Source organism: Rhinoraja longicauda, chromosome 26, assembly GCF_053455715.1.
Source record: "Rhinoraja longicauda isolate Sanriku21f chromosome 26, sRhiLon1.1, whole genome shotgun sequence".
Lineage (NCBI taxonomy): Eukaryota > Metazoa > Chordata > Chondrichthyes > Rajiformes > Arhynchobatidae > Rhinoraja > Rhinoraja longicauda.
In genome coordinates, this window is record NC_135978.1 from 14,047,600 (window position 1) to 14,335,957 (window position 288,358).

General features: G+C 41.2%; 1 protein-coding gene across 2 annotated transcripts; it reads left to right on the plus strand.

Annotated features, from left to right (window-relative positions):
• The first annotated feature begins 3,897 nt into the window (after positions 1–3,897).
• On the plus strand, positions 3,898–210,673 carry tmem132e (transmembrane protein 132E). Of its 2 annotated transcripts, none has more exons than XM_078422769.1 (9): positions 3,898–5,527; positions 63,676–64,582; positions 88,111–88,254; positions 116,789–116,981; positions 126,656–126,799; positions 158,878–159,083; positions 165,290–165,572; positions 171,315–171,506; positions 205,461–210,673. In XM_078422769.1, the coding sequence occupies exons 1-9, from the start codon at positions 5,470–5,472 to the stop codon at positions 206,664–206,666; spliced, it is 3,333 nt and encodes a 1,110-aa protein (XP_078278895.1). In that variant the 5' UTR covers positions 3,898–5,469; the 3' UTR covers positions 206,667–210,673. The 2 variants fall into 2 exon arrangements, with proteins under 2 accessions (XP_078278895.1, XP_078278896.1); XM_078422770.1 differs by lacking the exon at positions 3,898–5,527 and adding an exon at positions 6,996–7,064.
• Positions 210,674–288,358: the final 77,685 nt, after the last annotated feature.

The window sequence follows — 288,358 nt, forward strand, 5'->3', positions numbered from 1 at the left end:
TTGTTTTGAATATTTTAATACTTATTCAATTTCCCCAAAATATTACAGCATGCTAGAAATATTTTAAAATATAGACCCTGACATTTGCAGGGATGTAAGAAGGTGCAGTGGGGGAGAGACTAGAAACAGCCAATGAACCTAATAAGGTTAGAGAAACAGAGATCCTGATAAATTTGACTAAAGAATCTGGTTTATTATTTTTTTGGATCCATTTTTCATCTGGCAGCTGGACAAACCATCTATCTTGCTGGCAAACAGGAATGATGTCAAAAAACAATTTACTGAAACATTGTTCCCTTTGGATTGGCAATCACGTGGAGACAGTCACAAATTACATGAGGGGGATGTTTAAGATAAGTATTACCGCAGAAGAAAGAAGACATAGAGTTGGACGAGTTGAAGGATTGTTGTCTTACCCCAAGCAACTATGTTGAAAATTGATTAATTTACTTCTTGCCAGTTGTGCAAAAGTCCTGGCCAGGGATTTAATAAATTATGACAATTATTCCTTATGCTGTTGATATATACCGTTTGAAATTTGGAGATTACAGTAGATTTAGTTTAACATGATATTGTCCCTCATTCTCTGGATGCTACACGATGAGTCCTGTGTATTCAGGACTATTTCTGGGACAGACCCAATGAAGTAGGTTCCTCGTGACAGATTAGCTTATTCATCTCTCAATTACAATTTCAATAGTTACAAGTGAGTTAAACTTACAAACAATACTCTATTACTACAGCGGGAAAGGTGGCTTGTGACCCCGGTCTCAAGTGTTACAGCCCCCCGGCAGGAGCTTGACGTTTTCCCGAGGGGCCGAGGGAAATTACATCCACCATTCTACCGTTGGTGTGCTCGACTCTATTAGAATTAGGGAATGTTAGTAATTAAAAAAGAAATTCAGGTTGCAAAAAAGAGGGAGGTGTTGAGGGAGAAAAAAAATGTCCATGATAGGATAGAGAGCAGGAAAGACTGAATGACACATGTGGGTGGTAGAGAATAGTAATGATGTGCCTGGAGGAGACCTAAAAGGAGATGAATTCAATCTGAAATTATCAGTTCAAGTGTGAAAGGTAATCCCAAAGATATTCTGGTAGGTTAATTGGCCACTGTAAATTACTTCCAAATGTAGATAATTGATAAAAGGGTTTTTTTCGTGCATGTGAGAGAGAACAAGTTGCAGGAACAGGGAAATTAGAGGAGAATTGGGCTGATGAGGCTGATTTGCTGGGAGCAGATGTGGGTTCCATGGACAATGTAATAAGTAAATCCTTGAACAATGTGAAGGGAAGAGGTAAAAATGCAGATGTTACATATGTTACATGGGAATGCGCCATGAGAAGGGGAGGGATATTGGTGAAGATGTAAGGCTGAACCAGAACATCCCAGAGGAAATGATTGAGATATAGCTCTCGGGGCTAGTGGGATCAAGGGAAATGGGGAGAAGGCAGGCACAGGTTACTGATTGTAGATGATCAGCCATGATCACAATGAATGGCAGTGCTGGCTCGAAGGGCCAAATGGCCTCCTCTTGCATCTATTTTCTATGTTTCTATGTTTTGAAATGGTGAAAGTGAATAAGATTGAAGCGAAAGATGTACTTATTAGTGGTATCACATTGATTGTGAGAGAAATTAAATAATTTGTTCAATATTGGGTGGGTGGTAGAGTGGAAGGGGAACTCTTTCCTTGTTTCCGGAGATGGGAGGAGAGGCAGTGAGAGCTTGGGTGAGGGGACAGTTATGCAGCTGGTTGAGCCACTGTACGTTCTCCCTGTAACAGCATGGGTTTCCTCCGGGTGCTCCAGTTTCCTCCCACATCCCAAGACATGCGGGTTTGTTGGATAATTGGCCTCTGTACAATGTCCTTAGTATGTAGGATGTGAATTTGAAAGTGGAACCATTCCAGTAACTGCTACTTGGCAGATAAGCCATTCCACCCCATTGACTCAATACTCAATTTACAAAACAAAGCAGGGTTCACAATACTCTATTGCTCGCACTACCATCGTTTGATTAAATATTGAATGTGAAGTTATAAATCTTGCTCTCTCTTTAATAGGTAGTTCCTTAAGATGGAGGGTGACCTTTGACATCAGCTATAAGAATGAACATGTGTCTTCCTCCGATTATTTCCTTTTGACAGCCAGTTCAATATTTGAACTGGCTTGAGTTTTGCTACTCGTCTTGACATCACATGCTCTAACCTCAGACATGAATTTACTAGGCAGTACTTATTAAAACCTTTATAAAATTTTAGGTCCACATGGTGCCACACAGCTGAGTAACCTTCTTGTCACTTATTATTACCTTTCCTATTTTGATATTGTTCTCATTTTGTGTGTTACCTCCTTGTCATGTGTTGGTTAATGGACACTCATCGGCCCCTAGTTGTCATCCTTTCGCTTTTCATGGAAGCTTAACTATGATGGCACAGTGGATTGCTGAAGAATAAAAGCACCAGGACACAGATAGTTACTGACCAACAATATGCTTGATACATTCAGTATAGTCACATATCAGCAGGACATTGAAGGAAGAATCACTTTTTGGCAGAGTGAATCTTCAAAAGCACAAGGTGTCCAAAAGGTGAACTGAGTGAAGTCAGGGATACTGTACATCTTGAGGATGCCATGATCTTTGTTGAAGCATTATTCTTGCTTAACCTATTGCTCTAGCAAAACCAGTTCTTTGGAACAGGGAATGTCTGTGACCTTTGTTATGTAACAGTGTGTGGCAAACCGTAACACATTTCCACCTCCTGGAATGAGCCAATATGAAGGTATTGGTGGTCACTGTGATTTAATGCCTAGTGCCACGGCTGTTCTCAGCCTCCTTGCTGCTGTTGTGTAACTAGACCATTTTCTGTATGTCAGTCAAGGTAGTCTTACAGAATTACATTGTTCCTGTCTACGGTGCACCCGAGGGTGTGCTCCCTGGATATCCTTGGTGGATATGAACTCTTGCTGTCAGCCTTATGAGGTTATCTTGCCTTGTATACTCTGCTCATTTTCCAGTTACACTGCACTGCAAGACAAAGACCCACTAAAATGCTAAATTCAGGATTTAAACACTAAATAAGTATTTTCTATTGAAGAAGCTTCGAAGACAAACACCATCAACCAACGCACTCTTCCCTATCAACTTACAATATTTTCATTAATACATTTCAACTCGATTTACATACCAGAGGTTGTGGATTACTTTCAAGATAGTGCACTTAATATTCTGATTACTTAGGCTCTTGCTACAGAATGAGTGCTCTATTCTGTTTCAATGGTTAAAAACAAGACACATCACTTGACTCTTCTATCCAACAGGTTCCTAGTATGTATGTTCACATAAGTACACTAATCACAGAATGTCCATGCATATAGATGCATTGCAGACTTCCAAATAAATATCAAAGCATTGGGCGTTCGCTGTCTTAATCAAACTCAGTCATCAATAAACAACCGACATGATGGCCACATTAAAAATACCATCTGAGCTGCTGTTGAATGCTTGATTCGCCCACCATTCTATACGTCTTCAACACAGGCTACATCGAAGTTATATGCAGTGGTGTTAAATCAATGTTACTTGCTGATGTACGTTATGATCTGCTCTGCCTATTTCTAGTGGTGATGCCACAGAAAGTAATGTTCTTCCCAATTTAACAGCCGCCACAACTTGTAATATAACGTGCGAATCTTGTATATCACGTTGTTCTCAGTGAGTACGTTGTATAAGTACTATCCGAAAGATTCAAACTTTGTTCAATAATCATCAAACGCATCAGAAGTGAATATGGAGGATGAAACCATCCCCATCATGTGGATGCAGAACTCCCAATCAGATTCTGGTATACATTAATGAACACTGCCCCCAGAGGAAGTCTGCAAGCAGCATACAGGTGTCAAAACCCGGCAATCCCGAGTTGCACACCAGATTTGATTTGTTTTGCTGCTACCAAAAGGAAGTAAGGAAAAGCTGCCCCTGACAATGAAGTTGAAACTTGCTGGGGACTCTACACTGCAAAGTCTGAAACAGTAGCAACGTTACGAATTATATTTAACAATGCCGAATCTTCGATTGTTTGTGACAATGAAAGATCGGATATTTCAGGAATCAACCGACAGGATATTGGCCACAACGATGGACATTTTTTTCCTTTACAGATGAGGGTGTTATCATTGCCCAATAATTGTGATTAAATCAATATTTTTTTGGAGAAATCTTGGAGCGCGGGTATACTCCCATACCTCGCTCCATGTGATACACCCGCGGCTTCGGGGAGCTGCAGCCCACGTGACGCAGTTGGAGTTTCATTCCGTTGGATCTGCAAGCGGCTGCTGCCGAGTTGCAATAGCGGGACATGCACTGGAGTGAAGTTCGAACGAGTCGGTGGCGCTGATTTAACATGGAACTCCATGCACAGGCACAGTTACACCGGCTGCGGTGGAATCCCGGCACTGCCTCTCACTGCTAAGCAGCAGGAGATCAGAGACGGCTGCAGCAACTCTCGGGGAAGGGGGTCCGGGTGAGCGACCTTGTCCCCATCACGAAGATAAACACAAAAAAGCTGGGGTAACTCAGCGGGTCAGGTAGCATCTCTGGAGCAAAGGAATAGGTGACATCTCGGATCGAGACCCTTCTTCAGACCGTTGATCGTGGCTGAGAAACTCAGCAGCTTCCCATTGTGGAAAGAAAACTTCCTCGGGTCTCCCGCGCCCTTCCGAGCCGCTGGGACTGCGGGCAAGCTCTCGGTGTATGGACTTGAGCGGGGGTTGGGGTGGTCGCTTCGCTGCCGCTGGGCGGCGGCAGTTTGGATCAGAGGTCCCGTGGAACTCGCCTCGCTTGCCGCTGCTGGTGTTGAACCCGGGCGACGCGCGACCGATGCTGTGGTTCCCCCACCCCACCCCCCTCTACAACGAAGAAACGCGGCGCTCTCTTGTTTAGGAGGGAGGGGGGGGGGGGAGAGGAGGGACGCGAGTCCGGCTGTCGTCGGGTCCGGCAGCCGCTGTGGAATCTGCCTGCGGGAGGTTGCTCGCGCCGCTGCTGCGGGACCTCTGTGTGGGAATCTCGCGCTGGTCGAGGAGCCGTTGGTGGGCGCGAGGCGGCCGCGGTAGCATCGAGCTCCGCTCACGCGCTGCCCCGCTCACGCGCTGCAAACCAACCTCCTCCTCTCTTCCCCCCCCCCCCCTCCCTCCCCCGGGGGGACCTGGGACCCCTGCGTTTGAAAAGCGCTCGCGCCCGCAACGGACCCTTCGCCCCCTCTACAAGAGAAAAAAAATCTGGATTAGGAATTAACAAAACATTCGCCACGATCTACCCACCCACCCCACGGTGGTTTAAAGCGGAAGAAATGACAGCGGTGAAATAAAACTTCCAGCACGTGTGCCTTTGCAAAGAAGAAAGGCGAAGGGACGTTATTGTTGTGCATGGTAGCCGGTTACCAGAGAAGAGGTGGTTTAAAATAAAGTCAACATGTGCATTACAGTTTTCAGTGGGACCGTGGTTTTCGTCCTCCTCGCGGTCGCAAACGGTGAGTGAAAAGAGTAAATATCAGTACTGCACTTGTTTTTTTGTCGGACAAACGGTTGCGTTTTTTAAAAATCAATTTCATATAAAAGACGTTTCTTTCACTGTTGGCGTGTGTCGGCAGGCGATGGCAGGTGGTTGCGCTCTCCCCGGGCGGCACTGGCTGCGCTCCGCTCCGCTTTCACCCTGGCCCCAAACTCGGCTGCTTGTTGGATGTGCAACCCCGCGATGGGGCAGAGCTTTATTTTAGTTTATTATTTCTCTTTGGTGCTCCACGTGAACACGGATTCTCGGTTTGTGTAGTGTTTTTTCCCCCTGTGCCTCCAAGGGTCTGTCCATCATGTTAGAATCCTGCGGGATTTATTAGAGTTTGGACTACTTGATGTTGATTATCGTAAAGGCTCATTAAATAATGCCTACTGACTCCGATTTGCTTGCGTAGTTTTATTTTTGTTTTGCGATGGTAGAACATCCCGTTTCCAATTTTTAATTTGCCTGAATTCTTCCCCGTTTTTCAGTCTTTTCCGCGTTTCGTGCAGTTTTAATAACAATTCAATTGCTCCCACTCAGATAATTTTAATCATTTCACTTTTTTCAAAGATTGTTTTCTCTTGACCAGCTGTTCTTTTAAAATCAAAATGTAGTGATTTATTTTCTCTGCTGCTGATTGTAGAATGATTAATGACAATATTTTTGTTGAATGACAGAAATTCCTCGGCTTTGGCTGATTAGATTTTCGTTTGTTTTGTTTTAACTCAATCTGACATATCCGGGCTCACATTCATATGGATGGCACATCCTCGCTGTACTGACGGCAACATTTTTCATTTTCCCTAAAGGGGTCTATCTCCTGTCTCTCCTGGATCCTTCCCGTCCCATTTTCTCGCCCAAGAATGGGTCTATCTCTTTTCCTTTTGCAACACATCAAACACATCTGATGTTGTTCTGTTTTTTTGTTCTGTTTCATCTGGATGGATGTATTTGATTGAATTAAAAATAGGATACTTGGGTTGTTTTATTGTGTTGCTTCTGCATTTGACGGCTTTAAAAGTTTAGTTTTTTCAATATTTCCAATCAATAAGCCATCATTCATCTGTTGCAAAAGTGTCGGCAAAATCTGTGCGCTCTTAGACATCCGACCTGGTTTCTTGTTTATGCTATTCCCCAGAGTGTATCAAATGTTGGGCTTTTGTTTTTGAGGCTTGGGTTAAATATATACTTGTGGGCATTAGGAATTCGGTCGCTCCAAAATCAGAAATATCTCTTTAGATTATTCTTTCATTTGAAGTTGACCAAATACCACACAAGTTGAGTTTCGCTGTCAGGCAGCTGGTGGTAGAAGTGTTGAAGATCGATGTTTCAGGATTATGTAAATGATACATCGAGGCATAAAGACAGTTCATTCCGTACCCAGGCGGGGCGTTGCATCCAATCTCATATAAACTGCGCCACAGAGCAAGTACAAAAGTAAGCACTTGTGTATTCTGGGCAGACATGGAAATGTTACCTTAGCGCAAGGATATACAATCATTAATTAACAGGTTTGTTTGGTTGCGATATTATTCATAAATGGCATTTTTTTTCAAAGCAAGTATATTTTTGTGTATGTTTAGAATTACATCAAACCATTCTTTCTGTAAGATGTAAATGCAATGGACACTAACTAATTAGTTTATAAGATGTTTTATGTCTCTTTAAAATGGAGACTGGAGCCTGCTGCCTCTGGCACTTCCTCTCTCCAACCCCACTATTTCAAATTTCCAGAGTGACTACCCCCAACCCAGTCCTGGTGCCAGACTCGTATCTCTCACTAGTTCTTGTCCTACTTTCCCCATTTTGGAAGCTAATTTTGTCATTGAGACCCACTACTGATTCATCATTTTTTTTGCTGCAAGCACCTTTTGCAGCTGTATATGTATTGATATGGTTGTGTAGGAAAATAACTGCAGATGCTGGTTCAAATCGAAGGTATCACAAAATGCTGGAGTAACTCAGCGGGTCAGGCAGCATTTCAGGAGAGAAGGAATTGGTGACGTTTCGGGTCTGAAGAAGGGTCTTGATCCGAAACATCACCCATTCCTTCTCTCCTGAGATGCTGCCTGACCCGCTGAGTTACTCCAGCATTTTGTGATACCTTTATTGATATGGTTAATAGTTGTCCTCAAATTATCACTTCCACCTTTTTGTGAAATTGCTTGATTCCAGTCTTGTCTCAGTTTATCTGCTACTGAAACCATAATCCAAGTCATTGATACCACCAAACCTAGATATTGGAGTGCATTGCTGCTTGGCCTTCTCTCAATATGATGCTATCTAAACCTATGGTGCCCACGCCCTAACTAACATATATATTAGTTATAATATAACTAATATATTTATTAGTTATAAATATATAACTAATATTAGTTCTGCCTTGAGCTTGCTGAACTAGTTTAGTTTAGTTTATTGCCACGGTCCAGTGAAAAGCTTTTGTTGCATGCTAACCAGTCAACGGAAAAAAATACATGATTACAATTGAGTAATTCACAGTGTACAGATGCATGATAAAGGGAATAACGTTTAGTGAAAGATAAAATTTGGTCAAAGATAGTCTGAGGGTCTCCAATAAGGTAGATAGTAGTTCGGGATTGCTATCTAGTTGTGGTAGGATGGTTCAATTGCTTGATAACTGCTGGGACGAAACTGTTCCTGAATCTGGAGTTGTGCATTTTCACACTTCTATACCTTTTGCCTGATGGGAGAGGGGAGAAGAGGGAGTGACCAGGGTGCAACTTGTCCTTGATTATGCTGGTGGCCTTGCCGAGACAGCATGAGGTATAAATGGAGTCAGTGGAAGGGAGGTAAGATAGTTTGGGCTGTGTCCACAATTCTCTGCAATTTCTTCCGGTCCTGCATGGAGCTGTTCTCAAACCATGCTGTAATTTATCCTGATAAAGTGCTTTCTATGGCGCATCTGTAGAAGTTGGTGAGAGTTGTTGGAGATATGCCGAACTTCCTAAGCCTTCTAAGGAAGTAGAGCCATTGGTGTGTTATGGGTGGTCCAGGAGATGTTCGTGATATTTATTCCTCGGAATTTGAAACTATAATTACGTAGTTGAAACACCCAATTGTTTCATATTTCCGAGTACTGTTCATAACAAAAATAGTTTTGAAGTCTGAGCAAGCTTATGGGATAATTGCTGCTTTAGCCACTTTTTAAAATGGAAAGTACATTGAGCAAATTGTATTGTCGGGAAACTGAGCCACAGGCATTGTAAATTCAGTGTTCTTGTTCTTTTTTAAGGCAGCCTATTAAAAACTCCGGTACTTGGGAGGATATGAACACCACCTTCATTATAAGGTGGCTTTTGCAGAGTTGCTAATTATTGATCTATTAGAAATCTGTTTCTGAGCCAGGGTTTGATGCAATTCCAATATGCAATTCATAGTTGATCATGTCAAAGTTTTGTGATGGTACTACACCATAATGTGGAGTGTTTCAGGAGCAGATTGTCAATTTTGCCGCAGAAAAGAAAATCAACGATCCTTTATGAAACCCATTGTCACCAGGTGGTCAGAATTCCAAACCAGGCTCTGAAATCAAATCTTTCCTCCAATTCGACGACACAGAAAAAATCATTCACGCTTTCATTTCCTCCCGCCTAGACTACTTCAACTCCCTATACACTGGGATCAGCCAATCTTCCCTGTCCCGCCTGCAACTGGTCCAAAACGCCGCAGCGAGACTCCTGACGGGTACCCGTAAAAGGGACCACATCACCCCGATTCTGGCCTCTCTCCACTGGCTCCCTGTACGGTACAGAATCAACTTCAAGCTCCTCCTTCCTATTCACGTATAAAGCCCTAAATGGACATTCCCCCCCCTACATCAAAAATCTTCTAACCCACCTCTCTAACTCCAGGTCCCTCAGGTCGGCCGACTTGGGGCTACTCACTATCCCGCGGTCTAGGCTTAAGCTCAGGGGTGACCGCGCTTTTGCGGTTGCAGCTCCTAGACTGTGGAACAGCATCCCTCTCCCCATCAGAACTGCCCCCTCCATCGACTTCTTTAAGTCCCGGCTCAAAACCTATTTCTACTCCCTAGCGTTTGAGGCTCATTGAGGAGGCGCTGTGAACTGTTTGCGTGCTACTGTATGTTTCTTTTTTTAAAAATTAGCACCTAATCAGATGTACAGCACTTTGGTCAACGTGGGTTGTTTTTAAATGTGCTATACAAATAAAATTGACTTGACTTGACTGTTGTCGAATGTGAGTAAAAATAACAGCATTGTTTAAGCTTGTAATTTAAAAAAATATATGTTTTTTAAAAACCATTTTGTTTCATGTAATTTCCTATACAAAAATGATATTGTAACTTCCCAATTTGTTAATTTCTGTAGTTATCTACAGAAAAAGGCCAAAATCTTTTGGAAAGATGATTTTCTTTCTATATTTTGAACCATCACATTGCATGGTTCACTGCATTTATTCAATATTTCAATCTGAAAAGATATTTTAATTTGATTTATGAATCATTGGACAGGTGTCACTGTAGTAGTGATGGCCTTCACCAATACATCCACAATTTCTAGGACCACCTCCTTGAATACTCTGGGATGCAGACCATCAGACCCTGGGAATTTATCTGCCTTCAGTCCCAACCGTTTACCTAACACCATTTCCTGACTAACGTGGATTCCTTTCAGTTCCTTCCTCCCACTAGATCCTCTGTCCACTAGTATTTCTGGGAGATTGTTTGTGTCTTCCTTAGTGAAGACAGAACCAAAGTACTTGTTTAACTGGTCTGCCATTTCCTTGTTTCCCATTATAAATTCACCTGTTTCTGATTGTAGGGACTTACATTTGTTTTCACTATCTTTTCCTCTTCACAAATATATCAGTAAATCTGCAAAAAATACTGGAAGTTTTACTTCCTTGTTATTTCCTGCAACAAAATAAGTTGTGCTATGTTTTGTGGTCTTCTACTTGATCTAGCTTTGATTAAGATGTGGAAACTGGTCAGGCTTTGTTTAACTTTATTGTTTTAAAATATTAAAAGACAAAAATTACTTTATAGATCTCATTTATTTCTCTGGGTGAAGGCTGGTAATCTTTTTTTTTGCGTGTTATAAAATCTTTTTTTTAAAGCTTTAATACTTTTTCTTTCTGAAGTAATTGAACTTTGTTGCTGTGAATGAAGAGCAGAACTTGCTGGTAAGGGAGAAAAAATACTGATTAGATGTACAAGATCAGTTTAAAGGTGGCTGTGTATTAGGGTAGGCTGTTATTAGGCAACTGAACAGTCCTCAAGAGCTAGAGTGTGGCCCTGACCTCTCATCTACCTCATTGGAGATGTTTAAACTATCTTTAACCAGACATTTTCTTGCACTAAATGTTATATCTTTTATCCGTAAACTAAAGGTGGCTTTATTGTAATCATGTGCAAGTCTTTAACTGGATAACATACACCAAAAAGCTTTTCACTGCACCTCGGGATACGTGATAATAATAAACTAAAAATCTAAACATTATTGGAGTTTTACTATAAATACTATTCCCTGCAGCTTTGTGGGTAGCATAGGACATAGAACATGATAGGAACAGGTGCTTTGGCCCACAATGCCAAGTTAATTAATCTCCTCTGCCTGCACGCGATCCATATACCTCCATTCCTTGCAGAACCCAGAGTTGAGGACAATTTCAAGTTGGATGAAACATGGAAGGAAATTATGAGGCTATCATAGTCCATGTAGGGATCAAGATCATATAATAAAAATCTTTCTTCTGAAACAATATAAATGGCTAGAATCCATATTTTAAAAAAATAATAGAATCGCAAAAGTGATCATCTCTGGATTACTATCCGAGCCATGAACAAACTGATGTAGGATAAATAGAGATCAGAAAATTGAATGTTGGGATCATGGTGTGGGAGGAATGGGTTTTAAGGAGCACTTGCATCTAAACTGGGAAAAGATGGAGATGTTTTCACCTCAATTGAACTGTGACCAATCTCATAGCAAATCAAATAGCTAGGGTTATAACTGGGCTTGCGTTGAAAGGAGGGACGTCGAGGGCGGGTAGTGGAAGGGCAGGGAAAATAAAAATTAATTGCACAAGGTAATAAATGGATAATGAAACCTGTCTATTAGGGATAATGAACACAAACATGAATATAGTTAGTTGTAGAAGGGAAAAAGAGCGCAAAATCATAATTGAAGGCTCTTTATCTATATACACACAATATTTTATGCAAATATAGTAATAAATATGATTGAATAATTCATTAATGGAGATGTGGTTCCATACTGATCAAGTTTGGCAATAAAATATTCCAGTATACCTTTAGGCGAGAGGCAAAATGAGAAAAGAAATTGGATGGGCCAGACATAAAAGAATGGAAGAAAGGAAGCAGAGAAACAGAAACATAGGTGCAGGAGTAGGCCATTCGGCCCTTCGAGCCATCAATGCCATTCAATTTGATCATGGCTGATCATCTAAAATCAGTACCCCATTCTTGCTTTTTCCCCCCATATCCCTTGATTCCTTTAGCCCAAAAAGCTAGATCTATCTCTTGAAAACATCCAGTGAATTGGCTTCCACTGCCTTCTGTGGCAGAGAATTCCACAGATTCACAACTCTCTGGGTAAAAAAGTTTTTCCTCAACTCAGTCCTAAATGGCCTACCCCTTATTCTTAAACTGGTTCTGGACTCACCCAACATCGCAACATTTTTCCTGCATCTAGCCTGTTCAATCCTTTCTAAATTCCAGTGAATACAAGCCCAGTCGACCCATTCTTTCATCATATGTCAGTCCCGCCGTCCTGGGAATTAACCTGGTGAACCTGTGCTGTACTTCCTTAATAGTATAATGTCCTTCCTCAAATTAGGAGACCAAAATTGCACTCAATACTCTAGGTGCGATCTCACCAGGGCCCTGTACAACTGCAGTAGGACCTCCTTGCTCCTAAACTCAAATCCTCTCAATGAAGGCCAACATGCCATTAGCTTTCTTCACTGCCTGCTTTACCTGCATGCTTACTTTCAGTGACTGAAGAAGAAGGATTTTTGCCTGGAAAATAAAGTAGAATCAGTTTGTGTGGAGCGAAGAAAGATCTCGGAGCAGAAAACATAGATGGAAGTTGTGCAAAGTCTTCAAGCAGATTGGTAATGTGTGACAGAGCAACAAACTCAGATACTGGAAATCTGAAACAAAATCGGAAAATACTGGAAGAATTTAGAGCATGTACTGAAAAAGAGTTGACGTTCAATCTAAAACAAAGATCCTAGGTTTAAGTGAAGCAAACTGGCGGCATGCTGTTGGGGTTGAATATGGTAGATTGGCAAACTGCCTAAAGATGTACGATGGGATTTAAGAGGTGGCTAACCTGCTGAGGATTCATAGATCATTTACTGCTAACATAAGACTTCCCGCCAGGCCGCGCAGCAGAAGGCTTCCCGCAAGGCTGCGGACTGGGAACGCGATCAGAGACCTTTATCGAGGTGCAGCGGTCTTGATGCCCCCCAGATGGCTGCGGAGAAGCCCAGGTCGGAGCCCGGGTCGATGGAGCTCAGGCCGACGGAGCCCGCGGCCAGGACCTGGGTCAGCGCCACGGAAGCCTCAGCAGAGGACCCGGCAGCGTTAGTGGAGAGGTTGTTGATGGCGCCGACCGGAGGACGAGGATGGACACGTGAAGTAAGGATGTCGCTGCCGAGGGAAGGAGCGAAAGAGGTCTTGGCGTGGGGGGGTCTCCGTGATGGAGGGGGAAGAACAACGGGGACCGCTGTGAGAGCGGGAGAAGAACAATGGACAACGGAGGACCCGGCATAGGGGGACCACTGTGAGGGAGGGGGGAAGAGCAAAGGGGGATCTGGCACGGGGGGCACAACTTTGTAACTTTGTATGTGTCCTTCATGGGCGACTATGCTATCTGCTATTAAGATTGTAGATGCATCTCTTATTATTTGAATGAATGAATACTTTATTGTCACATGTGACAAGTCACAGTATAAGAATCAGGAAGTCATGATGCAGCTCTATTATACTTTGATTAGGCTGCATTAGAAGTAATGCTTACAGTTCTAGTCGCCCCATTACAGGAAGGATGTTGAGGCTCTGGAGAGCGTACTGAGGAGTTTTACCAGAATGCAGCCTGGATTAGAGCGTTTCAGCTACAAGGAGAGGTTGGATAAATGGATTGCTTTCTTTGGAATGTTGGAGGTTGAGGTGAGTCTTGATAGAAGTATATAGAATTATGAGAGGCATCGATGGGGTAGAGAGTCAGAACCTTTTTTTCGGGGGGGGGGAATGTCAAATACTGGAAGGCATAGCTATGAGGTGAGAGGGTGAAGGTTTAATAGAGAAATGTGAGGCAAGATTTTTACACAGAGGGGTGGGGGTCTGGAACACATTGCCAAGGGTGGTGGTGGAGAGAGATGTGATTATAGTGTATAAGAGGCTTTTAAATAGGTACATGGAAGTGCAAGTAATAGAAGGATATGGATCATGTGCAGGCAGATGAGGTCAGTTTAACTTGGCATCGTGTTCGGCACAAACATTGTGGACTGAAGGGCCTGTTTCTGTGCTATACTGTTCTATGTGATAAGTTAAAAGAAGATTCAAAATTGTGAGTAATTTTGGGCACCATATCTGAAGAAGGATCTGCTGGCTCTGGAGAGGGTCCAAAGGAGGTTTACAAGAATGATCCAAGGAATAAGTAGGTTAACCTATGATGAGCGTTTGTCGGCACTGGTCCTGTACTCGCTGGAGTTTAAAAGAATGAGGGGGAACCTCATTGAAATATACAGAATAGTGAAAGGCTTGGATAGAATGGAAGTGGAGAGAATGTTTTCACTAGTGGGAGAGTCTAGGGTTAGAGGTCATAGCCTCAGAATTAAAGAACGTTCTTTTAGGAAGATGAGAAGAAATTCCTTGGGTCAGAGGGAGATAAATTTGTGGAATTTACCACAGAAGGCTGTGGAGGCCAAGCCAGTGGATGTTTTTAAGGCTGAGATAGATAGATTTTTTGATTAGTACAGGTGTCAGAGGTTATGGGGAGAAGGCAGGAGAATGGGTTTAGGAGGGAGAGATAGATCAGCCATGATTGAATGGCGGAGTAGACTTGATGGGCCGAATGGCCTAATTCTATTCCTATCATCTATGATCATATGACCTTCAAATGAATTATTGAGGTCCATTATGGCAGGTATGACATTGTTAATAGTGATTTACTCACTCATCACAGGTGGTATTGGTGCATGCAATTGAGCCTTCACTGTCTGTTCATTGCAATTCATGATGCATATATATGTGCATGCATATTGTGGCACTTGATGCACACAAATAGCATATTGCATGAAATGCCATTATATGCAGTTAGCGTTTAAATTGTGTGTAGTCTTCGGTAACTTTAATTAGGTAATGGAGGATGAACAGGGAATGTCGTTTTTATGTGGCTTTCATGAAACAATAAATATAGAAGAGGTCAGAAAAGGGCAAAAAGACACTTTAAAAATAGTATTCTAACAAATTAGGTTCTTTGATTTCTTAGATTCCAGTAATTTTGCAACCTGTCTTTTCTTCAAATTTCTAAACGTGTTCTCTAGTTTGCAGTCTTCTGATGATGGATATTATGGATTGTAAAGATACTTTTGCTATCACATTTTAAAACTGTGTACTAAATTAATACATCCATGTGTATGCAGATGCCCAGAATTTAGGCTTACTTAACAAATAATGTCCATTCATGAATGTACAAACTCCATACAGACAACATCCATTGTTGGGATCGAGCGAGCCTGGATGTTTGGCACTATAATGCAGCAGGTCTACCGCTGGGCCCTGCTCTACTCTACTCCCATGACTGTAGCCACACACAGTTCCCACTCAGGTCTTTAAATTTGCCAACAATACCACTGTTTTTGGACGAATTGCAGGAAATGAGTCCGAGCCCAGTAGGGAGATCTATCGTCTGATTGAAATGTGCCAGAAGAATAATCTGCTTTCAACGTCAGTATGACCAAAGAGCCGATTGTTGACTTTAGAAGAGGAAGGCTGAGGATCCACAAACCTGTCTTCGTCGATGAGTTGGTGGTGGAGAGTGTCCACAACATCAAGTTCCTGGACCCAGCACGTTGTTGCAATCATAAAGAAAACCCATCAATACCTTTACTTAGAAGATTGAATACCCTGGCCTACTCGAATTTCATTCCTGCCATCAGGAAGGTACAGGAGTCTGAAAAGTCTGGCCTCCAAGTTCAGGAACAGCTTCTTCCCACCAAACCATCAGGCTATTGAACTGCAAACACCAATAAACCTCAAACTATGAACTGTCTTGATGTGTACAAGAGTGTATGCCACACATCTTGCATTACAACAGCAATTTATAGTTTAAAAGTAACTTGTTGGCTATAGTCCACTTTGGGACAATTGAAGGGCATGAAAGGTGGCATATTAATACAAAAAATTATCTCTGTTGGTTGACTTACATCTATATTAACTCTCACTAGCACTTTTTTTCAAAGTACACATGCTCAAAACAAAAATCCCTTAACCATCTGCTAAACTGGAACATTGTAGCTTCCTATTTATAAACATCTCTTCACAAATGTCAACTGTTTTTTGAATACCTGTCTGCCTAACTATTTGGAAATTGAAATTAACAGGGACAGGGAAATAGTAGTTGAATGACTGGAAGAACAGTCCAGGGACATCAGGCAAAATTCCACCAAGCTTACTAAAGAATTTAAATGTGTTTAATTAAATCATCTAGAGTTTTAGTATTGGCCATTTGGTTAATTGATATCTTTCAGGGATGGAAATCTACAATACTGTCCTAGTCTGACTGGTATGACTCCGACACAGTATTTGGACTGATAACATTGCCTGGGTCCAATTGACTTTGCAGTGCCTCGCTGTCTGGAGCTTTTGGAAACTAGTCAAGGAAATTCCTAATATGTCATACAGAACCAGATCCTATTGTTCCATACTTATGAGTGCAAATCCTGGATATGTCTTCTCCGAGCAACAAAGGTGGTGCTATAATCAAGAAGGTATGGTCTTGGATGCTGTCAACATTAGCCCCTTCTCTCATATCATGTTAAAAATTGGCTTTGATATTACCTGCTGATTATCCCTCACTCCATTCTGCGATGATGAATCTGTACTGTCTGTAACTGAAAGACACACTGAAACCACAGAGCAAACAATAAACTTTTGGATGGTGGAGTTTTCTGCGCTCTGTCAAACGTAGCTTAATTAACAATGCTGCTAACTGAGCTGGCCATGCCTTGAACGGTATCATGTGTAGCTATCAGACTGGATCTCAGTAACCAAGAGAGGAGATAAACCTCATTGATCTTGCTGATAGTCTGCTTGTTGCAAATACATGATGGCATTGACCACTGCAATTTTGTACGGACAGGAATCCTGTAATGACATCCTTTTTGCTGTTGCATTAGATCAAAATTGGGTACCATGAACCACCGTGGGATACTGGTATTGGTGTACTATATATAGTCAAGTGTACTGAGATGGAGTGAAAAACATTTGGGTGCCAATGAGGCAAATCATATCATGCATGAATAGATCAGGCAGTGCAAAAGAGAAAATGAAGAGTACGAAATAGTGTTACAGCTACAGAGAGAGTGCAGATTTTTTTTAACGTGCTGAAGGTACAATGAGGTAGTTTGGAAGATTGTATATCAAACCTTGTATATGAGAGATCGTTTCTAGAATCTGGTAACGGTGGGGAAGGAGATGTTGAAGTTGGTGATGTGTGCTTTCAAGTGTTTGTATCATTATATATTAGCAGTAGCTCAATTGTATAACCTTATGGCTTGGCATATCCATCACTCTACTGTTATCAACAAGGCAGATGCAAGTCCTTCTCCATTTCTTAATATGAAAGGTAGTAACTGTCACGTAGATTCTATGATGTTAGGGCCAAAGCTACATGGTAATTTGGAACTGGGAAATCTTGACAAACGACAAGTTGAATATAAGGAGATAAATGACGACTAATTCAAGTCAAAGACTTTTCATCAGAATGAGAGAAATAGAAAGGAATCTAGTCTTAAATTATGATGAAGTTGGGAGATTGGGATGTGAACTAACAGAAGTTGACCTTGAAGTTATAAAGTTTAAATGATAAAATGAGTAATGGTGTAAAGGGATTTGTGAATAATGAAAATGCATATCTATCTGACATGAAAATAACATGAAATATGAAATGCAAGAGCTGGATTGCTGTTTATCTTAGTATTTTGTCCATGTGATTGTAGTGTGCCATGTTTGTAGGTGAGACCTTGTTGTTTGAACTTTTATTTGAGTTTCATTGAAATCCCCATGCCATAGGTTAAAGACTGAGATAACAGTAGGAGTGGTACGGAGGATTAGAGCAACAAGCATCTGAAAACCTGAGGTTTAAAAGGAGATGTGGCACAATACCGTTAGCCAATCTATGGTTTGATTACTTGAGAAGGCTACTTCATGAGCAGTAAATGCACTACATTCAATTGGAAGAAATATAAATAAGGTACATGCTTGAAAATTCTGGAAAGGAGGCATTTATGCCATATCATTTTTTTGTTCCTAGAAAAGATGGTCGTTTGACAGAATCCACCACCTTTTCAACAGAGATGCAAGGACATTTTGTGCAGTTGACTTCCAGATGTGGTGGTTCTTCTTAAAATTCTCTATAATGAATATGCGATTTGATATGTTTCAAGTGAATGGAATGTTACAAGATAACAGGCCGCATCCTTTGCAACTACAGGGAAAGAGAACTTAAACACAAAAAAGTTGCATGGTGCTTGTGTGCACAGGGTCTGTGCACAACTTGATGGAGCCACACACAAGGTAGTGAGCATGGACACAATGGACAGATTGGACACAATTTTCCACCTTTTCTCTGCAAATGTATGCATCTATCTAGTATTAAATTCTTACTCCCAATATCCGATAGAAACAGCACATTTTGCAACCAATGTCAAGGTCAGGTACAGAAGGAAATTATCTCCGGTTGTAAAAAAAATGACGTGTTAAAAGCATATGATTTTGATTGTATGATTCAGTATGATTGTACAGTTTTGCTCACCACTTGAAATATTGATAACATTCTCTCTTTGGCTCTCTTAGAGTATGCTATTTAAACTTCATTAGACTGAAATATATCCAGATTTATGAACTAATAACAATATACTGTGCATCCAGTTGCATGCAATTTAATTGCAGGCTAAATAAACCATACAGTTCTTAGTACAATTCAGATAAGTTAATATGTTATCAGGGAAAAACACTCTTTTGAATTATTTTTTGGTCAGCTCAATTTGTTTTGGAAACTAACCCCTTATCCATCTCTTATCTGAAAAATAGACGTCCTAAATAAAATGGTGAGCACAATTCATAATTACAGATATGAAATACTTATTTGAGGAAGCTCTATAAAATTAGATTTATGTAATTAATGCAAGTCGGATGCTAATTTTAATTCTTTGGCACAGGCTAGACCCACAAGGGACTGCAGATGCTGGGTTCTTGAGCAAAAAGCAAATTGCCGGAGTAACTCACCAGGTCAGGCAGCATCTATGGAGTGAAATAGACACAATTTCTTTATTTCCATATTTCTGCATCAACTGTGTTTATTTGCTGCAAAAATAGAAGTGAAACCAAGCCTAATTTTCTTTGTTCAATAATAGGTGTCAATGCAGAAATTTTGATTTTTGCATAAGCTCAGTACAGACAGGATATATTGAAATAACTGCATATATCAGAAATATGAAATAAACCACAATTATAGACAATAGACGCAGGAGTAGGCCATTCGGCCCTTCGAGCCAGCACCACCATTCAATGTGATCATGGCTGATCATTCTCAATTGCATTTTTATTGCTTATTTTTATTGGCTTTATTGTTGAACTGCGGGTAATTTTTCATTTCACTGCACATTTATGTGAATGTGACAAATAAATTGACTATTGACTATTGACATCAGTACCCGTTCCTGCCTTCTCCCCATACCCCCTGACTCCGCTATCCTTAGGAGCTCTATCTAGCTCTCTCTTGAATGCATTCAGAGAATTGGCCTCCACTGCCTCCAATTGGCCTCCATCTGAGGCAGAGAATTCCACAGATTTACAACTCTGACTGAAAAAGTTTTTCCTCATCTCCGTTCTAAATGGCCTATCCCTTATTCTTAAACTGTGGCCCCTGGTTCTGGACTCCCCCAACATTGGGAACATGTTTCCTGCCTCTAACGTTTCCAATCCCTTAATAATCTTGTATGTTTCAATAAGATCCCCTCTCATCCTATCATATCATCATATATACAGCCGGAAACAGGCCTTTTCGGCCCTCCAAGTCCGTGCCGCCCAGTGATCCCCGTACATTAACACTATCCTACACCCACTAGGAACAATTTTTACATTTACCCAGCCAATTAACCTACATACCTGTACGTCTTTGGAGTGTGGGAGGAAACCGAAGATCTCGGAGAAAACCCACGCAGGTCACGGGGAGAACGTACAAACTCCTTACAGTGCAGCACCCGTAGTCAGGATCGAACCTGAGTCTCCGGCGCTGCATTCGCTGTAAAGCAGCAACTCTACCGCTGCGCTACCGTGCCATTCTTCTAAATTCCAGTGTATACAAGCCTAGTCGCTCCAGTCTTTCAACATATGACAGTCCCGCCATTCCGGGAATTAACCTAGTAAACCTACGCTGCACGCCCTCAACAGCAAGAATATCTTTCCTCAAATTTGGAGACCAAAACTGTACACAGTACTACAGGTGCGGTCTCACTAGGGCCCTGTACAACTGCAGAAGGATCTCTTTGCTCCTATACTCAACTCTTCTTGTTATGAAGGCCAACATTCCATTGGCTTTCTTCACTGCCTGCTTCCTTTCAGTGACTGATGCACTAGGAGACCCAGATCTCGTTGTACGTCCCCTTTTCCTAACTTGACACCATTCAGATAAGTCTGCCTTCCTATTCTTACCACCAAAGTGGATAACCTCACACTTATCCACATTAAACTGCATCTGCCATGCATCCGCCCACTCACACAACCTGTCCGAGTCACCCTGCAACCTCATAGCATCTTCCTCACAGTTCACACAACCACCCAGCTGTGTATCATCTGCAAATTTGCTAATGGTACTTTTAATCCCTTCATCTCAGTCATTAATGTATATTGTAAATAGCTGCGGTCCCAGCACCGAGCCTTGCGGTACCCCACTAGTCATTGCCTGCCATTCTGAAAGGGACCCATTTATCCCCACTCTTTGCTTTCTGTCTGTCAACCAATTTTCTATCCATGTCAGTACCCTACCTCCAATACCATGTGCTCTAATTTTGCCCACTAATCTCCTATGTGGGACCTTGTCGAAGGCTTTCTGAAAGTCGAGGTACACCACATCCACCGGCTCTCCCCTGTCAATTTTCCTAGTTACATCCTCAAAAAATTCCAGAAGATTAGTCAAGCATGATTTCCCCTTCGTAAATCCATGCTGACTCGGAACGATCCTGTTACTGCTATCCAAATGCTCTGCAATTTCGTCTTTTATAATTGACCCCAGCATCTTCCCCACCACTGATGTCAGACTAACTGGTCTATAATTTCCCGTTTTCTCTCTCCCTCCTTTCTTAAAAAGTGGGATAACATTAGCTACCCTCCAATCCACAGGAACTGATCCTGAATCTATAGAATATTGGAAAATGATCACCAATGTGTCCACAATTTCTAGAGCCACCTCCTTAAGTACTCTGGGATGCAGACCATCAGGCCCTGGGGATTTATCAGCCTTCAGTTCCATCACTCTACCCAACACCATTTCCTGCCTAATGTGGATTTCCTTCAGTTCCTCCATCACCCTAGGATCTCTGGCCACTAGAACATCTGGGAGATTGCTTGTATCTTCCTTAGTGAGGACAGATCCAAAGTACCGGTTCAACTCGTCTGGCATTTCCTTGTTCCCCATAATAAATCCCCCTGCTTCTGTCTTCAAGGGACCCACATTTGCCTTGACTATTTTTTTCCTCTTCACATACCTAAAAAAGCTTTTACTATCCTCCTTTATATTATTGGCTAGCTTACCCTCGTACGTCATCTTTTCTCCCCGTATTGCCTTTTTAGTTATCTTCTGTTGCTCTTTAAAAGAGTCCCAATCCTCTGGCTTCCCACTCTTCTTTGCTATGTTGTACTTCTCTTTTATTTTTATGCTGTCTTTAACTTCCCTTGTCAGGCACGGGTGCCTCTTACTCCCCGTAGAATCTTTCCTCCTCTTTGGGATAAATTGATCCTGCAACTTCTGCATTATTCCCAGGAATACCTGCCATTGCTGTTGCACCGTCTTCCCTGCTAGGGCCTCCTTCCAGTCAATTCTGGCCAGCTCCTGCCTCATGCCTCTGTAATTCCCTTTGCTACACTGTAATAATGACACTTCCGATTTTCCCTTCCCCCTCTCAATTTGTAGAGTAAAACATCATATTGTGATCACTGCCTCCTAATGGCTCTTTTACCTCGAGTCCCCTTATCAGATCAGGTTCATTACACAACACTAAGTTCAGAATTGCCTTCTCCCTGGTAGGCTCCAGTACAAGCTGTTCTAAGAATCCATCTTGGAGGCACTCCACAAATCTCTTTCCTGGGGTCCATTACCAACCTGATTTTCCCAGTCTACTTGCATGTTGAAATCTTCCATAACCACCGTAGCAATTCAGGGAGCACTAAGCAAATCAGGCAGCATCTGTGGAAAGAAAGTTAATGTTTAGGATGGAGGATTAAACAATATAGATCTTTAAAGGTTGAAATTTAAAAATACTGGATGATAACAAAAGTACAGTGTTTAACAACATTGTTTTATTCTGGCAAATGCTATGCATCACTGTTATAATCCAAGTTCAGTTTTTCAGGAAAAATAAGTCAACTTTTTGTGAGAGGCTACATTTTTTGGTAAACAACAAAATATGATGGAACTTTTAAACTCTCAAAAAAATGATGCATACATTTAATCATGATGTTGCAAAAAACTTATTTTGTTCAAACAATTCAGTTGTCCAAAAATGTAGGAATTTCAGAACATAGTTCTCAGAAAATGTTTTCAGAAATTATTTATAGGAGGTTTAATGGAGGACCACATTGGTATAATGTATATACTAAAATTCTCATTTGTTTGTTCCTGAGCTACAGCCAAAACGGTACACGATAGTACGACAATTTTAGGCCCACCTTATTCACCGTCGTCCCTTTGGTGCTAATGGAAGAAGTTTCATAGAAATTGGTGTTATATTTTCAAAGTTATTCACATTTTAAAGTTTAAATCTATCTCCTAAGGAGAGAGGGAGGAGGAGGGAGGATAAGGGGGGTTGAGAGGGATGGGAGGAGGAGGAGGGGCAGGAGGGGAGGGCGGAGGTAGGGGGAAGGGGGAGGGAGAAGTGGGGGAGAGGGTGCTGCACCAATGCAGGTTTGGGCCCAACGGGTCCACGGTCCAGAAAGCTCTAATTTTGTCATTAGCCCAGATTTTCCCATCAAATTATATTATAGCTAACAGCTCTCTGCATTATTTATGAGCAAAGTGAATACTGTCATCTCATGATGATGTGACGTTAAATTTGTAGTTACTGTCCTCTGTCAGCACAGCCAGTTTAAAAAATTTATAGAAACAATACCTTGCTGTTCAAATGAACGATATTGATGTATGTCTACACTAGCATTGTAAGTAAGAATCCTGACAGAATGAGGCACTACTTTTGAATTTTGCTGCAGGTATCCTTCATCATGATGTGATAACTTAATTCTTGATACTGCCTTTCTCTGGCTGCAGAAATTAACAGAGAATCATGAAATCTCATTAATTCAGCTTTTACTTGTTGATTTAAAAAATATATTATTTGTTATAAGATTTATTGTCTATTTTCGCCCACAATTGAACATTTTTTTTATTACCCTTTTTCTCTGATTTGACCACGAATTAAGTATTAACTTAAGCTACTTAGTTAAGGCTTTGTGGTTAAAGGGATATACTAATCTCTGGTGCCATGCCGAAAAGACTATGCTACTACATTTCTCTTGCATTAATACTATTGTAGAAATCCACGCGGTGTGTAAACACTGTTTAATCATTAACCGAATACAGCCCCATCGTTCACCCACGCATGCCCGAGTTCAAATCCCAATTGCCAAACCCTTTGTTCTCCTGGCACACGACGGCCCACCCCCCTGACCACGTGATTGGTCGGCCCAGATCACGCCCAGTCCACGCGAGAGTTCGAGCCCGACAAACGACGGTTTGATACCAAAGTAGCTCGGCCCGCCACATGACCCTCACCAGAACCGGAGTAATGGGGGTGGTTAGGCTGATGAGTGAGACGGCCTGATCGCGTGTACGTATCTCCTGTGTCGGGGTCGCAGCTGGCGGAGTTGAGGGCGGGTGCGGTTGTGACGGTGGATGCCCTCTACGGTGGGGCTGTGCCACCTACACTGGTTGGTCAATGTTCAAGTGTGCCGACTTAAGACAGTCCACGGAGACAGTCTCGTGCCTGTCACCTGTGTTGATGACAAAAGTCATGATGCTGTGTTGCAGTACCTGGAAGGGTCCCTCATAAGGCCTTTGCAGTGGCGTACGGTGAGAATTGCGGCGAAGGAAGTAGTACTGGCAATCCTGGAGGCCGGGTGGGACGTACGTGGTGGTATGTCCTTGCGGGACTTTGGGACTGGAGAGAGCGTGCCCACCTTCTCACGGAGGCACATCAGCATGGTCGTGGCCGGTTCATGATGTCCATTTGCCGCCGGGATGAAGTCGCCTGGGACCGTAAGCAGGACGCCGTACACCAGCTCGGCCAAGGAATTTGCCAGGTCCTCCCTCAGGGCGTATCCCCAGTTGGACCCACAGCAACTCGTCCATCCAGTCCAAGCCCATGAGCCGTGCCTTTATGGATGGCTTCAGGTACCGGTGAAAAAGCTCCACTAGGCCATTTGCTTGCGGGTGGTAGACCGTAGTGTGGTTCAGCTGAGCGCCAAGCAGCTGGGCCATTGCTGACTACAACTCGGAGGTGAACTGCGCACCTCTACCGGAGATATCCACCAGCACTCCAAAGCGGGCGATCCAATGGGCAGCGAGGGCACGTGCACAAGTCGCAGTGGAGGTATCCGAGAGCTAGACGGCTTCTGGCCATCTCGTGAAACGGTCCACGATGGTGAAAAGGTGGGTGACACCTCTGGATGGGGGCAGCGGTCCAACGATGTTGACGTGGATGTGGTTGAAACGCCGGTGTGGCAGGGCAAAATTCTGCAGCGGCGCCTTGATGTGTCGCTGAATCTTTGAGGTTTGACAGGATGCATGCCCCGGCTCAGTTGCCGACCTGTTTGCGCAACCTATACCACATGAACTTGGCTGCCACCAGTGCCGTTGTTGCTCAGATGGAAGGGTGAGCCAAACCATGAACCATGTCGAAAATCCGGCGGCGCCAGGCTGCGGGGATGATGGGTCTTGGCTGTCCGGTAGACACGTTGCAAAGGAGCATGGTGTCAGCGGGCCCCAATCGCTCATCCTCCAACAACAGGCCTGAGATGGCGGTGCGGTAGGCGAGCATCTCCTCATCCTCTCGCTGGTTGGCCGCCACAGCCGTGCAGTCGATACCTGGGGCCAAAGCATGGATGGCATTGATGGCGGTGCGGGACAACGCATCTGTGACCCGATTACACTTGCCTGCAATGTGCTGGACGCAAGTCGTGTACTCGGGGATGTAGGCCAAGTGACGCTGCTGCTGGGATGACCAGGGATCAGACACCTTGGCAAAACGTGAGTGGCTTGTGGTCTGTGAAAGCTGTGAAATCCCCGCCCTCGAGGAAGTAGTGGAAATACCGGATGGCCAGGTAGAGCATGAGGAGCTCCCGGTCGAAAGCTCTGTATTTCTGCTCGGGCGGGGTCTCGGGTGACGACTGAAAAAGGCGAGGGGCTGCCAGCTTCCATTTATCAGTTGTTCCAGCACTCCGCCCACGGCTGTGCCAGATGCGTCAACCGTGAGAGGTGTTGGCGTGTTGGCCCGAGGATGTACCAACATCATCGCCTTTGCCAGCACCTCTTTGGCGTTGTTGAACGTGGACGTGGCTACGTCATCCCAAACGAGCGCTTTTGGCTTGTTGGCCAGGGCCTTGAACAGCGGTTGCAAGATCCTAGCGGCTACTGGCATGAAACGGTGATAGAAATTGAACATGCTGACAAACTCTTGGAGTCCTTTCACCGTAGAGGGTTAGATAACTTGCGAATGGCCTCAACTTTGGTGTTGAGTGGGACCGCATTGTGCTGGATGATGTGATGGCCAAGGAGGGTGATGGGAGGCCAAATTGACGCTTGACAAGGTTGATGGCCAGGCCATGCTCATTGAGCCGCTGACAAAGAGTACCCGGTGTTCTTGAGGCCGAAAGGCATCCGTAGGAACTCAAAGAGCCCGAAAGGGGCGATGAGAGCCGTCGTGGAGACGTCTTCTGGGTGGATCGGAATCTGATGGTAGCCACGTACCAGGTCGATTTTGGAAAAAACTTGGTGCTTTCCGGATTTGCCGTGAAGTCCTGGATGTGAGGGACAGGATACCGGTTGGCCGTTGTGACATCATTGAGGCAGCGGTAGTCCCCACAGGGTCTCCAGCCCCCAGACGGTTTGTGGACCATGTGAAGCGGGGATGCCCATGGGCTGCCTGAGCCCATTTCCTGGTCTTTGGCCAGATGGAGCTTGTTGGGGGGGCAGCCTGCGTGCGCCTGGAGTGGCGGTCCGGTGGTGGGGATTTGGTGCTTCACCCCGTGCATGGGGCTGCCGTTGTGAACTGGGGGGGGTTATGATGTCGGGGAAAGCGGCCAAGATCCTGGCGTACTCGTCTGAGAAGTTCACCGAGCCGAGATGTGACGCAGTCAATTCGGCGTGGCGCAAGACGATCGACTCGAACGTCTCAGAATTAACTAGACGTTGTCCCTTCCAATTGACCAGCAGAGACTGCACCTGGAGGAAATCGGCGCCCATCAGCATTTGGGAGACGTCGGCGATAGTAAAGGGCCACTTGAAGTGATAAGAGTTGAAGTTCAGTGGGATCATGCGGACCCCGTACGTCTTGAAGTTGTTGGCGGCGGCCAGAGAAGGCCCCCTCTTTCCAGAACGAGTGTCGGCCCCCGATGGGGTCAAAACACTGAACTCTGCTCCCGTGTCCACGAGAAAACGCCGCCCCGAATGACGATCTCGGGTGTAGAGGAGGCGATGCTTCTGGCCGGCCGCAGTAGCCACTATTGGCAGCCGGCTGAGGCTTTTCCTGGAATACGTGCTGGGTGGTCGGCATTGGCGGGCCGCGGAACCCCATCTTTGGTGGTAGTAGCACCACTCAACCTTGACAGCGTCGGTCGTGGTCGGCTTCACTGCCTCACCTTTGGTGGAGGCTGGGACCGGCCACTTGACCTGCCGAGGCACCGTCACCACCCGACTGATGGTGGCGTCACCCTGCTATGCCACAGCACGTCACATTCGCTTGCCACAGCACGTCTGCACGGGCTGCCAGCCTTCGGGGGTCGGTGAAATCGTCGTCCGCGAGGAGCAGGCGAATGTCCTCGGGCAACTGCTCGCAGAAAACCTGTCCGAACAGGAGGGCAGGTCTTGTGTCCGTCCATCAAGGCGAGCATTTCATCCATAATCACGGACGGCTTGCGGTCGCCTAGGCCATCCATGTACAGGAGTTTGGCTGCCCTGCCGCGGTGGCTGAGACCGAAAGTGCACATGAGGAACGTTTTGCAGCTCTCGTACTTGCCGTCGGCTGGTGGCTGGCGAAGGTAATCGATTATGCGCCTGGCAGTGTCCTGGTCCAGCGCACTGACCACGTAGTAGCATTTGGTGGCATCTGTGGTGATCTGGCAGATGTGGAACTGGGCTTCAGCCTGTTGAAACCACACATGGGGCTGTGATGTCCAGAAAGTGGGCCGTTTGATAGAAACTGCGTTCTGCTGGTCTGGGTTGTCGGCTGCAGATATGATACAATCCAAAATAAGCCGTTTTGGATCGTCGGGGTCACCACTGTGGAGGTCCACGCGTTATGTAAACACTGTTTAATCATTAACCGAATACAGCCCCGTCGCTCACCCGCGCATGCCCGAGTTCAAATTCCAACTGCCAAATCCTTTGTTCTCCTGGCACACGACGGCCCGCCCCCTTGAACGCGTGATTGGGCGGCCCAGATGACGTCCAGTCCACGTGAGAGTTCGAGCCTGACAAATGACAGTTCGATACCAAAGAGGCTCGGCCCGCCACACTATAATATTTACTGAGAAGCTCTGAAAATAACCCTCACAGTGCCATCTGGAGGTGTAACAATTCTGTTGTTGCTTGGTTTCAATGCAATATGCACAGTCTAATACATATGTACTGGGATATTAATGTTATAAAGAAAACATAAACATTGATCTTTGCAAAGCATAACTGGAATTTGGTAGGTTGTCAAAGGCACAACTAAAAGATAGAATTAAGGAGGTTTAAGGAAATGGAGGGACATTTAGAGAAAAATTCAGAGTGTGAGAATACATCAAAAATTGTATGATTTTCTTGCCATCAAAATGTATTATTTTTGATCTGTATTCATAATCTTAACAGTATTTTGATTTTCAGATTTGGTCAGCATTTTTGTACGTGTGCAATTTTGAATCAATAATAGTATTTACTCTTTAAATATTATATTAAATTGTGACCTGGCTGCCAGATAATTATTAATCCCATGTTAAATTTAAGTAAAAGTAGCCAATTATGAACATTTTCTAATTCACATATGCAGCGTATACAAATATATTGCATTTTTAATTGAATCATGGTTGAGTATCAAGAAGTTAAAAATCAGATATCATTTAACTAATGGAATAATGCTATTTTGTGAACACGGCAAATTTTAAGAAGTCTAAAAAAGCAAATGATGCAGCTTTGAGGTCCTGATAAAGGAATTTAAAAATAGAAGGTACATTTAAGTCAAACAGGATTGATGCTTTTGTATATCTAGTACATCAGATAAGAGGTTATTTTGAATCAAAATGTTTTGTTCCTTTTTTCTATTTTACCATATTTGTGATTTGCTGAGAAAGTCTAGAGAAATATAATTATTCAACTACTTAACAATAGAATAAAGTAATTTACTAATTTCCCACAGCACAGGCTTATTTTCTGTCTAATGCAATATTACCATTAAAATGCAATATCTATACAATCTTGTGCATGTTTCTATACACTGTTAAATAGTCACCATATTCTCATACTATTTTCCCCTGTTCTGGATTTTCTCAGTATTTGAACTGGCTATGTGGACTAGTGTGTTTTTGGGATATAATTTGTGCAGTGTCCGATGAACCTTCTTGACAATCATTAGGCGACTTTTCATGGTTTTTATCTCATCAGCTCCATTAAATTCCTCCTTGGGAAAATGTATCCTTAACCTGTAAAGAATCCAACAGATCCAATCTTGGTTCAAAATTTATTTCTTCCTTGGTCCCAAGTTCCAAGTTTTGGATTTTGTGAGGACTATTTTGGAAATTCTTATTTTCTGTTATTAACTAATAATTTCTTTTATCTGTTGATTTATCAAATAAAATAGCTATGCAAATATTTGTAAAACCAGGTATCTGGAAATACAGAAATAAATAGGTGTGAAGCAAAGTTAATTACACATACCACAAATTGTGAAAATGTAAGGGGTTTAAGATATTTTCATGATACGGTGACATTATAAACTGCATAAAGCATCCTTTCATTATTTTGGTGTTGCTAGATTTAAATGCTCCAACAAATGTAACGATCAGCCCTTCGCTTGTTTTGCTGTCTGAATTTGAGGGTCATTCAAATTTTCTGCTTTTCCTGTACTAAATCACACCAATTTCCTATTCACCAATCATCTCTATGGGTTAAAACTCAAAGCATGTTGCTGACTTGTATTGTTTCGACATTGATGACTTTGCTATAAAATGGCAAGTTACCAAGCTTGAAATTTCCTATCCAAAGCTCTTTGACTCTCATTTGACAAAGGTTTTCTTTACACTTACCTGATGTCTTTTCACATTACTTTTATTTAATAATAATCCAAATCCTGTGAGGTGCCCAGCAATGTATCAATCGCTAAAGGCACTATATAAATGTTGGTTGCTGTTGACAATAATGTATTAGTTTTTGGCTCAGTTATTATTATTTAATCAATTTCATCTTAATTGCAAAGTTTTACGATAAGCCAGTATGTAAAAATCTACAGTTTCTTATATAATTTTGCAACACTCACTGGTACATTATTGCTAATGTACCAATAAGTGTTTACGGTTATATGTTTGTTTGGCCTAAATGATGTGTGACAGCAAATATTTAAGCTGCAATGTTGGTTGAAACGCAAGTATGTTGCAATAATATTCACAACGATTTAAAGATTTGCTCTTTTTATTTCTAACCACATCAGGATCCTGCCACCAAATATAACTGAGTATGAACTATTGCATAGAGCAATAGTAAGGGGTTTATCAGCTGTGAACGCATTCTATAGGGCTGTTTTGAGGGGATAGACTGGGATGTACTCTGTAGTCCCCATGGTGAGGACATTGATGGACTTACGGACTGTGTTACCAGCTACATAAAGTACTGTGTGGATAACGTTGTCCCTGAGGAGACTACACTGTTTCCCCAACAACAAGCCCTGGGCCACCTGTGACATAAAGGCCCTTCTCAACCAGAAGAAGAGGGCCTGCAGGAATGGTGACAGGGAGGAGGTGAAAGGGGTGCAGAAGACCTGAAGGCGAGACTGAGACAGGGCAAGGACGACTACAGGAGGAACCTGAAGCTAGAACTTCAGCAGAACAACATGAGGGATGTGTGGAGCGGTATGAAGAGCATTGCAGGCTACAAGAAGACCAGTGGTCTGGGGAGGGAAAGCAATCAGGACTGGGCCAACGAGCTAAACCTGTTTTTTAATAGATTTGATGGTGGGGCCGCTGCCCACCCTCCCCCCTGCTCCCCGACAGACTCTCCCCCTCAATCCCCCTGGTCTACTTCCTCTGCCCTTACTATGAAGCGCCTGACCATCAATGTGAGGAAGGAGCTGAGCAGACTCCACCCAGGCAAAGCCACGGGTCCCGATGGTGCCAGCCCTAGGGTACTCGAGGCGTGTGCCAGCCAGGGTACTCAAGGCATGTGTCTACTCCAGCATATCTTCAACCTGAGCTTGAGCCTGGAGAGGGTTCCTTTGATGTGGAAGATATCCTGCCTGGTTCCTGTACCAAGGAGGAGGATGTGCCTCAGCTCCTCCAATGACTACAGACCAGTGGCGATGACTTCACACATCATGAAGTCCCTGGAGAGGCTGGTGTTCACTCATCTGAGATTCCTGATTAAACCCTGCAGTTCGCTTACCAAACAAAGATGGGGATTGAGAACGCCATCATCCACCTGCTCCATCATTCCTATGCTCACCTGGATAAGCCGGGAAGCAGTGCGAGAGTCATGTTTTTTGACCTCCAGTACTTTTAACACCATCTGGCCTGCACTACTAGGGAGCAAACTGACGAAGACATGGGTAGATGCTCCATTGGTGTCCTGGATCACTAACTACCTGACTGGGCGACCACAATATGTCAGGCAACTGTGTCTTGGACATGGTAGTGAGCAACACAGGGGCTTGACTAATTGTGGGCTGCATCAGTGAGGGGAGGGAAGCTGAATACAGAGGTGTAGTCAATTACTTTGTTGAGTGGTGTGGGCTGAATCACCTGCAGCTTAACACCAATAAGACTAAGGAGTTAATGGTGGACTTTGGGAGGAGAGGAACACCCCTGTCTCCATCAATGGTGTGGATGTGCAGTTTACCAGAGAATACAAATACCTTGGAGTGTACCTGTATAGTAAACTGGACTAATCCAGGAACGCTGAGGCCCTGTACAAGAAGGGACAGAGCCGGCTGTATTTTTTGAGAAGGCTCTGCTCCTTTAACATCCGCAGTAAGATGCTGCAGATGTTTTACCAATCGGTGGGAGCCAGTGCCACCTTCTTCGCTGCCGTATGCTGGGCAGCAAAGGCTGCAGATGCCAATAGAATTAACAAACTCATCAGGAAGGCTGGCTCCATCCTGGGGACGGAACTGGATTCATGGGAGGTGGTCTTGGAGGGGAGGATGCTCCTCAAACTGCGGAGCATCCTGGGCAATAAAGCTCACCCCTCCATGATGCACTGGTTAACCTGAGGAGTACCTTCAGCAACAGACTGGATCCACCAAGATAAAGGACAGAACACAACAGGAGATCCTTCTTCCCTGTGGCTATCAAACTACAACTCCTCCCCCTTCTGTCATGGGATAGACTGAGACTGACTCACCACCCCCCCCCCCCCAAAAAAATCTTTGCACATCCCCAATCCTTTCCACTCGTCACTTTAATTTTGTTTCATGTATTTTGTGTTTTTATGACTGTTGGCAGGTCAATTTCCCTGCTTGGATAAATAAAGTTGTATCGTAATATTATTTGTATTTTAGGGTTGGCTTCACAAAAAAATGTTTAGTTTAGAGATATAGTGTGGAAACAGGCCCTTCAGCCCACAGAGTCCCCGCCGACGAGCGACCCCATATATTAGCACTATCCTACACACTAGGGACAATTTATAAACCAAATCCAAATTAACATACGTCTTTCGAGTGTGGGAAGAAACCAGAGCAATATTGGAAAAGTTAAAATCACCTCCTACAACAACCTTATTAGTCCTGCAGCTGCCTGCAATCTCCTGACATTTTTGCTCTTCTAATTCCCTTTGAATATTTGAGGGCCTCAACCAGGTGATGATCATCCCCTTCAAATTTTTCAGCTCCATCCATATAACCCTGCTGGACGAACCATCAGTAATGTCATATCTGACCACTTACATGACATCCTCCCTAATCAATAAAGCAATACCCTCTCATTTTTTACCCCCACCTCTATCTGTCCTGAATCATCTATACCCTGGAACATTAACATGCCAGTCCTCTTCCTTTCTTAACCAGGTTTCTGTAATGGCTACAACATCCCATTCACACGTACCTGTGCACACCCTGAGTTCATCTGTCTTACCCGTCAGGCCACTTGCATTAAAATAATTGCAATTCAAACCAACAGTTCCTCATGGCTCCCTGCCTTTCTCCTGCCTATTCTATCAACAAAACCTTCTGTCATCACCGTCCATAGCACTTTCCAGCTTTTCACCTGACTTGGTGCTGCATGGATTCCACCCCTCTGCCAATCTAGTTTAAACTAGCGGCACTAGCGTACCTGCTTGCCAGGTTCCCCTCCAGTTAAGGTGCAACCCATCACTCTTGTACAGGACACCTCTGCCCAAGAAGAGATCCCAATTGTCCAGAAAGTTGAATTCCTGCCCCACTCCTCAGCCACACATTCATCTCCCTTACCTTCCTGTCCCTACCCTCACTAGCACGTGACACTGGAAGCAAGCCAGAGATCACTACCTTGGAGATCCTGCTTTTTGGTCTATTACCAAACTCACTATACCCATTGCAGTACCTTATTCTTTTTCCTACCTACATCATTTGTGCCAACATGCACAACGACTTCCGAATCCTTCCCTTCCCCTTGAGAATGTCATGCAGACGTTCCAAGACATCTAGGACCTTGACGCCAGGGAGGTAGCACACCATCCTGGAGTTTCAACTGCTGCCATAGAATCCCCAATCTGCACCCCTAACTAATGAGTTCCCCTACCACTATGGCTCTGCCTGACATTGCCCTTCCCTACTGAGCCTCAGAGGCAGGCTCGATACCACAGCCCTGACTGGTACTGTTGCGCGATCTTGATGTATCAACATGTATCTAGACTTGCTTTCTAAAGTTTCTACACCAACCTGAAATTCGCTTGCTGCAGCAAATCAACTGCCTTGCTCAAAACTGCCTCTCCTGTTCTGACGTGTCTTACACTTTTGAGGTCTTCATGACACTCGTTTGCTAACATGTAAATGAGTTATTTTAATTCTCCTGTTCATGTCAGTCTTAGGAGCTTTATCTTCAGTGGGTGCAGTACATGCACACCCTGGTATACAACAGTACCGAAGTCTAAGGTTCAGAGATGGTCAAAAGTTCACATTTCTTAGGAATAAATATCACTAGCAATTTTTCCTAGACCAGCCACATCAAAGGTTCAAATGTATTTTATTGTCACGTGTAGCAATTAAGGTACAGTGAAACTCAATTTACCATAGTCATTCTAAAAAAAGCAACAAGACACACAACTACATAAAAGTTAACATAAACATCCACCACAGCACATTCCCCACGTTCCTCTGTGTGACGGAAGGCAATAAAGTCTAATCTTTACTCTTTATTCTTCCGCGGTCGGAGCGATCGAAGCTCCCACAGCCGGCGATCGAAGCATCCCCCACGTCAGGGTGGTCGTAGCTCCTGCGGCTTGGAGCTCGTATTGGTTCCTAACCAAGGGACCGCAAGCTCCACAATGATAAAGCCCGCAGGCTCCCGAGATTGGAGCTCCAAGGTCGAGCCCCAACAAGTGGCTGCCAGCTCCACGATGTTAGGCCACAGTGCGGACAGAGATGTGATACGGGAAAAAAATCGCATCTCCGGCGAGGTAACAGATTAAAAAATTTCCCAATCCCCACACCCCCCACATAAAATAAAGCTAAAGAACACTGCAACATACATTTAACACATATTAAAAAACAACAAAGAGAGAAAAGGATGAGACAGACTGTTGGCGAGGCAGCCATTGCGTCGCCACCTGGTGGTTAATCCTAGGTATGGCCAAGAAAGCACAGCAATGCCTCTTACTTCATTAGAAGGGTTAGGAAGTTTGGCATGTCTCTAACAACTCTCACCAACTTCTACAGATGCGCCATAGAAAGCATCTTGTTGGGATGCATCACAGCCTGCTTTAGAGACCACCCCAACTACGATCGCAAGACGTTGCAGAGAGTTGTGGATGTAACCCAGTCCATCGTGCAAACTATCTCTTTCATTGACTCCAACTACACTTCATGCTGTCTACACAAGGCCATCTGCATAATTAAGGACCACTCTCGTCCCTCTACTCCTCTCTCCCATCAGGCGAGAGGCACAGAAGTTGAAAACGCATACCTCCAGATACAGGGACAGTTTCTTCCCAGCTGTTTTCAGGTAAACGAATGGTCCTCTCAATAGCGAGAGTGTGGTCCTGACCTCCCATTGGAGACCATTGAACTATCTCTAATCGGACGTTATCTTGCACTAAATGTTGTACCCTTTATCTGTGCATTGCGATGGCTTGATTGTAATCATGTGGTCTTTTTGACTGGATAGCACGCAAACTAACGCTTCTCACTGTACCTCGGTACAGGTGGCAATAATAAACTAAACATATTAAATGGGAAGTGGAGAGGCCTTTTCCTATTTTAGTATATTAATACTGTTGGTTTCAGTGAAAAATCTGTCAAGACCTACTAATTCCTCACTCTGTACGATGGGTACAGGCAATGACGGATTGCTAATTGGGGTCGGTTGATATGATAATGGATCACTTACTATATATTACAATGCAGATTTCCAACATTGGCTTGAATTCATTTTTGTTCCACACCAATGTTGGAAATCTGCATTGTAATATATAGTAAGTGATCCATTATCATATCAACCGACCCCAATTAGCAATCCGTCATTGCCTGTACCCATTGGTTCAGCTAGTATAGTATCACTACTTTAAGTACTCGGGATGCATTCTGGGAATGAGAATCTTGTCCAAATGTGATTATCAGCTGCAGTTCTCTCATTCACTAAATTCCAAAGATGTGAAAATTATGTCATGTGCTCTCATTAGCCAAGCTAGGGTGACACGGTGGCATAGCGATAGAGCTGCTGCCCTGCAGCGCCAGTCCCAGGTTCGATCCTGACTATGGGTGTTGTCTGTACGGAATTTGTACGTTCTTCCCTGTGACTGCATGGGTTTTCGCCGGGTGCTCCAGTTTCCTATCACACTCCAAAGACGTACAGGTTTGTAGTTTAATTGGCTTCAGTAGAAATTGTAAATTGTCTCTAGTGCGTAGGATAGTGCTAGTGTATGGGGTGATCATTGGTCAGCACGGACTCGGTGACCGAAGGCTGTTTCTGCACTGTATCTCCAAAGTAAAGTCTAAAGTCTAACAGGCAGAATATGATCATGTTTTGGTGAGCAGTTTGGCTCATGCCTTTTTTAAGCTCTTGGGAATGGCAACCCTTCAATATTACCCCATAATATCTAGGCATGGGACTGGAGTATAGGTAAGTTGGATTACAAGGGTTGTAGGTTGGGCTTCAAATAAAAAGAAAGCTGTTGGGTGAGAGGCATGTTCTACATTTGAAGGGAAAACTAAAGGTCACAGCAACATAACAATTAGGTAATAATGTGAACGTAAGTTGTGGTGTTTAATAGTGCACCACGAACAAACTTAAATCAAAGCAAAATTGTTAAAATAACAATAATTTAAAGCTGCTTTTTGTGAATCCACAAAACATTGATAACAAGACAATTAATAGCATCAATAGAAATGCATGGGCTTGATCTAAAACCTATTACAAAGATATTGTTGGATGGTGACCAAAGTCACCGTAGCAATAAGTCTGAAGAAGGGTCTCACCCGAAACGTCACCCATTCCTTCTCTCCAGAGATGCTGCCTGTCCCGTTGAGTTACTCCAGCATTTTTGTGTCTACCATAGCAATAAGTATTCTTGGTAACCTGACATTTAAAGAGAGCAGCCAAAATGAAAAAAAGGCAGAGGAGGCTAGCCTTGACAATAAATGATATAGTGGCAGTAGTAAAGAATGATCTTGACTGAGAAGAACATGAGGGAGAGTCGGTGCGGATGACAATAAGGGATAATAAAATTGGGATAATTTATAGTCTGTTTATCAGCAGGTGCACGGTTGGAAAGAATATTAATCTTAAATTTAATACATCGGGAGCTTGTAGCAAAGGTAATACAGAAATTATGCTGGCTTAATCTTCATACATAATTGCAAGCTGCTGTTATTATAGTACACACAACAAAACACAAAATGGTGGAATAACTCAGCTCGTAGGTCTGTAGTGGGAATGGATCGACGATGTTTCGGGTTGGAACCCTTCTTCAGACTAATGGTAGTCGGGGAAGAAAGCTAGGAAAGAAGTAGGAGCGGGACAAATCCTGGCAAATAAAAGGTGGATACAAGTTGGGGGGTGTGATTGGCAGATGGGTGGGCAAAGTCTAGAGATGAGAGACAAAAAGGAGTGAAATGTAGACCCAGAGGGAGGGATATATGTGGAAGGGGATGGTAGGGGGTGGGGAGAATAAGGGACGAATAGGAGGAGAAATCGGTACACATCGTGTTGGGGGCATAGGGAAGGGGGCAGGAGGGAGGGAGGTGGGGAGAGAGGAGTTCCTTTTAAAATTGGGGAATTCAATGTTCATACCTTTTTGGTTTACAAGCTACCCAAGCAAAATATGAGAGGCTGTTTCTCTGGTTTGTGTGTGGACTATCGCTGGCAGTGGAGGAGGCTCAGGACAAAACAAATGGTTATGGGAAGGGGAGTTTAAATTATTAGCAACCGGGAGATCTGGTAGGCCTTGGCGGACTGCGTGTAAGTGTTTGGCGAGACGATCGTCTAATCTACGCTTAGTTTTGCCGATGTGAACAGGTCGCATCAGGAGCTCTAAATGTAATAGATGAGGTTAGAGGAGGTGCATGTGAACCTCTGTCCCATCTTGAAAAGCTGCTGGGATACCTGGATGGTATCCCATGATCATTTTAATGGGAGGGAAAGGTTACAATTATCTTCCTCGTGAGTTGCATAACAAAATTTAATATCTTCCGTGGCTTGTTATTTTTGATATTTTAAGTACTTTAGAGATACAATGTGGAAACAGGCCCTTCGGCCAACAGAGTTCCACACTGATCAGAGAATCCCGTACACTAGTTCTATTTTATACAATGGACAATTTATAGAAGCCAATGAACCCACAAACCTACACGTCTTTGGAAAGTGGAAGGAAACCAAAGCACTCGGAGAAAACCCATGCGGGCACGGGGAGAACGTCCAAACTCCATGCAGCACTGCTAGTCGGGATGAAATAAAAACTACTTAAGAAATGCATCAACTGCTCATGTCTATTAAAAAAAAAACTGAATCGACATCTCCAAATAAACACCTTGCATCAAGCATCATTTAAATCCAACTGAATTTTTATTTCTGTTCACATAATTACTAACACTTTTTGTTTGCCATTTCATTCTGCTGTAATGTGATAGTTGTGTCCCTTGCTTCATGTAAAAGCATGTTAGTAAAGCAAATGTGTCAATGGAAAAAAAGGAGTTAGGTGCTAGAGTTTCAGACTTGCAATACCCAAGTTATTTCTTTCTGCCAGATTTTAAATAATAAAGGTTTTTTAAATAAGCGTATAAGCTATACGTGTATTTTCCATCTTAAGTCAAGACAAATAAAAACATGGAATAAATGAGTGAAATGAATAGATTTAAAGTTACATCCGAGTTATGGTGAATATTTTCAAATATTTTGCTTCACCTTATCTTCTGTTAGCAGGTGACTACTTTGAACACAAGGTTGTTGAATGTATAACTGAATTTATAGTTTTTTAAAAATAATCTGAATGCAGAATATCAAGGACAAGAGGCTATTCAAAGAATATAGCTACCTTGCGATTTCAGTTAGAAATACAGAGAAAAAGCAAACCTGGACACCCTGTCACTGATTACTTTGCTGCCCTTAGTTTGATCTCAATCTGGGCCAGATTGCATGAATGACAGTTTGTGTTAATGTCACATTGGCTATTTCGCACCTGTTGCTTATCTCCAGACAGGATTAATGCATTTACTAAATAAGCCTTTGACTACAATCTTGTAGATTTTGATTAAATAAGATACTGAAAGATCATTGAAGACATTTGGCTCAATAGATCTGATGCTAGGGTTTGTTTCAAAAATGAAATGGCAAAGAATAAAGTATGATGTAATGCACTTCTGATTTTTATTACACTAAAGGCTATGCTGAGACAGTGGTCAAATGGCAATCCTTTAAATTGGATATGACCTAAACCGCACTGTAACCTATTAAACAATGTATGACTAACTTCCTGAGTTCATTTAAATCGTAATCTAGCTTGTGTTAACTATCTCCATATTGGGTATTAGAACATGGAACAACATATCACAGAGCCAAGCCTTTTGGCCCACAATGTTTGTGCTGAACATGTTGCTTAGCTGAACTGATTTCTTCTGCCTGTACATGATCCATATTCCACTATTCCCTACACTTCCATTTGCCTTTATAAAAGACTCATAAAAGCCACTATCATATCTGCCCAAACATCACCACTGGCAATGCTTTCCAGGCCCCCACCATCATCTAGGAAAAATACCCCCACACATCTCAGTTAAACTCTCCCTCTCCCATCTTATAGCTATGCCCTCTAGCGTTGGATATTTCCACCTTGTGGGGAAAAAGGTTCAAACTGTCTGCCATGTGAATGGCTCTCATAATTTTATATACTTCTATCAAGTCTCCCCTCACCCTTCGACATTCCAGAGAAAACAATCCAGGTTCATACTGAAGATAGACATAAAATGCTGGAGTAACTCAGCAGGAAAGGTAGCATCTCTGGATCCAGTGATGCCTGTCCCGCTGAGTTACTCAAGCATTTTGTATCAACAATGTAATCCAGCATCTGCAGTTCCTTCCTACACAATCCAGGTTTATAGTCTGAAGAAGGGTCTCCACCCGAAACGTCACACATTCTTTCTCTCCAGAGATGGTGCCTGTCCCGCTGAGTTACTCCAGCATTTTGTGTCTATCTTTGGTGTAAACCAGCATCTCCATTTCCTTCCTACACATTCTATCCAACCTCTCCTTGTCGCTGAAACCCTCTAATCCAGACAGCATTTGGGTAAACCTCTACTGCACTTTTTCCAAAACTTCCACATCTTTTCTGTAATGGGGCAACCAGAACATCATGCAATACTCCAAATACGGCTTAACTAAAGTCCTATAGAGCCACTTCATGACTCTTATATTCAATGCTCCTAGCAATGAAGGCAAGCATACCATATGCTGCCTTTATCACTGCTGCTACCTTTAGTGAGCTATAAACTTGGACTCCAATATCCCAACGGATATCAATGCTGTTGATGATCTTGCCATTAGCTATATACTCTCCCCTTACATTCAACCTCCCAAAGCGCAACATCTCGCACATGCTCATGTTAAACTCCATCTGCCATTTCTCTGCCCATTTCTGCAGCTGATCTATATCCCCCTGTATCTTTTATACATATCACAAACAGCAGCGAGGTCCCAGCACAGATCCCTTTGCAATACATGGGTATCGCTACCTGAGAAAAGACTGCTATTAGCCAATAAACAAAAGTGGAGATTATAATAAGTAAGTCTCAAAGGAAGGACAGGCAGGGAGACGTTCATGAATATGGGGATAATGATAGACCGAACTGTGTTTACAGGAGTATTGTGGGTAAAGGTGATGAACTTAGAGCCTGGATCAGTGCTTAGAATTCTGATGATGTGGCCATTACGGAAACTTGCTTGTGAGAGGGACACGACTGGCAGCTCACCGTGCATGGGTTTCGCTGTTTCTGATGAGATAGAAAATGGGCAAAAGAGGTGGCGGAGTTGCTTTGCCAATCAGGGAGTATCCACGACAGTACTCAAGAGAGGGCAGACTGAAGGGCTACTGAAGCATTATGGGTTGAGCTCAAAAATATGAATAGAGCAACTACTTTAATGGGATTATATTATAGACCACCCAATAGCCAGCAAGAGATAGAAGATCAAATGGGCCGACAGATTCCAGAAGGACATAAGAACCACAAGGTTGCTGTAGTGGGTGACTAACTTCCCCAATATAGACTGGGACTTACTCAGGGCAAGAGGATTAAAAGGAGCTGAATTTTTTTGTGCATCCAGGGAAGTTTCCTTAAACAGTATGTGGATAGTTGAGTAGTGTTACGGTGGAAGAAGAGTTTGGGGATAGTGATCATAACTCCATAAATATTTAAGATTGTTTTGAATAAGGAAAGGTCTAGATGTTGGGGGAAGGTATCTAATCGGGCAAAGACAGTTGACAATGTCATTAGGCAGAAGCTAAGGATGGTAGATTGGGATCAGTTGTTATTGGATAATTCTATAGAGGACATGTGCGAGTTGTTTAAAGGCCAGTTGATCAAAGTGCTGGGTCAGAATGTTCCAGAAAGGAGGAGGGATGGGAACAACGAGGTAAGGGAACCGTGGATGGCCAAGGAGGTTGTAAACTTGGTCAGGAAGAAAAGTAAACGTATGTCAGGTTTAAGAAGTTGGCATTAGACGGAACTTATGAAGAACTTAAAACAAATAGGAAAGAACTCTAGCGGACGATTAGAAGGAACCATGAAATGTCATTGGCGAGTTGGATTAAGGAAAATCTCAAGGCTTTTTTATAAGTATGTTAAAAATAACAGGGGGACAAAGGAGAAGGTAGGCCCTTCAAAGATTAAGGAGGGAATCTATGCTTGAAGTTAGAGGATGTAGGTGAGGTACTAAACTGAGGTACTAAACGAGTACTTTACATCTGTATTCACTATGGAGAAGGACATGGAGGATAATTGGAGAATTTGGAGGACTTGGAGACTTCAACTATGCTAAGGCAGTTTGAGATCGAGAAGGAGGTGGTGCTGACGCTCTTGAAGAACATTAAGGTAAATTCTTCCCCAGGGCCCAATGGGATCTATCACAGCTTATTGAGAGAGGCAAGAGAGAAGATTGCAGGGGCCTTGTCGAGGATCTTTGTTGCTTCTCTAGCCACAGGCAAGGTCCTGGAGGACTGGAGAGTGGCCAATGTTGTTCCTATGTTTAAGAAAGGAAGTAGAGAATCCAGGGAACAATAGGCCGGTGAGTCTCATGTCAGTGGTAGGGGAACTATTGGAGAGAATCTTTGAGATAACATTTACTCCCATTTGGAAAAGAATGAGCTAAGTAAGGATAGGCAATAGACAATAGGTGCAGGAGTAGGCCATTCGGCCCTTCAAGCCAGCACCGCCATTCAATGTGATCATGGTTGAGCATTCACAATCACTACCATGTTCCTGCCTTCTCCCCACACACCCCTGACTCCGGTATCTTTAAGAGCTCTATCTAGCTCTCTCTTGAAAGCATCCAGAGAATTGGCCTCCACTGCCTTCTGAGGCAGAGAATTCCACAGATTTCCAGGCTTTGTATGCGGCAGGTTGTATCTCACTAACTTGAGTTTTTTCAGGAGGTGACAAAGGAGATTGATGACGGTAGGGTGGTGGATGTTGTATATATGTATTTTAGTAAGGCTTTTGATAAAGTCCCTCGTGGTAGACTGATCCAGAAGATTCAGTTGTACGAGATTCATGATGAGTTGGTCGTATAGATTTGGAACTGGCTTGGTCATAGACGACAGAGGTTGAGGTGGAAGGCAGATATTCTGAGTGGAGGCCTGTGACCAGTGTTCCAAAGGGAAGATAGATACAAAAAGCTGGAGTAACTCAGCGGGTTGAGATGGCTAAGAACAGATCATACTCAAGATTCAATTCAAATTCCTGCACTCTTTTTTTTGCACAGGTAGAATAATGTACTTTGTGTGGTTGGGTCTCAATTGAATTATGAATTATCTATTGTCATTAGATAATTTATTTGTCATTTAAAAAAATCCCTACATAAATGTAATAACATTTTATATTTGTATTAATTGATCTTTAGATCTAAGACATTAGTAATGGATAGGTTGGATATTAAGAGATAATGGATTTTATAGATTGGTGTTAACTGGAAAATGGTGCTTGCTTATGGCAGCTAACCTGTCTAGAACAGATGTAAGTGCCAGAAGGAGAGTCACATCTTCCCATCTCTACTCCTTTCTGCCTTCCGCAGAGACCGTTTCCTCTGCAACTCCCTGGTTAACTCATCCCTTCCCACCCCCCCCTCCCCCTCCCCTGCAACCGCAGGAGATGCAACACCTGTCCCTATACCTCCTCCCTCAACTCTGCCTAACCTGAAAGGACTGTTGGAGTCCCTGGGCAGAGGTTCATCTGCACCTCCTCCAACCTCATCTACTGTATCTGTTGTTCAAGGTATGGACTCGTATACATCAGAGAGACCAAACGTAGACTGGGTGGTGGTTTCGCCCTCAGTCCGCCTGGACCTTCCCAATCTCCTGTTGCCAAACACTTTAATTCCCCTTCCCATTCCCACATTGACCTTTCTGTCCTGGGCCTCCTCCGTTGTCAGAGTGATGCCAAACGCGAATTGGAGGAACAGCATCTCATATTTTGCTTGGGTAGCGCTGGTGTAACCCAGTGGTATGAATATTGAGTTCTCTAACTTCAAGTAACCCTTGCATTCCCTTTCTCTCTATCCCTCCCCCAGTCAAGTTGTACCAGCTTCAAAGTCGTCTTGTTGAGTCTCATTGCCTGTGTTCTGTCTCACATAGGCCACAGTTAACAATGGCCTGTTTCCTTTATCATTGATACTTTTTTGCATATCTTTCATTAATTTCACGTTATAGTACAATTAGGCCATTCGGCCCATCGAGTCTGCTCTGCCATTCAATCATGGCTGGTCTCTGTCTCCCAATCCCATTTTCCTGCCTTCTCCCCATGACCCTTGACACCCGTCCTGTCTGCCTTAAGAATATCCACTGACTTGGCCTTCACAGCCCTATGTGGCAATGAGTTCCACAGATTAACTACCCTCTAAAGAAATTTCTCATCTCCTTCCTAAAAGAACATCCTTTAATTCTGAGGCTATGACCTCCAATCCTGGACTCTCCCAGTAGTAGGAGATCATCTGGAATTTAGAAGGATGAGGGGGGATCTTATTGAAACATATAAGATAATTAGGGGATTGGACACATTAGAGGCAGGAAACATGTTCCCAATGTTGGGGGAGTCCAGAACAAGGGGCCACAGTTTAAGAATAAGGGGTAGGCCATTTAGAACGGAGATGAGGAAGAACTTTTTCAGTCAGAGAGTGGTGAAGGTGTGGAATTCTCTGCCTCAGAAGGCAGTGGAGGCCAGTTTGTTGGATGCTTTCAAGAGAGAGCTGGATAGAGCTCTTAAGGATAGCGGAGTGAGGGGGTATGGGGAGAAGGCAGGAACGGGGTACTGATTGAGAGTGATCAGCCATGATCGCATTGAATGGCGGTGCTGGCTCGAAGGGCTGAATGGCCTACTCCTGCACCTATTGTCTATCTCCACATCCACTCTATCGAAGCCTTCACTATTCTGTATGTTTCAATGAGTTCTCCCCTCTTTCTTCTAAATTCCAGCGAGTACAGGCCCAGTGCCGACAAACGTTCATCATAGTTCAACTTACTCGTTCCTGGGATCATTCTAGTAAACCTCCTCTGGACCTTCTCCAGACCCAGCACATCCATCCTCAGATATGGTGCCCAATCTGTTCTCCTGTTCATTGTCTGCAATCATTCATGACTAGATGTAGTCAGACTATAAAACTTTAATCTGATTCATTACTTGCAAAATCATTTTGGTATGTCTATTGCATACATGTTATTCCATTTTGCAGATTGGTTAAGATGGCACCTCAATTTGTTGAGCAAGCCTCTGTCATAATGCAGGGGTTTATCTCGCATTTATGATGTGACTGGTTCCTGTAGATTAATGGTTATTTGTTCATATATTTTTTGGCATACAGACAGGAGTTGTCCAGTAAGTATGCCATTTATGACACATGCACAAAAGCAATAATAAAAAGTGTTTAACTTTTCAACAGCAACTGTAGCTTAATATTTAGTTATCATTCAGGAAACGGAGATAAATGGAATTAAAAATCTGTCCGAGTAATACATTTCTCATTATCGACAGTGCCATAAAGCCCATATGACCAGCACATCCTTCCTCAGATATGGGGCCCAAATTTGCCCACAGTACTCCAATTGCAGCCTGACCAGCACCCGATAGAGCCTCAGCATTACATCTTTGTTTTTATATTGCAGTCCTCTTGATATAAATGCTAGCAGTGAATTTGCCGAACTACCGATTCGACTTGCAAATTAACTTTTTGGAAGACCTGCATTAGCACTCCCAAGTCCCTTTGCATTTCCGATATCTGGATTCTCTCTCCATTTAGAAAATAATCTACGCCTTTATTCTTATTACCAAAATGCATGACTCCGCACTTCACTACACTGAATTTCATCTGCCACTTCTCTGCCCACTCTCCTAACCTGTCCATGTCCTTCTGCAATCCTTGCTTCCTCTACACTGCCTACCCCTCCATCCATCTTAGCATCATCACAAACTTGGCCACAAAGCCTTCAATCCCCTTATCCAAATCATTAATATACAATGTGAAGAAAAGCGGCCCCAGCACCGACCCTTGCGGAACTCCACTAGTCACTGGCAGCCAACCTGAAAAAGCGCCTTTTATTACAACTCTTTGTCTTCTGCCATCCAGCCAACCCGCTGGTATCAATGCTGGTATCTTCCCTTTAATATCATGGGCTCTCCTCTTCCCTAGCAGCCTGACGTGCGGCACCTTATCGAAGGCCTTTTGAAAATCGAAGTAAACAACATCTACAGCCTCCCCTTTGTCTGTCATGCTATTAACTTCCTCAAAGAACTCCAGCAGATTTGTCAGGCAAGTTCTTCCCTTCACAAAACCATGCTGACTTGGGCCTATTTTATCGTGAACTTCTTAGTATTGCGCAACCTAATTATTTATAATTTACTCCAAAATCGTACCAACTACCGAAGTCAGGCTAACCTGCCAAAAGTTTATGCTTTTTGTTCTATTTTATATCACTCTACATCACCATCTATATCTCTTGTTTCCCTTTCCCTTGACTCTCCGTCTGAAGAAGGGTCTCGACCCGAAACGTCACCTGTTACTTTTGATGTTGGGATCATTCTTGTAAACTTCCTCTGGACCCTCTCCAGACCCAGCACATCCATCCTCAGATATGGTGCCCAATCTGTTCTCCTGTTCATTGTCTGCAATCATTCATGACCTGATGTAGTCAGACTAGAGATGCTGCCTGACCCTCTGAGTTACTCCAGCTTTTAGTGTTTATCTCTAGAATATCAGCCTTTAAGACATTCCCTCTTCTGTATCTATGTTGTTAGTTTCTGCAAACCATTCAAACCGCTGAATATCACAGGAATTTGATTTGTACCTGCCGGGTGGGACTAAACAAGTCAGCATATTTCATTTGAATGCTTGAAGGCCACTGAGAGGAAATTGAGAAATATCTTGCCATTATGCTAAATACTATAACTTAAATCCTTTCTGTGGTAAGTGAGAATCCTAATAAGAATCGTTGATTTTTAAAAATAGTTCGTTGAAGAAGAGAAAATGTATTTTTTGATCTGGTGAAGAATTTTCAAGATTTTTCAAAAATTACTTTGCTGTAAATGCAACAGTATGAACTGTACAATTTATCACAATTTATCCCAAAGATTTATTTACACATTTTCTGATCACAAAGATTTTTTTAGCATCACAAGTAATCAGGTTCTTTCATTTCTTTCATGATAACTGAGAGCATTGGCCCATTTAACGTTATGTTACAAATTTCATTGGATGATATTGAAAGCGTGGGTTTGTAATGACAAGAATGGAACAATTCACTATTTGGGCATTAGAAGCTGTCTAGCAATTTTGCTGGTTGTTTGATTTAATTATTAGTATTTAAAAGATCTATGTATTTCACAAGTAGAATTTCCTTTTTATGCACAGAACACTCAAATGTATTTTTAAAAGTTCTTCCTGCAGAATAAATTTATTTTCAAATATTTACTTTGAAAAACATATTTATTGAAAACTTTACATTAATCGCTATTGCATGGCAAACAAATTAGTTTACTTAGAAAACAAGACTATTTAAACAGTGGAAGGAACAGAAATGTCACAATTTATTTTAGTAAAACCAAGATCATTTCTCTCGTAAAATGCAGGTGAGTGAAGAATAGTTAGGAAGGCGACTCCGGACTGTCAAAGCAGCCACAGCCAGACATAAAAACAGTTTTTTTTCCACGAGTGATAATTCTACTCAATAACCAAAGTCTGTAGTCTCTTTTTTGCTCTGGTTTATTTTCACCCACATGTTTAGACTGCAATGGTGTATCCTTATTGTTTGGATGTGTTTATGCTTTATTCTTAATTGTTAACTGTATGTTTGTGTTGTCATTTGTGAGTGGAGCACCAAGGCACATTTCTTGTATATGCATACTTGGCCAATAAACTTATTCATTCAAATTATGTGTACAAAACGCTCCTCTGCATTTGGTGCCATGTAGTCACCAAGCTGATAGGAAGATTGAATTACACCATTAACTGCTGAGAGAGAGCATCTTTTTTTTTGCTGGAGTAACTCAGTGGGTCAGGCCTTTTTTTTTAGTTACTCCAGCATTTTGTGTATTAACTCTGCTGATGTTCATTATAGTTTTGGTATTATGTGCTGCCTAAATTAAAGAAAGGATGGGTTGAAAAACCTGCCATTGTAAGGCTGAAGTATATCAAGAAACAGTTGAAATCCCTGGATATAATGAAGCAAGACTAGACAACATCCCGTCCTTTATATTGAAGATATGAGTTCCAAAACCAGTTGTCTAGCCAAGCTATTCCAATAAATTTTGAACATTCATATCTATGTGACAATGGGGAAAATTGTCCAGATATGTGCTATTTGTAAAAGCAGTGCAGATTTTAACTAATAATCTACCTGCAAAGGCCTATGTTGGTTTTGCCAGCAACCATTCCTCATCACGTTTTGATCCAATTATGGAATAAAGAATTGAATTTCAGAGGTGATGTGAGAGTGAAGATGACATTAATTAAGTCTGAAAAAAAAGAGCTTTTGGTAAAACTGAAGACAAGTGAATGGTAGGGTGCTGTGGGCTATTGTGGAGCAGAGGGATCTTGGAGTACAGGCACACGTTTCCTTGAAAATGGAGTCACAGGTAGATGCAATGGTAAAAAAGGCTTTTGGCACATTGGCTTTAGTCAATCCGAGTTTTGAGGCCGTTTTGGGAGTAGTCACCCTGCCATAGGAGGGTTGGAGTCAGAAAGAGCCAGGACATGATTTTCAACTATGTTGCCTGGCAACATAGCTGGGACTTTATTCCTGACTATTCCATCAGGCTGAGGAGTGATCTTACAGAGGTGTATAAAATCATGAGGGGAATAGATAGGGTGAATGCACAGGAGAATCAATAACCAGAAGACATAGGTATAGGGTGAGAGAGGAAAGATCTAATAGGCAACTTTTTCGCACAGAGGGTGGTACATATATGGAACGAGCTACCAGAAGAGTTAGTTGAAGCAGGTGCTATAATAGCATTTAAAAGACATTTGTTCAACGATATGGGCCAAACACGGACAAATTAATGTGGCTTAGATGGGCACCATGGACAGGTTGGGCTGAAGGGTCTGTTTCCATGCTATATGACTCGATAGCATTGAGAGGAAAATACTTCAGTGGTTGAGGTTGTACCTTTGGTGTGGGAAGATGGTTATTGGTTGTGGAAATTCCTTGATTCATTTCTCAGGCCCAAGTATCTTCAGCTGCTTCATCAATGACTCTCCTTCCATATAAGATCAGAAATAGGGATATTCACTGATGATTCGCAATTCAACAAATAAAAACTGTCCATGCCCACAGGCCATTAGGCCTACGCAACATTGAGGCAAGGGTTGATAACTGGAAAATCTTGTTACCTTGTTGGTTGGAGAAATTCCAGAAAATAGGCTAGCATTGATTTTAACAAACTCACTAGTTTTATATAACCTATTACTATTGAGTAGCAATTTGGCAACTTATTTGAAAAGTGAGAAAGATTCCTCTTTCAGAAAATGTATTCATTTGAAATAAAGCATTGGTGAGTTCACACCTCGTGTACTGTACTGTGCAGAATCTGCCTCCTTATTTAAGGAAATGTTGGTGCATTGGAGGTAGTTCAGACGAATACTTGAATTACTTATCATGAGAAGTGACATGATTGAGCTAATTTTCATCTTTCTTTCCCTGTTCAGCTGCATGTAGCTTTTTCTCTTCTGCACCTTGCTCTCTTTGTTTGGTGGAGCTGGCTTTTGGCGCTTATGTGAAACTTTGAAGATTCAATTCTCCTGGTCTCTGCAACTTCCTCTCTGCCTTTCTGGTCCTCCTTCTGTGGTCTCTCTGCAGATCCCCCACATTGTCTACCTCCCTTCTAACAGGTCGTTCTCCCACCCTCTCCCAAGCTGCAACCCACCCTCTTGCTGTCTGCACCACCCAACCTCTCGCTTGCAGCACTACCTTCCCTCACTCCCTGCAGCGACCTAACAGCCACGTAAAGATCAAGATGTTCAATTAAGTTGATTACTAAAAATCAAAAATGCATACTGTATCATTTTCAGCATTCTATTGATCTTTTACTGATGTGGCCATATATCTGCAACACAGCAGCGCTTTTTCAACTACAAAGAAATGTTGCTACATAATGGATACAGAATTAAGATATGAAAGGCAGGAAGAGCAATGTCTGCAAGGTATATTGTTTCTGCTAGGGTGCCACCAAGACATTATAAGCTACGTTCAGGTTCTCCAAGTAATGAGTTGCCAAGAAGGTCCTTGTTAAAAATAGCGTCTATGAATACTTGCAATTGATGAATCCCTGTGCTTCCTCTGCCTCATCATCTGGGGTGAAGGCAAAGTAGTTGAATTCTACTATTCTTGTGTGTGTAGATTGAATAACTACTCTAATGTGACAGAGAGCAACAAACTGCGAGATGTGACAAGGATCAATGATCCTGAGTTCAGGAGCCTGAGGTTAACCATGAACTCAACCTTCATGGGTGAGAGCAGTCAAGACCCAAATATAAGGCTTTATGTTAGTTCAGAGGTAGTCACAGATTTCAGTGAGGGCAGCAGAAACCTTTTGAAGTTTGTATCTTCAAAGAGCATTGTTTCAAAGGAAACACATTGGTTAAATCAATTCTGTTCTGTTCAGTCACTGTCTTTGAGTAAAACAGACTATTGAGATTCAAAATTATGCTGAAGGGTTCTGTTACATAATTATTAATGTCAATTTGGAATCTGTAACATTGCAAAATATTTGTCTGGATAAATTATATTGTGTTGAATGCCAGGGGTTAGATTTCTTGAAGGTGATGTAATGCCCACCAACATGCAGTGTTGCTCAGCTCTAGATTGTTAGTTTTCAGTTGATTAATTTTTCCTGAAAAATATGAGCCACTGTTTTTATCTCTTTATAGGTCATTTCCTTACCATGTTTGCAAAAAATTCTATCTTTCTCTCATGCAATGTCCCATTTCATCTATTTACATTTTGGTCTCACATTTTCCCATTGTTTCCTTCCCTGCTTGTCTGACTCTTTATTTATGTCTCCCTATATATCTTTGCATTTCAGCTTTCTATCACCCTTTGCTATTTTATTGCCTAAATGAGGCACATTTTTGTCTCCTATTGTCCCTTCCTGTTTTGTGCCTCTCACATAATCATGCACCTATGAGAGTTTGATATCTATTTGTTTGATATTTGTTAAAGTATAATTTCCATTCATTCTTGTGTATGTAATTTTGATCCAACATTTGCTACACTAGGTGGCAGTTTATTCCATAAATTCATAATTCCGTATCAGTGATATACCATCTTAAAATATTGGATTTTCTTAAACAATGCCGCAATTCCATATGGAATTCCAAGAACTTAACCTCTAACTGTCAGGTAGCTTAAGATTCCACATGTGCAAATAAGAAACCCCCACAGTTCTTTATAACTGATTGTTGCTGATTTTCTTGATGTCCTCTGAGGCAGAGTGCCATGCCAGTTTGCATTTTCATTGCAACTAAATTAGCATATCTGCCTGTTGAACCTAGGTTGGACCTGATATAAGTTCAGTGACTCTTCGCATCTCAGGGGAGAACAGATGAGAGGGGTGCTGAGATACGTTTCAGATACTTTTCACATTTTTGTTCTTTAGCATGTTTAATTGTTTTAGAGTGTGTTCTAATGTTTTTAACTATTATTTTTTCATCTTTATTTAATTTAAAATAAATGAGTAGTGTGATTGAATAGGTTTTGAACGTGAACATTAACTGCATTCACAAATATTTTAAAATTTTGAACTTTGGTAAAGCTTAAGGAAAGGGCTAAAACAGCTATCAAAGCATTACTGTGGGGAGGGTTTTCTTTAGGCACAGCCATGCGATAAATAGCAGCCACGTGCCCATTTGGAACCAACATCATGGATGCTATTTGAATATCTGAAGATCTGGCAGCTGCAGATGGCCAGGATACTGTGGGCCAATGCCTATTTGGCATAAATTATTTGTTAATCCATTACTAGATATATGTTTACAAACTCAAGATGTAATCTTTCACAAATTACCTACTTACTCACTTACAATTAATCATAGCCAAAATAGTTTGTTGAATATTGCTTTCAGGAACATATGCCTTTTTCAGCTGTCAGATTTTTTTTCATAAGATCATAAGAACATAAGTGATAGGAGCAGAATTAAGCCATTCGGCCCATCAAGTCTACTCTGCCATTCAATCGTGGCTGATCTCTCTCTCTCTCCTAACCCATATTGTTCCCCATATCCCTCCTTTCCACATTGTGGTCTCTTATTCTGTTCTCAATTTACCTCCCCGAGGTTCAAATCCATTTGACTACTTTTGCTCGGCATTTTGTTCCATCTTCTCATAAATCTGCACAAAATACATTTCTCGTAGAAAAATTTGAATCTCAAGCCAATTAAAAATGTCTTATTTTGATATTAAAAATAATGTAAATTTGGCAGAGGTTTTATTGTTTATCTTATTCAATTAGATCTTTAAATTAAACATTCCCATGTCAAAATATTTGAATAGTTGGGCACATGCTTGTTAGTAAAATTAATGATGCTAATGTATCAAAAAATAATATTTTAAAATGAACTTTTAAAGATTTGATCAATCATTTTAAAGAAGCTATAAATACCCATGTGAAAATAATGTCTTGGATGTATTGCTAATATTTATCCTTGGTTTTAATTTATCTCTTCCACAGACCAGATTCTCCTGGAGAAATCCAGAAGATGAGTAGGCCTCAGGATGTGTAGAGCAGAACAACTGTCCACTTTCACAGGCCTTTGATAGTTTTAGCCTCTTTCAATGCCACAGGTTTTTTTAACAGTTTTTTTCAGTAATATTCATAGGCATTTAAAATGATTAAAATTGAAATAATCAAAAATAATCATTTAATTAAAGCACATTAGCACACTTACAAATCATAAATTATATCAAAGTAATTGAAAATCCCAATGAAGCAAATAATACCTTCAATCCTATCCTTCGGCTGTGAATTGCAGCAAGATCAAGTGCCATGGTTGACTTCTATGTTAGCCCAGTGATGGATTGGAGTGAAATACAAGGAAATACAGGACCTATGACGTCCACTTGAAATTGGACATGTTTCCACCTAAATGGTTGAATGATGAAAAATCCTTTTGGTACTGCTGGGCTCAGTCAATGAAATTGGGTTCTATGCTTCAAATTTTTAACACTTATATTTCTGTCCTTTTGCATTTACACATTACAATTTAATTGTCAGGTCAGCCATACAAGGATACATTTACGTTTGTTTAGCATTTTCCTTGCAGAGAATTTCTAATATTGGTTTTATTTTTGTCATAAGGTATCATGTAGATGTCAGATAGTCAATTATAGGAGTAGTTTTACAAATAAATCAGTGCAGTGTGTGCATCATTGGAGATGGTTATAGAAAAGTGTTGCTTAAAAGTTGGCACGTGATTTCTGCCTGCTGTTGTGGATGAGGAATGTTGTTCATTATAGGAAATGCTAAGTTACGAAGGGCTATTTCATGTGATTCTAAATTTATGAACAGCTTTTAGAGAATGAATAAAAAAGGCTATTGCAACTAGTTAGGAAGACTGCAACAAGGGTTCAATACTTTTTAACTTGTTGTTAGAAATGTTAGAGAATTTAGGGGAACAGATGATCAAATGGTTGGTGCCACTTGCTGAACTACAACACTAATTGTTGAAGAGGCCACTAATGTTTAAGTGAAAAGGTAGTTAATTATCTAAAGATGGGGAGGTTTAAAAAAAAAAAATGGCATCTTTCCATGTTATGAGGAAATATGGAAATACAATAAGAATTTTTTTTCATCTTCCAGGTAATTTATTCACATGGTGGAGCTCAAAGAAGAGTGCTTGTTGCAAGAGGAGAGTTTGTTGTAGGAGTCTGATGACAGGCATTCAGAAGATGTGCTCTCCAACTTGAGTTGATTGAACGATCAAAATCTTAATGCTTGCTGTGTTGGCTTGGCAAAGGCAGTTGATGTTAGTTCAACTATTTTGGTGATGAATTCACTTATCAGTAATGAATGGCAAAAGAAAATTTAATTCGTTCAAGGATAAATCAAGTGATGGTGGAGTAGGGCTTAAGATCCAAAGATCAAAGTGATGTCAAGGACTCAGTGTTGTGTGCCAAAGTAGCTGGTGGGAATTGTGATGAGGCATTCTTCTTGATTTGAATTGTACCTACCAATTATTTACAGCTTTATACATTTTTCGTAATTTGTAGAAACAAGGAATTGCAGATGCTGGTTTACAAAAGAAATGACAGGGTGCTGGAGTAGCATATGCAGGTCAGGCAGCGTATCAGGAGAACATGGGTAGGTGAGGTTTCGAGTCACAACCCAAAATGTTACCTTTCCATGTTCTCCTGAGATGCTGTCTGACCCGATGCGCTACTCCAGCACTCTCTTCTTTCACAATTTGTTGTGGCTTCAATTTGGTTCAACCATCAAATCATTGTAGTTGTTCAAGGATCAATGTTATTTATCTATATTATAAATAAAAATGTCTCCAGCACAAAATCCCATTGAGCACATATCAAGCACATTATAAAATTAGCACATTTTGTCAGCCGCAAATCGTGAGTTGCAACATTAGGAAATTTCAATTTTAAGAATGCAAAAATTATATTCTTGCAGTAATGAAAGAGATAAATTCTTTTCTCCAGAGATGCTGCCTGACCCACTGAGTTACTCCAGCATTTTGTGTCTATCCATATAAGTAAATCATGCTATTTGGTTTTATAAATAGAGACGAGACATATAAAAGAAAAGTGATCATTTTAGAACTTAAAATACCGCAGGTGAATGGTAATGAAGTACAAGTCTTCAGCACTAGATGATGTATACACCCTTGTGAAGTATCCTGTACACAAAGGTTCCATGATAACATATGGAGTCAATTGAATTGACTAAACATTGGTTTCTGCAGTGGTCGTGATCATAGAGTGAGATGGATCCTGGCACTTTGCACTGAAAATGGTCAATAGACAATAGACAATAGGTGCAGGAGTAGGCCATTTAGCCCTTCGAGCCAGCACCGCCATTCAATGCGATCATGGCTGATCACTCTCAATCAGTACCCCGTTCCTGCCTTCTCTCCATACCCCCTCACTCCGCTATCCTTAAGAGCTCTATCCAGCTCTCTCTTGAAAGCATCCAACGAACTGGCCTCCACTGCCTTCTGAGGCAGAGAATTCCACACCTTCACCACTCTCTGACTGAAAAAGTTCTTCCTCATATAACATATAACATATAACAACTACAGCATGGAAACAGGCCTGTCCGGCCCTACCAGTCCACGCCGACCATTCTCCCTGACCTAGTCTCATCTACCTGCACTCAGACCATAACCCTCCAATCCCCTCCTATCCATATACCTATCCAATTTACTCTTAAATAATAAAATCGAGCCAGCCTCCACCACTTCCACCGGAAGCCCATTCCATACAGCCACAACCCTCTGAGTAAAGAAGTTCCCCCTCATGTTACCCCTAAACCTTTGTCCCTCAATTCTGAAGCTATGTCCCCTTGTTGGAATCTTCCCCACTCTCAAAGGGAAAAGCCTACCCACGTCAACTCTGTCCGTCCCTCTCAAAATTTTAAAAACCTCTATCAAGTCCCCCCTCAACCTTCTACGCTCCAAAGAATAAAGACCCAACCTGTTCAACCTCTCTCTGTAGCCTAAGTGCTGAAACCCAGGCAACATTCTAGTAAATCTCCTCTGTACCCTCTCCATTTTGTCGACATCCTTCCTATAATTTGGCGACCAGAACTGCACACCATACTCCAGATTTGGCCTCACCAACGCCCTGTACAATTTCAACATTACATCCCAACTTCTATACTCGATGCTCTGATTTATAAAGGCAAGCATACCAAACGCCTTCTTCACCACCCTATCCACATGAGATTCCACCTTCAGGGAACAATGCACAGTTATTCCCAGATCCCTCTGTTCCACTGCATTCCTCAATTCCCTACCATTTACCCTGTACGTCCTATTTTGATTTGTCCTACCAAAATGCAGCACCTCACACTTATCAGCATTAAACTCCATCTGCCATCTTTCAGCCCACCCTTCCAAAAGGCCCAAGTCTCTCTGTAGACTTTGAAAATCTACCTCACTATCAACTACTCCACCTATCTTAGTATCATCTGCATATTTACTAATCCAATTTGCCACACCATCATCCAGATCATTAATGTAAATGACAAACAACAGTGGACCCAACACAGATCCTTGGGGCACTCCACTAGACACTGGCCTCCAACCTGACATACAATTGTCAACCGTTACCCTCTGGTATCTCCCATTCAGCCATTGTTGAATCCATCTTGCAACCTCACTATTAATACCCAACGATTTAACCTTCTTAATCAACCTTCCATGTGGAACCTTGTCAAATGCCTTACTGAAGTCCATATAGACAACATCCACAGCCTTGCCCTTATTAATTTCCCTGGTAACCTCTTCAAAAAATTCAAGAAGATTAGTCAAACATGACCTTCCAGGCACAAATCCATGTTGACTGTTTCTAATCAGGCCTTGATTATCCAAATAATTATATATATTGTCCCTAAGTATCTTTTCCATTAATTTTCCCACCACAGACGTCAAAATAATAGGTCTATAATTGCTAGGTTTACTTTTAGAACCTTTTTTAAACAAAGGCACAACATGCGCAATGCGCCAATCTTCCGGCACCATCCCTGTTTCTAATGACGTTTGAAATATTTCCGTCATAGCCCCTGCTATTTCTGCACTAACTTCCCTCAATGTCCTAGGGAATATCCTATCAGGACCTGGAGACTTATCCACTTTTATATTCTTCAAAAGTGTCCGTACCTCCTCTTCTTTAATCCTCCTAATTTCCATCACTACTCTACTTGTTTCGCTTACCTCACATAATTCAATATCCTTCTCCTCGGTAAATACCGAAGAAAAGAAATTGTTTAATATCTCCCCCATTTCTTCCGGCTCAGCACTCAGCACATTAGATTGGTCTCTAATGGACCAATTTTATCCCTCACTATCCTTTTGCTATTGACATATCTGTAGAACCCCTTGGGGTTTACTTTTACATTACTTGCCAAAGCAGCCTCATATCTTTTTTTCGCTTTTCTAATTTCCTTTTTAAGATTCCTTTTACATTCTTTATATTCCTCAAGAACCTCATTTACTCCCTGCCGCTTATATTTATTGTATATCTCCCTCTTTTTCCGAACCAAGTGTCCAATTTCCCTGGAAAACCATGGCTCTTTCAAATTATTATTCTTTCCTTTCCACCGAACAGGGACATAAAGACTCTGTACTCTCAAAATTTCACCTTTAAATATCCTCCATTTCTCTATTATATCCTTTTCATAAAACAACAATTTCCATTTCACTCCTTTTAAATCCTTTCTCATCTCCTCAAAATTAGCCTTTCTCCAATCCAAAATCTCAACCCTTGGTCCAGATTTGACCTTCTCCATAATGATATTGAAACTAATGGCATTATGATCACTAGACCCAAAGTGCTCCTCAACACATACCTCCGTCACCTGACCCATCTCATTTCCTAACAGGAGGTCCAACACTGCCCCTTCTCTGGTAGGCACCTCTACGTATTGCTGCAAAAAACTATCCTGCACACATTTTACAAACTCCAAACCATCCAGCCCTTTAACAGAATGTGATTCCCAGTCATATACGGAAAATTGAAATCACCCACAATCACCACTCTGTGCTTACTACTAATATCTGCTATCTCCTTACATATTTGCTCTTCCAATTCTCGTTCCCTATTTGGCGGTCTATAATACACCCCTATAAGTGTTGCTAAACCTTTCTCATTTCTGAGTTCCACCCAAACAGCCTCCTTAATCGAGCCTTCTAGTCTGTCCTGCCAAAGCACTGCTGTGATATCCTCCCTGACAAGCAATGCAACACCCCCACCTCTTGCCCCTCCGATTCTATCACATCTGAAACAATGAAATCCTGGAATATTTAATTGCCAATCGCAACCCTCCTGCAACCATGTTTCACTGATCGCCACAACATCATACTTCCAGATGTCAATCCAGGCTCTAAGCTCATCCACCTTTCTTACAATGCTCCTAGCATTAAAATATACACATTTAAGGGACCCATCATTTCTTATTCTCAGTTTATTTCTTTTCCCTTCTTTCTCTCCTACATATTGGGTCTGAGTGTTTCCCTTTTCTGCCTCCTGCCTCACACACTGCCTATTAGCTATCTGTGTTTGAGTCCCTCCCCCCAACCGTACTAGTTTAAAGTCTCCGCAGTTATTTTAGCAAATCTCCCCGCCAGGATATTGGTTCCCCTCGGGTTCAGATGCAACCCGTCCTTTTTGTACAGGTCATACTTCCCCCAGAAGAGGTCCCAATGATCCAGAAACTTGAAACCCTGCTCCCTGCACCAGTTCCTCAGCCACGTATTTATCCTCCACCTCACTCCATTCCAATTCTCACTATCGCGTGGCACAGGCAGTAAGCCTGAGATTATTACTTTGGAAGTCCTTTTTTTTAACTCTCTTCCTAGCCCCCTGAATTCTCCTTTCAGGACCTCTTCCCTTATCCTACCTATATTGTTGGTACCTATATGTACCACGACCTCTGGCTCCTCTCCCTCCCCTTTCAGGATATCCTGGACACGCTCAGACACATCCCGGACACCGGCACCAGGGAGGCAAACCACCATCCGGGTCTCCCGACTGCGTCCACAGAAACGCCTATCTGACCCCCTCACTATAGAGTCCCCTATTACTACTGCTCTCCTCTTCCTTTCCCTACCCTTCTGAGCAACAGGGCCGGACTCCTTGCCAGAGGCCCGGGCACCGTCGTTGCCCCCAGGTAGGCTGTCCCACCCAACAGTACTTAAACAGGAGTACTTATTTCCAAGGGGTACAGCCACCGGGGTACTCCCTAGTCCCTGCCTCTGTTCCTTGCCCCCCCTAACAGTGACCCACTTGTCTACCTCCCGTGGTCTAGGAGTGACCACCTCCCTGTAACTCCTATCTATAACCTCCTCACTCTCCCTGATCAGACGGAGGTCATCAATCTGCCGCTCCAGGTTCCTAATACGGTCCCTTAGGAGCCCCATCTCGTCACACCTGGCGCAGATGTGGATGTCTGGAAGACTATCAGACTCCCAGATTCCCCACATCTGACACCCAGAACAAAAAACTGCCCTGGCAGTCATACTCTCCAAACAAAGCCCCGCGCTCGGTTACTAAACCTACCGCCCGGCCGCTACTCCAACCGCTCCAACCGCCCACCCAAAAGAACTGAGTGATCTCCTGGGAGAGGCGAAAAACCGGATAAAAAACCCAGGCCAATTTGGGAAAAAATCCGGGAAATTCCTCTCCGACCCCAAGCTAGGCGATCGAAACTAGTCCGGGAGATCACACAGGTCTTACTCCTTACTATTCCCACACAATCCCCACACAATCCCCACACACTACTTCCCAAGCAACACAGCTAGGTGCTGCTTGCTACTGCTGCTTGCTGCTGCTGCTACTGCTGATTGCTGCTGCTGCTACTGCTGATCATCTCCGTTCTAAATGGCCTACCCCTTATTCTTAAACTGTGGCCCCTTGTTCTGGACTCCCCCAACATTGGGAACATGTTTCCTGCCTCTAATGTGTCCAATCCCCTAATTATCTTATATGTTTCAATAAGATCCCCCCTCATCCTTCTAAATTCCAGTGTATACAAGCCCAATCGCTCCAGTCTTTCAACATACGACAGTCCCGCCATTCCGGGAATTAACCTAGTGAACCTACGCTTCACACCCTCCATAGCAAGAATATCCTTCCTCAAATTTGGAGACCAAAACTGCACACAGTACTCCAGGTGCGGTCTCACCAGGGCCCGGTACAACTGTAGAAGGACCTCTTTGCTCCTATACTCAACTCCTCTTGTTATGAAGGCCAACATTCCATTGGCTTTCTTCACTGCCTGCTGTACCTGCATGCTTCCTTTCATTGACTGATGCACTAGGACACCCAGATCTCGTTGAACTCCCCCTCCTCCTAACTTGACACCATTCAGATAATAATCTGCCTTTCTATTCTTACTTCCAAAGTGAATAACCTCACTTATCTACATTAAACTGCATCTGCCATGTATCCGCCCCGCCCACTCACACAACCTGTCCAAGTCACCCTGCAGCCTTATTGCATCTTCCTCACAATTCACACTACCCCCCAGCTTAGTATCATCTGCAAATTTGCTAATGGTACTTTTAATCCCTTCGTCTAAGTAATTAATGTATATCGTAAATAGCTGGGTCCCAGCACCGAACCTTGCGGTACCCCACTGGTCACTGCCTGCCATTCCGAAACGGACCCATTTATCCCCACTCTTTGCTTTCTGTCTGTCAACCAATTTTCTATCCATGTCAGTACCCTACCCCCAATATCATGTGCCCTAATTTTGCCCACTAATCTCCTATGTGGGACCTTGTCGAAGGCTTTCTGAAAGTCGAGGTACACCACATCCACTGACTCTCCCCTGTCAATTTTCCTAGTTACAGCCTCAAAAAATTCCAGTAGATTTGTCAAGCATGATTTCCCCTTCGTAAATCCATGCTGACTCGGAATGATCCTGTTACTGCTATCCAAATGCTCAGCAATTTCGTCTTTTATAATTGACTCCAGCATCTTCCCCACCACTGATGTCAGACTAACTGGTCTATAATTACCCGTTTTCTCTCTCCCTCCTTTTTTAATTGCACCATTAAATAGGATGAAGCTGTTTGCAGACCATTCACTTCCTCTCGCTGTGTGTTTAACTCCTCCTTCATTCACAGTTGGATGTTATATGATTGGAGCTATTTTACATTCTTCTTACTGCAGGATGGCTTAATGTTGTCTGTGCATGCAGTATGAGCTACCCCACTGTTGTAATTTTCGGTACATATGTGTCCCAACCCCACAAATGGATATATCTTATGATGGTTTTGCTATAATGGGAGTGATGCACTACCTCTATTCCTTCATAGGATGTACACTATTCCTACATTCTCTTTCTTGCCAAAGGAGTCATAGTCATAAAGCATCGAAGCAGGCCCATTGGCCCAATTCATCCATGCTGACCAATATGTCCCATCCAGGCTAGTCCCAAATGACAATGCCTAGCCCATATCCATCTAAACCTTTCCTATCCATGTACCTATCCAAATGTCTTATAAATGCTGTTAATGTACCTGCCACAACTAATTAATCTGGCAGCTCATCCCATATACCCACCAACCTCGATGTAAAACTCTAGAGAGTGAATATTAATGACGATTGCAGGCCTTTGTTGTGCACTTTGCTTTGATAACAATAGAATTGATTTTAAATGAAATTGCTCATTTTAAGTTTAAGATGAATACCTTTTATCATATCATATCATATATATACAGCCGGAAACAGGCCTTTTCAGCCCACCAAGTCCGTGCCGCCCAGCGATCCCCGTACATTAACACTATCCTACACCCACTAGGGACAATTTTTACATTTACCCAGCCAATTAACCTACATACCTGTACGTCTTTGGAGTGTTATGCTATCTGATTATCATAAAGTGCATTGAAATGTTCACATTAATCCAACTGACTACTTTTCATGTTCGCTCAGCTAAGCTTCAGTCAAAATAAACCAACACCAATATCTTTAAAAACAAATTCAGATTTTTCATGATTCTGGCTAAATAAACTTAATTTGCAATGAATCTACATCACCAAATGTATTGGAGAGGATGTTGATGATAGAATGTCTCCTGTGATGGAGACAGCGAGATCAAGAAACATTAGGGTGATGTTGGAGATGGTCCAAGTGAATATGAGTGCAGGATGGAAATTAGTAATAAAGTTAATGAAGTCAGTGAGTTCTGCATGGGTGCAGGAGGTAGCACCGATGCAGTTGTCAATGTAGCAGAGTTAGAGTTTGGGGATAGGGCCAGTGTACACCTGGAACAGTGATTGTTCGACATACCCTCCAAAATGTTTGATGGATTGTCTCCTGCGATGTATCAAATGTATTCACATTTTCAGACAACTTAATCCTTAAGGACATTCTAAGGAACATTGATCCTGAAAAGATTGACTAGGCCTGAGTTTAACATTCCATTCAAACAATGACAACTCCAATGGAGCTTTATTCCCTAAGTAGAGCTAACAAAGATTATTAGCTCAAATCTCTGAATTAGAGTTTGATTTTTGATTTTATGCCATTGGCCCAACTGAACCAAATCATGCCATCAAACTGCAGGAACTTTTTAATGAACATATCAATTTATTTGTTTTTTAAATTGCATTTTCTGTGTTATTATATTTTAAGCATTTTAGAACAATTCTGCTGTCTTTTTTCATTGCTTATGTTAAATTTGTTTCTGAAGCTCAATAGCCCTCTGTTCTCTACCTGCCTGTCATTTTCGTCTATCCACTTCACCCCCTCTCATAACCACTGCCCTCTCATGCTCTTATTCCTTGCCCCCTCCATCTATCCCCAATTCATATAACATATAACAACTACAGCATGGAAACAGGCCTGTCCGGCCCTACCAGTCCACGCCGACCATTCTCCCTGACCTAGTCTCATCTACCTGCACTCAGACCATAACCCTCCAATCCCCTCCTATCCATATACCTATCCAATTTACTCTTAAATAATAAAATCGAGCCAGCCTCCACCACTTCCACCGGAAGCCCATTCCATACAGCCACAACCCTCTGAGTAAAGAAGTTCCCCCTCATGTTACCCCTAAACCTTTGTCCCTCAATTCTGAAGCTATGTCCCCTTGTTGGAATCTTCCCCACTCTCAAAGGGAAAAGCCTACCCACGTCAACTCTGTCCGTCCCTCTCAACATTTTAAAAACCTCTATCAAGTCCCCCCTCAACCTTCTACGCTCCAAAGAATAAAGACCCAACCTGTTCAACCTCTCTCTGTAGCCTAAGTGCTGAAACCCAGGCAACATTCTAGTAAATCTCCTCTGTACCCTCTCCATTTTGTCGACATCCTTCCTATAATTTGGCGACCAGAACTGCACACCATACTCCAGATTCGGCCTCACCAATGCCCTGTACAATTTCAACATTCCATCCCAACTTCTATACTCGATGCTCTGATTTATAAAGGCAAGCATACCAAACGCCTTCTTCACCACCCTATCCACATGAGATTCCACCTTCAGGGAACAATGCACAGTTATTCCCAGATCCCTCTGTTCCACTGCATTCCTCAATTCCCTACCATTTACCCTGTACGTCCTATTTTGATTTGTCCTACCAAAATGCAGCACCTCACACTTATCAGCATTAAACTCCATCTGCCATCTTTCAGCCCACCCTTCCAAAAGGCCCAAGTCTCTCTGTAGGCTTTGAAAATCTACCTCACTATCAACTACTCCACCTATCTTAGTATCATCTGCATATTTACTAATCCAATTTGCCACACCATCATCCAGATCATTAATGTAAATGACAAACAACAGTGGACCCAACACAGATCCTTGGGGCACTCCACTAGACACTGGCCTCCAACCTGACATACAATTGTCAACCGTTACCCTCTGGTATCTCCCATTCAGCCATTGTTGAATCCATCTTGCAACCTCACTATTAATACCCAACGATTTAACCTTCTTAATCAACCTTCCATGTGGAACCTTGTCAAATGCCTTACTGAAGTCCATATAGACAACATCCACAGCCTTGTCCTTATCAATTTCCCTGGTAACCTCTTCAAAAAATTCAAGAAGATTAGTCAAACATGACCTTCCAGGCACAAATCCATGTTGACTGTTTCTAATCAGGCCTTGATTATCCAAATAATTATATATATTGTCCCTAAGTATCTTTTCCATTAATTTTCCCACCACAGACGTCAAACTAATAGGTCTATAATTGCTAGGTTTACTTTTAGAACCTTTTTTAAACAAAGGCACAACATGCGCAATGCGCCAATCTTCCGGCACCATCCCTGTTTCTAATGACGTTTGAAATATTTCCGTCATAGCCCCTGCTATTTCTGCACTAACTTCCCTCAATGTCCCAGGGAATATCCTATCAGGACCTGGAGACTTATCCACTTTTATATTCTTCAAAAGTGTCCGTACCTCCTCTTCTTTAATCCTCCTAATTTCCATCACTACTCTACTTGTTTCGCTTACCTCACATAATTCAATATCCTTCTCCTCGGTAAATACCGAAGAAAAGAAATTGTTTAATATCTCCCCCATTTCTTCCGGCTCAGCACATAGCTGTCCACTCTGACTCTCTAATGGACCAATTTTATCCCTCACTATCCTTTTGCTATTGACATATCTGTAGAACATTACTTGCCAAAGCAGCCTCATATCTTTTTTTCGCTTTTCGAGTCCTAAAAAGCAATTCTCCATCGTCTAGACAATGATCTCATTGGGGCCATTGTGTCTTTGTTTCACTATGATTGTGCCACTGTTTCTTGGACACAGTTTAAATAATTTTGGAGCTGCTCTGATAATTCTGCTGTAAATTTTCAAAAAAATTGTTTAAGTTCATTACTGTTAAGTGTGTGAATTGCACCTTTGTCCAAATTTTCTTTAATTGATAAAACTATTTGTCTTACTTATGTTTATGTATTCAGAACATATTTTACATAACGATTTTATAAATTTCAAAGTTCCATACTGCATTTCTGTTTTCTTTTTTTGCTGTTTAAGAAAAAGATATGCCAGCTCCATGCAATTTTTACAAATGAGATTATGCAAATAAGAGGAATTAACACTGTTTTAATAACAGTTTTCTTTCATTATTTTTCCAGTCAGCAGCAAAGTGTCGCCGACAAGTTCCGAAAGATTGAAGAGCTTCCATACATCCTCAGCTTACCTTCCTGTGAACTACAAACTCTCAAATGTACAGCTAGCATTTTTCCTAAATAAAGTTAAACCAAATCCTCAATGGAATAACACCAGCTCGGTGCAACGCCTGGAACATTTTGTTGTATTTCAAACAAAGGAACTTCCAGTGGTGAATGCTACATTAGGACCTTTTTCCATGGATCGGACACTACCAAAAGATGTGCTTCAGCCCACCAGTACTTTGGAAGTATTGAACAGATTCACCATGAATTGGAAAGTGAGAGCCTTTATTATCCAACAGAGAATTCCCTTTAACCAGCCACTTGTCCAGGTTTTGTTTTACGTGGCAGGCCGAGATTGGGATGATTTTGATGTCATGGATAAATTGCCTTGTGTTAGACTTCATGTTTTCCAAGATCTGAGGGATATTAAGAGATCCTGCAGGCTGAGAGGAATCCTAGCCATGTGCCTAGTCCAGGTTGACTTGCCTCTTACCTGGTTTAGTTCGCCTATCTCAGATCTGGGAAGAAAGAAATCCATGGATAATTTGGATATAGTCAGTGAAAATCTTCAAGTTGAACTCTACTATACCATGCATCTTCCAGACGGAAATGGGGAATGCAATGTTGGCAATGAGGCCAGTTCTCGTAAAGGAAACAATGTTCGGCAGGGTGGTTCTTACCAGCAGCCTCTGCTGCGTATAGGAAGCATCAATTTGTACAATCCTCCACAAGCTCAGTTAATTCAGGAGCATAGGCTTGACGGCAACATCTTCATTCGCTTACCAGAAGGTTCACTCAAACCTGGGGAGATCCTTAGTATTTCTGTTTTTCTCACACCAAATTCGACAGTGGAGCAATTCACACTGAGGTATGGGATTTCATGTTATTTTTACTACAAAAGAAAACTAAATTAAATTGTAAGATTTTGAATCTATATGTCATTGCAAATATGTAAATAATTTGGGTTTCCTGAAAATTCTTAATGTCAAAATGTAAAGATTGCTTTCCTACAATTTTCCAGTAAAATTCTGCAGTGTCATCTCCTGTAATTATATGCCTATTTGTTTTCTGTTACTGTTTGTACTTCCATCCAGCAATGCCAAATGCTTCCTAATCAACAATCAATGAAGGATGTTAACCTTTCTATGAATAAAAAGGGGATAATATATTTTCATGGCATTTTAAAAACCAAATGCATGTCTGAAACTGTATAGTTCATTTTTTGAGGATATAATGGATCTGCAACTCACAGGGAGATAAGTTTCTAAAACATGACATATCAATCACCCAATAAAATGAGTGTATCTCTTGTGTTTCTCGTGTGTAAAATACCTTCGACATAAGAAAGATTTTTGATTGACATGAATATAATTACCAATTGTCATAGCAGCCAACATCCCATTCTAAGTAGTATTACACGACTATAGTTAATAAGTGATACACTTTAATGTAAAACTGTTGGATTATGGTAGTAGCCATTACAACAAGATGAAGAGATTCATACATATCAATAGTAATAGAGATTAGGAAAATAACTGCAGATGCTGGTACAAATCGAAGGTATTTATTCACAAAATGCTGGAGTAACTCAGCAGGTCAGGCAGCATCTCAGGAGAGAGGGGATGGGTGACGTTTCGGGTCGAGACCCTTCTTCAGAATACATTTTGAATTTTCAGAATAAATATTGTGAATAAATAGTAATAGAGTTTAGCTATTTTCTGAAGAAGAAAAAATACTATATACTTAAAGATATCCTGTTTACGACTTTTAATAAATTGAAACCTTAAATTGCAGAAAGCGCAAAACATTGTTTTTGATTAAAGATTTTAAAAATGGAGGCAGACACCCAAGAATATTATGAAGAGAGCTAGGATTTAGGGATTTTTTCCACTGGTTTTTAATTTGGAAAAATGTTATTAAAATATTAGTAAACCACTTTATTAATAAAGTTCCTCAAGGATCACGTGTGGGCCGTTTATAGTTTTAAGAACACTCAGCAAATTTTAATGAATAACTAGACGGGCATGGACCCTTTGGGTCCAAATCTCTCTTGCGGGGGCGGCAACCCTCCCCCAACTGACGCTCCTGCGGGTCCGGCAACCCTCCCCAACTGATGATCCAGTGGGCCCGGCAAGCCTCCCCCAACTGACGATCCGTGGATCCGTTGCTGGGCGGGGAGTGTCCCCCGGGGCCGTGGGAGGGCGAGGGGGGGACAGAGATGGGGAGAGGGAGCCACTCACCTTGGCCCCGTGCGGCCAGCGCTACAGGCAGAGTGAGGCGTGAACCCGAAGCCTCTCCTGCAGCTCGGCGGCGATGGCCATCTTGTTGGATCCTCTGCCGCCGCACTGCACCATGGGAGGAAGGTCAGGCGCGGGGCACGCCAAGACGGGCGCCGGTCCTCCCGGAAGGGGGGGAAGAACGCATTTATTTAAGTTAGCGGCAGCTCATCGGCTCAGCAGCCCCCCCCCCCCCCCCCCCATTGGCCGCCACTCCCGTCACCATGGTGGGTCCCGCCCTCGGTGGCCATCGTGGCCCCTCCCCATTGGCCGCCACCCCATCACTCGGGCGGGTCCCATTGTGACGTCGAACGCAGCGGACAGCCATGGGAAATGGAAAAGGTAATTTTTAAACTTTAAAATGTCAATAACTTTAAAAATATAATACCAATTTGAATGAGTCTGAAGAAGGGTCTCAACCCGAACCATTACCCGTTCCTTCTCTCCTGAGATGCTGCCTGACCTGCTGAGTTACTCCAGCATTTTGTGAATAAATACCTTCGATTTGTACCAGCATTTGCAGTTATTTTCTTACACTACCAATTTGAATGGAACTTTGGTATTACAGACCCCAGGACAATGGTGAGTAAGGTGGGCCTAAAATTGTCACGCTATCGTGTACCGTTTTGGCTGTGGGATCAATGGGGAGCAAACAAACAGAACAAACAAGATGAGAGTTTTAGTAATATAATATATAGATAGATGTACATATACTATTAATATTAACTGATTCTCTTCGCAGATGCTCCCTGACCTGCTGAGATTTTCTAGTTTTATCTTTTTTATAATAAAATGTGATGCTGAAATTTTGAAATAATAATGGAATATATCGGCATTAATAATGTGATCTTAACAATGAGAGAGCAGTGGAGAAATAAAACACATTAGGCCTCCATGTATGTGTCACTAAAAATGGTGAATTGGTACATAAGGCAATCAAAAAAAGAAATAGATTGTTGTCCTTTAGTTTGACAGTGTTGGAATTCAGATGTGAGGAAGTGACCCTTTAGATAAATGTTGTTTTCAATTTTAGTTACTAAACATACAGTACATCAATACATTGGGTTTGGAAAGAATGCAGTGTTTATTAACCAGAATGATACTGTTGCTGTAAGTAACTAAAAGGATGTGAAATATTTGTTATGACTTCAGTGGTTAAGTGATGATTTAACAGAAAAATATATCTATAATTATATTGTGGAAATTTTCTACATTATCAATGTTAGTTTAGTTGAATTGCTCTTAAGATAATAGCAAGTTAAATCCACACTTTTCATACATGACAGTGGATAAGTAACAGTTCTCCTAACTTGTGATATAGAAAATGGGAATGTTAGTTCTGAGATGAGTGCACTCATTAATAGGTCATCAATAAAATTGGTCTCCTTTAATCTGCTGAAAAAAAAATGTTCATTTGAGATTAATTAAATTATGAAACTGTTATGAGCATTAACAGAAATAATGCTTCAAAAATCTTTTTGTTTAAACATATGCAAGAGTATATATTTGAACTTGTGTACAAACTCAGATGTGATTATGGTTGATAATTCTCAACTCTGCACCATTTCAACATTGCACTAGTTCATTTGGTACCATTGCATCCTGTCATGAAGCTTACGAGGTACACTGCTTTGATCTTCATAAAGTAGATTGACAGTAAAAGTAATTGCAAATTTTATTGCGATTAAACAAATTTATTACACGTATTAAATGTAGTAACTTCTAACAGTTCCATGCTAATTATTTTTCTCATCAGCCACTAGTACAAATGATTTCCTGGCAACAAATGTCATACTCGTTATATTGTCTCCTCCAGCTGTTTATTTATTTTCGAGGTCAATTTTTTTTTTACAGTACATACATGTTTTGTGATCAGAATTGACTTGTTTAAGTTTTTTTATTTCTGTAAACAGAGCATTTTGTGTGCTGTAGTTACCAAAATCAGGATATTTCCAAAGTCAATTATTTGAGGGTAGGTGCCTAGAAATTTGTATAATGTATTGTTTTTTATCAGTACAATGTAGTTTAACTTCAAAACATATTTTGTGTAAATTACATAGTTCTAGAAATTTGATCTGGGATTTCAGGTTGCAATATAGACATGAAGTTGGGTTGTATGCTTTGGAAAGGCCACTCTCAGAGAATTGTGTTTTCATTGAATCCCATTCAAAGCAATGGCACTGCAGGTGCATTGCTATTTGGAGGAATTAAGTGGCTAATACGAGGTAACAAAGTGACTTTAGATGAGGTTTTCTGCCATGTCCGTTTATTATCGCTTAATCATGAGCACTTTTGAGGTGATTCTGCTGGATTTGCTGTATGAACTAAAGTTGTGGTCCAGGCAAAAAGCAGTAAATCTGGAGATTAATATTTATCAGTCAGTGATGATCTCCTTTGGACAGAGTCCATGTCACCCTGGACAGCTGTATCCATAGAGATCAAGCTCCTCTATTGTCACAGCATTGTAAACATACAGAACATTCTAATCTTCCATATAATTATTGGTTACGGCAGTGGATGATCTTCATTTTTAAGATATGGGTCCTCAAAATGAAATTCTCATGTTTGCACTATGTTGGGGTATTGTCCAAGCAAGAGTGAATACTTTAACATTGTCTGCGGGTTCCAAATCCTGACCATCATGGACGCTTAACCTTTGTCTGAAGCTCTCCAGCAGACAAGGAAGAGAACAAAATTGAAGGGGAGAAGCAAGCGATGTAAGTGATAGAGGATATTTGCAGATGGCAAATTTCACTCAAGTGCTACATGGCACAGTGTTAAGGAAGTCATTGGTGCCCTCTGTTCAACAACCCTCAGTCTGAGTGGGCTTGCATGGGCTGTGGACTTCCCTTAGTTTAGATGGAGTGTTTCATGTGAAGTCCAGGGCTATCATTTCCTGACTGCCCAAGTTTCCAATGAACAATGCCATGTAATATTTGTGTTTGCAAGACTCTTTTATTCGTAAGCTGACCAATTTGCCTACTTTATGTGTGGAATAAGGATGCATGGCATTCCTTCCAGCTAGTGTCATAGAGTTGTACACCACTAAAGCAGGATCTTCAGCCCACCATGTCTATACCTATTTATATTAATCTAATTTGCCCGCATTAGGATTGCATCCTTCTATGCCTTGCCTGTTTAAATGTATGTTTTAATGGTTCCTAAATGTAGTAATTGTATCTGTTCCACTATTCCTCTGGCAGCACCTTTCAGATATCAAGCATTTACCTACCCTTAAAATCCTCTAAATCTCCTGCCTCTCACATTAAAGCTATGCTCCCTTGTCTTTGGTATTCACTTAGTATAGAAGAGTACCTTTATATCAATTGTCACAGACAATTAGAAGCCTTCTAGAGAATGCATTTAGGATCATCAAGATAGTTCCTGTCTTTGTAACCCTCTCAGTGCCTTGCAATATTCTGCAGACAAAGTTAGATACTTTATCATTATCTTCTGTTACCTACACAACCCTGCCATCAGAGGGCTTGGCCTAAGTTTGATTCTCAGCATAAGTTCAAAGTTCAAAAACACTTGATTTGTCCCTGTGGGGCAATTTACAAAGGTACGTATAGTAGTACAAAAACTATTGGGGTGGGGGGAGGGGGATTAGCAGGGTGTGCAGCGGGACAGGGGTCGTTGGGAGTTGAGGAGCTGAACAGCCTTGGGGACAAAAGTTGCCCTTCTCCTCTGTGTCCTACAGCCTGGGCAGCAAAGCCGGCATCCTGAGGGGAGCCACTCAAACACAGAGAACAGGACGTGTGAGGGGTCCTGTAAAATCCTGCCAGCTGACCTTAGCATCTGCTGGTCGCATAGGATGGAGAGGGCTCTGACAGGGAGTCCAATAATTTTGGAACAGGCTTTGGCTGTGCTCTGCAGGCGGTTTCTGTTCTGAAGGCTGATGGAGTGGAACCAGCAGGTGAAGGAGAACGTGATGACGCTCTCAATGGAGGAGTAGTAAAACGTAATGAGGATGTCCTTGCTGACCCCAAAGGAGTTGAGCTTCCTCAGGAGATACTGCCGCTGCTGGCATTTCCTGAGGATACCCTCTGTGTTGGAGACAAATTTCAGCAGGTTGTCGGACTGTGTCCAGGTACTTGTATTCCTCAACAATCTCCACGTGGATAGTGGTGATGACTGCTGTAGCCAGTTCCCTCTGCTTGTTGGAGAAGGTCACTACCATCTCCTTGGTCTTGTTTGCATTTAGTTCAAGACAGGAGTTGTCGCACCACTCCACAAACTCATGAAGAGCTGAGCTGTGGTGCTATGAGGGGCCTGAGAGCAGAGATAGGAGAACTGTGTCATCAGCGTACTTGACCAAATGACAGTTTGGCTGGGTGGACCTGCAGTCATCAGTGTACAGAATGAAGAGCAGAGGTGAGAGGACACAGCCAGTTGATGTGTGTAAGAGGTTGGAGAAGGTGTTATTGACCAGGACTCTCTGACCTGTTGGTGAGAAAGTCCATTATCCACAGGATTAGTCGGTCATCTAGGTGGAATCGGGTGGTGAGTTTCTCTGCAAGAATGTGTGGCTGCAGGGTGTTGAATGCTGAGGAGGTCTGCAAACAGGAGTCTGGCTGTCGTGTTGGGGAGTTCCAGATGTTTATGTATGGTGTCTATAATGAATGTTTTTGCGTCGTCAACCCCTCTACCCGCACAGTATGCAAACTGGAGTGGGTCCATTGCCTTAATGATTTGGTTTTTGATAAGGTAAAGGAGGAGGAAGTGAAGGAGATTGTCAAAGAGAGAAGGCATTGCAGTTGATCAATAATGTTGATAGATGGTACGTTCTTTCTGCAAGGGAGATTTTACTGTACAGAGATTCTGTTGAGGATTCCACTCGATGGCCTCAACACTCTGACATGGAGGTGTTAACTGGGATATTAATGGGTTGATTTGGAGTAAGTACACTTGTTAAATTCCCATGCTGGGGAATTACTATACAATTAGCTTTTTCCAAGGAGCTCACCACCAGTTGCCATTGGGACAAGTTTCTCTCCCTGTACTTTGGCTATGCCTATCATGACTTTAAACACCTTGTTGACACAAGACTGCTGATACTGGGAATCCTAAGCTAAAAACAAACTGCTGGAAAAACTCAGAGGGTCCCAACTTAAAATTCTGATTTTCTTATTTTAGTTACAACTAATGCTGCCCTTGATTATTTTTCCCAGTGGAGCTTTTCCGGATATTAAGTACGGTGATCTCTAGTTGCTGGGTTTATTCCAACTCTTAGATAATCATTGATGATCTATTTTGATATTAATAATTGACGTGCAAAATGGGTAACTTTATCTGCAGTGGAGATTATGATTTAAGAGGTCCTATGTAAGACATCATAGAAACTGTTTATACCTCAAGCAGTGAACACCTCCCTCCTCCTCTGGCAGATAACTCCATCTGGACTTTACACCGGTAATGCTCCTCTTCATCCTTCATCTTGTTTGTGCTGCTCTTCAACAAGCAAATCTTGTCTGTCAGGCTCTGCGTCTTTTTGTTGCTCTTAGCACTGAGGCACCCACTGACTGAATATGTCTGCAGTCAATGGCTTGGAGGAGGCAATCACTTGTAGGACACTCTGTAGACTTTGAAATATGTTTACTGCAATAAGTTTGAAATTGGCCAGTCAATGACTTCAGCAGTGAGGACTTCAAATATCTAGAAATGAAATAGTGTGATTTATGCTTAGTTTTGAGTGCAGGTTCAATAAATGTCACGTATTGCACCCTAAATCTCCAATTTGAGATGATAACGGTAACGTCATTTGGTGTGTGTTTGACACTGTAAAATAACAACATGTCCAGTTTTCACCTAGATGTAATCCATTCTAGATTAAATTGACAGATTTAAAAAAAAGTGAATATTAATCAATCTAGTGTCTCGGCATATGTTGTTAGAATTTGTGTATGTGAAGTCCCAAATTTGACTCATTTAAGATACAAGATGGATGACTGGATCTGGGTAGTGAGGTAAAGCAAGTGGGAAGAATTATTCTCTCCTTATTGATCTGAGATTTATTGTCTAAAAGGAAACAGTTTTAAATTTAATTTTCAAAAAGGGATTGGATCCACACTTAAGAATAGAAATCGCTGTGGGAACTAAGACCGTCAGGTAGCTATTTCTCAAAGCTAACTTAGCTGTGATGGACCAAATATCTTTATTGCCATTACTCAAGACTAATCTTTTTTTTCTAAATGCCGTGGCGTAAATGTGTCAGTAGCCTTACATTCTTTAGTCCTAATGTGTTGTTTTTAAACTGCTGCATTGCTAATTTGAATTTAATTATACCTCTACATAATCATAGATTGCAATCTGAAACAAGACAACGTGAATACTGTGTGCAGTATTCACATTGGAATTTTTTATTTTTATAGCTGTTAACTGTTTAGTTAAAAAAAAGGTTTTTTTTCGTTTGTACCTGGTTTGTAGATTTTAAAACAGATCATTTTTATTATGTTTACTTTGAAACAGTTGTTGTAAAGGAAACTGTAATTAGTAAGTTCAAATAAAATTATTAATATTATGTTCTGCATTTGCAAAGCTGTCATACAGATATGAGAAAGAACAACTTGTTTTCCCGGAAGGTCATTAGCAAACATTTACTTAGTCATTTTTCAAATTGCTTGGCTGTATTGCATTTGTTCAATTTAGATTGAGAAGAAGAATCTGCACCGGATTCAAATTAGAGTGAAATTATTTTTTTGACCACTGCACAGTATTCATTTACAGTTATGTGTAATGTGATTAAACAAATCCTATTAATTTAGCAATTTATAGTTAAATGTAATTTGATTACACAGTCCTATTAATTTAGTAATTTGTGATGTAAACATTTTTAAATGAAATAAAAATATTTTACCCTCTCTAATTGTTGCAGTACATCTCAGGTTTCATATGCCAAAGACAAAAGGGTGAAATTAAATTAATTTAGAGCTCATGTTGCTGACAACCCATTCCATTTTGAGCAATTAAGATTACAACTACTTCCTCATTGCAGAGCTACCTACTAGACTGGTTCAAAATGGAGTCCCTAACACTTGGCAAACCTTCATGCTATTGTGGCGCGTCGGTAGAGGCCCGAAATAAAGGCAAGGAGCCAGGTATTTTGGGGCGTTAAGGTTTTAATAGTCGGTTATCAGACGGGTCGAGTCTGCCGGAATGGCTTCGCGCCTAAAACCTTGTCCTTATATCTCTAGTACCGGACCGCCCCCCTGGACTGGTCCATTCCCGTGCCGAGGGGTCGGTAGTGGTATGACCCGACCCTTGGGAGCCGCCACAGGACTCCCCCCCAAGAACCGGAGGTACAAAGCGCACTGGTGGTCGCACAACCCGACCGGACCGCGTACGGTAATCGGTCGACAGAGGGGCCGGCGGAGGCACAGTTGGAGGGACAGGTGGTGGGTCCCGGAAGGGTGGGCGACCTCGTGGCCGAGGCTGGGCCCGGTTGGTCAATGTCTAAGTGGGCCGGCTTCAGGCGGTCAATTGACACGGCCTCCGGCCGGCCCCCCATGTCCAAGGTAAAGGTTGTCCGAGCGGCTGGCTACCAACATGTCGTCAAGGTAGACAAACAGGAAATCCAGCCCGCGACACACGCCGTTCATTAATCGTTGGAATGACTGCGCGGCGTTCTTGAGGCCGAACGGCATCCGTACGAACTCGTAGAGTGAACGGCGTGATGATTGCCGTCTTGGGCACATCCTCCGGGTGGACCGGGATCTGGTTGTAACCTCGCACCAGATCCACCTTCGAGAATATCGTGGCCCCAGCCAAATGGGCGTTGAAGTCCTGGATGTGGGGCACGGGGTATCGGTCCTCGGCGGTAGCGACGTTCAGCCGCCGATAATCCCCGCAAGGTCTCCAGCCCCCGTTTGCCTTGGGGACCATGTGGAGTGGGGATGCCCATGGGCTGTTGGAAGGGCGGACGATCCCCAAGGACTCTATCGTGCGGAACTCCTGTCGTGCCAGGTGTAGCTTCTCAGGCGGCAGTCGGCGTGCTCGTGCGTGGAGGGGTGGGACGGTAGTTGTTATATAATGGAACACCCCAAGCTTTGGGGTCGACGACCCGAATTGCAGGGCCATAATATCAGGAAACTCCGCCAGAACCCGAGCGAAATGGGAGTCCACGGACGACAGCAGGCGTACAATGGGCTCATTCAGCCGCAGCGCAATGGGCTCCATCGTGGCGGAGTGGACCAAGCGCTGCTGCCTGACGTCCACGAGGAGAGAATGAGCCCGCAGAAAGTCAGCCCCGAGCAACGGCTGGGAGACGTCGGCGATCGTGAACTGCCACGTGAAATGACTGGCGCCGAAAACGATGTGGACCGTGCGGACGCCATAAGTCTGAATGTGGCTCCCGTTTGCCGCGGTGAGGATGGGCCCCCGCTTCCCAGAACGAATGTCCAGCGGCGAAGGGGGCAGGACGCTCAGCTCCGCCCCGATATCCACGAGGAAGCGGCCCCCGGTGCGCCGATCCCAGGCGAAGAGGCGGCGAATCTGGCCGGCCGCCGCGGGGACTATTGGCAGCCGGCCCCGGCGTTTCCCGGGAACGTGCATGGCTGGCGGCATTGTCGGGCTGCCGCACCCCAGCGCTGGTGGTAATAACACCAGTACCTCCTGCTGGTGCTGGCTGGAGCCTGCTGGTGTGGGACTGCAGGTGCATGTGCGGGTGCAGGACCCGCAATGGCCACCGGGGGCAATCTCGCAGGCCTCCGGGGCATAGCTGTCACTCCTTCCACAGCTCCCCCGCCCGACCGGAGAAAATCGGGCGCTGCTTGAGTGACATTTAGCACGCTGACGTCATCACGGCGCGCCGCCCACAGCGCGTCCGCGCGCCTGTCGAGGGCCCTGGTGTCTGCAAAGGAGGCGTCGGTGAGCTGCAGGCGAATGTCAGCCAGCAGCAGGTGCAGGTACGTGTACTCAAACATCAGGCACGGTCTGTGCCCGTCGAGTAACGCGACCATCTCCTTCAGGAGGCTAGATGGGCGCCGGTCACCGAGGCCTGGCATGTGGAGGAGCCTTTCAGCCCGCTCCATTTGGGTTAGCCCGTAGGTTTGGAGCAGCAGCTCCTTAAGGGCTTCATATTTATCGTGGGCCGGGGGGTCCTGGAGGAACTCCGTTACCTCTTCGGCCGCGTCCTGGTCAAGGGCTCCCACCAGGTGGAAGAAACGGGTGTCATCGGATGTTGGCCTTCATAACAAGAGGAGTTGAGTATAGGAGCAAAGAGGTCCTTCTACAGTTGTACCGGGCCCTGGTGAGACCGCACCTGGAGTACTGTGTGCAGGTTTGGTCTCCAAATTTGAGGAAGGATATTCTTGCTATGGAGGGCGTGCAGCGTAGGTTCACTAGGTTAATTCCCGGAATGGCGGGACTGTCGTATGTTGAAAGGCTGGAGCGATTGGGCTTGTATACACTGGAATTTAGAAGGATGAGGGGGGATCTTATTGAAACATATAAGATAATTAGGGGATTGGACACATTAGAGGCAGGAAACATGTTCCCAATGTTGGGGGAGTCCAGAACAAGGGGCCACAGTTTAAGAATAAGGGGTAGGCCATTTAGAACGGAGATGAGGAAGAACTTTTTCAGTCAGAGAGTGGTGAAGGTGTGGAATTCTCTGCCTCAGAAGGTAGTGGAGGCCAGTTCGTTGGATGCTTTCAAGAGAGAGCTGGATAGAGCTCTTAAGGATAGCGGCGTGAGGGGGTATGGGGAGAAGGCAGGAACGGGGTACTGATTGAGAGTGATCAGCCATGATCGCATTGAATGGCGGTGCTGGCTCGAAGGGCTGAATGGCCTACTCCTGCACCTATTGTCTATTGTCTATTGTCTATTGTCTATTGATGCCCCGCAACTGGAACTGGGCCTCCGCTTGGTAAAACCAAACGCGAGCCCGGGTGGTTCAGAAGGTCGGGAGCTTGATGCCTACCGCATCGACAGCTGGGGCCTGGTCGGCCTGCGAGCTGGACGGGCGGTCGGCTTTTGCTCTTGTGGCCATCATACTATGAATGGGCCGTCGAGGTCACCAATGTGGCGAGTCGGTAGAGGCCCGAAATAAAGGCAAGGAGCCAGGTATTTTGGGGGCGTTAAGGTTTTAATAGTCGGTTATCAGACGGGTCGAGTCTGCCGGAATGGCTTCGTGCCCAAAACCTTGTCCTTATATCTCTAGTACCGGACCGCCCCCCTGGACTGGTCCATTCCCATGCCGAGGGGTCGGTAGTGGTATGGCCCGACCCTTGGGAGCCGCCACACTATGATAATTTTGATTTTGTTGAATTCTGTTGCTGTGTAGATGCAATAAATAACTTCAGTGATAGTTGTACTTCTGTTTGAATGCCCACCAAATCCGATCTCAACCTGAGGTTGACATTAGGATAGAATAAAGGGAAGGTAAGTGCAGTGCCTATCCTCTTGACCCCAATAACAAAGTTTAAGAACCTGTGTTAATTGTTCGCTTAGGCATTGGATCCACTTTGTACTACCTTTATTTGGTGAGATTGCCCGAATGATTGCCTTGTTGAAGCAATAATAAAATTGCAGAGGACAACAGACAATGTTGAGTTTATTTTAAAATGGACCTCTCCAGCTTCTGGCAATAATGACAGGTTAAACGCCTACACAGTTTTATCACAATGCTGGCTTCTGCTAAGCGGATAGAATTTGTGTCTCAAAATTTAAAATGTGATTTCAGGATGGTGCCATTTTCTGATGTACATTACCTCCCCTTGCAGAATAGTTTTAAACCCAACACATTAAGTTACTCCCTTGAGTACTTTTACAAATGTTAAGATTTTTTTTTGCCCAAATCTTGCTTATTTATTCACCATTTGTAAGGAGCTTTTATGATGATAGAGATACAAGTATATGTAAATGCTGGAACCTTGTGTAAAAACAAAATATTATGGGAACTCAGAAAGTTAGGCAGCATCTGTGGAGGGAAATGGATAGACGGCGATGGGAACTGTTCTTCAGACTAAGGGAGTTGAGAGAATATAGCAGAAAGAGGTAATGGTAAGGTTGGGGCTAGAACCAGCAATTTATAGGTGGTTCCAGGTGGAGAGGTTGACTGGCAGGCAAATCACACAGGGGGAGAGAAAGGTGGAGATAGTAAAAAAGGCTGAAAGGGATTAGAGGAGACTTGACAACCCGTGGACCCATTGGGTTGCCGTTTTTTTTAGATTTTAGATTTAGAGATACAGCGCGGAAACAGGCTCTTCGGCGCACCGAGTCCGCGCCGCCCAGCGATCCCCGCACATTAACACTATCCTACACACACTAGGGACAATTTTTACATTTACCCAGTCAATTAACCTACGTACCTGTACGTCTTTGGAGTGTGAGAGGAAACCGAAGATCTCGGAGAAAACCCACGCAGGTCACGGGGAGAACGTACAAACTCCGTACAGACGGCGCCCGTAGCCAGGATCGAACCTGAGTCTCCAGCGCTGCATTCGCTGTAAGGCAGCAACTCTACCGCTGCGCCACCGTGCCGCACGTTGTCAGTTTCTTTGTTGAACTAAATTAAGGTGTATGTTGCAATCAAAAGAGCTTGAACAATTGGTTGGGCAGAAAGCAGCTAAAACGGTACATGATAGCGCAACAATTTGAACGAAACATGACCCATGGACCCGTTGGGTTCCCGTTGTAACAGCGATTGATGGAAAGAAAAGACACAATTTTAATATTATTGAGTGGTCAAACTTTAATTTGAAGAAAATTAGAGCGTTTACCTCGGGAGTAATCGTTCAACAAAGCATGCATGTAATGACAACATTGAACATGGATGTATTAGAATAAAATGGCGATGTTTATTTTATGGAGTATGTGTCCGAATTACAGCCAAAATGGTACACGATAGAGCAACAATTTGAACAAAACTTGATACTGCACACCGCAGGCGAATGGTAAGGTGCCCCTAAATTTGTTGCGCTATCATGTGCCATTTTGGCTAAATTTCAGGAACATACATATATATATACAAGTTGAAATTTTTAGTAATATACGAGACCACGTGGACCCATTGGGCCCAAATCTCTCCTGCATGGTGCAGCACCCACTCCTCCCCCACTCCCTTCTCCCCACCCCCTTCCCCCCTCTTTCCCTCCCTCCTCCCCTCCCCCTCCCTTCTTCCATCCCCCCTTCACTTCCTCCCTCCTCCCCATCCCTCCTTCCCATCCCTCCTTCCCTCCCCTCAACAAGATGAGTTTTAGTAATATATAGATAGATGAAAGGATGCAGATGATAGAATTTGTTAAGGAAGGAAGGTGGGGAGTGAAGTGTAGAACCAGAGTGAGGGATAGTGCCAGAAGGGAATGGGAGGTGGTGGCTAGATGGGTCGAATAAAATTGGGGGACCTGGCATAGGGAGAAGTGGGGAAGACGAGTGGATGGAGGAGGGAAAAGGAACTATGTAGTAGGAGCAGGGGGGAGTGGAAGGCAAGATATGTGTAGGAAAGAACTGCAGATGCTGGTTTAAATCGAAGGTAGACACAAAATGCTGGAGTAACTTAGCGGGACTAGCAGCATCTCTGGAGTGATGGAATGGGTGACTTTTCGGGTCGAGATCCTTCTTCAGACTGATATTAGGGGAGTACAGAGATAAAACCGCCCACTCCCCTGCATCGGTCTGAAGAAGGGTTTCGACCCGAAACGTCACCCATTCCTCCTCTCCAGAGATGCTGCTTGTCCTGCTGAGTTATTCCAGCGTTTTGTGTCTACCTTCGGAAAAAATGATATGTTGGTGGGGGTGGGGTAGCTGGATTGATGGGAAGGGTGTGGTTACCGAAATTAGGGAATTCAGTGTTCTTGCCACCGGGTTAAAGACTACCCAAGTGGAATATTAAATGCTGTTCATCCAGTGTGCGTGCGGCTTTTCTCTGGCAGTAGCGGAGGCTGAGGAAGACAGATCCATGTGGGAATAGGTAGGGGAATTAAAATAGTTAGCAATCATGAGCTCCAGCTGATGCTGGCGGACAGAGTGCGTGTACGGCAAAGCAGGTGGCAAGTCATCTCATTGATGTAGAGGAGGCCCTGTGGAGAGCACCGAATGCAATAGGCGAAGATGCATGTTAACCTCTCTCTCACTTGGATGGGCTGTTGGGATATCTGAATGTAGATGAGGGAGCAAATACAGGGGCAAGTGTTGCTTCTCCTGCATTTGCAGAGGAAAGTTCCTGGGAAGGGATGAGTAATTCCAAGGGGGTTATAAAGAAAACTGAAAGAAAACCTTTGTCATTTTCTGTGACTAGTGAGGGTAGTACAGCAATCTACACTTGCACCCTAGCTATTCATGAATCATATTCATGATTTGGTTGAGGGGACCAAAGGCTATATTTTCAAATATGCTGGTGATATAAAATTAGGTTGGATTGCGAGTAGGTAGAAGCATGTAAAGATACTTCAAAGCGATATAAATAATGTGACTGGGTGAGATCATGGCTGATGCATTATACTGTGGACAAATGTGAAGATAAACACTTTGGTGCACAAAAGAAGAATATTTTAAATGTCGAGAGAATGTATAATTTTAATGTTCAAAGATGTCTTTGTATGCAAGTTTCTTCTCGTTGCTGATGAATCTAGAGCCAGGAATCACAATCTCAGAATAAGGGGTAGGCTATTTTGGACTGAGGAGAGAAGAAATCTTTTAATCCAGAGAATGGTGAATCATTGGAATTCTCTATCCCACGTAGCTGTGGAGGATTAGTTCTGTGGAGGATTTAAGATAATTTTTTTAAAGACCAACAGATTTTTGGATATTAGGAGAGCAAGAGAAAGGAGAGCAAGATATTGGGATGGTGTTAGATAATCACGTTGAGGTAGATCAGCCATGAGCTTAATGAATGGTGTAGCAGGCTCAAATAGCCAAATGACCTACTCCTTCTAAAATCTTAAGAAATCTCTCTGAATGCCCTTTGCCTTTCCCCATTTCCCCAGATTCGCTTATCGTTCAATGGTTGAGTTCTTCATGATCTTTGTGTCTGCATTCACCTGAAGAGTACTGATTGATTACCTTTCTGGATTTTGCTGGTTAGATTTACTGGATTGCCATTGGGATATCTGCGAACTGTCATCTTTTTGTTATCTGTAACCAGTTTGCTTTATAAGCAGAGGGGCTGTGTATACCATTTTCCTGCATTTAAAATAACAAGTTATCCTGAATGGAGACCCTTGGGCTGAATGGTTTCCATGACAACAGTGGCAACCAAAATTGCTTTAGAGCTCATGTGACTCAAATGTGGTTAAGAATATGTTATCTTTACTGTTTGCTTATATCCTAGAGGGAAGCTTATATCCTAAGCTAGTCTTTCATGCTTTTTAATATTAATTTGATGGCAGTAATGAATTTTCACATGCCCCGCCCAAGGTGAAATCTTGTTTGTCGTCAAGTTATATATATATATATATATATATATATATTTAAAACATATATATATATATATATATATGTTTTGCCTGTGTGTTTCTATCTACAAGTCAACACACATGTCACCCCCATCTGCTCTTGGCCCAAGAACTTCCTGCAATTTGCAAAGTTGCACCAAATTCATTACTTGCAAATCTGTTGATTGTTTCTTCAAGCTTTTTTGTTGCAAATGCCACATATTTTTTAATCATTGAAGGATTTCTGATGATGTTGGGTTAAAATGCATATGTATACATGTATGCACAAACTCGCAAGCAGAGTAACTCAACCCTCATCAATTACTATTGCCATTTTACTAAAAGCTGCAGCACAATTACCTGGCATATATGATTATAATCTTTGACATGTTTGTTAAATGAAGTGCAATTTGCAAAATAAACTTCCATAAAAAATTGTATAGTAAATTCAGACTAATTTTAGATGTTCTCATGACAACGAGAGACAATACAGCAGCAAGATAAACATATTATGTTCCCTCTATACTCTCAGTCCTGATGCAAGTGATCGACCAGAACTGATGACCATCTCTCTACCTCATCAGATGCTGCTTGACACTCTGAGTTCGTCTAGCACATTGTGTAAGAAGGAACTGTAGATGATGGTTTAAACCAAAGATAGACACAAAAAGCTGGAGTAACTCAGCAGGACAGGCAGCATCTCTGGAGAGAAGGAATGGGTGACGTTTCGGGTCGAGACCTTCAGACAGCTTGGAGGCAGCATTGGCAAATAGTGAAGAATGATAAGGATTAGGGTTGGAATGGGGAGGAGATCTTCTAGAAGAAGAGGAGATAACGAGGAGATCCTGGAATAATCAAGACCAGGCTGGGGCAATTGGGTACGTGGTTGGAGGTTGGATATTGTGGTTGAGATGGTGAAGGTGGCCTGAGGCAGTAAGGCTAGTTGACGTTTCAGAAGGTCCAGATGGTTAGAGTGTAAGCATTGGTGAGTGGATTGTGATTAGGTCAGGTGCGGTGTGCTGTAGTGATTATGGGAGGAATATGTGTTTAAAAGACCAAACGTATGTACTGAAAACGTCCAAAGCTGCATAATAATCTTGGTTGTCTTCTGAATGACCAGTGGAGATCAAGCCAGTGCATGAGGCTGACCCACACTCAACTCAATTGAATTTCCGGAGTGGTGTGAAACAACCCAAAAATTGTCATTGTATATTATTCTGGAGAGAAGTTTTTAATTGCATGAAAGTAAACTAATATGTGATTGAATTTCTGGACAACTATGTCTCTCTAAATTGTTGAGATTGCTGGTGTCAGTGGAGAAACATAATCAACTTTGTAACCCACAGAAGAAAATGAAAGCCTCACTGGTGTGGAAACTTTAAAAAAGGCAAACAACATAGATTTTTAACCAGAGCAAGGAAATAACATTCTTTGCAGAATTAGTGAGGATGCAGTTATAATAATCAAGTGCAGATTTAGGAAACCCATTATAGAGTAGCATATAAAGCATTAGGATCATTGCTCTGCATGCACTCATTAAGTTATCATTTGGGAATCACAATAATTGTTATGTCGATGCTTGAGCAGTTTAACTTTGTCAGACCTGAGAAAGTTAAAGAACCTAATAGTTTTAAGTATAATTGTTATGAAAATGAGATCAAAGGCTCATAGTATTTCTGTACTGGTGAAATGACAGTACAAGGACATGAATTTAAGATGATGCAAAAAAATCAAAGTTTGAAAAATCCTACGGTAGGTTTGAAACCTGCAATTCTGTATAGTTTATTTAAAGTGTAGATACTTATAAAATAAACTTGATTCTTATTTGAGCATGAGCAATAGTAAACATTTATGGGAAGTAAAATCTGATGACTTGCATGGAAAGAAATACCTGGACATGTTTGATATGACAAGTGACTTGTTTCTGTTTATTGGGATATTGTAGATGTATAATTAACACTAATTGTGTTATGGGAATTTGTATACGATATAATAAGAGTACTCTTTAACCAAATTATATTTCTGGATTGTAAAGCAGGCAGCATGGCAGTTTACAAGTTGGGATAAAAGCAGCATTTGTTATTTGTATTCCATTGCAACTTTTGTTCACCATTTCTGTAACTATGCTGATTGTTTGACTGACATTTTATTTTATATTTACTGTGGCCTACTGTCTTATGAAAATCAACAATCCATATACAAGGTGCCATATTGCAGAAGCAGAAGGCACACCAAAACAGAGAAACCACTGGCACTTTTTAAGCAGTGGTTCCATTGTTTGGGCTATTGTTGGTTTGTTCTAAGATATCAGCTCATGTTCACAAATATCCACTTGGAAAGAGGCAGAACCCAAGGTGCAACTGCACAGCACCAATGGGTCATTGCTTAAAAGGCAGGCTAATAAAGTTGATCATAAATCAATAGATGTGATCAAGCTGTGATTGAAGTAAATAACATACGGATATATTATCAGAGAATAATAATTATCCAAAAGACTACAACGTTATTTCAGAATTATAATTATCTTCTAGAAAAATGGTTAGTTTGATCTGCAGAAGCATATTTCTATTGTTAGAAGGAATGGGTGACGCTTTGGGTCTAGACTGAAGAAGGGTCTCGACCCGAAACGGCACCCATTCCTTCTATCCACAGATGCTACCTGTCCCACTGAGTTACTCTAGCATTTTGTGTCCATCTTTGGTGTAAACCAGCATCTGCAGTTCCTTCCTACACATATTACTATTGTGTAAATTAAAAAACAGAGTTGTCTTATTTTTTCCTTATGTTATTGAGTGCTTCCTGTGCTTTGCTGTTGCTGTACACAGCAGTTGTGCCGTATGCTGCTGCTATTTCACTTGTCTGCTGTCCGAGAATAAATCCTTGTCTTACATACTGCATTCACCCCTCACTTACATATCGGTGCTTACTGAGGTGTATTTTATTAAATTGTCATAGTTTTCTTTGTCAGTATCTTCAACCTCAGCAGAATCAGTGACATGTCAGTTTAGTAGAATTTATTATACCTTCCTTCTCTAAAGTGTTTGACTTTAAATTTCCCCCTAATAATCACATGCCAGTAAGCTAATTTACATTTTAATATTGTCATGTTTTTTCCAAGAATGTATTCTTAATATTCTTTGAAAAGGATTTGAAATCCATATTGCCCTCCAGGAACAATTAACTTACTATTAGACGTAAAAGGATATAATTATAACCCTCTTTTTACGTCTTGTCTATTTTGAAATTAAAGTTATTTTTAGATTATTTTTAATTTTTGAAAGACGGTGTAGAAAAAGGGGCCTCGTTTTTTTGAAATTGAAAATAGCTAAAGTAATTCAATTAATTATTAATGTATCACTAAATTGTAACTAAAATTTATTCTAAATAGATTGTATATTAATGATGAATTACGATTTCACAGTAGTAATGCTTGAGCAGTATTGACCTATGCTTTGACCTATGTTAGAGTAGTTATAATCTAGGTTCAGTTAATTGCCATCACCTTCAACAAATAATTTTTGTACATAGACATGCCCAATAGCTTACAGTTTAGTTATTAATCATGTTCAACACCATATGATAACACTTTCCTTTCCAAAAGTTTCAAAAGTGAAATGAATTTGTGTTTTAAAACTGTATTGCACAGACAGCAATGATGAATAATTAATTTTATTAATAATCTAATCTTGAATGGAAAATGCATTGTCAGGCGCTGGTCTCTTAAACATTGGAGGAACAAATGAGGAATAGTTAACTGCAGACCACCTTCATTCAGAAAGTAGTGGTCTAGTAGCCTATCACTTTAATTCTTCATTTTGCTTCCACTTTGATCTTCCTGCCTTTGATCTTCCTTTCTTGTTCCAATGAAGCCCAATATAAGTTTAAAGACCAGCAATTCATCTCACAACCAAGCACATTATACACCTCAGAAATCAACACTGAATTCAACATTATCAGATAACCATAGAGTCATAAGGTGGTACAGTGTGGAAACAGGCCCTTCTGCCCAACTTGTCCACACAGGCCAACGTCCCAGATTCACTAGTCGCACCTGCCTGCGTTTGGTCCATATCCCTCCTAACCTGTTCTACATATGTACTTGTCTAACTGTTTCTTAAACGTTGAGATTGTCCCAGCCTCAACTACCTCCTCTGGCAGCTTGTTCCATACACCCATCACCCTTTGTGTGAAAAAGTTACACTTCAAATCCCCTTTTTTTTCACCTTAAACCTATGTCCTCTGATCTTTGATTCACCTTCTCTGGGAAAGAGACTGCATCTACCCAATCTATTCCTCTCATAATTTTATACTCCTCTGTAAGATCACCCCTCATCCTCCTGCGCTCCAAGGAAAAGAGTTCCAGCCTATTCAACCTCTCCCTATAGCTTAGACCCTCTAGTCCTGGCAACATCCTCGTAAATCTTCTAAGTACCCTTTCCAGCTTGACAACATCTTTCCTATAACATGGTGCCCAGAACTGAACATAATACTCACTAACGTCTTATAGAACTACAATATGACCTCCCAAATTCTATACTCAATACTCTGACTGATGAAGGCCAATGTGCCAAAAGCCTTTTTGACTACTCTATCTACCTACGACTCCACCTTCAAAGAACCATGCACCTGCACTTATAGAGTCTTAGAGTGATACAATGACTGCGACCTGCGCTTGGTCCATATCCCTCCAAACCTGTCCTATCCATGAACCTGTCTAACTGCTTCTTAAACGATGGGATGGTCCCAGCCTCAACTACCTCCTCTGGCTGCTTGTTCCATACACCCACCACCCTTAGTGTGAAAAAGTTACCCCACGGATTCCTATTAAATCTTTTCCCCTTCACCTTGAACCTATGTCCTCTGGTCCTCGATTCCCCTACTCTGGGCAAGAGACTCTGTGCATCTACCCGATCTATTCCTCTCATGATTTTGTACTCCTAGATCCCTCTGTTCTACAAACCAGAACCTTACCATTCACTGTGTAGGTCCTCCTATGTTAGACTACCCAAAATGCAACACCTCACATTTCTCTATTAAATTCCATCAACCATTCCACACCCCACCTGGCCAATCGATCAAAATCCTGCAGCAACTTTTCACAACCGTCTGCACTATCTGCAAAACCACCCACTGTTATATCATCTACAAAATTGCTAATATTGTCTTGTATGTTCTCATCCAAATCATTGATATAGATGATAAACAGTAACGGGCCTAGCACCGAACCCTGATGCATTCCACCAGTCACAGGCCTCCAGTCCAAGAAGCAACCTTCCACCAACACCCTCTGCTTCCTTCCATGAAGCCAATTTTCTATCCATTTAGCTATCTCTCCTTGGATCCCATGCAATCTAACCTTCCAGAGCAGCCTACAATGCGGAACCTTGTCGAGTGCTATAGTGAAGTCCATATGTACCACATCTACAGCTCTGCCCTCATCGACTGTGGTGGTGGGCCGGATCTCCAACAACGATGAGAAGGCCTACCGGGAGGAGGTGGCTGATCTGGCACTCTGGTGTCAGGACAATAGCCTCCTCTTGAATGTCACTAAAACAAAGGAGCTGATTGTGGACTTCAGAAGGGCTAAACATCCAAGGACGTACACGCCACTGGAGATAAATGGGTCTATTGTGGATAGGGTGAGCAATTTCAAATACTTGGGAGTCCGCATCTCAGAGGATCTGACGTGGGCAACGCACATTGCCGCACTGGTGGGTAAGGCTAAGCAGCGCCTTTACCACCTTAGACAACTGAGGAAATTCAGAGTGTCGCTGAGGATCCTCCATTGCTTCTACTCTGGGGCTGTAGAGAGCATCCTGTCCGGCAACATTACAGTCTGGTTTGGGAACAGCTCTGCCCAGGACAGGATGGCCCTGCAGAGAATAGTGCGTTCGGCAGAACGCACCATGGGAACTACACTCGTCCCCCTGCAGGACCTATACATCAGGAGGTGCAGATCCAGAGCAAGCAAGATCATGAGGGACCCCTGCCACCCCAGTAACGGACTGTTCCAGATGCTACGGTCAGGCAAACGCCTCCGCTGTCACGCTGTGAAAACGGAGAGGATGAGACGGAGCTTCTTCCCACAGGCCATCAGGACTGTCAACTTTGATAACCCCAGAGACTAAATTTTTGTCGACACTTTTTGTGCTATGTTTAGTAACTTATTAACTTTATTTATATGCTGTAACTGTAATTATTTTTGTGCACAACCCGCAGGCATTGCCACTTTCATTTCACTGCACATCGAGTATGTGTATGTGACAAATAAATTTGACTTGACTTGACTTGACTTGACCTTTTTGCTCACGTCTTCAAAAAACTCAAACCTCTGTTTGCATTTTTCATTTGAACTCTCCAGTTCTGAAGAATGATCAGCAAACCAATGCACACTCTATTTCTCTTTTCACATATGCTGCTTGACTTGCTGGGTATTTCCAACAAAGTTTTTAGAATTTCCAACACCTGGAATGGTTTGCTTCTCCAATTTGAAACACAAAGTTCAAATATTTTTGCCCTTTTTTTCCTCTTCTGTCTTCTTCCGTTTACATGTGTAAATGTCACCTGGGTGCAGTGCAGAAGCTCCCTTGGACTTCTGCAACGCACCTTCTGAACCTGTGATATTTACGAGCATTTACAAGTAAGCTTGAGCAAGGAAACACTGTATCAAACAATATCTGTGGGAATATTTTCACTGCAGATCAGCATCAATTCAAGAGCACATTATGTTTTCAAGTGTACATAGATAGTAAAATGAATTATAAAAAGATGTTCAAAGAACGTTAACCATTTCCCTGAATAATGTTTTCCCGTGATAGGTCAGTTTCTGGGAGTTTAAGGTGATTTTGATCGTCTTTGAAAATTCTGCTGAGATTGAAAGATGGAATAGTTTGGATTTGGACTCAATAAATTTTGATTAAAAATGGTGTTATGTCTGAATTCCTGCTTCATTTGCTCTTTGTCACTGTGGATGTCCCCAATAGTGGCTGGAAATATAGATGCGCAATGTCACTTCTCTCCAGTGCAATGCAAATGTAATTTTTTTCTCCTTAAGTGAAATATGATATCAACCATTTGCAAGTAATTTGGCCTGACTTCAACAAGGTATTTCTAGCATTCCTTGTATGATCATTTGTCTTCCATTCTGCTCTTCGGGGAAAACTTGGTTTAATACCCAAGTTCTGGTTTAGGACACCTCAAGATAAATCATGTGCTGGAGTTCCTAATCTGCATTTCTAGATTTTGGAATTGATTTACTCAGACACTTGTCAAGTGGTTTGAAAATTTTAAAGAAACAAGGAACTGCAGATGCCGGTTTACGGGAGGAAAAAACAAAGTGCTGGAGTAACATCTCTGGAGAAAGTTGTTAGGTGATGTTTTGGGTTGGGACCCTTCTTCAGATTGAAACAGTTTGAAATGTTTTCAAGGCTCATCATGTTTGTTCAGTTTGTACCACTTTCTCTACTACTTGCTCAATAGTAACAATTAAAATATTCTTGATTTTTGTGTTTATTACAGCAAAATTTGAATTGATGTATTGATTGAAACCATTTAATGAATATTCTGGCTTAGGTTGATCAGAGATTTGTAAAATGTATTTATTCAAGATTGTTAGACGAATAGGTGCCATTTTGATATATTCAGAATCAGTGATGTCATTGAGCATTTCACGAACCTTACAGTGTTGTGCACATGTTAAGAGTTCGATTGTCTTTGTTTAACTGAAGTGTTTATTTAATATATTGCAGGGTAAAAGCCAAAAAAGGAGTAAACTTGAAAACAATGTGGCCCAAAAAACCCGAAACCTGGCAGTTGACATCCGAAATCGTGAATGGAGGAAAACATTCCACAGCCACAGTGGAGATGAATAGAAAACAAGGAGTCTTCGATGGGTGAGAAAAATTTCTGCAAATATGTGGATTTGTCATGTATCGTGTTTTAGCGTGAATTTTTATTGCATTTTTCTGACTATTGGCCATGACATTGACAGAGGAGTTGCAGAAGCTTATACATTGCTGACCAGATTTGTTGCAAACTTGTTTCTATTGAAGTCAACTTTTTTTTAACGAATGAGACAAGGTAAGAATAAGGAAAGGTTGATTCTGTTGTTTCAGCACAACGATCTTTTAGAAAGTTTTAAACCCTTTAAAATGTAATCACTGGAGAAAATGTTAGGTGACTTTTTGGGTCAGAACCCGTCTTCAGACTGAGTGTATTAGGGGGAGTGAAGACTGAAGCTCGTTACCGACCTATGGTGAAGGGGTGGGGGAAGGGATTGTTTGCAGAAGTTACCTAAAATTAGAGAATTCAATGTTCATACCATTAGGTTGTAAGCTGCCCAAGTGGAATGTGAGTTGCTGTTCCACCAGTTTGTGTGCGACCTCACTATGACAATGGAGGAAACCTAGGACAGAAAGGTCAGTATGGGAATGGGAAGGGGAGTTGAAGTGGTTCGCAACTGGGAGATCCAGTAGACATTTGTGGACCGGGCAGAAGTGATCAGCAAAATGGTTGCTGAGTCTACACTTGGTCTTGTTGATGTACGGGAGTTCACATATGGAACACTGGATGTAGTAGATGAGGTTAGAGGAGGTGCAAGTAAATCTATCTCACCTGGTCGGACTGCTGGGATTCCGAGATGGAGTCAAAGGAGAAGGTATAAGGACAGGTATTACCTCTCCAGCAACACAGAGGAAGGTACCTGGGGATGGAAGAGATGAGTAAACCAAGGAGTTTCGGAAGGAGCCGTCTCTGCAGAAGGCGAAAGGGGCGGAGATGGGAAGATGCGATTTGTGGTGGGATCTCGGTGGTGATGACGGAAATGTCAGAATATGATGGATCCAGAGAAGGGTGGGGTGAAAGGTGAGAACCTGACGAACTCTGTCCTTGTTGCATCTGGGGGAACGGGGCAAGACCAGAACTCTGGGGCATGAAGAGACGCGTGTGAAGGATCCATCTATAACATCCAGGAGGAACTCACATTCACTAAAGAATTAGGTCGTCTCGGACGGATGTCCTCGTATGGAAAGTTTCATCTTGGAGGCCAATACGACGGAGATGGAGGAATTGAGAAGAGGGTAACTTCTATACACACCACCTTCCTCCCCCCACCCCCACCCCAAAGTCCATTAACTAGCTTCACAGTTCGTAACTATGAATCATCTTGGGCTCACACCTGTTTATATATCTAGCCTTTGTCCAACAATCTGCCCAACAGGAAATCGCCTCACCTGACATCACCTAAACCAGCATCTGCAGTTCATTTCTATTACCCTCATAAACCCTCATACAGTCTTCTCTGTGTGAAGCTACAGGAGACGGGAATGGGCATCAATGAGTTTTTACCATGGAGAAATATATGAAGACTGAAGAACCTGGGCAGTTAATGGAAATGTCTGTTGCGGAGGTGCTGAATGCCCCAAGGCATATTAAGATAGATACATCTCCCAGGCCTGATCAGATATATCCGAGGACACTGAGAAGCTAGAGAAGAAATTGAAGGTGTTCTGCCCAAAATATATGAGTCATCGATAGACATGGGTGAGGTGCCAGAAGACTGGAGGGTGACTAATGTTGCATCTCTATTTAAGAAAGGCTGCAAGGAAAAACCTGGAAACTATAAGCTAATGAGCCTAACATCTGTGGTAGGCAAATTGCTGGAAAGGGTACCGACGATTAAGATAGATATGCATTTAGTTAGATGGGCTGATTAGAGATATTCAACATGGTTTTGTGCATGGGAGATTATGTCATGAATCTGTTTTTTGAAGTATCCAAAGTAAGGTTGATGAGGGTAATGCTATAGACTTATTTACGTGGACTTCAACAAGGCATTTGATAAGTTTCTGCATAATAGGCTGCTCCAGAAGGTTATATCGCATGGGATCCTGGGAGAGCTAGCCGACTGGATAGAGAATTGGTGTCGCTGGAGGAAGCAAAGAGCGATGTTTTTCAGATTGGAAGCCTGTGACTGGTGATCTGCCTCAGGGATCAGAATCTGGAATACACTGCCTGTCGTTGTGTTGGGAGGAGGTTCCATTTAGGTGCTCAAGAAGGAATTACTTAAATGATGGAGAAAATTTTCACAGAGAAAGTGTTGATCCGTGGAAGTAAAAAGTTCTTCTGGTAGAATCAAGAGGATGTGTGACTTGTAAGGGAACCTGCAGGTGGTGGTGTTCCCATGTATCTGTTGCTTATATCCTTTGTGGTGTGCTTTTATCCTTTACTGATATGGGAGGGACTCTTGGTGTAATCTCAGTGAATGACTGCAAACCACTTTCTAGATAGTAATATGCTTAGTGGGATAATAAATTCTTGAGTGACTTTCCATTGAGTTTCTTTGAAAGCCAAAGTAAGTAAGCCAGAGGACAAAATGAAAGTGGAACGGCAAATTAATATAAAATGCAACTGGGTTCTTGGGGTCACTCAAAACTGACATCCTTTGCTTGTTTTCAAATTTCTCCTAATCCGCAGACTTAGTACCCTTTTTGGCAGTATAATAAATCCAGTTAACACTACCCTCAAACTATTTAGTTTGTCACAGGGGAACCAATTTACTTATGGAGTTTTATTGTTTCTCATTGGGATGTTTATTGTAAATTATGTAGGTGCCAATTAAATTTCTAATGATGTGCCCAGTTGAGGTGATCTCAAATTAATTAGTTAATTTTTTAACACTTAATCTAGGTACACTAACAACATTAAAATTGCATGAGAGATTAAAAAAAATAATGTCACACACAATACATTCTGCACCCCAGATATGAGTATGTTACCAAGGAATTTAGATGCCCCATCCTTCTGCTCCGGTAGTCCTGCGTCCTTCTACCTGGACCTCTGACTGTAGCTCACATTGCTAACTCCTACGACTGAACCCCATGGCTGGACTCCTGCTGGATCACGTACCCCATTCCCCTGTACTTGCATTGCTTTAGCAGTTACCTTTATAATTAAGCATGAATGTGAAGGTAATATCTACCTAACCCTCACCTGCCAAGTTCCAAGCCATTACAGGTCAGTTCCTTCCTCGCGCAAAGGCAAAGTTTTTTTCAGACTAAATGCAAATATTAATATTCCATTCCTTTTTAACTGTGCAACTGATTGCTGAGAGGTTAGGGTAGATAAAGCAGACTGGCTTATGCTGTCTAGAGTTTAGAAGGTTGAGAGTTGATCAGGGCCAATGCACGGATGATGTATCCCTTGCCAGAAATGTTTTGAACCAAGGGTCAAGCGGTCAAACTAAGGGATAGAACTGAGACGAGAAGAAATGTCTTCTCTGTGAGGATGATGAATCTATAGAATTTTCAACCCACATGCATTGTGGTGCCTCAGTCAGGGAATATTATTGAAAATGGAGGTAGGTTGTATGATTTCAGGATATCAATGTTTATTGGGATTAGTACAGGAAAATGACCCTGAAGTAAAGATTAGTTATGATTATTGAACAATGGAGCAGGTGAAAAGCTTTCTTCTATTTCTCTTTGTTATGTTCTTACGATCAAAAATGCGGTTAACCCATAACATTTTTAGTTGTTCAATAATTCAGTAGTAATGAGTTTACTTGGAATACTGGCCACTATTTTCTGACCATGCTCCTTTTAAACTAAGTTCCTTAACAAACCTGTCTTTTTTTTTGTGCAATTAACTTTACATAAATTTAAGAGTTTGTTTTCAGTCTGTGGAGCATTGATGGAACTGATGGAAATACATAAAATTATTCCCTCAGTGGAAATATCAAATAGTAGAGGGTATAGGGGAGAAGACAAACTTTAATAGGGATTTACAAGGCAAGATTATTTGGACACGGAATGGTATGTGCCTAGAACACAGTGCCAAGGAAAGTGATGTATGCATATACAATAACAACGTTTAAGAAGCATTTAGAATGACACAGGAACCCACAGGGAAGTGAGGCAGAAGTGCAATTTAAATAAATTTCATGATCAGCACAGGAATCATGGGTTGAAGGGCATTTTCCTGTGGAATATTGTACTGTTTCAGATTTTATATCACTAGCTTTAAAGTAAGATTTATTTTTTTATACCTCTTTTGATATTTTGCTTTGAAATTATTAATCAATTTAGTCTTTTTAACAAGACCTTATTGGGTGGGGGTTTTCTTTTGGTGATTTATATGTCTTTTATCAGTTACTTATAATTTTATTAGTAACCATGTTCAATGTGTTCTCTGATCTCTTATCCAATGTAATTGCCCAATCCATATGAAGATTGTAATCCTCCATGATTATTACATTACTTTTGTAGAGGCTCCTCATTTCTTGATTAGCATCCTGTATACCACTTCTGCTATTACTCTCGACCTTCTAAGTCAAGTTTTTGTAGAATTTTGATCAAGGTGATTTTTCATTTCTGTCCTTGTGTCATTCTTCATTATTAAATCTAATCTCTCCTCCTCCATGCTACCAACAGCATCACCACTCACATTTTGTCTGTTATTTGAAAATTCAAGTACCTGGGAACATTTAGTTCCTAATCTTGGAAACCATCCAACCATGCATCATAATGCCTATTAGGTCAGACCCATTAATCTTTATTTGTACCATTAATCTGTCAAACTTTTTCTACAAATGTTCCATGCAATTATATTAAGCACTTTTAATTTTAACATGTTATCATTTTGCTGTAATTTGTAGATGGGAGATGGTAAATTACTTTTCTCTTGTCTATCCAATTGTAACTGGAAAACTTGGAATACATCTTATCCCATTCTGAGGCAATTATCTTTGTATCTTGCAAGTATTGGCACATGTCCGTTAAAATTTTTAAAAACTGCAGGGTCTGCAAATCTAAAACAAAAATAAAAAATGCTGGAAATACTCAGCAGGTCTGTTCTCATCTGTGTAAAGACAAACAGAGCTAACGTTTCATGGTGAAGAACTCAAAAAGAGGCTCATTAAGATGGAGGAAGGATGTGGGGGGAGGGGGGGTGGTTGTCTCTGATAAGGTAAAACGGGCATGACCAGCAGAATAAGATGTAAGCAAGGTTTTGTTCAGAAATACAGCATGGAAAGAGGTCCTTAGGCTCATCGAGTCCACGCTGACCATCGATCACCCATTGACACTAGTTCTAGGTTATCGTACTTTATTCCCTACACACTCAGCCAATTATATATGGACCTGCATGTCTTTGGGATGTGGAAGGAAACTCATGCGGTCACAGGGAGAGCGTGCAAACTTTGCACTAAGGTCAGGATTGAACCTGGTCTCTGGCGCTGAGACAGCAGCTCAACTAGTTGTACCATTGTGCCGCCTATTTGGTTATCTGGCCAGTGAGTGAACTGGAGCAATTAAAGAGTGAGAAGATAGACCAAAAAAGCTAAAAGGGCACCAGAAAATCAGGCTTGACAAACAGTAGATCAGGTACAACCTAAATAACAGCAGTCATATTCTCTAATTATTAATTCAAAGTCCTGGAAAACAATCGAGATCTGTGTTCAGATCCCACTGTGACAACAGTAGACTTCAGTTAGAATTTAGTTAATAATATGGAATGAAAAATCAACAACTGATCTTGGTAATGATAATTGCCAAAACTGTTGAATTGGCGTAAAAATTAATCTAATTTACTGATACCCTTCAGCAATAGAATTTTTTTGTTTGTACCCAACCCAGTGGCAGAGATGCTAATGGAGAGCATTCTTAGGAATAGATTTACTTACATTTGGAAAGAATAAGCTAATTAGGGACAGTCAGCATGGTTTTGTCGGCAGGTTCTATTTTACGAACTCAATTGAGATTTTTAAGGACTTGACGAAGGTGATTGATGAAGTTAGGGCAGTGGATATTACCCACATGGATTTTAGGAAGGCATTTGATAAGTTCCTCATGGTACGTTGATCCAGAAGATTAAGATGCATGGTGACTGTTGTTTGGATTCGGAACTGGCTTACCCATGATCATATTGAATGGCGGTGCAGGCTCGAAGGGCCGAATGGCTTACTCCTGCACCTATTTTCTATGTTTCTAGAAGACAGAGGGTAGTGATGGAAGGATGTTATTCTGGCTGGAGGTCTGTGACCAGTGGTGTTTCACAGGTATCAGTGCTGAGACCTCTATTTTTAATGATATATATATATATATACCTTGGACATGTATATAAATGAGTTGGTTCATACGTTTGCAGATGACACTGATATTTATGGAGTTATGAACAGTGTGGAAGATTGCCAAAGTAAATAGTGGGATATTGATCAGCTACAGAAATAGATGGAGGAACGGCAGATGGAGTTTAATCTGAGCAAGCGTGAGGTGTTGCACGTAGGAAGATCAAATATAATTAAACACAATCACAATAAAACTTTATTAGCCATACGAGGAACTTCATTTGCCATACAGTCATATCATATCATATATCATATATATACAGCCGGAAACAGGCCTTTTCGGCCCACCAAGTCCGTACCGCCCAGCGATCCCCGTACATTAACACTATCCTACACCCACTAGGGACAATTTTTACATTTACCCAGCCAATTAACCTACATACCTGTACGTCTTTGGAGTGTGGGAGGAAACCGAAGATCTCGGAGAAAACCCACGCAGGTCACGGGGAGAACGTACAAACTCCTTACAGTGCAGCACCCATAGTCAGGATCGAACCTGAGTCTCCGGCGCTGCATTCGCTGTAAGGCAGCAACTCTACCGCTGCGCTACCGTGCCGCCTAACAATAGAATATTGCTCATAACAATAAAAAGCAACAGGACACACAAAATACATTTTAACATGAACATCCACCACAGTGACTCCTCCACATTCCTCACTGAAGATAGAAGGTGAAAAAAAAGTTCAATCTCTCCCTTCTTTGTCCTCCAGCAGTTGGGGGTTCTAACCTTCCATTGACGGGATGATCTTAATTCCGTAGCCGGCGGCGAGCCTTCCTCATTGGGGCGATCAAGCTCCTTCATTGGGGGGGATCTCAGCTCCCCCGCGCCGACGATCTACCCCGGGTCGGGACCAGTCGAACCTCGTGCAGCTTTTGGAGCTCCCAACCAGTCTCAACCCGAGACTGTGAGCTCCTGATGTTAAAGTCCGCAGGCTGCATTGGAGCGTCGATCCTAGGCAAGGGATCGCAGGCTCAGATGATAAGTCCCCGCGGGGACTCAAGGTCAGTCCCAGGCAAGACCTCCAGCTCCGTGATGTTAGGCCGCAGAGCGACCAGAGATACGATCCGGAAAACAATCGCATCTCCGGCAAAGTAAGAGATTGAAAAAAAGTTTCCCCCGACCCCCTCTCCCACCCCCCACATAAAACAAACCAGAGAACATTTACACAAACTTTTAAAACTTACCAAAAATAACAAAAAGAGTTTGAAAAGGACAGACAGACTGTAAGCAAGGCAGCCATCATGCGGCGCCCCCTGGTGGACAGAAAAGGGAAAGTGTACAGTGAATGGCAACCCCCCCCAACAGCATTGATGTACAGAGGTATCTTCCTTCTGGGAGAAGCTACAGGAGTTTGAAAGCTCAGATGTCCTGACAAAAACAACCTCATCCCCCTTTGCTACTGAGTCTTGACCAATCACGTCTTTCATATCACCTTCCTGGAGATACTGCCATGTACTCTTACTCTAAACTCTTCCTTATTTTGTTGTTCCATTATTGCACTTTGATATTCTTTTGCACTAATTAGTTTTGCACTACAGTCATACACTATTCTACTGCACTGCGTTTCTTTTATTTATGATTGTATGTAACATTATTGTGTGTATGTTGTTTACTCTGAGCTTCATGTGAACAAGGAATTGAATTGCACCTTAGTATATCTCACAATAAACAAATCTAATGTAATTAATATTATTTATTCTGTTTAATCTGAATAGAGATTAGCATAGGCCTTAACCTTAAAATTTGTTTGATTAGAACGCATTGTAATTTAAAGGAACTATATAAAAAGTCATCTCAATTTTTAGACTTTGTTCAGCAAAACCAGATCTACTTCATTCAAACATTGTACCATAAACCTACTTCTCACAAAAATCTTCAATCCTTTTAATAAACTCTCAGCTACAATACTTCAATGCACGCTACAGTACTCCCATAACCATTCGAATGCAATGAAGCTAAATATAACTTGAATTGTTTACAAATGCTTACTTAGTTTCTGACATTTTGGGACCCAACCTTAAAGTCTTGAAAAATCATCTTGCATTGATGTGTTCAAATTAACTGATTCTAGCACTAGTAATGTCATTTGACCTTGATCTACGTATTTTTTGTTTGCTTATTCATTTTTCAAGGACTGCTTTTATTAGCTATTGATAATTGTCATTGGCAAGATGTCAATGACCCACCCTCTTGAATTTCAGCAGTCATTCTGATATTGGTGTTCTCATAATGCTATTGCGGAAGAGGTTATAGGATGTAGTCTCAACAACAATTATGTAATTCAGGATTGCATTGACTTGAAGAGAAAACTTCAGGCAGTGGTGCTCGTGTGCATCTGCAGCTCCTATCTTTATAGTTGAGATCACAAGTTTGGAAGATGTCACATTAAGCCTAGGTAGACGAGTATTCTGTTAAAGATGCACGGTGCAGCCATGGTGTGATGGAGGAAGTAATTATTTAGAGTGGCGAATGGATGCAAACCAAATGGGATGCTTTGTTTAGCACAATGTGAGTTTCTTGAATGTTGTTTCACTCAGGAAAGAATCTCATTATGCTCTGAATTGTGCCTTTGGATGGTGGAAAGGTATTGTAAAGTCAGGATTGATTCACAGATAGCAAAGAGTAGGAATAAAAGACTATTTTTGAGTTGGAAGTCAGTGACAGGCTGGATGCTTCAGGGATCAGTGTCGGGGTCCCGACTATATCCATGATTTGGATGAGGGAATCGACTGTAATGTAACTAAGTTGGTACAAAGCTGGATGGTAATATGAACTGTGAGGTGGGTGCAGAAAGCAGATTTGAGATTATACTTGGGTGAGCCATGATTTTTCTGAACCTGGGTGAAAAGGGCCAATTGATCGATTGCTGTTCTTAATTCATATACATGCTTCAGGGGATGCAGAAAGATGGAATGAATGGATGAGGGAATATAATGTGAAATAGTGTGATGAGCTTCACTTTGTTGGAATAATCAGGAAGATAGATTTTTTATATAAATGTTTAAAAAATATATATAATTGGGTGGCAGGGGCTCTGGATATATTTTTGAAATAAGTTTATTTGCGATGGAGTTCTGGATCTCAGGCACGGCCGGAGCTGCCAGATCCATTCCCATAGCCGTCTTCCGCAGGCGATCAGCGGGTTGAATTTGCCCCCTACATCCGAGTCTCTGGAACTCCGGCCCGGTCGGAGCCAGCAGATCCGTTTCCACGTCCGAATTTGCTGGTTGATATCTCGGTTCCTCAGCTGCCTCGGCTGAAAAAGTTGAAAAAGTTTCCCCCAACACCCCTCCCACCACCATACATAAAACAAGCTAATGAACACAAAAAACATACATTTAACACAAACAAACAACAAAAGAAGCAAGGCGGCCGTTGCTAGCGCGACCCAGTGGTTTTCACATGACAGATGCTCCCCGACTTACGATGCTTCGACTTACAATATTTCGACTTTGCGATGGTGCAAACGGCAGCGACCCATAGCGATCTGCAGCTCGCTTCCAGCCACGTGATCAGGTCCATTAAGTGCATTTCGACTTAAGATATTTTCGGTTTCCGATGGGTTTCTCGGAACGTGACCCCATTGTAAGTTGAGGAGCACCTGTACTTGTAAATGATGGAAAGGGTTTGGAGGGTCAGGACATGAGTGACTCACTGTTAGAAACCAGCTTCTTATCTGCTCTTGTATTTATTGTATGGATGTGGCTAGTACTGTTAGTTCCTAATCAGAGGTGGCCTCCAGCCAGTTGATAGTGGGAAAATTGTCAATGATATTGTCATCAAATCTCAAGGATCAGTGGGAAGACTTTTTCTCATTGTAAATGGTCATTACTTAGAACTTTTATGGTGCTAGTGACACATATTACCTGCCAGCCCGTGTCTGAATGTTGTCTCCGTCATGCTGACCTACCTCTATCTCCTGGCCAGCACAAGTGAGATGCCAGAGAAACTTGTAGTGAAGAGGTAATGATTGCCTGTGCATCTCATCCAAAGTTACTGCGTTAATGAACAGCAACCTCCTGAATACTCAGCAAACCTCCAGACTGCAGAATTCTAAGTGTCAGGTGCAGGGATCAATAGTCAATAGTCGTCAATAGACCTCTGAATCTCGTTGTTCGAATGCATTGAGCACTCAGAAGCTATACTTGACTGTATATGAACAGCTATCTTTTAAAAGCACAAGAAACATGATCGAATTTGAGCTGGCAAGACTGAAAATGTACATTGCATGATGGATGACTTCATTTGATGCCATCTTATGCACCAAACATCTGACATTGCTTGAGATTTCACAAACTCTGATACTGACTATATTTTTGAGGTTGGAACATGAAAACCTTAATTTTTAATCACTATCCAATTTCCAGGCAATCTTGTTTATGTCAAGCATGATCAACTCCTATTGAAGAAATTTAGTTTTTTTTGTAGTATATGAAAACAATTTTACAGATTAAAGTGAATTCAATTGTACATTGCCTTGTAAACTCGCTAGTCATGAAACACAGCAGTTTAATGATTCTTATTTGCTTCATTTACTATGTTATCTTAATCTAGCTTTTTTTTTAACTGGAAGAATGTATATTGATGCTAATGAAATACACAAGTCCAGTTGAGAACAAATACCAGGACTATTGTTGCATGCTTTATTATGGTAGCAGACAATTAGATATTTTCAATGCAGCCAGCAGCAAGTCAATTTCCATGTGTTCAGAGTCAAATGTTAAAGCACTGAATTTACTTAATGATATTGGATACAATATCTGCAATTACACTGCTCTGCTAGACTGTGAACCTTGCTTAAATTATCTGTCATTCATGCTAAGAAATGTATTCTTGCATTCTGCATCAGATTAACAGGTTTCAGGATCTACTACAAAATTGATTTTAAAAGAAAGAAAGGGATGGGGAAGATGTTTGTGTGCAGGGAATGAAAGGAAGGTAGTTTATTTTGAGGTTTAAATATATGTAAGTAATTTTAGTAAATATTTTAGTTTTAATGGTTTCTAATGTTTTAAAAACTTGCTTGATTGTAGATGGCAAATGTTTCTGAATGTTAAAGACATTTAACATGTTCGAATGTTTATTTAAAATGTTAACATATTAGAAAGATGAACAAACTAAAACTGCTTTATTAGAGCAAGCTGTCAAAGCTTTCATTGGAATGTCAGGGACACGAGTTGTTCAGTTCGGTCAGTATTCAAGATTCCGTTGCCACTCAAGGCCAAGACACTTTAGGCTACCAAGATTGGCCTTCTGACCAGTTAAATCCTGTTGTGATGTGACAGCAGGCATATCATACAATGGGCCTGTGCCAGCAGGATCTGGCCTTGATAAGACAATAACGTTGTCTGTACATAATAAGTTAGATAGAGCTCTAGGGGCTAGTGGAATCAAGGGATATGGGGAGAAGGCAAGCACGGGTTATTGATTGGGGACGATCAGCCATGATCATAATGAATGGCAGTGCTGGCTCGAAGGGCTGGAATGGCCTCCTCCTGCACCTATTTTCTATGTTTCTAAGACAATAAAGTAGAGCTGAAATTCTAGACAATGCTGATGTAATATAACTTAAGGGAACTCAATCATTTCAGTATTTAAAAATTCAACTTCAAATTATTTTCACAACATTCTGGTTCATATAGTCTTTAATTTTTTTAATTAAATCAAATCTAGAACCATTATAGAAATTTGCAACGTTGTGCATGTTGGAACTAGTATTTTGAGAGTAAAAGGATAAATGAGATAAATATTCCAGCTACGCATCATTTACACAAGATCTTACTCCATTCTTTGCAGCTGTCTTGCTTCTCAGCCCAACTCAATGCAGCAGTCTTGGCATCCTGCCTGATGAGTCCCGTGCAGCTGCCACTGAGAATACAACTTGCTAGTCATACATTTGGGATTTCAAAAAAGTAATGTAGTTTGAGTGAAAACTTAACTTTGGGCTTTATTGTTGACGACAATGGAAAACATCAACAAATTAATTGTAAAAAACTGAAGAAAAATTATATGGAATTGGACAAATATCATTTCACCTTTACCACGCAGCATTGTAAGGTTGTGATGAAGGATTATTTTTTTTTACTGAGTTACAACCAAAGCAGTTTTTTTATGTATGTCCTGAAAAGTTCTCCAAAGGTATTGTAACTGCAACAATTATTTAAATCATGTTTTTAAATAAGGGTAATGTTCAGCACTCACAACACTTAGCTGGACTCCATATTTGCAAGAAATTATATAGTGAGGATATATCTGCTCAGGCCTGAGAGATTTATCTGCCTTCATATGACCCAGGACATCCAGCACTTCCTCAACCATAATATGGGGTATCCTCGCATCTTGATTAACTGTCTTAAGTTCCCTACCCTTCATGTTTTTCTCCATGGTAAAATCAGAGTAGAAATATTCATAAAGGACCTTGCCTATCTCCTGTGGCTCTACACATCTCTGACCACTCTGGTTTCTAAGGGGTGCTATTCTCTCTCTCATTACCGTCTTTCCCTTAATGTACATAAAATATCTTTGGTTTCTTAATTTTATCTGCCAGTCCTTTCTTCTGTCCCCTTTTTGCCCTCCTGATTTCCTACTTATGTATGATCCTCAGTCCCCTAAATTCCTGGAGTACACTGAATCCCAGCCGCCTATATCCAGCCCATGCCTCCTTTTTCCTGTCCAACGCCTCAAATTCTCTCGCCATTCATGATTCTTGCTCTTCACTCTAACAGGAACATGCATGCCTTAAACGCACCATTACTTTTTTTAAATCATCCCTCTTTCCAGATGTCCCTTTCTCTGCAAACATCCTATTTTGAGTCATCTCAAGACTAGAGGTTGTAAATATAAGGCAGTTACTAGTAATTGAAAGAAAACTGCTGGTTTGAATGTGAAATGTACTATTACATAGTGTTGTTGATGTAATTATAAAGAAATTTAACAGAAAGCAGACAAGTAAGTAGCAAAAAAATATAAGATGTTCTGAAAGGGTTGATAAAGTCACGTAGATAAGACTTGTCGTTCACTGTATGAACCAGTTGAGGTGACTGGAATCTATTCCAAGTTGCGATTTCTATGTGATTGTTATGATCTATACTATCTTATAACAATGACAATAACAATAACAATGACAGCCTGTTTGGTCTGCTGGGTTCATGCCAGCTTCCAGTATGCCAATCCCACCTGTCCCATTCTCTGACTTGTTTCCATATATGCTTACAACCCATTGTCTCTCGCACATGCTTATCAATAGATCGGGCAGCACAGTGGCACAGCTGGTAGAGCAGTGCCAGAGATCAGGGTTCAATCCTGTCTATATAGAGTTTGCATGTTCTTCCTGTAACCTCGTGTGGGTTTCCTCCAGATACTCTAGTTTCCTCCCACATCCCAAATATGCACAGATTTGTAGGTTAATTGGCCTTTGTAGATTGTCCTTGATGTATAGGGAGTGGTCGAGAAAGTGGGAGAATATAGAACTAGTGTGAACGGGTGATCAATGATTGGTGTGGACATGATCAGTCTGAAGAACGGTCTTGATTCGAAAAGTCACCCATTCCTTCTCTCCAGAGATGCTGCCTGTCCCGCTGAGTTACTCCAGCATTTTGTGTCTACCATTGGTGTGGACATGATGGGCCAAAGAGGCTGTTGTCATGCTGTATCTCTAAACTCCACTTTTGATTATTTTTGCTATTAGCCTATACTGACGGGTAATTTATAGTCACCAATTAACCAACCAGCATTTCCTTGGGAGGTGGGAGGTAATCGGAGGAAACCCGATAGAGAATATGTTAACTCTTCACAGACAGCACCTGGGTTCCTGAAGCTGACAACAGCACAAACTGCTGCACACTGCCACCCATACAGGTAATTGTCTAAGGTAGGTCAGGTGACCTCACAAGAAGAACAATTCTCCACAAAATTGAAAAGCAAATGAAAGTAGAAGACAAATAAGACTGCAAAGACTAACAAAATGCATTAGAAAACTTAAAGTCAAACATTAATGAGGGAAAGTCTACTTTTTGCTAATATTTTAGAAAATTGCCAGCTGTGCAGTCCCAGCAAATATTCTTTCCCCAGATGAATACTTTACACATTCACCCTCACAGATTATAAGTCATCTTAATAGTACAATCACCATATATATATTACTCTTATTGTTTTATGTGGATTTCCACAAATTATTTTATCATTTTCATGAAGGAGCAATTTTCATCTTATTAATCTTGTTTTTTACTTGATGAAGGTATTAGCAAATAATTTTTTAATCACCATATAACTCTTTTCAAGATTCGTGGCACTTTTTGAATTAGTATAAAAACTGGCAACAAGCTCATTAAAATCACAAAGTAACTCCCTATGCTATATCTAGGAATCCTATGCTGCAAGTAGTTAAATTGGAAAGCTTTGAACTGCAGCAGCTTTTCCAAAAATATTTCAACTTCTTGCTACTCCCCAGTTACCTATTATCACATCGGGATGCCTGACTTGCAGTTCATTTTATGGATGAGCTTTGGGGCCATATCGTTTTGGCTTACTACAGTGTAGAGTGGCAGTTTATATATAAAGCGATCTGATTTTATTAAGAGTTTAAACAGTAGATCCATTCTTCAGGTACGTAACATTTGGACATATTGACCTAAGCATTGATTAAATGTACCAGATCCTTCCTCTTTTCTGAATTTAAGCAATTAGATTAATTCCTTAAACCTGTTCCCATTGCTAGACTAGTAACTTGGCAATTTGTCTCATGCCTAACTATTACCTTATTGATAATAATTTACATTAATTATTTACAATTAACCTTCATAATTTACAATCCTGCATGTAGTTCTTTAATCGTTCTCAATTTTTAATAGTTTTCATTACAAAGTCTTTAATTTGCAGTAAGATGAATGTATAATTTACGAGGAATACATAAAGGAATAATAATGATGGTTAAGTAAATAAACATTAAAAACTGTTTTACTTGAAGTACTGAAGTTATTAATTAATTGATTTACATAATTGTCTATATGGACTTCAGCAAGGCCTTTGACAAGGTTTTGCATGGTAGGCTGCTCTGGTAGAGTAAATAACATGGGATCCAAAGAGAGCTAGCCGACTAGATAGAGAATTGGATTCAGGAAAGGATGCAGAATGTGATGGTGCACAGTCTTTTTTCCCCAGTATAGAGGTATCAAGAACTAGAGGGCATAGATTTAAGGTGAGCGGGGTAAAATAGTAGGAACCTGCAGGACAATTTTTTCCCACAGAGGATAGTAGGCATATGGAATGAGCTGCCAGAAGAACTAGTTGAGGCAGATATGAAGACAATTTTTAAAAGACAAATGCACAGATCTATGGAAAGGATAGTTTTAGAGGGATGTGGGCCAAACATGGAAAAGTGGGACTAGCTTAGACAGGGCTTCTTGATCTGCCTAGATAGGTTGGGCCAAAGGGCCTGTTTCCGTGCTGTCTGACTATGACATCATCATATAGCATGGAAGCAGGCCTTCAGCCCAACTTGCCCATGTCGACTAAGATACTCCATCAATGCCTTTCTAAAGTTGTTGTTGTACCTTCCTCGGCTACTTCCTCAGGCAGTTCGTTCCATATACCCACTGTATGAAGAAAATGCCCCTTAGTTTCGTATCAAATCTTTCCTCTCTCACCTTAAACCTATACCATCTTCATCTATGATCTGTAGTTTAACATCAGCAGATAATGAAAAATGTGAGGAACTGCAATATAAAATTCAAGCAAAACACAAAATGTTCTGGGTTGGGACTCTTCTTCATTCATAAAATTCAACTCATTACCGTTGTCAGGCAAAATATTAAACATCTTCAAAGTAACAAAAATTCATTTGATATATTACTACATATTAACACAATATAAATTTAAATCAATGAATACTAATCCCTAAGATACACCACTTTTCACAGGTTTGATAAACAACTGAGAAACAACTTTCTGTCTGAAGAAGGGTCTCGACCCGAAATGTCACCCTGTCTGTCCCTCTGAGCTACTCCAGCTTTTGTGTCTATCTTCAGTTTAAACCAGCATCTGCAGTTCCTTCTTACACATTTCTGTCATCACCTTTTGGTGAAAAATCATGATCTTACTGCATCCCACTCATCTAATTCTCTTTTTACTTGCCTTTGCTTAATCTTGGAGCTGCTGAAACACTGCTTACATGTATTTAAAGAAAAATAAATATATTTTCCTCTATGACCGTGATGGTATTTGAAAGATTAACTTGAACCACAAATTAGAGAACAGAAAGGAAAATATTATTGTTATAATGAGCTGATAAATTGATGCCCCTCTGCACTTTCGGATGAATGTTGGAAGATCCCATGGCACTACGGAAGAAAATCTAGTGTACTCGCGGTAAATGAGAGAACTTACATTATCCCCTGATTTTCGGTCTAATTTTCAGGTCTGGCATACTAATGAATGTTTTTCACAGAGAAACATCTTTCTGTGAAAGGTCATACTGATTTCTTGTACAAAGAACCCCATCTTTGCTTATTAAAGAACTGTGAACAAATTGTACAAATTGTATCTCTAAAGCATAATTTGAGCCTTTTTTGTGCTTGGCTAGCAGTCTGTATGCTTGACTGCATGCGTCATTTTATCCAAATAGTTCATCTGCAATCTATTGGAGTGAAAAGAGATGAGAATAAAAAGGACAGAAGCTTGTATATGGCCTTCAACTTTATTATAGATTCAATTTTTCTAAGTGTAGCTAATCACAAACAGCAATTTTTAATAGTCACGTCTAGCCATGCGTATATCTATGTTTTTTTCTTTTGTGATATGACAAAAATGTGTAATGAATTTATTATAAGAGGGCAGCATCTATAAGATCGAAATGAAAATGAGTGGATCTGACACATTTGTCTTTATGCAACATTTTCTTCATGTTTCCATTGAAATATTATTGATGAACCTAGGATAAATGTTGCTCTCTCAAACGGGGAACAAAAGACTAGGACCAGGACAGAAGACTGAAATTTAAAAAATGCATTGAACCCTCACTAAATTTTACACTAACAAACTTATGGTGGTTATATTCGAATTGTACCCTAAAATAGATTTTGAACATCATTAAACCATATGCATTTTACACTTACGTTTTTTGAAGAAGTAACCAAGAAGGTTAAGATTCTGGGGAATGTTGTACAGCAGAGGGATCTAGGAGGAATCAGAGGGATCGTAGTTCCCCTAAAGTGGTGTTGAAGCTAGATAGAGTAATGAAGAAGGCTTTTGGCATGCTTGCCTTCATTCCGGGAGTTGAATATAGCAGTTGGGACATAATGTTATAGCTGTACCAGACACACTTGCAGTATTGTGTTGGTTTTTTTCATCCTACTACAGGGAAGATGTCATTAGGTTGCAAAGCGTGCTGAGAACATTTATGAAAATGTGACCAGGACTCTGGGGCTTGCACTATAGGGAGATTAGGCAAGCTGAGACATTATTCCTTGCAGTTCAGGAAGCTGCAGGATAATGTTACAGAGGTGCATAAAATCATGAGAGGAACAGATAGGATGAATGGAAAGTCTTTTTCCCAGGGTGGGGTAATCAAGAACTAAAGGGTAGAGTTTTAAGATGAGAGGGAAAATATTTAATAGGAACCTGAGGTTCAAATTTTACACAGAGGGTGGTGCGTATATACAGAACAAGCTGCCAGAGGAAGTAGTTGAAGCAGGTACAATAATAACATTTAAAGACATTTGGACGGGCATATGGAAAGGAAAGGTTTAGAGAGATATGGGCCAGGTGCTGGCAGATAAGATTAACTTAGATGGAACAGATCGGTTAGTATGGACGAATTGGATCGAAGGGCTGTATAACTCCATGATTTTATAGCTGGAATTTTGTTTGCTGTTTGATTGTCATACATTTATAAAGATGTGATTGAACTGGAGAGGCTGCAAAGGAGACGGGTTATTTCAATTATGAGGATAGGCTGGGTTTGTTGTTCTTGAAGCAGAGTAAGCTGATGGAGGACCTGTGTGGGGTGAGGGAGGGAGGGTGGGAAGGAGAGAGAAAGAGAGAGAAAGACAACAAAATTATGAGAGGCATATATAGGATAGATGAAAAGGAACATTTCTTCATGGCAAAGGTGCCTAGAACCAGAGAATATATCTACACTGTTGGTATTAGATGTTGTTCATGTAATGGCAAACACCATTATGAATACAAAAAAATGTTATGCATCTAAATAATTTTCTGGGATTGCTACCTTGTGCCTGCCAGGTTTTAGTGGAATTTCACAAAATTGTAAAATAATTGCAGACAATAGGTTTGATAGTTGCATTCACTGAGTAGATATCTGCAAATCCTGTCACCTAGGTTCATCTATCTATCTATATCTATATCGATATAGATGTCTTTATCTTTCTGTCTGAAAGATCATCAGTCTGAAGAAGGGTCTCGACCCAAAACGTCACCCATTCCTTCTCTCCTGAGATGCTGCCTGACCTGCTGAGTTACTCCACAATTTTGTGAATAAATACCATTCAAATTGATCTTATATTTTTTAAGTTATTGACATTTTAAAGTTTAAAAATTAACTTTTCAACTTACCCTGGCCGTCTTCAGCGTTCAACGTCACAATGGGACCTGCCCGAGTGACGGTGACGGGAGTGGCAGCCAATGAGGGAGGGGGGCTGCTGAGTCGATGAGCTGCCACTAACTTTAATAAATGCGTTTCCCCCGCCGGGAAGACCGGCGCCTGTCCCGGCGTGCTCCTTGCCTGACCTTCCTCCCGGGGTGCAGTGTGGCGGCAGAAGGTCCAACAAGATGGCCTTCGTCGCCACCGAGCTGCAGGAGAGGCTTCGGGTGCACAGCTCGCTCTGGCTGCAGCGCTGGCTGCACGGGGCCGAGGTGAGTGGCTCCCTCTCCCCGTCCCTGTCCCCCCTCGCCCGCCCATGGCCCCGGGGGACACTCCTGCCCGGCAACGGGTCCACGGATCATCAGCTGGGGGGGGGCTTGCCGGGCCCGCAGGGTCGTCAGTTGGGGGAAGGTTGCGGGCCCGCAGGAGAGATTTGGACCCAATGGGTCCACGCCCATCTAGTATTAATTAATTTCCTTATATTTTCTGCCATAAACTGAAGTTAATAAGGGTAATAAGTAAGTCCTGGCAAAGGAAAATTATATTAAAGAAATATCTTAAGAATAGCTTATATCCAATCAACCATATATGGCCAGATTCCAGATTCGGTTCTCAATTTTCTCAAAATAATCAGCATGGTACGGCATCGGACTTCTGTGTCCTTTCTAAACTGAGCTGGTGATTCAATTTTTACTCAATTATATGTTTCATGAATATTAATAATTAATACTCTTGCTCTAGAAACTTAATGGGCCCATTTGTCAATGATCAATTAAAAAAATCTGTAAAAAAAATGTTAATAATACAGACCATTTACATTTTTACTAATGGAAGGAACACTGCTCTGTCGAATGTAATTGGCTTCTGTTAAGTCATGACCAATTTATGATTGATTGGCTTGTCTTGTCTTGCCAAGTCAATTTAATGATTTTTGGCAGAGCGGTAGAATTGAGAGGAAGAAAAATATCTCTTTGGGTATTCGAGATTTAACAAAATTGGAGTGAACACAATTCTTCCAGCACTGTTGTTCCTATAGAGAAGGGTTTTGGATCCATATTCATTTAATTTATATTAAATCCTCAGTTTACAAAACCAGAACTAGAATTGGTGCTCCAAGCATTGAAATTTGAATTTGTGATGGCATGAAAATTCTCTTTACTTCAATTCATTCTTACAGGATTAGGTTAGTTTAACTTCCAGGTGTTATAATTCCAGAAAAAAAGTATGACAGGAAAATTAAATTTAAAATATATTTGGTAAAGACAGTGAAGAAATAGAAGACGGATTAGTGGTATTATGGATATCACAATGAGGAAAAAAATAGACAAGCAACTACAACTCAAAAATATAATCCACGTGAATCAAGAAGATAAAAAGTATTAATCACACTGATAAGAACAGTCTACAGATTGAGGATGAAATACAGATTGATTAGTGGTGTAATTCAGAAGTGTGAAGTATTAATCATTTTAACTTTCCAGTATTAATTGGGTGAAAGAAGGTAGGTAGTGGGATAAGGGAATGAAGATCTAACCCCATCTGTACAGGATTCCTGTCTAACCCCACATATAAAAATTGCAACTATTGGATCTGGTAATGAGGAAAGAACCAGAACAGATGGAAGAAATAAAAGTCAGGGGAAATCTAGGGAATAATCACTAATATGCTTAAGAATTATAATATAGAAGTATGTCAAATACCTGATGTATATATTAGAGAAAATTTGATTTTGAGGCACTGAGAATAGAATTGAGAGAGGGAGGATGGGAAAAATTGGCAAATAACATAAAACAACAATGGGAAATATTTGAACAGTTTTTCACTCAGTGCAGAAGAAAGATAATATGCTTAAATGAAAGAAAACAGCAGAACACTCAAAAGACTTAATGGTTGAATAAAAACATAATGCATGCCTTTTTCTTTGAGAAAGCTGAGGAAAAAGGCATCACTAAATAGATGGATGGCAGTGGGATCAATGGAATTAAGTAAAAAACAAACAATTTTGATGGGAAAGACAAACTGAAAAATAAATAAAGCAAAATAACAATATGTTTTGTCGGCACCTCAATGTAAAAAGGTTAAAATGAGAATAGACGAGGTAATCAACATAAAATATCACAGATTAGAGCGGAAAGAGATGGCAGAAACATTCAATTCTTATCAACATAAAGTACTGTACAACATAGATACTTACAGCACAGAAACACGCCTTTACACCCACCATGTCTATGATAATGATCAAATTCTATCTATGTGTTGAAGCTGCAATTATCTAAGCAAATGGAGATTATTCTATCACTCTCCTGACTGAATCTTATAGATGTTTAAAGATTGAGGGTGGGGGGAGCATGTTATCAGGAAGAAAGGGAAGTAAATTACTTGCCACTCGTCTTTCCCCACTTCATAGTCAGTTCTTCATAGAAGATGTTTGTTTCCACTCTGGTTTTGTGGGTTCTGGAATAATCCACAAGATCAATGTGGAAACTGTAAACTCTTGCACATACATGACAGGATATATGCAATAGGATGTGTGGATGGATAGTTTGGGAGTTGGTATGCTTCTTCCATCATTTAGTAGTCAATGCAAGGATTCAGATTATTAATATAACCTCAAATGTTCTATACTTTGAACAGTAATGAGCTGGGGATTTCCTGGAGTTGATGGGAATGGTGTACTTTTTTAAGGAGTCTTTGAACACACCCTTGAATCTTTTCCTTGGATACTCATTCTCTAAATTGCTTTTGTAGCCACAATATTTATGTAGTTAGTTCAACTGAGTGTCTTGTGCATGGTGAGCAAACATTGTGATGCCATTTGCTGTCAAAATAAGATATTTCGAGTCTATGTGGTGAAGTCCAGAACAAGGGGTCACAGTTTAAGGATAAGGGGGAAGTCTTTTAGGACCGAGATGAGAACGGTTTTTTTCATACAGAGTGGTGAATCTGTGGAATTCTCTGCCACAGAAGGTAGTTGAGGCAGGTTCATTGGCTATATTTAAGAGGGAGTTAGATGTGGCCCTTGTGGCTAAAGGGATCAGGGGGTATGGAGAGAAGGCAGGTACAGGATAACGAGTTGGATGATCAGCCATGATCATATTGAATGGCGGTGCAGGCTTGAAGGGCCGAATGGCCTACTCCTGCACCTATTTTCTATGTTTCTATATGATCCATTGCCTGGACCTTTTGTGGCACAAATTATCAACCCATGTCTCAATGTTGTGTTGGGCTTACTGTATGCTGACATGGATTGTTTCATTTGTTGACTTGTGAAAGGAATTGAACATTGCTCAATCATCAGTGATTATCCCCGCTTCTGATCTTGTGATGGAAGAAGGGACACTGACGATGTAGCTGTAGATAGTTGGGTCTGAGAGCACCCGGAGGAATTCCTGCAGTGACCTCATGTGATTTCAAAGATTGACTCCAACAACCAGAACCATCTTTGTTCATCAGATTTATAACTTCAACCAGTGAAGTGTTTTCCCCATGATGGCCAATGTCTTCAGTTTTACAAAAGTTCTTTGACTTCACATTCTGCTTACATGTTAAGGACAATTACTCTCACATCATCTCTGAAATTCAGCTCTTTGTTCCATAATTGCACCAAAGCTGAGATTTGAAGCTGCTAGGGCAACCTTGAAAACACCAAAGTGGGCATCATTGAGCAAGTTATTGGTTAAATACCACTGGTTTAGTGTCAATGATACTTGTATTATTGGGCTGTTGATCAAGACTAGATTGAGTGGCTGGTGAGTGGCCGGATTGAATCAGTCTTGCTTTTTCTGCACAAGGACATATCTGGGCAATTTTCCCCATTGTCACAGATGTCCTAAGTGCTTTGGAACAGCTTGGCTGGAGGGGTCGCTACTTTTGGAACTCAGATCTTCAGTACAATGGCTAGGATGCTGTTTAGCCCCATAGCCTTTGCCATATCATGTTCTCAGCTGTTTTTTGATATGCTTCGGCTTTACATCTGCACTTCTTTGCCTCAACTTTTTAGGCAGCATTATTTTTTAAATATTACTTTGGAAAGCATATTTATTAGCAATGTTGCATCAACCAATCATGACAACACTAATCTCAACAGAGTTATATGTATAATTAATTTGTTTCTTTAGACTGATGACTACATGGGAATAAGTGGACAGATTTTGTTCACATGATTCATCATTATTCTCCACTCCCCTGCATTTGGATAAAGAAATTATCTTAGTTTTACTAAGATGAATCGTGATAATTTCTGTTCCCCCACCCCTCACTGTTTTGATAGTCTTCTTTCCCGAGTAAAGAGCTAGAAATACATACAATAGAGAGTGCTATATGGGAGATTATAACTGTTCTTGTGCAACAGCGTGTGCAGATTTAAAACCTGTGGTGCATTGATTTTCACATTGTGTTTTGAGGCTTAATTATTTATCAAACACTATATCCATGTAGAACTGATACTGCATTAACTGACAGCAATCAAAAGGGATCTACCCACTGAAGCTGAAAGCAATTACAAAGCTTTCTGAAAAATACAAAGTGTTGGAGGAACTTAACGAGTCAGGCATCATCTGTGGAGGCAATGAACCAACGACGTTTCGGGTCGAGACTTAAGAAGGGTCCCAACCTGAAACATCGCTATCCATTCCCTCCACAGATGTGCTTGACCTATTGAGTTCCTCCAGCACTTAGTGTTTTGCTCAAGATTCTAGCATCCTGAATTGTTCTACACCAGGGTGCCAGAACGCCACCATATACTGAAGTTGTCCCTGAGTTACATTTGGGTTCGGTTCACGAGAACTGTCTGAATCGAATTTTCCACAAATCAGAAACGAACAATTTCAGTGAGGGTCGATTAACATTTATTTATTGTCTTCCCTGCTGTATTTACAATGATATAGAATCGGAGTGGCCCATATCTGCTACTCCTATCTGTAACCCCTGAAAATGTTTCCATTTCTGTTACTAACTTTCCTATCATGAAGAATTCTTTAAAAATTGATGGAAGAAATTATGCAAGGACAGATTTCTGACAGTTAGGTCTTTTGTAATCTGGAGTACCCCTGTATCATGAAAGTAGAGATGGCCAAAAACATTGGTGTCAGGAGCCTGTCTGTGTACCTAGGATAAAACAGGAGCATAATTCTTCTCTTATGTGCTCAGGGTTACTGATGTAACACTTAAATGCTAATTGATAAATGCACAGACATCGGGACAAACATGCCACATAGAGCATAGTCTAGTTCAGAAGAAAATCAGTCTAAATATGGAGAAAGTCAGTTTCAGCATTTTATTTTTAAGCAATTGCATCACATTGTGAAGACTACTAAGCATTATTATGAATGTACACAATTCAAAACTCTGCAACATGATTCAACCTTGCCTGCAAGGTTATTTCTTGTACCCAAGGACTTATTTTATTCTTCAAGGCATAGTGCACATGATTGACAGTAGTTCAAAACAACAGCATGTTTTTTAAAAATGTTGGTTGACTTTCTTTGGTCAGATATATATTGATTAATTGCTATTGCAACTGACAGTTCTTCCTACAATTATTAAAGTAAGGCACAGTTGATTGGTTTGGAAAGGCTAGGATATACACAACGTTTTTAGGGAAACCAAGCTTGGTGAGGGGAATACGTTTTAATCCACTGACAATGCTGATTTATCTCAGAGTATGTCTAATAAGAACTTTTTACCCTATTTGCAATGGAGATGGAGTCCTTTCAGGTTTGGCATAGGTTCACTTGCACCTCTTCCAACCTCATCTGTTCAAGATGTGGACTCTTATACATCGACGAGACCAAACGCAGACTGGGCGATCATTTCGCGGAACACCTTCGCTCAGCTCGCCTGAACCAACCTGATCTCCTGGTTGCTGGACTCTTTAATTCTCCTTCCCATTCCTACACAGACCTTTCTGTCCTCGGTCTCCTCCATTGTCAGAGTGAGGCTAAATGCAAATTGGATGACCAGCATCTCATATTTCCCTTGGGCAGCTTGCAGACCAGTGGTATGAATATTGATTTCTCTCACTTCAGGTAGCCCCGGCATTCCCTCTCTATCCCCCCCCACCCAAGTCACACTAGCTTCTTAATTTTACCCTACAAACAAATTACATTGGCCTGTTTCCTTTATCATCATTACTTTTTTGCATCTCTTTCATTCATTGCTCTTTATCTCTCCACATCACCGTCTATATCTCTCGTTTCCCTTATCCCTAACCAGTCTGAAGGGTCTCGACCCAAAACATCACCCATTCCTTCTCTCCAGCCTGCCCTGCTGTTACTCCAGCTTTTTGTGTCTATCTTCAGTTTAAATCAGCATCTGCAGTTCCTCTTACACACTGGGTCCAGAGAACCTGGCTTTGGACCACAGCATAACCAGCTTAATCAAAACATATCTGGTCTACTTGGTTGATGGAGTGTCAAAGGAACACCACTCAAGCAAGAGTAATGAGAACACAAATCCATTAATTCCAAGAGAAGACTGCTTGTTTTCCATCCATCCCATAAATTAACCTAGCAGCTCTCCTGAAATATAGATTACTGGAATGCCAAATCATTCTCAAAGACCTTGGTAACAGTGGAAACAAGAGGCATGATGGCAGCATTCTAAGGTTGGATGTCATGCTAGAATTCGACTGAGGCACGCATACATTTGGTAGCCTCTGTCTTTGCAGCATATCTGCTGCAAAGACAGTCAGACACTGCATCCTGTTTGGTCTATGTATGGTAATATGGAACTGTCTATATTATTGATATTGGAATGAATGGACTCATGGCTCCATACATACTCACATGCAAGATTGGAATTAAACTCATCAAGTTCCTACCTCTAGATATCTTGCATAGGTTTTCAGGTAGACAAACAAATTCCCAAACATTTATATTTGGATGCTCATGAGCTTTCACCTTTAAATTGGCCCATCAAATCATCATTTACATTCATCTAATCAGATCTGATTTGTGAACTTGTTCCACAGGAGCTATTTTCCTTGTCTAGACTGGCGTAGTCTACTCATGAACCATGATTCACCAGTTACAGATTCCACTGCTGAACTGAATCCATCATGCACAAAGTGCAAGGACTTTCAGATGGATATTGTGTTGGATTTATTGACATGGTGTTATCTTCTTCCTCTTCCAAATGGAACAATGTTATTGTCAGACCTGGTATTTCTTCTGTATCTGAAATGAGAAAACAAAAGGTATGGTCATGATGAGGGCACATTTAAACAATCTGTCTCTGGCAAGACGATTGTGGCTTGTTATCAAATTGGAAGATTGAGTACGAGCATAACTTCATCCATAATGATTTTCTATCGATTCTTCACAGACCCTATGGCGGCTGAGTTTATGACTCCCACTAGCTAATGTCAGTGCAACTTAAACCTGTGGGAACAAAAGGAGAATCAACAGTCTACTGGTGCAAACTGTTATTGAGTGTCTGATACATTAGAGAAGGAAAATAATTGCTGTGTTGTAAAGTGTGGGTATGGGTAATGCGTGAGATTTGTCGGCAAGCACCTGAGAAAATTAAAATATGTGTAACAGTACAGTTGGTTGATGGGAAGTTAGTGGCAGTATTCACTAACCTTCACTAAACCTTTGAGGATGGGAATATTTTCAACACTGAGACTGGTACTGGTAAGAGCTTTCAAGTACTTATCTCTCAGCTAGTCTCCTTACATAGCTATTTGCTTTAAGCTTTTAAGAGCCTCCAGGGTCCACAGAAGTCTTGGTCCCTCATCTGAATTTCCACCTATTATATCATCATCTCAAGGACTACATCTGTGAAATAAGGTGCCCTCTCCCAGGTCTCTGCTTCCATTAGTTCGTATCAGGGCTTGCAAATTTCTCCTTGTAACCTTATGGGTTTCCTCCCTTATCCCAAAGATATGGGTTGGCAGAATAAATGGCCACTATAAATTGGCCCCAATATGTGCAAGAATCGGTGGGGTGGGGGATGGGGAGAAAGGATGGTGGTAGCTGATAGGAATGTGTGCAAAATAATAAGTAAAATTAACTTGGATTGGTGTAAAGTGATATTTTTTGGTCACTGAGCTTGCAGGGGGGGGACAGACCTTTTTTTCCTGCTGTATATCTTCAAGACTATGATTTCTGAAATTACTTGTATTTTGCCCATACAAATGGTAAAACCACTCACTTGGTGCTTCTAATTTATTGGGTAATGTACACATGTATTGTATTATACACATAAAATGCCATATGAATGGCACCTAATTTATCCCATGCAGTGCCACTTTTATGTATGTATTACACATAATTAAATTGATAGACCCTGAAACAAAATAGGGCATATAGTGAATCATGTGGAAGACTGCACCAGAATACTGGAAGATATGCACAGGCTCATCGAGTACTGAGAAATCGGTATGGAAAAGGAGAGGTGATTTATTTTTTTGTAGAATGAGGGAGGTGACTTACCTTCTATATAAATAAGGTAAGAAACCAAAATTGATAGAGAAACATCGGGGATCAGGGAATAGAGATGAAGCAACTGGGTGGTTCGGATTTGTTTTGAAACCAACCTAGCAGTTATTTAGATCTGTGTTATGTGTGACAAATAATATTTAATTGTTCAAGCATGATTCCTATTTTTTTTATTGCAGTGTAGCTTTTAGTAATAACCAGTCAGGCTATCATTATTTTTATTTTGCAACTTTGGAACTTGCTCGGCGCCAATACGTGGCGATACTTGTGTACTGCCCAGGTGAGGTTTGCTGTATGGTATGCAAAACAAAGCATTTCATTGTACATGTGACAATAAAGTATCATTGAATTTAATTATTGAATCAATATTATAAAATATTAATTTACAACAAAAATAAGTTGTTAAATTTTATTTTGTAACAACTTAATTTTTATTGTACTGCCATTTAATTTGGATAATGGATTCTTGGATTTTTACCCTTTTAATTTTAACACAGAACATGTTAAGCATGACTTTTTTAAGTAATTAAATTACACTCATTTCCTTGATCCTGTTATAGCCTATTGTATACTTTGAAGCACTATAATAACCATTCCTTTTTGCTGAATTAGCAAACCATCCAATTGGCCGATCTCATTTAGAAGATATCACAAATTAAGGTTTCATCGTGGGATTTGCCCATGAATTACGCTGCATTGGAACTCCGGTACTTTAACATTGATATGACATCAGAGTTTGCGGTTGGGCAGGAATTATGCCATCAAGTTATGCTGATTCAACATAAATACCGAATGTGTTTGTAACTGTATATTCATTAAACAAAAAAATGTTATTTCCTTGTTCATGCTGGAATATGGACTAAAATGTATTCTCATTGCATTGTTGCCTTTAGTGATAATTAGCCTTATCACTTAGTGATTATTAGCCTTAACAATTATTATTAATGAACTTTATTCTGATGTGCATAAATGTTTGTCTCACCTTATGACATTTGAAATTGGGTAGTAGTGATCAATTGATGTTACGATTGGGTTTGAAAAAATATAGAAGGAAAGCCTGAGGGAACTTTTGAGGTTTTGGTTTTGAGGTGCTAGGACACATCAATTAAAGCAATTATCTGTGCAGTGAGTTCTGAGAATTCAACAGGATTTCTGGGCACATTTTTGTAAGGGTCTAACAACCTCAGGAACATAAATAATCAATTTATTTAATTGTTTTAATATTTTCAAAGCAAAATCTAAAATTTAGTTAATTTCTTAACAGAGGAACTGCTCAACCCAATGAAATTATTCAATTGAACTTTGAAATGGAAAATTTTACCAGCCAGTCAGTGACGAGACGAATTATGTGGCATGTTGACTACCGTGGAAAAAATCCTCCTCCAGATTCTGACAAAGTGGTGACAGAATTGACCGTGATTCAAAAGGATATCCGGGCTATTGTACCACTCTCCATGGTGAGTGCATTTACCATCTTCCTTTTCTCTTTCCCTCCTCACTGTCCTGACTGTTATCACTCATGAAACACGTTTTTTGTTCCGTGATTATGTAATGGCATACATTTATTTCAATTGATTTATGCTTATAAGGTGACACAATAGACAATAGGTGCAGGAGCTAGCACCACCATTCAATGTGATCATGGTTGATCATTCTCAATCAGTACCCTGTTCCTGCCTTCTCCCCATACCCCCTGACTCCGCTATCCTTAAGAGCTCTATCTAGTTCTCTCTTGAATGCATTCAGAGACTTGGCCTCCACTGCCTTCTGAGGCAGTGAATTCCACAGATTTACAACTCTGACTGAAAAAGTTTTTCCTCATCTTCGTTCTAAATGGCATACCCCTTATTCTTAAACTGTGGCCCCTGCTTCTGGACTCCCCCAACATTGGGAACATGTTTCCTGCCTCTAACGTGTCCAACCCCTTAATAATCTTATATGTTTCGATAAGATCCCCTCTCATCCTTCTAAATTCCATTGTATACAAGCTTAGCCGCTCCAGTCTTTCAACATACGACAGTCCCGCCATTCTGGGAATTAACCTAGTAAACCTACGCTGCCCGCCCTCAATAGCAAGAATATCCTTCCTCAAATTTGGAGACCAAAACTGCATACAGTACTCCAGGTGCAGTCTCACTAGGGCCCTATATAACTGCAGAAGGACCTCTTTGCTCCTATACTCAACTCCTTTCGTTATGAAGGCCAACATTCCATTGGCTTTCTTCACTGCCTGCTGTACCTGCATGCTTCCTTTCAGTGACTGATGCACTAGGACACCAAGATCTCGTTGCATGTCCCCTTTTCCTAACTTGACACCATTCAGATAATCTGCCTTCTTATTGTTACCACCAAAGTGGATACCACATTATACTTCCAATGCTTTGAGGTTTGAAACTGTGAACTAAACTTCAAAACATGCATCAATTTAGGGGACATCTTATACATGAGACTGCACTCTTGTCCACTCACAACCTTAGGATCACACTTCCCTATTGAACATGCTAACTTCTCTTACTCTGTCGTATACACACCGATACAAGACAAAAGAACACAATGGCCATATGCCAGTCATTGTGCCATTATTATAAATTAAAACCCATCCATTAAAATTATGTGTATCCAGAAATTAAATGATCACCCCTGAAAAGCAGACAGTAACCCTGGACACATGCCATTTTTGTCCCAGTTGACTTACAAGATAATGGCAGATTTTTTTTTCAAACTGCATAGTGTCATGGTGCCATTAGTGAGACATTTCTGAGGCTTATATAAGGTACTGTTATTAAAGTGAAATGCCAGTCACAATTGTGCCTCTCTTAGCAACTGTTGCTTGTTTTCTTAACCTTTTTTAATTTGACTGTACGTCACAACTCAGAGACTCAAGGTTACCCTTTTTTTTCCCCCAGTGCTATAATTCTGATCATTCAAATGTAAATTAACAACCATTCACTGGTGATGATCAGAATATGTTATCAACAGATTTGATGAAAGTTGTGTTGTAGAAACCATGGAATTGCTACCTGGTGAATAAAAGTGCCCAGACCAAATACTGACCACTTTAAGGATTGATTGATGCAATTGTAGTATTGTTATATTAAGAATCAGGAAACATTTTCATATTGCTAGAAATTTTATCTGTGGCTCCATCTTGTCAAAGGAATTAAGTAGTTTAGAAAAATCTATGGCTGTACGTGTTCTGTGAAAGGTATGAGTTGAGAATTTCAAATGGATGAATAGAGGTACAGAGGGTGGCACAGTGGTGGTAGAGTTGCTGCCTTACAACACCAGAGACTCAGGTTCGATCCTGACTGGTCCTGCGGGTGCTAACTGGGAGTTTTTACATTCTCGATGTGACCGCGTGGGTTTTTAATCCAAGGTGCTCTGGTTTCTTCCCACATTACAAAGACGTGCGTTTGTAGGTTAATTGGCTTCTGTAAATTGTTCCTAGTGTGTAGGATAAACTAGTGGATGGGTGATCGTTGGTCGGTGCGGACTCGGTGGGTCGAAGGACCTGTTTCCGTGCTGTATCTAGTATCTAAACTAAACCAAACTAATAAATCCTGCATCTTCATAGTGAGCACCTGGGTGCAACTGATACTAAGCCTCACATCACATTGGCATCAAGGTGGTGAGCTGGGAGGAATTGAATTACGGTCATAGTGATTACTGGTTAAATGAAGGCAGGAAAGAGGGTGTGGTATATGTGGTGGGTAATGGGACTGGGAAATATCCTGGGAGATTCTTATTTTTATATATACATGTGTGTGTGTGTGTGTGTGTATATATATATATATATTATATATATAAAATTAATATAAAATATCCTGCGAAATGTATTACTTTGATCATTCATCATTTGCTTGAGTGCACAATGAAGAGCTCTAGGCTGTATACAGGGCAAGAGAACTCATCACTCAAGCCAGGCAGGCAAAACATGATAAGACACACAAAGCAGTTTAACATTCACGTAGCATAGCCCAGGTAAAGGCTGACAAGTTGGTTTTTATCATTTTTATTTTCATGCAAACAAGGAAAAAAGTGACATCAGGCTGTTTGATCTGAATCCACTTTAACAAATGATTTTTTTGGCGACTGGTTACTAAATGTAACATTTTTTATTGAAACTCAGAAAATAAATGGGATGGGTTGTGAAATTAAGATGTTTGTTGAAACTATGATTTTAAAAATAAGCTGCAGCTAGGTTATATGTAATAGTACCGTGCAGGTATAATACATCTCAAGGGAATAAGACGACCAAATCAAGTGGTTGATCAATGTCAGTAACCTGCATGAATAGCATTTCTCTAACATCATAAACTATAATGTATATGTGTTTTTGGATTGCAATTTAACACTAATTAATATTATTATTGGCACTTTGGTCCTGTGTGATCCACTGCACAAATTCATTTTACAAACATACGGGAAAAAAATGACTTTTATCCCATTGTTTTGAGTAATCTCACATAATTTTGTATTCTAGCTCGCTAAAGCATGTACTTCAGATGTTTCCACATCTGTTAAGGAAGTATTTGTAACAAAATCTAAATCTCACAGTAAATAGGATATGTAAAATGGGACCAGAGTTCTGTGCTTCTCATCTTCCTATTAACAATGTCATAAGCTTTTATAAGTGTGAGGTTATAGTTCAAAGTGATGAGTTTAAAAGTCAGGCAGGCTGACAAAGAATAAAAAACTTTTGAAAAACAACAATTTCAAATTGACTGGACTCCTGTAAAAATAATTATGGCCTTGGTATGATTTGACAATGTTTCTGAGGAATTAATTTCAGCTTTCTAAACCTCATGGCTATATAATCTCCTTGCTGTTAACAAATCCTGCCATCAAGTCAGAGGCGTACTAAGAAATAAATAAATAAAATTGATTCATACCATGGTAACTCAGGAGACTTGGTCCAATCAGTTCTCTGTGCCCTAAGGCTCACAAAACAGACCAAGGAAGTGTAGTTGGAATTATACAGCAAGGGAAATCAATATTACCATCCCTTACAACAATTTTATCCAACAACTTGGCGCACATGGTGGGGAAGCTATCACTCCCTTTTCATCCAGGGACCATAATTTAGTATCATTTGACCCTGAGACAATATCAGCCAGTCTATGCTTTACAAATGAATCCCAATTCTCCTCTGTAACCCAGATCATTTCTGCTGTAAATCACCCATGGCCTAATTTAAAATTATTCCTTATGGTGAATAGACGATTGGATGAGATCCTAAGAGAATAGTTCTAATCCTTCAGATTTCAAAGAAAAAATAAATCAGTGGCTGCTGTGCTATTCAGGCTGCCAATTTTAGGTCTTTGCTGCAAGGCAAGTTACCATCCCACAATCCCTCAGCAAATGTTTAACATAAAACCATGTGGGCAATAATACAAGTGATCTTTCTTATGTCATGTGTAAAAAACTAAATTGTGTAACAGCACTTGTTTACGTTTCTGTTGATTTCTTCATGAAATTATCAATCAAACCAAACCAAATGTATCATCGTCTGTAATACAGAAAACCCTTGTTTTAACGGACCCCTGTATAACGGATTTTGGTTATAGCGGACGGATCCCCGACTCGCATCTCCTTCCCAACTGCTTAGGGTGCAGGCTTCCAAGGGCTCCCACTGATGGTGAGAAGCTCATTGGTGCAGGCCAGTGACATCAGTGCCCAGTTTTAAGGTGAACCGACACAAAGTGCTGGAGTAAATCTGCAGACTGAATCAGTCTGAAGAAGGGTCCCGATGTCACCTATCCATGTCCTATCCATGTTGTGACCTGTCCATGTTCTCCTGTGATGCTCTAAGACCCGCTGTGGTTACTCCAGTACTTTGTGCCCTTTTGTGCATTAACCATCATCTGCAGTTCTTTGTTTCAACTGCATACAATGATAATACCTTACTCGGTTATAATGCACAATCGGCAATAACAGACATTATTCCCCCCACCACCCTCCATATGGTCTGTTATAACAAGAGTTTACTGTAATTGGATTGTAACGCTTGAGAAGCATGGGGCATTCAAGACAACTCTACAAGGTAGATGATATGTTTTTAGTTTACTTTGTCATGTTTTACACCAAAGCAAACAATGACATGAAGTTACCTGCACCCAAATTCCATCAATACTACGCAATATTAGAATGATAAATCAGAGATAAATTCTACAGATCTCCTAAACCATTTATAGCAGACAGGCACATGTGTCCCCATACAGCTAGATGATAATCCTGCTTAGGTGATATTTAGGAATTACGTGGGAATTCTTAAATATCACCTAAGCAGGATTATCATCTAGCCGTATTTTCTAATGGAGTTTTTCTTTGGATAAATTATACTTGCTATTCACATGTTCCATTCCTAAAGATTTATTATTGGAGAATTGCTTTTCTTCCAGTATCTGTTTAAGTTAAATAGATCAATATTGGTATTATGCTATTCTATTTAATCACATCTCCTAATTCTAACATTCCTTTCCTCTCTTATACTTCCATTAATTACTTTTACAACATCTTACCGGTGGATGTTTGTTTAAGATTTGGACATGTATCATACATGTAGAACTGTCTTTCGTGAAATAGGTAGCTACCTATAGCACCTGTAGTACTTCAACAACTAGTGAACCACCCCTGCAGTTTGGGTAATGGAAATTCACCCTTGTGCAATTCATAAATCACAACCAAAAAATCCAGGAAACAGAATAAAATTTACTCTTATATAATTTACTTGAAGAAATGTAAATAACGTATTCCTATTTTTTAGCTTGCATGTAATATGAACCATTTTCTAGGAATGCTTCCCCCCCCCCCCCCCCCCCCCCCCCCCACCACCATAGCCCATAACATGGGGATGCCTGTATTGGATCTATTATTGGATGGTGTGGTCAGGCAAATAATACGACACAAGCACACGGTGAGCTGTGCTCCCTCACACGTTATTCATGAGCAGTTCCTCCTATTTATCCACTTAACAATTAGAACATAGTTAAATGAGAAATGACTGGCTGCCTTTAAGGAAATTCATCTGGTGTCAAGATCATTTCAAAGCGGTGGAAGATTAGAGCCTACTATTGCAAGTTTGATTCTGAAAGATCTTCATTATGTTGCAGGTGATTGATGATTGACAAGGCAACTTGACTCGTCAAATTCCCTCTTAAATTAGAGGCATTAAATGGGTCCCTCTATTATCCACTTCCAGAAAATGTACGAGAAATTATATTGCACAGTTGTGTCCTATGTCTTTGAATATCCTAGAGTAAATACCAACAGTTCAATCTGTTTAAAAGTCCTTTTTCCAACAAGAACCATCTCCGCATTCATTTTGTGTAGGAAAGAACTGCAGATGCTGGTTTAAATCGAAGGTTGACACAAAATGCTGGAGTAACTCAGCGGGACAGGCAGGATCTCTGGAGAGAAGGAATGGGTGACATTTCCAGTTGAGACCCTTCTTCAGACTGAAGGGTTTGATCCTGTGCTATGTTGTGTGATAGGGGTCAACAAGAAATACTCTGCTTGGTAAAAGCAAACCTCAAAGGTTTGTGGACAATCTGGAAACTGGATCTTGAAAAGTGATCTTGTCATGTTTTGGGTGGTAGATGGTACATTCATGGTGCTAGATTGATAAGATTTGAGTTAGATCAGATAATGAGTTTGGTTCCTATTGTAAGAGAGTCAATGACATGGAGAGAAACTCACCAATGATGAAAAGAAAAAAACTATGGTGTTGTTGCCAGAGCCCTCATGTAAGTGGAGTCTGCTCAGAGGAAAAGAAAAGTTAGAAATATGACAATGCACCTTAATAGTAATAAATGCAAGGTAATGCATTTAGAAGCCAATAACAATAAAACCATGAAATTAAGTTCTAATTTAGTTGGGCTGTGCGTATTTTAAGATGATCTAAATGTAACTAATCAAGATTCATTGAATATTTCCATTTATAAAAAACAGAAACCGATGAGATTGGGTTTCAACTGACAGAACTGTGAATTTATAGTGTTAAAAACACCAAAAATAGCTGTTTTGCAAAACGTTAACTAAATAAGCTTTGGAAGCACTGAAGCGATTGACGAAAGAGTAAATTAATAGGATACTTTTCATTCCTTTTTTCAAATCCGTGAAACAATAACCATTGATTGTTCTAATTTCATATTAGAATTGCATGATAATTTTGTCAGACCTTTATTTTGCAAATCCGCTTTCTTGACAAGATCTATGTCAGAGTTTATCAGCATCTTAACCAGCACAGGGTTCAGTTTATGAAAAGCACTATTAATTTCAAAGGCAAAATATAACTGACTTCCACAACTATGTATAAAGTTGTTTTCATCCCATGCTGGATTAAACATTACCAATAATTCATCCTCAATCAATGGGATCGATGACACAACGATAAAATACCAAGTCCTCATAAGGTGTGATTTGATAAATAGCTTATTGATAATAGAAATAGAGAAGTACAGCACAGGAACAGGCCCTTTGGCACACAGTGTTTCTGAAAAACTTACCCTGCTCCTTTAAACTTAAACTTTGCAACACCTCACACTTGCTCAGATTAAACTCCATCTGCCATTTCTCTGCCCATTTCGATATCCAATTGTATACTTTCACAGCCTTCCTCATAGTCCACAACACCAGCAATCTTGGTGTCATCTGCAAATCTTATTAACCGACCTGTTTACATTTATGTCAAAGTCATTTACATATATCACAAAAAATACAGGTCCCAGCACAGATCACTGGGGAACTCCACTGGTCACGAATATCCAGCCTGAATAATGCCCTTCCACAACAAAAATACCTTCCTTACCACTGACATGATGCTCTCTACTCCTCTTCTTAAACAAAGGAACAACACTGGTTCTCTCCAGTCCTCCTTGCCTATTGTCTACAGAAGATGCAACGACCTCCTGCAATCTTCCTTCTTGCCCTTCTTAATAACCTGGGATAGATCCCATCAGTTGCTGAGGATTTATTCATTGTCATGCTCTTCAAGAACCCCAATACCAGCTGCTACTTGCTTTCAAACTGCCCTTGCACGTTAAGAGTTCTCCACACTGATCTCCGTGTCCTCCTCCTTGGTGAATACAAATGCACAGTTCTTGTTAGTACTTTGCCTACATTTCCTGACTTCAAGCATAAATTCCCTCCTTTATCATTGAATGATCATACCTTCTCCCACTTTTTAAAAAATGTTGATATAAAAAGCCTTGCGATTTTCTTTAATCTGACTTGCCAAAGCAATTTTTAGCCCCTTTTGGTCCTTCTGATCGCCTGGCCGCCCATTTCCTCAAACAGGGCCCTGTTTGATTTCATCTTCTTAAACCTTACCTACACTGCCCTTTTCTTTTTGACCTAATTTATAACTTGTTTGGTCATCCAAGGTTCTCCTCCTTGCTATTTTTACTATACTATTGTTGAGCCGGAATTTCTTAGAACAAAGTCCTAAGCCCACCCTTCTTCAGCTATTCCACCAATGATCTCTTCATCCTTTGTTGGAAATGGGGAGGACAACTGATTGCAAAAGTTCATACTGTAAGACCTGAATAAATTCAGACTTGTTACGATAAGTGACTAATTATCTTTGTGGCACACAAAAGCCAGATATTGATCATCTCCAACGAGAGAGAGTTCAGTACCTAATGTTACTGTGTTATTTTATGATATATGACTGATCATGGAATTATCATTGATTAATTCCCCAGCACCAGCTACCTGAGGAGATTCTTAAACAGGTCAACCACAAATATTGTAGTTTCAAGCACAAGTTTAGTGTACTGCAACAAATAACTCATCTCCAAGATTCCCCAAAACCTTCCACCACCTGAGCCACAGGAACGTTCGTATACTTTTCACTTGCTTGAATGAGTTCAATTCCTTAATACTAAAGAAGCACAAAATTAGCCTTCTTGATTGATAACTTCCACGACCTTAAACATCCGCTGACTCGAACAGTAGCTCAGTGCATATTAGTAACAAAATGCGATGCAGCAACTAGTCAACTCTACCTTTTTTAGAACAATGGAAACATTCCACCATTCCTTCATTGTGTTGAAATCCTAAACCAGAATGATCATTCAAATAGAAACCAACAGTTCAAAGAAAACTATTCATTATCATCATCATGAACTTCTGAAAAACCATTTAGGCATGGGCAATAAGTATTGGTTTTACCAGTGGAACAGCTAGGGCGGCACAGTGGCAAAGCTGCTGAATCACAGCACTAGAGACCCGGGTTTGATCCTGACCTCAAGTGTTGTCTGTAGGAAGTTTGCACGTTCCCCCTGTAACCACATGGTTTTTTCTCTGGATGCTCCAGTTTCCTCCCACATCTCAAAGCATGCAGGTTTTTAGGTTAATTGGCCTCTGCAAAAAATCGCCCCTAAAGTATAGGAAGTGGATGAGAAAGTGGCCAACCTAGAACTTGTGTGTGAAAGGTTGATCATTGGTTGGTGTGGACTCAGCGGGCTGACGGGCCTGTTTACATGCTGTATCACTAAAACCCATACCTTATGAATGGTATTTAAATTATCATGGTTCATACCCACCATTTATTTACTAAGTATGGAATGAATCACACAAGTAATCAAAACACTTAAACACTAAGTTTTTAGCAAAGTATTTCCAATGCACCACGACTACTTGCAGTTGAAAATTTATGTTGAGAATAACTCGGTTTTCAGATAGTTATAAGAATGAGGTTGTATCGACCTTTAATTTAGTATTCAACATCATTTGTTATTGAAAGGTTACCTTACTTTGGAAGTACATTTGCATATTTTAATAATTTGAAATGAAAAATATATTATATTACAGATGCAAAATGTACTTTATTCAAAGACATTTCCACATATTTCTCATGCTGCAGGAAGAGACAGTAGAATAGTGGGTTTACCAAGTTAGTAGGCTTCCAAGGTTGTTATCAGCTATCCCACTTGAAGCCGAGGCTTCTTAAATTCCTCTTTTTCACTCAGGATATTAGGGGTAAATGAGGGGGGGAAGATTTTTAGAGCAAGCCAGTTACCTGGCAGTAAGTGGAATACCCTGAAAATAGATTAACTATTTGCCAAAGGACTACAAAAACAATGAAATGTCCAAACGCTAACAATATGTATTTTTTCTTCTTTACCAGAATACTGAGATCATCAATACCGCAATACTTACAGGAAGGACTGTGGCTATTCCTCTAAAGGTCATTGCAGTGGAAATGAATGGAATCATCACAGATGTGTCATCCTTTGTTGAGTGCAGGTCCACTAATGAAGATATTATTAAGGTAACTTCACTCAAAATGGTGGAAAAACAATGAAGTTCGCATAAATTGTTCACAAATATTGACAGCTGAATTAATTTCTTCTGTCCACTCAATAGCAGATTGATTATAGTCAGGGAAATGGATGTAGTATTAGTATTTCCATTATACATTAAGCAGCTGTCATCTTAAACATGATGTCTAGTATGATCAAATGGAGCAATGTGACTGATGTGGTGTAAAGATATCTTGAACAGAACACACTGGATGTAATTTACATCAGTGAGGAACATCTCAAGGTTATAATTATGTTGCAGTTATAATGTAAATATTGCCTATTTTTCATATTGTGCATATGATTAAGGTATACTATCTCAGGCTTTATTATAAACAAAATGGTATTTGTGTAAACAGGTATACCCTTCTTACCAGCCAAATCCTAAAAAATATTCTGAGAAGCTGACAGGATATTTAGCTATCTTTCTTTTGTGAAAGCATTTAAATTATGTTGGAGGGAACTGTGTGATGACCTGGTAGCACACAAAGGCAATCTCATCGAGCAGTGGTGAGGTTCTCAATCAAGTTGGTTTATTCAAGGACATAACAATTTATACCGAGAAACATCCTGAGAGAACCCAAAATGTTGCAACGAGTTGATAAATCATGTTCACTAGAGTAGAGGCTATAATTTTGAAGGCATACACGGCATGATCATGAGAATCAATGACCCAGTACAGATTAGCAGCAGTTTTAAGTTTGCCTTTACCAAATGCACAGGTGTAATATGCTGCAATTAATGCAAGTTTAGATATGAGGTGTTGGCAGTTGGTGTTTGTGCTGAGCATTAAGAACAATTAAACAGGAGAAAATATTCTATGTCAGTGTGTTGTATTAAGAAGAGTGGAACATTTCATGGCATTGCATTTTCTAAATAATGGTTAATATCCAGATTCAAATCCAGTTCAGACTACAGCAAAAGTCAGGGTGAACAAAACTAAAGACAGTATGTGAAGTGCGGCCTCACAAATGTCTTGTACAGCTGTAACGTAACGTACCAACCTCTAAAGACACAAAAAACTGCAGATGCTGGAAACTTGAGTAAAACACAGTGCTGGAGGAACTCAATGGGTCTCAGTAACTGTGGAGGAAATGGGCAGATGACGTTTCAGGTCTGAAGGAGGGTCCCGATCCAAAATGTCATTTGTCCGTTTCCCTCAGTAGATGCTGCCTAACCCACTGAGTTCCTCCAGCATTTCGTATTTTGTCCCAACTTTTATATTCAATTTGGTCCATATCCCTCTAAACCTTTCCTATCCATGTACCTGTCTAAATTTATTTTAAATATTGCCGTTGTACCCGCCTCTGCAGTTACTCTGGCAGCTCATTCCATACACACAACACCCTCTAAATGAAGAAATTGACCCTGGTCTCTTTTAAATCTTTCCCTCTCTCCTAAAGCCTCTAGTTCAGGAGCAGCTTCGTCCCTACAACCATCAGGTTATTAAACACTACAACCCGCAGATAAGCTCTGAACTATGTAGACCTGGGAAAATTATTTTTGCATTATTATTGTCTATTTATTTGTCTGTGTTTTCATATATATTGAACTATTTTTTTCTTTATTATGGTTTTATTTGCTGCAAGTAAGAATTTCATTGTTCCGTTTCGGGACATAGGACAATAATATGCTCTTGACTATCTTGACTCTTGACTAGTTCTGAACTCCTCCGCCCTGGAAAAAGACTGTGACCATTAACCTTATCTGTGCCTCATGATTTATATACGTATAAAAAAGTAATTTCCCAACCTATCCAGTCTCAAGCCTCGAGTCTTAGTAACATCCTGGTGAATCTTATTTGCATCCTTTCCCAACTTAATGATATCTGTTTGATATTGAAAGTAATTTTCCAAATTCCAGATGCTATACATAAATTGGGTTCCATAATGACTGATTAAATTAAAATCACGCATGTTCACAGGCCATTGAGGTAATCCCTCAATTTAAGGATTATCTCTACAAGAGTCGACAGTAGTTATTTTGTGAATATGATCTCGGGCCCTCACATTAGTCCACAGAAATTACACATGTTTCTAGATGGGAGTGTTGGGTCGGTATTCTTTCTTTTCATTCTACACACACTTTTTTTCCAACTTTAAAGAGGCTCCCATTTCAGAGATTTTGGTATAATTCATATTGGTTGGTGTGTGCTGTTGCTGGCTCATGATGTGTATGGCAACTTATTTTCAGTCTTCCTTTTTACTGTTCCCTTCAATTGCTGTATAGTGCTTGAGTTACAAGCATACAACTTATATTTCAGAGCCAAGAGACACCAAGTGCAGAGTTGATGCTTGATTGCCTCAATATTTATATAAGTGGGCCAGTTGAGAACAATGGATTTCAGATTAAATGTAGAGGATTTTGTAGAGGAACAATCAATTCTATCTTTCCGTGCTCTTCAGTTCATTCACTAAGTTTTGCAGGGAGAATGATAATTGAGATGTACGTCAAATCTTAGTATTCTCCTGTCCATGTCCCCCCAAACATGTCCTATCCATGTGCCTGTCTAACGGTTTCTTAAATGTTGGGATAGTCCCAGCCTCAACTACCTCATCTGGCAGCTTGTTCCATACACCCATCAGCCTTCGTGTGAAAAAGTTACCCATCAGATTCCGATTAAATCTTTTCCCCTTCACCTTGAACCTATGTCCTCTGGTCCTCAATTCCCCTATGCTGGGCAAGAGACTCTGTGCATCTACGTGATATATTCCTCTCATGGTTTTGTACACCTCTGTAAGATCACCCCTCATCCTCCTGCGCTCCCAAGGAATCCTCCTGCGTTCCTACTCAATCTCTCCCTATAGCTCACACCCTCTAGTCCTGGTAACATCCTCGTAAATCTTCTCTGAACCCCTTCAAGCTTGACAATATTTTTCCTATAACATGGTGTCCAGAACTGAACTAAATGCAGTCTCACCAACGTCTTATACAACTGCAACATGACCTCCCAACTTCTATGCTCTCTACTCTGACTGATGAAGGCCAATGTGCTAAAAGCCTTTTCGACCACCTCATCTACCTGCGACTTGACCTTCAAGGAACCATGCACTACAAAGAACTAGATCCCTCTGCTCTACAACACTCCCCAGAGGCCCACCATTCACTGTGTATGTCCTGCCCTTGTTAGATGTACAAAAATGCAACACCTCACACTTCTCTCTATTAAATTCCATCAACCATTCCTCAGCCCACCTGGCCAATCGATCTAGATCCTGCTGCAATCTTTCACAACCATCTTCACAATCTGCAAAATCACCCACTTTTGTATCATCAGCAAACTTGCTATTCTTGCCCTGTATGTTCTCATCCAAATCATTGATATAGATGATAAACAGTAACGGGCGCAGCACTGAACCCTGAGGCACATCACTAGTCACAGGCCTCCAGTCCGAGAAACAACCGTTCACCATCACCCTCTGCTTCGTTCCATGGAGCCAATTTTCTATCCATTCAGCTATGTCTCTTTGGATCCCATGCGATCTAACCTTCCAGAGCAGCCTACCATGCGGAACCTTATCAAATGCCTTACTGAAATCCATGTATACATCTACAGCTCTGCCCTCATCGACCTTTTTGGTCACGTCTTCAAAAAGCAAATCAGATTTGTGAGACACGACCTCCTACGTACAAAACCATGCTGACTATCCCTAATCAGCCCTTGCCCGTCTAAATGCCTTTATAAAACATCCCACTTGGCCGATTTTCCTTTCCCCACAAATAATCTGCTCCAGTCAACTTGAGCGAGCCCTTCTCTCATACCCTCAATGTTGGTCTTACCCCAGTTGAGCATTTTAACACGTGGGCACTCTCTGACCCTATCCATAACTGTCGTAAACCTAATCGAACTGGTCATTAGTCCCAAAAGGCTCCTCCACAAACACTTCATTAACTTGCCCATCCCAATTTCCCAATACTAGATCCAGTGTTGCCCTCTCACGTGTGAGGGCCTCTACATACTGCTTGAGAAAACCCTCCTGAACACCTTTGAGGAATTGCACCCCATTTATACCCTTCACACTATGATTTTCCCAGTTAATATTGGGCAAGTTAAAATCCCCTACTACAACAACCTTATTTGACCTGCAGCTATCTGCAATCTCCTGGCATATTTGTGCTTCTAATTTTCGTTGACTATTCGGGTGTCTGTAGTACACCCCCAACAAGGTGATCATCCCTTTCTTGTTCCTCAGCTCGACCCATATAGCCTCACTAGACAAACCGTCCATAATGTCACCTCCGACCACTGCCGTGACATCTTCCTTAACCAACAATGCAACCCCTTTCCTCTTTTTCCCTCACCCCTGACACTCCTGAAGCTCCTGTACCCCGGAACATTGAGCTGCCAGTCCTGCCTCTCCCTTAGTCAGGTTTCAGTAATGGCTACAAAGTCCCGGTCGCTCGTACCTATCCATGCCCAAAGCTCATCTGCCTTACCCGTCAGGCCCCTTGCATTAACATACGTGCAGTTTAAATTAACCCTCCTTCCTCGCTCTCTGCCTTTCACCTACCTATTCTGTCACCTACTAACCTTTCCCTCATCATCCTCCATACCAACTTCTAACCTCTCACCTGCCTCTGTCCTTTATGAGATCCCACCCCCCTGCCAATCTACTTTAAACCCTCCCGTGTAGCATTAGCAAACCTGCCCACGAGGATGTTGGTACCCCTCCAGTTAAGGTGTAACCTGTCCCTTTTGTACAGGTCACCCTTGTTGTACTTCGTGGTCCGGTATCTGTTATACCTTTGTTATGACTCTGGAAGGACCACAAGTACACGTGTTTAAAAAGGTTTGAAAGCTGGAGCTTAAATCCAGGCTGTTTATTCCACGGCCACCTGGAACCAGAGTGACCACCAAATCATCTCATTATCTTATATACATGTTACTACGCGGGCAAACAAAAGTAGTCCTTATAATAAAACAAAGTAGTCCTTGCAATATCACAACATCCCACTTGTCTTACATAAAATAAAATATATTTAACAAACAAACTCTAAACACAAATGTTTTTTATAAACACCATACTTCTTCACTAGTAACGATTATTAACGGTAACATGCAGGTTTCTTACTAACACGTCCTGAACGTGTCACATAATCTCCATCAGCATTATGTGCCGGTCGTTCCTCATCTTCATATTTGGTCTCATTCCTGTTGCTGTCTGGAGTGACGCAGTGGGGACCAAAGCCTGGTTTCTCCAGTGGAGGAATATCTCAACTGTACTCGATTCCGCCTTAATCTATTTCCATTTGGCGTTTCAATGATGTAAGATCTTGATTGGGGTTCATCACAGATCGTTCTAACTTCTGCTGGTATCCAGACATGAGTCACTTGATCCAGAACCCGGACCTTCTGTCCAACGTGTAACGATTTCAAGTCTTGTCTCTTGATCGAATTGTCAAAATGCGCCTTCATACTCTGCTTGCACTCTTCAAGTCGCTCAAAGTTCCTCTGCCCTTCGTATGCCTTGTTCGTGTCACGGTTAGTGGGTAGAGGTGTCCGAATCTGTCTTCCAAACATCATCTCTGCTGGTGACGGTAACTTGGAATCAATCGGCGTAGTACGCAAGTTGAGTAAAGCTGCTGCTACACTCTGTTCCGTTGTCAAGGACTTCTTGATGACGGATTTCACCGTTCGTACCATTCTCTTAACCAGTCCATTCGACTGAGGGTACCTAGGTGAGGACGTCGTATGGGTGATTCCCCATTGCCTGCACATGGACTTGAAAGGTTCTCCAACAAATTGTGGGCCATTGTCGGAGATGATTTCCATCGGTGCTCCCAGGAGGCCAAATGTTGCAGTCACCATATTAGCAACCATGGCACTCGTGGTGCTTGTCAGCTTATGCACCACCGGAAACTTGGAATGGTAATCTACCATGACAAGATATTGTATATTGTCAAGTTCAAAAATATCCATTGCTATTTTGGTCCAAGGTGTGACTGGTATCTCATGTGGTATGAGTGTTTCCCTCGTCTGCTCTCTCTGAGCGTCTGATGGGTGCTCTTCTGTTCCCATGGCATTTATCGTGACGACCTGAAGTTGCTTAACACCTGGGAGGCCTATGACAGCGGGTCCTGCCACGTCTACCACGAAGAATTCTTGAGGACACCACATTGATCCCTGGTATCGGCATGAAATGGATATAGTTCCAAAACAAAGGATTTCTGTCCCGTTATATGCGAGACCTGGGCTCTAAATTTGCAATGCACTGTCTGCCTGCCGCAATGGCCTCATACTGCCTGCCTAATGTAAGCGCCTCTGAAATGGTGTGTCCCGCAGGCCTCTGTAGAAGCTCTCGCTGTAGACCTTCATAGGGCGTTGACGCAATTATCAACTCAATGACTCTTTCATTGAGCTCTGGATCAGTGAAGTTACACTGGAGACTCTTTTCTCGACACCGAGTCACAAATTGATCGAGCAATTCTTCCGGCTTCTGGCGATACCGCATCAACTCCAACCTGTGGACTCTGAAATTTACCTTCGTCCTCAGCTGGCCCTCAAAGAATGTCCATATGTCCTCTGGCTTGTTCTGATCCTCTTCACTCAGACCTGACGTATTCAAACGACAAAGTCCTTCTACTCCTAAGGCAAGTTTTATCTTTGTTGCCTGCTTAGACTCCGATGCGATTTCTAAGTCTTGCAGGCACAATTTCATCCTCTGCTTGAACAAGGAGAACTCATTGGCAATGTCCAGCACTTGCCAGTTCATTTCAGGTAACCAAGTCATGTTACTTGCCATATACGGCGTAAACACGGTAACTTGAAATATTAAATATGGAATCAAAACAAATGTATCACAGGATTACACACCTCTTGCTATCGGTATCACTGTATACAATTACATGCAATCCACATATCTATACATATATATATTGGAGCTTCAAATTCAAAACATTAAGTTTTTAGTCTTACACATAGATTATTACACAGATTACTAATTTTTAGTCCATATCTTCTCTTCGAGAAGCAGTCTTGCTGTGTAGATCAGCGTAGTGTAGACTTTGATGCGTGTAGACTCTAGATGAGTGAAGGCTGATGCTCCACCGCGACGATTTGGCCTCGCACTGCTGGGCTCGCACTATGCAGCTCCAAGCTGCTGAAACCACGGTGCAATCGGGTTTCGGCTGCGGTGCGCACTGGCCACGCCCACTGGTGCTCTCGGCCACTACCACTTATTGCCGGTACGCGCTGCCTCGGGCCCAGGGCCGTCCCGACTCTCCGGTCGCCAAGCCTGGGTGAGTGTTCAGTCACTCGGCTTTACCGGTCGTTACGCCTCCTTGGGTGTCGGTCTCTCCAGTCGCCGCGCCTCCGTGGGTGTCGGTCTCACCGGTCGCCGCGCCTCCGTGGGTGTCGGTCTCACCGGTCGCCGCGCCTCCGTGGGTGTCGGTCTCTATGCCTCCATGGGTGTCGGTCACTCCGGTCGCCGCGCCTCCATGGGTGTCGGTCTCACCGGTCGCCGCGCCTCCGTGGGTGTCGGTCTCACCGGTCACTACGCCTCCTTGGGTGTCGGTCTCACCGGTCGCTATGCCTCTGTGGGTGTCGGTCTCACCGGTCGCTGCGCCTCCATGGGTGGCCGGTCTCTCCGAAAAGCAGTTTCCGAACTCGGGCCTGCACAGGGCTGGGGCGCGATGTGGGCCTTCACACACCGCCCTCAACAGCTTGCAGCGTCCCGTCGGTGGCTCGGCGTTGACTTCTTATCAGGTATTTATACATACATATAGTCGCCCTGTCGAGATGCATTCCTAGCATCCCATACGGAGCTGGAAAGCATTCATCTTTTTTTTTCTTTAGGGCTGTATTTTGTTGGGTTTTTTGCTAACCTTTTTGCTTGGTTTTTTTTCTTTACCTTTCTATGGCTAATCACCAAACCACTGCCACAATGTCGTGCTTCGTGGTCCGGTATATGTTATACCTTTGTTATGACTCTGGAAGGACCACAAGTACACGTGTTTAAAAAGGTTTGAAAGCTGGAGCTTAAATCCAGGCTGTTTATTCCACGACCACCTGGAACCAGAGTGACCACCAAATCACCTCATTCTCTTATATACATGTTACTACGCGGGCAAACAAAGTAGTCCTTGTAATACAACAAAGTAGTCCTTGCAGCAGCAATCAGAAGTAGTAGCAGCAGCAGCAGCAATCAGCAGTAGCAGCAAGCAGCAAGCAGCAGTAGCAGCAGTAGCAAGCAGCAGCAAGCAGCAGCAGTAGCAGTAGCAGAAGCAGTAGCAGAAGCAGCAGCAAGCAGCAGCAAGCAGCAGCAAGCTGCAGCAAGCTGTGTTGCTTGGGAAGTAGTGTGTGGGGATTGTGTGGGGATAGTAAGGAGTAAGACCTGTGTGATCTCCCGGACTAGTTTTGATCGCCTAGCTTGGGGTCGGAGAGGAATTTCCCGGATTTTTTCCCAAATTGGCCTGGGTTTTTTATCCGGTTTTTCGCCTCTCCCAGGAGATCACTCAGTTCTTTTGGGTGGGCGGTTGGAGCGGTTGGAGTAGCGGCCGGGCGGTAGGTTTAGTAAATGAGCGCGGGGCTTTGTTTGGAGAGTATGACTGCCAGGGCAGTTTTTTGTTCTGGGTGTCAGATGTGGGGAATCTGGGAGTCTGATAGTCTTCCAGACATCCACATCTGCGCCAGGTGTGACGAGATGGGGCTCCTAAGGGACCGTATTAGGAACCTGGAGCGGCAGATTGATGACCTCCGTCTGATCAGGGAGAGTGAGGAGGTTATAGATAGGAGTTACAGGGAGGTGGTCACTCCTAGACCACGGGAGGTAGACAAGTGGGTCACTGTTAGGGGGGGCAAGGAACAGAGGCAGGGACTAGGGAGTACCCCGGTGGCTGTACCCCTTGGAAATAAGTACTCCTGTTTAAGTACTGTTGGGGGGGACAGCCTACCTGGGGGCATCGACGGTGCCCGGGCCTCTGGCAAGGAGTCCGGCCCTGTTGCTCAGAAGGGTAGGGAAAGGAAGAGGAGAGCAGTAGTAATAGGGGACTCTATAGTGAGGGGGTCAGATAGGCGTTTCTGTGGACGCAGTCGGGAGACCCGGATGGTGGTTTGCCTCCCTGGTGCCGGTGTCCGGGATGTGTCTGAGCGTGTCCAGGATATCCTGAAAGGGGAGGGAGAGGAGCCAGAGGTCGTGGTACATATAGGTACCAACAATATAGGTAGGATAAGGGAAGAGGTCCTGAAAAGAGAATTCAGGGGGCTAGGAAGAGAGTTTAAAAAAAAGGACTTCCAAAGTAATAATCTCAGGCTTACTGCCTGTGCCACGCGATAGTGAGAATAGGAATGGAGTGAGGTGGAGGATAAATACGTGGCTGAGGAACTGGTGCAGGGAGCAGGGTTTCAAGTTTCTGGATCATTGGGACCTCTTCTGGGGGAAGTATGACCTGTACAAAAAGGACGGGTTGCATCTGAACCCGAGGGGAACCAATATCCTGGCGGGGAGATTTGCTAAAATAACTGCGGAGACTTTAAACTAGTACGGTTGGGGGGAGGGACTCAAACACAGATAGCTAATAGGCAGTGTGTGAGGCAGGAGGCAGAAAAGGGAAACACTCAGACCCAATATGTAGGAGAGAAAGAAGGGAAAAGAAATAAACTGAGAATAAGAAATGATGGGTCCCTTAAATGTGTATATTTTAATGCTAGGAGCATTGTAAGAAAGGTGGATGAGCTTAGAGCCTGGATTGACATCTGGAAGTATGATGTTGTGGCGATCAGTGAAACATGGTTGCAGGAGGGTTGCGATTGGCAATAAAATATTCCAGGATTTCATTGTTTCAGATGTGATAGAATCGGAGGGGCAAGAGGTGGGGGTGTTGCATTGCTTGTCAGGGAGGATATCACAGCAGTGCTTTGGCAGGACAGACTAGAAGGCTCGATTAAGGAGGCTGTTTGGGTGGAACTCAGAAATGAGAAAGGTTTAGCAACACTTATAGGGGTGTATTATAGACCGCCAAATAGGGAACGAGAATTGGAAGAGCAAATATGTAAGGAGATAGCAGATATTAGTAGTAAGCACAGAGTGGTGATTGTGGGTGATTTCAATTTTCCGTATATAGACTGGGAATCACATTCTGTTAAAGGGCTGGATGGTTTGGAGTTTGTAAAATGTGTGCAGGATAGTTTTTTGCAGCAATACGTAGAGGTGCCTACCAGAGAAGGGGCAGTGTTGGACCTCCTGTTAGGAAATGAGATGGGTCAGGTGACGGAGGTATGTGTTGAGGAGCACTTTGGGTCTAGTGATCATAATGCCATTAGTTTCAATATCATTATGGAGAAGGTCAAATCTGGACCAAGGGTTGAGATTTTGGATTGGAGAAAGGCTAATTTTGAGGAGATGAGAAAGGATTTAAAAGGAGTGAAATGGAAATTGTTGTTTTATGAAAAGGATATAATAGAGAAATGGAGGATATTTAAAGGTGAAATTTTGAGAGTACAGAGTCTTTATGTCCCTGTTCGGTGGAAAGGAAAGAATAATAATTTGAAAGAGCCGTGGTTTTCCAGGGAAATTGGACACTTGGTTCGGAAAAAGAGGGAGATATACAATAAATATAAGCGGCAGGGAGTAAATGAGGTTCTTGAGGAATATAAAGAATGTAAAAGGAATCTTAAAAAGGAAATTAGAAAAGCGAAAAAAAGATATGAGGCTGCTTTGGCAAGTAATGTAAAAGTAAACCCCAAGGGGTTCTACAGATATGTCAATAGCAAAAGGATAGTGAGGGATAAAATTGGTCCATTAGAGAGTCAGAGTGGACAGCTATGTGCTGAGCCGGAAGAAATGGGGGAGATATTAAACAATTTCTTTTCTTCGGTATTTACCGAGGAGAAGGATATTGAATTATGTGAGGTAAGCGAAACAAGTAGAGTCGTGATGGAAATTAGGATGATTAAAGAAGAGGAGGTACGGACACTTTTGAAGAATATAAAAGTGGATAAGTCTCCAGGTCCTGATAGGATATTCCCTAGGACATTGAGGGAAGTTAGTGCAGAAATAGCAGGGGCTATGACGGAAATATTTCAAACGTCATTAGAAACAGGGATGGTGCCGGAAGATTGGCGCATTGCGCATGTTGTGCCTTTGTTTAAAAAAGGTTCTAAAAGTAAACCTAGCAATTATAGACCTATTAGTTTGACGTCTGTGGTGGGAAAATTAATGGAAAAGATACTTAGGGACAATATATATAATTATTTGGATAATCAAGGCCTGATTAGAAACATTCAACATGGATTTGTGCCTGGAAGGTCATGTTTGACTAATCTTCTTGAATTTTTTGAAGAGGTTACCAGGGAAATTGATAAGGGCAAGGCTGTGGATGTTGTCTATATGGACTTCAGTAAGGCATTTGACAAGGTTCCACATGGAAGGTTGATTAAGAAGGTTAAATCGTTGGGTATTAATAGTGAGGTTGCAAGATGGATTCAACAATGGCTGAATGGGAGATACCAGAGGGTAACGGTTGACAATTGTATGTCAGGTTGGAGGCCAGTGTCTAGTGGAGTGCCCCAAGGATCTGTGTTGGGTCCACTGTTGTTTGTCATTTACATTAATGATCTGGATGATGGTGTGGCAAATTGGATTAGTAAATATGCAGATGATACTAAGATAGGTGGAGTAGTTGATAGTGAGGTAGATTTTCAAAGTCTACAGAGAGACTTGGGCCTTTTGGAAGGGTGGGCTGAAAGATGGCAGATGGAGTTTAATGCTGATAAGTGTGAGGTGCTGCATTTTGGTAGGACAAATCAAAATAGGACGTACAGGGTAAATGGTAGGGAATTGAGGAATGCAGTGGAACAGAGGGATCTGGGAATAACTGTGCATTGTTCCCTGAAGGTGGAATCTCATGTGGATAGGGTGGTGAAGAAGGCGTTTGGTATGCTTGCCTTTATAAATCAGAGCATCGAGTATAGAAGTTGGGATGTAATGTTGAAATTGTACAGGGCATTGGTGAGGCCGAATCTGGAGTATGGTGTGCAATTCTGGTCGCCAAATTATAGGAAGGATGTCGACAAAATGGAGAGGGTACAGAGGAGATTTACTAGAATGTTGCCTGGGTTTCAGCACTTAGGCTACAGAGAGAGGTTGAACAGGTTGGGTCTTTATTCTTTGGAGCGTAGAAGGTTGAGGGGGGACTTGATAGAGGTTTTTAAAATTATGAGAGGGACGGACAGAGTTGACGTGGGTAGGCTTTTCCCTTTGAGAGTGGGGAAGATTCCAACAAGGGGACATAGCTTCAGAATTGAGGGACAAAGGTTTAGGGGTAACATGAGGGGGAACTTCTTTACTCAGAGGGTTGTGGCTGTATGGAATGGGCTTCCGGTGGAAGTGGTGGAGGCTGGCTCGATTTTATTATTTAAGAGTAAATTGGATAGGTATATGGATAGGAGGGGATTGGAGGGTTATGGTCTGAGTGCAGGTAGATGAGACTAGGTCAGGGAGAATGGTCGGCGTGGACTGGTAGGGCCGGACAGGCCTGTTTCCATGCTGTAGTTGTTATATGTAATATATGTTATATGTAATAGCACATGCATCCCAATATCACAACAACCCTGACCCAGAAGAGTTCCCAGTGATCCAGAAATCGAAATCCCTGCTCCCTGCACCAACTCCTCAGCCACACATTCATTTCCCCTATCGTCCTGTTCTTACCTTCACTAGCACGAGGTACTGGAAGCAATCCTGAGATCACTACCCTGGAGGTCCTGCTTTTTGTTTGTGTCAGAATGCACAACAACCTCCAGCAGCTCCCCCTCCCTCTTGAGGATGTTGTGCAGCCGCACCGAGACGCCTGGACCCTGGCACCAGGGAGGCAGCACACTATCCTGTCTCGCCTGTTTCAGCAGAATCTCCTGTGACGATCCGCTTGACGATCGAGTCGCCCACTGCCATGGCTCTGTCTAATGTCACTCTTTCCTGTTGAGCCTCAACACAAGGGTTGGAGAAACAGCCCTGGCTGCCACTCAAACAACTTGTCGTCCGCCCTGACAGCTCCCAAGAGGGTGTACCTGTTTTCAATAGGTACAGCCACCTGCATTCGATTATCTGAAAGGTGCCAGGTTAAGGCTATGCCTTTTAAATATGTGCTCTGGGATGCTCCTGGTCTGATCCAACACCCCCCTTTGTTCCACTAACGGTATAGGACATTTCTCTTGTCCATTATCCCTACCAATTCCAGTCTATTATTTGTTGCACCTTCCTTCAGAATTTTCTAAATCGGTTTCAATTGCAGAATTCCTTGAACCACCTGCTCTCAGCACATTAAATATCCTCCCCTTTAATAGGTGTAGGCTTGCTTAAACAATGTAAGTTAATTTTAAATGGCGCTCCTGATATTGGCTTCCTGCTGAAACATTCAGGCAATGGCTGAATGCCACAGTCATTATGATTAGTTGGCTTCCCTAAGCTTCTGTGTTCTTTTTGAGGACTGCCAAATTTAGCATGTTGAACTGTAGTTTTCATTTCACTCCCAATGACAAATCAAGGCTAATAACAGTGCTACACAAGGTAAATGAATAGATCTGTGTCCTAGAGGCTTCCTTTATAGTTTTGGGTGGGAAACTGCCTCAGTGAAATACTGAATAATGAATTGTATATAGTTTCTTTCACTATTAGATTATGTAAATTATTCTGTATTACCTGTATGATATGCAAGAATAATCATATTACAGAATTTCAGCTATGTTTTGTAAATTATTTGCACTAACTTCATTGAACAAGGTGATTAATAACTAGATATAAAGGAAATTGCGTAGCACATTGGATAGAATTAATATGAATAAATCTTTCCATAGAACAGCTTCCTTTAACAAACCACGCTGAATGTTATTTTCCATATTTTAGAGCATTTGTAGAATCTAGCCAATTGGGAGGATGTATATAACTTTGCTCTGTAATTTTAACCCTCTTAAGGATACAATTTATTCCACATCCTTCATATAGGCTTGTAGACTAAAACTCATAACTAATGATTAAAAGATCCACTTCATAGCGTCACCCATCTATTTTTTGATGAAACATAGCATCCCCCCTCCTCCAAAGGTGGTGTAAAATTGATTGATTTTGTATTCCTTCTCAAGATGTAAATGGTTCCGTCACACTAATTGAAGAATAAGTTCTGCCCATACTTCTGAGTAATAAATGTCTCTTAATCATTTTTGTTTGTAAACTAGTTATCTCATGACTAGTCGTACAGGTATGTAGGTTAATTGGCTGGGTAAATGTAAAAATTGTCCCTAGTGTGTGTAGGATAGTGTTAATGTGCGGGGATCACTGGGCGGCGCGGACTTGGAGGGCCGAAAAGGCCTGTTTCCGGCTGTATATATATGATATGATATGATATGATGATTATTATATCAGTTATTTTTGGACGTCAATAAATGTGCCTATTTCTGATCTTATGATGGAAAAAAGGTTATTAAGAAAACAGATGAACGATTGGATCTGAGACACTGTGCTGAGGAACTGAAAATCCTGAGCTGGAAAATGAATGATCTACCACAACCACAACTATCTTCTTTTGTGTGAGGTCTGACTGACCAACTGTTGAGATGGGATGTTTTGCCCATTGCCCTCACTTTCACCAAGAATGCTTGAAGCCACACTCAGTCAGATGTTGCCTTTTTACCTCACCTGTAGAATTTAGCTCTTCAGTCCATGTATTCCACCAGGTGGCGCCACCAGCACTGGCTGCCTCGCCAACAGTCTGTCAATAGTCAATCAATAGTCAATAGTCGTTTATTTGTCACATACACATAAATGTGTAGTGAAATGAAACATTACCCACAGTTCAACAATAAGACCAATAAGAATAATCAATAAAAATGCAATAACACATACAATCACAACTAACACCAAACAAAAGAAACATCCATCACAGTGAGTCTCCTCCAGTCACCTCCTCACTGTGATGGAAGGCCAGAATGTCTTTTCTCTTCCCCTGCCGTCTTCTCCCGCGGTCAGGCTGTTGGAGTTGCCACGTCGGGGCGGTCGGGGCTCCCGACATTGAAGCCCCCACCGGGCGGAGAAAATCCCGTGGCCTATTCCAGGCCGCACCGGACGGTGAAAGGTTCATGGCGGGCCGACCCAAGCCCCGCGATTTGGGGCGGGCGAAGACGCTGTCGCTGCCGCTGCTCCCGATGTCGGCCCCCATCCAGGGGCCTGCGGGCTTCCGACGTCCAGGCGGCCCGCGCCGGAGCCTCCGGTGACGAGTCGCAGCCGCTCCCGCAGCATCCGAAGGCGGCCAGTGCCCCAGGTGGTGAGTCTGGGCCGCGGGCTCTGAGAACCAGAGCCCCAGGTGGTCCCAGGTGCATGGCCGGTGGTAGGCCGCAGCAGGAACGGAGACACGACACAGAAACAAAGGTCGCGTCTCCGTTCGGGAGAGACAATGTTACAGTTCCCGTTCCCTCCCACCCCCCTCCCCCACATAACATACAAACACTACATCATATTAAAACTACAATTCATACAAAAACAACAAAAAACACAAAAGACAGACGGACTGCAGGCAAGCCGCAGCTGCAAGGGCAGCGCTGGCTCCTCCTGTCTGTCCTTTATTGAACTTTATTACTTTCCATCACAGTGAGGAATGTGGAGTCCGCTGTGGTGGATGTTTATGTTAAATTTTATTTTATGTGGCTGTGTGTCTTGTTGATTTTTACTTAGTATGGCTGTATGGTAACTCAAATTTCACTGTACCTTAATTGGTACATGTGACAATTAAATGTAATCTTGAATGTATGAACCAAGATATGGAGATAAGTTATTCTGATGAAACCCATACTGTACATTGGTAAACACAAAACAAATTGCTGTAGGAAATTAGCAGGTCTAGCAGCATCTGGGGAAGGAAAGGGAATTTTCCACAGTTCCTTTCACCCCACAATGTTGCTCGACCCATTAGTTCTAATGTTTCCATTCTTGTGTTTCTTATATTTACCGGTTAATAGTATGTGCCAATTAATATAATCGTCGGTGACTGTTAATAATTGTGGCTAGACTGATTGGATAGTAATTAGCTAGATTGGATTTGTCGTGCTTTCTGTGTACACGGAATATCTGGGGAATTTTAATTTTTTTGTGGTAGAAGTCCATGTTGTGATTGTATTTAGTTAACTGCACAAATTAGCTGTTATTTCCTATATCACCTTTAGCACTTAAGTCACTAAAGGTGATGTAGGAAACGACAGACATTTTGTGTAAAGTTCAAAAGTGCATAATTAGCTGCAAAGTACTATGAGATATTGAACAATAAAAGAAGATAGAATATAAATGTTTTTGTAGATGGTATAAGCAGTCACCAGGAGGGAGTAAATTTCAACATGGAGGTTTCAACTGCCTGGATCATATCAGCTTCTTGAGTGGTATTGGAGTTCAACTCATTTGCAGCAAATGGAAAATATTCCATCCTGACTTCTGCCCTGTAGATGGTGTAAAGGAATCAGGATGTGAGCATTGCCTAGGTGTTGACTACAATTTTGGCTTCGGTATATTTGTAACTGGTCTGATTGTTTCCTCTCTGTCAACAGTGAAGTTACCAATCTTGAGTACAGAGCTCGGTACTAGTCACGACACTGAAAGTCGAGAGGAGGTCATGGATATTTTCATGTAGGAGATGTTCATTGTCTTGCACTTATGCATAGTGAATATTCATGTATCAGTCCATGCTGGCATGTTGTTCAGATCGCACTGCAAACAGGCATAGCCGTCTTCATTATCTGAGCAGAAGCAAATGGAACAGGAAATTTCACAATCATCAGAAAGTATCCATTCCATCAATCTACAAGGAAGGGAAAATCATTAATGAAACAACTGAAAAGATGATGGGCTTATACATTTTCCAGTGTAATTTTTGCAGTAATCTGCTGGGGCTGATTACAATTGATATATAATAAATATAACCATTTTTCTTTTTGGTACATATGAGTCCAATCAATTTCCCGTGAAGATCCACTGAATTTAATTTTATTCAGACTCTTTGATGCCAAATAGGTCAACGTTGTCTAGATGCCAATAGTTCCTTTCGACAAATCTCTGGAATTTAGTTCTTTCACCTGGATTGGGATATATTGAGATCTAAAACTGAGCGATCCTAGCTAAACCAAAACCATGCATCCATACCACTATTGATGATATACTCCATCCCTTTCCTGCTACAAGAGAATACACTTGAAATTCTTCAGCTTTTTTGAACAGAGCATATCCTGACAATTTTCCATACTGTAGATGTTGGACAGGCATCCGTTGATAAACTTTGCTAGTGGCTTGTCTTCAGTACTATAACCAGGGCATTATTGCATTTCATAATCTATACCAAATCTTGTGCTCAAATATGTTTTTTGATATTATATGGATTAATTGGAATTGATTTATATTGATATTTGTGATAGTGGAGACCTCAGGAGATGCTCAAGATGATAACATTTGAGCTTTTGTTTTTTGGCACTTGAGCTGAGCTCTGCTATCATTCTGGATAGAGATTCTTCTTATCTCCTCCAGTCAGTTGTCTAATTGTCCACCACTGTTCATGATCAGATACGCTGAACGAAAGAGCTCTGACTTGATCCACTGGTAGTAAGATTTGCTTATCTCTTGGTATTCTGTATACACACACATTCTAATCAGTATTCCATTTATTGATTAGAATGTATGTGTATGTAGTCCTGCACAGATTCACTGGGTTGGCATCCTACGTTGCAGGTCTTTTGCATACCTCATTGAACCAGGTTTGCTCTCCTATTTTAGTGGTGATGGGAGAGAAAGCTATGAAAACTATGGTGTTGCATATTGTGGTGGTATATAATTCCAGTGCTGAAGATGGACTACAATGCCATATGTTTTAGATGTGTAGGAAGGAACTGCTGATGCTGGTTTACATCGAAGATAGACACAAAATGCTGGAATAACTCTGTCGGTCAGGCAGCATCTCTGGAGATAAGGAATAGGTGACGTTTCGGGTCGAGACCCATCTTCAGACTGAGAGTCAGGGGAGAGGGAAACTAGAGGTATGAAAAGGTTCAGAACAAATCAGTGTCGGCACCGTTGGCCAAGGAGTGGAGCCTACAATGGTCCATTATTGACTGTGGAAGAGGTGATTTGTTGACTATGTTATATGCTCATGATGCTGCCGTGAGCAAGTTTTTTTTACTGTATCTGTGGCTCATGCATATGACAATAAACAGGATTTGACTTGACTTCCTTGGCTGCATCTATAAGGGAGTAACCAAAACCAGCATCAAAGATAGACACAAAATGCTGGAGTAACTCAGCGGGACAGGCAGCATCTCTGGAGAGAAGGAAGGAGAGAACACCAGCATCAATGTGCATTAGAGAAGATAACAATCTCAGAAACATGCAGCAACTTAGGAGAGAGGGAGATTTGTATTATCTGTACTTCCACTATTGCTACCCTACTGTTGTCATAAAGAATCGTCTGTTTATAGAACTACTGATTTGTTCAGGCTTCAAAGAGAGGGTAATGGTGAAAAATGTTAGACGTTATAGGATGGCTTGCAGACATACTGAATTATTATAGCTTCTGTCCCGCTGGTAACTGAAGTCATTATTCCTTTGAATCTCTGCTTGACAAGATCTTGCATATTTTGTATCCATCTGAGAATATAGTTTCCCAGAGACAATTTTTATTGCCCACACCATCAGTGGGCCCCTAGCATTATGTATCAAGGGCCTCTCAGAACACTGATCAGATGAATTAGATGCAATGAGGAGCAACATAGCTCCTCCTGGCACAGCACTATTTCTGAAGACAATCTCATGCCCTGCAACTCCACCTCTGCTGTTAGACTCCCTCCCCATCCCTGAATATGCCTGAGGCCTCTGATAGTGTTGTGTCCAGCTAAAAATAACTATTGATGCGTAATCAACATAAGCAGATGAAGACTGTTCAATTCTAATTGTTATTTTATTCTCATTGCTTGTTAAAAATTCAACTAAAGAATTTTGAAATTAGCCAGAGTGTATATCTAATTTTGAGTGTATATCTAATCATTAAGTTCTAAAGCATTCATTTTTATGAATTCGTAACAATCTTAAATGAACTAGATTTCACTGTCAGTGGTGATTAAACAACTGTCACTGACAACATCAAAGGGTCTAGCAAGCTTTGTGGCATGGATTTCTTCAACAATCCCAATGAATATTAGGTATAATTTCCCAGGGATCTCTCATAGCCAGTCACAGTAATGTTATAAAGCTGAAGGGTTCACATAAACAACAAACTGAAAAATAAAAGTATATTTATCTGTTAATATTAAAAATATTTAACCGAGATTGGTTCATACACAAATTAATGCTGAAGTGAACATTTTTCTATTAATATCTATTATTTTCAAGTATACGAAGAAATTACAATCCACATGCACACACTTTTAAAGGCATATATGGTTGCTAAGTTACAATGATGGCTATGGTGCCCTTGCACGGTAGGTCATATGGTCAAAGGGCGTGACGCAGGGAGTCGCTCAAGCGTTCTGGAGGACAAGCAAGCCTCCAGCATACACTCGTCACACACGCAACATGTACATCCCGCTGAGTTACTCCAGCATTTTGTCTACCTTCGATTTAAACCACCATCTGCAATTCTTTCCTACACATTTCCTACACATTTTCCGACGAGAGAGGAGGAGAATGCACCGAGTTAGCAACAGGCTGTGCCCGGGAATTGATGCAGAGAAGGATGAATGAGATGCCTGCGTGATACAAGCCTGCTTTGTATCAGTCCAGCAGTGCCACACTGACAACGCTGAACACTTGTGTAGGGAGGACCTGCAGACGGCTGGCCTCAACCGAAGATGAGACACAAAAAACTGAAGTAACTCAGCGGGTCAGGCATCTGAAATGCTGAACACTTACAGCGAGCCTTCAGAGTTCATTACAGCTCCTCCTCGCTTACATTCCCCCCCACCCCCCGAACCCCAGCCCTATAGTGTGCCGTGGGTCACCAGGTGTCAGGTTTACACTGCGTTTCTCATCATGATGATTTATCTAGTACCAAATCAGCACCGCGGTCGTCACATTGGAAACAGTGCTGGCAGCCATAGTAAGTGCTTGCCTCCAGTACATCGCTTGTCCTCCAGAAGGCGTTGCGTGGCAACATTATGGGTCAGGGGTCATGACCTCGCCTGCCCTGCAAGAGCCCTATAGACACAAAAAGTTGGAGTAACTCAGCGGGACAGGCAGCATCTCTGGAGAGAAGGAATGGGTGACATTTCGGGTCTCATCCGAAATGTCACTCATTCCTTCTCTCCAGAGATGCTGCCTGTCCCACTGAGTTATTCCAGATTTTTGTGTCTTATCTTTGGTTTAAACCAGCATCTGCAGTTCCTTCTTACACATAATAATGGCTATAATTGGGGTAAAATTCACACATTAGTAACAGAAAGGAACATTTTCCGCAAATTTTACAATGTTGGCTATAAATGTGTGAAATTTGTTTGATAAAGGCTGAGAAGACAATATAGCAGCAAACCCTGTCAGAAAATGCTGCGTCATTGACAGGAACCTGGGGATTTCCACATTAATCTATGCATCTGCGTAAATCCCAAAGTCATTGTCATTTTCTTTCTATAATGAAGCCAAATCCTGATTAGTTCCCTTTCATTTACGGTGGCAGAATCTGGGCCATTAGAATTGATCACATTTAAGCAATTAGAATAGACAGTTAAATTCCCTTTAATTGAATGTTTTAATCCATTTTCTGTTGTGATCAAGCCAATAATTAACAATAGGATTTATAGATTAAAGAAAACTTTCAAAATGCATAATGTAAGCACTTTAGATCTCATTCAGACTGATTTGAAGAATAATTTGAAAATATGCCAAGAAATGATGATTAATCATAAAAATATCAGTACCTCATCAAATTCTCACTCTTTTAATGCACGGAAAATTAACCATTTCTAAGGGGAAAAAATGACATGATATCTGATTTGAGCAAAATCCCCTCCCAATATACCTGAAATGCTTTCAGAATTAGAAGAGATGTATTCCACAATTTTTCAATATTTTTGGTCACTCGCGTGACTAAGAATGGCCCTTTGTTGTATTTACTAGCAACAGAATTTGGCCCATCACATTCATTTTTATATCAGTTTAATATGTGAGAATCGGGGGCTAACAATTTGAAAATATAAAGCCATTACCCGTCATCATTATATACAGCCACCCATGCTTTGGTTTTATAATTGTACAGTTCATATCTTCCCACTATTGTAAGTGATAATCTGGGAAATTTTTATTTTTATATTAGGGCTTAGAAAATTTGAATGTAATCCTGGATCTAAACTGTTAAAAGTTTCAAGTGCTCATTATTCCTGCACGTGGAAGGTAAAAAAAAAGATGATGTGATTATTATTTATTCATTTTAGAAACATAGAAAATAGGTGCAAATGATGCCATTTTGGCCTTTTGAGCCAACACCGCCATTCATTGTGATCATGGCTGATCATCCACAATCAGTAACCTGTGCCTGCCTTCTCACCATATCCCTTGATTCCACTACCCTTAGAGCTCTATCTAAATCTATTTTAAATTCATCCAGTGAATTGGGCCTCCACTGCCTTCTGTGGCAGAGAATTCCAAAAATTCCCAATTCTCTGGGTGAAAAGGTTTCTTCTCACTTCAGTTTTAAATGTCCTCCCCTATATTCTTAGACTGTGGCCCCTGATTCTGGACTCCCCCAACATTGGGAACATTTTTCCTGCATTTAGCTTGTCCAGCCTTTTATAATTGTATATGCCTTTATAAGATCCCCTCTCATCCTTCCAAACTCCAGTGAATACAAGCCCAGTCTTTCCAATCTTTCCTCATATGACAGTCCCGCCATCCTGGGGATTAACCTCGTGAACCTACGCTGCACTGCCTCAATAGGGATGTCCTTCCTCAAATTAGAAGACTAAAACTGCACACAATACTCCAGATGTGGTCTCACCAGGGCCCATACAATTGCAGAAGGACCTCTTTACTCCTATACTCATCCTCTCGTTATGAGGGCCAACATGCCATTAGCTTTCTTCACTGCCTGCTGTACCTGCACGCTTACTTTCAGTGACTGGTGTACAAGGACACCCAGGTCTCGTTGCACTTCCCCTTTACATAATCTGACACCATTGAGATAATCTGCCTCCTTGTTTTCGCCACCAATGTGGATAACCTCACATTAATCTACATTATACTTCATCTGCCATGCATCTGCCCACTCACTCAACCTGTCCAAGTCACCCTGCAACCTCCTAACATCCTCTTTGCAGTTCACACTGCCACCCAGCTTTGTGTCATCTGCAAACTTGCTAGTGTTACTTCTAATTCTATCATCCAAATCATTAATATATATTGTAAATAGTTGCGGCCCCAGCACCGAGCCTTGCGGCACTCCACTCGCCACTGCCTACTATTCTGAAAAGGACCCATTTATTCCTACTCTTTGCTTCCTGTCTGCCAACCAATTCTCTATCCATGTCAATACCCTACCCCCAATACCATGTGCTCTAATTTTGCCCACCAATTTCCTGTGTGAGATTGCCCACCAATATTGCCCACCAATCTCCTGTGTAATTTTGCCCACCAATCTCCATGTGCTCTAATTTTGCCCACCAATCAAAGGCTTTCTGAAAGTCCAGATGCACTACATCCACTGGCTCTCCCTCATCCATTTTACTTGTTACATCCTCAAAAAATTCCAGAAGATTAGTCAGGCAGGATTTCCCCTTCATAAATCCATGCTGACTTGCACTAATCATTTTATTGCTATCCAAATGTGCCATTATTACCTCTTTAATAATTGACTCCAGTATCTTCCCTACCACTGATGTCAGGCAAACTGGTCTATAATTCTCCATTTTCTCTTTCGTTCCTTTCTTGAAAAGTGAGATAACATTAGCCCTACCCTCCAATCCACAGTAACTGGTCCTGAATCTAAAAAACATTGGAAAATGATCACCAATGCGTGCGTCCATGATTTCTTGAGGCACTTTCTTGAGTACCCTGAGATGCAGACCATCAGGCCCTGGGGATTTATCAGCTTTCAGTCCCATCAGTCTACCCAATACTGTTTCTCGCCAAATGTAAATTTCTTTCAGTTCCTAGATCCTTTCCCTAGATTCTCCATCCTCTAGTACATCTGGGAGATTATTTGTGTCTTCCTTAGTGAAGACAGAACTGAAGTACCTGTTCAACTCTTCTGCCATTTCCTTATTCCCCATAATAATTTCACCGGTTTCTGCCTTCAAGGGACCCACATTTGTCTTTACTAATCTTTTTCTCTTAACATACCTAAAGAAGATTTTACTGTCCTTCTTTATATTCTTGGCCAGCTTCCCCTCGTACTTCATCTTTTCACCCCGTATTGCCCTTTTTGTTACCTTCTGTTGTCCTTTGAAAGTTGACCAATCCTCTGGCTTCCTGCTACTCTTTGCATCCCTAACTTCCCTTGCCAGCCACGGTTGCCTCTTGCTCCCCTTTGAATCTTTCTTCCTCTTCGGCATGAAATGATCCTGCATTTTATGGATTATGCCCAGAAATTCCTGCCATTGCTGTTCCACCGTCATTCCTGCTAGGATCCTTTTCCAGTTGACCTTGGCCAGCTCCTCTCTCATGCCTTCATAGTCCCCTTTGTTCAACTGCAACATTGACACTTCTGATTTAACCTTCTTCCTCTCAAATTGCAGATTAAAACTAATCATATTATGGTCACTACTTCCTAGCGGTTCCTTTACCTTGAGTTCCCTTATTAAATCTGGTTCATTGGACAACACTAAATCTGGAATTGCCTTCTTTCTGGTAGGCTCCAGTAGCAGCTGCTCTAAGAATCCATCTCGGAGATACTCTACAAACTCCCTTTCTTGGGGTCCAGAACCAACCTGACTTTCCCAGTCTACCTGCATATTGAAATCTCCCATAACCACAGCAGCATTACCTTTGTTACATGCCAATTTTAACTCCTGCTGCAACTTACACCCTATATCTAGGCTACTGTTTGGGGGATTTTTGGAGAATCTGAATGTTGTTAGCAAGACTGCCATTTATTACACATCCCCAATTACCCTTGAGAAGGCAGTGATTAGCTATCTTATTGAACCACTGAAGTCTTCCTTGCAAAGGTACTCCCACAATAACGTTGGGTGGGAAGTTCCAGGATTTTGATCCAGCAGCGATATCGAAAGGCAATATGTTTCTAATTCCAACAGAGTTGCTTCAGTGGGAGCCTGCAGTGGTGGTGTTCCCATGTGCTTGTTATCCCATGTGCATGTACCTGTGTGGTCTGAAGAAGGGTCTTGACCCAAAACATCACCTATTCCTTTTCTCCAGAGATGCTGCCTGACCCGCTGAGTTACTCCAGCATTTTGTGTCGATCTTGTTTGTTATCCTTGTCTGTCTTGGTGATAGATTATGGGTTTGAAAGTGGCTGTTGAGTAGCCTGTGTGAGTAACTACGTGCATTTTGTAGAAGGCACACTTTATGTCAGTTGTGGAGGGTATGAATATTTAGGATACTGGATATGTTCCCAGTCAAGGGGCTGCTTTGTCCCGAATGGTGGTTGTTGATTCAGATGGCAAAGTGACACAGCAACTGTGCTGTTTCCAGACAGCTCCAGTGACCTAAATTGAATCCTGACATCGTGCAGTCTGTGTAGTGTTAACATGTTCTCTTTTGGGTTTCCTCTCGCATCCCAACTGGTTAATTATCCACTGTAAATTACTCATAAGTGTATTTTTTATGGCAAAAGAATCAATGAAAATTGAAGGGCATGTCTGAGGAGAATATGATGCAGGGATTCAGGGAAATAAAGAATTGTTCTAATGGAATTGCTCCCTTGGAAGGCATCATGGAATCAAAGAGCTGAATGCCTTCTCCCTTGTCATTACAAACCTAAATAAAATGCGCTTGATTCATTGAGTGTTGGTGGATCTGCATCCATCCAGGAAAATTGAAAATTTCCTGTCACACATTTGATTTGCAATGAATGTCAGGAGATGAGTAAACTCTGACCCACTCTAACTTCAGTGTTGATATGGCAGGTCCAATTGAGTTTCTGGACAATGATGAGCTCGAGGATGTCAACAATGGGGTACTAAATGATGACTGTGGTTGGAGATTGTCATTGCTTGGTACATTTGTGCTGTGATGTTACTTATCACTTGTCAGCCCATGCCTGAATTTTAACCAGGTCCTTAGTGTGAGGTCTACCTCCAATCATTTGACTGTTTTCACCTTGATGCCCAATGATCTTGGTTTTACAAAGACTACTGAAGCCATATTTGGTCAATTTCTGCCTTGATATCAAGGGCATTCACTCCAACCTGACGTCTGCCATTCAGCAATTTCATACAAGTCTAATGAGATCTGCAGCCTAGTGGGTCTGACATCACCTATAGCAGGCATTGGTGAGCAGATTATAGGAGATTAAGCACGATTGAGCACTGTCGACAACAGCTTTCATCATTTCACTGATGGAAAGTGTACACCTAAGAGAAAATCAGAGGCAGCACCCAGTTTCATGGAGCCTTTTCACCGCTTACAGGAGGTGTAATTTACAATACTCAATAAATCTGTCAACCAGAGGATCTGTGGATTTGGAAGGAAACCAGAGCAACCAGGAAAAACCCATGAGGTCACAAAGAGATGTGCATACTTGACAAGGAGAGCAGCAGAAATCAGAATCAAACAGGTCACTGAATCTAGTATAAGAAAATAACTGCAGATGCTGGTACAAATCGATTTATTCACAAAATGCTGGAGTAACTCAGCAGGTCAGGCAGCATCTCGGGAGAGAAGGAATGGGTGACGTTTCGGGTCGAGACCCTTCTTCAGACACTGAATCTGTTGGGCCCCAGTTGTGATCTCTGTGGCACCCCAATGGTTACTAATTACCTCAATGACCTGTCCAGAACAAAATGGCACACCTGACTGGCACACCTTTTAATACCTTGCGCATTTCCTCCTTCCACTACTGACGGTTACAATATGTACCCTCTACATAATGTGATGCTGCAGCTCAACATGGCTTTATCAACAAGCATTCTAAACCTATAACCTCAATTGCATTGAAGGAGCTTCAAAGGCTCCTTGAGAACTCCCTTATTTGCAAAGTTACATCCGGGTCATACATCCTTTCTGTTTCCAGTTTAACTTCAGACATTTCCACCAACATAATAGACTTCCTGAACTTAAGGCCAATGAGAACAATTCTGCTGCCTAATGTATAATTATTTAGTTTTTTTAAAAATTTGTTGCGAAAATAAGGATGGAAATTTTGAGGTTGTGTGTATTGATTAATTGTCACGATGACTATTTATTATCAACATAATCACCAAATAAATCATTGAAAACCAAATCCTGCAATTGAATTGCCTCCCATGAGCATTACAAACATTGCACTTCCAATGTGGAACATAAATCTCCATTTAGAACATGAAACTTTGATAGTCCTTTGCCACTAGTCAGTAGTACCCTGAAAAGATGCTATTAATTTCTGCCAATGTGCTTTCCTTTGAGTATGTTCTCAACATTGAGATTGACTAGTAGTAAACATTGCACCTTAACAATAATTCTCTCTTTCACCAGTTCTGACAAAAGCTCCTCAATTTGAAATATTAATTCAATTTCCACCAATGCTGCTTGACCCGCTGAGTGATTCCAACATTATCTGTATTTCAGAATTCCATCACCTGGATTTCTTGTGATTTTCTACCTCTTTGTTATATGATTTGTTTACCAATACACGTACAGTTTGCCAGTTATGAACATGTTACTCTCAAAACACTTTGGATTGAAATGTATTGCCATAGTCAATGCCTAAAAGCTGCCATAATTTTAGCTAAGTTTACATTTTAATTTCTATTCTGCTCAATACTGAATAGATTCATTAAGGCTCACTCAGTTTTAGTGATCTCATAAACTTAGATACCCACTTACATAACTAGCTTAAAATATTTTTATGTGATTTTTGCTGTTTTCACTTATTTTTACCATTCATTCTGGTGGTAAGAAAGGAGTGAACATTGTAATGGAGAAAATTTAGCTCAATTTCTTACAGCTGATCACAAAATATATTGTTGGTCTATTAAGCATAGTCATGTTTGCTGTGTGTTCATGCCATCATCTGAGCAATGGATCTCTCAAAGGCCGATGATAAGATATACTTGAATTTACAAGATTTTATGGAGTAAACATACCAAGATACAAAAGATTAATTTTAAACATACCAATAATAAATTTACCAAATAAAATATGTTAACGAAGATTAACTGATTTTTAGGAATAGTTTTAATTCTGTATGGTATCTGGCAGATCTGTTCTGAATATGCCTCATTTAGCATGGTGGTTATTTTGTAGGGCAACACAATAATGTGAAATAGGATACATTCAGAACAGATCTGGTAGTGTAGAACTAGGCATTCCTGAATTACTATTGGTTATCAGCGGCAACAAAAGTACATTCCAACACAATCTGTGACCTCATAGCTTGGCATATTTGTCAATCTATCATTATATTCAAGCCAGAGGATCAACTCCAATTCAAGGAAGGATCTGCCAGGAGGAATGTCTGGCAAATTAAAAATTAGACATAGAGAGACTGCAACACAGGACTGCATTTGTGCTAAATAGTAAGAAACAGCGTGCAATAAACAACCAATGAATCAGTTAAGATTCTGCTAATTTGCCACATTTCATTGTGAATGGTAGAAGAGAATTAAATAGCTAACGGGATGAGGACATGCCAAGAACATACCCTTCCGCCATTGATAGTGGAGCTTAACGTGAGAGTGTCAAAGGCAAGTTGAAATATCAGTAATCATCTCCTGAACACAAAGACAGGGCAACTCCTGACTAATTATTGCCGAATCAATCCACTTTCACTTAATCACCAACAATCTGCTTGAAAATGTTCAAGTTGGTTTTGGTCATTGATTGAATTAAGGAATCCTGGTAATCAAGGAGAAAACATTTAAATGACTGGAATTTTTGTATAAAGGATTTTTGTTTGGGTTGTTGGAGATCAATTATTTCACCTTCAGGAGCTCCTCAATACTCTGACCCATTCCAACCATCTTTAGATGCTATGATAATGATCTTCTTTCCTTGATCATGACGTTGGCTGACCATGGCGCAAGGCACAAATTCTCTCTCAAGTCTTCAGCGAATGAAGATCTTGTCTGTGTGCAGCATTCACCAACAAATGACAAATGTGATTTGCACCACACAAGTGTCTGGCAATGATAATCTTCAATGAGAGAATATCTAAACACTTATTCGTGAATTCAGTGACTTTACCAATACTGAGTTTCCCACCATAAACAGAATGTCATCTTGATTAGCCGTCCAAATGCTGCAGCGTCAGCAGCAGATTACGGGCTAGATATTCTGGGACGTGACACTTCTGAAACAAGTTGAACATTCCTTAGCCTCCACAAATCTAATAAATCCACTGAGTTATTCCAGTAGTTTCTTTTTCGCTCCAGATTTCAACATCTTCAATCCCTACTGTTTCAAAGTAACTAATTTCCAGACCCTCAGCTAAAAGGTACGTCAAGAGCATGAACGAATACTTTCCTCCTACCTTGCCACAGGCCAGGACAAAACTTAAATGACACTCAATTATGAACTAAATATTTATTTGCTCCACCATCAGTCCTCTGTGACCACTGTGCGTATCATCTACTAATTGTACTCAGATACTCGCCAAGGTTACACTGACAACTATTACCAAGTGGCAACTATTAAAGCCGGCAAGTGCTGAGAATCAGCACCACGTGCAGCTTTCCCCTCCATGTTATGCTTGGAACTTGGAATAATAGTGCTTGGAATAGATATTTACTTCTGTTTTGCTAAAGTCCCCCCTGCTTCATTGTACTTATCATATTTCTCGTTCTTTCAAATGCCTTTCTTCCACTTTTCTTTCAAGTTTCAGCTGAATCAGACTCAGACGAGTCTTCTGTGCATCAGCATTTCTATAGTAGTGTATCTTGTCATGGACAGCAGAATCAATTTGTATTTCAGAGGGCAATCTGTTTGTCAGCGTTTCATCATAAAGTGCGATCTGCCACACAAGGCTTGTTTCTTCATGTCCTGACATCTGAGTTTATCTGCTTGAGGTTACGGTATGTGATCCATGATGATGTGATCCACTTTGTTTCATAAACCTATGTCCCTTAAGGAAGACCATGATTCATGAAAATGGACCTTGCTTCTATTGTGTGTTCAGCGGTAGTGAATAATCCCACACGTTTAATCTGTTCTGAATGTCGATCCACCAGCATCCCTGAAAGAGACTCACACTTTTTGCAGCAGTTCATGTGCACGGAATGGAATGACCTTGTGGCACATTTCCACGTTTACAACAGTGCTTTCAGTGTCTGTGATCTGAGTCTTCACAGGCTGTATAATTCTTGACAAATTCTTCCAGGTCCTCGTCTATGCCATGCCATTGGTCAGAGAGAGTTGGATTTAGCTCAGAGCTGGGGATCAAGGAATATGCGGAAAAAGCCAGAACGGGGTACTGATTTTGGATGATAAGCCATGATCATATTGAATGGCAGTGCTGGCTCGAAGGGCCGAATTGCCTACGCCAACACCTATTTTCTATGAGGCCACTGGTTATTGATTTTATGTTAACAATTTCTAAGGACCCCGAATGAAGTTCCTCCATTATTCTTTTTTGCAATTCTTTGGATGTAATTACCACAAATGCAGCCTCTCGTTTGTGAACAGGTTGTCACATCTATGATGGAAAGGATTTACATTCTCAGTTTAGCACTGGGGGAATTAATCCAGTCCCTTGAAGAATATTCATTTACTTTCTTCCAGAACTAGAAGCATCAAATATGTGTGGAAGCATTCAAGTGGTATTGTACTGCATCAGGAAGGACTCACTACTCTGCTACAGAATTGATATGCCTTCTGTTGCTTCTTTAACCACTATTATAGTTCATCCACCTCAGCAGTTGATATGATGTTGGCAGTATTATTGTAAGGTCAACCAAAACTTGGCATATTATTGGACAATAAGTAGGAAAGAGAGTTTTAATGAAATTTATGGGTTTTCCAGCTTTGACAATGCTCCTGATCTTTTCCTCGATCGATTGGAAACTCTTTCTTCTAGACTAAGGCCCAAATAAACCATATATATCTGTACAATGTTGCATTTACTTACCTGGGGTTTAATCTTAAAATTTTGTGGGTTCTTGAATACTTTCTCAAGGAGTCATAGATTTTTCCCTTGTAATAGTTTCAAGCAGAACATCATCTTGGTTGCATTGCAATTGTTGGGGCCCCTTTAGTAAAATAGTTTGGCCTTGACATTCAGGGACATGAAGACCACATGCGTAATATGCATATGGTCTTCATGTTTCCAAATGCTGTTTGAACATTTCTGCATATAGCTTAAAACGCTTAACTAGATGAGGATGCCATTAAATTAAATATATTTTTCCCATACACATCCATTTTGTTGTTAATGGTGTTTGATGAACCTCTTGATATTATTATCTCTGTTGTAATGAAGCAGAAAGTAGCTGTACCAGTATTTATATCGATATATTGACCTATAACTTCCATTTTAATTTTAAAATCACTGCATTTTCCATTATTACTCACATGTCACATACTTGATCTCAGAATGTACTGTGTTACAGTGTTTGCCTATGTAAGTATTTACACAGATAATGTGCCTGCAGAAATTCCACAGAAGCCATCTCCATCCCTGTGATGCTTTTATACCTCAATTAGGATTTTCAACATTCAATCATTTAGATTATTTCTATTTGTAACTTTCTATCATTTCCAAAAGAGGCAGATTAAAGTGCTTCTGCAACCCTCTTATTTATTGCAATGAAAATGTTTTTGTCTTGCATGACACTAATGTCTGTGCAGATACCAATTCATTTTGAGCAGGCACACTTTTGCTTTCACTATCAATTTAAATAATAGTTTACCTCCTGCACAATGGCACTTTATGTAATGGAAATTGGCCCTTATAGAAATCACAACCAAAAAAACAGGATACACAATACAAATTTACTTTTCGGGAATTTGTATTAATAAATAACAAAATAAACACAAAATGCAAAAGATACTACAAAAGTTTATTATTTTTTTGTTCAAAGGTTCATGTTTCAGACAGTCAGAATCTTTTTTCCAGGGTAAAAATGTCAAAGACCAGAGGGCATAGGTTTACAGTAAGAGGAGCAAAGTTTAAAGGAGATGCGTGGACAGGTTTTTTATGCAGAGGGTGGTGGATGCCTGGAACACGTTGGTGGAGGAGTTTTATCATATCATATCATATATCTACAGCCGGAAACAGGCCTATTCGGCCCACCAAGTCCGTGCCGCCCAGCGATCCCCGTACATTAACACTATCCTACACCCACTAGGGACAATTTTTACATTTACCCAGCCAATTAACCTACATACCTGTACGTCTTTGGAGTGTGGGAGGAAACCGAAGATCTCGGAGAAAACCCACGCAGGTCACGGGGAGAACGTACAAACTCCTTACAGTGCAGCACCCGTAGTCAGGATCGAACCTGAGTCTCCGGCGCTGCATTCGCTGTAAAGCAGCAACTCTACCGCTGCTTACATAACCATGGATGTATCAGTGGTTATGTAAGAAAAAACAATTAGCACATCTTAATATATCAAAATATTCTAATTGCACCTTTCAAATATATTTTTTAAACTTGCACTTCTACTGGCAAGCATTTGTTCTTTGTGTAATTGTTATTGATTTTGTTGAACAAACCAAAGTTTTTAACACAGTTCCCTGAAAACAGTTACTAATTTAAAATTAAACAATAATGCTTCAGAAAGATTTATGTCAATAATAAGTATACCCTGTATCAGAATTTGGAATGAATTGGGGGGCAAATTAATCCAATTGTTGTGTCTAGCAAACAATACAGCGAGAATGGTCATCAGGTTTGAATGGTTAATGTTTCAATTGAATTCTGTATTTTTATGGACTTAATTTTGACTTTTTGTGTAAAATTTCTCTTTGTGCAGATTCCATTTGATTCAACTCTTCTGTTTTCACACAGGTGTCCAAAGGTTGTGATTATGTGTTTGTGAGTGGTAAGGAGTCTCGAGGCTCAATGAACGCCCGGATTATTTTTGACTATGAATATTTAAGTGCCGCACTGGAGTTGACAGTTTGGGTACCAAAACTTCCCCTGCAGATTGAATTATCAGATAGCAAACTAAGTCAAGTGAAAGGCTGGAGAGTTCCTATCCTCCCTGATAGAAGGTGAGTGGCCTGAATTTGACTGTGTTGTACTGTCAATCACTAAAATTAATATTGTTCATTTATTTAGTGGAGATAAAGGGAAAATATGCTGATTGCAAAACCTGCAACAAAAATCCTGTGACAGAAGCATGTTCAAAGGATTTATTACACATCATTTGAGATTTAAAATCTAAAGCTTTGAAATTTTAGTGCATTAAGATTAGTGGAGTTCCATTTCCATAGACCCACTAGTTAAGATTTTCAGAGCTGAACGATGTTTCATTGCTGCATCACTTTACGATCCCACATCAGATTGCTGTTACTTTAATGATGCATCAAGCAGTTTAAAAGGAGCAAGTTAATCCATCTTTTTTTTAAAACGAGTGCACATGGATGTTTTAGATGTTTGTATTCTAATTACAAAACTTAATTTAAAATGCAAAACTATTCAAATTGTTTCACAATTGACTTGCCAGCTCTTATAAAATTGCACTGTTATTGCTCATTAAAAACATGAATCAGTTACAAATAATTCGTTTAAATTTGAGTTGAAAATATTGGTCTACCGACTATAGACCAATATTTGAATGGACCACTGTATTATCTTAGCATCACTATACTCAAATATTAAGTGAAATAAATGCTCACAACACAGTAATTTAGATCATTTGTGAGTCAGCCTAAGAAGCCTTTACTTTATTTTTGTTACTTGTCCACGCAACTTGCTGATAACAAAAAGATCACAACACAATGTTTCTCCATTCTTCAAGTGTCTTTGTAACAGCATTATCATAATACCTCCTCCTTAACTTGGATAAAAATATACATAATCCCCAAAATCCAATGTTAAGCTGTAAAACAAACATGTTCCTTTTTTACAGTAATCTACCCAATGATTTTCTCACTCATTCCAAATGATGCAGCTCAGTTTAAACGTCACCAGTCAGTAGTAGGCTAGATGTAGTCTTCTACAGTTCTTCGGTTTTGTTGGAAGGTAAGAAAACTTTGGGTTATGAAAAATAATCATTTACTTAAGGTTATTATTAGGCTAAGATCAGCCTTTGATTTTCCTTCACTTATATGAGACAGAGTATTAGCTACTATGTACTGCTTGGAAGACAAGACTAACCTTTGTCTGCATGAAAATTCTGCCAGATGTGCCAGATTAATTTAACAGGTATCTATGTTGCAGTTTTATGTAGTGCATCTAATAATAAAATAAGAAACATGCGACATTTTGTCATGTTAATCTCTCATTTCAATTTAATCTCTCATCACCTTCATTAGTCTAGCCTCCATAGTCTGAACTACCTTTTCTGCCAAACTGTTTGAGGCTGGGTGATGCAGTTGTATGTAATCTAGCGGATTCAGCACGTTTTAAGAGGTTTCATTGTACGGAAAGATCATCCTCAAATTTGGAAATCATAACTTGAGATATGGAGGTGTCCACACAAATTCCTCTATCCATCTTATACATTCATTATGACTCAGCATTCACTTTCTGCTTGTACTGTTTACTCAGAGTAGTTATGTGTATACAATTAGTGTCTATCACTGCACTCTACTTGAGACCAGTTGAATCTCCTTGGATTCAGCAAAAGTATCATGTAGCAGATGTGGTTTGTGAAAGTTATAAATTTCTATATATTTTCATTCCCTGTTGATTATAGCTAACCTTGTTTTTTGGTGAGTAATGTTGCTGAGATTTGAAAAGATATCTTAACACAAAATCATCTCAATTTTCCATTCGTTGTAACAAAATTACACCAATGCCATAAGACAGCCTGAACAATTTGTTGATGATTATGACCAAAACGGTTAATTTACCAACAATTGCTTCAACTCTTGTAACTTTTTCTTTCATGGTCTGATTCCACATTCTTATGATTCAGTAACTCGTGTAGAGTTCCTAATGCTGTTCAAAGATGGGTAGAATGACAGTTGAGAAGTCCAAAACAGATTGATTTGATGCATTCAATGCTGTTTAACATTGTCCTCAACTAGATAAACGCCTTTAGCATCCATCATATTACCAAGTTACACTATTTCTGAGACATTGATAGATGTGCCATCTTTGGTGGGAGGTTAATCTCAGGATCCATATACACACAGATTCCTCTGCGGTGCAGTGATCTACTTGCCTCTCCTTGATAGACACAAAAGGCTGGAGTAACTTTGCAGGTCAGAATAAGAAGAAAAGGAATAGGTGACATTTTAGGTTGAGACCCTTCCTCAGACTCACTGTACCTGAGAGTACACTTTTTATGTTCTCTGTCTTTCGAGACACCAAACTTTCCATTGTTCTTCAGGTGAAACCTATTATCCTTATCTTGAATATTTTAGTTCATCACAAACACCGTGAGTTACTTATCAATTACAGCTGTTACAATTTATTTATGTTCTTAAACTCTCCATGATTGCCAGCTGATCAAATTTGATTTTCACCATGCTACACAGAAAAGTGTGCATTGCTTCATTTTCACTCATTCTCACAATTTTTATCACCATGCTCTTCTCAGTGTAGTTATAAATGTCTGTGAATAGCTCCCTGAGATTACAGTGCCCTCCATAATGTTTGGGACAAAGACCCATCATTTATTTATTTACCTCTAGACTCCACAATGTGAGATTTGTAATAGAAAAAATCACATGTGGTTAAAGCGCACATTGTCAGATTTAAATAAAAGCAATTTTTATACATTTTGGTTTCACCATGTAGAAATTACAGCAGTGTTTATACATAGTCCCCCCATTTCAGGGCACCATAACGTTTGGGACACAACAATATCATGTAAATGAAAGTAGTCATGTTTAGTATTTTGTTGCATATGCTTTGCATGCAATGACTTGGGCATGTATGGCTGCTGAAGGTACTGGCTCACTTCATTGATGATACAACTGCTGATGGTAGTAGCATAATGAATTCTGAAGTGTATAGACACATCCTATCTGCTCTAGTTCAAACAAATGCCTTAAAACTCATTGGCCGGCGGTTCATTCTACAGCAAGACAATGATCCCAAATATACTGCTAAAGCAACAAAGGAGTTTTTCAAAGCTAAAAAATGGTCAATTCTTGAGTGGCTAAGTCAATCACCTGATCTGAACCCAATTGAGCATGCCTTTTATATACTGAAGAGAAAACTGAAGGGGACTAGCTAGCCCCCAAAAAAAGCATAAGCTAAAGATGGCTGCAATACAGGCCTTGCAGAGCATCACAGAGAAGACACCCAGCAACTGGTGATGTCCATGAATCGCAAACTTCAAGCAGTCATTGCATGCAAAGGATATGCAACAAAATACGAAATATGACTGCTTTCATTTACATGACATTGCTGTGTCCCAAACATTATGGTGCCCTGCAATGGGGGGGACTGTATAAACACTGCTGGTGTTTATACACATGGTGAATCCAAAATGTATCAAAATACCCTTTACTAAAATCTGACAATGTGCACTTTAACCACATGTGATTTTTTTTCTATTACAAATTTCAAATTGTGGAGTACAGAGCAAATAAATAAATTATGGGTCTTCCTCCCAACCATCATGGAGGGCACTGTATATAAAATGCCTTAATAAAGTAGCCACAAACTCTTGTTCCTATTTATCAGGTACTTATGTGCCAAAGGTATGACCAATGCAACCATGCACCTGCTCCCTTAACCTAAAAGAAAAAGTATAATACATTGCCTTGTTCTGCCATTTCCACTGAGACATTCTCAATGGAAACCGTGCAACTTTACGACTAGAGAGACAAATCTCATCTGAAGTGTTTGCTATAATAGGATTCCTAAAGTGTATTGTCATGAAGCTCTGTTGGGAAAATTCTAACTTGATAGTATGCAACTTAGCTTCTTGAGGACAGCGAACTTGACAGAGCTTTGTCCCTTCAAGCCATAGTGCTACCTGAACACCAACTAGTCTCCATTATTAAAATGGGCTGACCATATAAAATATCGAAGAAAGACACAAAATGATAGAGTAACTCTTGGTCAGGCAGCATCTCTAGAGAACACGGATAGAATGTTGGGATATCTTCTACGTATATTATCTTCATGTTGTGCCTGTCCCTCTAAATAGGTATATGACCAGCAATGACTTTTGATAAATTTGTAAGATATAACTGCTGTCAGTTTCAGAGACTATTAATGTTTACCTCATTCAGTGACACAAATTTTACAAACAAAATATTTTTGGTCCAATTTTTTCCAACTGTTTGTTTAATTAAGGAGCGGGCGTGAGTGTTTTAAGTCTTTTTGCAGGCGGATGTATGATGAAAACAATAATTTGTTTACACTTGCTGTAGCAGTCCAGGCCACACCAGAAATTAAAAAACAGAAAAAATATTCTTCTGCCATGTAAGACTTTGATAACACTTAAGATAGAACAGCTGAAGTGCCAAACAGCTGCAAAGATGATTGAGTTAAATCTTCGTGGGAGATTCAGGGTGTATTTTGCATGCATGCACCAGCGATATGCAAATAACGTCATCTCCATGATGCAGCAAAAGCTTTCTTCATTTTATGTTGATGCTGTTAATAATTACCTCGTGGTAATTCATAGAATGGTATTGAATTAATTCTGTCATAATCACAAAAAAAGTAGTATTCCAACATTCGCAAGGATAAAGGCAGTCGCTCAGAATTCTAAATTCCACCTCTGTGAATCCAGACAAATTTATCTAATATTAAGGGAAGCTCCCAACAGGTCAGCAAAAATGTAAGATGGACTTCTTCAAGCAGGCTGAACATTTTAAAGGTCATTGAAGCAATGAATCCTCGATTAATTCACAGATATGAATTCTGTATTATAAATTGCTAAAGGTTAATGAGTGAAGAGTGTACCTTGGAATGAAAAATCTTTTATTAAGTAGCATGAATCAGTTTTCACTCACATCCGACCGATAACTGGTGCTTTTAGTCGAGAAAATAGGCTTACATTTGGCGTAGAAATCAAATTCAATCAGGGCTTTGCTATTTCACAATTGTAACCATTATTGCTGATGACAAGAAAATTGTATGAACTTGATTCCAGCAATTCCAAATGTATTCAGTAATTAGAGTCAGAATTAACTTTCAAGGTTGATGCTCTACAGGATGCAGCAGTATTTTGAATGCTGCCATTGAGTCCATTATCTCATGCCAGTAACATAAACAGCGGATATTGGGAGGTGATACTGATTGGTGCAATACAAGGTTGTAACATAATTGTATTTTCTTTTCTGAATTATATGATTAGATTGCACGGTTCTTATAGGTTTTTATTTTTATCCAAGGATATTGTTAATACTTAATTAAGGCTTAAAACACCACCAATTTTCAAGTCATAAACCATTACTTTATTGCTATTGGGGCTAAATACTGGAATTTCCTACCAAACAGCACTATGAAACATCATCTATCCATATTCTCCAAAGATGCTGCCTGAACTGTTGAATTACTCTGGCACTTTCTGTCCGAAATGAGTATGTAGATATATTATAAAATGGAGAACTAACTAGGTATTGTAGGACTTGACTGTATTCCATTCCTATTGTCTCTGAGAACTGACTAGCTAACCCTCCCTTATCAGCACTGAGGCAGCTTGAGCTGAATATACAAAGTCATAGAATATATGATCATTGTTCTTGATCAGGGGTAAGTATCAAAGATGGAACCAAGACCAGTCCATCCGCTGTGCATGAGATGGTAGAAACACTTCCTTTGATTTGTGAAACAGCTGATTAGGTATATGAATAATGGTTATAATCAATTGTTAATATTCTAAACTGTAATAAACTGGGAAGAATTGGAAAAAGTATAATAATACATGTTTCTCTTTGTTCTGTGGAGCTGGTTACCTGGGATTTTCAGTGATTCTCATCCCACTGTTGAGAAATATGATGTCTGAGAGGGACCTGGGTCCCATGCGATTCTTCAATTGCTCATTTCTGCTAATACAACATTGTTCATGTTGTGACATTGCCTTTGAAGAGATGCTTCAAATTGAAAGTCAAATGTTTGGATCAACTGTAAATTTCTATTGGAAAACATTTCAGAAATATTTTTACCCAGCTCCCAACAATCTGCCTAGATTGCTACAAAAGTATTCCATCTATTAAATCTTCACTAAATGTTTCATTGTCATCGAGTGGATGGCAGATGGTGACATCTTTTATACAATAATGGAGAGGATTTAAAAAAAAATTAGATTTCAAAGACCTTGTGCGTGTGCTCTATTTCTCAGGTCCACCCGTGACAGTGAAGATGAAGATGAAGATGAAGAAGAACGAAGCAAAACACGAGGCTGTACTCTGCAATATCAGCATGCATTAATACGAGTATTTACACAATTCCATACAACTTCGTCAGAGGGTACAGATCAGGTGATCACCATGCTGGGCTCGGAATGGTCAGTGGATGTCACTGATCTAGTCAGTGACTTCATGAGAGTGGCAGACACAAGAATTGCACAGATTATGGAAGGCAATATACTTGCTGGACGTGAGCCTGGAGCAACAATGTTCAAGGTTAGCTGTCGGCCATTAATTTAATTGGTTTGCTTTTTTCGATTGTTTAGAGGTGGTGGCTAGAGATGGAGAATCAGGCATGTGAATTTTCCAAGTTTCTGCGGATTTCTGCGTTTTTTTAATCCATTTTCAGCGCTTTTTGCATGATTTCCTCGTTTTTCATTTTGCCAAAATCGCGTTTACCAACGGAGAAATCGGATTGAAAAAAAGAAAGAAGAAAAACGATGTATAGCAGCGTTTCTCAACCGGGGTTCCCCGGAACACTTGGATTCCACTAGAGATCGCGAGGGGCTCCGCGAGAAATAGCCGCTAATCATTGAAATCCAGACAAAATTACGAGAGCCCACTTGAAATCCCCCCACCCTGGAAGTCGCCCCGAAAATGTGGCACCTAGGCTGGGCAAAGCAGCCAATCTCCACCTTATCGGGACTTCCACGGCCGATCGGTGGGTTGAATTTGCAACCTGCGGCCGGGGCTCTGGAGCTCCAGCCCAGCTCGAGCCAGCACATCTATCCCCACAGCCGACTTCCTTGGCCGGCTGGATAAACCAGCAAAGCTCTTGAACCAAGAATGCTAGAAAATCAGTGGTGGTACTGCAATGACTAAATATTAAATTTAAGTGCAAGATTATATAACTAAATTTATTAAAATATTTAAAATGTTATTAGTATACAGTGACATATTCACATTATTTTGTAATGTCCATTTTTATTTTGAAATGCACAAAAAGAGGCTTGAAACTGGTAATTTTGTGTGTAAATTTTCCAAAAAAATCCAATTCTGTGACCCCCGCTGTACGCCTCGTGCAAGCGCTCGGCTCTATTCCTCTTTTTTTTATCTCACTCACATGCCTGGAGAATGCAGTAGGTTGAATCTTACTGTATAATATATAGAATAATATACGGAATGTATTACATAAGTAAAAATCTAATTGATATGATTTTCCAAGACATGCACACATTTTCACTTGGTAATCTTAACCAATACTATGAAATAACGTAAAACGTGTTTATTTTCCGTTGCTGAATATAACACATTTGTCATTGTTGTGTAAAGTGCTATAACACAGGCAACCCTTGCGTTGATAACCACTCTGGTAATGGAAATTCTCCTTTACGGAATTCACAAACCACTATCCAAAAATTGAAAATACAGACTAAAGTTCACAGAATTAATATAAATAAAAAGTAAATAAATAAATGCAAAATATGTTTGTTTTTTTGCAACTCGCATTTCTTGATGCATGCTCAGATGATTTGTGTTGTGGTAAAACACAATCCAGACTGTTTTTTTGGAACGTAACTCCTCATACTTCGTGGATTGCCTGTAATGCTTTTGAAGGTAAAATTAAGCAGACAGACGTACAAGTTTACAAATAGATTTCACAAAGGTACTGGAGTATTTTTTGAAATCTGCTACATTTAAGTCAAATATCTCTGGATGATCTTTGTATTTTCTCCAGCCATAGGCAAGGTCCCGGAGGACTCGAGAGTAGCCTGAATGTTCCTTTGTTTAAGAAGGAAAGTGGAGAGTATCCACTTACATATAGGTCTGTGAACCTCATGAGAGGATTATTGGGGATAAGATTTACTCCATTTGGAAGAGAGTGAATTCATTAATAACTGGAAGCATGGCTTTGTACGTGGCAGATTATTTCTTACTACCTTGATGGAGTTTTTTGAGGAGGTGACAATGGTAAACGACGAGGTTATGGCAGTGAATGTTGTACATGGAATTTTTAAAGACATTTAATAAAGTCTCACAGGGTAGGCTGATCCAGAAGATTAGGATGCATGGAATTTACAATGACTTGTCGAGTGGAAGTTGGGCCGCTGGAAAATGATGCAGGAGAAGTGATAAAGGGGAATAAAGAAATGGCAGAGGAGTTGAATACATTTTTTGCATCAGTCTTCACAGAGGAAGACACCAGCAAAGTGCCTGGAATTTAAGAGAGTCAAGGTGGAAATTAGTGGAGTGACTATGAACAGGGAGAAGGTGCTTGGGAAGCTGAAAGGGCTGAAGGTGGATGAGTCACCTGGACCAAATGTAGTGCACCCTAGGGTTCTGAAAGAGGTGGCTTTAGAGATTGTGGAGGTATTGACAGTGATATTTCAAGAATCACTAGAGATGGGAGAGGTCCCAGATGATTGGAAAATTGCCAATATTACACAAGAAGGGAGCAAAGAAGAATAGTGGGAACTATAGACCGGTTATTTTGACTTCGGTGGTTGGTAAGATTTTAGAGTCCATTATAAAGGATGAGGTTACGGAGTACTTAGTTCATGATAAAATAGGCCAAAGTTAGCATGGCTTTGTGAAGCGGAGGTCTTGCTTGACAAATTTGCTGCAATTCTTTGAAATAAATAGCAGGACAGACAAAGGAGAGTCAGCAGATGTTTACTTAGATTTTCAGGAAGTCTTTGATAAGGTGCCACATGTGGGGCTGCTGAGGAAGATGAGAGCCCATAGCATCAAAGGGCAGATTCTAGCATGGATAGCAGGATGGCTGGATGGCAGAAGACAAAGAGTGGCAATAAAGGGGGCTTTTTCTGGATGGCTGCCAGTGACTAGCGGAGTTCCGCAGAGCCGCTACTCTTCACTTTGTATATTAATGATTTGGACGAGAGGATTGAAGGCTTTGTGGCCAAGTTTGGAAGATGATACGAAAATAGGTGGAAGGGCAGGTAGTGTTGAGAAAGTAGGGACTCTGCAGAAGAACTTGGACAGGTTGGGAGAGTGGGCAGAGAAGTGGCAGATGGAATACAGTATAGCAATATGTGAAGTCATGCATTTTGGTAGTTGGAATAAAGGCATAGACTATTTTCTAAATGGGGAGAGAATCCAGAAATCAGAGGTGCCAAGGGACTTGGGAGTGCTGGTGCAGGATTCCCAAAAAGTTAATCTGCAAGTCGAATCGGTAGTAAAGAAAGCAAACTCAATGCGAGCATTTATTTCAAGAGGACTTGTATACAAAAACAGGGATGTAATGCTGAGGCTCTACAGGGCGCATGTAAGGCCGCATTTGGAATATTGTGAGCAATTTTGGGAACCATATCCGAGGAAGGATGTGTTGGCTCTGGAGAGGGTCCAGAGGAGGTTTACAAGATTGGTCCCAGAAATGAGTAGGTTAACCTAAGATGAGCGTTTGTCAGTACAGGGCCTGTACTCGCTGGAGTTTAGAAGAATGAGGGGGGACCTTATTGAAGTATACAGAATAGTGAGTGGATGTGGAGAGGATGTTTTCACTAATGGGAGAGTCTAGAACTCGAGGTCATAGCCTCAGAATTAAAGGACGTTCTTTTAGGAAGAAGATGAGGAGAAATTTCTTTAGTCAGATGGTGGTGAATCTGGAATTCTTTAGCACAGAAGGCTGTGGAGGTCAAGTCAGTGTATATTTTTAAGGCAGAGATAGATAGATTTTTGATTAGTACAGGTGTCAGAGGTTATTGGGAGAAGGCAGGAGAATGGGGTTAGGAGAGAGAGATAGATCAGCTATGATTGAATGGCGGAGTAGATAGAAAGGCCTAATTCCACTCGTTACACATGATCTTATGACTTGGTCATTTGGATTCAGAACTGACCTACTAATAGAAGACATATGTGCAAGGCCGTTATTCAAGTTGGATATCTGTGACCAATGGAGTTCCAGAGGATCTGTGCTGAATCCTCTGTTGCTTATGATATATATATAAAGACGTGTACATAAATTTAAATTGATTGGTTAATAGGTTTGAGGATGTTACCAAGATAGCTGGAGTTTCAGACAGTGAGGAAGGCTGTCAAAGTACACAGCAGAATATAGACCGGCTGCAGAAATCCAAACAATCCGTGTGGGTGTTGCGCTTTGGGAGGTCTAATGTAAGGGGAAAGTATACAGTTAATGCCATGACCATTAATGTAGGGAGGGATTTTGGGAGCCAAACCCATTGCTTTTATGAAAGTGGCAATAAAAGTAGATAGAATGGTAAAGTCATATGGTATGTTTGCCGTCATTGATCAGGACATTGATTATTAGAGTCAGGAAAGCATGAAGCTTTATTGGAATTTGATTAGGCCGCATTTGGAGAATCGTGTACAGTTTTGGTCGCCCCATTGCAGGAAGGACATGGAGGCTTTGGAGAAGGTGCAGAGGAAGTTTTACCAGAATGCTGTCTGGATTGACAATTGTAAATTGTCCCTAGTATGTAGGATAGAACTAGTGTACTGGTGATTGCTGGTTGGTTTGAACTCGGTGGGCTGAAGGGTCTATTTCCAACCTGTACCTCTGAACTAAACTAAACTAATATCTAGTGTTTCTCTGAAAAAATATAGTCTCCACTTGGTAATTCCCCAGAGGCATTTGGCTAAAACAGAGGTTGTCGTCTCATGTCATCCAGAAATTTCTCAAAAATTAATTGCAATTTTATTGTACTTCATCCTTTTAGAGGTTTCACAGAGGACATTCGCTTCTAAGATTTAAGGAAAAGTAGTGTATTGTGTCGGGATGCTTCTTCAGAGTGATAATTGGAAAGAGCTGGAAGAGAGGAGGGACAGGAGAAAGCCTGGCAGATAATAGATTAATACAAGTGGGGGGTGGTTGGGGGCAGCGAGGGAGTTAATTGGCAGATGGTTGGACAAAGACTAGAGATGAAAAGACAGAAGGTGTGAGACAAAAAGATTGGAGTTGCAAATTATGAAGCTAGAGGAAGGAATATAGGGGGAGCGGGAGAGGAAAAGGTGTGAGTCCTGATGGGGCACAGGGAAGAGAGGGAGGGTGGAGAAAGGGGGAAGAAGGAGAGAGGGTGCTTTGAAGTCACCTAAAATTGAAGAATTCAATGTTCATACCATTGGGGTGTAAGGTACCTGAGCGGAATACGAGGTGCTGGTTCTCCAGTCTGCATGTGCCTCACTCTGGCAATGGAGAGGACCCAGGACAGAAAGGTCAGTATGGGAATGGAAAAGGAGTTAAAATTGTTAAAATCCAGTAGGCCTTGGTGGACAGAGCGCAAGTGTTCACCGAAATGGTCGCCAACTCTATGCTCGATCATGCCGATATACAGGATGCTACATCGGGAATACCGGATGCAGTAGATAAGGTTGGAGGAGGTGCATGTGAAGCTCTCTCACCTGGAAGGACTGCTAGGGTCCCTAAATGGAGTGAGAGAGGAGGTATAGGGACATGTGTTGCATCTCCTGTGGATGCATGGGAAAGTGTCTGGTGAGATGGTGATTTGGGTGGGAAGGGATGAGTGAGCCAAGAAGTTGTGGAGGGAGCGGTCTCATTCAGAAGGTGGAAACGGGTGGGGATGAGATTTGAGAGCTGGTGGGAATATGTTGGAGGTGACTGAAATGCCAAAGAATGAAACTCTATATCTCTAGATATCTCTAGACTCCCTCTACCCTGGCTCTCATTCTGAAGAAAGGTCTCGACCCGAGACGTCACCTATTCCTTTTCACTAGAGATACTGTCTGATCCACTGAGTTACTCCAGCTTTTTGAGTATCCAGAGAATGATACATTGGATGTGGAGGCTGGTGGGGTGGATGCAGGCCTACTAGCTTAGATGGGGCTCTTGGTCAGCATGGACAAGTTGTGCCAAAGGTGCTGTTTCAGTGCTATGAGCTTATCAAAAATGTCCATTGTTTATAAAGATAACGGCAGTTTTGCAGTTTTTGCTAAAGATGTACCTTATAGCATGTTATACTTAAATGATGATAGTTTGAATATATATGCAGCACATCATGTTCTTTTCATTTCTTGTAGGTTGTTTCTCCATTGATGGAGGTGGTATTAGGGGAAGTGCCATTGACTGTTGCTGATGATAAAGTCACCATTACTGACCTGCAAACAGAACTTATCTCTGGTCTGTCGTTGAGTCTGGAATCTAATCCTGGGACTAGCCACACCTTTATTGCCAAGACAACAGCTCGTCAGCGCCTTCAAACACTCAAACAGGTACCAGTGACTTGTTTGCTCCAAAGGAATAGCCACTTGTCAATTTAACCATTAGAAAACTATTATTCGGCTCGGAGGGTCCCAGATGCATTACAAAGCCCAGTGCCTGATTGAGTTTGACTGAGATTTTTGGTGGATCCGCATGGGTTGTTCCTAGGTCTGACAATACATTGCATTTCCACTGTCAGACTTATTTCCTTTGGCTGCTTATATAGCATTCCCATTACAAAGATTCTAATTTGTGCATGATTTGGTAACCTACTGCAAATTCCAATAAACTCAGGTAAAATTATTTGTTAGCTTTGCCTTGCATCTCCTAATCCTATCTCAAGGAGCTTCTGAACCACTCATTAATCTCTCACTGGAAGGCCCTGATCTTAGAAGCCCACTGGAAAAATCTGCAGGCATGCTTAAAGATGTATTTTATTTTCAGGTGACCAGTAAGTTGTCATACAATGTATGGTCTTGCGACTGGAATTTCCCATTTTCTTGCAAATGGATAGAGAAGGGTAAATACATGCACTTTCTTACTCATAACATTTACGCAAATAATACAAAAAGGAAATCTTCTAAATACAGTTTCCATTGTGAAGTTAAATATCAATGCTAATTTTGATGTTGCATAAGATTCTCTTGTTATTCTCTTCTCTGATCATAACAAAGACTAGTGCTCAGATTTCATTACACCTAAAATAATAAATATTAAGAATATATGGCAGCGTAATGTAACTACAAAGGAAAATTGGGTTAACATGTCAAATAACATTCTTCATTGGTGTGAAATGAATAACTCTAGGAAGACAGTTTCTGATCACTGTACAGTACACGCTTTTTTAACAATTCGCACCACCTTGCTCATGATCGCCGGCTGCCTGCGCCACCCTCGGCTCACGCCACCTCCCCTGTCGCTTAGAGAGCCGGCTGCCCGCACCACCCCCGTTTCATGCCACCTCGCCCGCCGCTTAGAGCGCAAGCTGCCCACATTACATCTGACTCGCGCTGCCTCTCCTGACACATATCGTGGAGCAGCCAGCGCTGCAAGCAGTTGGGGAGGCTGTGCGAACCGGTGGTGGCAGGCTGGCTGCCTGTGCTCGAAGTTACAAGATGATTGCGTGAGCTAGTGGTGGCGCAGGTAGCTGGCGCTCTAAGTGGTGGGGTGGTTGTATGAGATGGGGGTGATGCAGGCAGCCGGCACTCTTAATGTGGTTGCATGAGCCAGTGCTGGCGCTCTCAATGCGAGTGGTTGCACGGGCAGTCTGCGCTGTTAGCGGCGGGGGACGTAGACATGTAAAGCATAAAGGAACATATCCATAACCCCAACCAGACAGTGCAGAAAAAATGGTTTAAAGATTTCTTCAAGCAAAGAAAACTGGAAATGTGCGATCTCCTGCAATGCTAACTTAAAGCTTGTGCTGCTATTGCACTTTCATGGTTACAAGGTATTTCAAGTGCTTTGCAGCCAATCAAATATCATCATATCATATCATATATATACAGCCGGAAACAGGCCTTTTCGGCCCTCCAAGTCCGCGCCGCCCAGCGATCCCCGTACATTAACACTATCCTACACCCACTAGGGACAATTTTTTATTTTTTTTACATTTACCCAGCCAATTAACCTACATACTCATGAATGTGGCCACAGTTGGATTCATGGCAGCCTGTTTCTACATGCTGAGGTTTCCAAGGAACCCTGAGAATAACACCTATGCACCCAGAACCTTTGGAGACCTCATGGTGCAACCAAATCTTCGTAATGTGGAGAATTTATTGTCCATAAGCAGAGAACATCGAAACATTACATATGCAGCAATGTGCTGCAACCTACAAAATGTGGTATATCCTTGGGCAAATTAAGTGAATCATGGACTGATTTTGCATTTTCAGTCTGAAGAAGGGTCTCGACCCGAAATGTCACCCATTCCTTCTCTCCTGAGATGCTGTCTGACCTGCTGAGTTACTCCAGCATTTTGTCAAATAAATACCTTTGATTTGTACCAGCATCTGCAGTTATTTTCTTACACTTGCATTTTCATATAATGAGCTTCAATATCCACCGTTTATTCTTATATTTTTCTGAAACCCTGTAAATCTCTCCAAAAAACTTCTGATCATTTTACGAGTGTTCATTTCCAGTGATTTCTGTGAAATGTGCCTTCAGTTGTATGGCTATAACGATGCATCCCAGTGTAGCATAGAAAATAATAATGTGTTGTACAGCAACAAATCAGGGTACAGGGAATGGCCAAATCCAACTGAAATAGAAAAATAGAAATAGACAATGTTGATAGGGGTGAGTCAAGCATCTGTATCCAGAATTGTTGGCAAATTAATTTCCTTCCTGTGATAAATAAAGTTCTATCGTATCGTATTGTCAAGCAACAGTCTAAACCAGTTAACTATCGCCCAAAAGAATGGATAGGTGCAGCCACAAAAGGAAAATTACTCCTAGATATGAGGTCTTGCTTATGCAGGAGAGTAAGAAGGATGCGAGAAAGACAAGTGATGCGCTGAAGAAAGATTTGGAGGTAGCAGGAGGTTCAATAAGCTGAAGTATTGTGTGCTAATGCCTCATTGAAGTCGGTCGTATAGCCAGAAGACCTGTGAAAAACCAACTTCTAACTGCTGCAATGGAGAAGAAACAATAACAGTGGGCCTTAAAATGCAAAGTTTGGACTGGAGAAAGATGCTATTGCGAGACAAAAGCCATTTCTTATTTCAGGACTATAGTAGCCAACATGATTAAAGATCAGTTGGAGAGCCGGTGAGAAAATGCCAAGTTTGTCATACATCCTGAAACAAAGATGTTGGTCCGCTGCACCCAGTTGACTGAGTGGTGAGATTGCCACAATATATCGATCTATTGCACAGTAGTGCTGGAGATGATAAAGTCATTTTCAATTGGATCAAAGATATTCCAGCAAGATCTTGTACCATGCCACACATCAAAGACTGACCCAATTTTTGCAGCAGAAAAGATACCTGTCTTGGTCTGGCCTATTAACCCGCCTGACCTGAATCTGATTGAGAATTTGTGATTAATTACCAAGGAGAGACTGAAAAGAAAGCACTACCATAATTCAACTGTTATCGATTCCATGCCAAATCGTGCCAAAGACTTAATAAGAGCCATGGTGGATATAAAATATACCAAAAACATAATGGTGCGATGATTATAGCTAAAAGGTAGCCCTGAAACACGTATATTGACTTATACCTGAGTGTATGCTTGATTCAATTAATTTGCACAAGGATGTATCAGCCATTCCTTGAAATAATTCTGTGGCTGAGAAGATCAGGGCCACGATGACCTGCACCTCTATTGACAGTGATTCAAGAATAGATGTTTGTTGATGCTGCCATATCTCTGTTACCACGATCCTTACAACTTTTAAACATATTACAATCCTTCTCAGACATATGGAAGACTCTTAGGTTCCTGATAAGCATTCTCAGCCAATGCCCTTTACGCTTCAGTCTTGGTGTAGTCAGGCTCTCTCATTCTGTTCTTGATTGTGCTGGAAGCTCAACATCATTGCTCATGAAGGATTTTACAGCCCCTGCAAGGTTTTTTTCCTAATTGTAATCCCAGCAAACGAGCTAGATTTATGATTGTTTTAGATAGGGCTTGATTGTCTGCCACTTAGCAGTAAGCTATGAGCACTGCTTGGTGTTTTTCAACAAACCTGTCAACTCCTGACTTCAGGCCAACCTGATAAAGTAAAGGAGAACCAAACGAGATTCGACATTAATAGAAAAGAATAACTAAGGGGAGAATAAGGCCCCTAAAAATCAACAAAGTTGTCTATGTGTAAAAACACAGAAGGTGGTCAAGGTCTGAAATGAATAATTCTCATGTGTATTGACTGGAGAAAGACATGAATGCCAGGGAAGTCAAGGAAGTTTCTAACGATGGTTTGAAGAGAGTTCATATTGTAGAAGAGGTGATGTTGGAGGTCATAAAGATAAACACATTTCCATGCTCTGATCAAGTATCATTGAGGGGACAAATTGCAGGTCCCCGGCAGAGATCATCTTTAGCCATGGGTGTTGTGTCAGATTGCTGGAAGGGGGCTAATGTTGTGCCTTTATTAATTCTCCCACTTCAGCAAGTATTTTTATGCACAAAAAACAAATGATAGCCTGTGCATTATAAACAAGTTGGCATATAAATGTTCTAACATATGCTATTATGTAATTTATGTAATCCATTTATTTGTCAGGGAGTGAAATGCAATGATGATCATTTATGCGTTATAACAAATTTGACCAGGAATATTGTAAGTTATGTCCAATGTATAAAAAGTAGGTCAAATGCAATTTAGCTAATTACTGTCCCTTCATTCCACTCTCGGTAATCAGGAAAGTGATGCAAGGTGTTGATGAATGCTACGAAGTGGCACTTTATCCCCAAAGCTGCTCACTGATGCTTAGTTTGGGTTTTTCTAGGTTCCAGATCTCATTGTAGCTTTGGTCCAACACGATAAAAAAGCTGATCTCTAAAAATGACAGGCCTTGACATCAAGGCAAGATTTGATCAAATGTAGCATCGAGGAAACTTGAAGTCAGTGAGAACCAAAGGGAAAAGTTGTATGCAATTATACCTCTCGCATAGGAAGTTGGATGGTTGTTGGCAGTCAGCCCCAGGATATTGCTACAGACACCCCTCAGGGTAGTAGTCTGAAAACAAAAATCCTCATCTCCCTCATCAAAGACCCATCACAAGGACAGGCATGGTGATATTCTTTGATGATTGCATGCTGTTCAATTCCATCAGGAGATTCTGAGAATGAGACAGCCAGGCCTAGATAACTCTGACAGCACCTCCTGGCTCCACAACCTCCACCACTAAGAACAAAGGAACAGCACCAGCTGCAGGATTCCCTCCAAGTCACACAGCACCTTGAAGGAAATGTATAGCTATTCCTTCATCCTTGCTGTAAGTAAGTCTTGGAACTCCCCACCTAATGCAGAGATGGCTTATGACTTCTTCTCAAGGGCAGTCAGGGATTGGCAAATGCTAGCCAAAATGTTAGAAAAATGCTATTAAAGGCTCGTTTATCTCAATACTATTTTGTCATTCCATTAGTTCACTATATAATGCGTAAATGCCAGATGGCATTGATATCAGCTTAGGACTAGCACCTGCTGACTTTACTCCCCAATCATGATAAGCCCCCTTATGGCAGGCACTTTCCACCCAGAGACCCTGTACATTTTCCTCACCTGGTATATTGAAAAAGGCTGGTACTCATCTGATGCAATGAATCTTGCCAATTTCATAAGTGACAGCCAATACAAAATGATCTATTTGTAATCTCCCAGTTGATTAACTGCCATGCTAAAGCATAATGGGTATATGTTGTTCCTTTCATTTTACAACACCTGTCCTCTATTACTGCATGGCGTAATCTAAATTTGGAAGTATGTTCCAAAAGCATTGAAATACTTGCCATTGTTTTCAGAATTGACAATTACATATTTGTACCCAAGAGTCACTCATAGAACTAATGAATTCTAAGGCAGAGAAGGGAAATGAAAGATAAACCCCACGGTGTGAAATCCAAAGGTTTAACCCCTCTAAGCAAATTGCTCCAACTGTGAGGAGTTTTACATATGAGAGAGGTGCCACTCCATGGATCCACACTGTGATTAAAATGCAAGATAATGTTCTCGGTAACTCTCCTTTCTGCAACAATGATGCTTCAATATTCATACATTGTGCAGGACACCCCTCCAACCTAAGTTCTATCCTTGTTGTGCCAGTATCTGAAAAATGCACAATGAGGAAATATGCAATAATGCAATGTATCCCTAACTGGCTACTTTAGCCAGAAACTCCTCAAATCATACTTGTGTCTCTCATTCTGCTCCCCTCTGGGAGCTGGACCTCCGTGGGTGGAAGTGGGAGTCCTGGTGAGTCTACATTGAAAAGGGAAAAAAAATATTTGTCAATATTGTGTTCATGTTCCTCTTGTGCATAGCATCATTTCAATAAGGAGGCAATCATGTAATATGCATAAAATACTTGAATATTATGTAAATTGCAGACCATATCTATTTGACTCTGGGCATCTTTGAGTTAAAGTGATCACATTCTCTTGCCAGCAGGGATTGACAGAATTCCCTGTGACATTTCATTGTTACACAAAAAGAAGTATTAGTAAGATAGGCCGAGCACATGTTTCCCACACTTGATGAATATGGGCATCACTGTCTTGCTTGCATCGAGTGTGAGTGAAGGAGAAAGGGAGGAAGGATATGTTACCGTTTGGTTGTCATTGAATGTGTGGAATCGAAAGTATCTCCTTGTGGTGCAGGAACTAAACTCAGTATGAGTCTATTGATGTAGCGTTTTCAGCTTCACAGAGCTAATAAAGTCACAATTCTACTTTCCATGCAGTTCTTTTACATGGGGTGTCACTTCTGCCAGGCATGCCCTGGACAGCTTCCTGCTTCAACTGTGCGTGGAACCTCTATGCTCCTACTGACTTCCCTCCCTAGTACATCTTGGTCTGTCTCAAAAGACTTGGAACCTCTCTCAATCTCCTCTGCTTCCTCAATGTGTGCAAACATGGGATTGTGTTAACGTGAGGTCACAACTTTGCAAAATCGATTTGGATTTATTTCTCAATATGGCATCTTGTGTCATAAGATGGCATTTGTATCACAAATGTGCCTGCACTGTTGCATACTACTTTGGCAAATTTTAAAATTGGCACCAGTATTGTACGTGTGCTATACAAGTAAAATGTTATTTTTTAATGCTCAAGAAGATCCCCTCTCATCCTTCTAAATTCCAGTGAATATAAGCCCAGTCGATCTGTTCTTTCATCATATGTCAGTCCCACCATCCCAGGAATTAACCTGGTGAACCTATGCTGCACTCCCTCAATGACAAGAATGTCCTTCCTCAAAGTAGGGGACTAAAACTGCATACAATATTCCAGGTGTGGTCTCACCAGGCCCCTGTACCTCCTTGCTCCTCTACTCAAATCCTCTCGCTATGAAGTCCAACACTGCCACCCAGCTATGTGTCAAACTTCAGGATTCAGGATATCTTTATTTGTCATCCAAAAAACAAGTTTTTTGGACAAAATTTAGTCACCCACAGTCCAACAATAAAAGCAATAAAATAAGCAAATTACACAACCCCAACCAACACAAAAAAAAAAGAAACATCCATCACAGTGAGTCTCTTCCAGTCCCCTCCTCACTGTGATGGAAGGCCAGAATGTCATTTCTCTTCCCCTGCCGTCTTCTCCCGCGGTCAGGCTGGTGTCGTTGCCACGTTCCATGCCGCGCCGGACGGTGAAAGGTCCGTAACGGGCCGACCCAAGCCCCGCAATCCGGGGCGGGCGAACACGCTGCCGCTGCCGGAGCTCCCGATGTCGGCATCCACGCGGCCCGAGCCTAAGGCGAGTTGCAGCCGCTCCCGCAGCCTCCGAGGACTGCCGGCTCCGGTGGTGGTGAGTCCGGTCCGCGGGCTCTGCGAACCAGAGCCCGGGAGGCCGCTAGCTTCAGGAGTTGGACCGATGGTAGGCCGCAGCAGGAACGGAGACCTGACCCAGAAAACAAAGGTCGGGTCTCCGTTCGGAAGGGACAAATTTACAATTTTACAGTTCCCCCCTCCCCCCCACACACACACATAGTACACAACCACAAAAACACGACATCACATCTACAATTAAGACCAAAAAAACAACAAAAACACAAAGACAAACGGACTGCAGGTAAGCCGCAGCTGCTAGGGCAGCGCCACCATTTTGGATCAGAGACAACAAGATATAAAGGGAAGTTTGTGGAAGAGAGTTGAGATGGAGAGGAAGGGTAAATGAATTTCTAAGTCATTATTTTGTTGTTTTCCTGAATTAATGCAGTATTTGAAATCCAGTTGTGTAGCGAATGCTTATTTTGTAATTGCAGTTTTAAGCATGCAGGTCGTGTAATGGCAATTTGACTCCTCGGTTTCTGGGTGAATGATATAATTGAACATAGAGGTTGTAGGGCACACAGCAGGGACATCAATCAGAAAGTAACGCATGACACACATCTGCCTTAACAATGAAGTATGCAAATATGATGAAAAAACAATACCAAATGCATTGAACTGGAAGAAGATACCAACCTATGAAGCTGGTTTTAACAGTAGGAAGGGGGCTTCCATTGGTTAGTCAATTTCTGACTTATTGGGAAATCTGCTGTGGAAGACAACTATGGATTATTTTCTGATGCAACAGCGGACTATATGCATCCACATTTTGCAAGTAAAACTTCTTATTTTCTTTGACAGGGAGTGGAGACGTGGCCCAAACTCCTGCATATCTCTAACCTATGTTTAATTGCAATAAAGGCCTTGAAATCATGCTGTTTATGCTCCCAGCTCCTCGAACATCATGCCCATCATCCCCACTCCCCGTTGCCCTGATAATAACAGTGCTAGACACCATTTGTGTATATTTCTTTAGCAAAATGATTTTTATCCTGCAGTGTATCTGGTTAATGCATCTCCTGCAATTCAGGATATGTATCAATGCCTTTCTGTTGAGTGCTTCATTGCCAGAAGTAGAATTACACACATCTGGCAAATTTATTCACTGCTTTTTTTTATCACCATTGTAGTATGTGTAGTGCACTGGCATTATTTCCCTTAAGCATGTACCTTGTCCTGTGACGCCAAAGTGTAAGAAAAAAGGAAATAGCGCAGAGTCAGTGATTTCAAGAAAAGGCACCAGGGGCAGGAGGCAGGAATGAGACAGAGTTTTGGGGAGAGTAAGGGGGATTTTACAAAGTACAATGGAGAGTGTGGAGGAAAGAAACTGGACAGAAACAAGGCAAATTCAAGGTGGGAGAGACATGGAATAGAGAGAGAGAGTGAGAACCGAGAGAAAGGCAAGAATTAGAATGTAAGGTAGACAGAAACAGATGGGTAGAAGAGGCAGGGAGAGAAAGGTAGAGAGAAAAGGGATGGGAGAGACATTGCAAAGATAGAGAGAGAAGGAGAGAGGCATCAGAGACAACAAGATATTAAAGGGAAGTTTGTGGAAGAGGGTTGAGATGGAGAGGAAGAGAGCAAAGGGGGAATAGCAAGAACTGGGACAGAATGATGGGTGGGAAGGGGGAAAGAGACAGATGGAGTGAATGAGAAAAAAGAGGAACATAAATCAATGGAGTCACAGGAAGGTGGGGAGAGAAAGAGATAGTCAGCCAATTCCCTCCCTGTTTTCATCTATCCTACCCTCCAAGCCCTCACTTGTTGCACTCTCCTCTTCCTTCCTTATCTATTGTTATAAAACTTAAAACATAGAACAGTACAGCGCAGGAACAGGCCGTTTGGCCCATGATGTCTTCGTTGGCCTATCCAAATGACTCTAAATGTCATTATCAAATCTGCTTCCATCACTTCCACCAGCAGTACTTTTCAGGCACTTAACATCTATGTCTTTAAAAAAAAAGTTTGCCCCACACATCTCCCATTAACCTTGACCCTTTCATCTTAAGCTATGCCCTCTAGTATTGATATTTCCATCCTGAGAAAAAAGTTCTAACTGTCTACTCTATGTCTCCCATAATTTTACATACTTCTTTCAAGTCTCCCCTCAGCTTCTGGTGTTCCAAAGAAAACAATTGAAGTCTGTCCAACCACTTCCTATATCCAATCATCCCCTAATCCAGGTATCTTTCTGATAAGCCTTCTCTGCTCTTTTTCCAAAGCCTCTACATCTGGCCTGTAATGGGACGACCAGAACTGCATGCAATTTTCCAAATACAGCCTAACCAAAGTACTGTAAAGCTGCATTATGACTCAGTTTTGTTTATTATTGTCACGAGCACCAAGGTACAGTGAAAAGCTTTTTTGTTGCACATTATCCAATCTGTGAAAAGACTATAAATGATTACAGTCAAGCAGTTCACTGTGTACATATACAGGATAAAGAGAATGACGTATAGTGCAAGATAAAGTGTAGTAAGGTCCTATTAAAGATAGTCCAAGGGTTTCCAATAAGGTAAATAGCAGGTCTGGGCCGCTCTCTAGTTGATGGTTTATTGGATCAGTTGCCTGATAATAGCTGGGAAGAAACTGTCCCTGAATCTGGAGGTATATGTTTTCATACTTCTGCACCTCTTGCCTGATGGGAGAGGGGAGAAGAGGGAGTGAGACTCGTCCTTGATTATGCTGGTGGCTTTGCTGAGGCAGCATCAAGTGTAGATGGAATCAATGGAAGGAAGGTTTCTTCCTGATTAAAGATATGTATCTTACTTTTATCCTAAGGTTTAGTTTTATTGTTATATTTCAATATTTTATTTTTGAGTCATTAAAATTCTTAAGAGTGATAAAGAAGCCTTTAGGATTTAAGAACTCTTGCATGCAACTTTAATTCAAGATTAACAATACTGATATTAGTAGATGGCCACTCACAACTGAACCAGTATGATTACTCGCCTTGAGTTATGCCAATGTAGCACAACAGGGAATGAAAATCACAAGCTTCAGACCATAAGGGAACTAATTACAGAAATTATTATCTGATTGTTTACATGATAGATGAAGTTGAAGCAAGCACAAGCAGTATTATTTTAATTTCAAATACCTTTCCTTGCAGGGGAGGGGAGCTGTTGTTGTCCATTTATGACCACACAGGTTTCCCCTAAATTATTCCATTTCCTCCCACATCCCAAAGACATGTTAATGGGTTGATTGTCTGCTTTTTTGACCCTAATGCATGGGCTAGGCAGCAGAATTGGAGTCATCAGAGAATTGGGACATGGGTCCCAATCCATGCCCTAGTGGATGTGAGGAAGACTTTGCAAGGTCATCTTGGTTTTGAGCTGCTGCATTGTATCCAAATTCAATGTTGAATTTGATTCCAGGTAGTTCCTGCATTCTTTTTCTCTTCTGTTTAAACACAGCAGTAACAAGGCTTGGTAAACAGTCAATATCAATGGCCTTTGTAGGAAGGAACTGCAGATGCTGGTTTAAACCGAAGATAGACACAAAAAGCTGAAGTAACTCAGCGGGACAGGCAGCATCTCTGGAGAGAAGGAATAGGTAACGTTTTGGGTCAAGACCCTTCTTCAGAATATCAAAGGCCTGGTTTTGTCAACAATATTGCACTTGTACTTGCCACTGATCCCCGGACAAAGCGTGACTTTGTGTTACTCACATCCCATTGAAAGAACTCACCAGAGATAACTGGCCAGATTTTCCATAGCAAGGTCATGTACAGCAACAGAGCCCTTTTGCACATCAATCCTACCGCCCTAGCTTCACATTTAACATCAGAGTGCAGTAGTCAAGACACCGGCTACCACCTGTCAGTAAATTTAGAATGTATGCAGAAATCCCAAACTTTCTGGCAAAACCTTGACAAACAAATGTATATTTGAAGGAGCAAAAATGCCACTATGTATTTGAATCCTGACATAACAGATGCAATGACTTTGTCTAATATCTGCCAGGGGAATGTCAGGCCATAGAATTATTAGTAGGCACCTCTAAAATCAGGCTATTATTTTTGAGAGATGAATTGGCACAAAAACAAAGAAATGCAAATAAACTAATTTTCCTGTTGACAGATATTAGACTAAGTCATTGCATCTGTAATCTCAGGATTTAAATTGAAGGATCTTGATTAAAATATTACAGTTAGGTTATTGACAAAGTGGTTACACCACATACAATATAACATCTACCAACCATTCAGAGAAAAGGCTGCATAATTAAATTTCATACTAACTACTTCATGTCTCAGTCAAAAATTTTGCTACTTCAAATATACATTTGTCAGATTTTTTTAAGCAAAAAGATCATGTCCCTGCATTTCTTGCAAAAACGGTTTGACCTTATTTTGCGATCAAGGAAAGATATTCATGTCACTGAGCTTCATTAAAATGATATATGTGAATTGTAAAAATAATTGTGGTTGTTCTATGTCTGCTTGTTAGTTCCTGATTAAAAATAATGTTTCGGTTTAGTGACGCATAAAATGAGAATAGATTTCTCTCCTGGTTTACTCTGTAAAATCTTAACTTCTAACCTTTGACAAGTGTAACTGAACTATAAAAGCGAGTTTTAAAATTTGATATGAAACCTATCTTCATTGAGTTATAGCAATCAAATGCATGATCTATATATACAACCTGCACAGTACTACAGTAGAGACAGCATCAACCATCATAGTTCACATGATCTGGTTCACATGAACCTATGGGTTGAGTCTCCAGCCTGCGTGTCCATGCTCTATTCAAACCTAGCTTATAGCAATCATTTTTGTGCTTCCAATTTCATGCCTGACCTGGACCCAGTTATCCTCCATTCCATTCCAAACCTTGAATTATCAAAACCTAACAAGAAATCCTATTATTATTTCCCAGCATCAAACTTGAATATTACTGCACTTTTTGAATCGTACTCTTCCCAAATTTCCTAGGTCTCCACTTCATTTAAAATTCAATTGTTTACTTCCAGATATCCCTCTGAATCGAAATCTACAATATATCGCTGATAAATATATTGTAATTGACCCCATTATATTGATGTGGGCTATCGACTCCTTGTCATCACAATAATTTGTGTTGGCCTTGATTTCAGTTGACTCCATCATAAGACCTCATTTTTGCTCCTGTCAAACAAGGCTATATCCCAATTCCTTTACAGGTATGCCTGCCCCAAGAATTATAGATTGACTGAGAGGATGGAAAAATAGCAACTTGAATTGGACAGGACAGGTTAAAGAACGAGAGAGATAGACAAAATTTCATCTTGAACTGAGAAAGTTGAAGTAGTAATCAGTATTTCTGAAAGAGCAAAATCATGGGTTAAAGTGTTGTTCATGAGAAAGGGTTGAGTGAATTCCAGCAGAATGGTGCTAGTGGTGGTGATGGTGAAATGGAGCTTAAGGATCTGAGGAGGATGAATGGTGCTAGTGGTGGTGATGGTGAAATGGAGCTTAAGGATCTGAGGAGGATGAATGGTGGGCACTGATCTAAGCCTGACCTTAATTGTGCAATGAAGGTAGGAAGATTCTTGACCCCCTTGGTTCACATTTCACTGCCCTCTTATTGGCCATCAAAACACTCGTATGTCCCAAAATTATAGCAGTAGTGTTCTGCCAGGACTTTCCACAAATGGGAAGATCCAAAATTGAGGAACTCGAGAAGAGACTGAAGATAGCAATTGTTTTTGCTGTTCTTAGAAACATAGAAAATAGGTGCAGGAGTAGGCCATTCGGCCCTTCGAGCCTGCACCGCCATTCAATATGATCATGGCTGATCATCCAGCTCAGTAACCTGTACCTGCCTTCTCTCCATACCCCCTGATCCCTTTAGCCACAAGGGCCACATCTAACTCCCTCTTAAATATAGCCAATGAACTGGCCTCAACTACCTTCTGTGGCAGAGAATTCCACAGACTCATCACTCTCTGTGTGAAGAAATGTTTTCTCATCTCGGTCCTAAAAGACTTCCCCCTTATCCTTAAGCTGTGACCCCTGGTTCTGGACTTCCCCAACATCGGGAACAATCTTCCCGCATCTAGCCTCTCCAACCCCTTAAGAATTTTATATGTTTCAATAAGATCCCCCCTCAGTCTTCTAAATTCCAGCGAGTATAAGCCTAGTCTATCCAGTCTTTCTTCATATGAAAGTCCTGCCATTCCAGGGATCAATCTGGTGAACCTTATCTGTACTCCCTCTAAGGCTAGAATGTCTTTCCTCAGATTAGGAGACCAAAACTGTACACAATACTCCAGGTGCGGTCTCACCAAGGCCCTGTACAACTGCAGCAGAACCTCCCTGCTCCTATACTCAAATCCTCTTGCTATGAATGCCAACATACCATTCGCTTTCTTCACTGCCTGCTGCACCTGCACGCTTGCTTTCAATGACTGGCGCACCATGACACCCAGGTCACGTTGCATCTCCCCTTTTCCTAATTGGCCACCATTCAGGTAATACTCTTCTTTCCTGTTCTTGCCGCCAAAGTGGATAACCTCACATTTATCCACATTATATTGCATCTGCCATGCATTTGCCCACTCTCCTAATCTATCCAAGTCACTCTGCAGCCTCTTAGCATCCTCCTCGCAGCTAACACTGCCTCCCAGCTTTGTGTCATCCGCAAACTTAGAGATATTGCATTCAATTCCCTCGTCCAAATCATTAATATATATTGTAAATAACTGGGGTCCCAGCACTGAGCCTTGTGGTACCCCACTAGTCACTTCTTCTCCTGTACAGATGCCTAGCCTCAGAGCCCATAGCTCTGCTCCAGTTTCTTCTCATAGTTTTTTTGGTAGTGCTCTGCAGGGAGTGAATCTACATCAGGAATATGGCTGGCCTTTTGCATCAGCTTCTCTGTACAGACCTGCAAGGTTACTTCTGGAGGGCCCAAAGGATCATTCCAATTTCTCACTTAAATGTGTCCTGCCTACCATAGTCAATTAACTCTTAATCTCCAATTTACTGTTTTTTTAAATTTCCTAATTATAAATTTCTGCATATCTCATCACCATATTTCTGTTGCAACTGTCTTTACTTGTGCATCCCAAAATATGATCTCTGCTATCATGAACTTTTCTACTCTCTTGTCTACATCAAGAGAGAGCTGGATAGAGCTCTTAAGGATAGCGGAGTGAGGGGGTATGGGGAGAAGGCAGGAACGGGGTACTGATTGATAGTGATCAGCCATGATCGCATTGAATGGTGGTGCTGGCTCGAAGGGCTGAATGGCCTACTCCTGCACCTATTGTCTATTGTCTATTGTCTATAACACAAGTTTTCTTGTCTATTGGCCATCAGATCCTGCTTAATGGATTTGTTGACAAAATCTCTGTACCACATTGGTAAACTTTGTTCCAATCCCAAAAGTCTCGTCAAAATATTATATCAAAGATGGATTTGGATAGCAGTAACAGGATCGGTCCAAGTCAGCATGGATTTATGAAGAGGAAATCATGCTTGACAAATCTTCTGGAATTTTTTGAGGATGTGACAAGTAAAATGGACAAGGGAGAGCCAGTGGATGTAGTGTACCTGGACTTTCAGAAAGCTGATAAGGTCCCACACAGGCAATTAGTGAGTAAAATGAGAGCACATGGTATTGGGGGTGGGGTATTGACATGGATAGAAAATTGGTTGGCAGACAGGAAACAAGGAGTAGGGATTAATGGGTCCGTTTCAGAATGGCAGGCAGTGACTAGTGGGGTGCCGCAAGGCTCAGTGCTGGGACCTCAGCTATTTACAATATACATTAATGATTTAGATGAAGGAATTTAAAAGTAACAATAGCAAATTTACAGATGACACAAAGCTGGTTGGCAATGTGAACTGTGAAGAGGATGCTATGAGGATACAGAGTGACTTGGACAGGTTGGGTTAGTGGGCAGATGCAATATAATGTGGATAAATGTGAGGTTATCCACTTTAGAAGCAAGAAGGGAAGGCAGATTATTATCTGAATGGTGTCGGGTTAGGAAAAGGGGAAGTACAACAAGACCTGGGTGTCCTAGTGCATCAGTCACTGAAAGTAAGCAACAGGCAGTGAAGAAAGCTAATGGCATGTTGGCCTTCATAAAGAGAGGAATTAAGTATAGGAGCAAAGTGGTCCTTCTGCAGTATAAAATGCCCTGGTGAGACCACACCTGGAGTATTGTGTGCAGATTTGGTCTCCTAATTTCAGGAAGGACATTCTTGCTATTGAGGGAGTGCAGCGTAGGTTCACGAGGTTAATTCCCAGGATGGCCGGACTGTCATATGATGAAAGAATGGAGTGACTGGGATTGTATTCACTGGAATTTAGAAGGATGAGAAGGGATCTTATAGAAACATAAAATTATTAAGGGATTGGACAAGCTAGATGCAGGAAACATGTTCCCGATGTTGGGGGAGTCCAGAACCAGGGGCCACATTTTAAGAATAAGGGGTAGGCCATTTAGAACTGAGAAGAGGAAAAAACCTTTTCACACAGAGAGTTATGAATTTGTGGAATTCTCTGCCTCAGAAGCGATTGGCTGGATGCATTCAAAAGAGAGTTAGATAGAGCTCTTAGGGCTAGTGGAATCAAGGGGTTTGGGGAAAAGGCAGGACCGGGGTACTGATTGTGGATGATCAGCCATGATCACATTGAATGGCGATGCTGGCTCGAAGAGCTGAATGGCACCTATTGTCTATGTATCATCTGTATCTATATTTGCAAAATTGTTTGGATCTTTTTACTAATACTAATAATACTATACGGTGCATATTATTCTAACAGAAATCACTCGATAGCAATCAGGAGTGGTAATCTTTGTTGAATATCTCCCTTTCCCTTACATCAGGGCAGAAAGTTTAATTGTAATGTCAAGTGTAGTGCCAAAGTTGTAGCGCCAGTGTGAAGCTAACTACATACCAAGGATCTTATGAACTGCAGCAGCTGAAATATGATTTACTCAAGTATCATGATAATTTTATCAGAAATATTCTTACCACAGCAGCAAGAACTTTATACGCAATAGCTGAAGAAATATTCATTTCATACTATTTTTTTAAATGGTGGGTGTGTACCACACTAATGGAAAATAAAAAGCCACATGTGCCAGAAATCTGAAATAGACATTGAAAATTCTGGAAATATTCAATTGGTCAGCCAGCAATCAATCGCAAAATGGCAGCGCTGCCCTAGCAGCTGCGGCTTACCTGCGGTCCGTTTGTCTTTGTGTTTTTTGTCTTAATTGTAGTGTTTAGATGTGATGTAGTGTTTTTTGTGGTTGTGTACTATGTGTGTGTGGGGGGGGGGGGGGGGGGACTGCAAAAATTGTCTCTTCCGAACGGAGACCCAACCTTTTTTCTGGGTGGTGTCTCCGTTCCCGCTGTGGCCTACCATCGGCCAAACACCTGGAGCTGGCGGCCTCCACCTGGGACCACCTGGGCTCTGGTTCGCAGAGCCCGCGGACCGGACTTACCATCTGCGGAGCTGGCTGCCTTCGGAGGCTGTGGTGGTGCCACGGGAACGGCTGCGACTCGCCTTCGGAGGCTCTGAAGGCTTCTTCGGCGTGGGCAGCCTGGATATCGGAAGCCCACAGGCCCTACCCTAGGTGGGGGCCGACATCGGGAGCTCCGGCAGCGCAGTGTCTTTTCCCGCCCCGAATCGCTGGGCTTGGGTCGGCCCACCGTTCGGCGTGGCTTGAAATAGGCCATGGGATTTTCTCTGCCCAGCGGGGGTTTCAATGTCGGGAGCCACGACCGCCCCGACATGTAGCGGCAGCGTCTTCGCCCGCCCCGGATCGCGGGGCTTGGGTCGGTCCGCTGCGGACCTTTCACCGCCCGGTACGGCCTGGAACGTGGCAACTTCAGCAGTCTGACCGCAGGCTTAAAGACGGCAGGGGAAGAGAAAAGACATTCTGGCCTTCCATCACAGTGAGGAGGTGACTGGAGGAGTGTGATGGATGTTTCTTTTTTTTGTTTTGTGTTGGTTTGTGATTGTGAGTGTAATTGCTTATTTTTATTGCTCTTATTGTTGGACTGTGGGTGACAAAATCTCATCCAAAAGACTTTTTTTTTGGATGACAATAAAGGTTATTCTGATTCTGAGAGTGAAACGGCTAAAGTTTCAGCCAATAGTCCTTCATCAGAATTCGGTTGGAGGAGCTTCTTTACAAGTTAAAGCATTTTTGATTTCAAACTTTTCCAATTTCTAATGAAAGTCATCAATGTAAAACATTATATCCTGTTTTCTCTTTTCACAATACATTTCCAGCATTTGATCCATGTTCTATTTTGTATTGCATGCATTATCAGAGGCCATCAGCTCTAACAATCTACTTATTGTGCTTCAACAAAATTGCAGATTTACAAAACAGAGAAATCTAAACAGCATTTTATATTAAGTCCTGAAATTTATATCTAAAATAAGACAGGGAGGTGAGGAATGTTTGCGTTCATCAGCCAAAGCACTAACAGTTGCAAATAATCATGTTACAGCTGCATAAAATAATGATTAAGCCTCACTTGAAATATTACGTGCAGTTTTGGTCTCCACATTTTGGGAAGAGCATGATAAGCTGGAGAGGATGTTGAAAAGATTCATGAGGATGTTGCCTAGCTTGATTTATCAGGAGAAATTGGATAGGCTAAGTTGCTTTCCCCTGGAGCGAAGGTGGCTGAGGTGTGACATGAAAGAGATATTTATATTTCTGAGAGAGGAAGGTATATGCTATATCCAAAGTCTGTTGAATATGGTAAAGTTGTCTAAAGGGTTTAGGTTTAAGGTGAGATCGAGAGGGTTTGTGGAAGATTTGGAGGGTAAACGTTTATTACAAAGAGTAGTTGATATTTGGAATGAGCTGCCAGATAAGGGTGTGAAGGCAGGAACTGTAAAGACCGATGAGGCATTTTACAGGTACTTGAATGAGCAGGGCATAAGCGCATATGAAATTAATACAAACGTAGGATTAGTGTGGATAGCATGATGGTTGGCATAGATGTGATGAGTTCAAGAGATATTGCCACAGACGGCTGTGGAGGTCAAGTGTTTGGGTATTTGTAAGGTAGGGATTGACAGATACTTGATTGGTAAGGGTTTCAGGGGTTATGGGGAAAAGGCAGGAGAATGGGGTTGACAGAGAAAGATAGATCAGGCATGGTTGAATGGCGGATTGGACTCGTTGGGCTGAATGGCTTATGACTTATGAGTATTTCCTTATGTTATTAATTTGAAACTGTTTTGTTGTGTGAGTCTTAATTCGAAGTTTAAATTTAAAAGAAACCAACTATTGAAAAATATTTTAAGGTCTAAGAGTTCATCTCGGTGAACTGGTTAACAGTTAACTATAAATGAACACTGGGAGTCGTCAAAACATAATTTGTTTATGAAAGAGGTGAGAAACACTAAAATTAAATGAAAGGATGCAGAAAAGCAAGGAATAGTAACAGCAAAAAAGTGCAGTTCAAATACAGGGATATAGACAATCTTTTGATGGAGGAGGTTCTCCATGTTAAACATCATAGCCCTCTCTTATCCCCAGAAGTGCTTGCACATCCATTCTACGATGAGAATTGCAGGCCTCAACTAAAATAAAACAGAAATTGCTTGAAATCTTCCTCAGGTCAGATTCTCTTGTTCAGAGAAAAGTAACCTTTCAGATTGGTTAAGGTGGTTGGTCCAGTTTAGGTGTTTGAACTGTAATGTAAATTCTGTTTCTAATTCCACAGATGAAGACTGACATTTTCTAGGTTTTTTTAATGTAAGAATTCCAGCACCTACAGTTTTTTTCTTTTCAGGCCTTAACTGTAGCTTCAATTTTGTCACTGAAGCAAAATGGTGATGTGTCTCTTTCTTTCTCAGTCAGGATATGGTTTTGATCTGATTAGTTGTGATTACTTCAGAAAGATTGAAATTAGTTTTTTTCCCCTTGGCTACCTTTATGATTTTTATCATAATGAAGTTCGCATTAGAAAACGTTAAACAAAATCTCAGTAATAGCAGTTGAAGTTGGATACAAATCAATGACAGCTTCTGATAAGGAAATTCTTTGTCATTAAAATAATTTTTACAAACAATTTTACCACTGGGTATTGTTATTTTGTTTTTCTGTTCCTCAAAAACGAAATTTTTAAATGTATCATTGAGGTAACGATTGTTCGGTGTTAGTTTTGCATGAAATGAAAAGAGATATTTTTATTAATATTTTGAAACCTAGATGATTAATCCTTGAGCTGATAATTATTTTCATACAATATTCCAGTATTGTGGAACACTTAAAAACAACTCAAACTTTGATACAGAAATTGAATAGCACAGATAAAGATGTATTTTTAGGGCAGAATGCTGTGACCAATAAATGCCTTGTTCAAAGGCTGTGCATTTAAAAAGTTCAATAGTATACAAGGCCTACAGTGTTGAGTATCTCTGAATAGGCCTTGCAAACTGAAAGATCATCCCTTCATGTTTTGCCATCGCCAAGCCCATAGAGTATAAGAGGCAAATCTGGGTTCAGGTCAAGGGAAAAGTTGCAGAAGAGAGAGTGTCAGTCAATGGTGTGCATGAAGGTCATGATCTGGAGGATCAGATAGGATCATTGTTGGAGATGGTGGAAAGAGGGTAAATGCGGCCATCTGTGGGTATTGAGACCAAAACAACAATCGGCTACTGAGGTAGGTAAGAGAATTGGAGTGGGCCCAGCTACCTTCATTTCATTTGTAATTCCACAGATGAAGACTTTTGGGGGGGGCTAGTCCCTTTTAGTTTTCTCTTCAGCATATAGAAGGCATGCTCAATTGGATTCAGATCGGGTGATTGACTTGGCCATTCAAGAATTGACAATTGTTTTACTTTGAAAAACTCCGTTGTTGCTTTAGCAGTATGATTGGGATCATTGTCTTGCTGTAGAATGAACTGCCGGCCAATGAGTTTTGAGGCATTTGTTTGAACTTGAGCAGATAGTATGTGTCTATACATTTCAGAATTCATTATGCTACTACCACAAGCAGTTGTATCATCAATGAAGATAAGTAAGCCAGTACCTTCAGCAGCCATACATGCCAAGGCATGACACCCCCACCACCGTGTTTCACACATGAGGTGGTATGCTTGGGCAGTTCTTTCTCTCCATACTTTGCTCTTGCAATCACTCTGATATGTTAATCTTCATCTCATCTGTCCACAAGACCTTTTTCCAGAATTGTGGTTGCTCTTTTAAGTATTTCTTGGCAAACTGTAACCTGGCTATCCTATTTTTGCAGCTAATCAGTGGTTTGCATCTTGCAGTGTAGCCTCCGTATTTCTGTTCATGAAGTCTTCTGCGGACAGTGGTCATTGTCAAATCCACTCCTGAAGATTGTTTCTGATCTGTCGGACAGGTGTTTGGGGATTTTTCTTTATTACAGAGAGAATTCTTCTGTCATCAGCTGTGGAGGTCTTCCTTGGCCTGACAGTCCCTTTGCGATTAGTTAGCTCACCAGTGCTCTCTTCTTAATGATGTTCCAAAGAGTTGATTTTGGTAAGCCTAAGGTTTGGCTGATGTCTCTATCAGTTTTATTCTTGTTTCTCAGACTCATAATAGCTTCTTTGACTTTCATTGGCACAACTTTGGTCCACAGTTGATAAACAGCAATAAAAGTTTCCAAAGGTGATGGAAAGACTGGAGAAAAGACTAGGTGCTGAGAGCTCTTATACCTGCATTAAGGAGGCATTTAAACATACCTGAGCAATTACAAACACCTATGAGGCCATGTGTTCCAAACATTATGGTGCCCTGAAATGGGGGGACTATGTATAAATACAGCTGTAATTTCTACGTGGTGAAACCAAAATGCATAAAAATACCCTTTAATAAAATCCGACAATGTGCACTTTAACCACATGTGATTTCTTCTATTACAACTCTCAAATTGTGGAATACAGAGACAAATAAATAAATGATGGGTCTTTGTCCCAAACATTATGGAGGGCACTGTCTCTAGTATTAAGCTTATCAAATGTTGTTAGAGCAGTATTCATCCAAGCAAATGGTGAATATTATATTATACTCCTAACTTGTGTCTTATAGATGGTTTAAAGGCTTTTAGGGCGGCAGGTGGATAGTCACTTTTCATACAATAACAGCCTCTGACACCATTAGCAGGTCGCTGCCATCTATTGCGGGCTCCATCTCAGACTCTCATTAAATGGGCAGCTGGCATCCCGCAGTCCCACCTTGTTGCTGTATCTAATTACAAATCATGTGACTGGCAAGCTACCTCTGGGATTTTGAGGCCAATGGATCAATTTCCTCCTGACCTCGGCAGGGCAAGCACAGTATGTATTTTGGCCAGATTAAGATGAGATTCAGTGTCTAGGCCAATAATTCCAATTAAGAAACTGGGCAAGTACTCTTTCCTGGTTGCTGTTCTATGATTACTGTTGCAAAATTGAAAGAAGTACAAAATGTTGCTTGTAATTGATCAATTGCTTTTAAAGAGAGGATATGAATGCAAATCTGTCTGTAAACAGGTCTGAATAACAGAGATAAATGTTGGCGTAGATAGAATCTGGATCACTATCAAACGGATGTGTCTCCTATCCATGAAAATCTCATACAACTAGGCTCAATAAAATAGCAAGAAGAAATACTTTTATATATCACATCATCACATGGGCCTACAACCCATGCATTAAATTTGATGTAAAATCATTATACATCAAATGTCAAGGCCATTGCACGACAAGAGGATTGAGCATTGATTGTTTATTTACCTGGTGGTTTAATTGGATAGCACACAAACAAAATCTATTTTGCTGCATCTCGGTACACATCACAATGATAAACCAATACCAACACCAAATTTGGTGGCAGGTTGGGCTCCATCTCCACCACTTATTTTTTGAGCAATTCTTCTTGTATAGATCTGCAACATCAAAAATCTTTTGGGGTTTTTTTGTTTCGTTTTAGGACAATTTGTACAGATTTGTGTTTATGAACAAATAAATTGAGCAGCTGCAAGAAAAATGGTTCAGTAAAACAAAGCATTTATGTAAAAATCCAAAACATTAACCAGTTATAAAATTCCTTTTATAATACCATTAGTGTTAAATCCTAAGGTGGGTTTTCATGTAGAATCCTTCTCTCTGCTTTTATTGTAAATGATTTCATGCATCTAAAACTACAAGAAAGTCACACTGGAAAGGCCCCAAAAAGATGACAGCGCCTCTGCAAATTCTTCCAGTTTTACAAGAAACTGGAAGAATAAGCAATTCAATATCAGTGTCATAGTGGAGTCAGGGGGTATGGGGAGAAGGCAGGAACGGGGTACTGATTGAGAATGATCAGCCATGATCACATTGAATGGCGGTGCTGGCTCGAAGGGCCGAATGGCCTCCTCCTGCACCTATTGTCTATTGTCATTTTCCAGACTTCGTCACTATTGAGCCGCTGGTTACACTCAATCAGCCAAGTTGTACATGTTTACAGCATCACTCATTTACTTTACACCTGACACCTGAAACAGACAGTGTATTAAAGATCTGTCATGAGAAGACATTACCAGGCATGCAGGAGAATGACATTCAGAACCTTAAATGCATTTACTGTAAGCTGACAGAATCCCCGCTTAAGCAATGGAAGGAGAGTACCAACTCACAAAATACCTCTTTCCCCCCAGCCTATTTTTTGGAACAGTTTCCATATTAGTTACAACAGCCACCTTAGAATCCACTGAATCAGAATAGAAGCAATTTATTTTAAACTTACATGTGGATCCCATAAAATAAGAAGAAAAAGATGCTCTTGCTTCAGTGACTTTCATTTCTTCATCTAGCCCAAACTGCTTTACAGACAATGAAGTACTTTGAGGATGCTCACTTCACTCTGTTCCTTACTCCAATCAAAATCAGGTGATATATTTTTCCCGTAAATAAGTCTTTTTTACATTTTGAGGTAAGGCTGTGGCAGATGGAATATAATTTAGAAAGTTGTGAGTTCATCCATTTTGATGTTCAGCACAATCCGAGTATCCTTATAAACAAATTGCTCTAAGGTAATGAGCAGGTGTAGCAAGCAATTAGGAAGACACATTGTATGTTGGCTATTATTACAAGCGGATTTGAATACAAAAGTAAATGCATTTTATTGCAATTTTATTAAGGCTGAGCTGGCAAATCATCAAAATTTCCAATCTTAAATGTAACTTAGTGACTTCAACCAACTACATATAATTTAAAAATCATAGCATTATAAGATTTAGTTGTGAGATAGCCTTTGGTCCAGTTTTGTGTTTGTGTTGAAACAATGACAAAGTAGTTAAGGTAGCGGTATGCATACAATACCCATCAAATGCAACTCTTTCTGGAAAGAAGAGAAGGGGATGCATTTAGAAAATGAATGAATACTTGTATTACATGTTAGTACATTTTTAAACCTGATAATAAATTCAAATATAATCATAAAGTACTTGCAATTAAAACATATTTCCAAACCACGTAGTATCAAAGAATAAAAAGACAAAACAGAGGAACTCAAGCAATATATGTAGAGGTATAAAGTGAATGTTGACATTTTGGTCTAAGACCCTGCATCAACACAAATTCTGGACCCAAAACATCTTTTGCATTCATAGCTACTGCTTGGCCCATAAAGTTTGTTTTTGTCTTTTTATTGTGTTGGCATTAAATGGTTTGGAAGTATTTTTTTTTTTTGCATGTACTGTTTGATTATATTTCTGATTCCAGAATCTGCAGCCTCACATGTCTTCTGAATAAAACGACCCCTGACTTTTACAGATATCATCACCAACAAATTGGACTACAATTATTTGATTAATTATTATATAATGGAAGCTCACTGAAACATTGCAAATAAGAAGCAGTTGCAAATGAGCTCAATAAAACTAAGTATTAGTGGGCAAATGTTTAATTAATGACACAAGTCTTCCATCACCATTTTACCCAGATATTGCTGTAGCAGAAATTCCAACAGACCCTGGTGTTATTCAGACTTGCCCTTATACCATTAACATTTTGATTTTTATAGGACAGGTTATTGAAAGCTCTATTACTCTCACTGTTGCATTAAAAGAAAAATCTAGGCTAGGCAATTACTTAATTGTCATTAAAGACATATTCCCTCTAAAAATAATGATTAGGGGAATGTTATATGAATATATCAAGTATTCATTCACTGTTTTGATTAGTAATTATTTTTGCTGTTGTGTTAATGTAAATATTTTGCAAAATTTATACATTTTGCATTCTTGATTCCAAAGAAACGGAACCAATTCAGCCTCTTGACCATAAGCTTTCTCTGATGGTACACTGTGCACTGAAGATTTACAACAAAGTAGAGTCAATTTCCGTAAAGAATGAACTGCATACTTTATCCTTTATCAAACTACCAGTCAGTGAACCTCAATCAGTTGGACCCTGATTTAGTTTAATTGTAAGCTGGTGACATTTTGTATTATGGAAGCTTTACACAGTAAGATTGTAATAAATCCACAGTAAGTTTTGATGTAAAGGTCTGAATTTTAATTGTCATTGAACAGAAAATTATTGATAGTGAAAATTAAGCATTATCTTTAAGATTACAGACTTGACAGTGATTGGAATACTATTGTCAATAAAGCTGCATTAATGCATCTATGTTAGTACTTGTTTAGAAGCTGCAGATTTGAGTGCATCTGAATCTATATAGTAAAACTCTTGTTTGTTTGTCTGTTTGTTCCTGAACTACAGCCAATATGGTACACGATAGCACGACAATTTTAGGCCCATCTTACTCACCGTGGTCCCTTTGGTGCTAATGGAAGAAGTTTCATTGAAATCAGTGTTATATTTTTTAAGTTATTCACATTTTAAAGTTTAAATCTATCTCCTAAGGAGGGAGGGAGGAGGAGGGAGGATAAGGGGGATGGAGTGGGAGGAGGGGAAGGGGGTGGGGGAGAGGAGAGGAGGGGGAGAGGGGAGGGAGAGAGAGGAGAGGGTGCTGCACCAATGCAGGTTTGGGCCCAATGGGTCCAGTTGGTCTAGTAATTAATAAATGTGGATCTGCTGTACTTCCAGCCAAATACATTCCTGCCATACAAAAGTCAACCTGTATTTTAATGATTATTTCTAACTTTTTTATGAGTGCAAAAGTCTACTAATCATATGATAGCACCCTTTTAGAGGGAAAAGTACTGGAACTGAACCACAGATCAGTTTGTTGTATAGATTTGCTGCTACCCGTTTAGAATCTTAAAGAACAAGACAAGAAAAAGGTATGACAATTAACTTTTACGATATAATTAAATTTCTCATTAAAAATTAATAAGCTTTAAACAGTGATATGAGCAGATAAATGCTTAATAAATGTATATGACATGCTTCCATCTACTATTTGATGCCAGTGGATAAGCAATTTATTTAAAATGAGTTTCTGCTTTCGTTAAAAGGAATGACACCTGAATGTACATTGCATTCACCTTTCAATGACTAACAACAGTGATTCACAGTGTGTTGATGGGAGGTCTTATCTAGTCCTACAATTTGGTATCTGCAGGCACTGCATTTTTAATGATGAGATGTCAGGCAGACTTAGGTAACATTAGAATTCTGATTTACATATTCCACAGATTCACCTTTCTTCTTCTTAGGCCCCCTCAGTCATAGCTGACCATTGGTGATGCATCCTAGTTGGCTGCTTGCTCCACACCTCGGTTAGAGCAGTGTCGCTTGTGGCTGAAGAGACCAATGCGGGAGTGACAGTCTCTGTCGCAAAGGTCACATTTGTGTGTGGTCTCTGGTTTGTTGAAATTACTGCTCTCTTTCTGCGTGCCCGCTCAGTTTCTCTTCACCCGTTTTGAGATGTTGGTTCAGGGTACCTCTCCACCTCATACGGTCAGCTGAAAGGCTATCCCAGGACTCCACATCGATGTCAAGCGCCTTCAAATCTCTCTTGCAGACATCCTTGTAACGTAGCTGGGGGCGGCCGATGGTTCTCCTCCCAGATGTTAGCTCTCCATAGAGGATGTCTTTTGGAATACGGCCATCCTCCATGCGGAGGACATGGCCCAGCCACCGCAACCTGCGCTGCCTGAGTAGAGTGTACATACTCGGAAGGCTAGCGCGAGACAGAATCTCGGCATTGGACACTCTGTCTTGCCAGGATATATGCAGCATACGGCGGATGCTTCTAAGGTGGAAGGTGTTGAGTCTTCTCTCCAGTATGGCATATGTAGTCCATGTCTCACTGCTGTACAGCAGCGTGCTGTTGACACAGGCGTTGTAGACTGCTACCTTTGTCTTCACTGTCAGCTTTGGATTGGTCCACACTCGAGTTGTGAGGCGAGCGAGAGTTGTAGCTGCCTTCCCAATCTTCTTGTCAATCTCTGTGTCCAAGGAGAGGTTGTCGGTGTTGGTTGAGCCAAGGTACGTAAACTGGTGGATGGCATCGAGTTCGTAGTCATTGATGGTGATGACAGGCGGTGTCTCGGTATCCTGTCCCAGGACGATCGTCTTCTTCAGGCTGATGGTCAGCCCAAAGTCCTTGCAAGCCTGATAGAAGCGGTCCATCAGTGACTGTAGTTCCTGCTGGGTGTGGGACACAACTGCTGCGTCATCGGCGAACAACATGTCTCTGATGAGAGCTTCACGTACTTTTGTCTTGGCTCGGAGGCGGGTGAGGTTGAAGAGCCTGCCGTCTGATCTGGTACGTAGGTAGATCCCCTCTGTTGCGGTGCCGAAGGCATGTTTCAGGAGCAGAGTGAAGAAAATCCCCAAGAGTGTGGGAGCGAGGACGCAGCCTTGTTTGACGCCACTGCGGATGTCGAAGAATTCCGAGAAACTGCCATTGAACTGCACTGTCCCCTTCGTGTTGATGTAGAAGGATTCTATCATGCTCTGCAGTTTTGGTGGGCAGCCGATCTTTGGGAGAGCCTTGAATAGGCCATCTCTGCTGACGAAGTCAAACGCCTTGGTGAGGTCAATGAAAGCAATATACAGGGGCATCCGCTGTTCTCTGCACTTCTCCTGGAGCTGGTGAAGGGAGAAGACCATGTCTACTGTTGACCTTCCAGCTCAGAAAGCACACTGACTCTGGGTAGACATGTTCTGCCAGCTTCTGCAGGCGGATCAAGATGACCAGAGCAAAGACCTTGCCGACGATGTTGAGGAGGGAGATGCCTCTGTAGTTGTTGCAGTCGCTTCTCTCACCCTTGTTCTTGTAAAGGGTAATGATCGTGGCATCCCTCATGTCCTGCGGTATAGCTCCTTCTTGCCAGCACTGGCAGAGGACTTCACGCAAAGGAAGCAGTAAGGAGGTTTTGCAGTACTTGATCAGGTCAAAGGGGGATCCCGTCGCTGCCTGGGGCCTTGCCTGAGGCCAGGCTGTCGATGGCCTTGCTGAGCTCTTCTGCCGTCGGCTCTCCATCTCATCCATGGTCGGAGGCACTCGATGGCGTCATGAGCTGAGGAGGACACAGTGTTCTCTCTCGAGTAGAGGTCGGAGTACTGTTCCACTCATCTCTCCATCTGCTGTGATTTGTCTGTGATTACTTCCCCAGTGATGGATTTGAGGGGGGCTGTTTTGCTCTGGACTGGTCCTAGTGCCTTCTTAATGCCATCGTACATTCCCCTGATGTTCCCTGTTATGGCGGCCATCTGGATGTCCTCACTAAGCTGTGTCCAGTACTCATTGGCGCAATGCCTGGCAGTCTGCTGAGCCTTGCTCCTGGCAGCCCTGAGGATCTGCAGGTTCTTCTCGTTGTCTGACCGCTTGTACTCGGTTAGGGTGGCACGCTTGGCTTCGATGACGGGAGTCATCTCGGTCAACTTGGCCTCAAACCAGTCGTGTGTCTTTGAGATCGTCTTCCCAAAACTAGCCAATGCTGTGCGGTGCATGGTGTCCCGCAGAGTTTCCCACGTCTCTGTTGCAGAGTCTCCAGGACACGAGGTGCCAAGTTCTCTCCCAAAAGCCTCTGCAAAACTGTTGCACGAGGTCTGGATGGGGCATCTTGCTGACATCGATGCGGGGTTTCTCCTGCTTCTTGGTATGGTAGAACCTCTTTGGTTGCAGCCTGATCTTGCAACACACCAAGGAGTGGTCTGTGTCGCAGTCCGCACTGTGGTAGGAGCGTGTGTGGAGAACGTTCTTGAAGGTGGCACGTCTGACTAGGACCAGATCCAGTTGATGCCAGTGCTTTGAGCGTGGGTGGTTCCAGGAAACCTTGTGCTGGGGCTTTGTCTGGAAGTACGAGTTGGCGATGCACAGGTCATGGTAAGTGCACAGCTCGAGCAGTCGCTTTCCGTTCTCATTCATTTTGCCCACACCAAACTGCCCAAGGCAGGAAGACCACAATTCATGGTCTGCGCCCACTCTGGCGTTGAAGTCGCCCAAGAGAACAAGTTCTTCCTTGCTGGGGATACCATTTACAAGGAATTAAATATGATCTAGTGCAGAAAAACGTTCAAGACAATTATTTTAACAGGTTTCTGATGCCAATATTCATAGAAACATAGAAAAAAAATAGGTGCAGGAGTAGGCCATTCAGCCCTTCGAGCCTGCACCGCCATTCAATATGATCATGGCTGATCATCCAGCTCAGTAGCCTGTACCTGCCTTCTCTCCATACCCCCTGATCCCTTTAGCAAAAAGGGCCACATCTAACTCCCTCTTAAATATAGCCAATGAACTGGCCTCAACTACCTTCTGTGGCAGAGAATTCCACAGACTCACCACTCTCTGTGTGAAGAAATGTTTTCTCATCTCGGTCCTAAATCCTTATCCTTAAGCTGGTTCTGGTTCTATCCCTGGTTCTGGACCCCCCCAACATCGGGAACAATCTTCCCGCATCTAGCCTCTCCAACCCATTAAGAATTTTATATGTTTCTATAAGATCCCCCCTCAGTCTTCTAAATTCCAGGGAGTACAAGCCCAGTCTATCCAGTCTTTCCTCATATGAAAGTCCCGCCATCCCAGGGATCAATCTGGTGAACCTTCTCTGTACTCCCTCTAAGGCAAGAACGTCTTTCCTCAGGTTAGGAGACCAAAACTGCACACAATACTCCAGGTGCGGTCTCACCAAGGCCCTGTACAACTGCAGCAGAACCTCCCTGCTCCTAAACTCAAATCCTCTTGCTATGAATGCCAACATACCATTCGCTTTCTTCACTGCCTGCTGCACCTGCATGCTTGCTTTCAATGACCGGTGCACCATGACACCCAGGTCACGTTGCATCTCCCCTTCTCCCAATCGGTCACCATTCAGGCAATACTCTGCTTTCCTGTTCTTGCCGCCAAAGTGGATAACCTCACATTTATCCACATTATATTGCATCTGCCATGCATTTGCCCACTCGCCTGCAGCCTCCTAACATCCTCCTCGCAGCTAACACTGCCACCCAGCTTCGTGTCATCCGCAAACTTAGAGATGTTGCATTCAATTCCCTCGTCCAAATCATTAATATACACTGTAAATAACTGGGATCCCAGCACTGAGCCTTGCGGTACCCCACTAGTCACTGCCTGCCATTCCGAAAAGGACCTGTTTATTCCTACTCTTTGCTTCCTGTCCGCCAACCAATTTTCTATCCACCTCAACACTGAACCCTCAATACCGTGTGCTTTAAGTTTGTACACCAATCTCCTATGTGGGACCTTGTCGAAGGCCTTCCGAAAGTCCAGATATAACACATCGACTGGTTCTCCCTTATCCACTCTACTAGTTACATCCTCGAAAAATTCTATAAGATTCGTCAGACATAATTTGCCTTTGGTAAATCCATGCTGACTTTGTCCGATGATTTCACCACTTTCCAAATGTGATGCTATCATTGTTCCTATGAGCTTCCTCCCATCTTTTCATCCACGAGCATATTTTTCCCTGCATTTGTCCCAGGTGCATTTATTTTGCTTTCTTCTAAATGTATCAATGCCTTTGCCTCGGATATGCCAGTATTTTGTATTTCAATACCTCTTTGGATAAAGAGGTTTCTCCTCAATTTCTAATTAAATTAATGTGACCATTTTAGATTTGGTCCTCCTTTTGTGTGGCTCCACCACAAATCGAAGATTTGAACCCATTTTTCCACTTCTGGAAGAGTCCAACCCTAGACTTTCGGAGTCAAAGATTAAAAATACGATTTCAAGGCAGAAGAATAATTGTAAATAATTGAATTATTCATAAAGGTCACCTCTGTGATTCATCCACAAAAATCAAAGCATGTTCAATTTATATTTTTGTAAAGATAAATGGGGATGTTTTGTATTGAAAATACTGTTGCCCAATACAGTGGAGGAGACAGAGATCAGAAAGGAAAATTGTATCTCATTTCACAAATTTATTTTCATATCAAATGAATTCTAGTATCCATTCTATGGAAAAAAAACCTATAAGGTTCAGCATTAGAAGACCCATAGTCCCCATTCCTGACAGATGCTATGAGTTACTCCCCTCTCTTCGGTAGTTCTAACATACATCATTGTAAATGAACAACTTAAATGACAGCTGCTCAGAAAATGAGCCTGCAAATTGATCAGTGATTTCTAACTTTTGACAACATCTTCTCTATGTTTCTGAGAGATAATTGTCTGAGGAGTTGTAGCTTGAACCCTGTACCTGTCAAACTTTGATACAGAAATCGCTGAAGATAATGATCAAAACAGCCTTTTTATTAATTATTTTAGGGACTTGTTTTTTTCTCTCCAGAAAAGTCCCACCTTCATGAAAAATACAATCACAATAAAACATCCTTGCTCCATATGGTGCATCTTACAGCCAGCATTAAAAATATTCTCCTGACACCCCACCGTCTTGAAAAGGCAGTAACAAATTAAAAGTTTTTATAGGGTATCGACCCGAAAATTACCCATTCCTTCTCTCCGGAAATGCGGCCTGACCCGCTGAGTCAGGCAGCATCTCGGGAGAGAAGGAATGGGTAATGTTTCTCCCATTATTACCAGCATTTTGTGTCTACCCTAAAAGTTTTTAAATAACTAAATAAATTTAAAACATTTAAATTAAGTCAAACAATTTAAATCTAAACATATTAACATGTGTTAATTCCTAGATGCTCTTTGAAATTCAGTTGATAATTTCCTACACCACATCAACATGACATGATCTTTATCTGTAACTGCTGAAGTGTTACAGCAATTCCACCTGCTAAGTGCTCCATTGAATGCCATTGTGGAATTTCTGGTGAACAGCTCAAGTTTGGGACATACTTACTTGGACAATCATGCAAAAAAATGTCAAACTTGCTGGCACTTACTCAAGAGAAAGGCTGCCAGTTCCTCATTGAACTGCTGAAGTTTTCAGCAAAATCTGCCCCTCTAGCTTAAGTCTTCCCAATGGAAATTTTGACTCGTCAAGATCATTTATTAGACAAGCTGTTTGCCAGTAATGAAGCTGTGGAAAGGTAAAAAATGCCGGCGCCAGATGCCTCCAACATTAGTGTGGAACCTGAAATGCATTTTTGTGTGTTACCAAGGGATTGCATGCAGATGAAAAATAAAAGATCAAGTATAGATCAGTGGGGAACGACAAACTACATTTATATGACAGCCAAGAAGGCCTCTACACCTCTACTTCCCTTGGAGACAGGAAAAATACAGCATGACCCTCACCATAGAAAGTGTACTGTCGGGTTACATTATAGCTTGGTTTGGGAACAGTTCTGCCCAAGACTGCAAGAAACGGCAGAGAACAGTAGATGTAGCCCAGTCTATCACACAGACCAGACTTCCCACCATTGACTCCATCTACATTTCATACTGCCTCGAAAAAGCAGCAACATAATCAAAGAATTGTCCCACCCGTTATTTATTTTCTAATCCATGCTCCTGTCCTGCAGAAGGCGTAGAAATTTAAGTACACACCACCAAACTAAGGAACAGCATCTTTCCCCTCTGTAATCAGACATTGGACTTTGTCCATAGAACTGGTTCCATACAATGTTGAGAACTATATTCTGCACTCTGCATCTTCTCTTTTGCCCTACCTAATTTTCTTGAGTTTGACTTGGTTGCATTTATGTATTTTCTTATATCATCTAATTGGAAACTATGTAAAACATTGTGTGTCACTGTGCCTCAGTATGTGTGACAATAATAAATCTAAACCTAAGTCCAGAAGCAAGGAGCACAGTGAGTATATGAGATTCCCTTTCTCAACATGGATGTGTACGAGACGAACCACCAAAGATTAGACCCATTTTCCTGGAACATAAGAGGAGCGGAGCAGGGGAAAAGTGGAATGATTTACCTTGTTAAAGACAGTCAAGAAGAATGGCAAAGAATGGTGCCCTGGAGCCAGTCACATGGGATATCATTCATGATAGGCAAAAATATGTCATGACAAAGCAGGTAGGTTTTCAGTATAATTTGTCTTGCTCGAAGTAATAGCTTCACTTCCAGAATCCATTACCTTGCGTATGAATGATGCATTTCCATATACGCCACTTGTAGAAAATAGCAAGATACTCATAAAAATCTCTGCAGTAATCGGGATAGCTTAGCATTATTTTTGCTAACATTGGTCGATGTGCTGTTGGATTCTGATATGACGAAGCTGTAGAATAATATAGACTATAGTTTTCATCTAGACAAACATTTGACAACTCAATTAATTTTCCAGCTTATTACATAACAATTTTTATATTGCATATATTCTAAAATTATATTCTATTAAATTATTTATGCCTTTAAATATGGTAACGGAAAATAAAGTCAAAGTGGAACCTAAAGGACTTCTAGTAATAATATTCACTGTGGATTGAATTCCTTCCGCTTCATCTTATTTTAAGTAGTTTTAAAATGTAATAGTCAAGTGCTGAACCATTTTCAGGAATTGAACTAAATGACCAACATTTGGTAATTTTGTTTACTTCCATTTATAAGCATTAAAAAAACAGCTTAACTTAAATCCCATTTTTATGTTATCAGAAAAATGCTACTTATGATAGGTTGTATATTACATATTTAGCATAATTTCATATCTTCATACATTCTTTCAGTACGATTTCCAAATTCATGTGTGAGAAGGAACTGCAGTTGCAGGTTTAAACCGAAGATAGACACAAAAAGCTGGAGTAACTTAGCAGGACAGGCAGCATCTCTTCAGAAGGGTACCTGTCCTACTGGGTTATTCCAGCATTTTGTGATCTACTTTCAAGTACATCCTCGGACATTGTGAGAAGCTAGGGGGAAATTGTGGAGGTCTGTGAGGCGATATTGGCATCTTTTGCCACAAGTGAAGTTCCAGAAGACTGGAGGGTGGCTGATGTGTCATTATTTAATAAGAACAACTAGCCCAATATTCCAACTTGATCGGTGTGGACAAAGTGGTCTAAAGGGCCTGTTTCATACTGTCCATCTCTATGACACTATTACAAAACCTCATCACCTGTGTAAATGATCCCTGCTGCAGGAGGGAAAAAAAGATAAGAGAAAAAGGCATATCTTATCTCTGAGATAAAATAAAAAATGTCAGATAAATATTAAGCATGTTTTTCTTTTTTTCATAGGAAGGCATCCTGGCTTCATGGATTTTCTACAGTGACAATACGGCAGCACCATTGACTCTCTACAATGTCAAAGACTACAACCTGACAGTTAGCACACTGAATGATAAAGTTGTCTCTTCTACGCAGGACCCAGTTTGTCCCCTGATAATAGCAGAAGGTGAAGGATCAGGTGAATTTATTAGAGTGGAACTGGGCATCTGTGAACCCTGTAAAAAGACCAACCGCAAGAGTGTCTTGTTTGTGACTCTTGTCAATGTGAAGGTTCGCTTTGGGTCTGATGATGATTCAGAAGAAGACCTAGAAAATACTGGTGAGGATTATGCACCTGATGGAGTTAGATTTCAAAGCAATCCATTCGGTCCTAAACCAAAAGAGAAAGATCAGTTTGATTTCATGCCAGACACTTCTTCAACTGGTGACCACGAGGAACGGTTTATGTGGAAGAGTAGCACTGTAAAATCAGCTGTGGAAGAAAGGACTGACTCAAGGGCAGAACCAGGCAAGGGCATTGATGACATGCAAGATAATGGAGTACATTTTGATAACACAAGGATGCCCAGCTTACCTCTTGACATTGATGTCACAGATCTGCCAAAAGGTCTCGGAGATACTGATGATGAGTATGCCCCAACGCACCGGGGTCTAACTGATTTGGAAATTGGAATGTATGCATTGTTAGGAGTCTTCTGCCTCGCAATACTGGTTTTCCTAATAAACTGCATTGTATTTGTCCTCAAGTACAGGCACAAACGTATTCCCCCAGAGGATCAAGCCAGCATGGATCACTCTCACCACTGGGTTTTTCTAGGCAATGGACAACCCCTTCGTACCCAGGCTGACCTCTCGCCTCAACCTGAAAGTCCTGGCAACCCCTTGGAAAATATCCAAACCTGCTGCCACAATGATCATCAGAGCAGTGGCAGCTCACAGACAAGTGTGCAAAGTCAAGTGCACAGCAGAGCTGATGGATCATCTGGGAGCTCAGTTAGGGAACACAGTGAGGATCCACTGCACTCTCCCACCTCCAAGCGCAAAAGGGTCAAGTTTACCACTTTTGCCACGTTGCCGTCAGAAGAGCTTGGCATGGCTTACAACTGCATACCAATAGCCGATGAGGAAGACATTGAGTGGGTCTGCCAGGATATGGGTCTCAGAGACCCAGAGGAACTACACAACTACATTCAGAGAATAAAGGAGATTGCCTAGTCTGCTGCTGCTTTTCTTTGCTGCATTTATAGCTACCAGATATTTGTCACATATACAGTTTTTTGTTTGGTCCACAGAAGGAAGCTGCAGTACGTGGAGACTCGGTGAACATAAAAGTGCTATAACAATATTTGTGGTCAAATGAGCACTGGTAATGCTGCAATATATAAAATAGGTTTGCAGTGAGAAGCTGATCAAACTTTTTGCAAAGATTACTCTTTGCTGAAACACCATTGACAAATCACAGCTGATGAAAGACAGACTCTCTTATAATGAAACAAACATGACTGGTTTAGCACAGGGGCATATTGTTTGCTCATAATCAAAAGAAGCATGCTGGAATCGCTCCGTGTAGGTGACGGTGAAATGGGACAACATTGGCATCTTATTTTTAACAGACTCCAGTAGGCGGAAAACTGCAGAGAGTTGCATATTCTGCACAACGAGGAGTTGTTTTAAGATGTAAAACAGTGTTTCTAGTTGATAGATATGAAAGAACAAGTATGGTAAGAGCCTTACCAAATTGAATGCTTCAGACAAAACTGGTGGCAAGTGTTGATTTTTAAAAATATATATTTTAATCGCAATTTGAGTCCACAGTCAATTCTGAAAGTTGACAACATCTATTTCATTCACGTTTCGGTTTCGTTATTTGCATTAATAAAAGCTGTTGAAGCAAGAGCATGGCACAAATTGCAGTGTTACAACTGGTTGTAGGAAAGCTGATACATGAATAATTAATCAATGTTGAAAAGGTTTCTCTGTTTATGGGAAACAAATAATGTGATGTTGTTCTCAGTGAAGTGTGATAGCAGCAATCTTTGAACATTTTGTCATAGCAGCAATCTTTGAACATTTTGTCATTGGCCTCATTATATATTCATTTTAATTTAATATGCATATTTATAAAGCAATCTATTGGAATGCTCGAGCAGAAATGGCCAGCCATGCTCTTTCCTAATTAATCACAGCAGGAATCAATTGTGCTCAATTTTAAAACAAAACAAAAATCTTAATTTGCAGGGACTGGGAATCTGATTTTATTCAAAACAACAACAGTGACATGGTCAAACTGAAAACTATGACTTCCAATAGTTTTTGTCAATATTTTTTTGAGAAAACTAGCAGCTATTTTAAATCAGTGAGAGGCATTGACAGAAAACAAACCAAAATCCATTGGCTTTTGTAAATTGCCAAAGGAAAATTTGACTCAAATTGGTCATTGAACATTGAGTATGCTTGTGAGGTATTGAAATTACCTTTCTAATCAGTGAAACTGTAGCAAGAAGTAATCTGGCGATACCAATGTTGGTTATAGACCAATAGAATGTGATGTTTGATTCATTAGATCTGCTGTGAAATGGGAATATAATGAAAGATGATTATCAGGTTTTGATAAATTAATGATGAATGAAGGAAAACATTTCCACTGTGTACCTATCTTGTTAAATCTCCTGAAAAAAAAGCCTGCACAAGGATATTGCAGGTTTAAACAATCATAGATTCATGGGGATGGAGTGTTTTAGGTGTATTTCATCTTGATGGAATGATATCTATATGTATATATGAATTTCTATACAATTAAACCAAACCACGACATTAAGAAAGAGCCTAGTTAAGTTTCTCTCTGTCTTGCAGCTTTCACTAGGCCTTTAAGTAAACAATTTTCATTCTAAACTGATATTTCTGTTGACTGATGTAAATTTGAAGCCTCAGTCAGCAGTCAACAAACTTCACAAAAGAAATCCACCAGAGATTTCTGACTGTATGCTGACTGACAACTCACAATCCCCCTGCTCATTAAAATGATCAGTGAAGGAACAATGACTGGAAAAATCGCACCCCTAAAATCTCAGAGCTTAGTTTAACTCAACAGCATGGATAAATTGCAAAATGTTTTCATGCAACATTTAATAACATGGTGCAACCCAATGGCTTAAAATGCATAACCATTTAACAATGTTCCTATAATCATTTTCAAAAAGCATGTCCAATATTGAAGCAAAATATGAATTTAGTCTTTGGGCAATTATCTTGCAGTTGTATCAAGAAAGCATTCCAATGATTTTGTAATAACAGAAAGGTCAAGAATACTTCAGCTGTACTTTTTATGCACAGTTTTATTACACTAGTCTGCTTCGCCCAGCAATCCCTTCTCCGGCATCTTATTCTTCTGCCATCATGGCCCAGTTTTGTAACTCCTCCAAATTTTGCCACCTTGCTACTTCCATTCCTGCCTTTACAAAGATTCATTAAACCTACCTTTTTAAATGTGCCTTTGACTAACTTTCCTAAATTATCCACCTCTTTCCACTGTGAAGCGCCTTGGGAGATTTGTTATATTTAATGCAAATTCCAGGTTATTATTGCTTGTCTTGAGATTGCAAAATTTCAAGGTTTGTGTATACTATTTATATCATTGTTCCAAACATGGAGAGAGATTGTAGCAAAATTCTAAGTGCGTTTAAATTTTTTGGTTTATAAAGTTCTTGTGACTAGTGCACAGAAGTAATCTTCATCTATGGTGTTTGTCCAGCACGATTGAAATTTAGAACTGTAAAGAAAATAATAAAGTTGGAATAAACATCTAGGCCCAGATGATGCTAGTTAATCAACATTTCACATTTTCATGTATGTTTTCATAATTGTTGCCAGTATTACAAAGGCAATAAGTGTTCATTGTGTAAAATAATCAAAGTGTCACATTATCAAAAATAGTTTTTTGGTTTCTGTTACAATTTAAAGTTATTTTTGCATGTTTTAAAGAGAACATGACTAGAAACCAGCAAAGTTTATTTCCTTGTCAGCTGTAGATGTGATGTGAGAAAATCTATCCAAACCATGTTGTTGAGGGCAGTTTCTGTTCACCTGATACATTATAGCCCCTTAGGAAATAAAATGTGTCGGTAATAATTCTACAACTGTTTTAGAGTGTGTGTCAAAGTGAAAGGCAGTAAGTATATCTGCTCTTGATTACTTTCCACCAGAAAATCCATGTTTGGGTTGAGTGGAAAATCAGATTTAATTTATATATTTCTGTAATTTGTACTTTCCTTTCAATGTACACATTTCCTGCCTTTTCCCCCATTCATCCCTTAAATCTCCTAGCCTCAAAAAGCCACTTCCCAGTGGCGATCCCCCACCCTCATACGAATGCCATCTTTCTCTTCAGAGAGAAATCTATCTTTGCCAGAAAACTCCTACATAAAATGTGTAGATTAAGAATCACTTTGTGTCATTGTTTGTTTTACCTTTATTTTGCCTCTGTGGCAATGTGGTCGACTATGGATCTCTTAAAATTTTCCAAGTTTAGCCCTATCTTTTTTTTGTGTAATTTGTACAGAATACTCAGAGCTGCATGCTTTGTCTGCCATGTTCTCAAAATCCATATTGGTACATACCTTCTACTCATCTTTTTAACTCATTACTTTTAAATTAGATGCTTTCTTTCTTTAATGATTGTATTCATATTTATCCAATAAATATTCAATGATCCATTATATACTCTGCAAGCCTCCTCATCTATCTCATAGAATCCTGGATAATTTCTGTCAATGTCTCCCCTCTTCTAGTTCTAGTTGAACTATTGAATGTGTTGTCTCATTAGTCTATACAGACGTCTGTTTGGAACAAGGCTGTTGGAATATTTATTTGCAGCTTTTGGAATTAAGGACTGCTACAGGTGATGCATCTATATAATTTACCAGGTTTAAGATAACTTGAAAATTCTTCCATGTATCAGCTTTCAACAAAATAACCAATGAGGCGACATAATGTTATCAAATTAATGAACGGTGCACAAGTAAAATTTAGACCAATTCTTTATACATGATGTATAGTATACAGTAACATGAGTTAATTTTAGTCCTGTTATCATCCTTAATACAGTCTAATCAGTACTTCTGTTCTTGTATTGGTCTTGCTTTCATGTAAGAATGCATCATAGACTTTCCAAATATTCATTCTACTTACTTGCCCAAACCAACTGCGAATTCTTGAAAAAAATCTATTTCTTGATCATTTTACTTGGCTGGCATTTCTTTCATAATGTTTTATAATGTTCTGATTCTAATTCGAATACAGTTCAGATAAAATAATCATTTTGTTCCTCATCTGACCTGCAGCATTAGGCTTAATAAACTGGAGTTTTTTTCAATTTAAACCATAAGACATGGGAGCAGAATTAGGCCAGTCGGCCGAGTCTGCCATTCAGTCGTGGCTGATCTTATTTTCCCACTCAACCCCATTCTCCTGGCTTCTCCTCGTAACCTTTGACGCCCTTTGGTTTAGTTGCTCCAAGACCATTTAAAAAAATAGTATAATTTTCTACCCAAAACCTCAGCATTTTCATTGCTCAGAAGATATTTAATGTAACAATATCACACTAACAAACCACTTTACTGGTATGCAAGCTGCATCTGGTCCTGGTTTGCGCATAGTATTCAATGTGATTACCTGGCTGAACATCACTGATCAGAGTTTACTACAGTAAATCTTTGAATAAAAACACCAATTGAAATCATCTTAATGAGAATGAAAATGTATAATGCAAAGAAATTTACTAAAATGGAGCTATTCGCAGTTTCGTGGCAGTTTGATTCATGACTGCAGAACTGTTCATGACATAAAAGAAGTGCATGGAGCAAAAAAACTAATGGATTCCTCAAATTGGTGAGTAAGCATAAATTAATAATTCACGCGGAAACCTTGAATTTATTTATGTCGTGCCCGTTGATAGAGCTCTTAATGAGCAGGGTTCTCTATAGTCACACAGCATTGAAACAGGCCTTTCGGCACAATCCATTCATGCAGACCAAAATGCCCATCTAAGCTAGTTCCATTTGCACATATTTAACCCATATCCCTCTGAACTTACCTTATCCATGAACAAGTCAAAATGTCTTTTTAATGTTATAGTACCTGCCTCAATGACATTCTCTGACAACTCCTTCCATATACATATCATCCTCTGTGTGAAAAAGCTGCCCCCCTGTTTACTTCTAAGTCTTTAAACTCTCACCTTAAACCTGTCTCCTTTAGTTCTTGATTTCCCCACCCCTGCGAAAAAGAGTGTGTACATTCATCTCTCCCTTTAACTCAGTCCCTTGAGTCCTGGCAACTTCCTTGTAAACTTTTACTGTACTATTTCCAGCCAAATGACATTTTCCTGTACAGAATGATCAAAACTGAACACAATACTCCAAATGCGCCCTCACCAACGTCTTGTACAATGACAACATAACATCCCAATTTCTATATAATGCCATTACTGATGAAAGCTTGGGTGCTAAAAACCTTTTCAACATTCATCTACCAGTGATGCCACTTTCAATTAACTTTCATGTTTTGTACCCCTCGGTCCCTCATCTACATTACACCTCAGGTCCTTACTGCTAACTGAAAATCCTACCCTGGTTTGTCTTCCCAAAATTTAACACCTTGCCTCTACCTGAATTAAACTCCATTTACCATTCCTCGGCCCACTTACGATCAAGATCCTGAGGTATTTCTCAATACGCTTCTTCACTCTCCATGATATCATCTATTTTAGCGTCACCTGCAAACTACATGTTCTATCACGCATCATACAATACAATACAATACAATACAATATATCTTTATTGTCATTGTACCCAGGGGTCAGAGTTGGAGCAAGGGCAAGTATAAGTTCTGTCAGGGCTCTGTCCCTGTCTACAAAGAAACTTGAAGATCTCTGCAAAAAACAATGGTTCAGGTGGGTTATTCCTCTAAGAAACATGAACTGGCCTTCCAATAAGGCTTTCTTTCCCAGTCAAGCACCACATTTTCTCAAAACACATGCTTCAATTTTGCAGCAATTATGTTCATTGGCTTTTGTGTGAAGATTTGCATCATTACTCTATGGCTAAAAAACTCCACGTATTATCCACATGCATATATCTATATTTTTGATGAACTATTACTTTGATTATAATTATTACCATCCAGAATAATTCAGAAAATTTATATTTCATGGAATGCAAAATAGCAGCCACAGGCAGATTCCCTGTGATGAATTCCCCCCAAAAAAACTGACCGACAAAATCAGGTTTATCATCAAAGATTGGAAAATAATTGTACGGGCTCTGGAATAGAAAGCATATTGCTGTGAATGATTAACACCTTTGATGAAAATGGAATCTAACCTATGATAAAATGTAGAAAACTAAACCTTAATGCAAAAAATGGGAAGAAAGTGCATTTTAGATAAAAATGTGCAAAGGACCATTATTATCTTAAAAACTAGTTTAACCTAGTTTAATCAATGAGTTATATGACAAAATTGACCCTCACCAGAGTTCAAAATAGTTTAGATTGAGGAAAATAATGGCAGAGCAAACTATTTACATCTAGTTATATGCATGTTGTTCAGGAACGACTAAAATGTAAAACAGGAATGTGTAACATTTTGACTTCATGGATTGCTTAAGTGCCTACTGTAAGAAACTAATAGGCCACTTACTTAAATAATTATCTTCGTCAGTTGGTTTTGAATTATGAAATAGGATCCCAAACCAAAAGTCCTCTGTCCATTCCCTCTATAGTTAATGCCTGACCCACTGTTCCTCCAGGACTTTGTGTTTTGCTCTGATCCAACAAGGGTTTTCCCTTAACTGTATTGAGATAGAAACACTAAGTTTGCAGTGTTGGGTGTGGTCATAACGCAGTTTTGGCTGCTGGTCACCCTGGATTATTTCATCATTGTGTGTGTTTAGGTATTTCAGTTGGTATTGAGCTTCATGGGTTTTTTTTGCCAATTTGGGGATTATCTGAAAAGGAAAATTAGCCCCCTTTGTGAATGAGCTGCAATTATAAACTGGGCATTCACATAGCTCAATGGTCCCATTAAATATTTTATTCCAGTTTCCTTTAGGAATAGGAATCTGTGTGTGCATCAGCCACTTGCCATGTGTTCTTTAAACAGAGGTGCACAGATACCATAAATGTAACTAGAACACCTCTATGGAAGGCTGAATAAGATGAATAAAGAACATAGAGCACTACAGCACAGGAACATGCCCTGCTGCCCTCAAGATCTGTGCAGATGATGATGCCAGTTTAAACTGCACATCCTCCTGCACATGGTCCAGATCCCTCAATTCCCTGCTGGTCCACAATTCTGTCTGAATGTCTCTTGGACATATTTGCATCCACCATTTCCAGACACTTTCTACTATCTGTGTAAAGCAACTTGCCCTGTAACCGGTATTAAACATTTTATCTCTTACCTTAAAACTATTCTCTCTAGGACTTACCATTTCAGCTCCGTTCTTATGGCTTCCATTTCTTTAAATTATCTTGTAGCACAATGGCACAGCTATTAATGCGGTTGCCTCCAGGTGGCAGAAAGCTAAGTTCAATTCTGACCTCAAATGCTGTCTGTTTGGAGTTAGTACGTTCTCCTTGTGACCATGTGAATTTACTCTGGATGCACTAGTTTCCTCCAACATCTCAAAGGCACGTGGGTAGATAAATTGCCGCGCGTGTGTGGGTGACTAAATTAACCTGGTGAGTTAATCCGAATATGGGAAGAATAAAAGGGGAGTAATACAGGATTAATGTAAATACGTGATTGATGATCAACTTGTGCGGTGGGGTTTTATCCATGCTATATCTATCTTAAGATTGTTAAAACCCTGTCAACATTTTGTACAGTGACACCAGAGAAATATTGGTGCAAAGGTTTGTTAAGTGCTGAGAAAAGTAGGCATTTAAGGTGAAGAGATTCTAATAACAATTTCCTTTATAATTGTAAACTTCTATGAGTGCCAAACCACCCATGAATCAGGAAATTGCACGCAGACCCTTCACAACCCCTTGTCATTTTTAGTTGAGCTCCTGCCAGCTTTGAAATTGCCTACTATTACTCACACCAGGACACCTGAATGTAATGATCGGCGCAATGGGCAGAGATTAATACATTTAATAAATAAATTATGAATAAAATTAATTTCATAGACTGTCATATTCAATCTCTGTCACGTTCTGGCATGTTTAAAACAAAACTTGGTCCAATAAAGTTTAAATGAAAGATCCTCATAAATGATATGTCGAATTCTATATAATAACAGTCTGATTGTTGAGATATTACTTTGTATCACAAGACAGATGTCATACCTTAGATATTTTGGCATAGTTCCCAAATATATACAGGTTATATTATTTTCCATTCATCATCCTTGGAAAAACTTGCACCAATCACATCACAGCTGTGTATTCTCATATATTGAAAATATTTGAGACATTACTCACTGCGACAAAAAGCTACAATTTAAAACTACTCCATGAATTGAAGGAAGATTTTATCGTAAGTACAGATTCCTCTTTTCATTGTAAGGTTCATAAAATTACTGTTCACACTTGTCATGTTATTACATTCAGTTATGTTTCAGTTTAGTTTATTGTCACGTGTACCGAGGTACAGTGAAAAGCTTTTTGTTGCGTGCTAACCAGTCAGCAGAAAGACAATACATGATTACAATTGATCAATTTAGTGTATAAAGTTTAGTGCAAGGTAAAGCCAGCAAAGTCCAATCAAGAATAGTCCAAGGGTCATCAAAGAGTAGTTCAGCACTGCTCTCAGGTTGTGGTAGGATGATTTAGTTCCATGATAGCAGCTGGGAAGAAACTTCCTGAATCTGGTGGTGTGCGTTTTCACACTTGTATACCTTTTGCTTGATGGGAGAGGGGAGATGAGGGTGTGGCCAGGTGCGATTCGTCCTTGATTATGCTGCTGGCCTTGCCGAGGCAGTATGAGGTATAAATTTGTGTGATGGTCTGGGCTGCGTCCACAATTTGCTGCAATTTCTTGCGGTCTTGGATGGAGCTGTTTCCAAACCAAGCTGTGATGCATCCTGATAAAATGCTTTTTATGGTGCATCTGTAGAAGTTAGTGAGAGTTGTAGTGGACCTGCCGAACTTCCTAAGCCTTCTAAAGAAATCGTTGACATGCTTTCTTGGTCTTTGCTTCAATATGGGTGATCTAGTTGTTGGTGATATTGACTCCTATGAATTTGACGTTTTCAACCATCGCTACTTCAGCACCGTCAATGCAAACTGGGATATGTGTTCTCGCTTCCTGAAGTCGATCACTATCTCCTTTGTCTTGCTGACATTGATAAAAAGGTTGCTGTCTCGACACCACAATACGAGGTTCTCAATCTCTTTCTTGTACTCCGTCTCATTATTTGATATCCTGCCCACAATAGCGGTGTCATCTGCGAATTTGAAAATTGAATTAGATTTGTACATGGCTGCACAGTCGTGGGTGTACAAGGAGTAAAGAAGGGGGCTGAGAACGCATCCTCGCAACCCGTGTTGAGAATTATCGTGGAGCATGATTGGTTAATCATCTAAAATAAAAGCACTGTCTTTTGTGCCAGCAATGGCACATAAAGCAAAATAGAAATGTTGGCACATCAGGTTCATAAATGATGAGAAAAGTAAGTATCTAAAGAATTTAGTTTTCTAAAAACCTTTATACCTTCATAATGCTTTGCAAGCTAATCCATGATTGCCAAACAATTCCAAGCACAATTTATACCAGATGTACAAGACAGCCATGAATCAGGAAATGTTACATTTTAATAAAGCTCCTGGCAGCTTTGAGCAGTGACAATTACACACATCCATCCCACCTGGGCATTTAATGATGGACATAGTTGGCCGAGATTAATAAATTGATATATTTGTTTAAATATTTTAACATGTTTTCAAACCATTGATTAACAAATTCATAAATAACAAATTCATGCATGGAAAACATTGCTCACTGCCAAAAATAAAACTCCCAACTGTGCAAAAGTCCTCCATGAATTGAAGAAGTGTTTTACAAGAAAAGATTCCCCTTCCATTGTGTGGTTCATGAAGTTACTATCATGTGAACCATGTGTTTAAATTTGGTGATGTCCATTATTTTAACAGCACGTATTCATTCTCTGACTAGTGCTTTAGCAATAAATGATGAAATGGTAGATTACGTTTCTCTCAGGATGAAGCAAGCCAGATGGTCTTTCTCGTTTATGTTCATATTATTGTGCATACGATTAATTTGAATAACTCAATCAGATCCTAACCTGAAACTCACTCATAGATATTCTTATTCTATTTAAGATATATTTGCAAGCCTTTACAGCATTCCATTTTTTACCTCAATTTATTATTCAATGCATAACCTACATGAACACTTCACAGTTATAAGCCCATAACTCGTTCTCCATTTTCCTTTAAATTATCTGAAACTTTTGACTATATTCCAAGCATGTAATTCACCAAACATCAAAAATGATCAAAATTCTAGCCTGCAAGATTCTAGCCTGTAAGATCCACTTATTCTGTATATAAATTAACCCAATAGATTCCAGCCTGTAACTCACACTGGGGATCCATTTTTCTGTATATAAACCAGCTGAACTGCTCGATTAAATACCTTCCTGTAATTCATTTAGAGGATCTATTATTCGATATATTTAAACTATTTGGGATGTTTGATTAGTTTCTAGCCTGTAATTCACTCTTGGGATCTTTTATTTTATATATAAACATTTGAACCGTTTAATTAGATTTCAGCCTGCATCTCACTCTTGGGATCTATTATTTTGCCACATCTTAAGTGCAGTTACAATATTCTTGCATTGCAGCATCATAAAAATAACCATTTAAAATGCAAAGGACAATCTAAAATAAATATTTACAATTTGTCTTTCAGATCCTATTTTAATAATATTCGTAATTGAAAAGATGAATCTAAAGACAGCAACAAAATCGAAGATCTTGAATTTCATCCATTTTTCCACATTCACTCCCTTTCAAAGACCAAATGCTTAACTAATACCCATGGAATATCATTTTCAGAAAGAAGTGTCAATACATAAATGTATGAATGCAATTACAAACACAGGTTTTGGCAATTACTTGACTTCAAGTGCCACCGTGGAATATGTTCTTTAATAAACCAAACACAAAAAGATATTTCATTTCAAGTGGTAAAGGTTATCCAAGCTGTATTATCCCAGCACTCCTTACAGTCCAGAAATCTCTCATTCTCCAGTCAAAATGTAACCTTTGCAGAAAGCCTGTATGTGTTTGCATCTTCAAACTTGCACTTTAACCTTTGATTCTTCTTCGATGTTTTTCTAATTAGATCTGGAATAAAAGTTTTAACTATTTTTTAAATCAGTGCAGGACTTTTTGTGCATAAATTGTAAGAAATGAACAGTTGCAGTGTCTATGGAAATAAAATTGTCTACTTCTAAGAAAGTCAATTCTGTAAATACTGAACACTATAACATTTGGGTCATAAAACATTAGGATTATCAGTGATTAGCTTGTATTAACTAAATAGTGTCCATTAAATAAACACAAAATCTAGGATGCTAATTGGCTTTTCGTAAAGATAAAGAACAGGTAGAACCAAAACAATGCCACACAATATAGCTACATAAAACTTTTAGTCTTACGTGTTAGTCTCAAATGTAAAGTACTATATTATCCTTTCAAAACAGTTTTAAACTAAAATAAACTAATCCACAGGATTCCAGTCTTTAATCAACATTATTAAATACATAGCCTACCTGAACACCTCACTTAGTTGCAAAGCTTTCACGTATTCTCCATTATTCTTTACATCACCTTAACCCTTTGATTATATTCCAAGTATGTAATGCATAAACATCTAAAATGCTGTGGACAGTATGTGGACATTATTGACCAAGAGTCCCCTGCCTCTCCATTCAGAACTAGAGAAAGGGAACTATTAATTTCCTGTATTTTTCTTCATTAATTGACCCCAATATAGGTTCAAGCTTTTTCTAATTATCGTCTGAAAAGTGCGTATACATTGCTACATTCTGTAAGAGAAATTGTTTGGGGCTGTTACGTGATATGACCCTCTTCATTTTAAAACATCAACATGCAGATCTGTAGTCCACATATATAACCTGGTAAACTATTCAATGAGGCAATCTTTATATGATCTTATCAGAACCACTTTTCCGGGTTATTTTAAATTTAATAAGAAACAAATGTCTGCCTTGATCTGCCAGTCAAGTCCATCTGATGGATCTGTTGGAACATTTCACCATGCGCAAGAATGTTTCACATGCCTTGAATTTTGCATTGATTTTTATGGCAAATAGTAGCTCACAATTCATCATCATTGTAGCATGTTGGACAAAATATTAATTCTCACTTTTGTCCCTATGTAATTATTGCTTAGTTTTTTTTCATGTTAATATTAACACACTGGCTGCACAGCGGGCCACTATTTATCCAGATGAGAGTGGTCTCATCTGGCTGCACACTCTCAGTCCAAAAACCGGCAGCCTGACAACCACGTGTAGCTTGGGAGCTGACCAGTTTCTTGGTTTGTGCATTAATCCTTCCACAGAGGAAGGACAGATGGGTTGTTTGGGTAGTGGTGAACTCCTTCCGTTTAGGCTCAACTTCCGTGCGCTTATGAGAAATGTACTTAAACTTCTCAGTGCCATCCCAAAAGCTCCTCCCTCAACCTCTTTCTATGCTGTAGGACTTAACATTGACTGAGCCTACTGGAAGTAACCTCAAGAATATTTTGAAATGAGCTTATAGATTTAATTATGCATACTGACAAATACAAAATACAAATAACTCATTGTATTACTTTTATTTTTCCTTATAACATAGTCTTATAACATACTCATCAAGGCTATGCCGACTCAGAGCAATCCCACCCCCCACTGATTTTCCTCATGTGCTCCCTACAATTCTGTCAACATCCTCCACATTCTAACACTCACCAACACACCGAGGGTAATTTACAGTGGCCACAGGTCAGGATTGATCCTAGTCACTGGGGCTGTGAGGCAGCGACTCTATTAGCAGTGCTACGGCGAGTTGCTTCCCCAAAGATACAGAACACTGATAAATGAATATTTGTAACTACAATCTTTAAGCTTCTCCATCCTTGATCTCAGGAGATAATACAATTTGAAATGGGACATAATACAGAATTAATGTTGAATAATCATTGGAAGCAATTTCAGAGGTGTTGATTAACAGATATTCAAATGGCTTGATGTGTACCAATGCACAAGGAGAAAAGACCCTTATCTATATACTAAAACTCTCGTTTGTTTGTTTGTTTGTTCCTGAACTACAGCCAAAACAGTACACGATAGCGCAACAATTTAAGGCCCACCGTACTCACCATCTCTTCCATTGGTGCTAATGGAAGAAATTTCATTGAAATTGGTGTTATATTTTTAGTTATTCACATTTTAAAGTTTAAATCTATCTCCTAGAGGGGGAGGGGGATGGAGGGAGGATGTGAGGGGGGGGGGAGGGTTGAGGGGGGGAGGGAGAGGGGACAGGCAGGGGGGTGGGGGAGGAGAGGGTGCTGCACCAATGCAGGAGAGGTTTGGGCCCAACAAGTCCGCTTGGTCTAGTATCTTTATAATTTCCCTTGTTGTGGAGAGACCTCAAACGCTCATCAACTACCCCTACCATTACCTTCCACCATAACACAAACAGCAGGTCTGATAAAGAGGCCTGCTAGCTTCCAAGAGGAAGAGATTACATACTATGTTGATGCAGATGCATGTCAACATCCTTGGTGCATTGTCTGACCTGCTTGATTGATTGCAAAAGCTGTCTGGGAACACGGAGGTGCTCATGCGGAATCAGGAGCAATTTATTTGAAAATGACAGGCACATTTATGCCATCTGGCATCAATACTACTGCATTACCAAGGCTGAGAGCAGATTTCTGTTTTCATTGGAAACATGGGTGGAAGCCATTCAAATTACTCATGATTCTTGATGTTTATATGACAGAAAACAGTTTTTATTGACCGAGTCCCCTGCCTCTCCATTCAAAGGTCGGCTAATTCAAACCCCTGTAGCCAATGCTGTTAGTTGGGAGCAGATTGCAGTTTTGCATGACCAAAGAGCTGCCTATCAGGAGAATTCAGATGCCTCATGCAGGAGTAGACGACATTGGGACCTGTCCATTGATTATGGTGTCTTTTACATGTGAGGATCACAGCAGTTATGCAGCTTATGGCTCATTCTGAAGAAGTCCCGACCCAAAACAACACCCATTTTTTCCTATCCAGAGATGCTGCCGGTCCCGCTGAGTTATTCCAGCATTTTGTGACTAATCTATTGGAGTACTTTGAGGATATAACAAAGTAGATTACATGAGAGTAAGCAATGGATGTGGTGTATTTGGATTTTAAGAAGGCATTCATTAAGCTCCCGGCTAGTAGGTTAGTAAACCAGGGTTAAAGTACACCGCATTGGGGGGGGTAATATAACAGGATGGGTTAAGAAATGTGTACTTGAACAGCTGACTATGGACTTAGTGCTGCATCATTTTTTACACCAACAAATACCTGATAGGTTGAATGGCCACCTTCAATGAACAAGTGACACTTCCTGGCTTCCTCAAATTCCTCAATTTAATGGGATTATTCAGTGTAATGACAACAACATGCAAGAACCTTAACATCATCTAGAATAAACTAGCCCACAAGTGAGTATTGCATTCTCCAGTATAACATAAACTCCATCCACAAATAGCACAGTAGGTCTCATCTCTAAAATGGTCTGTTTGCCAACTATTTTGACAGTTGTTCTCCAGCCCGTGACTCCCGACCACCAGGAAAGACAAGGTCAACAACTACTCCATCCGCAACCTACCCCTCCAGTCACATACATCTTTCCGACTTAAATTTGAACTTATGGCGAGTCTGGAGGCTTGTTCTTTGTTAAAGAAGTTTATTGCGGCAGCAATATTCGATTACAAAGTATAACAAACGAAATTACAGACAACCATTAAATCAAACTGATTTATTCACAAAGTGCTGGAGTAACTCAGCAGGTCAGGCAGCATCTCGGGAGAGAAGGAATGGGTGACGTTTCGGGTCGAGACCCTTCAGACTGATGTCAGGGGGGCGGGACAAAGGAAGGATATAGGTGGAGACAGGAAGATAGAGGGAGATCTGGGAAGGAGGAGGGGAAGGGAGGGACAGATGAGCTATCTGAAGTTGGAGAAGTCGACGTTCATACCACCGGGCTGCAAACTGCCCAGGCGAAATATGAGGTGCTGCTCCTCCAATTTCCGGCGGGCCTCACTATGGCACATACCACCGGGCTGCAAACTGCCCAGGCGAAATATGAGGTGCTGCTCCTCCAATTTCCGGCGGGCCTCACTATGGCAAACTGTTCGCTTCGAAGTTCTCTTCCCACTGACTGGTTTTGGGCCTCAAAACCACCACGTGACCTTGCTGGCCAATCAGCGGGTTCGACTCTCAGGACCAATCCCTATGGTCGCACCACCATGTGACCTTGCTGGCCAATCCGAGGGTTTGACTCTCAGGACCAATCCCTATGGTCGCTACAAACTCCTACAAATCCTACACCTTATACTGCAGTACTGCTTGAGCAATGCATTTTATGCCTGGAGAGTTGATTGGAATATGGGTGTGTAGTCGCACAGTGGGATGACACCAAATTCAGGTCAAAAATGAATGTGCTTATTACCGGATGTGGCATCCTGATAATGATAAATAACTGGTGGTCTTTGTTTACACTTAACAGAATGAGGTCTTGGTTTATTAACCTGAGGAATCAGGTCAACTAGATACCAGAGTCTGCTAAATGAGTATTAATACTCACATGTGGTAGGCACAAGGTTGGTTACCAGGGTTACCAACCTGCATATATACATAAGCTCTAGCATACACGCAAATGCACAATCACACATGCATGCATACTTATGCACACACACTTGGGATATACACATATGCCCTGACTACCTTTCCCATATTGCCTCTCACCCACCTCCAAAATCTTCCTGTCCAGAGTCCCAACTGCACTCTGGTCTCCAGCTCCCAAACCAGGCCACACACCCAGCCCTTTCTCTAGCCACATACCTGCCCACATTCCCAGCCCACAAATCCACCCATGTTCCCAACAGCTTCTCTTCTTTGGTGAGTCATCTTTTGCCAAAATTCACCAATTCCTTCAATGAAGTTCACCTCAGTCTTTGGGTGATTGAAGAAAAGTGTATTTGAAGATCAGAACTCATGATATTCAGAACAAAAGTGATCCATGCCTAATACTGATTTGCAATTGGAGATTAAATTGTATAACTATAAATTACCCATTATAATTCTATATCCCCAAGTATCCATACTGAGCCAAAATATATTGGTTTTAATTTGAAATTTTAAACCGACTGGCCTCAGTGGCATTTCGATAAAAGTATACTCGACTTCCACCTCCCGATAGGTGAAGAATTGCCTTCTATTTTCATCGAAGAATGACCAGGCCCTAACTTTAGTGCAGTGCCCACCCACACCATCATTCTCCTACCAGCAAAATCAGTAACTTTCGTATCCGCAATTTATCCTGTACATCATTAACTGAGAAACATGTACAAATGATTTGACTCTACCATTTATATAATTGTTCTAAAGAGTGCACCCGGGACTTTCCAGGAAAACCCTTAGGTAAAACAGGCATCAAACCTGATAACACTGTTTTTTTAAAGTCTTAATTAGTGCTAATCTAATTAAAAATCCTTGGTTGAATCAATTATACACTGTCTAAATTAGTCTCAATAAGGTTACTTAAAGACTGACTACATTAATTTAGGAGTACTTAATACTAATGACAAAGAACTGCCAGGAAAATTTTTCTATACCATGAACTTACGTGGATTCATGACATTCTAAGATATATAGCTCACTTAAACCTGGAACTGACGGAAGATTTTCACTGTATGTATGAGCAACAAAACTTGATCTAATACTCTCAGCAATGAAAAGCAGCATATAATTTCCAAAAAGATAAATTGGCTGCTTTCTTTATTGATGAGAAGCAATTTGAAGCAATAGCACCAAAATAAAAGAGAGATTTTCTGCATGACTGATAATGAAACAATTGCAAAAACAAAAATGGCCGGATGGGTTTGCACACCTCAAGTGAAACAAATGGCACCTCAAGCATCTGAAGGGAAACAGAAAGCCCATGAGAGTGCCCAATCCCAAGCCAACGTCCTTGATACTGCAATTCTAAAAATGCAATTGGCTCCAGTAATCAGAGCACAACGCTCACATACCCAATACCAGACTTGCAAGATATTACCAGATGCACAGGGAAAACAATTCATGGACATTTCTAAATCTTTCTTGAGAGGGAAAAGGGAAAAACATTTTCCCACCAACACATGCACCTTTACACTTTATCTAAAGTGGGCCTCAGCTATGAATGTGCCTGAAAGCCTTAACCCTTGTCTGCAATAAAACATGCATCAAGCTCACACAGAGTTAATGGTGCTGGTTGGCCAGTTTCTTGGCCACCTTTGCAGAGTGATTGAAAAGCATGTGCAACTCCAAAGGATCTTCTTTCTCAAGCAACGAGTCAATGCCAATAGTGAATAAGCTGAACACCAGTATTACTTTATCAATAACATCTGTAGCAGTGCTTATTCCTTAGTATTCAAAGTGGAATCATTCATTCCGACCAAGTGGAATAGTTAAGGATCCTTACTGACAAGTGCTGTGATTGAAGTGTAAACAACAAAAAAATCAATATCAGCGATGTAATTGGCAATCAGCCTTCTCACAAAGGCTGGAAACTGATTGCTTGCCGTACAGCTACAAAACAGCAGATTGTACAGCTGGGTTGTCGTGCTAAATAATCCAATGCTGATTTCTGAAGAGACTGGTGCCAAGAGCCAGCAGCCTGAGAGACTCTGTGCTGAACAGGTATCTTGGCATATCAGCATTGCCACATGCATGTAATGCTAAATACAAAGCTGATGGCAAACTCAACAACTCAGCGAGCAAAATATTTTGACACATTCATCTTTATTGACCAATTCGGAAATGCCAATCAGTAGAATCTTGATGCTGTCTGCACCATGATATGACAAAGGAATAAAGAGCAGACTAATCTGGAAGGAGTCCCATCCATTGATTCATCCCACTGAAGGGCCTGTCCCACCTAGGTGATTTTAAGGTGACTGCCGGCGACTAGGCTGTCACCGACAGTTCGCCGTGGTGTCGCGGGCATGATCGTGAGGGGTCTTCCAAGAATCGTAGTGGATCTCAGCGCGTCGCTGAGAAATCAACTGGAGTGAGTTTTCTCGGCGACAGCCGGCTTGTCGCCAGGTATCGTTGCTTATTGCAGGCACTGTCGCCTGCTGTCCCCAGGTTTGCTAGGCTCTCTTAGATGCATTTAGAAGCACATAATATTAAAATAAGTAAAGTCATTTCAAGATACCATAAAATACTTGTGTTTAACCAATTTATTTACCGTCAGGACATTTGACAGGCAGATTGGAGGCGACAGTTTGACGGTCAGGTAAGCGTGGGAATTTTTGCGATGTTTATGGCCATCAGTGATTACATTTAAAGTAGGCTCCCAACCCAAATATGCAACCCAGAAACCAGATATGCATCTCCCGTATATTTTCAAAGAATGCCCACACACTTTTCACAAAAGTCCATTTAACCACTTTTTAAATTACATTTCTTAATACTGCTATTAGTAAACTGGAAGTCAATCCAGTTTATGCCTTGTTACCGTGAAGCTTGGTTTTCAAGTAACCCGGGCAAGATGTTATATTTCAAAACTCTCAAGTACTTACCGACTTGTCAGTGATTTCAGCAAAAATTAGGACGCCGGAGTAGCATTGACAGCGTGGAAATTTTGCGATGTTTCCGAAGATGGTGTAATCTCGACCTGACTCGGCATTGTCGTGGTCATTGTCGTCGGGTAAAAGAAAATTTCGGCGATCTGCTACGACTTTGACAGTCACCAGCAGTCGCCTAAAAAATCACTTAAGTGGGACAGGCACTTTAGGATATGAGGAATCATTTAACATTCGTTTTGCCAAATGAACTAGATTTCTACCTGGTACCATAGCCTCAATAATAGCACAAGATGTTAGAGTCATACGGCACAGAAACAGGCCCTTGAGCCCACTGATTCTGTGTTGACAAGCAAAGGAGCAATTTACAGAGGCCAGTTACCCACCAACCCACGCGTCATCAGGACGTGGAAGAAAACTGGAGCATCCGGAGGAAAACTAGACAGTCATAGGAAACCTTGCAGACTTTACACAGATTATACTGAAGTCAGGGCGGAACTCGGAATATCCATGAATGATTTCCAGTTTTGGCCTCCATAACAGGTTGGGATCAAGGGAGGACCACCTTTGTTATGCTATCTCTGAGTGATGTGGGAATTGTGCCCCTGATGGACGTAAGGGAAGGGAGAACATTCATAGATCACCACACCTTCACACCTTCAGAGGAACAGGTAATGTTGCAGCTCTAGGACATCAAGTTCACTTTTCCTACACAACTTGCACAGCTCTGAAAATTCCAATCCTTGATGGTGAGAAATTGAGACATCTACATGATCTTGTCCTCTCTGATCTACCGTGGCACATGGACATCTCGATGATAGTACCTGTGAGAGTGATCACAGTACTGTTCCTTGAAAGATAAAGTCTCATATTTATGCCATGTTGTGTAACACGATAATTGTGGTAAATGGAATAGACACCAACCTGATTCTGTGGCTCAAAACTAGTCATTCATGTAGCACAACAAAGAAAGATTTCCCCTTGTCCTCATTTATCACTCCACCGACCTTCGCATTCAACACATCATCCTCCAACATTTCCGTCACTTCTAACGTGATCCCACCACTAACCACATCTTCCCATTTCCACCCCTTTCTGCCTTCCACAGAGACTGCTCTTTCTGCAACTCCTTGGTTCACTTATCCCTTCCCACCCAAACCATCCAATTCCCAGGTACTTTCCCGTGCAACCGCAGGAGATGAAACACCTATCCTTATACCTCCTCCCTCTCCTCCATCCAGAAACCTCAACCGTCATTGCAGGTGAGACAGAGGTTCACATGCACTTCCTCTAACCTCATCTACTGCATCAGGTGTTCCCGATGTGGACTCTTAGACAAGACCAAGCACAGACTCGGTGACCATTTTGCTGAACACTTACGCTCAGTCCACCAAGGTCTACTGGATCACCTGGTTCCAACTACTTTAACTCCCCTTCCCATTCCAAAAACAGCCGCTGGTTGTTACACAACTACACAGTGTAGGAGTTACTCGGGGCTCTGACCTAGGCACAATTTGTTCTCAACTCTCAAGCAAATGAAAGAGCCCGTACTTGCAGCAAGATCAATACAACAAACAAAACCACTACATCTTATAAGGTTTTGAGCCTTTCCCGCTCCTCTGTTATCGAGGCTGACAAGCAACAACTTGTTGGGAGTATTACTTCCAGTTTGCTCCCTGTTGTCATTTGCAGCACGACACTGTTGCTGTTGGTGTTCAGGCGAACAAGCCACCAAGGTCCAGCCAATTTATGGCCTCAACTCGCATCCCCGCACCGCCTCAACATAAGGCCTGATCTTCCCAACCCTAGGCCTCACTCTCCTGCACACCCCCCAACCAACTGTGCCCCACCACCACCCCTCTGTCCGCACCACTTTATCAGCGGAACCATCATTTTTGGTAGCAGATTCTAAAATGATGCATTGTGCCTATTCTCCCACCAACATCCCTACTCCTTTGCAAGACAGCACCAGGCATCCACAGGACCACGCTGCAGATGCACAAGCTCAAAATGGAAGGGTGTCATGTGTTGCATCACCCGTGCATTTGCATGGTGTCTGATTGCTTTTAACTCTAACATACCACTTCTCGCCTGAGAAAGAAACAAAATAACCACAAGAAAAAATATTCAAATCGGAGGGCGGATTTGTCAGCTAGTAAATCAGGTGCTTTAAAACCATGCATGTTTGTTGTCTCTGAAGGATTCAGCATCGGGCTGTCTCCCTGCAGGAACAGTGTTGAAATACTGCAGCAGAATATTCCATCGGGAAGACAGCAAACAGCTGTAAGGTATCTTTTGGAAAAAAGCCACTGGTCAGGTGATTCACCACTGGTCCTATGTTACTCATCTCAAAACAGCTGGTTCTGAGGAGACAGACAAGAGCAAAATGATTGTGCTCGAAGGCATAATTATAATTTACAGAAAGTAGATTAAATAAGACTGCTTCCATTTGGCAAACATTCCGTAACACTACATCATACAGGGCAAAAAACATTAGGTTCGATCAGTTGTCTGTTTAATTAATTGACCTCAGTGAGCTCGGGAAAAATAATCCATTGGTCAGGTTTTGCTTCTCTGTTTCTTCTCGTGCTGTCACCTGCTGAAATATGTTCATGCTTAAACATCAAATAAGGCCAGGGCTTCCACCGCTTAGCTGAGATGCCAGCCTTTTCGAATAACCTCCCAACTCGTTATGTAATGAACAGCAAGGTAAAAGAGTGCATATTTCCTAGAAAATCTTGACTTGCAGGAGTCAGTCCTCAGGAAAGGAGAAATGAAAATAAAGGAAAGCTGAAGGAAACTCAACTGAGTGATCCTCCTTTGCTTTATATATCTATCTCTATCTCGAAGCTTGCAGACATCACCACAACGCCCCAGGCATAATCCCTCAAAACTACATTTAACAATCTGCCAGCAAGCAGCTAGTTAAAATGAAATTAATTACAAAATGGGAACTTCAACTGATTTCAACTGGTCTCACTGCCTGAGGATAGACAAAGGAAAAAATAAACAATTGGTCTTCCCACATTGATTTTCCTGTCTGAGATGAGCATAGTATTAGGTTAAATGGGTGCACTGGTAAGTCGGTATAACTCAGCTTGGAAACAGTGTGTGTAAGATCATTCAGCCCATCAAGTCTGCTCTGGCATTCGATCATGGTTTGTCTATTTTTCGCTCTCAAACCTATTTTCCTGCCTTCTCCCTGTAACCTTTGACAATCTTACGAATCAAGAAACTAACAATCTCTGCTTTAAAAATACCCAATGACTTGTTGATGATTGGCATTGTGTTTAGGGAACACAATTCCTTTAACTTAAACATGAAGCTGTCCGTATCTCTTACAACCATTTCTTCCTTAACTCGTAACTGATTTACTGTCACTCAATGCTGCACAAGATCCTTGGTTGGGTTGTAGGCTCCAAGTCACAGATGATGCAAGTAATGTCTCAAGAAATAAGCAAATTGGAAGAAAAAAATTACTAGCATAAACACCTTGGTCAGGCAACATCTATAGAATGAGAAACTGGTTTAGGCATCTTATTGTCACATGAGATCCCGTGAAATAGTTGTTTTGCATGCTATGCAATCAAATCAGATAATAGTATATGTAAATGCAATCAAGCTAAACATAAGTACAATCGATAGATCAATGGGGAAGATACAGAATGCAGAATATAGTTCTCAGCATTATAGTGCACCAGTCCCAGAGACAAAATCTCCATCTTCCCTGACTGAGAACGAACCTGATCCGCAGCTCTTAAAAGAGGCAAATCCTAATCACTAGGCCGTCAGGGAAACTAGTTAACTTTTTATCAAAGCCATTTAACGTAAAACCTATAACTGAGCAATTTGCCTGTATCGGCTCAAGGCATTGTACTGGGACCATGGCCGCCAGCACTGAGTGAGATAGAGAGTTGTGGTTAAGGCTTCAGTTCATGAGTTTGTGAACGCAGTCCAGGAGAGCTTTGCGCTGTTAGAAATGAAATATTTTGGATGAGGCCCAATTTTCTTTCACGGTGGCTTAGCAGTAGAATTTCTGCCTTACAGCGTTTGCAGAGCCAGAGACCCGGGTTCAATCCTGACTACGGGTGCTGTCCGGAGTTTGTACGTTCTCCCCGTGACCGCGTGGGTTTTCTCTGAGATCTTCGGTTTCCCCCCACACTCCAAAGATGTACAGATTTGTAGGTTAATTGGCTTGGGTTTGAATACTTGGTATAAGTGTAAATTATCCCTAGTGTATGTGCGGTAGAGTTAATGTGCAGGGATCGCTGGTTGGTGCGGACTCGGTGTTTCTGTATTGTATCTCTAAACTAAACTAAACTAAAAAAGGTAGTTTCAAAAGATTCCAGATCACTCAATCAAAGTGTAGAGGAATATCTACCCATCGTTTGCTAGCTTGTTGCACCGTGTCCTCCCACCTCTTTATACTGGCTACCTCCTCTTTCAGTCAAGGTGAGTGGTCTCGAACTGAAACATTGACTGTCATTTCCTTCCACAGACTCTGTCTTACCCATTGGGTTCCTCCAGTTGCTCTACTGTTTTTGCTGCAGAGTTTATGCCTTCCTTTACCTTTGATCCTCAAATAACAAGAAGATAAGTTATCACCATCACACTGCTGATGTGGACCTTGCTACAACAAATTATTTACCACGTTCCCAACAGTCACGTTACTTCAAAAATACAATTAACTGTAAAACACTTTAGAACGTACTGATGTGGGAAAAGATGGCATGAAAGATTCTTTGTAGTTTGGCTTGGTTCTTACTTTTAGACCAAATAAATCTTTCTTAGTTAGTCCTGTGGGATTGGTCACTGGCTCTAAAATTCATATGGGAGTTAAATCCCAAAACATCTGCAGAGATGCTTAAGGGAATATGGGATCCTACATTCAATGCATTATTCTAAACATCTGCACAGTGCCCGGCATCTGTCACATCTCCAGAAGCTACTTGGATTTATTCTGGGGTTGGAATTAATGGCTTTGGCTCAACTGTGTAATCAATAACGTTCCATCAAAGTAGGTCAGCATGCTCAGCTCAAGCTCCTGCCTTTGGGGTAGCTGCTCACAGATATGTTTTTGTCACCCTGCTACAAGAAAAATCCCATTAAATTGAAAAGAGTGCTGAGAAGGTTTATGCAGATGTTGCCAGAACTGGAAGACCTGAACTACAGAGAGAGGTTGGGCAGATGAGGTATTTAATCCTTAGAGTGCAGTAGGCTGACAGGTGATCCTATAGAGGTATGTATATAAAATCAAGAGTGGAACAGGTCGGGGAATGCACAGTCTTTTCCCCGGGATAGGGGAGTGAAGAACCAGAGGCCATAAGTTTAAAGTGAGAAGGGAAAGATTTAACAGGTACCTGAGGACCAGCACAGTGGTGCGGCTAGTAAAGCTGCCGCCTCATAGCACTGGAGACCCGGGTTCAATCCTGATCTCAGGTGCTGCTTGTGTGGAATTTGCATGTTCTTCCTGACAAAGATATGTGGGTTGATGGGTTGGTGACCATAGGTTTTTGGTAGAATGTTGGGATAGCAAAATGGGATTAGAAAAGGATTAGTATAAATGGTGTTTAATGATGTGGATTAATTGGTCTGAAAAGGCTCTTCCGTGTCCTGTTATGATTTTCTAAATTGGCCTCAGCTGTCCTCTGTGTAGTTCCATTGATGAGTTGGGAGATTGGCTGAGGTTGCTTTAGTTAACTCTTGTTTGCTCCAATAGATCACTGGCCCAAGGACAATGACAAAGTCAGAGCCAGGTACAATAACCTTCTCACCTCACGTGCACCCTCTCATTTAAAAACACTCGCAGCCCCCACTGGGAGCGACTGAATTTCCAACCATTGGCACTAATGATAATTGTGTAACTCACCATTCCACTCCACTGAGGTTCGCTGAAGGAGAGTAGTCTGGCGTTTAATTCTAAAGCATTCAAAGTCTTTACAGACAGCCATCAGAGCATTGTAAAAATCGCAAGATGCGACATTATGTGTTCTTTGAGATGCTACATTATAAGTTGTAAAACCACTCTAAAGCTTGTCAGTACTTTATCTTTCCTGACATATTTTGGTGATTATAACTCAAGATCAGTTACATTTTTGTGTTCTGTTCATGCAAACCAAATGTATTTTGTTTTTGTCAGCATGTGATCATAGAGTTGCAGCGTAATACAGCTTGGAAACTGGCCCTTTGGCCCAACTCATCCATGCAAAGCAAGATGCCCATCTAAGCTAACCCCATTTGCCAACATTAGGATCATAACGCTCTCAAGCTTTCTTATCCATGTACCTGTCCACTTGCCTTTTAATGTTGTTATTGTTCCTGCCACATCCAGGTTCTTTGTATTGCAGTACCAGTCCTGAGCTGTTGGTCTGTAAGTGGTTATGTGCAGTGCCAAAGAGCCACCATTTTGAAAGTCTTGCCAATTTTTTTTTTCAGTATTCGATAATCGAGTTCTGCGCAACAGAATGTTATTCCCTTTATGATGAACCTTAACACATTTTTCCAAAACTATGCCCTCTGGGTCATATTGATTCAACGGTCTGTGAACCCCAGTTAACCGATATCTGTGATCACGGAGTTAGCACAGGTGGGAAAAGCTGAGTGTCACATACAGATGAAATCACAATAATACCTATTGTTACACAACAGCTTTGTTCAATTTTGATGAGGGAGTAAAATGCAGTAAAAGCTTTGCAGAGTAAAGTCAAGGTTACTTTTATAAGAACATTACTGGGGACAATATTTGAGGAGCCGGTCTTGGATTATAATTGTGATGGGCCTGCGTCACTACAGACTTTTTAATGACCGCACTCTTCTCCCTTTGGCCTGTGGCTTTGGCCACTGACCTCTGCAGTCTATTCACACACATGCTGCAAGAAATCTGCAACCGACTCAGCACGAAGGATTCCTCACAGTTGTTAATATGGCAGAAGAAAAAAAAATCAGTCAATTCATTATTAATATTTTGCTCTGATGTTTCATATATTGAGGCATACATTTTCAAATTGGTATCCCTGACAAAAGGATCACAGAGAGAATATAGCTTCCAAAGCTCTTGCACTAAACTTGTTAATTATTTTATATTTCAAAGACAAACGCAAAAACCTATGTGGGTGAGAGAGTACTGCACTGTCCGAGTTACCGTCTTTCCAGACAGATGTTACATTTACTCTCTAAGGCACACAGAAAAATTCCTTGGTCCTATTTTGAGGAGAGGGAGAAACATTTAACACTAGCACAAGGACTATATTGTGAGAAAACACAATCTGCCACAGGCAATGATGGTCCAGTTTTATACTGCCATCATAGAGTCTGTCCTCAACTTCTCCATCATGGTCTGGTTTGGCTCAGCCACCAAGCATGACATCCGGAGGCTGCAACACATCGTTCGATCAGCCGGGAAGGTTGTTGGCTGCAACCTTCTCCCCTTTGACGAACTGTACACTGCAAGGGCACGGCGGCACGGTGGCACAGCGGTAGAGTTGCTGCGTTACAGCGAATGCAGCACCGGAGACTCAGGTTCGATCCTGACTAGGGGGGCCATCTGTACGGACCTGCGTGGGTTTTCTCCGAGATCTTCGATTTCCTCCCACACTCCAAAGATGTACAGGTATGTAGGTTAATTGGCTGGGCAAATGTAAAAATTGTCCCTATTGGGTGTAGGATAGTGTTAGTGTGCGGGGATCGCTGAGCGGCGCGGACCCGGTGGGCCGAAGGGCCTGTTTCTGCGCTGTATCTCTAAACCTAAAAATCTAAAAAAGGGCCAGGAAGTGAGCGGGTAAGAGCATCTCTGACCCCTCCCACCCTGGCCACAAACTCTTTGAAGCACTTCCCTCTGGAAGGCGACACTGGACTGTCAAACCCGCCACAGCCAGGCAGAAAAACGTTTTTTCCACGAGCAGTAGCTCTACTCAACAGCCAAAAGTCTGTAACCTTCTTTTGCTCTGGAATTTTATTTTATTCTTCACATGTTTAAATTATATTGTTTTATTTTCCTCCTTTCTTAAATAGTTGGCTGAAATTTGCTGCTTTCCAATATATGAGAACGTTTAAAATCAGTGCAATTTTGGAAGGTGACATCTGATGCTTCCATTATCTCAATAGCCACCTTTTTCAAAAGGTGCCGGTTGTTACATTCTAGGAAATTATTTAGTTTCGGTCTAATTAATTCCTCCAATACTATGCATATTAATACTGATTTATTTGAACCTCCTGTTCACTCGAACCCTCTGGTTATCACATTTTTCTAAGAGGCTTTCTGTGTTTTCTTCCATGAAGACACACACAAAATCTTTGTTAATTTGCTCATACCCCCAACATAATCTCCCCTCTCCTCATTAACCTCTGCCAGTCCTTTCCTTTTAACATATTTATAGAAGCTTTTACAGTCTGTTTCTCATTAAGCTCCTCCTACGTCTCACTTTTGCTTTCATTATTAATATCCGGTCCTCCTTGACTGATTTTCCAAATTTCCCCAACTCTCAGGCTGACTGTATCTTTGGCAATAGTACAAACCTTATTTGTACTAATACTACCTTTAACTTCTTTTGCTGGATCACTTTCTTATTTAATTTTATGCCCTACGAACCTTGTTTAGTGTTCAAGATGTGTTTTCAGAAAGGAGTGTGTTAATGCAATCAATAAAAAGAGATATTTTAGATAGGCACATGGATATGCAAGGGTTGGAGTTATAGGTCTCACATATATGCAGAAGAGATTAGGTTAACTTGGCTTCATGTTAGGCACAGACATTGTGGGCCATGGGGTCTATTCCTGTGCTATACTGTTCTGTGTTCCAAAGCATTATATGCAAAGACTGATGTGTCGCTGACAGCTCTGCTGTGCAGTGAATGCAGCCACGAACTGTAGCCCTTTACCAGTGCTTTCCCATTAATAAAATGCCCCTCTGCACATCCTGAAGAGATTGGGTGAGCGTTGCAGCACGCAGAGCCGAGCTGTGGGGCACACGGCTGCACCCTATCCAACACGGTGGGCCTTTGTTGAGGACTGATAGCAACTGCTCCATGTGTGGACAGTCTGCCCAGGGTTCTACAGTCTGTCTCGTCATCATAGAGGGTGTGAATCTTGATGCTACACGTGGGGCTGAATGATGATGCATGAACAACAGGCTGGGCAAAAGGTGTAGGCTAGATGGATCTGGCCACCGATGAACAACGAGATCAGTGGTCGACGCAAGAAAGGACATTGACCTCCCGCTCATGGTGAACTTTTATTAACAAAGGAAAGTTTACACTTCTGAACTTTTATTCTCAATTCGTTTAAAAAATTTAACAATGGAGCCAGTATGAACTGTAAGAAAAGCTGCACCCTCCAAACAGGGGGGGGTGTTTGGAAAAAAAGTTCAGAAGTGTTAATAAAAGTTCACCATGAGCGGGAGGTCAATGTCCTTTCTTGCGTCGACCACTGATCTCGTTGTTCATCGGTGGCCAGATCCATCTAGCCTGCACCTTTTGCCCGGCCTGTTGTCCATGCGTCATCACTCAGCCCCACGTGTAGCAGCAAGATTCACACCCTCTATGATGACGAAACAGGCTGTAGAACCCTGGGCAGACAGTCTCTAAATTTACTGGCACAAAGTGGATAAGTTGGTCTAAATTAAACTATAATTGTGAACTCGATCAGCATGAATGAGATTTTCGAACTCCTTCCTGCAGTGCTCTACACCTAGGGCATAATTGACAGGGCAGGAAGTTAGTTATATCATCGCCTCCCTCTGTGAACACAACACCAACATTCCCTGTGCTTTATCTTCGGCCGTGTCCAGTAAATGGCCTATCCTTGTCCTTTGAAAATGGCACGTTTTTTCGAGATCTATGTCAGGGAAACTCTGGCCACGATGGACATCTGCGGTTCTCTCATTATTACATTTTCTGAGGGTTTCCCCACTGCCACATCTAAATTTACTAAGGTACAACTGGATGGGTCACGTGATTCCAGATGTCCAAGTTGGCCAAGGCTACCGGGGTTGGAGAAATTAGGAATAGGATATCACAGTCTAAAATCCGTGACAGGGTGTGGTAACCCACAGTGAACGATGGAGAGGACCAGTGATTTACTTTGCTGCAGGATTCATTCCTTGACCCTGCGCTGGTTTAAAAAGCAGCTGGAATTCAAGAGGGATTAGAACACTGTTGCAGCTAGTCTCTGACACACAGCCCCGTTGAAAAGGCTTCTCACTTCGAGTGCAGGAGTAAACCATCGTGTGCTGTGCATTGTTGCTCTCAGCGCGCAGGCAGTGGTCTGTCAATAGCTTAAGGCAATTGAAAGAAAGGATCTTCCAGTAAACAGCTCCAGGATATATTTATGCAGTGATCCATGAAGGAACTATGCGGCTGGGTATTACAGATCGTGTTCATAGACCATTCAAAATCTGCAATTTAAAGCAACCAGGAGTAAATGAAAGCACTGTAAACCAGAAAACAGCAAACCTGTCACAGAGCATAAAAAAGACAAGCAGTTTCAAGAATGTCAATTAAATACCATTCAAGAAGGTAAAATAGGCCACTATAAAATGCAACTAGTCAATTGTTTTATGGTACTTGCTCATTAAACTATCATAGAGTTTAGCGGCTGAGCCCTTTTTGGGGCTCATTGGCCATGAAACGAAGGTTATGAGTTCAAGTTGCCCTGCATTTGTGAGCCCAGTACACACCTTTAGGACTTGAACATGTCATAAATGCTGCCTTTCGAAGTGAGTCACTGTCTACCAGTCAGGCAGATGCAAAGAACCCAGTGACATTATTCTGATTAAATCAGCAAACCCAAAACAAAATAGTGTATCTGGTCATTTTCACACAGTTTGATTGTGAGGCCAAGACATCAATCCGTTTCAGACGTATGGCAGAAGAGATTCTGATCGCTGTGAGGATCCTTCAAAAAATTAGTTGTACATCCCCCATCAAGATCTTAGCAGGTCTGAGTCCAAAGCATAAAAGGTGTTTTGTGATTCTCAATTACCATCACATTTAGGAATTCTATACAGGGCTTTTGACCCATTATATAGCAGTTCACTGAACTGCGTTATTAGTTTAATTATCAATACATCTTCTGTGACATTTTTAATGGTAAGTTGGAGAGTATGTTGTTTTATGATAACAGGAGAATCTTACTATCTCATTTAAAATATATTATTTCACGAAATAGGAAACCATTTGACCTGACATGTCCTTTAAAGGTGATTTGCTGTATATGGAAACCAAATGGAATATAATGCTGTTGGTGTGAAGCTTATTGCCAGAAGGTTGATTGACTGGCTTCGATTTTAGTAGTTTCGAATTTCTTTAACACGTGACTCGTTTATAGAATATTTGCCATCTAGCGCACTATTCCAGTGCTAAAGTACCAGGATATTATGATTTACAACATAAGTAATGCTGTAATTTCCTGGAACTTTTAGAGCTCCTCCACATTGCTTGCAGCAAAATTGTGAGAATTTAATTAACAAAGCTTCACTTCATTAAAATGAATGGTGATGGCTAATTTTCTGAGTTGACATTTGTGTGGTTAGCAAAATGGCGCTGGACGATAGGGAGATTGAAGATTGGTGGAATGCAATGTCTGTGGAGTGCACATCCAAGAGGTAAGGACAATGGTGTAGCTTAATGTTTAATGATTTAAGTCAATTATATTAATTTAACAGTAAATAGGGATGACTTATAGTGGTACATAAAATCATAAGACACATAGATGAAGTGAATGGTCATGGTCTTTTTCCCAAGGTAGAGGAATCAAAAATGAGAGGGCATAGGTTTAAGGTGAGAGGGGAAAGGTATAAAAGGAACCCGAGTGGAAACTTTATCACACAGATGGCGATGGGTGAATGAATGAACACTTTATTGTCACATGTGACAAGTCGCAGTGAAATTCTTTGTTTGCATACCCGAGGTATGTAATAGTTGCCCCACAAAGGTCACCGACAAAAGAGTATATGGACCAAACTGCAAGAGGAAGCTGTAGAGGCTAGTGCAATTAAATGTTTAAAATAGATTTACTCAGGTACATATGCATTGTAAAAGTTTGACAAATATTGGCTAAATCTAAGCAACTGGGATTAGCTCAGATGGACCTTTTGGTCAGCATGGACAAGTTGGGCTGAAGGATCTATTTTCACGTTGTATAACTTTACTCTATGACTTTAAAAACTAAATGAAGGCAGGTATGACAGAGTTAAACATATCAAAACTATTCACTCAAGAAGGACAGAAGAGTGTAACAATGAGTGGGGCAGGCGTAGAGTTGCAGAAACGAGAGTTGGAGAAACCTTGTATGTCCAACAAACGCAAGGTTCTTGCAGCTTGTTTAGTTAAGAGCTGAGACAGAAGGGGGGGGGGGGCAGAGAGAGGGGGGAGGGAGAGGGCATGACCAATCTGACCATATACTGTGGTACAGGGAGTCATCAAGCTGAGTGAATGAAAAGGGATGAATTAGTGATGGGGGGAGAATATACTTAGGGGAATAAGTACTATTCTCAGCATCTGCCCGCATGTCTCAAAGTCTGTATAAAGAGCCTAGATCTAGAATTAGGTGTGTTTTCTCAGGGCTCCTCTTGCAGAGGAACTTTAAGCAGAAATTAAAGATCCATTTGTCATGGTCTGCATGGGAACTGCATTCAAAGGTTTAAGACAGAAGTTCTGGTGAAGGAGAATGAGCAATCAGAATCAAAGTTAAAAAGCAAAAATGCTGGGGTAATAATCTCTGAATAATAAACTGAGCCATGTGCAAATTGGCATAGGGTGAATGAGATCTGAGGTTTGAATGTGTGGTTTATAGATTGGTGCAGGAGAAGTAGACTTTAATTCATTTGGATCACGTTGTGACCAGATCACTGAAAACCAGATGTCATGATAGTAGTCAAGAATGAGTGAAGAACAGAAAAAAGTAAAATAACTAGAAAATGTTTTAAGTTAAACAATTAGGGAAAAGGACACAAAATGTTGGAGTAACTCAGCAGGTCAGGCAGAATCTCTGGTGATGTTTCAGGTGGGGAGCCTTCTTCAGACTCCATCTAAAGTCCAAACAAGGATTCAGACCCAAAACGTCGCCTATCCATGTTGTCCAGAGATGCTGCCTGATCCTCTGAGTTACTCCAGTACTTTGTGTTCTTTTGGTTATAAACCGGCATCTTCAGTCCCTTGTTTCTACAATTATGGAGAAGGTACAGATGTAGGGGAATTTAGAAAGTTGAAGATATCGGGAAGGTGATAATGCAGGGTAATGAGTAATGATAACCAGAGTCCATTAGGAAATCACTTGGGATAGAACATGCAAGTATATTTTCATTTGGAATCAGAGCAGGGATAAACTGTGCAAAGACAAATCTCAAGGTTCTTCATCTGAATGCTTTCCGAATGCCTGCAACATTTATAACAAGGTAACTGAATTAATAGGACAAATAGAAATAAATGGGTAGCCATTAGTAGCCATTAACAGAGCCATGATTGCAAATTGTCCAAGGTTGGGAATTAAATATTCCAAGATAGTTAGCCTTCGGAATAGAAGGACAAACAAGAATGATGATAAAAAAATAGGATAAAGGCAGGAGGGAGGTGATCTTAGCTGTGAAAATCAAGAAATAGAATCTATCGGGGATGGAGCTAAGAAAGAGCAAGGAGGAGAAAAAATGGGCGGGAGCAAATATTACCATGTTTTTAATTTAATTCATTCAACGGATGTGGACTTTGCAGACTGAGTCAGCATTGTTGGATTCATCGCTACTGGTACTTTAGAAGGTGGTGGTGAGCTGTTTTCTTGAACTGCTGCAGATTTTGAAGTATAGGTTAGGAAGGAATTTCCGGAATTGTGACCCAGAATTTTGTGCAAGGAACGCAGTACTTGCTATTGAGGGAGTCAATGCACAGGTTCCTGAGAAGGTGATTTCACTGTATGAGGACCAACCTCAGACCATCAAATTGGAGATGATTCAAGAAAATTGTACTTTGTGCTGGTAGCTAATTGTTGGTGATCACATTTAATGCCAGAGATAACGTACTTTGTAGATGATGGAAGACGATTGAGGAAACTACGTTCTCTGAAACTGCTTAGCCAGAATCCTTGATAACTGCAGCATGTCCCTTTAAATAATTAAAGCAAGGATGTAGCGTGGTGTGCACCAGGTTCAACTACGACCGTTCCTCAGGTGGCAGATTTTAAATGTGTGACAGATTGAGCACCAGTGTACCTCAGCACAGATGGATGTGTGAGAAGTGCAATTAGCAATGTTATTAGTATCACCTGGTGCTAGGAGAGGTCAGCTATGCAGACGTTCCTGATGCAATGTTGTGATTGACACTGATTCACCTAGAAATCTCCGCATGCATGATCTTCTGTGGGTGGAATCGATCTTGGATCGCATAGTGCTTTAAGAAACAGTGATCTAATTACTCAGCTAATGTGTTTTATCAGAAGCTAAAACTACCATGTCCATTTATGTCGTCTGCTTGTATAAATAATATTCAAAGTCTGCCATCTGCCCAGTTTGATTCCTGCCCAGGCCATAATATTAATATAGGATTTTGCTAAAACACTTCAGCATCGCAGCGTTACTTACTGATTCCATGTTGCTTCTTGCAAACTTGGAGTTTATGAAAATTCAACAGCAATAGTTCATAAGAAGCATTTTGGAAAGCTAGACTAAGAGCTGCAGTCTTTTGGCTTCATCTTCCGCCAAGGTATCCCCAAAATTTACCCAACTGTTCGAGCATTAATCGATCCTGTATGTTTCAAGTTTTGCCTCTGCTCCACCATTGTATCACTGTAATTCTTATACAGCACATGAGAATCGATAGCAACATCAGCATTTATCGGCATCTGTAAATGTAGTTTTAGCCTGAGTCATCTTCTGGAGCCCCTGATAGTCAGATGTGGAGGGTGTTCCATAATCAGATTCCAGAACATTGACCCAGAGATGAATAAGGAATGCTGTTACGTATCCAGATCAATAGAGTTGTCTGTTGGTGATGGTGGTACAATGTCAATCTGCCTGCTAATGTCCTTTAAGTGGTAGAGATCAGATGACTTCACAATGAAATAACATAATAAACATGGCCAAGGAAAGGAAGCTGAGTCCAGAAAAGGTCATTCATTATTTACTCTGAGGGGTGACATTTTATAAAGGGCGGAGCCTCACATGAAGAATATGGTTTCTCAGAGAGTTGTGCACAGCAAATCGCATCCCTCAGGATTCCAAGCACTTGCTCCAAAAGCAGCTGCCTGACAATCCATGACCAGTCAAATACAGGGAGCAAGGATGCAATTTTGATGTTGACGGTGACTCAAGTCAAGTGTACCCCTAAGATGTGCACACTTTACTCGATACAGAGTACTGTTCATTTCTGAAGGACAGAACATTGTGTAGTGGGTGAAAGACTGCTGGCAAATGAGAGATATCACAAAATGCTAGAGTAACTCAGCAGGTCAGGCAGCATCTAGGAGAGAGGGAATGGGTGACGTTTCGGGTCGAGACCCTTCTTCAGTCTGACCCGAAACATCACCCATTCCCTCTCTCCTAGATGCTGCCTGACCTGCTGAGTTACTCCAGCATTTTGTGATACCTTCGATTTGTACCAGCATCTGCAGTTATTTTCCTACACTGCTGGCAAATGAGATGTCATATCCCAGTTCCCTGCCAAGTTCAATTTTGAGCCCTGCACTTGATTCCCATTGTATATAAATTTACAATAAACATATTCAAACTCCTACAAGCAAGACATGGCTGATGCTGAAAATACAAGATGAAAGAGAGAGAGAGCAATATATGTTGGAATTGAGAGATACAATTTGAAATGGCTGGTTATGCAAAATCATTGAATTCAATGGTGATTCCTGAAGGCACTGTCATAAGAACTCCCACAAGCGGAGACATGCGCTGACTGAGGACATGTAATTGAAAAAGTTGCATCACCAAATTACCTTGCTATTTTAAATGGTTTTCCCCAGTACTGCAATGTTGCACCTGTCCTACTGCCCTGCCATTGCATCCTCCGAATTTCCTTTCCTTTCATATTTTCCTGGCACACCTTATTCTTTCCCTACCCCTTCTCTTCATTACCCCTTCCCTACCCCACCCTTAGAACGTTCATAGAACATAGAACACTATGGCACAGGAACTGGCCCTTCGGCCCACAATGTTCAAGCCAAACAGGAGGCCTAGTTAAACTGATCTCTTCTGCCTGCACGTGATCCTTATCCCTCTATTGCCTGCACTTCCATGTGCCTTTCTAAAAGTCTCTTAAAAGCCACTATGGTATCTACCTCCATCACCAATGCATTCTAGGCCCCTACCACGCTCTGTGTAAAAAAAAATGCCCCGTACATCTCCATTAAACTTTCCTCCTCTCAACTTATAACTATGCCCCCTAGTGTTGGACATTTCCACCCTGGGAAAAAGGTTCTGACTGTTTACCCTATCTATGCCTCTCATAATTTTCCCTCAGCCTCCGATGTTCCAGAGAAACGAATCCAAGTCTCTACAACCACTCCCTGTAGCTGCCATTCTTTAACTCAGGCAGTATTCTGGTAAACCATCTCTGCACCATCGCCAAAGCTTCCACATCTTTCTTGTAAAGAGACGAGGGGTTCGCCACCTTTAGTTACCAGGATTCTCTCTACTTCCTTTCTTAAACAAAGGAACAGCATTGGCTGCTCTTCAGTCCCCCTGTGACAAGAGAAGCATCGTCGTCAATGCCCCGCCATCTCCTCTCTTGCGCCCTCCATAACCTCGGATGATCTGATCACATCAGATCTTCTCAGATAAGCCATGGGGACTTATCCAGCTTAATGTTTTTCAAGAGCCTCAGCACAACCTCCCACTCACTCTCAAACTGCCTTGGCATATTTATATTCCAAATATGAATTGGAATATAATTGCAATTATCGTGCTGTCCTCCAAGTCCTTCTCCTCAAGTGAATACAGATGAAAAGTATTTGTTTCGTACCTCACCTACATCCTCCAACTCCAAACATAGATTCCCTCCTTTATCCTTGAGTGGTCCTAACTTTTCCTTGGTCACCCCCGTATCCCCTTAGGATTTTCATTAATCCGATTGTAGAAAGCAGTAAGAGACACTGGTCATTGACCAGGATCATGAATCTAGACTGCACCTACCTAATCAGAGCCAAGAAACAAACTACTGAAGGAACTCATTGGGTTGAACAGCATCTGTGGAGACAAAGGAATTGTTGACATTCCAAGTCAGTCCTGATGTTGTTCTGATGAACCCAAAATATCAATAATTCCTTTCCCTCCAAGGAAGCTGCTTAACCCACTGAGCAGTTTGGTTTTGCTCCAAAGTACAGCATCTGTAGCTTATTTTCCTCCTTCCTAATTAGAGTCCACTTGTCAATCCTGGCAAAGTTCAGCTCAATCAGAACAAATACATTTTTGAAGCAGATTTACATCGCTGAAAACAATCCTGTCTAATCATCAGATGGGAGTGATCCAGAAAATTAATACCCCGAGAGTGGCTTTTTTCCAGAAATAGACAACCTTTTTAAAGCAGATGCACTCTGACTTGACAGACTCAGGCGTCTGATAGTCAGAATAATAAACCCCTCTTAAGCTATTAAACTGTATTTTTAAACAACTGAATTGATCTGAATCTTTCCACTTCCATGCCTGAGTGCATTCATCCATTTAGATTAAAAATTAAAACATCTTTCCCTTAACAATTTTCTTCAATCCTCTTTGAGAACAAAAGTGTGACTGAGACTCGGTAATATTAATAGGATTTAATTGCCCTAAGGAAGATCATTTACATTCCATAGCAATTGTTTTCAATCTTTGCTCCCAAGCCAAGGTGAAAAACAGCACCAGGAATTCTCATAACGATGGAACGAGTAGGAACAATTTGTGGTTTGCAGGCTAGACGTTACCAGGCTGTATTTTAACTAATAATGAAGTTTTGTGTTCTGTGCCAGTTCAGTTTCCTCCCTGATATGATCATATAAAGTAGGTATCTGACTCATAGCTCATCCATTTTCTTTATCACCAGCACAGTGTTAGGGTGCAGCAGTAGAGTTGCTGGCTTACAGCGCCAGACACCCGGGTTCGATCCTGACCACAGGTGCTGTGTGGGCGGATTTTTACATTCTCCCCGTGACTTGCGTGGGTTTTCTACGAGATCTTCGGATAACTCCCATACTCCAAAGACGTACAGGTCTGTAGGGTAATTGGCTTGGTAAAAATGTAAAAATTGTTCCTAGTGTGTGTAGGATAGTGTTAATGTGCGGGGATCACTGGTCAGTGTGGACTCGGTGGGCCGAAGGGCTTGTTTCTGAACTAAACCAGCACTATATGGCTGTGGTATTTAACCACAGCAGAAACCTGCCAAGTGCACTACCAGCAAACCCGGCAGATGCCTTGGATCTGAGAGCACCCCAGTCACCAAGAGCACCCCAGTCACCAAGAGCACCCCAGTCACTCTCTCTTCAAGGACAAGTCTCACCTCAGTCACTCTCTCTTCAAAAAATGTAAAAATTGTCCCTAGTGGGTGTAGGATAGTGTTAATGTACGGGGATCGCTGGGCGGCACGGACTTGGAGGGCCGAAAAGGCCTGTTTCCGGCTGTATATATATGATATGATGATGATATGAAGGACAAGTCTCACCTCAGTCACTCCCTCTTCTCCACTCTCCCACCAGTCAAGAGGTACAGAAATTTGAAAACACATACCTCCAAATTCAGGGAAGGTTTCCTAGCTGTTATCAGACAACTGTACAGTCTTCTCACCAGTTCTGAGTGTGGTTCTGACCTCCCATCTACCTCATTGGAGATCTTCTAACTAAATTTAAATGGACTTTATTGGACTTTATTTTGCACTAAACATTATACCCTTTATCCCGGATCCGTACACTGTGGACGACTTGATTGTAAACATGTATAGTCTTTTCGCTGACTGATAGAACGCATATAAAGCTGTTCACTGTATCTCAGTACATTGGACAATAATAAATGGAATTAAACTAAAGATCACTGCCATCTGCAAATTCTCCTCAAGACCATAATTGTGGTGGTGTCGAAGTCACTCTTCCTTCATCATTGGGTTAAAATCCTGGAGCTTGTTTCCAGCTGCATCATGGGAGGACCTTATAATAACCAGAAACTGTTAATGAACACAGGCCCTGAACAGTAGAAATTTGCATGGTGCAACACCAGACCTCCAGACCTATTCATCTTGTTTTGCAACCTCTTACAAGACAAAACATCGCCCTTCTCTTTGGTGAAAGAGCTGGCCTGCTGTGAATTGGACACTGCTGTCAGTCAGACTTAATGCATCAGTTACGTCTTGGGCAAACGGCATGAGAAACATAACCACCTCAGCGATGTCAGGCATCAACTCTACATTTCTCTTCACAGAGGCTGCCTAACCAACTGAGTACTGACCATCCCTGGGTTATAGGTGCCCGACTTATGGTCAGTACTACATATGAACAAGTTTCCATAATATTATTACATTCCAAATTCTGAAGTACATGTCTTCATTTGTTCCTACAAGCTGCAGAAATAAAATCCTTACTCTCTCCATTATTAATACTTGCTCATTTTTATCAGTCCCATGTACCTTTGGTGGCATTCATTACAATATTGTGGAGATATGGTTACCATATCGAGTGGTTTTTTTGTGCACTTTCCAACTTTTAGAGAAAATTGACATGGTCAGCTGTTAGAAACAGAACCTGTTCGTTATCCAGGGAATTCTACAATCCTTGCATTTTTTGTTTTCAATTTGGATGTTCGGTGTCTGCAGTACTTTTCTTTTATATTAATTATGTATTAAAATTCTTGAAAGATAATGAATTATTGATTGGAATTTCATCTTTGCTGCAGATTTCCAAGAGCAGTTCCTCAGGTTGACCACACCTCACTCACCCCATGAGGGGTGTGAATGACTTACTACCTGCTCAGAACATGAAATTTGGAACTTTGCTTGGTTATCTTTGGAGATCCAGGAGTTTTTTTTCATTTTGTCAAATGATAGTTGGAACACACAATGGAGCAGACCCATAGAGCTAGATAACCATTGCCAAACATCAGTCTTTTGGCTTTGCAAACAAGCTACCCCAGGTATTTCACCACAGCCCTTCCCTGAAGTTGTGTAATTTATTCTCCTCTCCAAAGTTCTCCAATTTACTTCCATCTCTGTATTTTCCTCTTGAATTTTTTTAATCTGCTTTCTTCACCTCTTCAGGCAGGCTGCTCAAACCATTGCCCTCTTTCTTCCCAAATGCCGTCTGTGGTGGACTATGTATAGTGAAGAACAAGAGCAAGTTTCTGGAGAAGGTTTAATGCACAATGACATTCACTCAGAAATGACAAAAATAATACCGAATCCAATTGTACATCGTACTATTTTTCCTGAACTTCGAACAATTTCTTTCCTATTAAGGAATTCAAGGAAAAAAGGCAATGTTGAATGTTGGCCTATTATGGTACAGTGAACATAATAGAGTTATGTGGCATGACAAATGATCTTTCAGCCCATTTAATCTGTGCTAATCATCAAATACTAATTTATATAAATCCTACACTAATCCCATTTTGTGTCCGTCTCCCCCCCCCCCCCCCCCCCCCCCCCCCATCCCAGGGCCGTTTTTACAGCATTATTGGCCCCCGGGCAAAGCAGTGTACTGGGGCCCCTACCGTTACTCTCCCCCACCCCCCTTTCCCTACCAGCCCCCCCCCCTGTCGTGCCGGCGAAAAGCACTTACCGAAAAGCACTTAGCGATGGACTTAGGGTGCTACATTGTTGCGACAAGTACTTACAGATCGCTGTGAGAAGCACTTAGTGACCGAAAATGTTGCGAAAAAAGCACTTATTGAACCTACATTTTTAAAGTAGTATTTATTTATTGCAAGTCACTTAACATACACAGATCAGCATGGGGCCCCTATGCTCGTGGGCCCCCGGGCAAGTGCCCATCAGGCCCATGCGTTAAGACGGCCCTGCCCTCTCCTGCCATCCCACATCCCAATCAGCTCTTCCCAGAGTTTACCACTGATCTAAACACTATGACCAATTTATAGTGGCCTATTAACCTATCAACCAATACATCTTTGTAAAGCGGGACGAAACAGGAGCACCCAAATGAAACTCATGCAGTCACAGGAGAAATTGCAATCTCTACTTTCACAGCCCCAGAAGCCAAGCTTGGACCCGGGTCTATGGAGCTGTGTGGCAGCAGCTCTAATAGCTGTGCCACTGTTCTCGGCATAGATCCATGTTAGATTATTGTCTTTTCTTCAATATGAAATTAATCTGTTCCAGCTGCTGCTGAAATGGGTATCGATGCAGGAACAATGATGAATATTTCCAAAGCAGATCAATGGAGGGGATTGGATAAGTGATAAATTACAAATTGATAAATTATTTAGAGAAAGTAAGTCAATTCTTCAGTCTACCATTTGCAGTAATGCTCAGACCAGCTGTGGATGAATCTCATTCATTCCACTGATGTACGAGCCAAACTCATAGAGGTAACAGTCACTTCTGTTTTTTGGCTCCAGGAGAATGCTTCTTCACAGTAGAAGATAAGAAAGAAAACAACATAGCAGCATAAAGCCCTTTGAGACTGCTTTGCCGATCAATAAGATCAAGTGATCGTGTACCTCATCCGATCCTGCCATTTGCTGATTCCATCTGTGCCATAGACTATGAAATATTTAAATATTTAACAGCATCCACAGCCCTCTGAGGCAGCGCAATGCAAGGATTTATGAGTCCGCGTAAAATTTCTACCGTTCTCTGTTCTACAGGGTTAACCTCTTTCTCTGAAACTGTGGTCCCTGGTTCTAGATTCTTAACATCTACCCTGTCCACGTATGTTACTATCACCCTGTGTTCACAAAACTCCAAATTAACAGTTCCTCATCCCAAGAATAAATCTGGTGGACTAGCATAACACTGAATTCAACAGGTACAGACTCCAAAACTGCACACAGCCCTCCAAGTAAGGTTTCACTCAAGCCTCATACGATCTCATGAAGGTGCCCTTGCTTTTATACTCCCACATCCAAGGCCAATGTATCATTTGCCTTCTGAATTTGCTTGCTGCATGTTTACTCACAGAAACAGAACACAGAGGACCCTGTATACACCAATATTTTCTAGTCGGCCCCAATTTGAAATGTATTCTATTTTTTCTTCATCGCCCTACATCATGTGCCATCTTCCATTCTCTTGCCTGCTCCTTATACCTGCCCAGATAACCATGCAGATGCTTTGTATCCTTCTAACTTCCCTTCCCTTCTAACTTCATCAGCAACAACTTAAATATAAAGATCGAGTAAGACATCCAAGTTTGTTTGTAAATGGTGAGTAACTGAGGTTGAATATTGATCCCCATTAGAGTTAGTCAGCCTAAAAATAACTAACATGTTCCAACTCTCTGGTTTATGCACTTTAACAAATCCTTTATTTCTATACCTAGACATGTTGCACCCACCTACTTGGACCTGGCTTCATGTAACAACCTTTGTATGATAGTTTAAACCCTTTTGAAAATCCAGATACCCTACATATAATGGTTCCACATTACTGTACCTGTTTTGATAGTTCCATTCTCAAAATACAATTCTCCCTTAATGAAACCACATTAACTCAGCATATTTCTATTTTCCATTACCATGTTCCCAGTGATGAGCTCCTGGCTCTTTCTGCCAAGTGTTGCTTGCTTAACTAATCCATAGTTTCAATCCTTTTTCCTCCTCCTCCCTTAAGTAATATTGCTATATTTGCTATCTTTCAATCACAGGGAACTATTCCAAGAAAGGGAATTCTGAAGATTCATCTCTGATCTGTAAAGATTGAAAAAGAGTCAAATGGCTGTGTAGTGATTAAGTTATTGGGCTACCCATCTGAATTCTAGACCATTGGTCCAGAAGTATGATTTCAAGTCCTACTATGTCACTTGTGAATTTAAATTCAAGGAATTAAATAAATCGGAAATTTTAGGGCAGCCTCATGGCATAGCTTCTAGAGCTCCTACCTTCACAGCCTCAACAACCTGGTTTAGTTTTGACCTCCATTGCTGGCCTTGTGGAGTTTGCATGTTCCCCTTGTTGGTTTCACCCAGATGTTCCAGCTTCCTTCCACTTCCCAACGAATTATAGGTTGGTAGGATAATTGATCACGGTAAATTGCCTCTAATGCATAGGTGAAGGAGTGGAGTGAGGAGAATGCGAGGAGAACAAAATGGGATTAGGTAATATAAGTGTAAACAGGTCAGCACTGATTCACAGAGTCAAATGGACTGAGTGGCAAGGACACTGATTATTGCAATGGTTCTTTGGATCCATGGACCCGAGGTGAAGGATATGGAACAACTGTTTAGCAACCAACTGTCACAGGTCCATTCATGCCATTTCTTTGAGCTGCATGAGGTAGATTTCCTCATCTTCTGCATGTCTACTTGTTTGGACCACTGGTTGAGATCCTGACACAGGATTACCCAGACAAAACAGGCATGCTTCCTCACATTGAATGGTTAGTAATTGGATGATCTTTAGGGGGCCGTTTGGGATGAGGAATCAGTTCTGACATTGACGCAGATCTCAGTGAAGATTTGGGAACACTCAGATAGTTGGACATTCTGCTGAGACTCTGTCAATGGAACAACTTTGAAATGGAGAAATGGTAGTGTAGTTTAATCTAAGCATCCCACTCAACATAATTTGAGTAAATTCTGTCATTAGCTCGGATTCCTGACTATAAATGTTACTGCTAAGTACAGACAATATGCCAAAACGTCAATTTTATTGCCAGTTACAAGTACTGAAACATAAATCTAAATGTACATACTTGTATGATCTTGCAACCTCATTACGAATGCCAAGGATGAAAAGGTGATCAATCTTATACCCGCCAATGGTATCAGTGTTATGCATCATGGAGAATGTTATCTGACCAAAGAACCTAGCTAGGCTTTCCTCCTTTTAGGTTTCTTTATGCAATAATTTTGCTCCCTTCTCCACCTCCCACTCCCTTCTGGCCATCTGCATTACAATACCATCTGAAAATTCATAGCTTTTAAATACTCACAGAACAAGTAGATTTTACTAGTCCTCTGAAACTGTGCTCGTTAAAGCCCCACCTCCCAAGTTGCATTCACTGAGATCTGTAACTTCAATTACAACTTCACTCTTGCCATGACTGCTTTGACCATAAAGGTAAGCATCATTGTTACCCTCAGCTTCCCTTCTCAGAACCAATCCAAGCTACTGCTTCTAATTTCTGCTACATCTTGCAGTTTACTACGATATTAGGAAATCTCTCCTAAACTCCAAACTCCTGCTACATTAAGAAGTGTCTCCTCAACCCCAAATGCATGAACAGAAGGCTTCATTTAATTTCGGTTAGCTGAAAGGAGCTGATATAAGGGACTGTAATTGTTTGCATTGAAGGCTTCCCAAAAGTTCAGACATTAATAGACAGCCTCATGGAAACAAACCTTTCTGGTCGCCCCCTGCAGGAGCACCTTGTGGATGACCTGGAGGATATCCATTGACTTGCTGGGAATAAACTCCCATCTTCCAACTAAGCATTGCAACCTCAATTCATTCAATACCAGCACTCAATTGAAGTGGAAGTGTTGCTTGCATTGTGGGAAATAGAGCAGATTTAGAGATTGCAACAGTGAAACCCAGTGTTGACAGTTGCAGTGGAGAAGGCATTTTGGAATTGTCATTCTCAGTTCCAGTGCTTCTTTACAACTCTGTTCTATGACTATCACATTTGAAGACATTAATTATTATGCAACATTCATGTGTTCAACATACGGGTGTCAGAGCTTATGGGGAGAGGCAGGAGAATGGGGTTAAGAGGGAGAGATAAATCAGCCATGATTGCATGGCGGAGTAGACTTGATGGGCCGAATGGCCTAATTCTACTCCTATCACTTATGACCTTATGAACAATCCCAAAAATGTAAAAGTGATCCACAGAGCAGTGTTCACAGAAGTAAAAATAGAAGAGAGGTTTCTTATCGAAGACGTTGGATGAACTCAGCAGATATTGAAGTCGATCTCATGTTAGGACAGAAGAACAAAAGAATTAAGATGAAATGTACGCCATCCTAGGTGAATTCATCAAGATTTTGTCTGGTCTTCTAGCACTAATTCCATATCCCATATCTAGCACTAATTCCATATCCCATATCTAGCACTAATTCCATATCCCTGCATTCCTTAATGTATGGTATGGTATGAACCCAATGACTGAGCTTCCACAGCCCTCTGGTGCAGACTATTCCAAACATTCATCATCCTTTATACAGAGACCTCGGGCTTTAGCATCCTGAGCAGGAGGAAGCCAAACACCCTCTCTGCAGCCAACCCGTCAAGCTGTTTAAGTATTCTGTAAGTTTCAATGAGGCTTCCTATCATTCTTCTGGGTTGTTGAGAATACATGACTACCTTCATTCAATCTTTCATGTGGCAAACCCACTATTTCCAAAACCTGTCATGTAAGTCTGTGCTGTCCTCCCACTAAGGCACTAAAAGATGCCTTTTTGAGGAATGAGATGTCCTCATTCTTCAGGAAAAGAGGCTTCCCCTCTTCCATTATAGATGAGGCTCTCACTAGGGCCTCTTCTACATCCCCCCATTCGTAACAAGGACAGAATCCCCCTCGTTCTCACCTTCCACCCCACCAGCCAGTGTATCCAACAAATCATCCGCCAACATTTCCGTCACCTACAACGGAACCCCACTACTGGCCACATCTTCCCATCCCCTCCCCTTTCTGCGTTCCACAGAGACCGTTCCCTCCGTAACTCCCTGGTCCACTCGTCCCTTCCTACCCAAACCACCCCATCCCCGGGCACTTTCCCCTGCAACCGCAGGAGATGCAACATCTGTCCCTTTACCTCCCCCCCTCAACTCCATCCATGGACCCAAACAGTCTTTCCAGGTGAGACAGAGGTTCACCTGCACCTCCTCTAACCTCATCTATTGTATCCGCTGCTCTAGATGTCAACTTCTTTACATCGGCGAAACCAAACGCAGGCTCGGCGATCGTTTCGCTCAACACCTTCGCTCAGTCCACCTTAATCAACCTGATCTCCCGGTGGCTGAGCACTTCAACTCCCCCTCCCACTCCCAGTCTGACCTTTCTGTCATGTGCCTCCTCCAGGCCCACCGGAAATTGGAGGAACAGCATCTCATATTTCACTTGGGCAGCTTGCAGCCCAGCGGTATGAACATTGACTTCTCCAACTTTAGATAGTTCCTCTGTCCCTCTCTTCCCCTCCCCCTTCCCAGTTCTCCCTCTATCTTCCTGTCTCCACCTATATCCTTCCTTTGTCCCGCCCCCCTGACATCAATCTGAAGAAGGGTCTCGACCCAAAACGTCGCCCATTCCTTCTTTCCTGAGATGCTGCCTGACCTGCTGAGTTACTCCAGCATTTTGTGGAATAAATATCTTCGATTTGTACCAGCATCTGCAGTTATTTTCTTACACTTTTTTGAGGCAAGGCAATTTTAGACCAAAATTCTACGTCCAAATGTGGTCTCATCAAGGCCCTAGAACACTGTGGGAAGCTGGAGAAGAAATTACAGGCTGAGATATCCGAATCATCACTAGGCACGGCTGAGATGCCAGAAGACTGAAGGGAGGCTAATGCTGTAGATTTATTTAAGAAGTAATTAGAAGGGTTGGTGAGGGCAAAGTCATGGACATTGTCTATGTGAATTTCAGCAGGGTTTTTATGGGCTGGTAAGCTTGGTAGACTGTTCTATGTCACATGGAATCCAAGAAGAGCTAGCCAACTAGATAGGGAATTGGCTTCATGGGAGGAAGCAGAGGGTGATGGTGGAAGGTTGTTTTTTTCGACTGGAGGCCTGTGGTTCATGGTGTGCCTCGGATCGGTGCTGTGCCCATTGCTGCTTGAGGTTTACATCAACGATTTGGATGAGAAGGCATAATTTGTAAGTTTGCAGTTGACATTAAAGTGGGCGATATTGTAGATAGTGAAGAATGTTATCAAAAATCACAACAAGATCCTGATCAGTTGGGCGTGGGCTGAGGATTGGTTAATGGAGTTTAATGTAGATGGGTGTGAGGTTTTGCAGTTTGGGAAGTCAAATCAGGGCAGGACCTTCACAGTGAATAAAAGGCCCTAGGAAACTTTGGGGTCTAGAGGGGTCTAGGATCAAGATAATGGAGGGGACACAGGACAGAAAGGTCAGTATGGGAATGGGCAGGGTTAGCAACCGGGAGGCCCTGGCTAACTGAGCGTATTAAGAATTTTATGTAACTGTGTACACAGATACTAATGGGCTAAAGATGTATCAGATATATTGCAATGTGTGCACTGATTTAATGTTGCGTTGAAGTCATTGGGCATCTGTGATTTAAAACGTGCTCTTCTATAAATTATTCAGTATTGCAATCTTGATATCTCAGTTCTTGCCATGAAGATCTATGAACATGACTGATACTTAGTTTTGATATAATGCCAAAATTTAAAAGTGACATTCTGCGTCCAATTAAGTAAAAAACAATTTTGTATATCCACGACTTGTAAACGATTATACATTCATGGAGGTAATTCATTATTTCGAAAGAAAAGTGACTCTAATATTCACAGTTTAATTGTTTATTCAATATAAAGAACTAATTCATGTAAAGTTAAGATAGTTCTGCAGATTTCATTTGCCGTGTTTGAACAAATGTCAGAGATAATATAATTAAGCAAATAAAACATTTTTAAGAAAACATTTTTTTAGTTTGGCATAATCTCGCCAGATGATAAACGCAATATGTCTACTGCAACATTTAGACAAAAATTATCCAACTGCCACAATGATAAATGGAACAGAATGTGTTAGAAAATGAAACGCTTCAGAACTGTCTTCCAACCATATCTGGTGATCAATTCTATTCTTAATTACTGTCTACTTCTTTACGAAGTTGCAAAGTAGGCAGAAATTCAATTTCTTCCAAGAATTTTCTATATGGATGTCAAGATCCTGCTTAAAACTATACTTGGAATTCATAATACAGCATGTGGATATGGGGTTTTACTGGAAATTTCGGAAACACAATGAAGATAATGTAAGGTTTATTACAGTCAGTGGGGTAATCTCCCTGAACCATGATCATGAAGTGAAGAATGTCAATGTGACCACAATCACCACTCAATGACTGTTGAAAGTGATGCTGTAATTCTTCTCTGTTTGGGAAGTATTTAAATTAAGGATTGGTCGTGGCAATGGGAAGGTGTCTAAATGGGGCAGAGCATGAAGAAATTTCACAGTAAATAAGTGACAGCCTCAAACTTTGTACTGGCTACTAATAAATCTTATTTTTTCAGTACAGAATGCTTTTCATGTGTTATCATTTTGTAGGTGTGCCTTGATTTGGCACAACAGAGTGGCGGGTAGACCCAAGTAATTCATACATGGTGCCATGGTTAAAAGGACAGAAGGCTGTTGAGGCCAAGTCAATGGATATTTTTAAGGCAGAGATAGATGGATTCATAATTAGTATAGATGACGGGGGTTATGGGGAGAAGGTAGGTCACCCATGATTGAATGGCAGAGTAGACTTGTGGGGCTGAATGGCCTAATTCTGCCCCTATCACTTATGATCATGAAATGCGGTTGATTGTATATCAGCCAAAAAATATTTTTTCAAAGTGGCTCCCACCAACTATGACTATAATTTTTGTGACAAGGGCAATACAAGGAAGTAATAACCAAAATACAATGCCAGTGATTATTTCTGTTTGCTTTACACATAACAATATTTGGTTTAATACATCTTTTCCATATTCCTTTTAATCTGTTTCCATATATTCATAGTCGTACAGTTGTACAGCAGAAACAGGCTCCCCATCCTGACTCATCCATATCGTCCAAAATGCCTATTAGCGCTAATATCATCCTGCATGTGGTCCATTTTCCTCCATTCATGTGTACCTATCTGTATCTGTATCTGTGTACCTATCTAAATGCTTCTCAAATTCTATTGAATATACCTGTGTCTACTATCCCCTCTGGCAGCTTGTTCCAAATATCCATCACAGTATGTGTGGAACACTTGCCCTCTGATCTCCTTTACATCTTTTCCCTCTTACCTTAAACTTATGTCCTCTAGTTTTAGCCTCCCTACCCTCAGAAAAAGACTGTAACTATTTATCCTTTCCAACCCTCTCATTATTTTATAAACCTTGAGAAGGTTACCTCTCTGCTTCCTGTGTTCCAGAAAGACAATCCCAGCCTATATAATCTCTCCGTGTAAGTAAAAATCTCCATTCTAGACAACATCCCGGTGCAGACCTTTTGCACTTATTCTAGCACAACTGCATCCTTTCTATAGCCGGTAACCAGAACTGCACACAATATTCCAAATGTGGTCTTACCAGTGTCTTGTGAAGCTGCAACATGATGTCCTAACTCTTCTACTTGCTAACCTTTTTCACTACCCTATCCACCCATGTCACCATTTTTAGAGAGCTATGAACTGGCACACCCAGGGCAATAGACAATAGACAATAGGTGCAGAAGGAGGCCATTTGACCCTTCGAGCACCGCCATTCAATGTGATCATGGTTGATCATTCTCAATCAGTACCCCGTTCCTGCCTTCTCCCCATACCCCCTGACTCCACTATCCTTAAGAGCTCTATCTAGCTCTCTCTTGAATGCATTTAGAGAATTGGCCTCCACTGCCTTCTGAGACAGAGAATTCCACAGATTCACAAGTCTCTGACTGAAAAAGTTTTTCCTCATCTCAGTTCTAAATGGCCTACCCCTTATTTTTAAACTGTGGCCCCTTGTTCTGGATTCCCCCAACATTGGAAACATGTTTCCTGCCTCTAACGTGTCCAACCCCTTAATAATCTTATACGTTTCGATAAGGTCTCCTCTCAACCTTCTACATTCCCTGTCAACATTTCAGTATGTCCCTGGCATTTACTGTGTATGTTCTGCCAGTATTAGACAAACCAAAATGTACTTCCATACACTTGTCTGGATTAAATGCCATCTGCCACCCAGTGGGAGAGGCAATTGCGTGGCAGATGGCATTTAATCCAGACAATTTTCAAGCAGAGATTTGGACAATCTGCCCAATTTGTTAATTGATCTATGTGTTAGTGTTTCATTAGGCACCTATCCTCACTATCTATAACTCCCCGGATCTTTGTGTTATCAAATCTGAGACATTCTCATCTATGTTATTTATATATAATACAAACAATAAAGGCCCCATCATCAATGTCTGCAGTGTACCACTCATTACAGTCATCCATTTCTGAAATACAGAGTGAGCTCACCGCTCCAGAATTCCAGAGAAATCTTTTATTGTCCCGCAATCGATTCTCCTACATCATGCAAATTCGAATTTGAAAAGTTTGTTTCTTTTTCCCAGTTATTACAAGATCTTGTAATAGTCTTCAAAATTTTGAAGCTTGTTTCCATTGACAAGGATGGCAAGACAGCTAATAGAGGACCAAAATCTAAGATATTCACAATGAAGAGGAAGTTACAATGAAACCATTTTTGCAAGTAATTGGATACCAATTCTGAGTTATTTTCCAAAGTCTATTGTTGGAACAGAGTATCCAAAATTTTAAAGAAAGAAATAAAGGATTGAATTTATTTAGCACCTTTCATGTGATGTGCATGTTATTCCCAATGTTTTTTTTACAGTCACTGGAATACTCTTGAATGTGGTGTCTATTGTAGGAAATTTGTATGCAGTATGACCTCGGAAACAGAAAGTGATGAGGGTCAAATATGTTATTTTGTAAATGAAACATTTACTCTGTTTCTCTTCCCACAGATGTGGTGAGTATCCGACTTGGTGAGTATTTTATGTCCAACGTTTTATGTTTATTTTATTGTATTTATATTGTTTGTTCAGGGAATTAAACTGATCAGAACATCTGGGATAACTTCATGCCCTTCTTCAAATTGGTATAATGGAAACTCTCAGGAGCTCGAGTTTAATATCTCCTACATATAATTGTACCTCTGACAGCACAGCACTCAGTAGTGTTGGTCTGGATTCTAATTGATTTACAATGGAAAATATTGAAAAGTAAGAGCCAGTTGTAACGATTTATGCAGAATATATGTGCAATTCATGGACTCTAAAATTCTTTGGCAAATGAAGATGTTTAAAGCCAATGCTTAATTAAAAATTATAAAATCAATCCTAAAATAGTACTTAGGCCAACATAGATCTCAGTCCACTTGCTTTGAAATCTTCTGGAGTAGGGCTACACCTGGAATTTTCTTCACAGATTGACCTCTCTGCTCCGATTTACACAGTGTAAAGGCACTAAGTAACATTATGGACAGTTATGGAGGGTGGCAGGGGGGGGGGGGGGGGGGGGGGGGGGGGGGGGGGTGGGGGGGGGGGGGGAGGGGGGGGGGAGCTATGCATGAGTTGCAGAGGTTGTAAGAAAAGTGTTCATTGTAAAGTAATGAGGCATGGCAATGCATCCATTTATCTATTGGATGCATTGCCAATGATTCATCTGTGGGATTGGATACATCATTAAAAGATAATTTATTTATATTTTGTACAAAAGATTATTGTGATCAAATGGTGAAGGACACATTATAAATTGATTACTCACCTTCATGGCTGGACTACCGAGCCAGAAATAGTATCTTGGTTTAGTTTATTGTCACGGTTACCAAGATACAGTGAAAAGCTTTTTCGTTGCATGCGACCCAGACAGCAGAAAGACAATACATGGTTACAATCGATCAATTTACAGTATATAGATACCAAGTATCTTGTAAAATGGTATCATGAGTCACTGATGTACTTTGTGGCAGATAAACCCTTCCAGAAAATTCTAGTCCATGAATGGAGTTAGATCCTCAATAATTACCTCAGCGGCTCATCAACAACTTTGTCTGTTCTCTTTATTTCCTTTGATCAATGCCAGCTTTTGACAAGCTCTTGCAATCAGAGATCGGCCGCTTGTGTTGATCTTATGTTTTCTGCAACTAGCCCTGATTGCTTCACAACGTCTGAAAAATTCTGATGTCTCAATTAACTGAACACCATTCGAAACCTCACACAACTAAGATGTCCATACATCAGAAGAAAAACAATTTCTTGTCTCACTGCAGCCTAGCCATTTTTCACTTCTAAATATTTTTAATTGCGGCATTGGATGCCTGCTGCCATAGCTCAGCATCAATATTTTTATCTCACTGCATAGACTTTGGCACATAAATATTTATAGACACTTCACTATAGGACCAAGGTAGTGCTGCATCTTTCAAAGGAGATGTTAAACTGGATCACCGTCTTCACTCATTATTTCAAAGCAAAGCATGAAACTTAGTCTTGAAATATGCTCATTGTCTCGCTGTTTGTTCATTGGAGTTTCTTCAGTGCAAATTGATTGGTATTTTGCTACTGAACAACAATGGGTTTGTTTCAAAGGTGCTTCAATGGCTGTAAAGTTCTTTGAGATGTCCTTATGTTGTGAAAAGCGCAGTGTAAATACTCAATCATTTGCCACCTAAACAAAGATTATAATAAATTAAACAGATTGAACAAAAATGAATCACTTTAACAGAATGTTAATCCAGCAGTTAAAAACTCGAGGGTGCGCATTTCAGCAGATTTGTGACAACACCAGGTGATTACATTACAGAGCAACTATCTCTGGAGGGAACACAGCCATATAATTTCATTCATTTAATTGGCAAAATAGGAAAATCCCCTTTTAATTTAAGAGCTAGAGGTTCATCAATCATACAAAACACCCAAGACCTAATTAGGGACAAGGCAAGCATTCATGGGGAATTTTCTATCTTTATAATGGGTCAAAACTGTGCCTGATGTAAAGAGGAGAGTGTTCTCCATATATCCCTGAACACATTTGATGAAACCCCTCAACGAGGACAATCAATAATCTCTCACTGTCTCTGGAATTCTCTGCTTGTTACAACAGCCAGCCATAAACGGTGCAGCCATGGTGGAGCACTGTTGCTCTGATTCATGCTCCCTCATACTGTAACAAAAAACAAACAGCTGGAGGAACTCAACGAGCCAGGCAGCATCTGTGGAGGGAAATGGACAATTGGCTTTTAAGATGAAGGGTCCCAACCTAAAACATTTACTGTCCATTCCCTTCCAGAGAAGCTGCCTGGACCCGTTGAGTTCCTCCAGCAGTTTGCTTCAGCTCCAGATACCGACATCTGCAGTCTCTTGGGTCTCTCCTACTGCAGCTCACTTCTGCCAGAGCAAGACCGTGAAGTGACTTTCCATAATTATGTTACGTTAATGGTGTGTTTTCAAGGCAGTAAGTGAACTGCAATTTGGCCTCGTGGGGTGAATAGCTTTTATACTCTCAGATCCTTTTATAACATGAGTGAAGTTGCACCAAGCTCATCACCAAACTCCACCAGCTAGGCCTTAGCTCGTCATTATGTGACTGGATCCTGGACTTCCTGCTGGAACGACCGCAGGCAGTGAGAATGGGCCCGCACCTGTCCTCCACTATCACCCTGAGTACCGGCACACCACAGGGCTGTGTTCTGAGCCCCATGCTCTACTCCCTCTTCACACACGACTGTGTTCCTGCATTCGACACCAACACCATTGTCAAGTTTGCAGATGACACAACGGTGATCGGGCTGATCACCAACGGGGATGAAACAAACTATAGAGCGGAGGTGCAGAACCTGGCGGACTGGTGCTCGGATAACAACCTGTCCCTAAATACCACCAAGACCAAGGAGCTAATCATCAACTTCCGTAGGTCACATAACGGGGAATATGCCCCGATCTCTATCAACGGGGTCAGTGTGGAGAGAGTGTCCAGCTTCAAGTTTCTGGGCACTCACATTTCGGAGGACCTAACATGGTCCAATAACACTGCTGCGCTGGTCAAGAAGGCACAACAAAGACTGTTCTACTTAAGAACACTGAAAAAGTCTGGTCTACCCCAACAGCTGCTGACGACCTTCTACCGCTGCACCATAGAGAGCATCCTAACGCATGGAATCCCTGTGTGGTACCTCAGCTGCACGGAGGCAGAAAGGAAAGCTCTACAGCGGGTAGTCCATAGAGCTCAGAGGGCCATCGGAACACAGCTACCAGACTTGGAGGGCATCTACAACACACAATGCCTCAGAAAAGCCACCAGCATCCACAAAGACTCTTCACACCCCTGCAACAGTCTGTTCGAACTCCTTCCATCGGGCAGACGATACAAGGCCTTCTATGCCCGCACCTCCAGACTCAGGAACAGCTTCATCCCCAGGGCCATAGCTGCTATGAACCGGTCCTGCTGAGCCGGATGGCCACAACGCATAGATCAACTTGCACTTTACCCTGTCCAAAACTGTTACAACTGTTCGTTTCGTTGGGTTGCTGCTGTCTAAATTACCTAAATTATTGCATCGTATGGGAGGCGCATTCCCAATCTCGTTGTACCCCTGGGTACAATGACAATAAAGATATATTGTATTGTATTGTATTGTATTGTATTAGGAATCAAACATCCATGTGAACACAGTTGAGATCTAGTATATGTCTGCATCAGCTGAAAAGCATAACAGTGCATCAAACTCGCCTTTATATCCATTCTCCCCCCCCCCCCCCCCCCCCCCCCCCCCCCCCTCCAGCAATCTACTTCTGCTTTTATACTGTGTCTGAAACTTACAGCTCTTGTAGTTGTTTATCTTTTCATTGCATAGATTCCCCCCCCACCAAAAAAACCCAGTTAATTTCTAATCTCTTCCGGTGAGAAGTTCTCCTTTTGTGATGCTGGACTTCCAATTTCTTTAGAGCAAAGTTGTCAATAAAAGAATCTGAACTAACAGGATAAACATTCTGTCAATGCTGTCAAAGAACAAATGTTGAAATGCTCAGCAAGTCAGACACCATCTGTTGAGAGATGACACATGACAATATTCTTGCTGCAGACTGTATTTCATCTCCAAATATTTTTAATCGAGTCTCTACACATGTAGGTTGCCATGCAGTTTGCTCCCTGCAGCATTTTAGGTTTTAAATGAATTTATTTGAAATCTAAAAAACACGCAGAGATTAATGATCACATCACAAGCTGGTACTCTAACCAGCAGTTCTTATCCTCTCATTTCAGGTCTGTTCAGAGATGCACTGTACAGCTTTCATTGTACACTGTACAGTCAATATATATCCATGCTAACTAATGTCAGAACTTGATGAATACTTATTCCTAACATTATTGGGATGCAACTTGGTTTTGCGGCAGTTTATCCTGTTAATCAAATACATTTTTAATCCATGAAAAGGACTGCCATTTTAATAAAGGTGCTTAATGCTTTATTAAATATGTTTTAACAAAACAAAATCTGGCAGAGAAATGTTAGATGAGCCCAAAATGCCAGACCTAGTTAATAATAGTCATCCACTTGTGTCATCAATAGTAATAATTATTTCAGAGACTAACAATTATTAATCTCTGTAATATAACTGAGACTAATCCTTTGATGAGTTTAAAGTGCTTCAGAATGTCTTGACGTTGAGAAAATCATTTTACAGGTGCAAATTCTTTCCTTTCCCTTTTTCAAATCAACAGATAAACCATTCCTTGTGGAATGATAATACATAATATTAAAGCACTTTAGAAACAAGTAATATTAACAAACACTGGTTCTGAGAGCAAAGCAATCTGACCACGAAACAATGCTATGGTAACTCATGCTCCTTCACTCTGCAAGAAACCAGTACATCATCAGGAATAACAATCCATTTACACTGCAGCAAATTATTCATGTCATTTCTGAATTATTCAGTAATTCCCAATAATTACTACATGTAAACCCATTTGATTATAGTACCCTTCAGCTTTGGTCATTGTGTGATTAATAGCTACTCCATGTTAATCATCTTTCCTTTCTCCCAAGGAAACAGAAACACTTTTGCAAATTGAAGGTAATCTCTCCTGACAATTTTATCTGAAATGAAGTGATTAGACTAGCGACACATTAACAAATATACTTACTATTGAACTGTGCAAATATTTCAGAAATAAAATTGCAAAAACTGCCTTGTGTCACTAATCTGCTTTTGAAGTGGCTCTGCCTTAAAGATAACAAAAGGTGTTTTGTAAGATCCTAAAATAGTATTGCTATTGAAGACAATAGACAATAGACAATAGGTGCAGGAGTAGGCCATTCGGCCCTTCGAGCCAGCACCACCATTCAATGTGATCATGGCTGATCATTCTCAATCAGTACCCCGTTCCTGCCTTCTCCCCATACCCCCTGAGCTCTATCTAGCCCTCTCTTGAATGCATTCAGAGAATTGGCCTCCACTGCCTTCTGAGGCAGTGAATTCCACAGATTTACAACTCTCTGATTGAAAAAGTTTTTCCTCATCTCCGTTCTAAATGGCCTACCCCTTATTCTTAAACTGTGGCCCCTGGTTCTGGACTCCCCCAACATTGGGAACATGTTTCCTGCCTCTAACGTGTCCAACCCCTTAATAATCTTATATGTTTCGATAAGATCCCCTCTCATCCTTCTAAATTCCAGTGTATACAATACAATACAATACAATACAATATATCTTTATTGTCATTGTACCCAGGGGTACAACGAGATTGGGAATGCGCCTCCCATACGATGCAATAATTTAAGTAATTAACAGCAACCCAACGAAACGAAACAATTGTAACAGTTTTTAGGCAAGCCTAGCCTCTCCAGTCTTTCAACATATGACAGTTCCGCCATTCCGGGAATTAACCTAGTTAATGATAGAAACATAGAAACATAGAAAATAGGTGCAGGAGTAGGCCATTCGGCCCTTCGAGCCTGCACCGCCATTCAATATGATCATGGCTGATCATCCAACTCAGTATCCCGTACTTGCCTTCTCTCCATACCCCCTGATCCCTTTAGCCACAAGGGCCACATCTAACTCCCTCTTAAATCTAGCCAATGAACTGGCCTCAACTACCTTCTGTGGCAGAGAATTCCATAGATTCACCACTCTCTGTGTGAAAAAAAAAAACTTTCTCATCTCGGTCCTAAAAGACTTCCCCCTTATCCTTAAACTGTGACCCCTTGTTCTGGACTTCCTCAACATCGGGAACAATCTTCCTGCATCTAGCCTGTCCAACCCCTTAAGAATTTTGTAAGTTTCTATAAGTTTTTTTTATTTTTCAAAATAAACACTATTTACATAAATTAATTACAGTCATGCAACAATGATATTGCATTGCCTTTGTTATTGCCATTAAAAAAAACGTCTTCTTGGTAAACCAGGGAACATCTTTAAAATCGGGTCGAAATCTAAAATGGAAATGGTGTGATGACAGGAGTTGTTCGATGACAGAGCCTGCTGACGGGCTGCATTACAGTCTGGTACGGGAACTGTTCTGCCCACAGCCACAAATCACTACAGAGAGTGGTGAAGACGGCACAGCACATCACTGGCAACTGTCTCCCGGCCATTCAGGACATTTTCTACCGGCGGTGCCTGCGGAAGGCACGCAGCATCATCAAGGACCACAGCCACCCAGTTACCGTCAGGCAGACGATACAGGAGTATGGCTGCGCGTACCACCAGACTTAAGAACAGTTTCTACCATCAGGCCATCAGGCTTCTGAACTCATAAACGCATTTCAAATCATATATGTTGATTATTTTTAATATTGTCTTTTTACCTATTTTTAATATTGTCTTTTTACCTTACCAATGTCATTTTAAAAATCTTATTTATCCTTGGAATATTACTGCTGAGGTGACCCGTTGTCTTGTCAAATACATTCCATTGTACCGTTGACCCTGTGCCAACCTACACATGACAAATAAAATTTATTATTATTATTATTATTATTATTATTATTAAATAATTGACAGTACAAAAAGAAACGACTTTCGGGAACCAAGAAAGGGCATTATAAGTCAGCAACTAAAGCACAATGATTTGTTTCACAAAGCAATTGCAACAAAACCTTACAAAAAAAAAATCTATCAACCATTGAAACAGGAGAATTAAAGAAAATAACTGGTTGTGACAATGAACACCTTGGACGGTCAATCAACCACTGGTAATTTTCGGGCTTGAGGGGATGGGAGGAGCGAACTGCACCTTCCTTAGGTCTTGTGTAGGAAGGAACTGCAGATGCTGGTGTAAACCGAAGATAGACACAAAAAGCTGGAGTAACTCAGCGGGACAGGCAGCATCTCTGGAGAGACCCTTCTTAGGTTTTATTTTGCCTCGAGCTTCAATATTTTTTATGGTCCAGAGGGGATATGATTGTTTCCTGCAGCAAGTTTATACATTAAAAAATAAGCCTTTCTCAGGGCATTTACTGAGAATGCCCTGAGAAAGGCAATTTATTTGCCTTCCATCACAGTGAGGGTGTGCCTGGAGCAATCACTGTGATGGCTGTTTGTGTTCAAATTGTATCTGTGTGTCCTGTGCTTTTTGTTGTCTACTGCCGGACCCTGACGTGAGAGGACGCTGGCGCTGTTTTGTTCACCGCTTCTCCGTCAGGATAGTTTGTCTGTTTGTTTTTATGTTATGACTGTTTTTGTAAAGCGCTTTGAGCACCTGGTAAAGCGCTATATAAAATAAATGCTTATTATTATTATTATTATTATTATTATAGAAAATGGCAGTGGTTTTTTTTTGTGGAACTCCTTGGTTTCTCGACTTGAATTGGAATGATGTGCAGTCATTTTGACCGGCTCTTGAAAGTTTTGAGCTGGTTCACAAATATTCAGCTGATAAATGGGATCATCAAAAGTGGCACACAATGCACCATATAATTGGTCACACTCAATTAGATCACCAATCCAAGCTATTTCCAAGAGGTCTACCAAAACCAACTCCCTTCCTCATTATTTCCCCAAGTTCTTTAACCGACATTGGATTTGAACCCTGGTGCCTTTGAAACATCAATATCAAGGATGATCCTGTTACTTTTTTTCCACATTTCACAAAGATCTCTACTTTAGCAAACATTATCCAATCCAAACACCAGGGCCATCTATACCTACAATGCACTAGTAAATATCTAGGTACGACAAATGTGTCATCTTAGCCAACTCCATTTCCTTTTCCAAACCAGCCTTACAATAATCTGACTCCAGAAATAGTCCATTAGGATAATGCATTGAGGTTCTGTTCCTCCTGATATGAACCTTTTCTTATTTGTTTTATTGTGGTCAGAAGAGAACACGGAACACTCTAAGAACAGGTTTCTCTTAATATTGTTTCTGCACACTGCCTACATGGTACCTCTTATGATGCTGCTGATTACTCTCGTCACCAGTGGCTGCAATTCTTTGCAACGCAGCAACATGTCACTGTGTGCTTGGCCTGTTCGTTAGCTTCACCATCCTGCATGCTTTCTAATGGCTTTAGACAACACTATCTGCAACTTGCTCATCATGAATCAAAAAGGATTGTTTTCCAGAGACTACACATTCAATCTCATTGCGTCGTTCTCCTTTGGAAGGCGAGTTTGTGCTGCAAAGATAGTAACCACATTGTTGACCCAGCCAGCAATGATATCTCCTGCACAGTCTTTTCCCTGTCATATATGCTCCCAGGCCATACTCAGTAGTACTGTAACATCTTTTGTTGTCAGATCTTGTTGCTTTTACAAATATTCTTCCTCGTTCACATGCAAATTCCTGTTGTTCACGTGGAGTTTCTTCGTGTCCAGTTAAAAGTCATTGCTTTGCTTCTCCTACTGGAGCAGTATAACTTACTTGTCCTTAGGTGTTCTGTGACTCGCCACTTAGACAGTCACCGGATGACTGATCTTCTGTTGTTGCTGTTTAGCTTTTTTTGCACTGTACTACAATCTTTATACCATTCTGTTGTTCTGCATTTGTTGCTATATTTATTACATGGTTATGTTATATCTAACACTACCTTGTATACTATTTACTTTGTGAGCTTCATCTGAACAAGGAATTTCATTGCACTCTGGCGTCCATGACAATAAACTAATCTGAATTGGAATCTGACTATATATTAGCCATGATTGCATTCACCTAATGAAGTAAAACTTTGGTCACATTTCAGGTCAAGTTCAGCAAATGTATGTCCCTGTGATCCTTCATCTCTGATATCATTTTTGTTGCTTCGCTTTATTCTTAGGTGTGTGTATTGTTGGCAGAACCAGATATAATTGCCAACTTCTTATCGATTTCAGGCAAGTGTTGAAAAGGTGACTTATTGAACTGCTGCGATCTATTTAGATGTAAGGTCCACTGCAGGTAGTAAAGTCTAAGACTTTTGCCAGCAAACAATGTCCCAGTTCAGACAGTGCATGAGTCATGCTACATTTTCTGGTGCATGTAAATGTGTGATATAGAAAGGTGAATGTGCATATGTGATGGAGCTGAAGAGAATAGAGTAAACAAATTATAAATTCTTTACCAGTTCTCCATATCTCTTGATTCTTCATCAAATACCCAATTCTACATCCACTTAGAATAAAAATGCACACATAAATTATAAATTAATGATGGAAAAGAAAAGAATGGGCTTTGCTTGAAGGAATAAAGGAACTTTCAGTAAAGCAAAACTCAACTGTGGACTGAACACCTTGGTTCCAGAGAGATTACTTTGGAGGAGGAATGGCAACATTTCATCAGTGAAGGCCTTGTCATGTATGTAAATTTATGAAGATTGTCTACTGTGGATAGGGTGAGCAGTTTTAAATACTTGGGAGTCCGCATCACAGAGGATCTGACGTGGGCAACGCACATTGCCGCACTGGTGGGTAAGGCTAAGCAGCGCCTTTACCACCTTAGACAATTGAGGAAATTCAGAGTGTCTCTGAGGATCCTTCATTGCTTCTACTCTGGGGATGTAGAGAGCATCCTGTCCGGCAACATTACAGTCTGGTTTGGGAACAGCTCTGCCCAGGACAGGATGGCCTTGCAGAGAGTAGTGCGTTCGGCAGAACGCACCATGGGAACTACACTCGCCCCCCTGCAGGACCTATACATCAGGAGGTGCAGATCCAGAGCAAGCAAGATCATGAGGGACCCCTGCCACCCCAGTAACGGACTGTTCCAGATGCTACGATCAGGCAAACGCCTCCGCTGTCACGCTGCGAAAACGGAGAGGATGAGACGGAGCTTCTTCCCACAGGCCATCAGGACTGTCAACTTTTATAACCCCAGAGACTAAATTTTTGTCGACACTAATAGTAACTTATTAACTTTATTTATATGCTGTAACTGTAATTCTTTTTGTGCACAACCCGCAGGCATTGCCACTTTCATTTCACTGCACATCGTGTATGTGTATGTGACAAATAAATTTGACTTGACTTGACTAATGGTAGCCATTGTCACATTGGCTGTTAACAGGAGACTTCATCTTACTTCAATGCCTTGGCTTGATGGCCACTTGCTTCCACTCCAATTTCATGGATGCTAGCGGTGGCTCATTAGTCTAATGTGGAACTTGGAGATTCCTTGACATGGTGGCTCATGTAGGAGCTGGTGCACCATTTCTGCCATTTGTGTTGGGCACCACAATCCCAGTGAAGAGACTTGAGGCCCTTGGTGCTACTCCTGAGTGTTCCTTTTCCAGTTTGAACAGTTATGGGTCAAGGAATCTTACAGCTCTCACATTTTTACGGACGTCTTGAGGACATTCTTGAAGTGTTTCTGCCGATCTCTCGTGTGTCAGAGCTCCGTGCAGCTCATGTGTTTGGTATCAGGGATGCAAAATGGTGTGGCTTGCCTATATAAGTTAGCTGTGAAGAAAGTAGGGCCTCAGCGCTGAGGACATTAACCTGGGAGAGGACACTGACATTCGTTCAATTATCTCACCAATGGATTTGGAGAGGCAGCTTTGGTGATGTTTCTCCATTGCCATAAGAAAGTTCATTGATCTGAAGTGTTAATTGCAATGTCACAGATTTTGCATGACTGCTGAGGAATTCCAGCATATTCCATTTTAACTCAAAAAGTAGGTGGTAGAGGAAAGGTTGATTGTGAGTTTAGAACTCCCAACACATCAAACACCATGGAAAGTGCATTGGGAAAGGTGTCACCGTTACAGAGGGTCTATAAAATGGGTACTGGTACAGCAGAAACTTTAACAGCCGTGAAGGGAGTAGCATCAGAAGAAAATTGAATTGTTACTCAGACTCAAGCTGGTTACATTGACAGCCTTGGTGTAAATATCCATACATGAACATTTCAGCTCCTATATGAAATGTATGGAATAGTTTATCACTCCAGTGGTAAGAGTGACGATATACCTGCACATAGCAATGCTGTACATAAGCACAAAGAAGCTATTCCATTAACTGAAATAGGTTCAGAAGCATGCGGTGCATTAGCAACTCTTCTAATGCCACTGAGAACAAAAGATATTTCTCATACTGAAGGATTGCGAAAGGTTTCAGGATCACTTTAATCTGAAACCCTAAGGAATTATAGAGAGCTACAGATTTGGAATTAAAAAGAAGTCAGGTGAGACGGTCAGTGAGTGCCTTGTCTCGTTGAAGGATTTGTCTCAGTATTGCAGCTTTGACACTTTCTCAGGCTGTGCATTGTCTGAAAAGTTTGTTTGCGTTTTGGTTAATGAATGGATTTAACTGAAGTTATTAAACCTGCAGAAACTCACATTTTATCTTGCATGCTAAACTGTAACATCTGCGGATGAGGAGTTTAGTTAAATGCAAGACACAAATAAACAACAGTTTATATTCATTGAGAGGATGTGAAACCCAGAGTATCAAAGCAGAATCTGAAGGTAGACACAAAATGCTGGAGTAACTCCGCGGGTCAGGCAGCATCTCAGGAGAGGAACGGGTGACGTTTTGGGTTGAGACCCTCGACCCGAAATGTCACCCATTCCCTCTCTCCTGAGATGCTGCCTGACCCGCTGAGTTACTCCAGCATTTTGTGTCTACATTCAATTTGAACCAGCATCTGCAGTTATTTTCCTAAAGCAGAATCTGAAGTACTTTGCCAAAGCAGGTGTGATTTGCTGCTGCAGATGTAATGGAAATTATCCACCATACGTGCAAGAAGTCAAAACTGCAAAATGTTCTAACTCTCAGATAAGGACAGATATCCTCAGCAAGTCTAAAGCCAAAGCAACTCCTGTATAATGAGCCAATGTAACCAGCTTGTGTATGACTAGTTATTTTATCCTTTATTGTGATGCCATTCCACAAAGATTGATGGTGTTAGATGAGAAGATACAGCTTTCTGCGATTGTGTCCATTTTGTTTAAAGAGTCTCTAGAAAATTAAAATTAACTGCAATGCCTTTTGCAATACTTTTACACAGAAGGGAAATTTTCATTTAAAATGAGAGGTTGCCAACGGATACAGTGGGACTTAGATCAGTGATAGATATGTGGAGTAATGACAGATGGCGTTTAATCCGAGCCAGTGTAGGGTGCCATACATCGGGAGGTCACATGTGAGGGGAAAGGAGACAGTATCTTGATTAGTACAGGTGTCAGAGGTTATGGGGAGAAGGCAGGAGAATGGGATTAGGAGGGAGAGATAGATCAGCCATGATTGAATGGTGAAGTAGACTTGATGGGCCGAATGGCCTAATTCTACACCTATTCCTTATGATCAGCATCGATGTATGGAGAGATCTGGCGATCCAATTTCATAGCTCCCTGAAAGTGGCAACAAAAGTAGACTGAGTGGTAATGAAGACATTTGGTTTGTTTGCCTTCATTGAGTATAAGAGCCAGGAAGTCATGTTGCAGCTTTAGAAAAATTTGATTAGGCCATATTTAGACTATTGTGTGCAGTTCTGGTCACCCCAGTACAGGAAGAATGTGAATGGCTGGGAGGGGGTGCCGTAGAGATTTATCAGGGTGCACCTGGATCGGTGGTATTAGTTATAAGGAGAGGTTGGACAAACTTGACTTGTTTTGTTGGAGCGTCAGAAGTTGAGTGGCGACCAGAATGATAAAGTTTATGGGGAAATTTGCAGGACAAGTTTTTATACAGAGATTGGTGGATGCCTGTAACTCACTGCTGGGGTGACCGTTGAAGCAGGTACAATCATAGCATTTAAGAGGCTTTTCAATAGGCACATGAATATGCAGGGAATGGAGGGATATGGATCACGTGCAGGTAGTGGAGATTCACTTAGTACATCTTCAGCACAGACGTTGAGGGCCGAAGGGTCTGTTCCTGTGCTGTATTATTCATTGTTCTATGTTCTGTGCCTTAGCAAGACTGGAGATGTTCTGGTATCCATCAAGCACCTTATGAAGTCACAGCCTGCATGGCACCTGGAGCTCCCAAATCCATCTTCAGTCTGAAGAAGGGTCTCGACCCGAAACGTCACACATTCCTTCTCTCCTGAGATGCTGCCTGACCCGCTGAGTTACTCCAGCATTTTGTGTCTACCTTTGATTTAAACCAGCATCTGCAGTTATTTTCCCTCCCAAATCCATCTCTTCTGAATACTGAAAACAAGACCGGGAGCACACCGTGCTGAGATAAGGTATTAGTTAAAGGTTTTTTTGCTGTGACATCAATGCCTTGCATGATGCATCTGCCATCCTTGGTGCTCAGGAAAACAGAAACTGCATTGTGCTTGGCTCTGCTGTCTCTGTTTGCTGTGTTTTTGTACAAATCACACCAGAGTTGCTTGCTGTGATCTCTGCTCATTGATCATCCCACACCACACTGTGGCTTGGGCAGGGAACATGTCAGGACAGACCAGTACATGGCCAGTAGGTGTCCAGACACCTCCAAACATTGGGGGAAGGGCCAAACAGCAATCTCCCAGGAGATTGTGGGAGATTGCTGTGTGGCCAATGCTTTTCAACACCTCTGTGGTAGACATTTAGACATCTGTTTTGTGGCTGGCATGGGGAAAATACTTTGACACAGTTCTCAACAATCATCATACCGATGATGCAAAAGCTGCAATCTCCTCTTGCCAAGTATTGCACAGATCCCTATTTTTTTATTTTTTTTATTTTAAATTTTTTAAAGCATATGTACAAATAATAATAAATGACAAACTGGTTATAGAATTCTTACATAGCTTCAATTTTTAAAATTTTAAAGAAAAAATAAAGATGAAAAGAGACTGGAAAAAAAAAACTATAAACTAATAGAGAGAAAGCAAAGAAAAAAGAGAATTACAAATATAAAGATTATGGGGATAGATCCGGGAGTTAATGAGTATAGTTGTACATCCAACCCTAAACTCAAGTTTTAACTTTAGTTTTAAATTTGAGTTTTGTGACAAACCCACTTACTTTTTTAAAAATCCAATAAATGGAGACCATATTTTAAAAAACAGATCCCTATTTAATGCACGATTCGTGTGCAAACGTTTGTGGCACTTATTCATTATTTTTTTGCCCAAATTCACACCCTTTAGTGGGGTATCCGATGAACCTTATGTTTAGTGACCCAAAAGCCGGGAGAATTACAACTTCCAGGAAAGTATGTATGAAAGTGGGTAATCAGAGAAGTTTTGGGATATGGCTCGAGAATTCAAGGTTTAAGTGGCAAAGAAGGGGAAGGCTGACAAGAGCTCACAAACATCAAAATTAGAAGAACTCAGGGGAGTGCTTTGCCAGACTGAGGAGTGTTTGCAGAAACACAGAGCGGGAGTCTTCTAGGCAATTTAAACATGTGAGAATTTTTGATTTGAGGCATCAAATGATCAAGTGACATAGACCAACAAGAACATGGATGATGGACAAGCAGAATTCTGTGCAGCTTATGTGACCGTCAGAAGATTAAGCCAGCCATTACAGAATGGGAGAATCTACTATATGTACACCTTAACAGACATTTGAAAGGTGACACTTACAAAGGTGGTTAATGGTCCGTAAGGTTCTCTGAAAATGTTAAGAAAATATTAGTGAGGAGGTTGTTAACGACTTAATCAAAGAAGGAGTGAAACCTCAGCATTGATTGATCACAGGATTCAGAGGCAGAATTGTTTTAGAAAAACATTGGTGACCATTAACGCTCTGAAATAAATGTGACTAGCAGTTGGAACCAGATCGGCAGGAAATAAGGAACAATACCCCAAATTAATATTTTTATTCACAAAATGCTGGAGTAACTCAGCAGGTCAGACTGAAGAAGGGTCTCGACCCGAAACGTCACCCATTCCTTCTCTCCCGAGATGCTGCCTGACCTGCTGAGTTACTCCAGCATTTTGTGAATAAATCGATTTATACCAGCATCTGCAGTTATTTTCTTATACCCCAAATTAATATTCTCTCCACTTCACAAAATAGTAGACTAGCAAGGTCCAATAAATTAGGAAGTGACCAGCTAGTTGTAATGTGATAAGGTAGTAAACTGCAAGCAGTCAATGCTTCTATTTTAACTTGGCAGTTACGAGTTTAATAGAGTTAAGTATATATTTCATCAGTTGTTGTGATATGACTCTAATATAAGTGTGAACAACATGTAATGCTGACAATAGGAGAAATCACGAACATGGTATGAATCAGTTCATTACCAGGTACCTGCTTCAGCTCCCTTCACAACAAACTTGGAAACCACACTGTACTTTCCATTGGCTTTCAACAGCATGAAGCATCAGGTTCACTCTCAGACATGGCCGACGGCATCTGAGGCTGCACAACCAGACAGAGGAGCTGGCTGCTACTATGGTATTGTAGGTTAATCAGAGGCCTAGGTCAAGACAGAGAAATCCCTATATGATGAGGCTTGGTCATGAGGCCACCCGGAACCACATAGAAGGTAAGGCCCTTGAATGATGTAGGAGTGATCATTTATCTAACTGATTGGCTCAGTATGAATAATTAGGACGCTGCATCGGTAAATTGAAGTGAAGGTGATACTAGGGCAACCAATAATCCAGCTGCAACAGGAAATTTGTCAGACCTGAACTGGTCTATTGATGTGGCACCATCTCAGGGAGAACATAAGAAACAGGGGGGAGATAGTCCTGTATTTGTGCAGGCAAAATCTTCTCACTAATTTGATCAAGTATTTTGAGAAGCTAACTAAGAAGGGTGATGAAAATAGAACAAACAGTTGATTTTCTGTATATGAACTTTACAAAGTTATTTGACAAACCTGATAGGATGACCCAGAAGATCCAGACACAGGTGGTCCAAGACATTGGATCCTAAATTAGCTTAGTGATAGGAGGCAGAGGGTAATGTTGGTCAGAAGTCTGTGATCAATGGCACTGCAGGGTTAGGTTGTGAACTTTGTTGTTTGTGAAGATAGACACAAAATGCTAGAGTAACTCAGCAGGACAGGCAGCATCTCTGGAGAGAAGGAACAGGTGACATTTTGGGTTGAGACCCTTCTTCCATGTTGTTTGTGATATATATTAACTTTGTTATGAATTTCAAAAATATAATTAGTAACCTTGTAGATGGCATGGAATTTGATGGTGTAGTGAGTCGTGAGGAAGGCCAAGACTGTGGCAGGATATAGATCATATGGAACATTGAGAGGTACATTAGCAGATGTCATTTAATCTTGACAAGTGTGAGATGATGCATTTAGGGAAGTCAAATAGGGGGTAGAACATACACTGTAAATGGTAGAGAGCTAAGGGATATTGATGAACATAAATAGGATGGTGAAGTGGGCTTGTGGCATAGGTCGAGGCTTAGAATATAAAAGGGACAAATTTGTAAATCATGGTTAGTTTGTGCAAAGTTCTGATAGAATCCAGTAGGGATCACCTCAAATTTTGACAGAGAATATAAATTATTTTGACTTTGCAGTTGAGGGTTTGAATAGAGTTATGTGATGTGATGTGGCATCACCAGTTGCCAGTGACGTGACTCTAATATAAGTGTGAACAATATACAGAATGCTGGCAACAGGAGAAATCACAAACATGGTCATGAATCAGCTCATTACCAGGCTCTCTGTTTCAGCTCACAAACAAACTGGGAGACCTCACGGTACTTTCCATTTGCCCGAACAGTAATTGTAAGATTTTGCTTTTTTTTAATGAGTCAATGGCATTTTAATGTCACACGTACCTAGGCGCAGGGGAATTCCTTTTTGCATATAATTCACTAATAATCTTACCATACCTAGGCAAAGTACTTACGTACGAGAGTGCAGGAATCGTAGATTACGCTGAGAATACTCAAGAGTCGCCACGTTTCCGACCGTGTTTTGTATTAATCAAGTCGAAAGTTTTTTAAAAAGTAGACTCTTATCAGCCATTATAGCGTCCTTGGCCTGGCAAAATCCCAAACAGATCCCAATTGCAATGGGCCATTGCATCGCTCAGCTGTAATCACTGTATGTGAATTTAGAAGTGTAAAGCTGCAAGCAGGGAATGAGATTAACAAACTCCAGCTCCAAGTGCCTGGTGAAATACGGCAATTTACTAATTTAATGGCTGGATGCTTGAAGCTGAAGGCGCGGTACAAAATAAGACAATTATTGTTATCTGAAGAGGAGGGTGAAAGCTGTAGCCTTAATTTAACTTGGAAGGCAAATTAAGGATTTTAGCAAATTGAAATGAATGACTGTTGAGTGTGCATTAAACCGATGCATAATTGCAACGTGCTTGGCTCCTGTGTATTTGTCAGTTTCTGATTAACTCCTTGGATGCTACAGGTTCTGTACAAACAAAATTGCAGGTCATATTTATTCCAAAGGGATGATCCTTACTGTGGGCAAACTCAAGGACTTCAGAACAGTCACAAGTGTCCAGAATACACCTCAACCAGAAACGAAAATAGTCTTGTGTAGGAAAGAACTGCAGGAGATAGACACAAAATGCTGGAGTAACTCAGCGGGGCAGGCAGCATCTCTGGAGAGAAGGAATAGGTGACGTTTTCGAGACCCTTCTTCAGACTGAAAATGGTCTTATTGTGTACTGTGGCTTTATTTTCCAGTTATCTTGGTGACTAACATCTACTGTAGTTATCTACAATGAGGAAATGTGAAAGGAGATGTCCTCTATCCTTATAAAACTGGTTCAAATTAACAATGCCATTAACAGTGCATGTGACAGCACCCCTTCTCCAAAACTCAGGGTGCTTCCGTTTCCTCTCACATCCCAAAGATGTGTGGATTTGTAGGCCTCTCTAAATTGCCGCTAGTGTGTAGGGCATGGGATAACATAGAACTAATGTGAATGGGTGATCGATGTTGGGCATGGACATGGTAGTCCGAAGGGTCTGTTGCATACTATATCTTTCAATTACTGATGCGATTTGATCACACTACATTTCATTTCCTTCTCGTATCATGCAGTTATATCTAGGCTTGCTGCAGTCAGTCTCTGGATCATTGAGTGTTTTCTCATTTGGGGCATTGGCCTCCGTTCGTGCAGATAACCACAGGTAAGATATCAAGGGCAGGTCATCTACAGATGAACAATTGATGGGTAAAGGTGAACTTCCACCTCCCTGGCTCTCGTTCTCTTTGTCGCACATTTTTTACTTTCACTGCCAGATGGGCAGTATCCTTTGTCTAACTCACTGCCACTATTTAACTCACTGTATTCTCTCACACCAATGCACACTCCTGTTTATCCATCCCCTATATGGCACAGTACTGTTTTCTCTGCCACCTGCTCTCTATCACTATGCAGGTGGCTGGGGCAGGGGAATAGGGAAATATCTTGCCACACTTGCCAACAGAAACAGTACTGTTGCCAGAGTAGTAAAAGATGCCTTTTGGCAGGGAGTGCCAGCAGCTGCATGAAGGAAGATCTGGCCTGAACTGATGTAGCCCAATTCAGCTGTTCCTTTGCAACTCTTTGGCTTCTCTTTGATCTTCACCACGCAAGGTCCCTCATCAGTTTTAATTGTTGCGATGGGTTTTGGAACAGAATCTTCTGCGATAGCAAGAATACTCAAAAACCGCTCCAGAGGGGAAGATGTAGCAGAAGGTGCCATCACAGTTCAAATACTCACCACCTTGAATCAATAAAGCAGTTCTGATAACATCAAATGTGCTTTTGTTCATTGCAGGCTTGCACTCAACCAAAATTTGAAAATTAAGCTTCAGAGATAAATGTGGGATCAAAAGGCGAGTCAATAAAATAGGTTTTAGCCTTAAAGGAAGAGAGAGAAGCTGGAAATAGGATTAGGGATAAGAAGTTAACTGCAGAGCTCGGAGCTGACATTTACAATTGATTTCATTCATTACATTTAATATCCAACTTCAGAATGTGATGTAACTATTTTTTGTATTTATTGTTAATTCCAATTGTTTATTTGACTTAAAAACAGAAAATGCTGGGAAGATTCAGCAGGTCAGGCAGTATCTGTGGGGAAAATTCTGGTCAATAACCCATTACCCAAAGGGCAACTGCCGTGCCCTTCATCCCACTGCTCTAGCTTGGTTTTTTCTCTGCTCTGTTCTCATTCATCTCCCTCTATTTACACAGTGCACCGATTAAGAAGCGTTTGTTATCTCCTTTCAACAGCATTGAGATTGCTTTAGCAATCTTGGTCTCACCCCATTACAGATATTCCTTTTGTTCCCTACACTCTTCCCTTCCCTGCGAAACACACTTTTTTTTTCATTTTCCCATTCCGTTGAAGGTCAACAACCTGAAATAATAACTTTATTCCTCTCTCCGCAGCTGCTGATTGACCTGCTGAGTATTTCTAGAATTGTTTCTTTTTATTTCAGATATGTTCTACCTGTATTTTTTCTTTGGATTTTTAAAAGGAGAGTACATCTTGGCATAACATGTATTGAAACAGTGTTAAGCAATGCCTGTGCATCATAAATTTGCATTCAGAAATTGTTCAGTTGCTTCTTATATAAATTGTAAACTTTTCTAAAGCTGCATTGTTATATGTTATTATGAGCAGAAGTACATCATAGAGTCATAAATTCATACGACATGGAAATAGGCCCTTCGGCCCAACTTGCCAACCATCTACACTAGTCCCACCTGCCCGTATCTGGCCCATATCCCTCTAAACCTTTCCTATCCGTGTATCTGTCCAAATGTCTTTTGAGTCCTGGCAACATCCTCGTAAATCTTTTCTGCACTCTTTCCAGCTGAATGCATCTTTTCTTGTAGCAGGGTGACCAAAACTAAACACAATATTCCTCATGTGGTGTCACCAATGTCTTGTACCATTGAGCCTGATCCATCATTAGTGCGGTTCGCAGAGCTGTTCCCTCACAGCCCCAGTGACCTTGGTTCAACGCAGACTTCCAGTGCTGTCTGTGTGAAGTTTCCATCTTCTTCTGGGAAGTTTTCCTCCAGTTTTGTTCTGCTTTCCTCACATATCTCAAAGATGTGCGGGTTTGGCAGGTTAGTTGGCCACCGTGATTTTTCCTAATGGGTAAGTGGGTGGTAGAATCTGTAGGATGTTGATTTGATTGTGGGGAGAATAGAATGGGATTAGTGTAGGATTACTACAAATGAGTGATATATGGTCACTGTGGACTTATATGTTTCTTTTTTTTCCCCTTAGTACCTAATCAGATGTGCAGCACTTTGGTCAACGTGGGTTGTTTTTAAATGTGCTATACAAATAAAATTGACTTGACTTGACTTGACTTATGCTGTTTGATTCTATAACTCAAATCAATAGATCATGACTAATCTGAAGAAAACCCTACGCTGTATTCCTGTAAGGGCCCTGTCCCACTTAGGCATTTTTTAAGGCGACTGCCGGTAACTGTGACAGTCGTAGCAGGTCGCCGAAAAAACGGCAACTGGACCCCCCCTACGACAATGTGTACGACAAACTACAACAACCTACCACCTAGTCGACGTCAAGCTACGGCAAGCTACCGACAACTGGCGACCCAATCGTCGCAAGTAGAACGTCCACCTATGAACGCACCTACGAAACCTACCACCACAGAGGCGACAACCTACGACAACTGAGGTCAACCTACATCCACCCGTGACAAGCTACGACAAGCTACGACCCTGAAGACTGAAGACAACTGAAGACAATTCACGTTTCACCCAGTTTCCCTATAAAAGTGGGTGTCCGGTAGGGTTTCCAATCATTCTGCATCGTGACTATTTGAAAGCGATGCCATGTGAAACTATTCTGAAATACAATAACTTCATACGTCAATTTTCCGTCAAAATGTCAAGAATTTATTTTATTGATATTCAACAAAAAAATTTAAAAGGTTGATAAGAACATACAACAGTGCATACAAAAATATTGTAATAAACTTCAATAAATTTCAATAAACTTCAAACTTAAAAATTCAAACTTTAAACCGAATACAAGTGCAAAAACATACAAAACCTGACATCATTTATGGACACATTACACTGATGGATGATCAGATCAAGTCCACACTTGGAATTCGCCGAAGTCAGCACCGGCAACAACCTACGTCACCTGGCGACAACCTACGTCACCTGGCCACTACCTGGTGCCAACCTATGACAGCGCCTACGTCAGGAGACGTTAAGCTACGATCATTGTCGTCAAACCAACAGTCACCGAATTTTTTTTGACATTTTCAAAATCCAGTGGCGACCAGAAAAACGCTACGACTCTTTGGAGACTACTCACGACCGTACACGCAACACCCCGGTGACCATGTGGCGACAGCCTAGGTGCCAGTAGTCGCCTAAAAAATCACCGAAGTGGGACAGGGGCTTAAGCCACCAATTACCTTTCAAAGGTTCAAAGGTATTTTATTGTCACGTATGCCACCGATTACCTTTCACCCTGTTGCAAATCAATAAATTGTCCACCTCTGCCTTAAAATTATGTCAACGAATACAGAGCCTAACTCTCGGGTAAGAAGGACAAAGATGTGTGGGGCATGTTTTTTTACATCGAGTGGTGGGTGCCTGAAAAACACTGCCAGGGTTGGTGTGGAGGCAGATAGGATCGTGGCATTTAAAAGGTTTTTGGATAGGCATCGGGATGTGCAGGCAATGAAGTGTTTATGGATCACGTGCAGGCAAAGGAGGTTGTTTTAACTTGGTATCATGTTCGGCACGGATATTGTGGTCCGGAGGACCTGTTCCTATGTTGTACCCTTCTAGGTTCTATAATATTCAAAATCTCCACTTAAGCCTTCTTTGAGAAAGAGAACTGCAAAAAATTTACAAACTCTGAGAAAACAGAATCCCAATACTTTTAACCGGTAGAAACAAGGAACTGCAGATGCTGGTTTATACTGAAGATAGACACAAAGTGTTGGAGTAACTTAGAGGGTCAGACAGCATTTCTGGAGAAAAGGGACCGGTCTTTTGAAAGAGCTGCCGCTTTGATAGGGTGTGTTAATATGAGGGCACCTAATGGATCACCACGTGCTGGGCAGAGGGGAAAATTAAAATACATACAGTCTACAGCAGGAGGAAAGTGGAACTCAGCAGCCCTTTGTCTGAATCACAGAACTATAGATCAGGGAAACAGCAAGCCAGTTTTAACTGCATCACGGAGTAAGCTCCTTATTGATAGGCAGAGATGCCAAGAGGGACTCAAATAGCCAGCCTCATTTTAAAAGATCTTTTCAATCTTTAGTCTGTAAATGCCAGGGATAAGGACTGACATTTAGTGTCTAATGGGAACTGAAATACAATTACAGCAAAGAGCCTCAACCTTTAGTACAAAATGAAAATAACAGCTGCTGTTTGGTGTCCGTTCTTCAAAATAAGATTGGGGGTTTTTTTTTAATTCCTTCATTTTACACCAGTCGTGAAATTTCATCATGAAGCATGCAGGGAAATGTTTAACACTTCTGTCTAACATTTTACACAATAGAATCAGAAGTGCATACCCTAATTGTGGACAATTGAGTTTGTTCTCGCCATAAACAAACTAGTTAGGCTACTCCCACAAATAAGCTCCTGCATTAGTATCCATGTAGTTCATGGCTCCTCTAATCATTATCCGAGTATTTTTTCAAGATACTCAGTTTCTGTGCTCTTAGCACCTTTCCTGGTCCCGAGTTTCCTCCACTCTCCTCATATCCTTCCACTAATCAGCTTAAATCTAACTGTTGGCCTCTTCTGCTAAGAGTGCTCCCTGTTCATCCTACCCAGATTTCTTACTTTTATATACATTGATCACATTTCTCCTTGTCGTACATAGATCTACAGAAAACAACCCCAGCCCAGCCATAGCTAAGGTTCTCCAGCCCTGAAGCCTAAACCTCCTCTACACCCTCTCAAGTGCACTCTTACTGTATGCAGAAACGGTTAGGTCCCCGTCCCCCTTGGCAAGTTCGTATAATGAATTTTTAATGGTAGTGGCAACTACTTAAAATAAATAGGTATTAAAGACTGTACAAATTTAATGTGAGTGTTATTAAATCACTAATCTCATTACCTGGAAGCATGTAATAATTCACATATGCAGGCAAGAGTAGATCATTCTCAAGCCTACTGGACTCCTCAGTTAGATCACAGCTTAACCACAAATCAATTTCACTTATGTATCTTTATTCTATATTGCTGATACTTCTGTCAACAAAACATCTATTGATCTCAGTGTTGAAAACTATACTTTTCAACCATCCCCAACTGAAGAGCCTTCTGGATTGCTGCAAAACCTATAGCTTCCATTTCTGAGTAGCCTAGCCGTGATTTTAACATTATTGGCGAAACATTGTTCAGTGTCTATACTAGCATTGTGAGGGAATCCAGTGCTAGTGGCTTGAGGAATATTTGATTGCATGCAAGCCCCAAAAAATAGTGTGTGATTGAATACTGTGGAGGAAATCAGATAGACCATGGGGTAAATTGAGGAGAGGGTCGATAGGACCAACAGGTAGAATCAGGAAAGGAATGATATCTCAGAATGTTGGAAAGTAAATTCATATCATATCATATCATATCTATACAGCCGGAAACAGGCCTTTTCGGCCCTCCAAGTCCGTGCCGCCCAGCGATCCCCGTACATTAACACTATCCTACACCCACTAGGGACAATTTTTACATTTACCCAGCCAATTAACCTACATACCTGTACGTCTTTGGAGTGTGGGAGGAAACCGAAGATCTCGGAGAAAACCCACGCAGGTCACGGGGAGAACGTACAAACTCCTTACAGTGCAGCACCCGTAGTCAGGATCGAACCTGAGTCTCCGGCGCTGCATTCGCTGTAAAGCAGCAACTCTACCGCTGCGCTACCAGGGCTAGAACTTTGATTGAGTGGTGGTGGGAACCATTTGGTGGGTGGAAGAGATGAGTCATCATGAAAGACACCAACAAAAGCAATTGTTAGACAGGGAAGAGCCAGAGAGAACATCAAGTAAAATTCCTCAAGATCCAACCTGGTTGAAGATCAATGCCTCAGAAGCAATAGCCAATAGACAATAGACAATAGGTACAGGAGTAGGCCATTCGGCCCTTTGAGCCAGCACCGCCATTCAATGTGATCATGGCTGATCATCTACAATCAGTACCCCATTCCTGCCCTCTCCCCCTGGCTCCGATATCATTAAGAGCTCTATCTAACTCTGCATTGGCACCAGTTCATGTAAGGTTCCTAAAAATACACAGGGAATCAGTATTAAGATCTCCAATCGAAACTTGCCATGTGAGCAGCCCACACTTGCACATTTCATGCCATCTGAGGAATAAAAAGGGGATGATCCCCTTTTTGGAATTGTACAATAGGCCTCCAAATAGTCAACGGGAATTAGAGGAACAAATGTGCTGGGAGATTGCAGCAGCCACCAAACTAATAAGGTTGTCATGGTGGGGAATTTTTCCAATATAAACTAGAACTGCTAAAATGCCAAGGGCTTAGGTGGAGTGGAATTTGTCAAGTGTGCCCTGGAAAGTTTCCTCAGGCAATATTTAGATGACCCTACAAGGGAGAGAGTTTCGTCTACTTTTCGGGAATTGGGCAGGGCAAGTGATTTGAGTGTCAGTGGATGAGCCTTTTGGAACCAGCGAACACAATTCTATTAGCTTTAAAATAGTTATGGATAAGGGGCAGGGCTGGTTCTCACGTTAACGTTCTAAACTGGGGCAATGCCAACTTTGATGCTATTAGACAGGGCTGAGAAATGACAACTGGAGTTTAATTCATATAAGTGTGAAGTTTTGCATTTTGAGAAGTCAAATCAGGATGGGAACTTCACAGCAAACAATAGGGCTCTGGGTAGTGTTGTAGAGCATGGGAATCGAGAAGTATAAGTTGCCTGAAAGTGAAGGTAGACACAACATGCTGGAATAACTCAGGGGGACAGGCAGCATCTCTGGAGAGAAGGAATGGGTAACATCTCGGGTCGAGACCCTTCTTCAGATTGAAAGTGACATTGTAGGTAGAAAGCATGGTGAAGAAGGCTTTTGTTACATTGGCCATGATCAGTCAGGGAACCAAATATAGAAGTTAGGACATTATGTTCCAGTTGTATAAGAGGCTGATGAGATTGCACTTGGTATTGTGTTCAGTTTTGATCACCCTGCTACAGGAAAGATGCCATTAAGCTGAAAAAAGTGCAGAGAAGATTTACAAGGATGTTGCCAGGACTTGAGTGCCAGAGATATAGGAAGAGGTTGGACAGGCTAGGACCTTATTCCTTGGAGTGCAGGAGGCTTTGGGGTGATTATGTAGAGGTATACAAATCACAAAGGGAATAGATAGGATGAATGCACAATTTTCCCCAGGATATTAATAATTGGAAGTCATAGGTTTAAGATAATTTGTATGGAACGAGCTACTAGAGTAAATAGTGAAGTTGGTACAAAAACATTGAAAATACATTTGGACAAGTACATGGATAGCAAAGGTTTAGAGTGATATGGGCCAAACATGGGCAAATGGGACTAGCTTATTGGTCAGCATGGGCGAGTTGGGCCAAAAGTCATGTTTCTGTGTTGAATTTCTCCATGACATTTGAACACACCCAGCAACCTACATGCGTGTGTCAATATGTATGAGGATCATACATAAAGCCAATTCCTTCATGAAGAACATTAAACCTTTACACTATGCAAAATTATTTTTTATCCCATTATACCTTGTTCTTCGTTTTTCTTTTGTCCAGTATGTCTACATTGTGAAATCTGAAATGTGATATAGACAAATACTACTTTAATTCCACAGGCAGTGTAGATAAAGAGTAATAAAGTGCTTAACGGGCACATGAATGTTCAGATATCCCCAAGTTACCACTTTTCATTGTCCAACAACTAGAGAGTCATATCGCCTCTGAGGTGCCTTTGAAAAGCTTTAGAATTCTAACAGAGAAGCTTACAAATGAAATGTCCTTACTCATTGGTGATCACATTTACAACACTTACCCTGTGCTAAACAACCCCACAGGGTGATGTCATTTCAATCAACTCCATTTTCCACATTGTCTATAGTTTATTTTTTTTACCAATGGAAGGAGAGTTGAATTGTATAAGCTTGGTAGTTTCGAAGTTGCTAGGAAATGCTATCCATGATCATCAAAGAATTGATTTCTCTCTGTTGTCTTTGAACACACCGATAAACTTTAACTGCCAGGAAAAGTGTTTAGAGCTTTAAAATTCTCTTTCTGGGAGTTCTATGTTGTGCCAAAATATAAGTGCTTGTTTTCCCACTAAATTCTTACAAAATACCTACATGCCCATTGACATGAGGGATGTTTAGTGATGGAGGATCCATAACTTCCTGCTGTAAACAAGAAATAGAAATGATCAAACCTAAGTCACAATAACCAGGCTTTACAGGAAAGTGTAGAAAAATAAAGTGGGATATTTTAAACTTGAAAATTAGTTCAACTGAATGGAATAAAGTGGAACAGTTTAAAACAAAATTAAGATCAAGTTAATTAAAATGGAACAGACTGAGGATACAGTAGATGCTGTTTACATTGTGATGTAATATGTTGAGGTGTGTCATTTTATATGCTTGCCAAAAATAATCTTACCAGACCAGTAGACTACCAGCGATCTGAAGGCTAATTTGCATTCCTTAACATGACATTGGGTTTCATTGGGTTACACTGGAATTTAGAAGGATGAGAGGGGATCTTATCAAAACATATAAGATTATTAAGGGGTTGGACACGTTAGAGGCAGGAAACATGTTCCCAATGTTGGGGGAGTCCAGAACCAGGGGCCACAGTTTAAGAATAAGGGGTAGGCCATTTAGAACGGAGATGAGGAAAAACTTTTTCTGTCAAAGAGTTGTAAATCTGTGGAATTCTCTGCCTCAGAAGGCAGTGGAGGCCAATTCTCTGAATGCATTCAAGGGAGAGTTAGATAGAGCTCTTAAGGATAGCGGAGTCAGGGGATATGGGGAGAAGGCAGGTACGGGGTACTGATTGAGGATGATCAGCATGAATGGTGGTGCTGGCTCGAAGGGCCGAATGGCCTACTCCTGCACCTATTGTCTATTGTCTATTGTCTATTTTGACCATCTGAAAACAATTGGCTGTTTAGAACATTTATACAATTGATAAAGAGTTTTGATAACCAAAATTTACAGAATGTGTTTTCAAATTCACAGCCATCCACATATTCTCAGACCTGGCATATTCATAGATTATAATCCCATCTTTATCTCCATGAAAGTGGTAGTGCATGCCATTTCCCTCATTTCTATATCTCCCAGAGGTGAAACATATAACTCCAAAGCTTTTGATCCTAGGTCATCTAGGTTCTCACCTTTCTGTTTTCTCACCCCCCATCTCATATCTCCATTCACCATGACTATTCCTTGTCAAGCCAGTCACCTGAATCATCTTCCCAAACAGAAACTCTGACACCCACTTTCAAACCAATACCCTGCTGTCAGGTTCTAAGCATAAAAGAGAGCGAGACTAGTGACACATGCAAAGAAACATAAGAGGGATACAATGTATGAAAGAAATACTGAAGATTAATTTAAAAGTTGAAGTGTTAAACAGAGGAATGGAATGGGAAAAATGAAAGCAAGAGAAGGGGAGAGAGCGAGATCTAAAAATAAAAAACAATTTTGTCCAATCATAATGGCACAGATAGAAACATAGAAAATAGGTGCAGGAGTAGGCCATTCGGCACTTCGAGCCAGCACCACCACCCCGTTCCTGCTTTCTCCCCATATCTAACTCTCTCTTGAAAACATCCAGTGAATTGGTCTCCACTGCCTTCTGTGGCAGAGAATTCCCCAGATTCACAACTCTCTGGGTGTAAAGGTTTTTCCTCATCTCAGTCCTAAATGGCCCACTCCTTATTCTTAAACTGTGACCCCTGGTTCTGGACTCCCCCAACATCGGAAACATTTTTCCTGCATCTAGCCTGTCCAATCCCTTAAGCATTTTATATGCTTCTATAAGATTCCCTCTCATCCTTCTAAATTTCCAGTTGGCATCACTATTATTTAAAAATCAAGATAAATAAAGTTGTTAACTAAATACTTGTGGATAATGAAATTTCAATTGGTATCTTTAGCTTATAAGCCTTCATTTAAGCTAAGGCTAAGGATTATAGATCCCTTAAACTAAAACTATAATACCTCCAAATTGTCAACTCTTCAGAGAAATTCAATTCATTTTTTGTCATCAAACATCACTGGAGAGAGCATGTGAGCTTAATATGTGTATAATAGAAAAGGACTCGATCAATCAAAGGGCATAACTTCTCGAGTTAGAGATCTAAACAAAATGTAAACAAGAAAATGGAAAGACGAGCAGGCAGTAAATGTGTGAAGAGGAAGGTTGAGTGCAAAAGCGCCTGGAATAATTTGAGATGTCAGGAAAGAGTGGGAGGTGATTGCTTTCCCAGCTTTGCAGGCATACGCCAAGGGCTTCATTGTTTTCCCCATTCTTGACGTTGCAAGGCAGTCCTTTTGTGCCATTTTTGTTACCATTTTTGTGGAAGTTGTACTGACCAGCAAGATCTGATCATGGACAAGTTTCTCCCTCAAGCATTTTGTGGTTGGAGTAAAAATGTGGAGGCATTGTTAAAATGTTTGTATGGGAGGTCATTTGTGTAGATTATATGTGGATTTTGTGCTCCTCTTGAATCTGAATCCTTAAACAGCCCAAAAGTGAGGCAATGGGTTTGCCGGGGTACAATGGTTAAATTATAGGACAAATAATGAAGATCTTGATTCAAAACCCACCAAATCTACTAAATGTACTTAGTAATATTGGATTTTAAAAATGCCAAATAAGTAATTTGTACCAAATTATCATTAAAACCTCATTTGGTTCACGAATGTCCCTGTGGGGGAGTAAATCTGCTATCCTTACCTGGTCTGGGTTGTATGGGGCTCCAAGCCAACATAGGTGGTTGAATGAAATGGCTCAGTTGCACCATAATCACTTCAGTGAAAGGAGAAAGAATAAAACTTGAATGACCACCCGGCAATATCAGTAACTGCCCAGTTGATTGTGTGGGGCTTTTTCCCCAGTATCCAGGGATTAGTGTCAAAATTGGGAGATCTGATGTATTCCCCAGAAAACTGAGCTTGATATAGTCACAGCAAAGTACTCCTCCATTTGTCAGCAAGTCCTGTCCCATCAAAGGAGGTGATTAAGTTTGTACACTCGTGGGGGGGAGTAATCAATAATTCATGCGCTGAAGGAGGATGGTGGATGATGAAGAGACTTTGTAGGGCTTGGAGTCAATGCAGTCGGTTGCCAATATCACCCTCCACCATATATTTGTGCTAAGTATGATAGACTCAGAACAGAACTGGCAGTAGAAAGCGAGGCAAATGTGAGACTCTACTTACCATCAGAAGCAGCTGAAATGTGCACGACCATAATCTGTCATCTCATGGTCTGCCATATCCCTCACTTTCTCATAACCAGCAAATGAGAGGACTAATCCTAACTTAGTGAGAAGTTTACAAGCAGCAGGAGGTGAACTTTAAATCGAGGAGTCGACCTACTGAACCTAGTGAGCCATGTTTGTAAAACAATGTGCAATGGACACGGAAATGTAAGCGCACAATGAATGCATGAGTTCAAACCTCTACATCCTATCGCATCCATCATAAATAGTGGTGGCAATTGGGTAGGTAATGGAAGAGGAAGCTTCAACAGCATTCCTATCCTGAAAAATGTTTGTTTCAATATATATCAGTGCTAAAGACAAAATAGAAGCATTTTCAACTTTGTTCAGTTGCAACTGCCAGCTTGATGATGCACGAACCTTCCTCCTGAAATTGTCACCATCACAGAAGCCAGTCTTCAGCCAATTCAATTCACTCAAGTAACAGCTGAAAGCATTGAATACTGAAAGGTCTAAGGAAAAACATGGTGGTATTACTGAAGAAGATGTATTAGAAACAACTAACCCCCAAAGTGAAATACTCCAATACAGTTACAACAATGATATCAACCCCAGATTTGGAAAATTGCCCCAGTGTGTCTTATTCCTCATCCCCTGAGACAAAGAATCCCAGAGATTCTCCGCTGTATGAGAGAAGTAATTTTTCTGAATCTCAGTTTACACGGTCGACCTTTTGTTTTGTGGGTATCACAAAGTGCTGGAGTAACTCAGCAGGTCAGGCAGCATCCAGGAGAGAGGGAATGGGTGACGTTTTGGGTCGAGACCCTTCTTCAGACTGAAAACCCTTCATGTTTTGTGGTGACAAGCACTTGTTGGTGACTCTCATTGAAAACCCTCTTACTGAAAATTCTATAAAAAATCGTTTCTATAATCCACGTCTGGAGTGTGATGGAATACACTCCACTTGGTTGGGTTAGTCCAGCCTCAACAACATTCAAGTAGTTTGACATCATCCAGGACAAAACAGGCCACTCCAAAGACGTACAGGTATGTAGGTTAATTGGCTGGGTAAAAATGTAAAAATGTTATTAAAAAAAAAATTGTCCCTAGTGGGTGTAGGATAGTGTTAATGTACGGGGATTGCTGGGCGGCACTGTAAGGAGTTTGTACGTTCTCCCCGTGACCTGTGTGGGTTTTCTCCGAGATCTTCGGTTTCCTCCCACACTCCAAAGACGTACAGGTATGTAGGTTAATTGGCTGGGTAAGTGTAAAAAAAATTGTCCCTAGTGGGTGTAGGATAGTGTTAATGTTACGGGGATCGCTGGGCGGCACGGACTTGGAGGGCCGAAAAGGCCTGTTTCCGGCTGTATATATATGATATGATATGATATGATAAGACAAAATCACCTAAACCTGTAATGTCTTTCATCAAGAGGAACAAGGGCACTTGGCTCATGGGAAGACCACTGCCTACGTATTCTCCTCCAATTTTCACACAATCCGACTTGAGAATATATTGCCAATTCATTATCAAAAGCAGCACAGAAGCTTTCATCAGAAGGACTGCAACAGTTCAAATGGGCAACTCACCACCCCCTTCTGAAGGGCAACTAGGGATAAACAATAAATGCTGGCCATGTCAGCAATGGTCAGATCCTGAATGAATAAATAAAATATAATTAGAATTCATTAGTTTAAAAAGATCTGACATATGCTAATTGTGATCAGTATTATCCTTCCATTTAGCCTCAAAGCATAAACAAAGGGCACAAAGTGTTAATTGAGGTAAATAGGAGACTTAAATACTTGAATTTGTTGGACTAAATGATCTATTCCTTCACTGTAAAATTTGATGTATGGGACAACTAAAGCTGCCTTACACTTTAACAAGATCTAATTTCCAAAGATGTAGAGGTAAATTAGTTTTTATCAGAGACCTAAATTCTCACAATCAGATTTTTATTTTGGAGATCAGGTTTTATCGTGGGCTTCCTTACATCTGAGCAATTTCTTTTAAATTAACAGTTTGAAGTTTTCTCATAAGTTCTTGCGCCTGAGCCACTATAAAAACCTGTAGCGGTAATATGACAATAAATTACATTTATGTGTTCATATGCCTAATGCTTGCTTTGTATTTGTCCTGTTATGGTGTCAGTGCATTTATGTACATCAATGTTGTGTGCATCCTAATGCATCATCTTCTGTTTGCAATTCTCATCTAATTATTGATTGGTTTCAGGTTTGCAACACGGTAATTGAAAACTTTTGGTATTCAAAACGAAAATCACATTGTCTCTTAGGAGACTCTGCAGATGGACATGTTTGGATCAATGTGAAAGGTTCAAATGTTTATTTTCTAATCGTTACCCAATATCCTTTGAGATTTTGAGATGAAACAAACTCAATTTTTAGCACATTCATGGACAGTCGTGGTTATAGTTGTTCATCTGAAAACTATCTGGGGAAAGGTGAGGAGTGGGA

Bases quoted from the DNA above. Each gene is read 5' to 3' on its own strand.
- tmem132e (XM_078422769.1), top strand. From the start codon at position 5,470: ATGTGCATTACAGTTTTCAGTGGGACCGTGGTTTTCGTCCTCCTCGCG. The intron at 5,528-63,675 runs GTGAGTGAAAAG...TTATTTTTCCAG, and splicing joins CCTCCTCGCGGTCGCAAACG to TCAGCAGCAAAGTGTCGCCG. The intron at 126,800-158,877 runs GTAACTTCACTC...GTTTTCACACAG, and splicing joins CTAATGAAGATATTATTAAG to GTGTCCAAAGGTTGTGATTA.